The sequence below is a fragment of the Thunnus albacares genome, chromosome 1, assembly GCF_914725855.1.
Source record: "Thunnus albacares chromosome 1, fThuAlb1.1, whole genome shotgun sequence".
Lineage (NCBI taxonomy): Eukaryota > Metazoa > Chordata > Actinopteri > Scombriformes > Scombridae > Thunnus > Thunnus albacares.
The window spans coordinates 13,913,660-14,175,556 of record NC_058106.1 but is presented as its reverse complement, the minus strand read 5'-3'; the positions used below and the strand labels follow the sequence as shown (position 1 = coordinate 14,175,556).

The following is a 261,897-nucleotide window of genomic DNA, read 5'->3' as shown; positions in this document are numbered from 1 at the left end:
CCAGAATGTATCAGGTCATACTGCGGTGTCTCTATGAAAGGGAACTGATACTGATTTTACTTTTTGCTTGAAAACCTCATTTGAATATCTGAAAAGCTTGACTGGGGGTTGTTGCCATAGAGCCACACGTCATTAGAGAGTAATGAAAGTGCAGGTGCTCTTTTCAAAGAGCTTGGCAGGTGTTACTGTCAATATCACTTTTGTCCCGAAAAAAGAATCAGTCAGTAAAAACAAGACAGCAATGGCCTCTTAAATCAAGCTAAGCACCTACAGGGAGGCAGAGGCTTTCATTAATCCTCATCACTGTTTGCGCTGTTGTTCATTTGTTTTCAGCATTTTGTGTATTTATGTTCTTTAGTGAGTTACTTGTGACATTGTTGCATCATCAGCATTTTCTTTTTCAGCAGGATGAAATAAAACTATGCTCATCACTTTCAGCTTTAAAATCACATTACATGTTTCCCTTTCCCCAGAGACGTCCAATTTGCTGTAATATTAGTCTCATTTATTTATCTTCCTGGGATAAACAGCTTTTCATTGACAAAAGATACAAACAAAACATGAATAAATGAGCATAAATGACAGTGGCAGGGATTTGCTTTTCTGATTCTTTATACCATGTAAAGCCAAATGAAAGTCTAATCATTTGAGTATGGAAGTTCATTCTTGAATTTTTTGTACAACATATGTAGGAAAATAATGTAAACTCAATTGTCTATTTACTAACTTTTGGAGCTTTCAACTGTTGTTAAACTTTGCGCTTTTTTGTAACATAAAGATTAAGACGTACTAAAACAACATAATAAAGTTGATTAAGGTAATAGTTCTAGTTGTTTTTTTTAGTTTACTTTAAACATTTTGGGAAATTTCACTTGCCAAGAGTTTGATGGGAAGACCTACACCACTCTCCTGCTTGTACTGTAAATATAAAGCTTCATATTTACTGTACATACATGAGAGTGAAATCAATCTTGTCATCTCCTCATTAGTTGACTGACAGAAAATAAATCAGCAACAATTTTGACAATCAATTAATCACTAAGCAAAAATTGAAAAATCTCCTTTTTGCCTCTCAAGTCTGAATATTATATCTGTTTTCTCTATTTTCTATGTCCTCTATGATAGTAATCGAATATCTTTGAGATTTTGGACTTTTAGCTATTTATAGACCAAACCATTAATAATTGATTGACTAACGGTAATAAGAATAATCATTAGTTGGAATTAATTGGAAATAGTTTGTCTATGATCATATTTAAAATCAGGACCATTTCCGTGTGTCTGTTGGCTGATTTTTATTGAAATTCTGAAAGGATTTCATCACATGCAGGGAAAATTAATGAACCATGGGTGAGATGGGTCAGCTTCTTATTTCAGTTTTAAATTGTTATGGCTTAGAGCCACTGTGGAAAGTGGCCTAGTAAATCCTCCATAAAAGGCCTGCAGGGCTGAAATAAATCCCTGTGAAATACAGCTATGTGATTTTCGCAATGATTCCAATCAGATTTTTCTATATGTGTATTATAAATGTTGCTCAACCAACCATATTTATTAGGTGATTACTTTTGGTTTTAATAAATTCCCTCTAAAATTACATTATACTCCAGTTGTCTGGATCTGAGGTTCCTCTAATCACCTTAAGGGCTGGATGAGATGATACAGCTATACTGCACCCGAACCTGCATGTTTCAAATGTGTTCTGAACAAAAGATGAAAGTTATTTGTTATCTTAGTCACAATTTGTCAGAATTCCAGGGTAGAAATGGCCTCTCCATTTGGACACTGTGACTCATCGCTGATTATAGGCAGCAGTCGCCTTGAGGATCCTACTATTACAAGTTAGAATGGAGATAGAAACACGTTTACTAATGAGATCTGAACGGAAATTGCACAGCATTGCTGTGCAACATGAATTTGTGTGTTCACAAGTATCACCACAGGGTTTTTACCTCTGATAATTGGATACAGCAACAATGGATACAGACAAGATACCCTGAGTCACGATGAATACATTTAATTCAAGATAACCACATTACAATTTACAGAGCACATACAATAAACATTCCTTGTTAACAGACACTCATGTTAAGTCCATGTATGATGTTTGTATGATATGTCCATGTAGTACAATAAGTGTATTTACTTTATGAAGTTCCCTAATCCCTAAATCTAAGGTTCTGTATTTTCCAATTAATGGCTGTCATGATTTTTGGTCTTTGTGGTTTGTACAGAGGCATGTAAAGTTTTGTAAAGTAAGCCATAGTGACACATTATTTATTTACATTATATATTTAAAGAATCGAGGACCCCACACATCAGTCAGACACAGAATAAATGAAAAAGTTATTCAACAGTAGTAAAAATTGTCAGAGAGCCTCCACCTTGTATTCTCCTCATATGATAATATCAGGGTTGGACTGGTTGGGATCACTCTTTGCATCATTGTCCGCTGTTAAAAAGCTGCTTCTTGGCGACATGGACTCCGCTTTGCTGTGATTATCACTGCACAACATGAACCTCTCCTGGCTGGCAGGGCTCACCTCTCTCTTCAGTGGGAAGGAGTTGGTGGCGCAGGTGAAAGATCCAGTTATTACCGTGTTATTATCCAGATCAGATGTCGCGGGAGGATTGCAGTAATACCTCCGGAGCCCCTTTCGAAAGCGAATGGTGAACAGACCATAGATGACTGGGTCCAGGCAGGCGTTGACCAGTCCAAAGATGAACAGGATGTGGGTCAATGAGTGGGAGACCTTTCCTTCCAGGTCATCAGGGAGGAACCAGTACCACAGGCCCAGCAGATAGTATGGAGTCCAGCAGATAATGAAAGACAAAACTATCACAATGCTCATTTTCAGAGTTCTCATCCGTGCTCTGGGAATGTTATTCTTCGAACACCGCAAATGCACTTCGTTTGAGGATACTGGGAGCAGAACAGAAAGGAACAAAACATAGTAAATATTATAAAAGGCAAAAAAAATATTAATGCATTAATGTGTGCAAAATGTAGCACTGTTGATTTTTTGCATTTAGATTTTATACAAAGATTATTATCCTCCATTCCTCAGGTTTAGGAGAGGTTTTCAAAATTTGTTGCTATAACTTTACCTTGCAAGGCAGCTGGATTCACAAGATCACACAAGAATCCATCTTCTCAAGCTTCAAGTTATGCACTTGCGTCCAAACCAGTCAGCATCCTGTGAGGATTCTCTTGTGATCTTCTGAGTCCAACTGCCTTGCAAGGTAAGACACCGATAGACGGTGATAGACAGATGGTTCATCCATTCACCTGCCAAGTATTTTTTTAAAGTTCCTGCCCTTTTCCAAACAGTTTCCAAGGACAACTTCTCAGATGGTTCTGTGTAACAAACCATCTGTTGCATCAGGTTAGCTATAACTGGTGTTTCAGTGTTGCGTTTTTGGACAGATAAAAGTATCAGAGTCAACAGACACGCTAGCAGCTCTGTGAGGCCATTCTTAAGCATAGCATTGCTTTAAGCTAAATGCTAACATCAGCATACTAGTCTAACATGCTCACAATGACAATGCTAACAAGCTATCTTAGTTAAGTGTGTTAGCTTGCTAATTTTTGCTAATCAGCTCTAACCACAAAGTACGGCTGAAGCTGACGGAAATGTCATATGTTTTGCAGGCGTTGGTGATAAACCAAAGCATTGGACACATTAAGATTTAGACCTAATGATGGCACTAGATGAAAAGTCAGGGAATCACCAAAATTTTTGCAACTCCTCCAACCAACATGTGGCCCGGTTGTGACCCATATCTCCCACTTTCACCTGGCCTACATATGCCATGGAATGACAGCCATAACAGAACCAGATGGCCACATGTGGGCCAGGTCGGGGAACATGTCTGTACCAAATTTTGTGGCAATCCATCCAATAGTTGTCAAGATATTTCACTAAAAAAACAAAAATGATCAAACTCATGGTGGCACTAGAATAGTCATAAGATCATTAAAGTCATTAGGATTCATCATCTGAGAACCATGAATGTCAGTACAAAATCTCATAGCAATCTATCCGTTAGTTGGTGAGATAATTCAGTCTGGACCAAAGTGGTTGGCTGACAGACCAACAAACCAAAATTACCATCCCTATAGCCACCCTGTTGGCTAAAAACGTGGCTAATAACAGGTGTAAGTGCAGCAAAGGAAGAAAGATGGTTCACCCAAATTACAAAAAAAAAATCACTTCGGTGGAATCGAGTCATGCAGAAAGTTTTGGTTTTATTCAGCCAGATTGTATCTGTCTGATATTTCTAAAAATGCCATTTGAAAAGTGTCTCTGTTCCTCGATAATCCACAGAACTTCACTGTCAACAGTTTATGGATTGTTTTTTCAACAGAAAGCAGCAGTTCCTAAGAAAACTGTGCACATTGGGGTCTGTGGATTACACTGAATAATCATAACTAGGTAGAGATGTTGAATCTTTTCAAATTGTAATTGCAATTTTTTTAATTCTGTGAGCACTGCAAAATGAGATCCCAGTCACATCCATTATATGGTTGCAGAAATCTCATTGGGAGATATCCGAAAATCTCAAATAAAACTAAAATGATCAGCACTGAGAGATACCACCATAGGAAGTGAGAAAATGCTCTGTTGTAAATTGGGTGAACTGACCCTTTCACTTAAGCTCTACAGATCTATGTAGGTTGAAAAGAAAAATAGCATTAAAATGTAGCCCAGCTTTTATCAATGTGTGTAAAAGGGTCAAACATATTGTGCAACAGCTGCTATAGAAGTGCTAATCATTGCTAATCATTGATTTAAACAGATCCACAGAGCGTCAGTCTCAGACTGAACTTACAGTCGTCCTTTTTCAGTCGCTTGGAGATCTCAAAGAAGATCCTGGTGTAACAGGTGATCATGATGACCAGTGGCAGCAGGAACAGGCAGGAGAAAGTGAACATGTTATAGGCCGTTTCATCCCATTTACTGACAAAACTTCCTTGTGTGGCGCACTGAGTGAAGTTCTGGGGTTGGACGATGGTCACATTGTGAAAAAGGAATATCTGAGGAGGGAAATTAACAATATTCAGAGGAGCATTTTTAAGCTTATGAGGAAGCATCCAGTTTCAGTCAATTTAGTTAACATGTCTTACAGAAATGAACTAAATCACAACTCCAAACTCCAAAAGCAACCTGTCTTTCTAGAAACAATCTGAATCTGAATAATGCACACACCTCACAGTGAATTCATTTTAATTGGGACTATTTAAAACTTAAACTGTTTAAAACTGCTGTTAGTGTAGAAAACCAAAATTATCAGTATGGCTAGATACCAATAGGAAGAAGTGACACAATATGTTATCCTGTAAGATAACTGCTTACTACATTTAACTTCCTGAAACAACCCTTTAACAGAGAATCCCTACCATTCATTTGTGTATTTAGAAGAAGCTCACCCCCTGTTTAAACATACCACAGACGTACTGTAGGTCTCTAAGAGAAGCAGTGTAGTTCCCAACCTTTATGACTCACGACCAACAAAGCTATGTCTACATTCATTTTCTCGTCCCAGGCTGCACATGAGCAGTTCAGCTGAAGAGTAATGTTAATTTCTAACATTGTGTGATTTGAATAAATTGTAGAGGCATGAGTATTCTGGATAAATGGCAGTGATAGTCCAAACACTCTACCTACATGTAACCTAAATCTATCTGGTGGGAAAATTATCAAATATTTTATGCATTACAAATGTGTTTTTTTATCTACTTTCCTTTCCCGTTAATTGTGTAATAACACCTCAGATCCCACTTTGGTGGGTCCTGACCCCGAGGTTAGAAACCTCTTTCTTGGAGAACAGTGCTGCGTTTTCATCTCTCTGAACATGGACGCTTAATTGGTTTCAGGTTAACATTAAAACATCGAACACATCTGCTCTGTGATTTCAGTAAGTGCTATTTTCTGTGACTGCTCTCCTTATATGGACCTACAGAATTTTTTGTTGGGATTGTACAAGCATAAGCCAAATAAATCACATTCAATAAATGATCAATGAATCCTCTAAGTCCACAAAATCCTGCCTAGTGGGAAACGAGCAAAATCACATGAAGGTCTATGAACATGTTTTTGCTTTAATAAACTTATTAGTGCTGGCAGTGTGCTGTAGCTCATCACTTTCTTTCCAGCTGAGCCACACCTGATGCTCTTAAACCCAGAAGAGATAAAAACCTGCAGGATACAGGCCTTCCTGGATCAGAATTAGGCCAGGTTTATCTGACTGCTGTCTAGACCAAGCTGCCAACCTCGGATGTTTACATGGTTTATAAGAATAAACTTCACCGGCCATGTTCATTGTAATAAAGGAAAATATTACACAAAGCCAAATTGCAAACATATGGTTCTTCTATGTGTTTTAGTTATTTTTAGACAACGATTTTATACCACAGAGACATAAGCTATATAAGGCTTGTTGTTGTTGTTTTCTCTTCATGGGATTTGTTGACAAAAATAGAACAAATTAAGCTTTCTCTTATCACCCTGCCAGGTTAGACCCATCTCAAATGGCTTGACATTTCTTTGTGTAAGGGGCCCCTTCCCACTGTTCATTGTAGTCTCTGGTGATTAATACATTTGAATGTTAACAGAAAACATTCCATTGGGAGGGCTTACAAGCAGCTACATATCTCATACTGTTTTGTTAGCAGGTTTTTATATTTGTGGAGAGGATTATTTATGGAACAGATTGTAAATTGCAGGACGGAAAATATTCTTCTAAACAGCTTAAACTGAAGTTAAACTTTGAAAAGTGTTTAGGAAGTATGTTCCTCTGTGCATGTTAACACTTTATGGGCAGGATATGTTTTAATGAAAACCTGTCTAATCTAATGAAAATCAGTGCTTTACCTCTGGCCCATGTTGCCAGTTTGGATACCTGACCTTACCTGAGGGACCGACAGCACAGCACTCATACCCCACGCCACAGTCAGCATGACTCTGTTCCTCTTTCTGGCCTTATTGATAGCCAGGGGGTTGAGGATGGCTGACTGCCTATCCAAACTGATCACCACAGTGACAAAGGCGCAGGAGTACATTGCTTGCAGCTTAAGAAACATCAATAGTCTGCAGGCAAAGTCCCCAGCGAGCCACTGGACTGTGATGTTCCACACAGCATCCACAGGCATCACGATGAAGGTCACCAGCAGGTCAGCCACCGTCAGGTTGATTATCAGCACCCTGACATGGGATTTACGTTTGCCATCGCTGTGCGCCGCCCACAGCACAGCCAGGTTGCAAAAGGCTGAGATGCCACAGAGAATGAAAGTAATGATCACTCGGACTTTGGCTGCCGTGGTGAAAGTGGGCAGCTGCAGGGCATTGCCCCCTGTCGTCCAGTTGTAGGGGGGCGAGGAGCAGTTGCAGCTGGCGTTAAGTTCATAGTCAGTAGTCAGGTGATACATGGTCACTGCAGAGTTACAGAGAGTGGCGTTCATTTGCTGAAGCACGCAGAGGAAGTAATATTCTGCTCATCCACCATGACGGTCAGCGCTGGTAACAAGAGTAAAGCAGAAAGAGAGAAATCAAAGAGGTTCAAGATGTATGAGTCAGAGTCCATGAAGTGGGTGCAGATCATCTAAACACATTTGTGTTACAACAGAAACACAAACATCCCATGAATAATACAGTGGCTCATCAAGAGGAAGTAATATGCATATATGGAAGCCTCATTCGTATTACAATCCAGTGAGGTGGAAAGATGACTAACAAACTGTAAGGAACATGGAAAATATGAAAACAGTACATTTAGCTAATTTTACATGCATGGTATGAACTTATATGTTTTTCTGAAGTACATGTAGAAGTGCTAATATTTAGCCTACAAACCTAATGAGTTGTTCAGAATTCTTCACTTGAAAATCATAAAAAACAGAAAAGACAGAAAAAAACTAAATTGTTATTTTTTCTTTTAATTCATGAATAGATTTAATGGCATTATTTGTTTCTCAATCAACAAGATTTGAGAAATAAAATCATGGTCACCATGTAAGCTCTAAATATTGCTGAATTCTTCCCAATAAACTGCAACAAGCAAAAATCTTATATTTGATTTTATTTTAAATGCAAATAGTATAATAAGAAAGGAAGTATGCAAATGTTGGTTGGCAGCCGCTGTGTTATCAGTTACTATTGTAGTTTCTGTCAATACAGACACCACATCACGGACCACCTGGATATCAGAGTGACACCTACTAAAATTTTCAAAAAACAAACTGAAGGCCTTTTTGAGACCTTTCATAAATCAAAGGACCATAGAAACACACAGGTTGAAAACTGAGTGATGTCCCACCTGGATCAGTGACTCTCATACTGTATGTAACAGCTACTATTTTATTTACTCACGATGTTATATTCCATGAAACAGGAGCAATTAGACAAGAAAGGAAATTGTGGATGAACAGGTGATACAAAGCTTTGAAAACACACATACACACCCACTCACACTTCCTCTCTCTGTTTCTCTCTCCACACAATCGTTGGTGGTTTTGATAGTTTTCCAGTTTTGACCCGAGATGAAAATAAGCGTCGTTTTAGTTAAATAATTAGACGAAACAACAAATTATGTCACTGACATTGTAATTCAGGGTCTGTCCGGAGCATCTGGATGCAGCTGTCAGAAGTGTTGGCTATACAGGCAGTAAATAATACGGACACCAGGCTCATACAGACACATTATGTCAAGAATATCTGGATAGTCTGCAGGAACATTAATAATAATATTAATTATCTCCGGATATTCTCAGAACTGTTAACCTGCTCCACAAATGGCATTTTATTTGGTAGATGTGCTTGTTTCAGAAACATAGAAAGGACTTGCAGTGTAAAGACTACACACTCACATATACTTTGACTGATTTCATATACAGTCTAATCATTTCAATACAACATTTTGGTTTCGCAACAAACAAAGCAAGCTTAATTAAGGTGTGTTGAATTACGCACAGTTATATTATCCACTTGTACCCTTATAACCAGATTGAAATTGTTTCTATGATGTTCCCTCCCTCTTGAACTACAGGGAGCATATGCGAAAAAATGAACTTACGTTTATATGCAGTGGAAGAAGAATGAATCCAAGTCTCCAAGTATTTAAAAAGCACGGCAGGAAGAAAGCTTCGTTGATGTTAGGGTTCGTTTGGATTCAATAGGAAAGCAACTGAACTGTAAATTAGGTGCACCGACACCTGCTGTCCAGCTCCTTTGGCCGCATCCGGTGCGTCCTGCGCGCAAAGCCGCTCCACCTTTAACCATTAGAGCCGTGTAAGATCATCCCCCCGGGGTGTGGTCGGACCTCGACGCAACTCCATGTCCACTGACACATTTGTAAGGATAGAAGAAAAAAAGAAAAGAAACACGTGGAATAGGCGGATAAACAACAATTGTTGATCACAACAAGGCAAAAACAAAAAAACACCAATATTGTTCTAAATGTAGGAGAAATAAATCGACATAGATGATAGAAAAATGTTAAGTATAAAATCACAGTTTGGATGTTGCCTCTGCTGTGTGAGATCCTAAAAGCTATTACATAAGACATGATTCACGAGATAGGACACAGGCAGCTGAGCTGCTTGACAAACAATATTCTCTTTGACAGTGAGAAACATAAGAATGTCTGCAAACAAGAAAATTCAAGTCTGACAACTGCAATCATCTGAGGATTATAGTGAATGTGGTACATTTTTAAGTTACAAAGGCCATGAGACCTGTCACACAAATATCCAAAAAGGGGTGTAGAAGTTAGGGCTCCTCATTTGAAGGCATAAAACTTCTGAATGGGTTCAAAGTGATGGTTTTACATTTTGGGAAATACACATATTTACTTTCTTGCCGAGAGTTAGACAAGAAGATTGATACCATTCATGCCTGTACTGTAAATATGAAGCTGGAGCCAATAGCCAGTTAGCTTAGCTTAGCATAAAGACTGGAAACAAGGGCAAACAGCTAGCCTGGCTCTGTCCTAAGGTGGCAAATTCTGCCTACCAGCAGCTCTGAAGTTCACTAATTAACACACGATCATTTGTTATTCCTTAATAGTAAAAACGTCAATTTGCTGTTTTTTTTTTTACATGGTTCAATTATTTCTTCGCTGAGAGCAGTTGCCAGGCAGAGACTCCACATCCCTTTAGCCCAGCACGTAACCCCCATGTAACAGCGAATTGTCATTTTTTTCCCACTATGGTTATTGTACTGGTTTAAACAAACAAGATATGAGGTGTGGATAATCAGATTTTGTTACTTTTGGACAGAGTTGGGCTTGCTATTTGTGCTAAGCTAAGCTAACCGGTTGCTGGCAGCACCTTTGCATTTAATGTACAGACATGAAAGTGGTTTCAATCTTCAGATGACTCTCTGCAAAAAAGCAATTAAGTGTACAGTATTTCTTAAAATGTGAACTATTGCTTTGACAACTTAAAACTTGTGAGCTAGACTGTAAGTAGCCATGATGGCTAATGAACAAATAAACTGGTAACCACTGCAAGCTGTCACAGTTGTGTTTAGTGTTGAGAATTTGAGCAAGGGACCATTTCAGATACAGTCATGAACATGTTAACACAACATCTGAAAGAAGTTATTAACAATAAAGAAGGAATTAACTGTTAAGATAAAATACATATCATATCTTGATAAATGCCTTTCACTGGCAGACTCTTGCCCTCTGAGAGTCATCTACTTTGTCTAAAATAAAATAGTTACAGAGATTAAATCAATGTTTCAGAGTAAATCTCACTGCTGGATTGTGTTTCCATGGTAATATATCTCACTGAAAGCTGAACGTAGGTCAAGGTAAAGAGGAGAGGTGACAGGGATTAATTAAAGCTCCTCACAGCAGCACATTCCTTCTCCTTATCCGCTCCAGTTTAAGAAATGCAAAAACACAAAAGGAAAGAGTGAGGGCCACCACCAGGCCATAATTGCATAATCAAAGGTCCATTACATGGCAGTGCAGTGTGAGAAATTGAAACAAGTGAGGGCTTAGCAAGGATGATAAATTGTAGCTGTCATAGTCTTCTGTCTCTGTCTCTTCGGTTTCCTATTATTGTTCAATTAATTCCCAGTTGAACTTTCTTCCTTTCAGGGGGGCTAAACTTTATTGCAGCTGCAAGCAAAAACTACTCATCACAAATGCAATGAACATAACACAAAATTAATTTTGGTGTTTGCCGTAGTGAAGCATTCTGAACTGTCTCTGCACCTAAAAGCATTACAATCTTTCATTTACATGTGGCGCTAATCCCTTTCTTTTATCATAATAATGATAGTTGTTGTCATTTCAGAGTGATAATTTTCCCTGAGGCAGTGTGTTCTCTGCTTTACTCTCTACACTAGTCTGTTATGGCAAAGCATTTATGTCTGACTCATTGTATAGATTCATACAGCATGTAAGTAAACATTTAGTGCCTGATGAAAGCAACTCTCGCTCCAATCAGTAGTCATTTTCTAGTTCCTCTTAAAAACTTATCATTGTTCATTTGAAACAGCTGAAATGGAACAATCATAAAATATATTTTTATGAAGGTTTGGTCAAACTGCAATCACCAACTTCTATTATGTGATATTGACTAATATAGCGATTTACATGTGTAAACCCTTTGGAAATTGGAAAAGAAAGGGAAAAATAAGCCAATTTACCTTTGTGTAGAATGAATATATTTTTTTCTGCTTTTCTACCTTGTTTATCATCTTATGACCCCTCAGATTTACTCTAAAGGTTGTGGGTTGAAATGATAAAATGAGTCATATATTACAGTAAAGGCTGTTCTTGGCTGTCCGCATCAGCTCGTCTGAAGTTTTTATTTTAGAGATATGTTAATATGTTGGATGATGGTCTTAAGCCCTGAGAAAACACTGTACTCTGTAAAATACTGTTTGTACTCCTAGTTTGGGTTCACACAGGCTCAACTCACATCTGTAGAGCAGCGCACTGAAATCGGCATGTACAGCTTCACTGCATTGCTCTGGACTTGAGAGCATCTGATATTCTTAGGGCCAAATGATAGCTTTGGTCAAATTGTAGCAGTCTCCACACAAGTCATTCCCTTGCTTTGTGTTTTGAAGCAAACAACTGCAATGAAGACACCCTTTAGAGGAAAATCTGTTCAATCCGCTCATGTGAAAAAGCCCTGAGCAGCAGGGGGAGCTCCCACCAGAGTACGGAGAGAGATGCATCCTCCCTCATCTCCTGACTCTTTTGAAGATTACTGAAGTCCAATGATGAGACTGAACCAGGCTCATTCGAAACAGTCACTCTGGTCCAGTATCTCCTCCTCCTCTTAACCTCAGTCATCTAATCACTGCATAATTTTGGGTCTCGTAATGTGACTCTTGAGGCTAAGCCACCTTCCAGCAGAGCGTTCTGCCAGGTCCTGCTCCAGCTTCAGATCATACATGCTGTGGAGTTTGGGTTTGCACGAAAACTCTCCACAATAATTCAGGTACATCTCATATTCATGCGTAGCAGCGTTGTTGTTGAAGTTAAACGTTATATTAAAGAGTGACTGTGATCATCAAACTACTGTAGTGTGACAACAGGAAATGAGTCCAACATTGAAGACAGACCTTTAGCCCATTTCTAAAATCTTACCAATTTTGCTGAACATGAGCACATTGGATGATCTTCATCACCCAGTGGGGACAAACCCAAGTTTACCAGGTGATGAATGACATTCATAGTGAAGATACATATGACATATGACAGATATAGCTGGCACTGCATAACAATCTGTTAATGGTCTTAAGATTTGGTGAAGAAGACCTTTTGTTTTGTTTTTTTTTAACAACTTTTGACTAGTCTGAGGTTGTATGACTGTGGATGTGATTTGGGGTCCTATTAGTGTAATAATTTTATTTTCTGAGTATTGTTTTATTTTACATAATATATTTATCTATTTTTCATTCGGTCTATATATTTAGTGTCATTTGTACACCTTTATATCTGTTTAATGACATGTAAAGCCTACATCTAATTACACCTCTATTTGTATGTACTCTTTTACCTCTTTTACCTGCTCACATCTGTCTCTCTTGTTCAAATTTGCTATATGAACAGAATCTGAGGATTTACCTGTTAACATCTATACCTGCACATATATAAAGTTGAGTGTTTGCCTGGAGATGATGGTTGGCAGTCAAATCCCAGGATGAGTCAAAGGAGGCTTTGAATCAGCTCTTAACATGATATAAGAGTTCTGGAGGAAAGTAACTGTGGTTGGATTGTTCAAGTACTTAAGTGAAAGTACAGGGTGAGGCACTGTGAGAGGACTATGTCCTCTCTATAGATATTAATATTATGTTTAGCAGTTGTTCTGTGTAGTGGTCGATAGTAGTGATGTCTTTATAAACAGACCTACAAGGTTGACAGCAACTGTGACAAAGAAAGATGTCTGACTCAACAGTAGTGTTGTGACTCACTGTAAGGCTTCTAAACAGTAGATACTGAACCATCTTCATCAGTTGATGTCACTAATCGACAATCTGTCAAACAGAGGGGGCTTGAACTTGTTTGATAACAGCTAAATAGGACCATAAATGCACAGCAAAAACAGCTCAAAAGTAGAAAACAACATTTACACCTCATATTAAGAAACTCAGACATTTCCAGACTATTACTCTACCTGCAAAGGATCTAGAAAAGCAATACTTTAGCCACTTCTTCTGTGATGTCCTTGTCTGTTGTGATTCACTGAGATGGATTAATTTCCCTGGTTGCAATTTAGAATAGATAGTTGAGTGGTGTTCAACTCATGGCCAGTAAGGAAGGGAACATGCTGACCTAAAACATGTTGTTATTTGTCACCCTGGTCTTCCGGCTTCATTCATCATAAGCCCTTGAAGGGAAGTTGTGTCATACAACTGAATACCCAGTCGTGTGTTTGATCTTCAAAAAGAAAGACAGAAAGAAAGAAAAGCCTTTGAATTATTCATTAATTAATGCTCGGTGGATGAAAAACAATTAAGCATTCATAACTGATGTGGTAAATAGCAATTTGTCAAGAAGAGGCACGTATTTGAAGAAATCATATTACTCTAATACTGTTGTTCTTAATGCATAGAGTCTTACACTGTATCCAAACCTCCACTGGCCAGCCACAATTTTATATTTGAACCTTGAATTTGTATCCAGTGCTCTTCATGTTCATACAAACCAACCTAAGCTCTTTCACTGTGGTGTCCTTGCTTCATTTTCTTGCCCAATATTGATGCTAAATCCCTGAGAGAAGAGCTTTTATATCATCATCCTAAATTCTACACCGTACCCTGATAGTCTTCTTGCCAGAAACAAAATGTATTAAAAAGAACTTCAAATGCGAACTCATGAATGACAGAAATAACCGCAGTCCTCCATGATATAATTAATATATGACAAATAGTACAGAGAGACTATGTGATGAGAAAAGATCACACCTTTTGGTTTAATGAGGTTAGCTGAGAAGGGTAATGATATGCCCTTTCAAAGTGAAGCCAAATATAAGCATTTTAGTCATTGATTCTGGCTATGTGGCCACTGTATTTGCTCAGTGGTAATTTGGTCTGCCTGTGTTTTACTGCACCAAATTTCGGTGTTAATGAAATTCTGTCTCAAGCACCCTAATGTTGTAAAATTATTGTTATCGTATGAATCTGCCTTTTAAAGGCAGGCCTTTCTACAAATTGTCATGCAAGTTAGTTGTGCACGGCTTTATACTGTGTACACTGCTAACAGACAAACAGACAGATAGTGTGCATCATCTAAGCACATGTTCAGGCTGATATTAGCACTGCTTCAAAAGCCTACAACCACAGGTCATGATTAAGAAATGTTCTGGGCCACACAGCAAAAACATTGAACCTGACTCAGTTTATGCTCCAACACAATTCAACATAATCTGATAACATACTACACTGGTCAATAAAATATGCAGAGACACACGTTCCTTGTAGATTACCTTGTAACATAATCTATGTAAATTAACTTCACAATCATTGAGATGGAGACAGACTTTACATAGTAGTTAAATCCTTTCTTAGGGTATTATGATGTGCATCGGTTGGGCTCATGGTGAGACTTCACCCTGATGGATGTATTATTCAAACCTCTGTACTTTATTCAAATCAATTGAACTTATTTTGTCATATTCATTCCTTTCACTGGTACCTGCGGTACCCTGCTTTTTTCAGCCCAAATGCAGAATGACTCAGCTAGTGGAGGAAAATACATTATTTGTGTATATTTCTGTTTCCAAAGATAACAATCCTAACTTATCTTTATTAGATATATAAAAAAAAAATTTTAAATGCTATCACACCCCTGATGCACCACCACCACCACTAGTGAGTCATTATTTGCGTTGACTCACAGGGAGCTCTGTTTCTCCCTGGTGAGCCTCTTGGTTTTATAGAAAGGCAACAATGTTGGGATTAGATTTGTTGGGGACATAGGTTTAGTTGATTTATATATATATAGATAGATAGATAGATAGATAGATAGATAGATAGATAGATAGATAGATAGATAGATAGATAGATAGATATAGATGATAGATATAATTCACCACAAATTCCTCTAGATTTCAGTTATACTTTTAATCAGTGCTCTTAGTCCTGTTTTCCAAGGTCTACTGAAAAATACCCACCACTTCTATCCAGACTGAAATATCTCAACAACTATTTGATGAATTGCCTTGAAATTTTGTACATATATCCATGGTGCCCAGAGGATCAATCCTCATGACTTAGATGAACCGTTTCCTCAAGCATCACTGTGAGGTTCACATTCATGTCTTGAGTGAAATGCTTCAACAATTATTGGATAAATTGCCATGAAATTTGGCACACGCATTCATTTTCCCTTCAGGATAAATTATCATAACGTTGGTGAATTTTGAATCTGTCTAATACAGAATACCTGCTAAACTAATGACATTCATCAGGCTCAGCTGTACTTTGTCTTTAGTACTAATTACCAAATGTTAGCATGAATTAAGATGATGAACATGGTAAACATTATACTTGCTAAACATCATGATCACACAGTTTTTAGCCAGGCTCTGGTTACCAACTTTAAAATTTCAGTCTCCAAAAAGCCCATCACACACCATACTTTTTATTTTAAATAAACCCAATAGCCAAAAACTTGACCAAAAAAATAACAGACATGATCACTGTGATGAATTACATAATTAACCAACATGCTCAACCCTAGTATGTATGTATGTATGTATGTATGTATATATAGATGGGTGCCGAATCCTCAAAAGCAAAAATCAGGAGTAAGACAGCACTCCTCTTAATTGTTTATTCATGCGTTGCACGAATCTCACACTGCAATAAATGATCCAGGCCAAAGTAGGTTTCAAGTCTCCTCAAGTTGATTTTCATACAGTGAATCATTTCATTGCTATTTCAGTATGTCTTATGTTTTAAATATCCATCTCAACACTGACAAAACTGTTGAAAAGTAACAGGGAACCAAAGATTATAGAGCGATGTCATCAGTTCATGGCAGAAACCAAAAGACCAATCTTATAAGCATTATAACATATTCAATTATGCAAAATGGAAATAGGGCCTTCTTTGATGCATGTAAACAGCTTGATTAAACTAATTTCACAATCAATGAAAGGCCAATCAGTAGAGTGACACACGTGTGAAAGTGCAGCGTATGACTCCCCGCTGCACACAGTTAGGCCAAGCTGACACTTAATCTCAGCTGCAGCAGTATGTTATTTGTTGATCTGGAGCTACAGCCTTCATCACATTCTCCTCAGCTTGAAATGCCTGTCCTCTCTTATTAAGCAGAGAACTGGTTGTCCATTAGCCTAAAAGGAATATTTATTCTTTTTTCTCACAATAATGATTTGACACAGGGGAGACGGCTCTGGCAGGCATTGATCCTTAGCCAGCAGGGGCATGATGTTCCCTGTATGTGTTATAAGACGCAGGGGTCTTCATCACTCAGCCATCACTGAGTATACTGCTTCTAGTATTTTAGCTTTTCTCCATATGAAATAGACAAGTGCTATATTCCAAACTGACAGGTATTTCTATTTTCTATTCTGTCACCATCAGTCAAACCAAACTGACAGAAAACACTCTGATGACCATAACGTTAATCAATAGTATCTTTAAATCTTCCAAGAGATTCCCATATTTATACAGTAGGACTTTATTATTTCATAATAGAAATTGCTATTTCAAAATGCCTTTTTCAAACCTATTTATTTCACAATTTAATGCTAATTTTACATTATGAAACTTTATTGTATAATGTCACTTTTCATAATGACACTACTTATGTATTTTTAATTGACAAAACCAAGTTTATAACAAGGGTACAGAGAAAACAGGATAAAAGCTATACTTCCCAATTTTTAATGTTTTAGCCACAGCACCAACAATGTTAAAATAATTCACATAAATTAATGTCTTTCCATTAAATTTTATTTAAATCTGTTGACATGTTTTACAGATAACAAACAGACAAATTAACAAATAGGACTGAAAACATATCAGGTTACTATGGAAGAGGATTAAGACCACATGAAAAAATTATTAAAGTCAGAACTCAAATAAATTTTTCCCATGTGGCCCTAATCCTCTTCCATAGGTTACTTTCTAATGTCCGTTAAACAAGTCTCCTTGTGGAATAACACAGACACAACAAGCATATCTCCAAATGTGCATGAATGAAAACTAAGAATCCAATCAATCAGTAACAAAAGAATGGCACGTAACAAACAAACAAACACAGTAAACATTCACTTTTGTAGGAAATTAAGAAAAAAAACCTAAGGCACTTTTTATGACAGACAAAAAAAGGCATGGACGGGAACAACTTTTGCACATAAATTAAGATGATAACATCAAACTAAACACCATAAAAAAAACTAAAACTAACAATCACAAACAACAGTTCTTTGGTTTCTACTTGTGTGCCACAACTTTCACTGTAACTGCTGGGCATCAAGATGAAAATCCAGTCTGAAGGCAATCTGGGTCATGAACAGATACTGTAGATCTAACTGAAACTGCTTTATCATACCTCTATAAAAATATAATAAATAATCTGTGCAAGATTGAACAATGTCAATATCATTTTCAACACAAGTATGATGAGTGGTGTTTCTTTTCAGTATAGCACGTCAAGAACAAAACAAACAGACATAAAAAGGGTTTCACACTGAATAAGCCGGAAGAAAGACAATAACTCAAAGTATCCCTTTAAAAAAGGGTTTGCTGATACTACAAGTTGTGTGTTAATCTCCAGATGCACTGCTACGTTAACATCAGGTTTCCACCCGTCTTCAAGACTACATGGTTAAGTCATTGCTGCTACAGAGCCTTTCTTGTCACTGAAGAAGCTCCTAAGCAACATGACTTGACCGATGCCGATGACAAACAGCAGAACGGTTTCTCCAACTGACCAGTAGGTAACCCGCTCTAAGAGGTGCTCTGCCTTTGTGCGGTCTTGTGCCTCTCGTAGTCTGTACCACGTCTGGGATTCAGCCACCACCTTCAGGATCTCATGAATGGAGACGCAAGTCGACTCCAGCTGAAAGAAGAAAGATCAACGCAAGTTAATCGAGAGCAAAGTAATGGCTTGGGGCAAAAGTTACGGTGGAAGGTGGGTGTCTCTCTTTCTCTCTCTCTCTCACACACACACACACACACACACACACACACACACACACACACACGCACACCAGACTGACTTGTGCCCACAAAACTGCTTCTGAATTCACTTCAAGTTCCAAAACTTTTCCCAGCAAGTCTAGGATGTACACTACACACTACTCAGTATAGTATACCATAACCACATAAATATGGAGGTGGGCTGATTTGGGCAACCTGGTGGGAATGATGTCAAATTTGTTTTATTTTTTCATGAATTTATTTTTTTATTTATGAAAATGTTAACTATTTCTAACTTACGTTTTGTACAAAACTGAGATGGACTGGCCTTTCGAAAAGTGTTTCCTGACACATACAGATGTTGTGTGGTAGGAGAATACTAATAAGATTCAGCCATGTTTAAGACTGGTGCATCATTATGGCTGGGTATCAGTACTCAATACCTTTAAGGTATTGACCGAAATAAGCCAGTACTTTGTAGTATGGAAACGATACTCTAGTCCAGTCAAACGATACCTGCGTTTGATCCTTTTTGTATCCAGATCTAGAAAAAATAACTACTTGTATGATTTTGCTTGCAGCCAATCACTGCAAACGTTCTTTGATTTAATGCGACGTGTGATTGGCCCACTACCGCAGCAGCTACAACCCATATGGTCTGTGGTGGTGAAGTTGAGCGCGGTGTATTTGACAGAGTTGGTACTTCAGTGTGCCAAGATGTCACAAAAATAAATATTTTAATAATTTGAACACTTTTAAAATGCATTTGTGTAAAAATCACTTAGATGGGGAGGAGCGGCGGTATTGTATGCAACTGAATGCTTCCATTCACATGATGTGTATCAAATGAAGAAGAGAAAAAAAGGTATCGAATGAAGTACTCTACTGGTACTGACTCACTTTAACCCTCCTATTGTGTTCAGGTCAAATTTAAAGTTTAGATGTGTGAAACATACTAATTTTTTCTGATCAAAACAAGGCTTCATTACATTGTCTACAATGTTCTACTGAACATAATAAAACACATTTTGGTCATTTTTCTTTATCTTTTTTTTTAATGCCTATAAAAAAATCTGTTGTGTTATGGGCCAAATTTGACCCGGTAGTAATTATGGGTTGTTTATGCAGAGAAATACATAGACATTTTGCCAAATCATCATGAATAACAAAAATTACAACAAAACAAAAATAATAGTAATGAAATCCTATAAAAATATCATGTAGTGTAATAGTATATAAATAGTATAATAATATTATGTAATAATATTAAAATTATGTTTCATGCCAAGAAAGCGTATTGACTTGAATTCAGTTGTAGAGCGGCACACAGCAAATATGATCCCACGTACACATGCCCCACTCTCTCTTTCACTCACACCCCACAGACACACACGCACAGACACACACGCACACACACAGACACACACACACAGACACACACACACACACACACACTATGCCGGAAATGACACTTGTTGTGTGATTGACCAAATTAAATTTTGTTTTTGGAAATCAAATTGACTTTTCTCCTTTTTTCATAGGGAAGTATATGCAGTGAATTTTGACCCATAACACAACAGATGTTATAATAATTGCTCATTTTAACGTATAAGAAAATATAAACGAAGAAAATATAAAAAGTTATTTTGGGAGTTATTTTGTTTATCAGATCATCTCATGGTCTTATTTGCCTGTTATGTTCATCATAAGCTATAAAATAGATAAACTGTGCCTATTTTAAACTAAAGATTATTTGTACATTGTAAGTTAAATGTGGTCTAAGGTACAAAATATAATAAAATATCAAAGTAAGTATATATATTATGGTTACTGATGAATAATAAGTCATTTAGCAGATAAAACATTTTACTGGATGATAATTAGTGTTTTTTTCAGTGCTTGTTAATGAATTCAAACACGGGTCAAATTTGACCCACGAACACTAAAGGTGTGTAAACCCTTTTCTAACAATTAGGAGGGTTAAGGGTACTGGTATTAGTACTGGTATCACTTCAGGGGTACTGGTATTGTAATTTTTTAAATGATACCCAGCCCTATACATCATGTTGAGACTCTTTATCATGTTGAGACTCTGAGTCAGAATAAGTCTGGTTCCACCTTGTGGACTTAATAAAAAACTGTCCCTCTTCTGAAATAATGATGGAACATCAACAGTGTTTCTGGACTTGCTCGTCTCATCTCCTGATTAGTTAGTACAGTCAAGTAGACACATTATCATTAGATAATTTTTATAGTTGTTTACTATTTTGTAATCATCACAAATGTCTCTTTAACCAGTTTTATCTTGCATGTGAAAATATGTATAATGGTTTTGTTTATTTTCTGTTTGCCTGACTACAAGATGCCTTTTCAGACAAAACAGAATGAGCAGCAAGGCCACAGAGTTTTGAACGCCTTGTTCCTCATGTATAAGTTCCTCAGACGTACCTGAGTCAGTGCCGTGGTTCTGGTCATGCTCGGGAGGAGAGGTTCCTCGTCACCATGGCGGAACTCCAGATACACAATTTTGTGTGTAAACGTGGAGAATTCATTGCTAAAGCAGACCTTGTAGACTCCCTTCATAGCTGTAGTGTGAGAGAAGCTGTCGTACTGCTTCTTCTTCTCGTTATACAACACATTGTTTTGAGGATCTGTGACAAAACAGTCCACATCATAGTTCCCTCCTGAAATCACCTGAAAGAAAAGAAAATACAAAACACAGATTAAAAAAAAGCTGTGTGTGAATGACGTGAACAATGACACACCAAGATAGTAGAGTGCAGTTGTAACATATGTTTAGTTGTAACCATCAGTTTGTAACATGTTTGGGCTGTGTGGTGCTGAACTGACTGAAACTGGTTATGCAGCAAACCAGGTAACACTGGCTGAGATAACATTTACCAAACCATTGACTCCTCAAACTGAATCTGAGTTTCTAATGTTTACTGCAGTTAAATGAATTAATGGGGATGTCAGCTGACTTACCAAATGACCACCGAACTAAAAATGTAAAACATGTATTAACTTTAACTTTGCATGTTCCTCCTTTTTTTTTTAAAAAAAAAAAAAAGGAGACAGACACTACTTAAATAACAAATGACAGAGGGCAGCGTCCTGCAAACACACAGACTGAAGTGATGAAGCCTGCAGAGTAACTTACTTGGAAGTCAATGTCGAACTTCACGTCTTTCTCTAGTTCCTCGTAGAAACACTGTTTGTCATTGTCGGGGAGCTCAAATGTGAGCTCAGTCCCAAACACCACAAACACATGGAGCAGCAAACAGCTCAGTCCCAGGTAAAGCATGCTGAAGGCTGAAGCAAGTCTTCCTCAGCTTTGGTTGCAATGATGATAACAGTGTTGTAGCTCTGACGTGGCGCGAGCACGAAGAGCTTCCGGGGTACTTTTTTTGTTGTTGTTGTTGATAAAAATTAGCAAAGTGTTACCAAACGTCAAACATCATCATGCATGGCTCTCTAAAACTAATCTATAACATCTATAAGGATAATTTCTGACCAGTTAAGTCAGTTAAGTCATGAAGCGATAAGTTATTGCACCAACATCCATCTGCGCCCTCATTCTTTTTGAATAATACAAATGTCTAATACTATATAAATACGATATAAAATAAAAATAATAATTTAATATTAACATTCGTGTTGATTTGATTCAAACCTCCTGATTGCTGTAATCATAAGCCAATTAATAGTAACACATATTATTTTATGTGAAGTAATTCACCAGGACCGGTTGTGAACAGTGACTGTATATAAATATGGACGACGCGTCTCCACTTCCTACCGCCATCATGGATGTATGACTGCTATGTAAAAGTGAAAGATATATTTGGGTCATCTAATCTAGTGGGGAAAGAAATGTTTTGCCTTCTTCTATTTCGTGATGACGATTGCTCATGAGCGGAAGTAGGGGCGTGGTGTACGCCAGCAGGGTTTTATCCTCGGTTGTCATGGCAACTGATACAGTACATGATATAACAATTTTGCTTCTGTTAATAATGTAAATTTAATTTAGTCAGGTGAATTAATCTCTCACACAGATTTGGTAATCTAATGTAGGCCCCACTGACAGCACAGCAGTTTATCTGCAGCGTCCAAACGAACATACAGAAAGAGACAGAGATGGATTTCCTCATAAATGCTTTTGCTCCGATATTAAGTGAGTAGTTAGTCAGGAAAAAGACAGAAACTGACAGTTCTTCCATTAATTTATATGACTTGGGCCTATTTATCCTGTCAAACCTGTACTTTTAGATGCACTGTGTGTCTGTTTGTTGTTTGTTCGTTTGTTTGTTTAAGTTGCAGGTGCCATATCAAAAATCACGGACTATAAAAGCAATGCCTGTTTTGTTTTTAATTAATATCAGAAATACAAGCACACTCTATAAATATAAAACTGAAATTTAAGTGATGCAGTACTCATGCTGAACTGTCATGTACTTGACCATGTAACACAGATCATGTGGTATTCCTTTATGGATCACCTGGTTAGAGCCAGTTAATATAACTTCTTAAAACAAAATTATTTTGAGTTAATGAAAAAAATGAGCCAAAACAGTTCCCTATTTGTCACTCAGGTTTGCTCAGTTCATTAAATCAAAATCATCATACACATTTACAATATACAAATCACCATTTTTACACACTAATATGTTCAGTACTTAAAACTAGAAAACCATCAATAAAACATTCATTCACAATCTGTAAATCAAGATACTAACAACCACCGAAAGGAACATGTGGCATTTAAAAAAATATACAATCTCATTTTCACTATTTATAAACTACTGGAACTACAAGAAATTAATCAAGAAAATAAGGATTAAAAAAATGAATTTTCTTGAAAGCATTTTTACAACAAAAACAGCCACCGAAAGGCACATGTGGCATTAAAACAAATGTACAGGTTTATATGTCTTATTTACACAGTTTATATCATCATTCATATCATATCATATCATTTATGTGTCTGAAGGTCTTCCAGAGGGAGACAGAAGTTAGTAAGGTTATTCTGAAATATTTAAATATTTTTTTAAAAAAACTTTGTTTATTTTAACTTTGTTTATTTTATTAGCCTATGATCATTTTGTTCATCTCTAGATGTAACATATGCCTCTTGCATGTTACATTAAATAAATGAGTTGTGCTTTAAATGGTCACTATATCTAACAGCAAAATCTTTTAATATAGAATATAATTTTGTCAGTAATTTTACCTTTATTTAATAGTTGTAAGGTGTACATATTTGTGTTATTTTCATTATTTAATGCTGTTATCTTATATTTAATATTTAATACATGGCTACATAGTATCCAAGGTAATGATGCAGCTATAAAGCCCATCACCGGGGGAACAAGTTAGACCGGGCTTGTATCCCCCAGGTGAGTGTATGACTATTAAATGGAAACCTGTAAATAATAATGTATAGCTGACCTGAGATAGACTTTATTACTAATTATAATTATATTGACATTCAGAGTGATTATCTATGTGAACTGATTCATCTGTATCAATAGTGTGTTTGTGTAATCTGCAATACAGTGAGTTTTTGATCCTGGTCAAGGTTAGACAATCGACATCGCTAAATGTTGGTTTTACACTGTACAAAAAATAAGATCATGTGATAATAGTTTCAAAAAACATAATTTTAATAATCATTATTTTATATAAACATTATTTGACAGTAATTACAAGCAACTCTCCAGTATATTTACAGGCTTTTCCCATAAATGTATGGGGTTTACTTCATATAAACATTATTTTACAGTACTTGCAAGCAACTCCCCAACATATCTACAGACATTTCACATTAATGTATGGGGTTCTGAATGTACAAAAACCAGAAGGTGTATGTAAAAGTACCATTATATCAACTTCTTTTACACTGAATCATTACATACATTTTTCTACTGCCATTTTATCTGTGTTATCCTTAAAGTTTAAGAATTAATGAACCAATAAACAGCCATATTGAATCATAATGTGGGTCTGAAGCTGATCAACCAAATAAGAGCTCAAACAGAATACTTTACGAGAACTTTTTTTTTCTCATTCAGATTATTTCAACAGACATCAACAGAAGCAAAAACAGTGTTGTTCATTTTATCAGTACAATGTCTTACAAGTTGCATTATGGCAAAAGGGAAACTACAGCCAATTTAAAAATGAATACATATTATTCCCATGCTCTAAGATGGTTCAAAATGTTAGTGAACATGAACAAATCTCTCCCAAATCCAAATATCATTTTGCTAAAATTCAAATTTGTGATGTCATCTGATAATGTCTGGAGCTTTTCCAAAAACAATGAATTGAGAAAGATGTTATAGATGACACTGAGAACACTCAGGGGGATGTTCTGAGTATACGGTAGGGTTGGGCTGATGGGCAATGCCATCGTCCATCGCCAATGGCTGACGGTTATCAACCACTGAGCCTCTGCTATCATAACATTGTGTTTTAAAAGCCCCCCCATTGTCTGTCCATCTTTTGCGTGGATTAAATTACTCTTATTGGCTTTTTACTCACGAAGCTTTTATTGCACTTACAGTAACGCAATGACTGTAGTTGTCATCAACTCAAGTACTTCACGTGGTTCACTGTCTCTCCTCTGCTCCACTCAGAGGACACACACTCACACATGCAAGGATTGCTCAGCGCCACCTGTGGTGAAACAGACGAGAGGAGAGAAACTTAGCGCAACCATAAATGACAGCAAAATGCAGTAATTTATCCCACCTGTTATCTTTGTCCATTACGATGTTTCACTGTGGACATCGTCATATGCCAATTCTGTAGACATCTCCCAACCCTAGTATACAGGTACATTTTCTTTTTCAGATATGAAAGGTCACTATAGAATAAAGCTTACTTGGGTATTTAAATATTACTACAAAATTAGTTTCACATTCATTGTCTATGAAGCAGCCCCAGACTTTATTGTGGATGGCATCAGAAATTTGAGTCTCACGTCTCTGGTTTGTGGCTTTGGGAGGAACTAGTTCACGTTCACAAATATCAAATGGGAGTTACACATGTGCAAGTCACAAACAAGTCTCAAGTCTTAAACTTAAAGGCTCAAGCAAGTCCTAAGTCACTGTGTTTAGACTCAAGTAAGCCAAGTCAAGTCACTGCTAAACGTCAAGCAAGACAAGTCAATTAAGTCACAAATCAAGTCATCATGAAAGAAGCGCTTAAAACACTAGAGAAAGGGGTAAATTGGCAATCCATGTCATGAGAAAACGGCAACACAAAACAGTTCTATCTGATGATTACTTTCTTCTGCTGTGGATTGTGTAGACTAATACATCCATTCATTTAGAACACTGAAATTGTTCAAACGTCAAGCATCATCAAGGAAAAATATCATCTTGTTTGCCTGATCTTGAAGGATTGCATTTGTCACACAGTTGACTGGAGAGAAGGAGAGACCATTCTGCTGTGGTTGAGTTACATTGACTTTGAACTAGTGAGGGACTGCAAACAGAATAATGAAGCTCTGTCATGAAAAGCTGTCAATTCATAAGCTTTCTTGTCTAAATCAGAAACGGTCTGGTAATATTAAGCTCAACTCAAGCTCAGCGCAGGTATAGGAAAATGCTTTCAACAAGCTTTCAGCTCAATCCTGTCTTGCATCGTTTTCTAGGTCCTGGTAGACACTGTCTTTAAAGCCTGGGTTGCACACACTTCACTAGAAGTCACCCTATCATGTCTCAAAACGTTAACTGTTCATGCTCAATATCTACAATAATGCAAATAGGCAATTCAGCTAAATAAAAACTGTCAAGGCTTTTCGAGTCATCTGCCTCAAGTCAAAGTCAAGTCGAGTCTTATCAGTGTTAATAAAGCAAGTCGCAAGTCCTCAAATTTGAGACTTGTGTCCAATCATCAATCATGCGACTTGAGTCCCCTACCCCTGACAAATATTGACTGAACTTTCCTTGGCCATGGAAATAGGGGCTAAATTCAAAAACAGGAGCTAAAGTCCTTCCAGAAACAAACAAATAAGCTAATACATGATCAGTACTAACATACAAATGTGAATCTGCGTGCTAAAAATAGTCTCAAGTTCATATGGCAGATTGAAAGTCAACCATTTCCTCTCAGAATTCCAACGATGACTGCGATCCTCTGCAATGAGCCTCAGCAAGCCTTGTCCTGAGAATACAAAAATAGAAAATATGTATCACGCTCTTAGAAGTGCCTGCACACCAACAGGTGGCAACATTGTTGCCTGTATTTTTTTCAATGTACACACAATGTCAACTTTGCCTCTAAAGGATGCAGCTCTAAAGGAGTGCTGTTTGCCTCTTGAACAGAAATTGAGCATGATCAAACCTAGCCTCTTTTAGTGCAGGGACATTAAGGGTTTAAAAAGGTCTGAAATTAAGGTTGGGGCCAGATCAAGCTGTTCTTTAAATGTCATCAACAAAATCTTAAAACCATTTGTAAAACTGACTGGTATCCTCTGTTGGGATGCTTAATTTAGAGTGATGTAGTAGTCTCTACATTTGGAACCAGTTAAAACTCTGGTGCAGTATTTTGCACAAGCTTTAGGCAAGAGAGTGATTTTCAGTTTTTGACTTGCAATACAGCGACTGAATTATGCAGAATATACAGTTTAAAATAAAAAAAAAAAACAAATGTACACATTATATATAAAATAACATGATTAATCCCTATCATCAATACAGTGAAAATTCTCAAAATTACTGATCATCTAGCCTATCAGTGGAAACTAAAATCTTGGTGCAGATGGCCAAAATTAGTTTAACATAATTATGTATGGATCTCTTTATTGTGAATATGTAGTTAATTTACATAGCAGTCAAAGTATGTATATCCATGCTTCACTGACACGCAGGGTTGGGAGAAAACAGACTTGAAGCTTAAAAAGAACAGCAGGTTTATCTCCCATGCAGCATATGCACTAGGGCTGTCACTTTTTCCCAAAATAAAGTTCGAATGAATTCACAGTGCTATGAAATTCATTCAAATTATACAGAACATTAGCATTATGTAATTTATAGGCAAAAAATAGGAAGTTAGGCGAGGTTGTGTAGCTGCTGGTGCTCTGATTCTTTAGCCTCGCTTGGGTGAGAAGCTAACAGGTGACTCCATTTGTTGTTGTGGTAACGTTATTGTAAAGTAGTTGCTTCATACAAAGTCGGCAAACAGCCTTATCTTTATCGATAATTTTGCCATTGATAGAGTGAAATCCAAAATGCTTACACACAGTGCTTCTTAGGTGCGTTAGTGTTGACATGATCCGAGTTTCCTCCAGTTTTCATCGCACTCTCTCTACCTAGCCCTATGTCATGCAATAGTTCCAGCATGACAGTGCGGTTCAGCCACTGATCTATATAATGAGTGAGCTGGTGCACACACCTGGTAAACAGATAGTAGGCCTCGGTCATGCAGTGTAGCACCCAGAAGCAGTTCCTTAAGCTCCACTTGGCTTTCCCCTGGCTGAGAACGCCCTCCTGCGGGGTGGTGAGGCTGGGTATGACCATGAGGATGTTGAGGCCCGGAACCTTCCAATAACCAGGCAGGCCGTATGTGAAGGCTGTGTCTGGGAAAACCATGCCAGCAATGCAAAACAACTCAGGAAGAGGCTGGGGGATGCAAAGTTCAAATAGTAATTATCATGATTAAAATACTTATTTTATCAATAAATTGGAAATAAGGGGTGTGGTAATGTTGATATACTAACATTACATTAAAACATGCATATTTTGAGGTGTTCTATTATTTTCCAAGTGTATTACAACTGTATTTCTAACCCCAACTACTTGTTTCAGCTTTTGCCATCTGGTAAATGGTACCGCAGCCTCAAAGCCCTGACCAGCAGGCTCTGAGACAGTTTTTTCCACCAGACAACCAGGCTTATGAAAAATGAACACTAATTGCCTGTCTGCACATTACACACACACTCACACAGCAGTTTACACACACTAACATCACACTATACATATCACTACCACACTGTAAGTCTTACTGCATTGTGTTTGTTTTTTAAATGCTATATTGCTGTTACAGTGCTGCTATATTGCTATTTGATTTTTATTATTGCTAGTTGCTGCTGCTGCAAAGTCAAGGAACACACACACCAACACTAACTTAGCTGGTAGGCAGCAGGTTACTGGTAATGTATTTACTAGCAGTAAATTGGAGCAGCTGGGCGGTCTAATGTTTCTTTAATTTATAGTAACTTATCAAGCTAACTGACTAAACTTATTAACACTAGCATACTAGTTTACACTCAAAGTCTTTCTCAGGTCACAACTTCCCACAGTCTTTAATTTAATGTTTACAGGACAGAATATGAGCTTAAATATGTAAATGGTCAACTGACAAATCTAACGTATTTAACGTTACTATGACTGATGTGAGATTCTGATTCAAGGCTAACCTTAATAGCTTCATTAGGACTGGCATAACATTATGTTATCTGACGCCATACAGACTTGCTTAGTGCATGCAAAAAGCAAATGCTAACGTTAGCACTGCTGACTCCACATACATTTTAAAATTCTGACAATTATGCAACGTCAACGCTTTAGTTATGTAAAGTTGTTATTAACTTAGCATTTCTATCTTACTTTCCTTTTCTGCTGCCCTTGAGGTTAGCTCAACTCATGACAAGTTCAGTTCATATCTCTTTTTGTATGAGACTTCACATGAGGAATAACAAAATGATTAAGTTACTTTACCTTTAGTGAAAGCTGAATGTGAATCATCATCCTCAAATCAACAGGCTTGGCAAATGACTTGCGTGACTTCATTTAGAGAAATTGTCTCTCTGTAGTCTCTGCGCTTCAGACAGAGGTCAACAAAGTGCGCGTAAATTCAAACAATTGAATGTTGCGCAGTCATTGGATGAATCACGCCGGCGGACCCGCCCCCAGAACTCAAACAATATCATTGGTCGAGAGAATCTCTCCGCAGCGTGATTCGTCCAATGATTGTACAACATTCATTTGAATCTGCGCGCACTTTCTTGATCTGTCTGAAGCACAGAGACTATAGAGACATTTTCTATGTTTAAATTCATGTTTTTTTTTCAACTATTTTAAGGTCTTACATCCATGTCTTACATCACTTCACCCCCATATTACCCACATTATCAAAGCTCAAGCCTTGCTTGAACTGAGTCCTAGCATCAAATCCGAGGCTTTCATACATCTATCACCTATTGCTAAAAAAAACATTTTTTTAATCTGATGTCGGTGGTAACATTCTTGTGCTGGTTAGATGAATGTATAGACTTCCACTGACTGATTGGCTAGCTTCCAGTTAGTTCGTTAGTATGTTTGGACCAAATGGATCAAATTCTGACGGTGAAATAACTCATTTTGCGGGGGTTGCGTGATGCTCAAAAAAATGTATCCACTGTTTTACAGCCACAACAGTAGCAAGGGCTTTAACTGTATGAATACATGATATTTTTGAAGGTATATCAACTGTGTACAATCTGTAACAATTATTGCATTGATTGATCCAACTATACTTAGAAGAGCCACTCCGCATTGCCCGCTGAAATGCGGAGTGGCTGAGGCCATGCAGTGAGGGTTCATGTTCAGGCTAGTTGAAAGGGTCCTACAGTACTGAAAAAGGCATGGTTGGTCCTACCTGTCTCAGTACCGCTGTTAACCCCTCTTCATATAACTGCTAAGCTAAATACAAGTCCTACTCTACCGCTAGGAGTTGGCAGACCACTATACCAACATCTGTGATTTATTCATGTCTACATAATTACAAACAGGCAAGGGACATAATTGTCAATGTCAATCATTAAGAGATCTTTCAGTCTCAACAACCAGGATGGAACATAGGATACAACAAACACACATTTTATGACCATATGATTTTATTGCTTGTAATTACTTTCAAATAATGTTTATATAAAGTAATGATTATTAAAATTATGTTTTCGTAAGCCATTTTCACATGATCCTATTTTTTGTACAGTATAAAACCAATATTTACCAGGAATTTACTGTAAATAGATGAAATACAATTAAAGCCTAAAACTCTCAAGACACCATTAAAAGGTGTTAAAGGAGGGTAATTTGAATATAATTTTACATAATTTTTTTGTGTTTTCCATCCAGAAATCTGTGCTTTGATGTGACATTCTCAAGGATAAATTGGATAATTCTATGAATTTACAAAAGAATACTGTATAAAACAAGCCTTCATTTAAATCAAGTAATTTTAAGGTATTTCTTCAATGTTTTTCTTTTTTTGTGCAGATTTATACATTTGTTTAACATTCTAGCAATATTTTATAATGAATTTTTATTTTTATTTTACAATAGTTGGACTGTAAAAATGCAGATAATGTCTACAGTAAATATCTGTATTTTTTTTTTAATTCTCTGTAGAATAACGAAAGGATTTTTTACTGTTATTTGACGCTAACTGTTTGGCAACTTTTGCTGCCAGACTTTTTATTGTTTTTTTTACTATTTTTTTTTTTTAACATTTTTTTACATTAAATTTAAAGTTTTGCTGTAAAAAAACTGAAAGTTGCCTTAACTTTACATTCAGTAATAGGAACCCTAACATTCAAGACCATTAAGTAATTGAATAATCCTGTTAAAAAAAACTATAGTATTCCATTATTTTAATTTACAGATTACAGCCTTTATTTTATGGTGAATATTTTTAATAAAAATAATTTACTGTGTTTTTATGGCATTTACACTTAATGTAGAAAAAAAAAGTAAAATAATGCAGTAAATTTCTTTGAAATAACTTTTTTTTTTTACAGTGTAGTCATAGATTTTGCACATGAATATACAAAGATACTGCTATTAGTGTATGTACTGTACATATACACAGACAGTCAGTCTTGCATTTGCTGGCTGTGGCTCAGGAGGCAGAGCGGGATGTCCACTAATCAGAAGATCCCGAGCTCCTCCAGTCCGCATGTCGAAGTGTCCTTGGGCAAGATACTGAACCCCAAATTACTCCCAATGGCTGCACCAACGGTGTGTGTGAATGTGCTTAAATCCTGATAAGCACCTTGCATGGCAGCCTTTGCCATCAGCTTATGAATGTGTGTGTGAATGTTGACATGTACTGTAAAGCACTTTGAGTGGTCAGAAGACTAGAAAGGTGTTATATAAATGCAGCTCATCTACCATTTACTAGTTGTTGGTGATGGCTTGTGTGTCCTGACCGACACAGTAGTAGAACTTCCCTTTGAACAGCTCAGTGTTTGTGTGAGATAAATAACATTGTTCATGAAACTTTCATGCCAATAAGAGACTAAAAGACCAATCTTATGAGCATGATAACATATTCAATTATGCAACATGGAAATAGGGCCTTCTTTAATGCATGTAAACAGCTTGATTGAACTTATTCCATAATCAATGAAAGGCCAATCAGTAGAGTGACATGTGTGAAAGTGCAGCGTATGACTCCCCGCTGCACACAGTTAGGCCAAGCTGACACTTAATCTCAGCTGCAGCAGTATGTTATTTGTTGATCTGGAGCTACAGCCTTCATCACATTCTCCTCAGCTTGAAATGCCTGTCCTCTCTTATTAAGCAGAGAACTGGTTGTCCATTAGCCTAAAAGGAATATTTATTCTTTTTTCTCACAATAATGATTTGACACAGGGGAGACGGCTCTGGCAGGCATTGATCCTTAGCCAGCAGGGGCATGATGTTCCCTGTATGTGTTATAAGAAGCAGGGGTCTTCATCACTCAGCCATCACTGCTTCTGGTATTTTAGCTTTTCTCCACATGAAATAGAGATAAGTGCTATATTTCAAACTGACAGGTATTTCTATTTTATCTGTCACCATCAGTCAAACCAAACTGACAGAAAACACTCTGATGACCATAATGTTAATCAATAGTATTGTTAAATCATCCAGGAGATTCACATTTTTATATTTGAAAAGAAATTTTGAAATGGGATTTATTGGATTTATTTATACACATGTCCATTTCAAAGTTAAAAAAAAACAAACAGTTATAAATATAAATTATCAGTTGAAATCCATTAATGATCAGAAATTTTGGGTTGTCAGCTTGTGAAAAATCCAACTGGCTTGTGTTCCTGACTATTTGGTGATAATGTAATAAAGGGTTTTAATCATATGCAGCCCTTTTCCAGACCAACCAGTCAATAGGATGCCTCATGATGATGATGATAATGATGATGATGATGGTGATGATGATAATTAAAATAATGCATGTTTATTAAAATCAATGAAAACAGTATTACTGTTGTATTGTGCTGATTCAAAAGTCTGAATGCACAGGAGTTTATCTTTATTATTATTATTATTATAAATTAGGAGGTTATTAGCGGTTAAGTGTTAATTGTTCGCTGTAATACTTGGAAATAAGGGGTGTGGTGGAAGAAGTGTTTGGGGTCTGCTGCAGCACAGAGGCAGAGATGAAATGTTTTGGAATGACTGCAGTGTAGCCTTGGTCAGAGTAAGGTTATCTCATACCTTACTAGTTACAGAGGATGCTAAGCTATCTCCTGACGTACACGTGATCAAGGGTGTGAATGAAAAGAGTAAAACTGGCATTCATTTTGCTTGCAATGTCTGTCTGTGTGCATGTTATCTTTCTATGCTTTTTCTTTTTAGCCATGCTAATGCCACATACCGTAGCTCTATGGATGAAAATGTCGACCTGATGGTCGGACAGTTGGTTGGTCCACCATTTTGTTCCAGACAGAAATATCTCAACAACCATAGAATTAATTTCCACAAAATTTTGTACAGATATTCATGGTTGAGGATGAATCCTACTGACTGATTTTGGTGATCCCCTGACTTTTCCTCTAGTGCCACTATGAGGTTGACCATTTGTGGTTTTGAGTGAAATGCATTGACAACTATTTGATGGATTATGATATTTTTACATTCATGCAGTGCTTGAAGTGGAAAAAAAGTGCCAGTCCTACCCTTATTCACATGTTGGCGTGTGTATCGGCAGGTATCAGCAAATCATTAAGAATGATTTCTACATTGAATAAAAGATACAAGGAGATATTGCTGGTGTTCACAACATACATGTATTTAATCAAGGAGACAACCATTTCAATTATTAGAGTAAAAATAGTTGACTATGTACACTAACTTTGGTGTGTGGTGCAATGAAGTCATCAGGCCTGCAATGGAAAACTCTGCTGGGGGATAATGAAAACATGGTGACTCCACATCTAGCAGAGGAGGCATGTGATAGTGTCAAGCTGGTGCTCCATGTTTCCTATGGACACACACAACAGAGACAGACATGGATAGAAGAGGGAGTTAGACAGAAAGAAAATTAAAGAGTAGTTAGCTACTGTATGCAGGTGGCAATGAATTCAGTCAAGAGATATACTGCTGTGTTAGATTAACTCAACTGGCTATTCTAAAGAAACAATAGACAATTAGGTTGTATTATCTGATTGGAGGTCAGCCTCATACAGTGCCCCCTGGGTAATGCAGTTTATTTAGGGCCATTATGAATCACCCAGAGAACCTGAAATGGAGAGGGCAGAAAAGGGTACCTGTAGCTTGTGAGAAGAGCCAATGTGCAAGAAAAAGTCACGGTACACCGAAGAGTAAAATGTACAAGTGCTGGTACTGCATACCAGTGAGAACATTCATGTGTGTACTAAGCTTTTATCCCCTGGCTTTTCATGTGGCGGCAGGTCAAAATTTCAAATCATCTAACTCTTTGGTTTATGACTAAATACCTGCAAAGCTTCTTACATGAGTTTATACTAATGGTGATGGTGGCTGAATGAAGACTAAGTCTACTTAGTTTATGTTTTCACTGAAAAACTTCATCTTCAACCAGACTTTCTGCCCTCCTCAAATTTGTTTTTTTGTTTGTTTGTTTGTTTTTGTTTACTTTAAATTGAACAGTATAGTTTTCATACCTTATCATATTGTGTTGGAGTCTTGTTAATTTCATGTTCCTTGGCCTTGTTCATACAATTCAAGCAAAAAACTTTTGTAACAACCAAAAAAAATCTCCTGTTAGTCTCATTAGCATCATTTGGTAAATAATTAGGCAAGCAGAGGAACAGTGAATGATGTGTTCATTATTGCATTATGTTAATTTTCTTCTTCTTTATAGAATTAATTTTAGACACTTTGTAGTTACACTCAGAGGGAATCAGCATAAATGAATCTTTCACCACGGCTCCCAAAGATTTCAGCTGGATAAATGTGTATGTGTCTGTGTGTGTTATAAAAATTATGATTGCACTGTGTATGTGTTACTATTTTATTTAGATTGTGATGAATTGTTCCTGTTTTGTACTGCAACTCTGCAACATCAGCAGACTTATCAGCTAAGGTTAAAGGAAGTTCAGCATTATATTTGTAAAGAGGAAGATGTAGGAATCAAAATTCGTTGGAGACAGGGTGAGACATGTCATCTGGGGGACAGTTGGGCAAGATGGCTCCTTGACAGGAGAACTGAAAGCAGACATGACGTTATCTGTAGTCTGTATTTTGATAGATTAAGAAAAGAACTGTAACGTCCACTTAAGGTGTATAAAACCCTATTATATGCGTTCCACTGGGAGCCTTTTTCTTTGTAATCTGATCCTGCATGTTGCATTGTGAAACGTTCCTTCTTGTACAAGAAAATAAATACTGTTAAATTTGATATTTCGGCTCTGGTCTCTATTGTTTAATGGTCATTAAGAAGAAATTTTTTTAATAGTGTGTGTGTGGTTCAGCAATCTATATGGATTCATGTTCTGAATGTGACCATCATCATTTTTAGAACACAGATTTGCAGATAAATAGATATTAATGCATAGATCATGTTGTGACTACTTAAATCTGAAATATTGCACACTCACATGCATTCTGAGCAATGTGACAGTCATACAGTTAGAGGGTGCTTTGACAGCTATGGTGAGATTGCAGTGACACATTTAAAGCAATAAGCCCAAGCCATAGTTGCAGCAGTCACATACTCGGGTCAACAGGCAAGGCAGCTGCTGTGTTTATCTCAAGGCTTAGCTGCATGGAGCGTCAGGGGCGAGCCAGAAAGTCTCCATGTACACTTGAAATTTGTCACCATATGGTTAGTTGTAGCTTCTCAACCTATCTCTGCCATGCAGTGACAGCTAGGGAGATCGTATAAATCCACCGAAGATGAAATATTCTTTACTAATTCAGATAAAGATGCAGGGAAATAGAAAAAGAGGCACAAAGCAGCACTACTGTCCGCTCTGTTCATATATTTACGTCACTGTGCAGTTCAACTGTTTAATATATGTGTGTGTGTGTGTGTGTGTGTGTGTGTGTGTGTGTGTGTGTGTGTTTGAGCTGTACATGACATGACATGACATGGTTGACATGGTTGACATGGTTACTGTGGAAACATGTTAACATTTAGCCCACTACTTCCTGCTTGACTGAACCATATGTACTATATATCCTGACCCAAATGACCTCTTTTAACAAAACCTTGCAGCACTGTCAAAAATTATCTGCACTTGAGCTAATTGTCCATCTGTCTTTGAGTGCTGGTAATGTTTTTCCAGGTGCAAAACTGTGAGCTGCCCATGGAAAAGGCAGTCATATGAAACTGATGAATTTGAAATAGAGCATCTGATTACATCTTGGACAAGCAAGCAAACTGGCTATTAGCTAATTGGTGCTGAGGACTTTTGTGATATTACAGGGTAAATCACCATTAGAAACATGAACACATGTATCTTCCACATCACCCTGAATGTGTGATTTGCATGAGTCATATATTTGTACGGCTACTCAAGCAAAGCTGAAGGGATAAAGGGCAGAAAATGGGGTGTTCATTGAGACATCATGAGCAGTGACAAGACAGTACAGCATGAAAAACAAGTCACAGAGATATAAAAATACTCAACACTGCAGATTATGTTATGACAGTGATTCATATACAGTAATATCATCATCATGTGCCTCAAGGGTCTCTGTGACACATAAAAAAAGATAATTCAGAGATTCAATTGTTATTCATTTTTTACTGGATAATTGGTTTGTTCTATCAGGAAGGAAGACACATCTTATTTTTAAATCTTATAATTTCAATATAGGATTTCAAATATATTGGAGAAAAATTATAATTGATTGATATGTCATTGATAGTTTAATTGGATGATTTGTGAAACATTTGTATTTAGGACAAACCACTGGATCAGACTGTTAGGCCACCATCACCATGGGACATTAGCTCCTATTGTTCCTTTAGCAGGTAAGGACAGATACAAGAAATCAATCACAGACCTGAGGTCCTTTGTGAGACTGAAGCCAGTTCCAGTGGATGGTTAAAGGTGAGTGACTGGAACATGGATGTAAGTGAATGTTGTGTTGTGACCTGGAACACACTGTTGGGCCCATATACACTAAAGATGGATGTAGCAAGGTGTGATGTCACCTGTTGGTTTGCATTGGAGCCGGTTTGAAGCCCAGAGTTTCTGCTTACGGTTGGCACCATCTCTTCTGTTTGGAGTCGAGACCCTCCAAAGAGGGAGTGCGCTCTGGAAACATGCCCCACTACCTCGGACCGAAGCGAATGCTAGCTTACTGGGAACACCAAAGGCTGCACACTTGGGAAAACAGTAGCCACTTTGACTAAATTGTGCTAATAGGGCAGGTATAGTAATCAAGTTGCATTATACTTACCAAAATATTGAGACAATAGACCGACTCAACGGGAGTCCTGGGGTCGGGAGAGTGGCAGGTGAGCCAACTGTCACTGAGTCAATCAACGACTGCACGGCAGACACCAAAGCTACTATACATCTTCAAATCTTATTATATTTATATAATATTTACTTATAGGGCCTGAATTAGGCAATTGAGACCATTTTAAATTGACTCAGTATTTCTAAAGAGAAGTTGACACTATTTCAATGGGAGTCAGTTGGAGCCAGCATCTTGTGGTCTTCGGTGGCATTGCACTTTAAGGTTCTTCCGCACTGGCTTCAGCCACAAGCCGAGGTAGTTGCTGTTTGGCCCATACCTGTGGGATCTAATGATTGGTCAAAACATAGTTTAACGTTACCGGGCCTCTATAGTAATGCTTACTTTTAGCCTTTGGCACATTTCACCATGACAGCAACCCTGATATGTCAACACCATCTGCTATAACACATTAGCAAAACAGAATGCTTTAGAAAACTTCAAATATTTTTTTTCTAGAAAGCAACTGCAGGAAATATTTGAACCTGAACTAATAGATTTTATTTATTGAATGTATTGATTTATTTAGTTTTTTGGTCACTTTGGGGGCAGCTCAACAGGCTGTCAAGACAACATCACTGTATAAAAGTTGATGGCAGACAGTTTGTTACAGATTCAGCACATATGGAGCAACATTCAAAATTACTTGTTTTTGCTCTTAAGGGAAATATCTGGATTTTTTGCAGCTCAATGCTCCACTGTGTCCTCATTAGCAAGTTGCTAACTTAGTATGACTTTTGTTTGGTGGGATTTTAGAGCTTTGTTTTTTGAAAACAGATGCCTACTGCTATTGAAAACTATGCTGATGAGAGCAGTGACAGTTAACAAAAACAGTATTGCAGCGATAAAACCGAAACAATGACAAACAAAATTTACAAAATTTTAAAATTTATTCTACAACGTAATTATGAATGTAAAAACGAACTGGGTATTAACATGAATCTATTACCATTCACTCAATACATTAATTGAGACCAACAGAAATATTGCTGAAACTGAACGATATTGTTGTTCAAATCTTACCTATAAATAGTCAAACATGAGTCACTTAAAGTGATGAGAGGTTACTCAGTTCACTGATCATACAGTAGCCATGGCAACAAAATTTCATATGTTGGGTTCCAATGAAAGAATCTCTAGAGATATACATAAGAGTATATGCTATATGCTACCTGTTGTTGGGGCTTTAAACTTTATTGAAAAAAATGATTTAAAATATTATTTTATTAAAAAATAACAAATTTATACAACAGGACATATTTTTTTGCTGACACAGCTGCTTTTATATTATTATATATTTATACACTTTGTCATGATTTGTTCAGCTGGTCAGAAGGTCTTTGATAGGTCAGAGTACATTTTCTGGTGCTATTTACTTTGGGTTTGTGTAATTCAGTGGCGCATAGTAACAGGAAAGGTGTATGGCTTTATACGGTGTGTGTGCACTGCTTTAGTACTCTACATCCACCTGATGGCATCTCGTGTCTGCAATGCTCCCCTGCTCATGAATGAGGGTGCAAACACAACTGCTTTGTTGATATTTTGTGCTCTGTATTCTTCCTTGTCTTAGTTTGATGTTGTACACTGATGGAAAATAGTTTATTTACTTGATACAAAATCGTCATATTGGCCATATGTAAGCATGTATGGCTTTTAGTATATTAACTCTCACTAAAGCTGGCGCAGTTCGCCCTCCAGTGGTTAGAGTGAGTGTTCAGGCATTGATGCAGTCACATTAAAGGTCAATTCTTTTTTTAATGTTATAAACTGTTGGTTTTGACAAACCCAAATCATCTTTGTTTCAAAGCCCCAATTTTCTTTTGTCTGTGTGTTGTGAGGACCGCAGTTTTTGTGGAGAGAGCATGTGTTCTCTTTTGCCTTGAGCACAACATCTGTCAAAATATTACATTTTTGGTGAAAGGGTATATTTTTATAAGCTCATTGCTATTAATACACATCTCTCACCCCCATGCCTGAACACCATCTCATGGCAGATGTTAATAGGTCAGAACAGCTCTGGATTTCTGATTGATTTCTTTTATACCTAATCTTAAATATAGGGTCAAACATCGAGCCAGCATACACAATAAACAGGACCCTGAAAGTGGAGCAGCTGAATAGAATTTAGCCTTTATTCATTTTAGTTTTTACTCCTACTGTGACAAGTCAAAAAGTCTTGTGTTTAAAAGGCCTGCATCCAGCTGATTCTCTTCTGCAAAATAATTGATGTATCATATTTTCAAAGATTTCAAATACATGCAAAATGATACAGTAATATAAAACATGTAGATGTAGCAAAACGAAATGCCTTAAATTCAAAAGCAGTCACTGTTTCTTACAACAGGTCTGTTACAATATGTATATTTAATTTGAATAAAATTCATCTTTTAAGAGTATCACCAGATCTAAGCATTTATTATCTAACTAATATTGTGTCAGTCACATTTTAATGGAGTAAAGTATAAATTATCTGCTTGCATCACAGCATAAGTGTAAATAGCCCTTACTGGTAATGATCATATGGGAGGCTGCCGGGATTCACTTTCAAACAATATTTGCTGTTAAAACAGCTGTTTGTTGGGGTGCCCTTTGATTTGTTGATTTGGTTTAGTCAGTAAAATCAATGAATATATTAAATAATGTTACATAAGATAGGTAACTGTATATAAGAGTTGGTCTTTCTCTCGTTCAGTATCTCCATAGGAAGACAAGTCCACAGGTTGACACTGCCAAGAAAGAAGATATCTTTTCCTGCAGGTTTGCAACTTTCTCCCTTCTCCTCCTCTTTTTTCTGCTTCTCCTCATCATCATCTTGTCTCCTTCATCCTTGTCACAGCCACCACATCTCTCCTGTACACATCAGCTCTCTTGTGATTATTTTCAATTTATATGTTTTTCCCTTTTGAAGGTAATCATCATCTTTGACATCTGCGTCATCTTCACCCCAAGGATGCTGGCTGTATCGCTCCTTATTTTCACCATGATGGCTCTGACTAGAGCAAATAGTGAGTGTTTAGGCTTTGTGTGTGTCATTCCAAAGGAAATACTGTACAATGTGCTTCTCAGAACTTTGAAATCATACTGATACATTACCTTTTCCTCTTCTTTGTCCTCAACAGACAGCTCTGAGGTGCTGTCTATCAATGAAAGAGGGCCTTGTCCTAACAACTGGGATCATTATGAAGGTCGCTGTTTCCACTTTGTTCCAAGACCCTTGACTTGGGCGAAGGCCCAGGTAATCAGGATGGATTAAAATAATTCTAAAATTCTGGCAGTGTTGACTTGCACAAGTAAATTGTCATCTCCCTCTAAATTGGTGTATTCCTTGTAATATTTGTCTTCTTGCAATGTCACTTAGTCTGTATGTCTGTTTATCTTCACCTTAGTCAAACTGTCAGTCCATGGGCGCAAACCTTGCATCGATACACAGCATTGAAGAGAACCATAAGATTCGGAGCATTATAGAGGCAAATGCTGTAATGCTGGAAAACACATGGATTGGAGGCTCAGATTGCCAATCGGTAATTTATCATTACACTGATGAATAAAGTATTCTACTCTACATTATCTAACTGGAGACATATATTGTATCCTGTTGTCTAGGTAGGTTCTTGGTTCTGGATTGACGGTACACCTTTCAACTTCCAAGAATGGTGTGGTGATCCACGTCCTAGTCCCGGTCAGAACTGTATCCGGATTAATTCTGGAGGTAAATCACAACATGTTATGAAGCTTAAGAGTGAAAGGTTAACTGACGAAGGGCAGGTGTGCTGAAAAATGTGTCCTTCAATTTTTGTAAATTTTTCACTGTAAAATCATGAGTGTTGAATAATAGAAACAGTGATAAATAAAGCACATGCTGTTTAGACTAACTCTTTCAAATCAGATTTATCAAGTCACTTGACAGCAATACATTTTTCTTTTATTTTTTTTATCAGATTTGTCTTCAGTTCACATTAAGCTTACTTCTCTGTAATGTGAAACCTGCTAAAATATTGATGCATTCAGTTTAATTAGTCTACAATACATATTCTAAAACTACCAAATCTAAAAAAACAGTCAATATTTCTCAATGGCAGAGTGTGGAGAACATCATACTGGTGGTGTGATGACGGTCAACAAGTTTGACCTATAACTGTTGCTTAGAACAAGTCTGTATCTCATCTGTGTCTCTGTCTGTCTGTGTAGTGATGTGAGCTTGGCCTCATTAGACAGTTTAAGTGTTGGTTTCTGTACCACTAAATTAATTCTGTGATTTTTGGTGTTTACAGATAAAGAATGCTGGGATAACTTGAACTGCTTCTTTGGACTTGAATCAATGTGTGTGAAACCGGCCAATTAATCCTGAGCCGATGCAGAGACATGCATCCAACTCACACATTTGGTGGAGGAGCGATTGTGTGAATGTTTGCATCAGCAGTCCTAAAGTCTAAATCTTAAGTCTCTACATCTCATATCTCAACTGTAATCATTTATATTTCTGTTTAACTATACAGGATGAAGCGACAAGAGCAGATGTGGCCCATGTCCATGCAAAATCAGCTAAATAATGTCTTTAATAAGAGGAGCTTAAATAGTTATAAAACAAATGCTTTATAATCCTCACAAGCAAACAAAAACGCTTCTTGTATTACCGGTTTCCAAAATTAAAAGTTTCAAGGACTGAAACAAGCTGGTCTGTGAATCTGTGAGTCCACTGTTTGTCTGGATATAACTGTCTTCCATCATACACACATTCAGGTCAATATTTATGCAACAGTGACACACATACTGCAACATTACTTAAAATGTCATAGACATACAGTACGTGTTTACATGAAGACCACAAGTGTGTCAGAAATGTGCTTATGCGTATATATTTCATAAACATACCATCTGAACAAACTGGTCAGAAGAAGAGAAAGAGGAGGAAAGAGGAGAGAAAGGAAGTAGAGAAATAAGAAAAGTGAGGACATTGAAAGACAGAGCTGGGATGGGGTAAAAAGAGCAGAGAAGGAGGAGAGAGAAAGACAGGAGAAAAAGAGGTGACAAAGAGAGGGAAAGACAGAGAATGACAGGAGAGAAGGAAAATAGGATAAAGAGGAGAGACAGACACAGAGGAGAATGTCATGAGAGTGAAGGAGAGGAGGAAGAGAGAGAGAAGCAGAAACACATAAAAACAAACAAGTCTGGTCCAAAGAAGGGACTCTGATGACTTGTCACCTTGGACAGCAGAAGGACCAGATCAGGATGGCATCTCCAGGACATGTGAAAAGAAGATGGCCATGATCCTGGTCTAAATGGCTTATAAACCACTTAAATGTAATTGTAGCTATGAGGACATTTGTAAGTGTTTATTAATGTATTTGGCAGCAACTATAACTCCACTTGTGAAGCATTCATAACTTTGGTGTATAAAAAGAATGAATGACAATATATCAAAACAGTTGTGATCATATAAAATGTCTTCATAGGAGTGTTAACAAAACACTCCATGTACTTCTACTTAAAGGATAGGTTCATAATCTTTCTAGTCTGTCACAGTCAGGTGCCCATATGAACAGTGAAAGAGGTTTTGCTCGCTGTAATCATTCCTCTTGTAAAAGATCTCCTTCAAATGTGCTTTCAATGTAAGTGATGGAGGACAAGATCCACAGTGTGTCCACACAGTCATTTTGTGCAAAAACGCATTTAAAAGTTGAAGCTTATATGAGGCTTCAGCAGTCTGATTTAGTCATATCAAGTGGATATCTGCCACACTTACAGTCTTTCTAGCATCAAATTCCCTATTTGTGTTTCCTCTGACAGTGTTTCCCATGCAATGGAAGTATAGTAACAAAAAGAGGGATTTTGGCACTAAATATATTTTCAGCTTCAGGTAAACTTCAACATCTTTGCACAGAAGAGGCTTGTGGATTTTGGCCCCCATTGTTTACATTGTAAGTGCATTATGAAGAGTGGGAAATGGGTAGGAAAGGATTATTTTATTTAGTCAGATTTTTTAGTTTAAATTCAGTAGATGGCGGTAATGCGACACCAGCGGCCACTGAAAACCAATAAGAAGAAGCTGTTTAGACTCTGCGAGGTGAAACAGAAAGCAGTGGGTCAGCGTGTCATGTGTCGTCTTCATACAGCAGCGGTCATGTGTCAAGAGAACAACACAGGAAGTGCCTGGTAGCTTAACAACGGCCATGAAGATACGAGGAACATAGTGAATAAAAAAGTGTCTCCGTGCCGGATACAAGTGAATTAATGTTGATTCTGCCAGACTCTGTAAAAAAGCGGATGTTGCCAGAATGGAAAGATCTGTCATAATCGTCATTTTGTCGGTTATTTTCTCGACATCGCAGGTAAGTGGACGGACGTTGATGACTGAAACTGAAGGTTAGCTTGCGACGGGCCTGATAAGTCGATAATATGTTAGCTGTGAGCACTGTAACTGTGTAAATGATACCCGGAGCATTTAGTCAAAGGACTGTGATCATCTGAATATCTGAATATATGTGTTGTCCGGTAAACACCGCGAGAAATGACTGCTGTCGGAGAGCTAACGTTAGCTAATGTTCGTCCACTTAGCACCGTTAGCTAGTGTGGTTCAGGCTAATGAACGCACTGAGAAGACGTTACTGTTGATAAAAAGTTACCGAAACTGCTCAATTCAATTTAGTGTATTTATGCAGGTATAACGCTGTAGCTTGAGGGTTTTTTTTAAACAGGTTTATTGTGAGACTTCTATATCTTGTGTGAGGAGGACTTAAGGTTGTAATAAACAATAGATAGTTAAATATCTTGTAAAGCTTACAGTGGTTATACGTTTATACGTTTTACCAGTCTGTACATTCACATAGTGAAGAAATGTATTATATAATATAGACAGTCATCTCTGAAAAGTGTGGGTTTCTGCTTAAGAATTTGGATTTGTGGATGTAAAATTTGGTCAAAATAGTAAAAGCAAATTAATCAGAGCTGCGGGCAGAGAGGTGAACAATAAATCTTGACAGGTTGTTTTGTGTGTGGGTCAAAGACAGAGTTTCTCTGAGCTCCCCACAAAAGGTACAACTTACATCAATGTCTTTTTATCGAGTTTCTGCAGATAATGATTAGTTTGATAAAAGCCTGTGAAGCATTTTAAAGGATCTCTTTGGCTTTGTTCGTCCAAAAAAAAATATCTTAGTTTGCCATGAAAAACAAGTTTTCCCAACAGTTGTCTCAGTTGCACCTAACAGTCTAGGGTGATTGTCATTTACCATAAAACCTTTTAAAAAGTGAAATCATACCCCGGGGGAAAGGCAGAGGAAAGACGGAGGGGAGTACAGGCTTGAGGTTTGATGGACGGTGTTTTTCCACTGACGTCACCGACATAAGGAAGTATTTTTTATTACTTGTACTACTAGTTAGAATGAGGTCAGACATGTATCTTCATTTTAACAAACTATTTATAATCACTTTTAACATTCAGTGGGAAACCACACAGCTTCTCCCATATAGATGTGTTTTCCCCAACAAACTGAAAGAAGTATATTACAAAATTGTGTTTTTGTTTATTATATATATGTATCCCACCAACAAATCTGTCTCAAGATTTGTAGATATCAATAACAAATTTGATTTTTTTTTTAAATTTATTATAAAAAAATAAAGAAGACACAACTAAACATCTATTTTATGAATGTCAGTATATTATATCAGGATTTGATTATTTTGACACTCAAACCAACCATTCAGTGAAGCTGGGAGCCATGGATTTAATACTATACTATGAAAACAAAAGCAGAAAGTTCAACAGTCAGTTTATTCATTTTACTGGGTAAATTTCACATCCATAAATCCATAGGTCTCGCCCATCATTTGAACTTTTCCTGATTGAATTTAGAAATTATTTTGAGTCTATCCAACTTATAAACAATAAAAAATTTGCACATACAGTCTGTATGCCCCAAGAATTTTTTTTAGAGATATCTGATTTTATTGCCTACCTTTTCTGCTAAGTTATTTTTCTCTCTATTTATTTAGTTATTATTATTACTTTGAGCCTTTGTCCTGTTACCATGTTGACTGTATCAACAAAATTATCTTTACTTCATTATGATACCTAATTGTTTTCTGCTATAGTCTTAATGCCACACATGTTGGAAGTGACGCTTTCTATAAATAAAGTGATGGGAAACAAAAAAAAGAGACTATTATGATCACAGTACAGTTGTGTGTTTGTCACTGCTTGTAGGTTGACAGTATTTGGTTTTAGAGCTGCAAGAAACTATTTTCATTATCAATTAATCTGTCCATTATTTTCTTGATTAACCAATTAGTTTTTTGGTCTATAAAATGTCAGAAAATGGTGAAAAATGTTGATCACTGTTTCCCAAAGCCCAAAGTGACTTACTCAAATGTCTTGATTTGTCTGACCAACAGTCCACAACCCAAAGATATTCAGTTTACTATATAGAAGACTTAAGAAACCAGAAAATATTCACATTTTAGAAGCTGGAATCGGAGAATTTGTACTTTTGTTCTTAAAAAATGACTTAAAACAATTAATAGATTATCAAAATAGTGGGCGATTAATTCAGTAGTCAGCAACTAATCCATTAATTGTTGCAGCTCTATTTGGTTTGCTGTAACCACCAAAGAAGAAGACAGCCTAAAAGCTTAAAGATGGCTTTAGGTCATTCTGATCCTTAACACATCTCAAAAAGCAGGCATTTGTTGATTTGCAGGTGAAATAACAGCGCTTGGTGTGTGACAGGTTCTAATTACATATTCAAATGTAGTCATTGAGATGATGTTGGAACAGTATATATATGTAACCAAGAAGATGGAAAAAAACTGTAATTTGAATTAATTGAAATTAGCCTGGTTTTAAAGTTCAAAGCAACAAATCTAGTCTTACTGGGAGGCAGCATATGTTTGTCAGGCCAGCTACTATTCATCAACTGCTTTCTGTTCCCTCCTTAAGTCAGCATAGTATGTTAGTCTGATTCATCCATTTGATCTGATAAGACTAATATATTTATTTAATACATTTTCTCCAACACTTTACATTGTCCTCCCAACAGATAAACTGCCAAGAAGCGATCTTGCACATTTCAGATGGAGTTACAGATCAGGAGTACTGCATCGTCCACAATCACTCCTGGACCCCCCTATCACAAACTCTCGATACTGCTGTAAGTTTCTCAGACTGTTACTGAATTTCTAAGCTATTTGTTCTGTTTTGTATCTATTTTGTAACAATATATGGTCACCTGCCAGCTAGTTGTCAGTGGAGACGACTTATTAGCACCTTACAGCCTTTATTAACAACCTGGAGGTTGGTGTATTTACCACTTTGATTAAAATGGTGACCATATAATTTACAATGAAGAAGTAATGATGATGACCATAGATGAAATTATTTTGTTGTACTGTAACACGTAGTATCTGTGTGACTTCTCATATGTTTCCCAAGGTTATAATGGAGAAAGTTACATGAAATTTTCCTCTTTACTTTCCAGTTGCAGTATTCAATGGTGAACATGACCTCCACTCTTCTGTGCGACGACTCAGGGGTCACTCCAGAGGTGGTTAGGGGCAAAGCGTTGGTGGTGATGAGGGGGGAGTGTGATTTCAGCCAGAAAGCTCTGGTTGCTCAGAGTCTCGGAGCTACAACTTTGCTCATTGCCAGCAACAAAACTTTGGTAGGACATTTACATCAATCTATATTTCTTTTAATTGATTAATCCTAAAGGGATGTGTTTTAAATAGTCACATAGCTCCCATGGAGGATCCTTTTTGTTATTTTGTCTGTACTGATAAATCAGTGTGACATGCAAGATACTAATGCAGAAGTGATTCAGAAATAAGGAAGTGGCAGAACAGTGGTGTGGATGTCAAGATTTTTCATTTCTGTTTCTCTGTAAAACAAATCTTTTTGTTCCTTTTCGTCATGATTTGTGTCACCTTTTACATATTTCTTTGACAATATACCATGCATAAAATGAATGAAAATCTCACCAAAAGCTAGTTAGGATTTATTTTTTTCCCATGTCTAACCAACTGTATTTATAAAAATCTCTTCTGCGCTACTCGGCTCTTCAGATCACTCCATCAGCCAATAACTCAGAGTATGCAAAGGTCCATATTCCCCTGGCACTCATGAGGTACAGGGACTTCCTGGAAGCACAGCAGGTCAGACACTTCTGTCTTTACTTTTTTTTTTTTGGGTGCTATTGAATTAAGTGTTGTTCCATACCTGACTGTAACCTTGCCTATCCCCATACCCTCCTCCTCCCCTCATTCTTCATTCATTCTGCCCACTGTTTTGCTTTTCTCAGAATGACTCACAAAACAACAAGAATGTCAATGTGGGTGCAGATTTGCTAATTAAATATCCTCATGTTCGTGTATGTCGTCAGGTGTTTGGTGAAAATATGCAGGTGAAGCTTTATGCTCCACTACACTCAAGAATTGATCCGAGCATTGCCGTCATGCTACTGATTTCCATTGTCACAGTTGCATTGGGGGGTTTCTGGAGCGGGGCATGTGAGAGGTGAGATATTACACATATACAAGCTCACATCTGTAAAGTTTGACACATTCAAACTAGAGCAGAGATGACAGATGGACGGATGGTTTTTAATGTTGTTGATATGCAGTGTAAATGTCAACTAGATAACATCACTGTGAAGATAGCTAGTGATGGATGTAGATGGAATATCATAATCAATAGCAATATATACCCTCTTAAAGTTTATATTTATTGCAGTGCTGTTATAACACATTTTATCAAATTAGTGTCAGCATAGGGAATGAAGGACATGGAAAAACATACAAAACTATTCTAATGTTTTGCTGTTTGTTGCAGAGACCGGTTGAGCACTAGTGTCGGGGGAGGGGGAGGAAGTGGTGAAAACAAAGCAGACAGTGGAGAGCTTTCCCTGTACTCTCCTCTCAAAGTGGTTATCTTCGTTGCCCTGATGTGCGGGATGCTCGTCCTCATGTACTACTTCTACAACATCCTCGGTGAGCGGGACAAAAAATAACAAACAAACAAAAGCACTCATGTATTCCAAAGGAGTACAAATATCTGGTGTTTTGCTGATGTGAATTCTTCTCCTTTTTTCCCCCCCAGTTTACATCATTATCGCTATATTCTGCCTGGCATCTGCCACCGCGCTGTTCAGCTGTCTAGATGCAGTGATGGAAAAAATGCATTGTCCCACTGGGAGGTAAGACATCAAACTGAGTCATGTTTGCCGCTGTCCCTCTTCATACTCTGGCAAGAAAACCTCATCTCCTGAAAGCGTTTTGTTTATTTAAGTGTGTTTGTTTGTGTCTTTTTTTTTTCCAGCTTCACTATCCGAAATTCAAACTTCTCAGTGAGGTCTCTCATACTGGCTGCTGTGTGCATTACCATTGCTGTGATCTGGGGAGTCTACAGGAATGAAGAGAGGTACTGTGAGGGCGCACATGCTCAACCACACCCAGAAAAAAAACTGCAATTTCAGTTTCACACAGACATACCCATGCCACCACTGCAGGGGACTTTTTTTGGTGGTAAAGCAGGAAGTTGTCATGGGTAAAAACAATCTGGTAAATGGGTCACAGTATCACAGCAGCAGTGCTCTAGATTACAACATTATCAATTTAGCGTTAGTAGCCTGCTTTAGTGTTAATTTGCTAAAGTAATACATTTATATAGCCAGCAGAGAACTCAACTTGTCCAGAAAGGTAATTGTAGCAATTTTATATTCCCCCATCACCGCACCTCATCACCATCACTGTAGGATGCAGGACATCATTTCTTTATGATGACATGGTGACACATGCTTGTGAAGGCAATTACTGAATAAATATAGGAGCATGCTGCTGTGTGAATTGAGATATATTCATGAAAACATATTTTCTTGCAAACTTCAGAATCCCTTTAAGATGCAGAGTTGATGTGTTCTGTAAGACATGAAGGATTACTGTATCAGTAGTATTGTATTTTGTACATCTTAAATAACAATGCAGCTTAAATAATAACCTCATTATCACAACTGATTATGTCCAGTGTGATACTGATGTTGGCAATTAATGCAGCACACAGGAGGTGATATTCTCAGCCTCCATGTCACAATGTCCTTAACATAACTTGTTTTCATTGTTATTCTGTTATTCCGACAGCTTAGTGTGAGTTTATGTATGTGAAAGTCAAAAACATCCGAAGCGTTTTGCTGACGTTATTGACAAGCACATCTTTAAGTTTCTCTGTGAAAACTGATGCAGTTCATGTAAAATTTCTAACAAAATCCACCGGGGCTCTAAAATCCATTTGATATATATTTGTGCAGCTGTAGGCTTTGTGTCATGATCAGAATTATCACTCATATGTGTAACTTGATGCACCTCCTATTTGTACCACAAACTCACCAAGTCCTCAGGTCTACTAAAAGTCTGTGTCTGGTTTTAAGAAATAACTAACATTGATAAATTTAAGTGGTAACAAGTTGACAGTATTGGTTGATACTCCTGTCTGAAAACATTGTCAGTATTCATTTTGTAAATTAGCAAGTTTAAAACACAAGCTTTGTTTGTGTCCTGTAGATGGATCTGGATCTTGCAGGATCTGCTCGGCATTGCTTTCTGCCTCAACTTCATGAAGACCATTTCACTGTCCAATTTCAAGGTACCTCATCACAGCACCTCTCTGCTTGTCTGAAGGCACATATCCCTTGTGCTTTGTTAGGCATGAAGAGTTCTTTTAGTGTCACTTATATTCATTAAAGTTTATTTTTTTTACATTTACTGCCATTAGACAGACTCCTGTACATGCATCCATTAATGTGATAATTATAAAGCAGTGCCTACATTTGCAGTAACGATGAAATATATTTTTGTAGTTCTTGAATTGAGTACAATCTGTTTTTCCCCCATTACTTCATAGATCTGTGTGATTCTTCTGAGCCTCCTGCTTGTATATGACGTCTTCTTCGTTTTCATCACTCCTTTCTTCACCAAGGTATGAGATGCATTACTTTGTTTAAACATCAGTGACGTTTTTTATGATCATATTACGCCACTCCTTAATATTAGAGTCTTTCGTCATCTGCAAGTTTAAAGTATGTTGGCAGCCAGCAGAGATATTACACTGATGCATGAAAGCTTTGAGTAAGAAAAATGATGAGCTGCAAAGGGAAACATACACACAACTATGCATCGTGGTTTTATAAAGTGTCAGGATGAGGACACACTGTAATATAAATGTTTGGCATCTCTCAACAGAACGGAGTCAGCATCATGGTGCAGGTTGCTCTGGGCCCAGATGCATCTGGAGAAAAGGTAAGTCTCCCTGCATTGCTTCCTACCTTCAGGGGGAACTCCACCAAATTGTCTTTGTAGGTGTTTTTGAAATGGTTGGAAAAACCTAATGGACAGTAACTTACTTATTAGTTTTAATATCTAGATTTAAGACAAATTTTATTATCATCATTGCCCCTAAAGTTTTCTGTAAACATTTATTTTCATACTACCCTGGGATTGTTTTCTTTGCTCATAGCTCAAAACATTGAAAAATGAAAATGGTTTACTCGATAAGGAGGATGAAGACTGAAACATCACTCTGTGAATAAATAAATTTTCTCACTCAAGCTCCAAACAGCAAGCTAAAACCTAAGCTTGGTGGAATTCCCCATCAAGTTTGTACTGGCTTTATTAACATCCTGGCTGATCTGCACTGCTTGTTGTTTGATCCTGAGTGGAATGATGGACTGGTTGACTAACTGTGCGCTGGGGTGGGGTGGGCTCTGTCGTAGACGCAAGGTAACATGGTGGAAGTCCCAGCTGAACCCCAGGCTCCCTCTGAGAAAGTAAGGTTTGCCTTGTTATCCATCTACTCCTTGTACTGATGCTTCATCTCAGGCTGGGGAAAGTATCTCATGAGTAGAATCTACTTTCCTAAAGTTTCTTTAACTGCTCCCAGATAAAATGTTGGGCTTTACTATTGTTTCATATAATATTCTTTATAATGTGACACACATGGACCATCCAAACGTTAACGATTTATTCTCAAAATTTGGCAGAAGAACACACATTTGACAGACTAACAAAAATGCTGTATAGTTTGTGACAAGTAAAAATGCATTCTGTGAACTGAAAAGGAATATAAGAATCTACAGGGTTCAGGTGTGTTCCCACATTTCTTTTCTGGCTGCACATCCTGTTCCTGTTCATTTATATTACATTTTTCCTCCACGGATATCAATCTCCCTCTAAAAACAAGGCTTGAGGAAGCATTTTTTTTACATAACCCTTTCATAAAAGGGAAATGTGAAGCAAGCCACAGAAACACACATGTAGGCTCACATGATTTTTCAGGTGGTGGGTGCTGATAAGTCACTCATTTGGATTTTGAACACAGTAGTTATGAGTAGTGTATTTATTATTGTTGCATTGTTGTAAAAACGGCTTTTGGCTTCAGTGTTTTTTAAGTTTTGTTTGTTTAGGGAATGTTTCTGTATTATCATTTCAGTTGAGTAAGACATTGTTTTAGAATTAGTATGTGTGTTGTTTACCTCAAGACTGAACAGAGTGAAAAACATACTTGAAGTTGTTGTTGCCGCCATTGTTTACTGACACCCTAAATGGTGATGAACTTGCTATTAGACCAATGATTATAACAACCAGGCGATCTGAGAGTTGTCTCTCTTGTCTGATGATAGTTGTTTCCTCTCTGGTGATTTGTAGCTTCGCTCCAGTTGAGTTCGCTCATCACCTGCCTCCTTACTATCCACACAGATTCTGTCATACTGGAAAAGCCAAAGATGGCAATCAGATGGGAGTTAAAAAAAAAAAAAATAGAGCAAAGGCTTCAAAAGCAAATGACATCAATATACAGTATTTGTTAAAGCTTTGAGAAAGGCATATGAAATGAAGAGATTGCAGTCAGATTGAGTCAATGTAAGCCACTGCATTAATACATGTAATGCTGCTGTCACACTTTGTCATTATGTTTTCTTTCCACAGCTGCCTGTGGTGATGCGTGTCCCACGGTTCTCAGCTTGGGCTCAGAACCTGTGCGGGATGCAGTTCTCCATTCTGGGTTATGGAGATATCATTGTTCCAGGTGAGGTTTAAGTGTTGTCAGTCTTCACCTAAAACATCCCTGGTAAATATGTTCTATACAGACAACAGTGGTTTGATAGTTGCCAGTCAGACACATACGAGTTGATGGAGGTAAAAGAAAGAAAATACTAAACACATGGTTTGAACAAATGAAGTCAAAACACAAGAATAAAAAAAAAAGAATAGAAGTAATGTGTCATTTATGATTACGGAGAAGAATTCAGGCTGGATGAAATGTTACTAGTTTAAAGTTGCTACTTTTGATAACTTCTTTCCTAATTTTAGTTTGTGTTGCTTTCATTTTGAATTACAAATAAAACCAACTATTTTTAAAAAGCAGAAGACAAAATGGCAGCACCATCTGAACTGAGACAGACAAATAATGGATCTCGTAGTGTGATGTATGACTCACCCTCATTGCCGCTTCCTCATTGGTCCAACAGGTCTCCTAGTGGCCTACTGCAGCAGGTTTGACGTTTGGATCCACAGCAGCAAGAAGATCTACTTCCTCAGCTGCTGCATTGGTACCTTACAGCTCAACTAGAAGCATTTTGCTATTCATATGCTGTAACCTTCTAGTACCACATGTAAACATGGCATTTTGACCAGAGTCATTTGACTTGCGTCTTTGGAAAAAGGAATAATAATAATTGAAACATATAAAAATGTACAGTATACAGTCATTTTTTCATATTTTAGAAATATTTCTACATTCCCACGTCCATATTAGTTTTATCTCATCTGAACAAGCTTTGCCAGAAGTTTTTGCTCTTCTTCACACACTCTTCAGGCTGAACTCCATACTTCATACTTTAGACTTCATTTTGTAACATTAACTTATACATGCTAGTGTTTTTGGTTTCACATGTGTATCAAAAGCTCTTTAATGAGTCTCTTTAATACTTCTGCGCAGTGAAAAGTGTATCTGTCTATCTGTTTTGCCAACCACTAGTTGTCTCTGGATTCAAGATCTGATTGTATCTGTAAATTATGTCTGTCTGTGTCCTATTTCCTGTAGCCTATCTGCTGGGAATGATAACAACATTTGCTGTGATGCTGCTGTCAGGGATGGGCCAGCCTGCTCTGCTCTACCTGGTGCCCTTCACCCTGATAACCTCGGCCGTGGTGGCTGGGTGCAGGGGAGAAATGAAGCAGTTCTGGGCAGGAACCACCTATGAGGTGAGAGGAACAGGAAGAGTATTCAAAACAATTCTGTACCGGTTTGATTGACAGCTGTGACAGTATTTCTGAAGTGCTTTCCTTTTGTATCAGTGATTAAAAACTTGTCACCACCAGTTCATTTAACACAGTGCTCTGTCAAAAACTACAAGACTTAATGCCAAGACAAATGCTCACTGCCAGACACTAATACTGAATATTTACATTACTAATATATATATAAAAGGCTAACATGCTTTAGTGCCAATCTGCCTGTGTGTAACATAATAAAATAAGCATCTTATCTGTTCAGCAAAAAAAAAGCGATAATCAACTCTGCTTCATTATTTGCCTCCACAAAATAGCTTACTATTCACATACAGCAAGTTTCTCTTGGTCTGCAGAAACAACACACTAAACACTAAAAACCTCTGCCTTGTAGCTACAGTTAAATAACTTGTGTTGTTCCTGGTTTGTCATTCAATGCACTGAGAGAAAGCTAGTCATACAAGACCACCTGAGGCTCTTATAAGAAAACTAGTCCCTGTGTTGAAAGGTAGCATCAATGGATGTTATTCCAGGCACTTTTCTCTGCCCCTTTACTGGTCCTGTTGAGGAAAATTAGTGTCTGTAAAAACATAAAACTTGCTGCTGTGTTTTACTTGCTGCATGGTCCACATATATGAGATATTCTAAATATTTTGAGTCATTTTAAGAAAATATGGACTAGAACCTGCAGTCACAATTTTTAATTTGAAGCTTATTTCCTGACTTTTATTGCTGGGCCTTAAGTTGTGTTTCAAATCCTCTTTAATCTAACCCACATTTTACATAAACCTTTCATCACTCAGCTCTCCACAACTAGAGATGCTGAGAAAACAGTACAGCATTACTACCCTGTCATTGCTCGTCTACTGAGGCTAACAATTCAGAGATGGCTATGAGTCACCCACTAATAGTATATTGACCAAATCTATCAATCAATCTGTCAATACTGCGCTATCTATAAGGAGCTGAATGTACAGCAATGGAAAGACATTTGTCATTTACATGTTCCTTTGTCTGGTGTGTGTGTATGTTCCCTTTATGTTCCACAAAGGAAACAAAGCAAATCCGATATGATAGAGAACAGGAATTGAGTTTGCTTTCAAATTAACTTAATATTGGAGCATTGGAGAATAACAACACCTATCGTCTGATTTTTAACAGAAGCCTAGATCTTCTTTTCTACGTAAGAATAGGACCGCCAAATAGTTGTTTACTTTAAATTATGTACAGTTTATCTTAATCCAAACCATCTATGTACCCTCCAGGCAACCATTTGTGATAATTGTTGCTTGTACAGAATGAAACTTCCTTTTAGACTGGTAATCCATCACAGTGAACATGTCAAAGTTACTTAATTGTAGATGAGACCGTTAAGAACAACATACTGAATGTTAACTTTGATGTTTTATCTCAGTTGAGCTGCAAATCACTGCAGGTTTACATACAGCACCAATTCACAGGAATGAACCTAATCAAAACCTATGAATTGCGTGCGTGTGTGTGCGTGCGTGCGTGCGTGCTTGCTTGCTTGCGTGTATGAGAGAGACTAAAAAAAAAGAGGCGGATAAAGATAAAATATAATTCTGACCTGGCTTCATCTTCACCAGGTCTTGGACTCATCCAGGGAACCTTTGCTGCCAGGTTTGCTTCCCTCAAAACCAGAACCTATCCCTGCATCTCTCCTGCCATGTTACAGTGTCGCTTACTGCAGTGCCTTATCTTCTCACCAGCTTCTTTTTATCCCCTTTTTCCTTTGACATTTTAACGTCTGTTTTCCAGGGTCAATGTGATATTCAATGACTCAAATGATTTAAATACAAAGACCTAATAAAGGACCTTAAAGTTTGGACAGTGCAGTGTTTTACATCAGCTGGCCACTAGGTGTCCCTAGTTGATTGAAAATAATCCTCTGATGTGTTTGTGGAACTTCTCAGCCATGCTACAATGTGGACTTGTGTTAAACCTCTGGCCCTGGAATACCTTTAACATCATCTCTTTATTTCTGCAGTTTGTTTTATCCCTTTCTGCTTTCTAAAACCCTCCGTCTGTTCCAACCAACGGGAATCAAAACTCCTAATACTCCATCCGTCATGCAGTCACCAACGTGTTTATGTTGCCATCTGCATGCTGTTGCTTGCAGTTAATTCTGGAGAACTGTGGCATGGATTTGGGATGTGTTACTGCTCATTCACTGTAGTAAAATGCAGTATGCATTATAAATCCCATCTAAATGACAGTTGTCTGTTATTGGTATTCAATGAAACAAACAAACTACAGAATGATTAACTTTTTCCTTCCTTTTCTCTTCAGAGGGAAGAACTGACTGCCCCATAGAAAGAGAAACATGCTGACGTACCAGCGTTGAGCAGGGACCCAACTGCTGGATGCTTTTTTTTACATTTTAATATCAAATTTACCAAGCAAGGGAACTCTATTGATCAACAGATTCTTAACAGTATGGGTTAATTGTGGCTGCTGTGAATGGCTTGTGTGAGGAAACAGATGTTTTAAGTGATTGAAAGGCTTGTTAGTGCCTGAAAGGTCTGTTAGATTCATGTTCAGAAAACTGTAATGACTTTGCCTATACATCCTGCCTTGGTGATTATTGCATACAAAAAAAGAGAAAGCACTTTATAATATTTAGCTTGACAGTTGTTTCATCAGGGGTAGGCGGGGATCGGGGTTTAAATTACTTGTAGCCTAAATGATACATTTTTGATAATGGTTTTTGGGGTTTCTGTGTAACCTGTTTGTATGATGTGATTTCTTTCGTTGCCTTATATTAAATGAACAACTTATATTTAATGTTTTTGGATGTGTTTTTCTTGCCCTGTTGAAACTTCCACGCAGATTCTTCATTGAGCTAAATCTTGCCCTGAATGAACAGCTTATCTGCAGGCAGACAATGACTTGTTCTGTTTGGATTTAATAAGTGTACAACAGAAAGTAATGACATGTTTTGAGAGGACTTCTGGGGGGTTTTATGTCCTGTGAGGTAGCTGAGGAGCCAGACGGTGCTACAGTAAGTATTGATCAATAAACTCGCCAAATGGATTCTGCAAAAAGGGAAGCTGCCAGTGTGTAGAAGATTAAGTAGAGCTTGTCAGTTATATGCTGTATTGAGCAAAAAGCGTTATAAGGAGCAGCTCGGGAACACAGGCCCTTAGGCCAGTGCAAACAAAAGTCAAACTTCTGACAGGCATGTATGAAATATTCTAAATGGATTTTCTTTCTCTTTTGGACATGATTCATTTAGGACTGTGTATCAGTGTACTATAAACATCTACAAAACAGAGCAAACCCTAAAATATCACTGTCTAATATGGCACACCTAATAAGATTTTTAAAAGTAGTAACTAATGGCTTCATCAATGAATAGTAATACTGATAATAATGCTTTATAGACATGTTAGAATCCAGTAATAATAAGTTTAGAGTTGCCAGGTTGTGAAATATCCGCTTTTTAAATTATTAATTCCATATATTTCAATATTCCATATTCTAATATTTCAAAGTTGTTCTTCTGGCTGATCTATGAGTTATAAATTATCCAGAAGTCTATAAGAAGTGATAAAAATTGAATGAACTATTAGTTACTGCAGTCCTTTTAAATGATCAATACTTATTATTATACTAATGAATACTGGCGCCCTGATAGAAAGTGGATGTATGCTCTATTCTAGAGCATTGTCTGTAAACGCTCAGCCAGACGAAACAAGCGACAGACACAGAAGAAATCACAATTATTTGATGTTTTTTCCAGCTGTTTGTATAAATGGGGAACTAAAACAAAGCGCACATGTGGCCGGTGGCTCCGCCTCAGCCATGTGACAGTGTGCGGGGCTGGCTGAGTCAGCCGGCCCGTCATGCAGCGTCAGTCTGGAGTCGCACAATTATGAAAAAGCAACCTTCCGTTGGAGCTGCAGCCGAAGCGGATCTCTCCAACCTCCACCGGGCTTTCCTTCCAAGGCTAACCGAGAGAGCCGCTGATAGATGGATAAAAGCCACGACGCAGCTCTTCCTGAGTCTCAACGGTGAAGAGAATGGTATGTGATCCTTTGTGAGCAGTCAGCTGCCTTCTCTGGTTTTTATAGTCTTCTCAAATTGGCGCTGAGGATCGTCGTGACTGATCGGGGTTTTGAGTGGCAGGTCCCCCCCGTATGCATGCTGCCTCCTGCCTGTCAGGCAACCAGCCGAGAGCCGGGTGGTGTTTGCTGTGTTTGCCGACTGTCTGCCTGCTCTGCCGAAACACTCCGACTCGGACATAACAAGTAAAGTGCGCTCCGGTGACACACTGTCTGGCAAGAAAACCCCAAAAATCACACACGGGCGTAACGTTAGCAGGCTAAACAGCTAGCTGGCTAGCGCTAAATGCTAAGTACTAAACCCAAGCTAACTAGCTGCGGCAGCTGCCTGATGTTAGCAGCGGTTTTATTTGCAAAAAGGACAAGAGAGACACTGAGCAGAAAGAAGAGTGCTGTTCAGAGCAGCTGGCACTTATTTAAGACACATTTCTGCCAGCTGTCTCAGATGTCGGACAAGGCACGCTGTCATTGCCAGTAACAAGTCAATGCCACCTTGAGTAGCTGCCAAGTCCGTTTAAACTGAACACCTTTTGGAAAAGTTTAGAGATGCTGAAGTAGTTCATTTGTTATCTCAGACTTAAGTTAAACCATCTCGCTGCTGTTTGCTGAGAGTCAAATGTTTCATAGGCCTGCTGCAGACGTTGCTCAGAGAGGACTGGTCTCAACATTATGTTTGGTAAGATGTAATTTTTCCTCTTCCTCTCCCTGACAAGAAGCACGGCCTCCCTCTTTTTCCCAAGAATTTCCTGTCTGGTCCTTTTCTGGTGTGGTAGGTGGAAGAGCTCAGGGTGAGTGGAGAGATGGGAGGAAGATGATATTATTGTGCCAGGGTTGGGAGTCAGATTTGACCTCACAGTGTTGTTAGTACACCGTGTGTTCAGAGCTGGGTCATATTGACAATATCAACTCAAAATACCTATATTGTATTTAAAATCATCATATCTTTGTGTATCATGATTTAGTATATTTTGTGGAGAACTTATTGAGAAACAGCTATAGATATGTCTGTTTTTGATGAATTTTAATACTGAAGCTCAAGTCATTCTACAATTTCAATATTGCTATAAATCCATCCTGCTCATTAATTTAGCAAGCAGCTAAAGACATTTATTGTTCATTTAACTCAGTCCGATACCTTCAATTTACATGTGTTGTGGCTTGTAAGAAGAGGAAAATATCATCACCCAAATCTCAGATGAAATCTTATCTTGCATCACAATATTGATATTCTCTCACTACATCTCTCTATGCGGTGGTGTGTTGCGTTTACTGGCAGAGTCTCCAGAGCAGCCGGGGCCTTTCTTTTGCCTCGGTGCAAAACTGTCTCTATTTCCCACCGTGCTAGCCTGAGCCGGTCACATGCCCCAGCTTACCCCTGGATGAGGGACGCAGCTGTGCTACTGCTCCAAGCAGTCTGACAGAGCAGCAGGGATCAACCACTAACTGCACGATGTGAACTGATGCTGGGTCACCAGAGTAGTCAGAATGATTTGATCTGTGTCACGATTGGTAATAAAGCTTTATTATTGCAAGTCACAGTTTCTTACGTAACGACGGATGGTTGAACTGGTCATCAGCTGAGGCTTTAGTGCCCTGTGAGCTGGTAGTGAATGGTCTTGCATCACTGTGTTGTGCTCCAGAATAAACTCTTGCATTAGTAGTGTGTCTGTGTGTGTCTGTGGGGTGCGTGTTTCAGCCTGCAGAGTGACCGTGGCATACATCTCTGAGCTCTGTTATCTCACGCTCTAATCCATTTGCACCGCACACACAAGCCCATTTTGAAGATGACTGATAAAGTTTTTCCAGCGGCCTTGGACTGGGCTTTCAAAAAAAAAAAGAGAGAAAAATTGGTCACAGTCTCAGTTTGTTGATTTTATGAATGGAGTGCTCCCCTGTAGTCCTTATCCAGCTGATCATTACCCCACCGCTCTGCAGAGCTGTAGCTCCTGGTCAGACACACTGCTGACTTGCATGTGCTCTGAAGTATGCTAAGAGCACTGGAGGGAATAGCAACTTAGCATATCCCGAATGTCTCACATAGATGTACATATGCAATGCATGTTTCTACTGTTATAGTAGTCTCTTTCTTTCTATCTCCTAACCTTAGACTGATTTAACTCAGGTTTTCATAGGCTCACATAACCACGAGTATCAGATGTGCCAAGTCATCACATGCTTTACATTACTAGGTTATACAGCTGCTCGGAGGTAGGACTCAGGGTGGCATGCCAGTATGTCATCAGCCCATGCTGTGCAGTCTTTCAGAGCTATGCCAAGGGGCACAAGTGTGAGAGCCAGGGAGCCGTCACACTTTAGTCTCATGACTGTATGAACTGACTTTACTTCTGTGTGAAGCCTTCCAGGAATCTTATCTGCAGACTATAATCAACTCTTTCCCTCCATTTAGCATCTTTTATAGGCCTAGATCCTGGAACAAATAAGATGTGCGAATAATGAAGGTCCTCTGAATGTGTGATATATTCTCTTTTAATGAAGACAGTATAAATGCCTATTTTGATCTTGCTTTCACCCAATTAAAAATACATCAATATTTTTTTGCACACTATTTTCTGTCAGGAATTTAACAGACATTTTAGTACTGTCCAGTACCGTTCAGAGCTTTAAACCTGAGACTTAGACATGAGCTAAACTTAAGTAATCAAAATTGTGACTTTAGATCTGAATTGAATTTTCCTCCTGTGAGAAGTGTTATAAAGATTTCAGGAAAGTAGAAACTCATTAAGTCATTGTGCTTTTAAATTTGTGATTATCCTGACATTGTGCACTGCTAAATCATATCTGCTAGCCCTCCTTTGCACATGGGACCTCCTCAAACATTTTGTTCTGAGCGGCTCTGTCATCTCTGTACGTGCTATGATCTTAGTATTTAAGTAGTTAAATACATGCTCAATTATGAACACACTTATTTTATACCAATAACTTAAAAGGACTCAGCCTTTACCATTCAAAAAACACTATTAGATACAGATTTGAAAAGAAAACGCTCAAATACCCCAGAACTAATACCATGTTTTCATTCAGAGACTTGATGGATTTGAGTCGTGAGGTCCAGTTGATTTATGAAAACGTGCTCTAGCAGAGGAGACACTTGACCTCGGCTCTGTCTCAAATGACTTGAGACATGACTCGGTCGTCCCCCAAGAGGCTTGAAAGCAGTTCCGGCACATTTGTTGATGTTTAATAGTACTCTTGTGTAGTTGTACTCTGTCGCTGTGTGTCATTGATTATAAGGCCGCAACTAACTATCATTTATCTGCTGTCTATAAAATCCATGACCAAACGATATTCAATTTGCTGTCCTATAAGACTGAAGAAAACAGTAAATATTCACATCTGTGAAGCTGGAACCAGGGAATTCCTGCTATAAATTTTCTTTTTAATTAATTAAATTTTTTGCTGATTAATGTCTCTCGGTCGATGAATCGACTTATCTTTTCAGCTCTACTTGATTGCCTTCCCGAAATGTATGACGTCTGTGTCTATATACAGATTTTTAGTACCTCTGAGGGTTGTGCAGTACAAGTGCAGTTCTCCTGCGATGCGACTTAATCCAAAGAGAAACAGTAGTGAGGAATGAAGGTTATAGCGAGGGAAAAACTCCTGACAAGAGACTTAGCTCACTGTACCGTGGAGGATGCCCCAGTTCTTTGTCCATGCTGATTACTATAGCCATATACCAGTGGTTAAATTGTAATAATTAATTAATTAAATAGTTTGTATCAAAAGGTGAGGGCGGATAGTACAAATTTGCCTTTAGTTTCTCTTCAAACCCAAATCTTTTTATATCCGTCATTACAAGTAATGGGAAACTCCTTGAAGCCATATCACAGCCAGCACACTTTGATACCAATTTCTCAAAGTAAATGAAAAAAAAAAATAAAACAACAGAAATTAAAGTTGTTCCCCAAGCCAGTCTTTGAGAACCACTCTTCCGTTTGGCTACCGCTCTCGCTAAAAGCTGACCCTGTAGCCTCCACTCTTTTCTAATGGGTAATAGGATTGCCAAGCCAGATGTTATCTCACTCCATATTACGTCAGACAGGGCTAGAGGAATGATGGGTTGACCAGCGAGCCCTGTTACATTGTTGGGAAAAAGAAGGAGGGGGAAGGAAGAGCTCCGTTGGCAACGTTTCAGAGTTCAGTGAGTGTTTTGTGTGTTTTTGGGCAGAATGAAGAAGAAGGAAAAAAAAGACAGTATGTGATCCAAATTAGTGTCTGTCAATGGTAACACATTCACTATCACAAACACTTGATAAATGTGACCACACACGCAGTTTCCCATAAACAACACTTCCAGCATCCTACATTGTCGAACTAAGAGAGATGGGAAGGTGCTGTGTTATATTTCCTGCAGGAAAAAAAGCAATCATAAAACTTGCATTACGCTTGAGCTCAGAGAAAGAAGCCAGAGAGGAAGAGGGAGGGAGCGAGGAAGTGGGAGAGTGAGAGTGTGTGTGTGTGTGTATCTGTGTGTATCTGTGTGTATATATGTGTGTGTGTTTTTGGCAGGGACTCCAAAGCGCTCAAGTCTCTTTTGTTGGCTGACATTCTCAGGTACCATGGTTACAGGTTAGCAGAGCACAGTCCTGCTTTATCTGCCTCATTAACACTTTGTTAGATGGTGTTTGATCTAAATCAACACCAAAGCATTCTTCCACAGCGCAGCATAGATAAGTCACAGGGTGTGTCTCACATCTGTCACCAGTAGAGCAGGTAGTGAATATCTATACTGTGAATTAGATCTCAGACTCTGATTAGGTTGCCAGTTCAATGAACAAAAGGGCAGTCAGGAGTCAATGACCTGTTGTACATTTCCAAGTCAGCGCATGATGCTGGCGTCACAAGTGTTAGGTGGACTATAGCTGAACTTATGAAGAATAAACAATAAGCTTTTTGTAATACGTGGAGCTATACGTTTTGCTTCTGCAGTGACTCTTTAGAGAGGTGTCACAGCATTGGACACACAGCTGCAGCTCATAGGATTAATTAGTAGGTTTGACTTAGGTAAGATTACAGTAGTATTATTGCCAACGCTCACTAATTTGTACACCAAAATCAAACCCACCAATCAGTGTTATTGGATGCAGCTGTGTTTACCCTGCTGTGACCCTGCTATAGATGTGACATAATTGCACCTTCTATACCAGTACTATAAAGTATATATTACACTGTGTCCACATTTTTGTGTATTTATTGTTGACTAGGGCTGTAACTAATTATGATTGTCATTAATGATTAATCTGCCAGTTATTTTCCTGATAAACTGATTTAATCATTTAGTTAGAAAAAAGTTTTTAAAAATAGTGAAAAAATGGCCTTTGCGGTTTCGGTGATGTCTTCAATTTGCTTACTTTGTCTGACTTATTGTCCAAAACCAAAAGATATTCAATTTAATGTCATATATGACATAGAAAAACACACATTTGAGAGGCTGGAAGCAATTTTTGGCATCTGATTGATAAATGATGTAATGATGGTGTACTGTACAAGAAATGAATGTACTTAACCATTTTGTACTAACAAGAAATTCTATTGTACAAGACATAAAAGGTATTTAATTAACGGTAGCTAGCAGTGGACCGACGGCAAGTGACAGTTTAGTGGAGAGCTGCAATGTCGAGTAGCTGATGTTCCGTACAGTAATCAGTGCTGCGAAACTAGGAGCCCTCGAGACTGTCTGTGGCTGGCGCTCCTTTGCGGCACTGATTAGACACGTGTAAAAAACACATGGTGCACATGTCTACACTGTATAGAGACGAACAAAGAGTAATTTCCTCCAAGCCATCATGCCAGATATTTTATTACTGACTTCTTTGGTACAAACATTTACCCACCAGTGTGGCGGATAGCCTTCTGAGATTTACTCGAAAGGCTATCCGCAGCTATACTTGGAAAATCTTTCCGTGTTTGGTGCTTAGCAGGTGTTAATTTCGGACCCTGTTTGCGTGTTATTGAAGGATTCCACTAGAGGGCACACCAGAGAATTAAGGATATAAATACAACTTTCAGATTTGCATGATGTAAACAATAAACATGGCGATACTTGAAAAAGGTTACTATTTTGTTAATTCTGGGATCACGCCAGAAAAAGCAACAGCAGCGTCATCGATAGATGGTATTTCAGGCCCCTAAATCAAGCACGTTATGACAATGACACATCGTACAGATGCGGGTAATTGTGGACTTGGTCTATTAACTTGTCTTCTTCTGCCATTGTTGTTGCTGCTGATGTGCCTACTGACCCCTGACCCTGTCCCATCCCGATACTGCCCCTACACTGCCCCTACAGTTCATGTGCATACTGCATCTTGTGGACGCGTAGCGTTCATTTCTGAGGATGTGCACAATTGCACAATGATTGGGGGTTAGTCTACAAAATGAGTATTCTTATGGTCAGCAATATAACTCTCTGACTAAACAGCATTTAAAGTATAAAATAAGTTTTAAATATCATTCAAGCAACCTGTCTGAGCACTGAGGACACTCTTCTTGAAAAACACACATGTTCTATAACAGTGTTGCCACCTTTTAAGATGGAAATAAATGTAATCTATCAAGATTGCTTTGTCATGTGTAGACACACCCAATATAGAATTTCTCCATATAGGAGACGTAAGAGTGAGCCGTTCACAAATATTTAAGCCTATGTTATGGGTTCTATGAGTTGTCAGTGTATTAAATACATTTGTTTGCTGCCCTCAAGTGTTTGTTTTTTTTTTTTTTTTAATAATGCTGTATGGCTGCTCTCTTGGAAATCAGTTTCACAATAATAGAGGCCTCTTGAAGCGTAAGTGTGGGCCCTGAGTTGTTGGCAGAGGTTTTGTGTGTACTGCATGAATCACAGTTGGTGGTGTGTCTTCAGTAGACAACTAGGTGTATATCATTGAGGCCTCTGCCCATCCACTAATCCTCTCCCACACCCCCTCCTCCCTCGTCTCTTTCTTCCCAGCCTAAGTATAATATCTAGTTTGTCTCAGACACATTCATCTGCCCCCTGAGTGGCTTCTTACAGATTAACACTTGATGGAGTTTGGAGGCTGCAACCTCTCACTGATCACTCAGCTTTTAACTCGAGCCGGATCTGTACGGTAACAACATCGCTGTAGACTTTGAGACCTGTTTGGAAACTGCGTGCAAATCTTCAGAGAGACGAAGACGGAGAGAAGTATAGTGATTTGTTGTGCTGAAGGGAGGCTGTGGTGACTGTGGTTTGTCCAGGAGATGCATGAAGGAGCCTTGGTATGTTCCTGTACAAAGCCCTTAAACACAGAGATGAAGAGGAGGACATCCAGGTACACACTCAGTGGTTCGATGTCACAGGTCAAGCGGTGGCATGACCTGTTTGTTTAGATGTACAGCCGCCTTGTTGTGGGCAGCATTGGGCATGACAGATGTAACTCTGAACACCAGATAGGAATCTGGATATTTGTGTAAATACAGTCAATGAGGGAATTTGAGATTGAAACCTTTGGGGGGGGGCAGTGAAATCATTTTGGTTGCTTTTTCTTAATGCTCATTTACATTGCATTTGACTTGTGAGGATAATTTGCAGCTAGTTCCAGCTGAAAGTAACTAGCAAGTACCTGCCTGGTTCTTAACATTTCCGTCCTTGGCTGTTGTAATACTATTGTTTGAGTTTTAGGAATAGTTGAAACGCTTTGGTACAAAGCAGGTGACGGTGTTTGCAGGTTTCCCTCTTTGTGCTGGTAGGGATTAACGGTGCTAATCGCTCGTGGGTCCCCATGAGTTGTACTGGAAGAACAATAAGGCATGAGGCCTTAATTGAAAATTCCTGCGACATAAGTCCTTGTTTTGAAAAAAATCATACTGATTGAGTCTATGTTTTGCAGCTCATAACCATTTGCAGACACCTTTTAGATGATATGGCTCCTGAACTGTAGTTGTCCTAATTTTATATATTACTTTTTTTGTATTTATTAATCCTTCTAATCCCTTTTGATTTTCATAGACTAAATCTGGGATTAAGGGGTTACAAACTCCCTTTTGCTGTTTTAGGAGTCCGTTTTATTTTTTTACAGAGAACATTGTGCTAACTGAAATAAAACAGGAGAGTTCACTGCTAATATTTTTTTTATCCTTGCTTAACCTGCCTGTGAAACTAAAATGGATATAATGTCAGCACTATTTGTATGAGCACTCAACAATTGAAACAGAAGAGCATTATTTTTGACATCCCAGGAGACAATTTGCATTGCAGTTTATTAGTTTATTAAATATAAACATCAAAATCAAATATGAGGATATATCAGCTGCTCACAATATACACCTGTTGTTTCTTTGTTCACAGTCCCAGAAACCCTGGATAGAAAGCTCTTTCACCAAGAGGGAATGTGTGTACATACTTCCAGTGTCAAAAGACCCCCACAGGTATGTGTTTGTGCTCCTGTAGTGCGCCTTGTGGTGTTAGCCATGGAAACGGTATAATTGTATGGTGTGTGTCAAAAAAGGCCCAAACCCTAACCACTACTCTCCAATGGGTAAATGAGTCTGTTTCCACATAATTTTAATGTTTGTCTGTCACTATAATTACAGTTTTAAGAGAGTGAAGAAGGCCAGTGATGAACCTGTGTCTCATATCATTTTCTACTGCTAGAGATGGGATTTCTTATTTTATGTTTGGATCTCCTCATATGGATTTTCTTGACACAACCTTCCCTATTTATTTGATTTTAAATGAAATACGAATTCAGTTTCCAGTCATTTATTTCCTTTTGTGCTGTTTTATTTGTAATTTTATTTCTGAAGAGCTGGTCTGTTTTTTGTCAAATGTAGCAGGTTTTTTTTCTGTACACTTACTGGAATCTTACAAAGCAGTGTTAGATTTGTATGAAGGGCTGTTATTGGCTTGGCATGCAAACCACTCATTCACATGGCACCACATCTGTATCAGAAGCACACATGAAATGGCTCCATTTAAAGGTACAGCAGCTGATAGAAACCATTTGTCCAGTTATAAAGAATTGTTAAAAGGTAAAAGTGAGCCTCTTGGTAAGTAGTTTCCCACAGTTGCGTACATTTACTGTTTAACCTCCTTTGTGTGTAAGCTATTTCTGTTTGTTGTCACACTTTCAATAAATTGCATTCCTTCCTTTCTTCTCATAAACTCACAATAATACTTGGTTACTCTTTTCCTTGTGTTTTCTTTTACATCAATAATTTGCCTCTGTCTTTCCTGCACTAACGACAGTACGTGCTGCTGCTCATAGGTGATTCAGAGGTGTTAGTGAACAGAGAACCGTTTAGCGTAGGGACAAAGGCTCGCATGTGACCGTGATCAAAGTGAGAGTCCCCTTGGCAGGTTTCCTATCTCTCTCTTGGTTAAAGGCCAATCTAACGTGGCTGCCTGCCCAGCTGACAGATAACCTTCCTTAATGTCCTCAAACAACTTCATCTACCGAGAACTTCCTTCTCACTAGGAGAGATCAGCCCTCACACTGGTCTTATATTATCAATGTCGTTGTATCTTTGCTAATGTACTTTGCATATTTTGGTGGTCTGTGTGTGTTTAAATTAGTGATTGATTATGTTAAATTCCTTTCAGATGCCTTCCAGGATGCCAGATTTGCCAACAGCTAGTCCGGTAAGTATTTGTTTGGTCTTTGTTTTACTCATTCTTCGTTTGACTCTTTTTCCGTTACCAGACAGGATTAACCTGCAAGAAACCTGCAGGCAAATTTCTGCTAGAGTGTAATTCCACTGAGCTGAAACCCTCCTCTCTGGAAACAATTAACTTCCTGACTTTGTGTGTCAGGATGCACATTCTCACTAACGATAATTGAACGAGGTGGGAAAACAGGAGAGGCTTGAGTTGATCGTTAATTGTAATAAGAATTACTTTGTTGTGGCTCATTAAAATTAAAAGTTCACCTGCAATGTTGAAATTCTGTCAAACCGTGTTATTGTGGTTGTTTGTTAGGATAAAAGTTTTACCATTTTTATACCATACTGCTGAGATATATTTTAGTTGTGAAAATATGGGTCTTTTTTTTTTTTTTTTATATGTTGATGTTGAAATACTGATCTGAGTCCATCAGTTGTCTGTTGTTCTACCAGCCATGATCACTGGAGTGATACAGTAGAATTTGTTTTGATCAATCTTGGTCGTGTTTGATAACCAAAAACATCCCTAAATATTCCCGATAACTTACAGCAAAATGAAAAAGTTGTTCCTCAAGTAACTGTTGAGGGTCCCCTTTGGTTTTGGTTCAATTTACCAAGAAAGTTGTTAAGATTGCTTAAGTTAAAGGTGCCATGTGAAGTTTTCTTGGCTTTTGTTTGAGTTCAATGTTTCTAACCAAAATGCATTGTATGTACCCTTTAGGCCTAACAAGTGTGATGAATGCATTTCCTTCCTTGTAAACATATGCAAAGCTGTTTTGTTTCGGAGGGTAATATTTAAAATAGTGCGTCGTTTACTTGTATATTTTTACTTGCAAGCAGTCTTCTTCCTTGTCTGTGCTGGCACATTGCTGCGTTTCTTGGCACGTTACTGCCTTCTGTAGATCAGTGTAATAGTGGGAAACTACTGGGAACGTGTATCACATCACCTGTGTGCTCATGTGTGAGCACAAGAACAAACAAAATGGGGACCCGCTCTTAAAAACATTGCTCCATAGCGCTACTAGTGGTCACAAACTTTAAGTTTGCAGAAAAAGTCAGTTGTTGTCTGTTGTCTTAACTTAAACCTGAGGCTACTTTTCAAGGATGTCATTGTTTTTGTCAGGCGTAAGCCTGGTGGGGGTTAATGCATTTGGTCATGTGTGTCCATGTGTGTATCTGTCCGCAGCTAATCTCGCATACTACTGGACCCATCAGCCCAATGTTTTTTGTGCACATTGATGACTTTATTCTTAAGGATCTCTCACGGTTGCTGTGATTTACAATTTTTGAAAACCTATCTTATAACACCGTTGACTACTCTGTTTTATACACCTATTGATTGCTGACTACTCACTAACAACAACTGCTTCAGTTTGGAATCTTGTTTCCGCTAGAGACAACCAGTCATGCCTTGTTGCCACGTTAGATCAGTCGGTGTCAAATTTCTGTACCTTGAGAGTGGGTTGTGTTGTGAATTCAAATAGGCTAATTATTAATAAGATTGCCTATGAGCCTAATGTAAAGCTTAGACTTTGGTCTTTTCAGCTGTCCTCACCATTTTACAATATGCATTACGACATAGCAAAAGGCGTTTCCTGCAATCGGCTAGGCTAAAAACAAGGCTTACCTGGTCTGTTGCAGGCCACATTTTGGCCTTTGTCGTGGCTCAAAAACCGACATCCATAGAAAAGTTTGGTCTCATCTTGAACTGGAGCATCTGCAGATTAATTCCATACCCGATATGTCATGATAAACTAAAGTTAGGAACAAATGAGATGTATAAATACCCACTTTTGTTATCTTCGCCGCCATCTTGACTGTAAACACCCGGCAGAGATTTGCACTCTACTGAGTGCACTCGTCTAGTTTAGGTCTATTTTTGGTTTGTTTGATCAATGCTTCGTGTTTTCATTGAACTGAAGAGCCAACATGGAAAAGTTTTTTTTTTTTTTTTTCTGCAATGTTTGCTGAAGGATACAAGAGACTAATAGTCATGAGGTGTGTCATGGATTCCTGTTCCATGCACTATGTCTATAATGTTTCCTCCATATTATTATCCTGCTTTCCAAAACAATTGTTTAGCAATACTTTAAAATGTATTTTTGTTAGTATTATCACAGTTGTATGATCCACTTTGTTCTGGGTTTCATAGACATATATACATAGACGCCGCATTTACTGCTTCAGCCCGTTGCTGCAATACGTCAACATCGCCACCATATTGGACCGGACTGCCTGTAAACAAGTACAAGTAAACAGGCGAGCTGCAGTTTTTTCTGAATAAAAAGCACTATAACGTTTACATCTCGCAACTAATTTCAATGATTTCAATGATTTTGTGTACAAAAAAAAAAGTTTTTTTTCTCTAGTCACTTAGAATCTCGATAGTTGGACTATAATCGCTGCTAGACGCCTGAGAGGAGTGTGTATCAACGTTAGGCTTACAGTACATGAACTGAATTACTTAAAAGATGGAAAATAATTCATTGTCACGAGGAATTGTAAAACCTCACATTTGTCAAGCATGGATTTGGTTTATTTTCCTTGTTTAATACTTGTGGAGACGTTCCTATATAATATAATTTAATAGTGTACATGAAATGTGCAGAAAGTTTTTTACATTGTGGAAATGACTTTTTCTGTCTACGTCATTTTAGCTTTTCTTGTGCTCCGGGTCAGAACACATCCACGTAGATCATAAACCCTTGAATATAAAAACTCCTTATTGAAATCGGTTGAGAAATGTAAACGTTATAGTGCTTTTTATCCAGAAAAAAACGCAACTCTCTGTTTACTTGTATTTGTTTACAGGCAGTCTTGCCTGGTCCAATATGGTGGCTACGTTGACCTAACACCCCAGCGGCCAATGTGGTGTCTATGCTGGGATTTTACAACATTAAAACTAAGATAATTAGAATTGAATACTTGCTAATAAAGCGATTGTGGTGATTGTGAAGGTGCTGCTGTGGGCGGCTGGTGCGGCAGCATGTTGGCTTCACAGCCAGCTTGGCCACCAAATACTCGGACGTGAAGCTGGGGGAAAACCCCAACCTGTCCATGCCCGAGCTGGAGGAGTGGTCGGTGGAAAAACACACAGAGGCGAGCCCCACTGATGCCTATGGTGTCATCAACTTCCAGGGAGGGTCTCACTCGTACAGAGCCAAGGTAGGAGGGCAAATTCTTCTCTTTGCTGGAGGGTGAGGGTTTTATGTGAAAAGAAGGCTTGTGAGATAACTGTTACATGGATTGTGGAAAAATGAAAAAACATCCAAGATGTTTTGTTCAATGTCAACTTCTTTGGACCCATGATAAACATTAATTTACTTGGGTTTTAACCCTGTGTACTAATGTGAGGAGTAAAAATCTTAATAACATGGTGTTGTTCATATTGAAAACTTGTCGAGTATGCCATTGATAACCAACCACATCAAGCTTGATTTGATAAATGAAAAAGGAAAAAAAATCTTTTTTACGGCGCACATGATTACAATCTAGTGCTGGAACGATTGGTCGATCAATCAGTCGATTTACAGAAAATGAAAGGGCAACTATGTTGACAATCAGTTAATCATTTAAGTAATTTTCAAGCAAAAACACCAATTATTTGTTGTTGTCAGCTTCTCAAATGTGAGTTTTTGCTGCTTTTCTCTGTTTTACGTGCTCACGCATGTGCTTTTTGTCATGTCTGCGCAAACGTGTGCAGTATGTGCGTTTGTCCCACGACTCGCGGCCAGAGAGCATCCTGCGGCTGATGCTGAAGGAGTGGCATATGGAGCTGCCCAAGATCCTCATCTCTGTCCACGGAGGAATTCAGAACTTTGACCTGCACCCACGCATCAAGCAGGTGGTGGGCAAGGGCCTCATCAAAGCTGCAGTCACCACCGGGGCCTGGATTCTCACTGGAGGGGTCAACACAGGTCTGTAGTCTGAGAGAGATTATTTTAGTCTGTGGAAAGTGTAGGATCCCCCCCCCCCCCCCCCATTGCTGGCTGTGTGGTTTTTGGAATACTGAGGAATTTAGAGAGGTGTATTTCAGACAGGAAAAGTCAGAACATTGTTTTTGTTGAAGTCATATCATGTAAATATAGTAATGTCATTGTGGTTTTCAGTTGTTTTTCTCCACAGCGACCAGACTTTAAACCTCTTTAGGAACTTTTTAATGTCAAATTGCCTCAACAAATCATTGTAATGAAAACTGAACTCAAGAAAAATGGTTTTAATTAATTTTAACCTTTACATATACTAAATTGAAGATTCACAGAAAAGAACTGTGCCTCACACGTTCATTGTACACAAACCTGCACAGCTACCATCAGGGTGATAAGCTTGATGTAGCAGAAGTTTTTAATACTGGGCTCTAAGCATGTCATTTGGCTGTGTGTCGTGGCCAAGGTGTGTCTGCAGCCACAGCACAGCGTTAAGATGGTGTGGTCTGATCATAGTGTTTAAATCATTACTCACAGGGTCAATTACCCAGACCAGTGATTACTTTTAATGCCTCTCTGGCACCCTGGCCAGTTGGGATGGTCTTCTGGCTCACAAATTACTGCTGAATCCATGAGATCCATTAGCTTAGGATTGTGGTTCAACAACTTCACGGCTGATGTACCTGTTGTGGACCTGCCCCACTGGAGGCATATTGGTCACAGGAGCTTTGGGATCTAGCACACTTTTACTGGTCTTGGATTTATACTAAAAAATGTATGTTAACAGGTCGATCTTATTATTTAATTACCACTCAGAATTTTAAGTGAGGCATGGCAAAGGTTAAGTAGTAATAAAATCACCTGTCCAAGAGATCATGAAAGTTGACTAATTGATTCTTGCATCCTCTCTAAAGGTGTGGCGAAACATGTGGGAGACGCTCTCAAAGAGCACTGTTCGAAATCATCAAAGAAGATTTGCACTATTGGGATTGCTCCTTGGGGAGTTATTGAAAACAGGAATGATCTCATCGGCAGAGACGTAAGATACCTCACTATTCAATGTAGTCGTCTTTTCTTGTTTGTTACTTAATTTTTTTCAAGTCAGCATGTCATTTCTACTTTTCTGTTATCACTTTATTACAGATTATCGCTCCATATCAGACGCTACTGAACCCACTCAGCAAATTAAACGTTCTCAACAATCTCCATTCTCATTTCCTCCTGGTGGATGATGGGACGGTGGGCAAGTACGGTGCTGAGGTCAAACTGCGCCGGGACTTGGAGAAGCACATCAACCTCCAAAGAATACATGCACGTAAGAAAACCAGCAATTTTCTTTCAGTACAACAGTTTCCCTTGCTTGTTTTTCTGAGAAACACAGACTGTACAAGGTTACTGTAGATCCACAAAAGCAGTCCAGGGATGTTTTTCTGAGGTAATGCAGTGACATCATTTTGTGATTTAACTCCATGCTGTGTTGTAGTAATTAAGGATCCAACCAGATGCATCTCACTCGTTTGATTTTTACTGCTCACACTTCATCGACACCAGAAAAGGACAATTAATTATTTATAATTATTAAGTATTAATCAGAAACAAAAAAGCTAATTCTGATGTTCATCTATATTTCATTTGAAATAGCAATTAACAAATCAATTTAAGTTCCATTGAATGACACCAAAAAAATTACCAAAAATTATAGAAAATTACCATCAAATTATTGAATGACTATTAAAAGAATTTGCAGTTTAATTGTTTTTATTAAATTGAGGCAATACAATTTTTTTTCTTCCTTTTTGCCAGTTTGTGCTGGTTTAAAGGTGTTGGTTGTTAAGTTAGGCACCATTATGAGAAAGGGATTATTAGATTATTTTAGTTAAAAAAATGAAATGTTCAGGAACATTTCCTGCATTTGTGAATGGAAGCAGGGATCGATATTCATTGAAATCTGCACCGCCAGTTTCCCATCTCAAGACCTAGTAACATTTCAGGGAAAATGCCGGTACGGCTGTGTTGCAAATGAAAGTAGTAACATTGCAAGCACGTAAAGGGTTACGTCTGTCTGACAAAAGACGTTTCACATGGAGCGAAGGAACCAATCACAAGACTCCACGAGACGTCTTCCGCTGCGTACACGTACATCTGGCCTTGCCCCATCTTCTTCTTCTGTTGTGTTTTATGACAGTTGGCATCCATAAGTGTTGAATTACCGCCATCTGGCATGTGTGAAAAGGTGCAAGACGGAAATGTTCCTGAATGTAGCTGCATGTGTGAATAGTGAAAACCACTAACGGTGCCTGAAAGGTTATCTCAGCATTTTACTTGGAACTATGTATGAAAGAGGCTATAATGTTTAATAGTGAATTAGCATTGCACGTTCTAGGATGTATCCCTCAGACAGATCCAGTCTCAAGGTGTAGTTATTATAGAGTCGGTTTGTCTTTGCTTGGTGAAAACACGGTGATAACAGTGAAGTGGTCATTATCATCTCAACCTCTCACAAACTGTCATTTGGGTGGGGCTGTGTTAGGTGAAAGGGATAACACATGAAGGCAATAATATAACCTAAGCTCAAACTGTAAGCAGGCCTTTCGTCCACTTTCTTGTAGGTATTGGTCAGGGTGTTCCTGTTGTGGCCCTGATCTTTGAGGGGGGTCCCAATGTGATCCTGAACGTGCTGGAGTACCTTCAGGAGAGCCCTCCTGTCCCAGTGGTGGTGTGTGAGGGGACTGGCCGAGCTGCTGACATACTGGCCTACGTTCACAAGCAGACTGAGGAGGGAGGGTAGGACAACACACACACACACACACACACACACACACACACACACACACACACAGAGGACGGGGGTGGGCGGAGGAAAGAAAATGATGGCTGTGGATGGTGTGCCAAGGAACGAGTAGAAAAAGAGTAATGTAAACCATTACGCTTGAGGTTCCCAGTTGAAATATCAAGGTTTCAGCAAGTGTTTTCTGAAATAGTTAGATTTATGGTAAAAAAAAAAAAAATGTCAGTATGATGTTGTTGGTTATGAATCTTTTACTGCAGTGCTGCAGACAGTGATGATCTTTACTTCTTCTTCAGTTTTTGATGGCAGCATCGTTGGTGGCTCTGATCTATTTCTGTCCTAGAAGGATTTCTAACAACCCAACCACAGCCCAGCCTGTCATAAAAGAGATGAAAATAGTTGAACTTGTGACAAAAGTAATCTGCTGACACGCTCACCCAGCCAATGAAATTTGTTTAAAATGCTGCAAAATGTTGTAGTGTGTGATAATCACACACTAACTACAATCATGTAAATGTGTCCATGAATGTGAAATATCCCCTCATTCTATTGTTGCTATTGATAGTGTTGGACAGTAATCAGGTGGTGATGAATATACAAATGTGTGAATAAATGATGACTCGTTATCTTGTCAATCCTTACAAACTGAATACAGAGCTCATGATCAGTATTAAGTCAATTCTGTCAACCCATGATGTTCCAATCCAGCTGTAAGCACGTTCACACAAAAAGAGCAGGACATGAAATAACCAATCACCAAAACATACAGATGTTGTGCAGTAGGTAAGTAGGAAGTTAGTTAACTGCTGCAGCACAGAATGAATTGATTTAACAGTAAAAGGAGATGGGATATAGAAATCAATAGAAATGAGTGGAAATTAAATAATGAGTGATTGTAGAGTTTTATAAACATGCTATAGAAGCACATTATGTCTTTTATAGGAGTAGAAAGTGTGGCAAGGAAATCTAACTTTTATGTTCCTTTCTCCAGAAGGACTTCCTATAAAATGAATGAATATAAGCAATAGAAACATATATGAGACTCTGGACCAGTTCCTCATCTTTGAACCTTATTTTAAAAAGTTCAGTACTCTTAATGCATAATAAAAATAAGCCACCATGTTATAGCTCATGCAAAATTGCCAGTAAATGATATAATTATTTGTAATACATCTAAAAAATGACTCAGCAGATAGGGAAAATTTCCAGATGATGCCATTTTTTTCCTGAGCGTTTAATGGCAAGGATATTTTTTTATATTGTACATCTGAATCTGATAGCCTGACAATAATCAGCTGTGGAGCAGGTTAGCCATACAGCCAAAGTCTCCATGGTGATGTACTCAACTTCAAAATGAGCAAGTGTCATAACACCGAAAGGCCGGGGCTGATCCCTGAGTTAGTCTGCTTTATCAGTAATCTCACTTTATGACACCTGCTGCTGAAGTCAAGCTGTTCTGTTTGCAAAAATCAATATCTAAATTTAACTTGAACTGAACCCTTAAATGGTACACAGTAATCTTTATTTGCCAATAAAGTTTGTGACCTAGTGGCACACATTGATTCTCTAGACATCAAAGCTATCAAAGTTAGCGATTAAATGATCAGTTTCATTTGATCTATGCGTTACTTTTATTTAGTGTTTACCACTTTGGTAGATCAAATGACAACACCTCACTTAATAAAGTGGAAAACGTACTTTGCCATATTGTGGGACATTTAGATTTGAGAGGCTGTAATGATTTCATACAGACAGAGTGATGAGTAACCATGTTTTGCTGTAATTCTTTTATAGTCGTCTTCCTGACGGAGTGGAGACTGACATCATTGCAACCATCAAGAAAACCTTCAACTTCAGCCAGAGTGATGCCATCCATCTCTTTCAGACACTGATGGAGTGCATGAAGAGTAAAGAATTGGTAAATTCGTACACATTCACCCAATCACAAGTTGTCAGAGTCACTTAATGAATATAAATAAAAAGTTGTGGAAACCAAATATAAAAGCACCAGGAGAAGTGAGAGAAAATAGTGCAGCTTCCAACTAGATGAAACAAATAAAGATTTTATTGATCCCCAGAGGGGAAATTTGCATGTTACAGCAGTGCAGGAAACAAGGTAACAGATAAGAACTCAGAGAAATAAACAAAACAAAATAAAAAGTCAGGTTTACTTACACATGAGTGACATCAGCTGAAAATTGTTGGGCTGTTATTTTTTTTATAAATTGATGCCATATCACGCAAACTCTTTAAACATCTGAAGAATGATAATAAGTGCTATCTTATTTCTTGGAAAACAGATCACTGTGTTTCACATCAGCTCCGAGGATCACCAGGACATTGATGTAGCCATTCTGAGGGCTTTACTCCAAGGTTAGTAGATGACTTCTCTCTGAACCTTTTTTTTTAATTTTTTATAAAGAAACGCTCTGAGAGTAAAAGTCACGTGAAGTTGATTCAGTCTATTCATACGCTGAGCTTGTTGGCATTGGAAGATTATAAGATTTCAAGACTTTGTCATGTTTTCATTCTGATATAGATATGCTTTGAGAACAGAGTTTCCCCCCTGTGTGCCCTTCTCTTTGTGTTCCTGAGGAGATCATGTTGCTTGCGTTCACAGGGCCTCCTTATTCCAACACTGTCGGTCACTGAGCCGCATGTCTCTGTCTTATCACTCTTCCTTTCTGCAGCCTGTCTGAGAAACACAAAATGGGAAGAATTCAGAGAAGGAAGGCTGTTACCCTCTTTATTATTTGTTAAATCTGACACATTGTCGTTGAAAGAAATTATTTATGGAATTAATATTTCACCTGAAAGAGGGGTGTTACGCTGACTGTGTTGGGGTTCAACCTCATTCCAGTTTATTATGACCAAAGCCAAGAATGTGTTTGTGACTTGAGAAACAGGTTCAGACTTTCAAAAGACAAACTGAGGACTGCCAGTGATTGAAAAGCCCACTCAGGCAAATATTTGTCGACCTGAGGCTCATTCATCTTGGTGAAACAGTAACTCATGATCAAAAGGACCCTGGGGTATGAAAGCTCTCAAGCCTTTTAAAGAATATTGAGTGCTGCTTAAAGATCTTTTCTCTTTTCCACTTTGATTCAATTTATTTATTACTCAGCAAGCAGTATTTAGTAGGTTGGAAGTTTAAATTCCATCACTGTTGTTCAAACCACAATATAGGCATATGTGCTTTTTCATGTATGGATTTTTACGCCTGAAAAAGCAGGCTATTTGGAAATCAATTTGGCGATTTTAGTCCAGCAGGATTCCTGTTTGGTTCTTGTTCGACATTCAGACAATCACTTCTGTGTACAGGGAATATGATCATTAGACTCAGAGGACAATAAGGCAGATCACAGTGGAAGAGAGCGGTAGACTGAACAGGGATTTACTTTGTAGTCTAATCTGCTGTGTTGCTGTATTAGTGTGTAATTGACTGTATTACTGCCCCGGCCCTGCTCTACTAACCCCCTCTAATCCTGCTAGCTGGCTAACAGGAAATACACAGTTAATAAGGCTTTACTTGCCTGGAAATGAATATGTGTTAATGTGTGTGTGTTTACACATGGCTGTACCTGTGTATTTCAGGCACAAACGCGTCTGCCTTCGATCAGCTGGTCCTGACTCTGGCCTGGGACCGCGTAGACATTGCCAAGAATCATGTGTTTGTGTACGGACAGCAGCTTCTGGTACGTTTGTGTGTTTGTTTGAGTGTGTGTTTTGTGTGAGCCACAGCTTCCATGGATGTTTGCTTAGCTCAGTATTAGCTCCAAACCTTTGGACTCGCCCCAAAATGACCCCAGAATCTTTGCCGACCACAATCTGCTGTCTGAAGAGCCAGAGGACTGGAATCGGGCAGGCTGCCATGAGCTGCTTGTCTTAACTGTAACATGAACCCTATTACAGTTGTCATCATAAGCTGCCCTCAGTGGTGATGTTTATTTTGAAACTTGGGGACTCCCGCTCTTGCGTGAAAGGGAGGATAGATAATATTTATTTATATTTGGGGTTTTTTTGTAATTTGGCCATATTTTGGGTTCTCTCCCTTATCGTGTTTGTTTTATAAATAATCATTTGCTATAAAAATATGCTTTATAACAGCATGTTTGTCTTTGTTTGTGTGTATAGGTTAGCTCTTTGGAGCAAGCCATGCTAGATGCACTCGTAATGGACAGAGTGGACTTTGTCAAGTTGCTCATAGAAAATGGTGTTAGCATGCACCGTTTCCTGACAATCAGTCGGCTGGAGGAGCTTTACAACATGGTAAAATTATAAAATGTACACAATCCATTAAGTAAAACAGATTGGATGCTTGTAAAAGAAAGTATGTTTGTTTTTGAGTGTAGTAAAGCTTTTTGTGTCCTCTTCTATTGTAGAAACAATCTCCCAACAATCCTACTCTCCTCCACCTGGTTAGAGATGTTAAACAGGTAGAGTGAGCGCAGATGATTTTCATCAGTTGATGTTGACCAAAATCTTTTAGATCTTATTGTTCACTTTGTCTCTGTGACTTTTTACAGAGTCATCTGCCTCCAAACTATAAGATCACTTTGATTGATGTGGGTCTGGTTATTGAGTACCTGATGGGCGGGACTTACAGGTGCAACTACACTAGGAAACGCTTTCGAATCATTTACAACAATCTCCAGGGCAACAGCAGGGTGAGTGGGAATGTTTGCATTTGTCCAAAACATCTTTTATGGTGTTTATTTTGCAACTTCTGTCTGTGTTTCAATTTTCAAGTTGTATGAGTTCAAACCTGGCACGTCTTGTTGATGCCCCAAAAAATGAAGTCAAGCACTAAATGTGTGTTTGTGAACTGCAGTGACAATTCATACACTGTACTAATCATATTTGCGTTTAACCAACTTTTAACTGAATGTAATTTGAACTGTAATTAAAAGAAGTGGAGACAAATCATGACAATGTTTTCATCTCCTGCACAGAGGTCGGGGCGCCACACAGCAGGTCCTGGCTCTCATTTGAGGAAAAGTCACGAGTCGTTCAGCATGCAGGCGGACAAGAAGGAGAAGACCAGGCACAACCACTTCATCAAGACTGCACAGCCGTACAAACCCAAGGTAAACTCTCACTGTTCGAAAAAAGAACATAGCTTTCTTTATACTGGAGCATCCCACTAAAATTAGGTTAGCCTAAAATTTGCGCACATGTTTAAAGTAGAGGAAAAGCTCTCAAAGTAAGTGCTAGATAAAGAAAGTTTTTCATATCATATTCGTCTGACATCCTTCTCAGTTGTTGGATTGTTGCCTGGTGAAAACATGTAGAGATAAAAGAAAAAAAAAAAAAATCAGTCTTTGCATCTAAGGAGCTGCTGTCAAAAGGGAAAAATAATAACAAAAAGACCAAGACGTAACATCTGTCTCTCTCTAACCCTTCTTACTGCTCCCTGCTTCCCCTCTCAGCTGGAGTCCACCACTGAGCAGAACAAAAAGAGGAGCAAAGAAGAGATTGTGGACATAGACGACCCAGAGACACGTCGGTTTCCCTACCCTTTCAACGAGCTGCTGGTGTGGGCTGTGCTGATGAAAAGGCAGAAAATGTCGCTTTTCTTCTGGCAGCATGGCGAGGAGAACATGGCAAAAGCTCTGGTGGCTTGTAAGCTCTGCCGGTCTATGGGCTATGAGGCCAAGAAGAGTGACGTGGTGGACGACACCTCAGAGGAGCTCAAGGAGTACTCAAAGTAAGTTTTTCTATGACATTAAAACCTGTCTGAAAGGTATGAAATTTCTGAATTTTCTTTCTCAAAAAGCAAGGGTAAAAGCCTTTACAAACAGCACTGATGTTTTTCAGTGAGTTTGGGACGTTGGCAGTGGACCTGCTGGAGCAGTCGTTCAGGCAGGACGAGACGATGGCCATGAAGCTGCTGACGTACGAGCTGAAGAACTGGAGCAACTCCACATGTTTGAAGTTGGCTGTCTCCTCCCACCTACGGCCCTTTGTGGCTCACACCTGTACCCAGATGCTGCTGTCAGACATGTGGATGGGACGGCTGAACATGCGCAAGAACTCCTGGTACAAGGTTCATGTTCACTCTAGATATTTTTTTTGGTAACGAAAGAAAAGCCGGAGTAATTTCAGTGCGGGACCAGGGCCGTGATGTCAGGAACTCACACTGTTGAACCTCACTGAAAACCATATGTTCAGCTTAATATGTGCAATAAACATTCTGTTTAATATTTGTGTTCGATGAAGTTTTGGCAACAGGTGCGGTGTTCCTGTGTCTGGAACAAAGGTTTGCTTCTTATCTAATCCCAGTCTCAGTTCATGTACTGTTGAGGTGTTAAAATGCCACTTAGCTGAATGATACATGATGATGTAAGGAATAACAGTTCATGTCAGGAATCTTGTCTTATCTCAGATGACCTACTGGTGCAAGGTGCAGCAGCAAGGTTTTACTTATTAATTAGTAATAAATAAATAAAATAGATAGTGATAATTATAGCGCTGGGAAGAAGTATTCTTCTTAGATGTCTTCCTTGTCTTCCTGATTTTGAATTGGATTCTCACAAGGAGTGAACATGCTGTCGTTTCTTCATATTTGTTGGTTTTCTGTGACCAATAATATCAGACATTTTAATGTATCTGCATCAAGCGTGGGAACAATTTCTGCAGGGCTTGACCTTGTATTATTCTTGTCACTGGCAAGACAAATAAAATTGTGAAAAGCCACAAAACCAGGACCTTGCACTATACGGTCATTCAGATTTCAGTTTAAGTCTGTGCTTAGTCCATAAAATGTTTTCGTTTATTAAGGTGTGTAATTCAAAGGACTGTTTTGTCTCCAGGTCATTCTGAGTATCTTGGTGCCTCCTGCCATCCTACTGTTGGAATACAAATCCAAGGCTGAGATGGCTCACATCCCTCAGAGCCAGGACGACCACCAGATGACCATGGAGGACAGCGAACACAACTTCCAGAACATAGCTGAAGACATCCAAATGGTTAGATTTACTCAGTTTCTTGATCTTTATGTCTGATCAGTCTCCTATTTCTTTTTGTCATCTTTGTCATTTTCTGAAACCATAGGCTGACTGTGTTAAAGGGTTAATGAGCTGTTAACAGGTTACATCACTATTGTGTAATAAACCTTATATTCCTTTCTTCACCTGTTTCTATTTTCTCTGTTGTTTATTTGGTTACTTTTTAACTCACATGCTCCTTTTGTATTTCTTTTTTTTCCCCTTAGCTTCCTCTCTCTCTGTCTCTCATTTTCTTTCCACATTGTGGCCTGGTGTTGTCTAATTTGGGCTTTTTCAACCTCCCTGCAGGATGTGTTCAAGGAGACCAGATCCCACGACCATGTGGAGGCGAAGACTGACATGGAGACACACATTCGCTCCAGGAAGTTGCCCTTAACTAGGAAAATATATGCCTTCTACCACGCTCCTATTGTCAAGTTCTGGTCCAACACGGTACGCAAATGATGACAGGAGAGAGCACATGTATACACTCATCTCCCCCTTCATCCAACCATCAGTTTACTGGTGGTTTATCTGAGTAGGATTGTGAGTAACAGTCAGTCAAACCATTCATCTTTCCCCCTGATGCTCGGGAGGATAGATGCCACCCTAAGGCCGCGTTCAGACCAAATGCAGCAATGTGTGAAAAAACGGCAGCCCTCCCATTCATTTGAATGGGGGCGGTGCGTTTACACTGTGCAAGTGGGGACCACATAGGGCTCAGCAAAAAACTGCAGCAGCCGTCTGGCAAGAAATTGATCGTCGTGATCATCACAACGAAAGATAAAACAGTTGCTGCTGTGAAAACTCTCCAGAGTTGTAAATCCTGCCTGTGAGTTTTACAAACCGCTGCGCTGTGTTTTGGCTTCTGATAAGTCCCTAAATGCATTAATCTGTAACTCAAACTCGACTTCCTGGATCGTATTTCATTGTCTTGCTGGTACCTCATACAACACTCACCAACTGTTGCACCCCCCTGCACCATAGCACCAGATTACCAGATTTGGTCTGAATGCAACTCAATGTCACTGAACCAGACAATCTGTCATTTGGCTGTGTTTGATAGTTTCTCCATGAATACCACAAACAAGAGGGAAGACAAGGTGCAACCATGTCTTATCAGACGCCCAACAGAAAGTAGCAAGATACTAAGAATGGAAATACAGCTCTCTCACTCACTATGTATAAAAGCACTTAATGTAGACCGGTATTCTCACAGCACCTCCCATAGGAAAACCCCAGTGACACGATCATGCAACATTTTGGAATCCACCACATACAGCACTGTGCAAAAGTTTAAGGCATTCAAAGTTAAGTGAGGATGCTGTCAAAAATAATGTCATGAATAGTTTTTATTTATCAATAAACCTCATACAAACCTAAATGAAATCAATATTTGTTGTGACGGCGCTTTGCCTTTAAAACAGTACCAGTTCTCCTCTGTACACAGTTTTTCAAGGTACTTGTTGGTAAGTTGTTCCAAGCATCTTGGAAAACTGCTTCTGTCTCTTCATGTAATCCCAGACTGACTGATGAAACACAACTAGCAGCGCTAGCAGGTTAGAAGCCAGTAAAGGAACGTGTCCTTCTGGCTGCACCAGCAACACCTGCTTTGTGGAGTGAGCAGGAATCATGGATGGAGAGCATGAACCTCTTCACACATTAGTCCCTCTGGGTTCATGACCTGCACTTATTACCTGCATACCACATGTTCACAATATTTTAAGAACCACATAAGAAAAAAGGTAGTGGTAGTAGTTTAAGCTTATCCTGAAACACATCTTGCAGCGTCACATTCACACTCATGCACAGGATTATCACTCGTCTCTTCTCACTTGCTCTTACCTGTATTTATGTATTCAAGCCCGAGGCCGGTTCTCAGGGACTTAGGAGTGGTCACTGAGTTGTATTTACAGGGTCAGGGTTGTTTTACAGGCTGTTCAGGACTGAAATGTGCTGATACCATCACTGAAACGGCTAGTCTACGTAATATAGCTTATCTACATCTGTTGTACCTGCTTCCATCCTGATTTTAACACATCAGAGCAGCACTCAGCAGTGACTTACCCATCAGATGATAGTGTTAATGCCTGATTTTCCAGCACTTCACTCTTTTAGCGTCAAGGTTCAGCAGCTTTTTGAAACGGTTGACCTAATCCAAGTCATATCAATCAACTGGTCTTCTGTGTGTGTGTGTGCGTGCGTGCGTGCGTGCGTGCATGTGCAACGAACCTGCCGATTTAATTCTCATACTTTCCCACAGTCAGCAGTATGGTGGGTCTGTGTTTTTAAACACAATGGAGCTCTTTTGTGCAAACTCAAAAATGGAGTTAATATACCAAAAGTAGTTTTATTTCAGACACAAACATGTGGCTTTTCTACACGCTTCCATACAGGAGAGTTTTCAAGCTGCTCGAAGGTGCACTAAGTACTTTTAAGTGATTTGAACCCTGTCCAGATTCAACATCTTGTTGAACAAGCAAACATTTATAGCACAAAGTAAAAAAGTAAATTAATAGTGTTTGAGTGCTTGCCTTATAATTTCTCACCTTATTTATTTTTTATGTAAATTATATTCAGTGTTATTCATTTAAAAGTAATTTATGTAAATGTTTGTAAATGAGTTAATGACGAAAAAACATGAAAATACAGTAACTGATACACAGTTGCTTCATTTGGTATTTATTTCATTGTGGTTACTTTAAATTAAATCAGGATAAAGTAGCAGCAAACAATATATTCATTGGCCACAAAGGTCACAGACATGACAATTATAGTTTAAATGATAATAATAATTTTATTTAATGAGCATTTTTCAAGCAATAAGAACAAAATGCTTTTCAAAGTTTGCAAAAGTATTGTATATCATATAAAAACAAATGGATAGACTGTCATCTCTGAACTACATAGCTTGTTAGCTAGTAGGACACCTGTGATTTAAAGCTGTAGTAATTGATATTTGGACAGACAATCTCCAAAACAGACACAGACTCAGCCATGACATTAACTCATTGTAGAAGTTGGTATGACTACAGTTTGCTTGATGAGCAGCCAGTTTCAAGTCAAGTTTTAAGTCTGTAAATGACTAGTTGGTTAAAAATTCCCATCCTCATTCCTTATGTAATCCTCCCTGAACCCCTCCTCCCTCCCTTCTGAGAGCAGACTTTTTTTGGGAACTGTGAATTTCGCTTCAGATGGAGAAGATGAAGTTTCTCTCTCTCACACAGCCCTTATCCATACAGCTGAGCACTGAGGGCTCAGAGGCCAAGTGAAAACGATTTTCTCCCGACCAAAAGTGCCACGATGAGGTTGAGACCTTTCAGAGGGCCTCAGTTGACCTTGTCTCAAAATATTTCAGCGAGAGGAAGCCCCTCTCAGGAACTGTCTGAATTTAGAGGCTCTTTGTCAACACAGGCCAGTTATATTCTTCCATTCTTGGGAGAATTACTCTTCACATTCAATCAAGTATTTTCGCTCCATGTGCAACGTTGATGAGTCTTATTCTCGTGTGTCTCTTGTGGTCAGCTCTTCTACCTGGGCTTCTTGATGTTCTACTCGTACGTGGTCCTGGTGAAGATGCCTGACTGGCCTTCTCCTCAAGAGTGGGTGGTCATCCTCTACATCTTCACCTCTGCCATTGAGAAGATTCGAGAGGTATGTGCAGCAGAGTTGTTACGCACTCATTCAGAGTCTTTAAAAATAGTGAGGATGATGACTTTATTAATATGACACAGACGGTAGCTTTTGATACCAGTTCCTTTGTGTAATCCTGTCCTACAAATTAACTGAGACTGTGAACCGACTAACTTATTATTATATCACCTCCTTCTCCTTTTTTCCCCCAGATGTTTATGTCTGAAGCAGGCAAAATAAGTCAGAAGATAAAGGTGTGGTTCAGTGACTATTTCAATGTGTCCGACTTTCTGGCCATTATGACCTTCTTCATCGGCTTTGGCCTGAGGTTGGGTGGAGGGGATGCCCTCATCCCCGGGAGGACAGTTTATTGTCTCAATATCATCTTCTGGTACGTGCGACTCCTCGACATCCTGGCTGTCAACCAGCAAGCTGGGCCGTATGTTATGATGATTGCTAAAATGGTGAGTTCTTTTCTTACTGGAATAATTATTTGAATCACCAAATGCAATCATTGTAGAGGAAGTTTTCTTGGTGACATTGAGTGATTTGCTTACTAGGAACATTTCTCAGACATGCAGAGTGCAATTTAGGTGAAAGTCAAACTGTGCCTCCAGGTTTGTTCGCCTATAAGATGTTGTTTGTATTTTGTGTCTGAAACAAGACATAGCAGGCTTTGTAAGGCTGCCTCAGTATTATATTTTAGTCTTTAATGTGCCTGAACAGCAACACTTTTCGCTGTGACGGTGTGTTCACATAATGAGCAAAAGCACAGAACTATTGACTGGAAGTCACGCCACCGTGTGAATGTTTCACTATTTTACATCCATGATTCTGAAGATGCTCCCAAATTTACATAACACAGGAATATTTGCTTTATGGTCACGCCGAACATTCTGACTATCAGATACAGGAATTATATTTTATGATTTACAAATACAGTACTTTGTAGAACACTTCACATAGTAGAAGTAATATTAAAATGTTTGATAGTAATTATTTTGTGATAGATAAGGTCAGGCTTGTAGTCTGAACATACTGTTAAACTGTTGCTATGTTTTTGTGCATTCATCAATTGCTCATATTAATAATCAGTCAGTTTTTCACCAGTCCTACTATTATTTCATGTGTTAGTTCATGGTGTGGTTTTAACAAAATATTTTTACAACTTTTTGAAGTCGTAGCCCACCTTCAACAGCATATTGAAAATGGTAATATGTTAGATCAATTGATCTAAATTTTCTTTTCTTTAGTTTTAGATAGTTCAGCATTTTGGGAAAAACACTCAGTTGCTGTCTTGCCAAGAATTAAACAAAAAAATCAATGCAACGCTCATGTCTGTACAATAAATATGAAGCCAAGAGATGATTAGCTTAGCTCAACAGAAAGACTGGAAACACTTAACTGCAAGCCTAGCTCCGTTCAAAGTTGCTGTTAGTCTAATTTTTTAAGTAATGCGTTTATATCTTGTTTTCTAGCAAGCTAGTGACTTCCTGGGGTCTAATAAATGAGCTTTGGAGGTGCTGTTTCCCTCTGGTTCCAGTCTTAATGCTAAGCTAAGCTACCCAACTGCTCTCTTTAGCTTCATATTTACTGTACAGACATGAGAGTGGAATCAGTCTCTCAAAAGTCAAAGTTAATTTCCCAAAATGTCAAACTATTACTTTAAGTGATGGTAGATTTGAGTAGACCATTATATACACATTCATAGCTGTTGAGTAGTTGACAATTACTGAATCTGTCTTGGGGATTTCAATACAGCCATTATATATATTTTTTTATTTTATTTTTATTTTTTTTAACCCAGCAGTTGGAATCGACTATTTGCTTTGAAACAGGAAAAACAAACCAAATTAAAAAAAAATAGAAGAAAAGTTACTTTTTCATTTTAGCCAGTTTGAGAAGCAGTGTGAAATAAAATCCAGGGATTTGTTTATTGTGATTTTTCAAAGCAAAAGTGAGAAAGTAGTGCTGACTTGGGGTTCCCAGAGCAGACTTATGTGCTAAATAAAATCTGATGTTATAACATGACTTGAAATGAGTATGTGTTTCATCTTTTGCAGGTGGCCAACATGTTTTATATTGTGGTAATCATGGCTATAGTCCTCCTGAGTTATGGCGTACCCAGGAAAGCTATTCTGTACCCACACGAAGAGCCAAGCTGGACGCTGGCCAAAGATGTGGTGTTCCAACCATACTGGATGATGTACGGGGAAGTGTATGCCTATGAAATCGATGGTAAGGACGATGAGGATGGTAGGGGAGATTATGAGGGTAAGAACAGTTTTATTCAAAGCTTCTCAACCACAGCATGACAGCTGATTGTCACTCAAAACAAGCACTGGAAATCAAACCCACGACAGCATAATCATTGTTCCCCTCACAGCCTCTTTCACACAACATGGTTCACACACAGAAGCAGCTGTTCTCTTTGAAGAGGGCAGAGCTTTTTGCTTCACCACAGCATCGACTGCCTCGACTCAACTACAAATCGACGGGATGAAGGCAACGATTAAGCAATCGTCGCTTGAGTCGGGTGCATTTGAAGCTTAGGTGGAACAAAACACCTGGGTGTGCTCCATAAACCTGAGTTGGCATCTCGAGGTTTCACAAACTTGAAATTTATCACATGCTTTATTACTGTGAATATGATCTTTTATCTTAGAAAGGGAAGATGTGGTGAGTAGGTACATGTTAATTAAGAAGTGCAAACTTTTGTTAAAAGAAGACGTAACAAACATTATAAATATTCCTCTGTAGTTTAGCCAGTTTAATCATAATGAATACATACAATAAAAATCTAGAGACGGTTTTATATTAGAACACTAAATATATAATATTTCAATGTAAATTTGTACATTTAACCAGTCACGTTAGTCCAATTCAGACCCATCAAGGAAAGAAACTTAGTTGTAAATGCATATGAACAAGACCTGGTGTGTGTGTGTGTGTGTGTGTGTGTGTGTGTGTGTGTGTGTGTGTGTGTGTGTGTGTGTGCGCACTCATCCTAATAGGCTCCTTCTCTTCTTCACAGTGTGTGCCAATAACAGTGAGTCATCAGTAAAGAGCCTGTGTACAGCAGGAGTGTGGCTGACTCCTCTCCTACAAGCAGTCTACCTCTTTGTACAGTATATACTAATGGTCAACCTCCTTATCGCCTTCTTCAAGTGAGTGCAGAACATTTATGCATTTATGTTTTATATTTCTAATGTTCACTTGCATGCAATGGTTAAAAATATATTTTTATGGCTATCCTAATGAAAAATAGTATGCTAAATAGAAGTGTGAACAAATATAAAACCTAAACATGTTTTCAGTTTTAAAGAAAAAAACTTTAAATATTACCGGCATTCGTCTCAACATCATTATCCTCAATGTCATTTCTGAACTGTTTTCCAGCAATGTGTATCTGCAAGTGAAGTCGATTTCCAATCTGGTGTGGAAGTACCAGCGCTACCATTTTATTATGGCCTACCATGAGAAGCCTGTTCTCCCGCCCCCCTTCATCCTCCTGTGCCATATCTACTCTCTCTTCTGTATGTGCAGAAAGAGAAAGAAGGAGAATACCTACGGACCAAGTATGATCACACTACTGTCAACTGTCTGGCAGAAACCTCACGTGTTCTGCATATAGATTATTAAATAAGGGGGGATATTGAGCAGTTTTTGCCACTGATCATAAATATTTTTCAATGATTACAATTATTTTAAGTTGGATTGATTTGATTCCAGTGATTTTGAGTTTTCTAAGTGTTTAAGTGTTGCTGCTTACCACCAGCAAGGACAACAACAGTATCAAGTCTCTGCTTTCTGTTGATAAAGACCCTGTGGTGCAATATCCTGTATCCTGCACATAATCCATAATGGATTCTCCTTCTTTCAGAGCTGTTTCTCACTGAGGAAGATCAAAAAAAGCTTCATGATTTTGAGGAGCAGTGTGTGGAGACGTACTTTCATGAAAAGGATGATCAGTTTCACTCGGGGAGTGAGGAGCGTATACGTCTTACCTCAGAAAGGTGGGGTTGTTATTGCCCTTTTTTGAGGCAACGTTCAAAAACATGAAGTGTTTAAAATTAAATCAAACGATTAAGAGGAATTACTAAATTTAAATTTACTATAAATGAGTAAGAAAAATCTGACATTTTCCGAATGAGTTGATGAATATGCCATGCGACAGCACTGTTCATTAATTTCAGAGTAGATATTAGTTCTTTATATTTTCATTTTAACAATAAAATATTTTCATTTTTACAGTAGTTGTTAACAATAAGTATAGCAGGTAACAAAAGCTGAGTTGTGGGTGACTAAAGCTACTGTTTTCTGTCATTTCCAGGGTTGAGACCATGTGTCTGCAGCTGAAAGAGGTTGGGAACAAGGTCAACTTTATAAAACGCTCTTTGCACACACTGGACTCCCAGATTGGACACCTCCAGGACCTCTCAGCTCTGACTGTGGACACTCTGAAGACTCTAACTGCCCAGAGGGCATCAGAGGCCAGCAAGGTCCACAATCAGATCACCCGGGAGCTCAGCCTCTCTAAGAACGTGGTCCCCAGCATCGCCCCTGTGGCAACAGACACTGGCCCCCAATCCAAATCGTCCGTGATAGGCAAACGTAGTGTCGGTGCCTACTTCGGCTCCTCTTTTCCCCAGGCCGGAGTCAACATAGCAGATTCTCTTTTTGGGATTGGTGTAGGGGGAGGGGCTGGGACTGAAAGTAGCCGGAGAGTCGGGCCCAGCCCTGGAGCAGGACTGGGGCTGGACCCCAACCTGAATCCAGCAATGAGCCCAGAAAGGAGGGGCTTGTTTGGGCTCGGGCACCTTGCTGCAGAGGCTGGCTCCTCAGGCAGTGCCGGCTCCAGTGCCTTTGTCCAAAGTGCTGCAGCCATTTCCCCACCGGAGCTGCGTCTCCGAGGCCACTCTCTCACCCAGAGTAAGCTGACCCGTCCACAAGAGCCGGGCTATTCCGACTCCCCATCCAGCCTGCCCAATGTGCCCTCCCCTGGGGCTCAGTTCCACATCAGCAGCACCCCTTCCCAGCCCAGTGGCTCCAGCCACCCTGAACTCGCCCTAGCTGGACTTTACCAGCAGCCCCTCCAGCCAGACAGCACCACTGTAGAGTTTGGTGCGTTTGTTGGTAAGTATGAGAATGAGGCTGAATCTGGTGTTGATGAGAGGATAAAAGAGAAGGATGAGAACTGTGTGTGTGTGTATCCTACTGTTGTCGTTGTTTCGACTTCGGGCTCTGCTCGGTCTGCCTGCTTGCCTGCTTGCGTTGCAAAGCCTGACAACACAGAGGGGTTAGGAGCTGGGGAGAGAGAGAGGGAGGGGAGTTTGGGATATGTGAATGAGGCTTTCTGCGACGACGAGGGCAGATCAAGCTCTCTGAGTAGAGGAGGAAACGACACTAAAGCTGCAGGTCGGATGACCTCATCACCACCGTTTGACACCCACGAACCTAGCAGCCTGCCAAGTTTCACTCACGCCCGTGCTGCGGCATTCAGGAGACCCCGCAGACGAAGGCACAGGGAGTTGAGTTTGTCTGGACCAAAGGCTCCTCCAGCGTCCTGCTGTGAGGTTCAAAGTGGGTCTGAAGTCCCCGTTGGAAAGAGGAACATGGCAGGAGAGGCAATGAGAGGTTTGAGTTTCAGTCTAGATCAGGGCTGCGTCTGCCGGGTGCTCAGGCCTGTCCATCTCCAGATCAGGATCCCAGTAAACCTCTAAAGCTGGTGGCTTTTCCTTTCCTTTCTCCGCTCCGTCTGGACCTTTTTTGTTTGTTCTCTGTTCCTGGGTGGCTCTGAGGTTTTCAAGTATGATGTGACAGAAGCATGAATGATTGGTTGACTGGTTGAGGTTTTCTATGAATAAGGACTAACTGTTGATTTAAGGATGTGTTTGGCAGGTGGAGGTGAAGGGAGGAGTTTCTCATAAGAATCAAATGTTTGAATTGTGATTATTTCACCATTGTGGTGATGTCAGCAGATCGGACTGTGTGTTTTGCTTTCTTTGTTTTGAATGCTTTACAGAAATTGCTGTAGATTTCCTAATGGTAGCAAACAAATCATTCTTTGATTGTTTTGATGGAAACGTTACAGGCAAAGATTACGAAAAAAAAAAGTACATACAAATTTTTTGTTTTGGGGAATGTGATTTGGTGATTGAAACAGCAGGTTAAATTACACATCATTGAAAATACTAATACATTTAACACACACTCAGTCTGTGGTGTTCTCACTGTGTCTTTCTGGTTTCAGGACATAAAGACAGTTTGGACCTCCAGCACTCCACACCCAAAGAGACCTCCACCTCTAGCACACAGCACAGCCCGGCCACACAGACCAGACCGCAGGTGTGTGTGTGTGTGTGTGTGTGTGTGTGTGTGTGTGTGTGTGTGTGTATATATATCATTGTATGGTTGTTTTGTGCTCAGACAGTAGCATACGTCATTTTTAACTCAGAGGAGCTTGTAGTGTGGAACATTGTCTTAAACCTATTAAAGTCACTATTAATCAGTGTGTAGGAATAATGTTTACGTTCTCATACCTTTTCCTCTTCATCCCTGCCTGTTTTTCTGGTCACAGGGTCAGCCTGAAGGTCACGGTCACATCAGAGCAGTCAACTCCTACGCTGGCTTCACAGAGTTTGACAGGAACCCGGCTCTTCTCCATCCTGACTCCAGTAAGCTTACGATACACAAATAATGTTAATTATTTCAGTTCTCTGCAGCCCATAAATCACCAGCCGTGTCTGTGAACAGTTTTTCTGGTAACAAGTGATGGTTGGTGATCGTTCGTTGTGTTTCTGTAGCTCTGACGAAGAAGGACAAGAGCAGAGTGTCAGCTGAAGACATCCTCATCCATGAGGACCCCAGAACTGCAGTACTGGTAAGCAGTGTGTGTATTGTAAGAGTACAAAGTAGAAAAACACATCTTTGTGTACTTAAACTCTTGTTAATTTTATAAATTCCGGTTTATGTCATTGTTTAACAACTTCTCATTTCTCTACCAGGAAAGAGTTCAGGTCAAATCAGCCCAAGCCAGCAGCCTGTAAGTAACTTCCTACACACACATACATACACACACACACACACACACACACACACACACACACACACACCCTTGTTACTTTATAGGAGCTCATATACAGACACAAATCAGACCAGTTTTTGTCTGATTTAAGTCAATGTCTGGTGCTTGTTTGTCTCACATATTGAAAGCCAGCACACAGTGATAAACACTTATTGACGCCACCAAATGTAAATGCATTACACAAGCTCCTGTGTAGATTTGTAAGTCAGACTGCTGCTACATGTAATCTTTTGTTCAACTAATGCCTTTCTTTCTCTGTCTCTGTCTGTCTTGCTCCCCGTCAGTCGAGCTCCTGGGGAAGATAAACTAAATGGTAAGATCTGTCGTTTTACTGTCGTTCCTCCATCTGAATGGTTCGGCTGGGTCTGACTCGTTCTGTCTGGATCAGCTGGTTCAGCAGCATTACATGAACACTCTTATCACAGTGACATTTGACCTTTTCCCCTTCCTTTCATCCTTTCTGTGTGTGTTTGTGTGTATGTGGTATCCATACAGTAACATGGGGACAACCATTTTTCTACAATCCATTAATAACCTTTTTACTGTATTTCTAGTGTTTTTACTCAAGCATTGTCTGTCTTTGGTTTGGTTGTGACATTGCTTTAACAACATCATAGTGTTTTGAAAGACAACGGGTCACGGCGCCTCCAGAATAGTGTAGAATAATTAAAGGTTTATTCCAGACAAGGTGACAAGAATTTGACTGATAATCTGAGGCAGTCGAGGAATATCTCAAATCTTTACAAACTGGTCACTTCACTGGAACATATAAAAACCTTCAGGCCTACTTGCAGACACTGCATCATACGATAGTTTTTCAGTTACTTATACTTCATGTAGGTGTAGTAATGTTGCTGGATGAAAGCTTCATCGTGCCTCATTTTGTGGTTACAGCCGCAGTTGCTCTCTACACACCACGCCACACTCACCTCGGAGCCAGAAAGGACTGTGAGTAACCTGCACTGACCAACCAAACAGCACAAAGTTTTTTTTTTTTATACCATGAATACCTGCACTCGCAATTAGGGCTGATTAGTCGACTGAAAAGTAATGAACTATTTTGATAAATAATTAATGTTTCAATTGTTTTTCAAGGATTTTCTGCTTCTCTCAGTTTTATATAACTGAATATCTTTGGACAAAACTAGCAATTTGAAGGTGTCACCTTGGGCAATTTTTCACAACTTCTTCACATTTAATAGATTAAATGATTTAATGAGTTAATGGAGAAAATAATCAGTATTGAAAATAATTAAATTTCAGTCCTGCTCCCAATATTTACCATTTCTTAACAGAAAGACCAATAAACTGATGACACTAAGAGGAAGGTCTGGCAATGATAATATTTATCATCTAGCATGAGAAAACAAGGAAATTCCAAAAAAATCTTAAATAAAATTAAAATTTATTTAAAAAAAAAAAACCCATAAAGCTCAGGTTTATATAATGTTTATAATTTATTAATGTTTCTGTAACCTTCTGACTTTGAATTATAGAAGGAATCACAAATATATTACCCAGATAAAAAATAAAAATATTATCATATTTGCACATTTTTATGACATTCTCATGCCAGTGCAGAGGCATTATGTTTTCAGGTTGTCCTTCCATCCCATTCTCGTGAACGCAGGAACGCCTGGAGAGAATTTCATTACATCTGGCACAAACATCCACTCGGACTCAAGGATGAACTGATTAGAGTTTGGTGGTCAAAGGTCAAGGTCACTGTGACCTCACAAAACACATTCTTGGCCATAACTCAATACACTAATTATGACACACAAATGTCTAATAGGATAAATGAAGAAGTGACATCTTATATGTCAATATAGTGATACCTCATTTCGCCAGAAAATAAACTTGATGCCTTTTTACTATATTCCATCAAAGTCTTCATTACAAATATTACATGAGCCTGGACAAACATGGATGTAAACTGCAATTTGACTGGTTGGCGGAGGTGTACAACCATGAGGCGGTGTTTACCTAGCAACAGAATGTACTTCCAGTAAAACTGTTGCACTAAACTTGAGCATGATGCCTGTTTCTGTGCCTCCGTTGTTGTGAAGTAGTAAAGAGACATCTACTGGTGGATACTGGAACAACTCAGGGTGTTTTTGTTGGATTAATGCGCTCAGATGATTGATCAGTGATCACCACTTGCAGGTTCACTGACTGCCATCAATTATTTCTGTAGAACATTTTGCAACAAGATTAACAGTCAACTTTTTTTTTTTCTCTGTAGCTATTGGCTCACCTTTCAAGCCCATAGAAAGCTACCAGTACTCAGGTGAGATATGGATTCAAGAGAATATGCTGCATCATTATGTTTTCATGTATTATTTAAGTTTCCAGAATCAGTAATTAGTTTATAGGTGAAGACAAAGAGCAATTAATAATCATACAAAGTAGTTTTACCTCTGTTCACTCCTCTACTGCAATTGTCTTAACCTGTGTGTGTGTGTCTGTGTGTGTCTGTGTGTGTGTGTGTGGATGTGGATGTGTGTGTGTACACCTTCCCTCTGCAGCTGTCGAGCGCAACAACTTGATGAGGCTGTCCCAGAGTATCCCCTTCACCCCGGTGCCCCCTAGAGGTAAGAGTGGATCACGGTGCATTCCCAGATATGTCAGGTCAGCTGATAACCTTTGCCGACTGTTCTGAGGAACGACGGCAGGCAGTTTGAGAATGAGGAAGTAAGGAGACAGATAAGAAGACTGTGGTTTCTACGTTGTTATTTCCCCTCCCACACCTGCAGCTGTTTGCCCAAGCTATCAAATAACAAAGTGTAGGTGGCATCTTTAGCATGTGTGTTGACAAACCACGGATTTGAAACATTTTGATGTTGTAGTTTCGAGTGGTTGGCATGTTGTTGTCACAGTTTTGCTGCTAGTTTTCTGTTGTTGTCACTGTGAATAGTTCAAGGAAACTCAATCGGCTGATTGCCTTTAAATGTAAATGGTTGTGAGTCATGTGATCCATGCAGTTTCTAGCCATTTCATCATGATGGTGTTATAAGGAGGTGGTTGTTTATTTGCAGTCAACACAACACGCAGTTTGTCTAAGAAACAGGGAGCAACATGGCATTTTTAAAACTGAAGCAATATTTCTACTATTACTATTTCATCTTAAGAATCCTGTAATGTAATGTGTTGTGAAGAGCTACCAGCACTATCACAGCCTGCAGCTTTATACAGCTTTTGGCAGCTTTCAGCTCATAGTTTTGTCTAATCAGTCTTGAATAAAGTTGGAGACAAATCGTGAAAAAGACATTAATCTACAGAAAATACACAGAAATATCTGGCCAAAGTAAATGCTTAAAGAAGCATTCGCTATCAGTCAATACTTGTCTAAAAGCTTTGGAGAAGTTGTTTCAGAATCAGCTGGCATTTATTAGCTGTATTTATTCTTGTCATACAATACCTCATAACTGCATCATCCTGAAACTGGCCCAAGGAACTTTGTTTTTTGTCATCTTCCCCTCTCTCTGCCCTCAAATTTCCTGTCTGATTCTGTGCTGTAAATAATGGCAAAAATGCCAAAAAGTAATCTAAAAAGGAAGGAAGTCAAATACCTAGCATACCCACAGAGACCCACACCCATCATACAGAGTTAATGGATCAAATCTTGACTGAAACACCAGTGCAGTGAACATCAGGGCTATATTTAAAGCCATAAAGCAGACTTTATGGACATACAGCAGCACATGTTGCTCTTCGTCTGCTGGATGTGTAAGTAGGTAAATATTTGCTAATACATCAGCCGGATGCACTTTATGATACTAGATCATTGTTCTTCTTGCTGTGAGTTTGTTTTGGGATCTTTTTTGCCTCCCAGTGGTCAAAGTGTGTAATGCAGTGTCATTTTCAAGTGGTGTTGTTCTGACACAGAGAAGGATGAGACGGAGACGGAGGCAGGGAAACAGGAGCAAACACAGAATCTGACATGTTAGAGTTGATTTTAGAAATATCACACTGTAATCTCAGTTTACGTTATCTCTACAGCAGGAGTGTGTCTAACTCTGACCTGCCGCTGTGTGTTTCTTTAAGGTGAGCCGGTGACTGTGTACCGTCTGGAGGAGAGCTCCCCCAACACCATCAACAACAGCATGTCTTCCTGGGCCCAGCGGGGCCTCTGTGCAAAAATCGAGTTTCTCAGCAAGGAGGAGATGGGCGGAGGACTGAGACGGGCCCTCAAAGTGCTCTGCACTTGGTCCGAGTACGACATCCTGAAACCAGGACACCTGTATATAGTCAAGTCCTTCCTTCCAGAGGTGGTCCAAACCTGGCAGAGCATCTACAAGGAGGACACTGTGCTGCACCTTTGTCTCAGGGTAGGGAGCACAAACATACCACGATACTCATGTAAGAGCCTCCTACACAAAGGTGATACAGTGAAAAGGTGGTGTGTGTGACCGATTTTTCCCTGTGACAATCCAGGAAATTCAACAACAGCGAGCCGCTCAAAAGCTGACATTTGCTTTCAACCAAATCAGACCGAAGACTATTCCTTATTCACCGAGGTAAACACACACGCAGGAACACACACACACACATCCTAGAAGTGTTTTCATGCTTTATTTTCATGTATTTTTTATTTCCGTGTGTTATGCAGTCAGGTCACAAGATTTGCGTGTCTGTGGTTTTTCAAGGCCTGATATATATTTAGCATATCTAGCATAATTTAAAGTAGTACAACATATGATTTATACACATCAACACAAACTCTTCCTTCACCCAGCTAGATTTTAACACTGCATGCTTGTTGTGAAGCACTGGATATCTCTAGCATTATTTCTTAAACAAATGCACAAAATTTGCAAAAATTTGCAAGTCTATTTACAGGCTTCATTTTTCCGCATTTACTCTCTAGATATTTTCCTGTGGTTTTACAGCACCTATTGTTCTCTTGCTTTCAAACTGCATATTACATGATGCAAAGCAGCTCTCACTGATAAACGCTTCGAAACATTTATGATCCTTTGACATCATCTCATCCTGGAATTTGATTATTTTATTTTCAAATTAATATTTGAAATAAATATTTCCATGTTCACAATTCTAAATGCATTTAGATGCAATGTAGATTTTCAAGTCAGAACCCGAGTCTTTAATGTGGCTGTCACTGTGTGTGTACAGGTTTCTGGAGGTATTTCTGCTCTACTGTCACTCTGCTGGACAGTGGTTTGCCATAGAGGAGTGCATCACTGGGGAGTTCAGGAAGTTCAACAACAACAATGGAGACGAGATTGTCCCCACCAACCTCCTGGAGGAAACCATGCTGGCCTTCAGCCACTGGACCTTCGAGTACACCCGCGGAGAGCTGCTGGTGCTCGACCTGCAGGGTAAAGACACACAAGATGTGATACATACAGTATCAACACACTGAGTCCCTTAACAAGCAATCAAGTGAATTTATAGAAAAGGTTTTTTGTTTAAAATTGTTTCCTTTACACGAGGACAACACATCTCCACATTCAGTACAAGGAGTAATCATCAATACATCATCGATAATCAGTCATGAAGATGGGAGAGCTTGTTTTTGTAGTAGTTATGAGGTTCACATAGTGATGTAGTTCACCTGTTTCCTGTGCGTGATAATCAATTAATCGTTTGGAGTCATTTTTTATATTAAAAAAAGTCAAAATTCTCTGATTTCAGCTTCTCAAACATGAATATTGTTTCTGTAGTCCTCTATAAAATAAACTGAATATCTTTGGGTTGTGGACAAAACAAGACATTTGAGGACGTCACCTTAGGCTTCAGGAAACATTTTATAGATCAAACAACTAATCGATTAATCGTTAATTAAATTAATCGTGAGTTGTCACCCTAGTGCGTTTATATTACAGCTTTTTCTCCAGTTACAGTTTATTCTACTAAATTAATGAACTGCCAGTGCACCTATCAGTATTGATATTGTTTTCTAATTAAAGTTTTTGATAATGAAGCGTGTTTGGTGTGTTTGTCTCTGTAGGAGTCGGAGAGATTCTGACAGATCCATCAGTTATAAAGAGTGGTGAGAAGGGGTAAGTGCACTTTTAACAATTTCTCACACGTCATTCACCTTTTTAATTGATTTATTTAGCTTCTTGTGACTCACTTTTGAATAACATTTCAACTTTATCAGCCACTTTTTTTAAAAATAACTTTGCACTTTGGGACTCCTGCAGGTCTTATGATATGATATTCGGACCCGCCAACCTGGGAGATGATGCCATTAGGAACTTTCGTGCAAAACATCACTGCAACTCCTGCTGTCGCAAACTCAAACTTCCTGGTGAGGGATATTCTACAGCTGCCATTCAGTTACATCCTTCCTAAACTGAATCACTCCCCAATTGTGCTAAAAATCTTCGAGCTTTAAGGCAGCATTTACCTACCGCCTTGGCTGCTGGTTAATCTTAATTTAGCGTATTTTACCGGTGATAAACCTCTGGTGATAACTGGTGATAGATTTATTGTGTTAAAGATATATTACAGTTTTATAACACTTTTTTTTCCCTTTTCCCTCCCTCTTGTTGGTCAGATCTGAAGAGGAACGAATACACGCCAGATAAGGTGACATTCCCGCAAGATGATCCTCCCAACCCGGGGGGCGGCGTCAAGGAGTCCCGCCAATCAATGAGGCTGATGCTGTGATCCCTTTAAAGCGAGAAGGCGAATGATCACGAGGCTACTCTGTTCTGATCCATTTAGTCAAAGCCAAGGAGCAGGAAGACGTATCCAATCAACTGGAAGAATCACACCTGTGTTTCCATGGAAACCAGTGCATGCAGACTGTGTATTGTTTTTGTTGGTCCCACCAAAATGCTGTGTCGAACACAATTCAACCATCTTAACCTTTGTTTTTTAGTACATAAATGGGGGGGTAAAAAAGTTTTAAACATATTTTGTACAAGTTTATGAATTATATATATATATATATATATATATATATATGAACTGGATATATGGACAGGTACACTATCATTGCGGAGGGTTTATTATTTATTATGAAGTTTGAGACGTTGCCTTGTTTTAACAAAAAAAGAACAAATCTAAGTGCATTGTACATCTGTTACAGCAGCTTCAGAGAGGAACGCCTGCTGAGATTCAGTCACTGCAACGCTGCAGTTTGCCACCAGATCATTTTTTTTAAATGTATAAAGACTCGTATCACAACTTTTTGTCTCTTAGTTAATTAAAAGATATACATGAATTTGAAAATCTTGTAAAATATGGGCAGATTGCAATGCAACTTTTACAGAACAATGTATGTAATTTTATTGTATTGAAAGTGTGTCCACCAAAATATTGCTGATAGTTTTTATTGTTACAAAGGTACTATTGCTATATCTTTGTCATCAACTGTTGTATGAGCAAATTACAATCTAGTGTATCTTATAGATACTGATATCTGGCATGAGCTGAACAGATTAAAATATTTTATTCAGGGGAACTGACGAACTAAGGGTATTACTGTATACATTTTGTACTGGAATCATTTTAAACAAATAAAATGTTAAAAAAGCTTCAGCAACATCGCTCAGGTGTTACAAGTGTTGTGATAGGTGGCTTATATTCAGATTCAAACCGAGCAGATTTACTCCCTGCAGTTTGTAAGTGGGCTGTGAAGATGAAACAGCAAAAGTCTTTCAGACACAGATGAAACTGGTCATCAGTATTTGAAAGATTTTCCCATTTTTTTCTCACATTCTCATATTTATTATGGTAACATTAGAGGAGAAATGATTAGTTGATTGATAGAAAATGAACCGGAGACTATTTTAATAGTCTAAACATTCACTGGCTCCCAAATGTGAGGATTTTTAATTCCTTTCTTTGTCTTATATCATAATAAACTTCATGTGTTTTGAGTTTGTCAGTTGGTTGGATTAAAAAAAAAAAGCAAATTGAATGCATCATCTTGGTGTCTTGGGAACTATAACAGGCATTTGTAACTATTCTGGCATTACAGACATTTGATTAATTAAGAAAACAATTGGCAGATTAATTGAAAATGAAAAGAATCATTAGTTGCATTGTAGAAATGTCCCTGTTCACTCAGAAATGTGTTAAGCTTATTGTTACTTCACTTGGATGTTTGGGCTTCACTGTGCAGAACGATGTATGTGTGATGTGGTAATATGACGCCTCCAGTCAGTCACAAATTATTAGAATATTTTTAAATGTCTTAAAACAAGTCTGGAGAGGATCTTAAAATGTTGCTGACTGCATAGTGTCCATCATCAGTGCAGAGCAGTGAAGTCCTGCAGATAAAGGGCGGGTAAATTCTTGACAGTATGCCTGCAGAAGGAGACAGTGGGTCTGGTGTTTGAACAGAGGCCTCAGATTCCTCAGTTGGACAGCAGCTGCTGGTTTATGAATCAACACACAGTAACCTCTGTTCACCTGAAACACGTCACCTCTGATTGAAACTGATAGACTCGCCTGAATTAAGCCTGCTGAACGTCCCTAATCTGAATGCACCTGCGTGATAACACACTGCTTCTCTCACTTCTCTAAAACGAGAATGTCACAGAGGTTTGACTGTAACGGCCTATATCCTCTCACAGTCTGTCATCACTTCACTTGGAGGAGAATAAGAATTTAGTGTGGCATCTGGTTCTTCTGCTCTGCAATAACACTTTTCATACACTTTGTAGAGGTTTTTGGCTTACATTTCTTAAATTGTGCACTTTTTGTTGTGTTAATTTTATACCTATTGTATTGTTGGTCAGTTTGGCTTCAGTGAAATACCAGGAAGACAACAGCAGGGGAGGAAACTACAACTGTAACATGATACTGAAACTATACTGTCCATGTGGTTGGTTTGTTTTTTTTGGTTTGTTTTTTTCAAATTTAATAATGATGTGTACACTGGACAGACTGGTCTGCCCTCCCAATGGGTGTGGTTTACCTCATAATATAGAGTCCTATAATCATGACTTTGCATTTTATTCAGATCAGCTTTTGTCTGAGTGTTTACAGCTCTACATAAACCACTGGTTTACACGAATCAGCCACAAAACCATGACTACAGTCACCATTGAATATTGGTAAGTTTTTAACTTTATTCTGCTGGTTAATCTTGTGCATTAGACAGTCTGCAGAAAATGTGTGTGTGTGTGTGTGTGTGTGTTGAGAAATAGATACATAGTAATGAGGAAACTAGTGTCTACAGAACATTTCCTGTCTTTATGCACAATGATGTGACAATTTCCCAGTTAAATTAACTTAAGGGTTCAAATGAAGCTCAAGGACCAGGAACAAATAGATGTATAGACTTAAATTAGGTACATATTTAAATTTTTCATATTCCTGTTGGCTAGAAATACAGAAACTCTTATTATATAATCAAGTGTTTTTTTGTGTTACAGTAAAGGATGAAGCTATGCGTACCGCTACCAGGAACTGGCTGGTGCCATAAGGCAGGTTCCTGGTGTGCAGGTGTCAGGAACCAAGGGGAGGCCAGGTAAGCTGCTTTTTCTTTCTCCACTCATATAGTGCCGTGTGGAGGCCCATTTCAGCCAAAACGTTAAATAAAGCCATGGGAATGAGAAAAATTAAAATACTCATGGAAATTTTGAGTTGCTATATCAAAAATCTGACTTTTTAAGACAAAGTTATGAGAAAGTAAGTCAAAAATTTTAAGTCATAATTTTGACTTACTGTCTTATGTCATAATTTTAACTTTATAAAGTTAAAACAAGAACATTTTCAAACCTATGAGTACTTTTTATTTCACAGTAAGCAATCACTCCATAAATACTTTTTGTAGACTGGTAGATGAAGAAGTAGAAAATAAATTTGGGGAACTATCACATATACTGAAGTATGAGAGAAAGAATCTCACACATGCTGAGAGAAAAGAAAAGAATGTCACAATAAAGCCATGTGACAAAGGAGGTGATATAGCCATAATGGTCACAAGTAAGTTAAGTGAAAAAATAAATAAAATGTTGATGATAAAAAGTTAGCAGGAAGTTACTACTGAATCCCACAGAGAACTATATACATGAGTTGAATACTATTATCCAAAGAGGTCAAAACAATAAATGGATTACCGAAAAAGAAGCAAAGTTTTTGCTCAATAGATTTCCAATCACACCTGTAATTTATGGTTTACTCATTGGTTTACCCATTGGTCGTCCTTCATATATCAAGGATCCAACTGATTTCCTTATCAGGATTGATTCAGTCAAAGATGTAATCACAGTGATTGGTTGGTGACTCTCAATGTAACATCTCTTTATACCAAAATATTACATGACTTGGGTTTAGAGCATTGGGTTTAAATTATTTCTTTAACAAACGGGTAGAGCAGACTCCCCCTAATGGGTTTGTTAATGCAGTTCATCCTTAATAATAATGTATTTTTATTTGAGAATGATTATTACAAACAACAGTATGGTTCAGCCATGGCTTCCCCTTCTGCTTATGCATATGGATGCATCTTCATGGGCAAAATTAAGGAAGGCTTTATTTACAACAACAATAATTACAACAACAACAATATTTATAGACAATACATCAAGCATTATTACAGATTCAATGACGACATCTTTATAATTTGGTCGTGTATAATTGATTCAATAACTCGTGTATTGAATCAATTTCTTTTTTGATGGAAAAGAGTTTAGAATCTATACACGTTCTTGGAAGTTAAACTAATCAAAGATGGAGACAGAATAACCACAACAATCTTCAGAAAACAAACTGACAAAAACAATCTCTTGAAATTCAAGAGCCACCATCCAATGTCCCTAAAAAGAAGTTTACCAGTGAGTCAACTTTACAGGCTTAAAGGCATCTGTAGCACAGAAGATGAATTCACCCCACAAAGCAAGAACATGTTGCACGGATTCAGAGAAAAAGGTTATCCAGAATCATACCTGCACTCAGTGACGGAGACTGTGAACATTACAGAGAGAAAACAGTTATTTGTTAAGACAAATAAAACAAAATTATGTTTGAACTTATAATCTTTTCAGTTCAGTTATTAAATCTACAGTTATGAAGCATTGGCATATTCTGTCATCTGACACTGAACAACAATTTTTAACATCCTCCTTTGTTCACATATAAGAGAGCAACAAGTCTGAGAGATGGCTTGGTGAAGGCAGATTCACATGCAACTAGACCGAAGATATTCATTTTGGGAAATTCCCCCTGTAGATCATGCAACTCATGTGGCAAGATGGTGAAACCTGACAAATTCAATGTCACACACAGAAAGGGAGTACAGAGGAGTACTACTCACCTACAACACAACCCATGTAATTTATCTACTATTCTGTCAATGTAACAAATACTATATAGGTCAAACATCTCAAAGTTGAAAATTAGGGTCAATGAGCACAGATGTAGCATCAGACATATAGATATGGTAGTCATGAAAAATTACTCTTACAACAGGACTGTTTTTGGATACATCAGCTAAAAACCCTTTATCCTGCTGGCATGAATGAAGAATGTAAATTGATTACTTTTCTATAAACATGAGTCGGGTGACATTATATCTTCCAGAGTGTTTTCTGTTCCTGCCATTCAAAAAAAGTTCAAGGAATAACGAAAATTGTTCAAAATTGTATTATACCATTTTAGTAATTGTAACTTAAATAACAGATATATCTTTGGAGGTTGTACTGATCCCTTGATTATGTTTACATGTTTAAATGATTGCCAACTATAACTACTATAATAGCCATAGTTGTTTTGGAATATATTTTGTGAATAATGCTAATTTTAAATATTGTTGTTTCAGTATGTCTAACTGGATGGTTGATGTACTTCAGATTAATTTATTTGGAATTACAAATAATTATAGTATCGCCTCAACAATCTCCATGAATCATTGTCTCTCTCTCTCTGTGTCTGTGTCCCCTGGTTGAGTGCGTCTCTAGATCACCCTGCGATCCTAGAATTTGTCTATACTGCCTATGCCAGTTCTTATTTTTTTCATTTTTATCATTACTAACTTTTCATCCCTTTTTTTTTTTTTTTTTTTGGCAGCAATGATCTTCCATATGCAGTTGCAAAATGTCAGTTTCCATGTCACATATCTGCACATCAGCCTACATTACAGCCAGACTAATACATCTAGGGAGGCAGTGTAAGATATCCAGAAGCACAATATACAGTAATGAGATGGACGGAATATAAAGAAAAAACAACCATCATATTCATATTTGTTTGTCACCCTACATAGTTTTCATATTTTTTAAATGTGAAACTGGAGCTGCCTTGTTATGCTCAGTCACCAAGTCAAAGAGTTTTAGCTTTAACATCTGTGCCACCTGCAGAAAATGCAGGTTACAGCTGCAGTTTTTTTCTTTTTTTTAGAGATGCTGTTTGGTATCGCCTTTACCACCTGCTTGTCAAAATGATATAAATAAAAATGGGACCTTTTTGTGTCACACTAACAATGAGCTGATATCAAAAAGTCAAACTGAAATATCCACCTATCCATCTTTTAAAAATGTTGGGTTAACATTTCAACTTAAATTAAGACAAAAAAAATGAAAATACTGCTGTGAAAGTACACAGTCCTAACTCATCTTTTAGCAGAGCCAATGTCTGTTTCATACTGCGCCCACTGTCTCACAGAAATCCGTTCTAGTGCAAAGTGCAAACACAGACAATATGTGAAAATAAATACACATTATGAACCTTGGGACTTCTGTACTTAATATTGAATTGGTTGTATTTTCATTTTTGTTGTCTTATTTTCACCCCCACAGACAGTTTTGAGGTGTCACTGAATGGTGAGAAGATCCACTCCAAGCTGGAGACAGGAATGTTTCCTGATACTACACAGGTTGGTGTGTTAGTGAGATACATGTCTATGAGTTTTAAAAAGTGAAGAATCTTATTTAAAATATGGCATAGACAAAAAAATAGCTAGTATTAGTTTTAATAGACTGCTGGTAATTATTTAATATGTACATGTTATATAAGTGTATCAGTTTATTTTGCTTTTAGTCTCTGTTTTGGTATCACATAGTTAGTTTATTAGTTTACAGATTTTTCTTTAAGCCAAATTGGCCTGTCAAAATACAGTAGAAATACCAGGAAACATTGATATGGTCATCATTTGATAAACACTGAAGTCATCTAAGTTAATTAAATTTAAATGTAAACAATTTCAATTCTCACAAGGATGCAGTTAAAAAACAAATCACACAAAAAAGAAAACAGTCCAATATAGCAGCACTGAATTTCTTGTGTTTCATGTAACCAGATGGTGGAGATGGTGAAGAAGACGGCTGGTGGGGGAAAAGCGGAGAAAAAAAAGTCAAAGCTGTTTAATCGCAAGAACAAATGCACTCACCATTAGAGAATGAAGGATACAACAGTGGCTATATTCACACTGCAAGAGCAGTACATGGTTTGTCACTCTCTCACACCTGCTTATTTGAATACCAAAAAAAAAAGGATTTCAAACATTAAAATTTGACACAGTTGTATTTGTCCAAAATTAAAGCCTTCAAGTTTCACTGTCAGCCATGAGAAGATCAGACCATACATTGTCTTCCTTGTGGATAAAGACAAAGCTGAGAAGATGATGAGAGAGCTTTGAGGAGCTGGGCACTGATTCGTACTTCTGTTTATGAATGTATGCGCAGAAAACATAGTGGGTGTGTACACGATGCAAGACGAGAAGCTTTTCAGCTGACCTGTAGCCTGAGAAACTGCTCTCATCATGTCGGTCTCAGGAGTGGGAAATCAGAAAATAGAACTTTATCAATCCACATATATAATTCCTATTGAGCTTTCATCTGTATAGATAAGGTCTGTGCCATGAATGGGTAGGAGTTTAAAGGAATGATTTGACATTTTTGGTAATACGTTCGCTTCATCGATCTTCTCATCTAACTCTACGCAAGAAAGTGAATCAGTATTTTCCCCAAAATGTCCATTTGTTACTTTAATCTTTGTGTGTTTGCAGACAGAATGTGCAACACTCATTACATCTTCCTTGTCATTTATACTCTCAAACACATCATGAACATGGACTCAGATGTATTGTATATTCAGATATATGCCCTACTTTTTCAAACTGTTCCCTGCGTGGTGTTTGGTTGTGATGAGCTGAGCACTAATCTAATCTATCCGTTATGGTAAATATTAAATCAATGGCAAATGTTACACATGAAAAAGAGATATTTATTTTGACACGGAGCATGTATTTTAACTATTTAAACAACTTACTGATGTACTGTTGTTTGTAACTGATTCCAACAACAACAAAAAAATTCCAGAAATGCAATAAAATATCACTGAAAAACCGATGTTGTGATCATTTCTGATGATTTTCACGCCGCTTGGTGAAGTTAGTGAGCTGTTGTGTAAAAGGAGGCTACGCAGGCTGAACTGTAGTCAAATTTCATCCTGTGTAGTGATCAGCACTGACAGTGCTGACTGTGCGCCTGACAGACTGATATGATCGTCCACCTGAACAGAGATCACAGTGTCTTCAACTTCCTGAACTGTCCCCGTTCCAACGTCCGTCCCTCTGTTTCCAGCAGATCTAATCAATCACATCAGAGGAATCATGATGGGATGGAAATGCACTGCTTCCTGTGCAGACAAATTACATCCTGGCATAACATGCATGTGGAGTTTTTATTAATTTATCTTTTTTTTTATCTGGGTGTGTGCTGGGTAGCATTTAATGATCCTAAAATCTCTCCAAACGTGCATACCAGCAGTGGAATAAGTATTCACATACTTTACTCATGTAAAAGTACCAGCACCAAAATTCAAAAATTCTCCATTATAAGTAAAATTATACTGAAGAAAAATACATAAGTATTATTAGCAAAATGTACTTGAAGTATTCAAAGTCCTTATTTTGCAGAAACACACCATATGAGAGTGTTAAATTACTTTATTAGAAAATCACTAGTAACTATAGCTGTCATATAATTGTAGAGAAGTACAAAGCCTACAATATATTTCCCTAAACCTAGCAGAGTAGAAGTATAAAACAGAATGAAATGCAGCTACTCGAGTAGAGAACCTCAAAATTATACTTACTTCAAGTACAGTACTTGAGTTAGAGCTGGGCTATATGCGACAATACTGTAGGGATGATTATTGGCACTTTCACAAAATATTTACATAATGATATTTTTCATAATATTTAATCATCATCAGTAATGTGGATATAGTGACTAAGTAGGTAAAGACAAATAATAGAACAGTCTGGTAAGTTCAGAAAATTACATCATTTTACTGTAATGCAGCCATTAAAACCAGGAAAAGACAACACTTGCGTCATATCACCATATTACGATATCCAAACTGTAAGATCATATCTAGTCTCATATCATGATATCAATATAATATTGATATATTGCCCAGTCCTGACTTGAGTATATATAATTAGTTATATATAAGACCATATGTGTCGGAGCAGTCAGAGAGCTCATCGAGTTTCTCATTACTATTCTTTGACGCGGCGTCACAGAAACATGTCAGATCAGTGAGGATGTGGTATAAACCGCATGTCTAGTTGGCAGCAAGAATAACCCATCAGGAAATTGATTGCCAACCTTTAAAGGGCCAGAGAGCTGAATCCAGATGAGACAGAGTCTCATCACATCAATCAGCTTATAGAATAAAATAAATGAAGCAGATATATTGAAGCTCCTCAGATTTTTAAATCAGTTATGGGGGCTGCTGTACTGCCCATGTAATCTCTGTATTATAATCCATAAAATAAACAGATAGTGATAATAACAAGAGATCTGTCTGCTGTTTGTGATGCTCTGTTGGGGATGGTGGATTAAAAAAAAAAATTAAAAAAAAATAATTATCAACAGGAAACACAGATAACCACATTAGAGGGAGTAGTGGTTCTCTATTTCACAAACAACATGTGTTGTGAATGTAGTGTAGAAATGTGTATGTGGGCGAGCGTGTGAACAGTGTTGAAGCTAACTGGAAATGAGGGAAATGATTAGTTTCAGTGCTAAATGCATTTAAATTGGTGTGAAGCTTAATGAGGCTTCAGCAGTCTGAGGTAGTCATATCAAATGGATATCTGCCACATTTACAGTCTTTTTAGCATCAAATTCCCTCTTTGTGTGTTGAAAAGTGTGTTTCTATAGTGTGCTGATCATGCTGTGAATACAGCAGTAAAGAAAGCTGTTAAAGTTCAACGAGCTTTTTCTTTCTGTTTTAAAGTGATGAAAGCAGTTTTTTGAAGACGTGCAGCAACAGGGCGATCCAGTTGAGTAACTCAGCCCTTTTATGCTTGGTGGTAACAAAAAAACTTGAGCATCCGCTTGAAATAAGGTATCATTTTGTTCATCAGAAGCCCTGTGGCCAGTAAAAGCAGAAGCAGCAGAAGTACACCAATAACAGACCTATAGCTCACTCAATTTTAGCGTCTCTGCTATAGATCAAGACATATATGTCGGCCGGGTGGTGACAATTCACCTCTTGCACTTGACTTCAATGAGGAAAGAAACAATTTCTCAATATTGTCACACTCTCTTTAATTCTCAGAGCACGGCTCACTCACACTTGATACAGACATACAAGCTGCTAAAGAGGAGTGAACCTCGAACAGTGGGGTGAATACTCCTTTTTCTCTTTGACACCAGCCACTAGGAGTTACCGTGACTACTCTACGCATGGTTATACCCACAGACATGGCAGGATATACTTTATATGGTCTGGCATGAACAGATGTTCTTTGTTTCTCTTTCACACAGGAACATATTGCTCAGACACACAAACATGGTTTCTATGGCTGTCTCTAATCATATTAACCTTTCACAAGTTCACACATTCATTTTCCATATTCATACAATAATTTACCTCACAGCTGATACATAACAAGAGATTGGGGTACAGAAATGCCAAAGATGTGTGTGTGATTATTTAAAAAAATGTCTCCAATTTAACTAGCACTGACAACTGTTAAATGTCCCACTTGTGCTTCAATAAAACAAAGGATTATGTATAAAACTATTCTGAAATGAACAGATTTACTATTTTATTTACAGCAAAAATGGTTCAGTATTGCCAAATATGCTGCAATTATCAGCTGTGCAAACGTACAAATAAGGTCATGAGCACCAAAGGAAACTATAGAACTATGTGAAACTAACTTGAAACTATGTATGGGATGTCTACTTCCCAAATAAAATGTAAAAAAAAAAGGCACACTTTTCACTACTGGTAACACAGTTTCAATTGTGACTCTCATGAAATGTAGTGTTTTGTTTCTGTTTAGTCACAGCTTTAGTCTGTGAGGAATTATTTCACAGATCATCAGTGTGAAGCTGCTGCACTACAAGCTTGTTGTGTAACTCGAGCACTGTGAGGGTCAGAGGAGCTCAGAGACAGACAGCAGAACATATCTTATTTATGACCATATGTCTGCGTATGAAGGCAGGGACAATCATTTACTATTCATATCCTCCTACACACTGCATGGACATTTTAGGGAAATCACAAAGCTGTAAAGATGACATCACCTCTCACTGCACTCAATTACAAGAATCACAAGCGCTATAATTGCATCTTTTTTATTACAAAAAACAGTGAAATAAATAGAACAAAACAATGTAAAAATATAATGTTTCAAGAGATCTGTGGGGGGGAGGAAATGTCATAGCAACGGTTTGTTCTAATAGCAATATGTCAGAAGTCAGATTGGTCCCTGGTTTGTAGATTGACAAAAGAAACATTTCACAACATATCATAGCACCGTTGTGTGGTCGTCAGCCCTGCGTTCAGCTGACCGTGTAAATCAAAAGACATTTCACATGAATGAGACAGACTTGAAAACAATGAAACAACTGAGTCAGATCTGTTTACAGTTTCATTTCATATAAATATAATATATTAATTTATACATTATACACTAGAATGGCTCTATACGACATACACAACTCAGGTAAACACGTGAAGTAAAAGGCAGCTGACAATTTTAAAAATCAAAACTAAAAAGCTGTGGGAAAACTGAAATGAAGAGTTTCTTCTTTTTTAGCTGCAAAGTTGAAAATACAAACTCTGAAAGCAAGGTGATCCGATCCTGTGCAGAAACCTGTGCTTTAGTAATTCACCTGTCTACGATATGCAAGCTGATGTCACTCACTCCAAAATTTCTGAAGGCATTGAGATCATTTTTACAATCTTTAAAAAAGGAGCAAGTGACAAAATGTCAGTATTTATGTATATGTGTGTAGGGGGGGGGGGGTCCGAGTATGTGCAAACATTCAGTTGATGACTTGAGATAACAACCCTGAAATCACTACAGATTAAGCTGTGTTTTTTGCAGCACTGATGTTAGAATGAATGACTGAATCAAAGATCTACTTAATTGTGCCAAATGAAACAAGAACTTGGATGAGGATGCATTTTAAAAAGGATCTAAAAAGGCTGGTTAGCGCACCAGGAGGAAGGTGAGTCCAGCAAGGCCGACTCCAGCCGCAGCAAACAGCGCTGTCTTCATGGACGAGTCCTGGTTCACCTCTCTGGCACTGCGGGAGAACTTACAGAACCCCGCCTACAGAGAAAAAAAAAGAAGAAAAATTTATGAGTATGAAACTTTTTTGTTTACTTGCAACAAAATAAATTTATCTGCAACTTTCAGTTTTTCCTCCATCTGCTGTAGGTTTAGAATACAAATGAGCAAGTGTTAACTGTTTGCCAAAATGACTTTCAACTATCAGTGGCTTAACTGACAGCTGGTGGCAATTATACAAAATATTTTGGAAAATATGTCAGTTATTCTTGGGTTTCTCCAAAAACACAGAAAACTATTTTACACTCCGAGGTTGCTGCTGATATCTGCAACTTTTCAAACATTCCTGACAACGCAGCAGTTTTTCAAAGTAAGAAAGATGAATTCTGTCAAAGTGTCAACCCGCAGGTATAGAAAAAAAAAAAAATTGTGCCATTTTCCCCCAAATCTTACACAGAAACAGGCAAAATTATTCATGTTTATATGACAATATAAACAGCGTAGCCAGATGCAGGTGTGCAGCCTCCTGCAGCTGCATTTCTTCATGTTTTCAGACTGAAGCCACAGGTTTGACCAGTGAGTGCACCTGCTCTCGGCTCCAGGTGTTCGCCTCTTTACAGCTGTATGTTTTTCTAGTCATACCACTCTAACTTTCAATGTGGGGAAAGCCAAATTCAACACACTGAAGCTTTGACTGTTACTACAAAAGTCCATCTGGCTGAGCTGGTTACGTGTCTGTTGAAACCAGCTGCCAGCAGAAGAAAGGAGGGGTGTGTGAGTGTGTGTGTGTTTACGTGGGCGTTTGGGAGGGGGCCAGGGCGAGCTCATTCACAAAAGCAGACATTCAACTATAGTTCGTTTTGGTGAGACTTTTAAGTCTATCATACAATCCCTTTAAGCTGAAGTTTTTTCCAGTAAAAAAAAGCCACAACAAGCAGTTTTCAAATGATCCTTGTGTGTTTGATTTCATTTGGTTTTTACAGTCTGATACTGACTTTACAAAAAAACTGATAATCTAAACCTCAACATTGTTTAATCAGGACCCTGAATTTACACTGTTGATGTTCACCTTGTTGTAGCACACAGTCCTCATAGTCTCACCTAATGTTGTTCTACAGTTCTTATAATCACAGCGGCCTCATGAGACGTCTGAATACTTGTGTTGTCGGCAAACAAAAAAGGCTCCATCTAAACTAAGCTCTGGTCGTATTTTAAGCCACTTTTACACGTAGACGTGAATACCGGAGAAGTAAGCAAACATGATCCTATCAAGACTAGGTGGTTTCCAATGCCAGTTGTTTTATAAATCATTTTCACTTCTAAGTCTTCAAGGGATTTTTCCAACAGTTTAGTTTAAAATTGGCTTGATGCCCTAAATATAATCAAAACTCCTCTTATCTTCAGTGTTTGTCTTTCCTACTTGACTCAATCAGCTCTGCAGTAGTGTCTGTATAGGAGGAGCCATGTAGTTAAGACCTACCCAGCTGTCATTCTCCAGCAGCCAGTCTTTCTTCTCCTCTCCCAGGTAGTCGGCTATGGTTTGTGCCAATCCCCTGCAGCTTCCAGGCACCTGTCCCAGTTCCTGCCCCTGCCCAGAGTCCAGCCCCGGCTTCATTCCCTTCTGCTCCAGCAACAGTCTGGCCAGCACCCCAGTAAAGGTGAAAAGGGACACAACCCTTCCCCAGTTCAAATGTCCGTCACCCACCAGCTCCTCTATCACCTTCCTGAGGCTGGAGCAGGGGTCCGGCCCGCACTGCCCAAGGAAGGTCTGAGCAAGAGAGTGGAAGCGAGCCTGATGCTGCTTTTCCATGTCCTGGGCCAGACGCCTCATGGCAGCGGCTGACTCGCTGGGAGGTGAAGGGGCTTGATGTGGGCTTGTGCAGCAAATGGACAGGTAGTCCTCTGCCAGAGCCAGGGTCTCTTTCCACAGCCCACCCATTTTCTATCAGGGGTAAAAAAAAAATTAAAAAAATCAATTCACTTAAATAAATTTATGAAGCGTGGTTGACATGTGAGGATTAAATCATTGTACTTCTATGAAGCACAACAAAGACAGTTTGTGGATGTGACGGGAACAAAAGGGTAATCGATTTACAACTGCAACTGATGATTTTTCTCATTAAATGCATCTACCAATTACTTTCTCAATTAATTATATGGTCTATAAAACATCAGCATCTTCAAATATATTCAATTTCAAACGTTTGAAACTGAGGAAGGTTTCAAATCTCCATATCTGATACGCTGGAACTAGATAATGATTGACATTTTAGTCAATAATTGACCAATAATTTTCTGTTTATGACTAATTATTTCAGCCAAACCAATTAACTTTTACCTCCAATCAGCATTTGCAGAAATGACGTAACGTAGTTAAAAGTCCGCTTCAGGTTCCTGAGAAATTTTATTGTTAAGAGTAACACTGGTCATTTACAGTTTTAATGTTTTAGAAAAAACTGTGTGAAGTCATGTGTGAAGACTTGGTCGTGTTTCTGTGGTGTTCAGCTACTTTACTTCCAGCCAGAAGCCAACATTAAGCAATATTTTAGCGTCAAGTTACGGTTAGCGTTGAAGCTAACAGCCGCGCTAGCATTAGCATTGTGAACGGAAAAGAAACAGCTTGAGTTAACGTTAGCTGTCGGTAACACAAGCCGGATAACGCTGAAGGCTAAATGCAGCTTATTTAACAGCATAACAACCCGATGTAAACACCACTGCAGTCTGAGGGTTGCATAACGTTAATTATACGTTTATTGAGGAGTTTTAACGTGAACTAGTTAACCTTTCTACCCGTTCACTAACCGATGATCTGTCACCGGAGCAATGGAGGACACAAAGGACCACACTCAGACTGCGATGACTAGTAGCTCAACTACGAGAGGCGCATGTACGCATTAAACGACATTTTTAAAGCATTATACAAACACCTCTGCCTTACTACACTCACACGACACTAAGCAGACACATGTATAAATAGTTAAAATACATTTTCCGTGCGTAAAGTGGAACAAAAGCTTACCCTCCCAGCGATATCAGACTGCTCTCTGCACATACGGACGGCGGAAGGAGATCCTCAGTTCACTCGCCGCTTCCCTTCAACTGGCATTTTATGTAAAACTCCGCCTCCATTTGTCTGCCGCAGAAAAAAACCCATGAAAGTCCCTCTTTAATACAATCACGGAAAGCGAATAACACATTTAAACATAAGTATCAACATGAATTATATAATGAAGCGTTATCATATCATGAAGGGATAATAATGGCAGTAAATACATCTGCAGGGATGAATTGTACCGTACATGTTCTCTAGTAGTTCTATTGTACTTAGGGCTCAGTATAACATACATTTAAAGGGAATACTCAATATAGTAATAAGTTTAGGCCTCTATGTGTATGCATGTTGTGGCTGCAGGGTACAGAGTTGAAGCTATTAGTTTGTTACTTGATCTACAGGATATGCATCTGCAACTATTTTGATAATTTAATTAATTTTTAAAGCAAAAAAACTCCCAAATGAATGGCACTATCCTCTCAAATGTGACTATTTGCTGTTTTGCTTTGTGTAGTTTTTGGGGTTTTTTTTTTTGTCTTTATCCATAAACAATCATTGTAATCAGAATACAGTTTTTGAAGTGTGTCATTGGTTGATTGGATTACAGAAATGCTTTTTTAAGACATGGGCCTGAAACTAGGCTTTGATTAAAATTAAACAAAATACTGTAACACCACATAACATTTTGTGACCTTTAACAGACATATCCAAACTAATTATAGGTCTCACTTGTGGTTATAAGACTCATACTTTCACCTAGCACCAAAACCTGCTGATCAGTATGAGGAAGTGAAAATAGCTGAGAATTCATATTTAATTGACTGACGGGGGAAACCAAATGGTTCAGGTAGTGTTGTGCAGCTGGTGATCTTTTTGGGTATTTTCTCTACATGGTGATGCCCCTCATTCCTCTCATCCATCTGTCCTTTATGCCCTTTCAGTGCTCTCTCTCTCTCTACCTTGGTAATTCCCTCAGGGTGTTTCCCTTTGTATTCCCGACCACCTTTCAAATGAAAATGACAAACAGTAACTCCCCAGATTACATATTATGTTTACTATTAGGAGCTGCTGGAGAACATAATGTTGACATCTGAAATATAAAAGCGGGTTTCAGGAAAGCTCAGAGTCACAAGGACATGCTTTAAATGTTGATATTTCCTGTTGTTTTTATCACAGTGAAAGGAACGAGGATGTTACAGTCATTATAGTAGCCTCAAACAACCTCACAGGTGAATGTTATGTTGTTCACCGCAGCGCAGTAATCATACAAAAACAGCTCATGAATATTCTCATGAGATGCTGTGAGATATATGAAATGATGATGTGGATGAAGACGTCTGACCTTTGACTACAAAAATAAAGACGTGTCGGATAAAGAGATAAAGAGATCAATAATGCTTTGAGGACAAACATTTTGACAACTGGACAAACAGCAATGTTAAAACACAGACGCACAGTATATTGTCCCTCATAAAATACTTTACATCAAATACTGGAGAAATCAAATGTTATTTTGAGGAAACTGAAAGTCTGCTTGTCTATCAGAATTTTTAATGATAAATGTTTTGTATAAACTGAACTGAATTTCAACAGTGATGTTTTTCTATTTGATTCAGTCATCCTTAAGAGTAAGCAGTACAAGTCAGGATAAGTAGCCCTGTGATGGACAGTTTAATTGATACAGTAAAGCTTTTTTTCATCCAGTTTGGGAGGCTTGCATGTGCTGTGTGCACGAGGACTTAATCTTTGAAGATGAAGCCTACTTAAAGGACTGAACCAGTGTTTTACAAGCTTTAGCTGCTTTACAAGTGATTATGTATACTTTATATTTTTAATGACCATTTTCAAATGCATGCTGTTAAGGTTTAGATTTTCAGATTAATCTTTACTGCCATTACAGATGGCCACTGATTTCCATTTATTTCCACATGGAATGAAAATCAAAGGGCAGACGCCTGAGACTTGCTCAAGTTGTCCATCACAACAAACATCAATTCTGCATTAATTTTTGTCAAAGTGGTATCATTGTTGTGGAGTAAAGCAGTGGAGACTTTTCAAATCTGCAATGAAACTACATTACCAGGCAATGATGATGTAACTTTCATACCCTAAAGAAATGAATGGAAACTAATGGATGCCTGGAATAGTAAAAAGTACATTTAAATATGTAAAACTCACCAGCATGGTTTGCAAAGTTGTTGTTGTGATATAAAAATGAGGTGACAGTAAGAAAACTAGCTTAATGTTAATAAGTTTTGATTCAGTGCAGTGCCCCCTGGTGTCATTCAGTACTCAACAGTTTGGGTGGAGCCCATTTAGTTGTTCATTTTTTGAAAAAGCTTGATACTCAAGCTGTTTTTCTTTTGACATCTAAAGTACCTGTCATAAACACACACACACACACACACACACACACACACACACACACACACACACACACACACACACACACACACACACACACAGACACTCTTTCTTGCTTGTGTACTTTCACAACACCAGACCAGGCCATAATAAAACAATCACTCAGGCTATTTACATCTCTGCCCTCATCAGAAGGACAGAAATGCAAATTTCAGCCATTGGGATCAAATCTAGGCCAACGTCAGTGCTGAGAGGCAGCAGATGAATGCAGCCTGTGTAGCAAAATCAGCTACAGGTTCTCTGCTGCTTTTAAAAATGCTAATGAGACTCACTCAGGACCCCCTTTTGTTTTAATACTGTTTTAATAATGAGGAGTTAACCTCACTATTTTATTCCACCTGTCAAAGCATCCTGGATATTGTCGCTCCATTTAAAATCATCATCCAAACCTAAATCCGAACCATGGTTGAATGACATCACTCGTGCCGTCAGAGGAGAATGCAGGGGAGCTGAATGCAAGTGGAAAAAAAGACAAGTTGAAGGTGTCTTTTAACATTGGCTGAAAAAACAAAATATTTTTTCTGATATTATTTCAAATAATTGAGACAAATGTTGTGTTCTTTTTGAAAGACTCTGTCATTCTTATGCTTTTAGAGCTCACAGCTGCATTCAACACAGTAGACCATAATATCCTCATCTCTCGCCTGGAGCATTGTGTTTGCACTAAAGGTACTGCCTGGGAGTGGTCTTACTTGTCTGACAGAAGTTTTTCTGTCAGCCTTGGTGACTCTGTATCCTCCTAAGCGCCTCTCCCTATTGGAGTCCCTCAGGGTTCTATTCTCAGGCAAATCCTATTTTCCCCTTACATGCCCCCCTTAGGGTCCATTCTCAGAAAATATGGCATCTTGTTCCACTGTTATGCAGACGACACTCAAATTTACCTGCCTTTGGAACGGAAAGATCCAAACTGTTTAAAACAATTGTTGGAAAGTTGCAAGGATAGTGATTTTAAATCGGACAAACAGATTAACTCAGTGATCAAATTTAGTTTTTTTTTTTTTTCCAGCTGAGGCTCTTATTTGAAAGGGTTAATACATTTATCTCAACCAGACCTGACTTCTGTATTGCCCTTTACGTTGCTGTTGGTGCAAGGCCTCCCTCTCATGCTTGAAGTTGATCCAGAACTTCACATGTCCCATCAAAGTCACTCAGGTCTGCTGACCAGTTGCTTCCGGTTGTCCCGAGATCAAGGCTGAAGCACAGGGGAGATTGTGCCTTTGCAGTTGTAGCGCCCAAACTCTGGAATGAGTTGCCTCTGCAGGTTAGGCTGGCCCCTACACTGCCTTAAAACACATCTTTATTCCTTGGCTTTTAACTGAGTATGGGAGTTGTCTTTCTTTGTCTTTTTTTCTGTTAAACTGGTCTTTCTGTTTCTATATTGTTGTTTTATGGCTTTTGTTATTTTGACTGTACAGCACTTTGGTCAACTGTGGTTTTTAAATGTGCTTTATAAATAAATTTGACTTGACGTTGACTAAAATAGGTGGATTTACTAACCTCTTTACATCCAGTTATGTTTTCTTTATGCAAAGACATGTCAGGTCATCTTTATCGGTTTTGGCAAACAATAAACTGTTTTCTTTACAGCTCCACCTGCATGAAGCTTCCACTGAGGTTGTCAGGGAAAGACAACTTACTGTGTGTGAAAGTCTGTTCTGGCAAGAAGACAGCACAAAAGGAACAAAAAATGAAAAATATACTTCAAATCTTCTTTATTTTTCTCACAAGGAGTTTACCTAAGCTGTGGTTTATGTATTTTGAAATAAGATAAATCAGTGGTTACATTTACAGTCTTCTTTTGGATAATCACGCCATACTGTAACCTATGGCAGAGTGGCAGAACAGTTATAACAGCAGCATGTACGTCTATAGTATGACTGGACAGGTGACAGTGAACCGATGTACATCATTTACAAAACAATCAGTAATATTGACTGTCAGTCTACATGGCAAAGCAGACACATGCTGCTAATTTCTACAGGTTGTTTTGATTCTTTATACAATGATTTTCCACCATATAACAATAACTATTACTCTAAAATAATAATACAATATCCATCATCAAGCTAACAACGTAACAACGATGAGGATCCTACAGTTATGATACAATGATATATTCTTGTTCAGAGGAGAGATTTTAGGTTTTGTGCTTCTCTCTGTTTATCAGGCTGAACACTCCTGCAGTAGTGTTGACTTGCAGTCTTGGTATAATGCTGGTGACATCTTCACTGGATCACAACAGTGATCCAAAACTCTAGGCCCAAATCTACATTAGAGAAGGGAGAAGAATCATGTGGGTTAAAGCTGCAAACTTGTAAAAATGTAATTGCATATTTAAGCATAAGTTAATATCACAACAACCCCAATATACATATACCCTTTTTATCTAAAAAAATCAAATGTAAGTTACAAGAAAGGCTGCATTATGGCAGCATATTGCTGCCACCATGACAAAAAAAATTTGATTGGTTTCTCAATATAATGAGAAAACTTTCTTATTATAACGAAAAAGTATCTCTTTATAACAAGAAAATGTATTTCCTTATTACAAAAGTTTTCTAATAATAGTTTACATATATACACACATACTGAACAATACATGTATCAAGGAGGAAGGCTTACATTGCACATCATTATGGTTCATTTACAGTGACAGTGTTTGGATTCAAAATGTGCCAGCAGTAAAAAATAAAAATGAACAACAGTTCCATGGTAATGTCATGTTGTGTTGGGAAACTCCTGCTCACCCGTAAGGTATTGTCCCAGGAGGCCGAGCAGAGCGCTGTGCCATCAGGCGACACTCTCACTCTGCTGATGCGGTTCTCGTGGCCAAACAGGATGGAAACACGAGTTCCCTTCAAAACGTCCCACGCGTTTATAGTGTAGTCATTATAACCAGCAAAAAGTAGGCGACCTGGGGGTGGCAGCAAAACGAGACATGGTACATGAAAGAGGAAGTGGGGGATTTTGGAATAAGGGGAAGTAGAGAAAGACAAATGATTGGTTGAAATTGTGAGATAATGTCCAAATTTTCATTTCTACTGAATCATTAAAAATTGTTTTATTTTTATTCAGTACTGTAATACTTTTTAAGATGCTGATGAATAATGCTTATTATTCATTAAAAACTACCAATGGATGAGTATGTCCAGGTCAATAAGTATTTAATTGACATGGCATCAGATCTTCAGTATTGATTTATGGTAAATATAACGACAAAAGCAATCAGACAGATGATAAAAAGAATTTTAAAAAAGGCAAGTCAAAATTTATTGAGCATATTTGATACAATAATTCGCCTTCATGTGCTTTACAAACTTCTTACCGCTCAGAGAGAAGTCCACACTGGAAGCACCAAATATGATGCTGTCCTTTTGGTAGACGGCTACCTCACGGTCAGCTCGCAGATCATAGAAGCGGCACTGAGGAACACCGACAAACATGAAACAACACAGACACAAACATGACACAATGGTTATTAGGCAAATATCATTTTAGTCTGTGAATGGTCTTCAGTAGGCATGTTTATATTGTAGCGATGGGGTTGGTGTTACTTGTTAGCTAATGGGACCAAATAAATGCAGTAAGGAATAATATCAGGAACCCTGAATTATATTTGTATTATATATGTGTAGATTTTATTTATGTTTGCTAAAATAAAAAAAACACTAAGATTTCTGAGTTCATCTAAACACCAAATTGTGAAAGAAAAGTGGTTGAGTGAGTCCAATAAATCAATGTTACTTTTTCAACACATGCACTGGTAATCTTGCACAGGACACATATTGATATGAGATCATATGACGTGACTCACTGTGGCATCGTCAGAGGCAGAGGCAAATGCATCTCCGCTGGGGTAGTACCTGAAGACACGTGGTGGGGTGGAGTTAGAAATGTTTCTGCACCAGCGAGCTTTCTATATGACTATATGACTAAACTTAAATAACTGCGCAATTCTGCTGCTTGAATCACGTCACAACCTGTCAGTTGTCTCAACATTTAATGCGACATTCTCCTTTTTATGTGTATTTTACACTGAATAAACAGCAATTCATGGACAGCTCAAATCTTACATGCCGCACAAGTAAATCATTTTTAAAAATAAAATAATGGGAAATAAAGCACAAAACTCTTGGTTGCAGTTAGTTTGCTCCTAACTGCAACCAAAATCTATTTTACAAACCTGAACAACTGGAAAGTTGTGAAATGTAAAATCAAACAGATTTCATGCATTTCTGCTTGTTATTAGTTTTCAACATCAAGGTCTGATAAAGTTTTACCAGACTGAAAACTTGATTTACAGTACCAACACTTGATCTGCAGCCAGGGAACAACAGTCTCTCATTCATTAAAAACAAAAACATAGAAGAGTAGAAGAAGGCCTTTGATGTCCTGTGAGATGTTGAGCATGTGCACAGACATTCATTTTTCATTATGCATTATGATTATCTGTGAGGGAATTTATCAGTTTTGGATCTCCATTGTTAATAGTAATAGCAGATGCAGTAGTGCCAACACGACTATCAATTCTACTATTCTTCTCAGTTTTTTATAAATGTGTCTCTGTCAATTAATTCTTCTTCTTACTAAATAAGAGACACTGCCAGACATTTTTATCAAAGAACTGAACTCACTTTACACAGTTGATGTCGGAGTCGTGGCTCTCAAAAGATTGGATGTTCTGGCCAGAGCGCATGTCCCACACGTTGGCCTTCTTATCACAGCCCTGATAATGCACACACACAAGAGACAAGGATTATTGTTTTGTAGAAATCTAGTTTCTAGTGTTTTTGATGAAAACTCCGAATTCAAAGAGAACCATGAGCTGCAAGGTTTTTCCATGACCACATGAATTACACACACACACACACACACACACTATCTTTCTCTCACCCCAGAGACAAAAGTGTTGCCAGTCTCAGATGGGGCAAGGTCCAAGGACAAGACATCAGCTGTGTGACCATGGAAACTCTGCAGCAGCTGCCCACTCTCCACATCCCACAATGCACATGTGCCGTCACCACTGGAGGTCAGGAGCTAGTACACATGGACACATGCATCAATTAATCAGACTTTATTTATATAACACTTTTGATTCTTGCACAAAACAATAAGCGACTATGTTATAAATAAAGGATTCAATAAAAGCAGGAACTGAGGAAATGCTGGGGAAAACATGGGGAAACACCAGATTTAGGATAAAAATGTAAAATTTCAGAATAGCAAAATAAAATAATAATACAAAAGTGTGAGAAAAGATAATAAAATACTAAAAAAAGAGGAGATATATTAAAGTGAGTAGGTAGGGTATTAAAAGGAAAACAAAGATAAAGATTAAATAAAGATTAAATAATAAAATAAAATAAAATACTAAAAGAGAGATGTGTTAAGGTGGGTAAAATCAGGAATAGAAATAAAAAGCAGGGTATAAAAAGGAAAACAATCAAGAAAAATAAAAGTAGAATAAAAAGATATACCAAGCAGTAAAACTGGCTAAAACATAGAAATAAAAGACAGATAAATAAATAAAATGCACCCACACACATGCATTAAAGAGCACAGGCACACCACATCAACCTACGGACAAAAACATAAAACATAAAACAATTTGAAATCATGAAGCTTATTTTACTGTTAAGTAGTTTTTTGCAAGGGTAAGACATGTATGTTCAGTATAGTTTGTAATATTTACTTCATTCAAATAAAGTAGACTTCATCTCATTGTGGAACTTGCTCTGTTTAAAAATACTACAGTATAATTGTTTCGGTGGAAATTCACTATAACGAGCCACCACCTACAGTGGAAACTTGAAAACTGAACTAACATTGGGAACCTCAGTACAACAGAGAGGAAGACAAAGTGGGAACCAGACAAGAAGAAGTGCTGGTCACAGAGTGACTTTGGTGGGTTAAGATACGTAATTAATGAATTCTGCTGGAAACTTCATGATGATTGGGCTAAATGAGTGAAAGTAGGCTGAATCAGGTTGGATGTGCACTGCTGGTGGTCATCAAAAGAACGAATATGAAAAAAAGGTGATTAGAAAAAAATTGCAAACTGAAATTGTAAACAAATATACTGCTCATGTTATACCTTCCCTCAATAAGGCAGAAAAAACCGTAAGATTGGACTGCATCTGACTAACTAAACTAAACTAAACTTACATAATGAATATTAAATCAGTGTCGCTTTACAAGATAAGTTATTTTCGACTTATATGAGTTTGACTGCTGGCTTTGCTTTCATTTCTCAGTTTTAACTCTTAAAACTGAGAAATGAAACAGCCCTAAAATAAACTGGAAATTATCGACTCGGTGGAATAATATTTGAAAGTAAAAGTCTAAAGTTTATTTCTGTAAATTTAAGTGCCCCACATGTCATCATTATGCCACAAATACACACACAGGGCAGACACACATACACATACAATAACAAAAGCCAAAGGTCAGCACCTCTCCACTAACACGGAAAACTCTCACTATGCATCATGTATCCACATACAAACAAGCACACAAAATGTCAGCAGTTCCTCTGATGAAAACAGATTATGGGCACTTAGAGACACATGCAGGCATCAGAGATCCCTGCTGACTGGTGGATTAGAGAGCTCCTGCTGGATGACCTCAGGCACAAAAACACACCACATCCTGCCTGCGCTGAGAGGTAGCTCCAGTTTCAACATGAATGCAATTATCAGTAAGCCACAATTACTGAAACACACACACAGATGGGAACCTCACTGATCTAACAGACAGCCTCAGTCCTTCTCCACCTGCACGTCTCCTTATATTAAATATTTGCGGGGGGTTCATTAAATTACCCAGTGATCCCACATGTAAATGCCTTTCATAAGAAAGCCCCACGACTCATAACTCATATGTCTCAGTGCATCAGCAGATCTTATATGTCAAAACTCACCGGCTGAAAACCAGTGCGCTGCTTAAATGTTGCTCTCAGTTGGACGCACACGCACACACACACACACACAGACATAACACAATACAATACAAGATTTTATGTCATCTAAACTCTCCTTTATGCTGCTTGAAAATGTGGAACCAGGCGTTCATATGCTTACTTGCTGCAGTAACAATTGTGGTAAAGAAAGAAAGAGACTTTCTGAGCCCTCAATGTAGTCCACAGCTTTTTGCTTCAAGCTCTATTTTAATGGTATAGATAGCGCGCTCATGTGCACGCATGTGTCTTTGTGTTTGAGATGCAGTATGAGAGAGGAGTTGTGTGAGAGATGTGTGTGTGAGAGAGACAGACAGGAAGAAAACATGCATGTGTGTATGTGTTAAATGTTCTGCCCTCAGGTCAGTGTGCTCCACTCTTTCCTAGATAAAAGCCACTCAGTGTCTATTAATACACCCAGAATAGAGGACCATCACCCCCTGTGTCTCTTCTCTGCCCCCTCCTCAGCCCAGCCATCCATCTCCCCTCTCCTCTTCTTCCCTCTCCTCTCGTTACCTCCCACCCCATTGTGCTCCTCTGCCTTGCTGAGGGCCAGAGTGGAGTAAATTATTAAAGCCAAATATCTAAGTCTCCAAATATCTCAGTTTCCTTAATGCTCTTCTTCTGACTCAGTCCCCTACTTTGCATCTTTCCTGCTGGGAAGTCCACAAAAAAGTCTGATTGATGCTGACTCATGAACCTACAGAGGTACAGTACAACTATGCAAAAAAATCTAAAATATAGAATTTGAAATATATTTATAAAACACAAATATATTTGTCCTATTTTTAAGACTTTTTTTGATAGAATTGAAATTCTATGAGATGATTAAGAGAAGAGTATGGCTGGGTTTTATCAGAAAGTCAGTTCATTGGTCTGGGGGTGTGATTCTCACTTTGGGTGCAAGAGGTCCTGGTTACAAATCCCAGATGAGCCCGACCTATCACATTCCTGGTGCTTGTTTGTTGCTTATTTACAGGCTTAATTGGTTTTAAGTGAAGTTGGTGGTTTAGCAGCTGAAATCCGTCGTACTGCACCGACTGTAAACTGAGAGAGGAGCACAGCAGAGTCAAATGTGGCAATGTGAGTAGATGTACTAAATGTATTCAAGGGAAACTGGCAGGATAGACACTGAACATTTGGCAAAATGAACAACATGAAGCTTTAATTAAAAGATGCAACATTGTGAGTTGCAATCTGTCAGCAGCTGCTTCATCTAATAAAGTGCACAGCACCAAACCCCTCAGGTTTGGGCTGCTTCCATAACTCTCAGAATCAAGTCTATGCTCATTTGATCTACAAATCTTACAATTCCAGTTACATGCAGAGCATTAAACTGGTGCTCACCTGCATGTCAGAGTTGGTGAAGGTGCATCCTGATACATAGTTGGTGTGCATGGCGACAGACTTCTTCTTTGCAGCCAGGTTCTCATTTGGGTCCATTGACAGTGGAAACACTGAGCACTTGTTATCCAGTCCGCTTTAGAGGAGACAGAAACATCAAAAGTTAAATAATGTGTCTCATTCCTTACAGTCTAAGACAGTATAGTTAAATATAGGATACAGGACGGAGATACAGTCTAATAAGCTTGTGAATGAACTTATGACATGTGAGTCACTGATTTGCATCTCCAGAAGGAAACGATTATTGAAAAGAATACCTGCTATTTAAACCTAAGAGATAATAAAGGGACATTCCCTGTACTCACCCACATGCTACAGCACAACCTGAGGGAGCATAAGCACATGCCATGACCCATGTACACGGCAGGGTCACCCCATGCTCCTGTAACATAAAGCAAACACACACAAACAAACACACACACACATATACACAGACACACAAACACACGCAAAAGAGAGAAAAACATGAATATGGTTTTTGTGGTAATCCATTAATGGTAAGAAAATATTAAAAATATAAAAATATGTACATTCTCTTTAATAAGCATAAAACCAACTATTCACACACACACACACACACACACACACACATATCTGCAGTAAATCTGACTGCGATGAGTATTAATAGGGATTATGTTCCGTGTGGTTATGTCTGCTCCATCAAGAGTCACAACAGTTAAACCGGGCTGAATCCCGGCTGCCATTTAAGTGCACTCAGGCTCACACACACATACACACACTGTCATTACAGGGGGACAGATGGATAGATAATCTTTTAACGCGTATTTCCATGTCGTCCATGGGAGCAGAGGATGACCCTTCCACCCACTCAACATCAGTACATGTAGTGAAGAGAACATCTGAGCATTCAAAGAAAACAAAAAAACCCCACTTATCCTTACATAACAGAGTGGAGGTGAGTAAGGTTATATCGGGCAACCAGGCCTCTGGAAGTCCTATTCATTTTTTTTTCAAAGGTAGTTTTGTGTGACTGGACTGGCTGTTTACAGATTTCCTACTCTGTGACATTATTGCAGGAAGAAACATCCAACTGAGCTCAAAATACTGCAAAACAGGACGTGGCCAGAAAAATTGAGACACTGAATTTTGTAGAACATGTTGAACCACTTTATTTTTGGATTATGAATCACTATGAATCAGTTTGACACCAGTGGTGCGCTGTTCTGTTCCTAGGCTCATGGGTATTGTAGTGTTGGTGCCTTGTGACATATGAAATGTGATTTCCTAAGAAAGTAAACTAAAACATTAAAAAAGGGGAGGATATTTTCATTTTAACTGTCTAATATGATTGTGTGTGTTTGAGCTGAGAATGAGGTTTCCATTTAAAGAAAACTTTCAGGTACTTTTCATGTAAAAAAAAATCTCTACCAGCATTTCCTCACATTTCTCCACTCTATCTGAGGTCATTGTGACTGTTCTCCACTCTTTATCTGAGGTCATTGTGACTGAGAAATATTACAACTCCTCAAAAATTATTTTTGTACATTATATCATTTTATTAATTAACAAATATTCATTTTGGAAGTTCAGCCCTTTAATTTATTATCATCTATTACTGAAATTAATTCACTCATTCTGTAAAATATGCACAAAAGTACCACATAGACCACTACTCACCTTATTAAGAGTATATCCATCCCACACAATCACTTTTCCATCCTGGATTAGAAGAAATAAATCAATATTACACAGATAAAAAAACACAGAACATATACTGCAGGCCCACATACATAAATATCAAATAATATTATGTATCCTATTCATATGCTGTATCATATCTGTATGTGTGTGTAGGTGTTCACCTGTGAGGAGCTGACCAGACGACGTTTGTCTTTACACCAGTCCATATTCAGCACCTTGTTCCCATGACCCTTCAGCACGCGTCTGGTCTTTATGGAGATAGCACCCAACAACTCGATCTTCTCAGCCACCTGGTGCACTGAGGTACCAGGACACACACACACACACACACACACACACACACACACACACACACACACACACACACACACACACACAGATCTAGTTTAAGGCTAATAATTCAAGTATGCAAGAGCTGGAGTTATCCTTTTTTATCCATTAATACATCAGTAAAAATGATATAATAATTATAATACATAACATTCAGGGGCCATTTTTGGTATTAAATATTTACTTTGATACTTTAAGTGCTGATAATACTATTACTACTAATATATGTACTTCAGTAACATTTCCTGTTAGGATCTGAATACTGCTTTCATAAAGCCTATTTTACAATAAGGTGATATTGACTCTGTAGTGTAAAATTCTGTTGGTTTTGTGAGATTTATGAGGACTTTTGACTGCAGGCAGTGGTGGGAGATGTCCTCAGATCCTTTACTTAAGTAAATGTAGGAATACCTCAATGTAAAAATACTTCATGTAAAAGTCATCCATTCAAAATCTTCCTTGAGTAAAAGTTCAGAAGTATTCTCATATAATTATTATAGAAGTATTATCAGCAAAATATACTTTACTACATAAACATGAAAGCAGCATTTAATGTCGCAGATAGTGATGGTGAAGATGATTTTAACTAGTTTTTATATCACTGAGCAGGTTCATTTTTAACAGTACATCATAGTTTTAAACACTTTGTATGTAAATTAATTGTAGCTGTCAGATAAATGTAGGCTAGTGGAGTAGAAAGTACAATATTTCACTCTTAAATGTAGTGAAACAGAGCTATGAAATAGCAGAAAATGGAAATATGAAATAGGACAATAGTACAGTAATGAATTAAATGTAGGCTACTAATAGCTACATCCCTCACTGACTGCAGGTAGTAACAGTTTCTTCTCATCGTCGCTAAACAAACAGAAACTTCATGACATCATTATAAGCGAAACATCACCGACGCGTTATCTGCGTGTCACCTTGTTTAAAGTAAACAACACGTTGTTTCAGTAAGAAATTAAAGATAACGGTATGTGTTTCAGTAAAAAAAAAAAGTGAAAGATAACGGTGTGTGTTTCGGTGAAAAGTGAGAGATAACGGTGTGTGTTTCGGTGGAAAGTGAGAGATAACGGTGTGTGTTTCGGTGGAAAGTGAGAGATAACGGTGTGTGTTTCGGTGAAAAGTGAAAGATAACGGTGTGTATTTCGGTGAAAAGTGAAAGATGACGGTGTGTGCTTCGGTAATCAGTGAAGGATAACGGTTTCTGTTTCAGTAAAAGTTAGGGTGGGTGTTATTTTGTCTCAGGTGTCCAGGACACTTACGCTCCACGTCGTTGAGCTTGCCCCGCTCCTCCTCCAGCTTCTTCTTCAGATTGTCGCTCTCTCTCGACAGTGACGCCAGGGTTTCCCCTTTCTGGAGCCCCTGACAAGCCATCTTTAAAAAGGAAAACAACAACAACAAATAAACACACAGAGAAAAGAGGGGAGGGAGTCGGGAAACACAGGAGCAAACAGGGGGAGTTTAGGATCAGGTTGTTTGGTAGTTAGAGGTTAGTAGAAACTGTCCTCTGTGTGTCACACTGACTGCTCTGCCTCCTCCTCCTCCTTCTCCTCCTCCTCCCCCTCTACACTATATATTCAAATACGGTCCACAACTACTACAGGCTGGATTTTACACTGGTGCACATTCACATTTAGCTCTGTGTAACTTTTCACAACCAGAAATCGTGTTTCACATACTTCCATAGTCCAGATGTTGCTGGAGGTAAATTAGAGTCATGTGAGATCATTTTTGCAATTGGCACTTCAGCAAGATATTTTTATTTCATTACAAGACTAAGACCCCCGAATAACTATTAGTATTGCACATTCAACGTGCTAAGATACATATTTCACCAATTTAGACAGAATATACCTCTGAAATGGACACACAAAACAAAAACTGAAATTCCTTCAGTACTGTTTTCAGTTTGAACACTCAGTGACGGCAGAAACTCTTACTATATCTGTTCAATGGCAGGTGAAATCTGATAAAACAACTTACTGATAAGTGAATAAATAGATTTGTTGGGTAAAGAATATAACATTGAATTGCAGATAGACTATTTTCATGGAAGACACTTTGACTTGTCACAGTAGGAAAAGCACAGGAGTAAATAAAAAGATTTAACGATGGTCACATTCCACTTAGCTGCTTCAGTTTCAGGGTCCTGGTGTTGTGCAAGTTGGCTCACTATGACTACTGACTGGGACACTTGAACTGAAGCCATTATTAACATTATTAGTAACATCTGCGTTTTTCCTGCGATGACAAGTCAAATCGTCTGCTGTGAAAAAAGGTTTATTGTCCAGAATATGTTTGAAGAAATCTTTTTTAAAACTGATTTTAGATTAATTTCAGTTAAATTCAGTCAGCGTCACAAAATATTAATTACATATCCAAACATTTTGAACCCAATTCATGTTAATATTGAAAATAATGATACATGCATCACAACAACAGAGGAGGGCTCACTGGCATGCATCTGTCCTCATGACTTTGTGTGTGTGTGTGTGTGTGTGTGTGTGTGTTTGCACATAATGTCAAGTGTGTTTCGAGCTACATTAACACTGTTGCGTGTCAAAAGGTGCTGCTGAGTGGTGTGTCCATAGTTAAACAGATGTTGCACAAAGTGTCATCAAACTAAACTCTTTGTATGGAGAAACTTGGCAGAAGTTTGCTGTTATTATCATATATGTTCATGCTGTAGATGAACATGAGAGCAGGATATTTCCAGTGCAGTTTTAGGTTTGTGTGCAGGTTTGTATCAGTATGCCGACTTTACTGACCTTGTATGACTTTCATCTCTTTTCTGTATTAAAAAGCATCTCAATATCCAAAGTTTAGAGTCAAACCATTTAACAATAATTCATTTGGTTCATGCCTATTTAGCAGAAAATGACATGGTGAGATGAATGATTACATTCAGCTTGTTAGAGATCACTGCAGAGACTCCTTTGCAGTAAAAAAAAAAAATCTTGATAGATCCACAATAAATTACGGAGTCCTAAAGTCCCAAAAGGTGTTTTTTTTACATTTTTTTTTATCTTGTGCACACAAGATAAAAAAAATACCACCTTTTGGGCTCCATTAAAAACATAGCATATTGACTATTCAAATAAAGCAATGAATGCCACCATGTTTCTAATATACTTGAGAAATCAACAACTTACCCCTGTGGTCTTCAAAGCATAGGCCTATCATGCCTTAACTGTATGGATATTAACCTGCTCCCACAAGATAATCATCTTGTACGCACAAGATAATATATTGTGCGCACAAGTTAAAAAAATATCACCTTTTGGGACTTTAGGGGCTCCGTAATACATTGATTCAAATTAAGTTATACAAAAAACCTTTCAGGTAGCAGCTGTTTAGTCACGAGGAACAGAAAGGAAAACATTACCATCTCCACACAGAAGGAGCAGTAGTTGATGGCCTCGTTCTTAATGTAGATGTTCATTAGAGGACTGGCTTTGGTGCAGCTGTCGCAGGGGCCAAAAGTGGCCGCGACGAACGTCTGGTCACACATGGCTGCAGATGATCACCCACACACCTGGAAAACACACACACACAAACAAGAAACACTGATTCATTCATGAGGTTACACTTTACTGTGGACATTTTTGAGGCCTTGATTGGTGTGCTTGGTTGTGACCACTAGGCCTGTTTCTGTGTGTGTGTGTGTGTGTGTGTGTGTGTGTGTGGCAGTGCAGGAGACACAGTAAGTAGTTGGTAATCTACTCCAGCCTGATCCTTCTCTGAGCTCCAGAGGAGACGAGTGCAGTTATTCTGGGAACTGCACACATCCACACACACTCAGAATATAACACAGTACAAGATAAACACTAATTCAAATTACACCTGAATATGGACATTCACCACCAACATTTACCTAAATTCTACTGTACACATACTGTAGCTTTATTTGAAGCAGTAACTTGTTGTCTAATTATAAATGTTCCAACATTAACATATTCATATATCTTATAGGGTGCAATAATATCATAACAGACTGATACTGTGAGCATAGTTTCAGATTTTTACAAATGTGTCATCAGGAAAAATACATATAATGAAAATGTATGAAGACATAACTTAATTATCATCACATTTCAGTCCTACTGATTCCAATATTACACAATGTTCAAAATGTACATATAATATAATAAGATAGAACGTAAGAACGTAATACTGTGGAATTATACGAATCATTTTACCTCAAAATGAGCGTTCAGATGCCTCCCATTATGTTCACACACAAACTCGTTATAACTGATGGGTTCTATTTTCTTCACTCCAGTTTTTACAGACTCAAAACTATCTCATCAGGTAATGATCAGATGTTTTTCTACATAATTTACTGCAGATGAGTTGTGAGCATTTCTAGTTTTCAGGTTTGAACCTGGTTTATCCCAAGTCATAACACCATGTAGCTACATTTGTAACATGAAACACATCAACCTCTTATTCACTGAATGTTATTTCCACATATAGCAGCTTTATCAAAAACAGAATCAGAATAATAAAATCTTACCTCAAGAGATTTTGTCGTCCTCTGTACAGCAGGTATTTGTCTGTGAAGAACTAAGTTGAGTTTTCCAGTGAAGAGGATTGTCAGTGAGGGTCAGAGAGGGAACACTAAGCTTCTTAGTCAAGTGTTTAAGCTGTGACTCTGCTCTGCTTTCGCCTCCATGCTTCATATGTTCCTGCAGTATTACCTGCAAGGCCTGCAGGATTACTTTCACACTGTAACCTGATACAAAATCATTCTTTCAACTGTAATATAACTGCTTGTACATTACAATTCTTCTTCAATGTAATATGAATTTAAACTGATACTTTGTGAAAACTGCATTATTTGCTGCATTTTATCAGTGATATCAGATAATCATGGAACCACTTTGCAACTTTTAACAATGCTGGTATGTATGGAAGCCAATTTCTGACTTATTGAGTCAAAATTTTGAGCTACAAAGTAAAATAATTGACATTTTGCTTCTGTACTTTTACTTAACTGTATACCTTGTATACTATGTATAATACTGATTAAGTACCTCATCTCATAATTTATATTTACTGTCAATTTTGGATTTTATCTCATAATTTTTCCTTACTAAATCAAAATTATGACTTTGTCTCATAGTTATAATAAACAATCTCATAATTTTGATTTACTAAGTAAATTTTGACTGTTTATCTAATAATTTTGACTTACTAAGTCATGACCATTTCTTTATCATGACTTCTTTTTTTGTCTTTCACTGGTTGAAATGGGCTTCCACTATTATAACATTACTGCAGTCTTAAGGCCTCTTGCTGTCACTAAAATAGCAGAAAATGTATCTCAGAGAGATAAAATAAACTTGTCTAGTCAAAGTATAAATATGTTTTTTCTGATATAGATCAATACATACTGTACATCTGTGTTTTTGTGAGCCAGGTGGACTGAAAGAATCGGAATTTCTTAAAAGTATTTGGCAAAACTTTAGAAAAGGAGAAAAACATTTAAAAAAAAAAAAAAAAAAACTCCCACAGACAACCAGACAGTGCTGAATTCTTTTATTTTACTTTTACAGATTTGACAATTTATTCCAAGTTTCTTAGTTTCTTAACGGTGAACACATTCACTAAGCACAGCTACCAGAAACTACAAACAGTCCAGTTTGTCAAATGTACACATGGGTCAGAGAGGAAACATTTGGTACTGGCTTCGGCATGTCCACACCAGTGTCACGACAGCTGGGGTGATGATATATCTTCTCTTTTAATAATTTTTAAAATGGCACAATCAATGCTAGTGCTGATGAGAACAATGGTAATTTATAATGTCTACGCCATATCATACAACCAACTCTCTCCTTAATGTAAAAACATAAGAGTGAATGAATGACATTTTCTCCTGTTTGAGAGCCCAAGAGAAGCCCAGGGGAACAAGACGCTGCAGCTCTGCTCAACAATACCAACCAATGAATGGATGTGTTGTTTTTTTTCTCCTCTGAAACTAGGCCAACCCTCCCACTATCCTCCCTCAATACATCAGTCCACAAGGACAGTCTGACCGAGTCTGAGAAGGCCGGTGCTGTGATCATGAAACTCACAAGAGTGTGTTTTCTTACTTGTGGCTTTCATTAATTGATAGTGTTAATAAAACAGCAAGAAAAAAAAAAGCACTGATTGAGAAAAGGAAGCGCCCACACACACACACACACACACAGGGAATGTGGTAGAGGAAGCTTAACAGTTCAGAGGTGGCAGGAATCAAAGGAAAAACATATCCTAAAATGTGAAATATTTCTTTTTACAGTCCCTACTCTTCTATTAATTATCTGACTTCTTCTGCAATGTTTAAAAAAGTGCGTTTCGACTCATGGCTAAACAGTGCAACCCATCTGTGACACCAACTGCAGGACAAAATGGACAAAACAAACAAACAAACCAAAACAAAAAAGATCACATTTAACAATTCATATTCATTTTACAGTGGAAAACAAAATACTGCACTGACAGAACGAAACAACGTCGATCGTGTGTGTGTAAGTCATTCAGATAGCAAATAATTCAGATAAGGCTTTGTCCACAATGTGCAGCTAAAAATCATGATACGCTTCAATAACATTTTTAAACATTCATATGGTTAATTCCTTCAGTTACCGTCTCTCAACCTGCAGATATGTACTCGTTACACAAACCATACTTTCAACTACCTAGAAAACCAAACAATACAACAAAAGGCAGATTGATAACATGTGGTCCCAAAGAGAGAAACACAAGACAACTTCACATCTCTCTTTACTCCGCTTTCATCTCATCTGTAGCTTGTTTGTGCCTGTCAGAGTGTTTCATGGCATTTAATGGGACACTTCAACTTGGTGAAATATTTGTACTTCTCAGTGTTGTACTGCATCTCCCACAGAGCTGTCAGCCTGTAACCTGACAGCCAAACAGTTTTCACTGAGATACATTTTTCAGACTGAATTTCCAAAAAAATAAAAACAGAAAATGGGACTGAGTCCAGTTTTGGTGACTGTTCACAATCTCCAGTATATGTAAGCACCTTAAAAAAAAGAAAAAAAAAAAGAAAAAATATTCTCTCAAAGTGAAATGTCATAGTGAAGGTGTAAGGTCATGGGGCAAAATAAGGTTCACGTGAGGGCAAGAGGCTAATTTGGTTGACTGTTAACACTAATGGCACAACAGGAAGTAAACTTAAAGTTCCCAACACGAGGCAGCGAGGACAATTAAAGCAGACAAGGAACTCTTTGTAACAACATGGGCTGACACTCATCCAACGACTCTTTGCTACACTGAGGTTTCTCTGTATTAAAAAGAAAAGCAGTAGCATGCGGGTACATTTCTGGTAACTGGTCATTCTGGTTAAGCCAAACCCATGCAGGTTAGATGAGGGCAGCAGCAGTGCATGCTGTAGTTTTTATGCCACGCTGTAGCCATACAGACTTGAATAATGGGTGTAGTTACATATCAACCCCTTCTGATTTTCTACAGGGGTCTGGTGCAGGGGTTTACTGTATGTATTGATGATTGAAGGCCCTGCGAACAGCCTTTGAAAGCAAATACATCTGAAAATCTATTAATTGTACCTCAACAGAGAAAAATAACCCTCAACTTATTCAACTGTTTTTGGTGATAAAAGCCCATGTTGTGCTTTCTTTAACAGGGAAGGCACACAGTAGGGTGGACAGGTGGGAGACATGACAGAAATCAGTCCAAAAAACTGCAGTTAGTGTTAGTGAATAAAGCAGAAAACATTGTTTGTAAAGCTGAATAGATTTGAGGCAAACTCTCTAAAACCAACTCGAGAGAAACAGTTTCTGTGCACTCTGCTCAGTGACACATGGCTTTGCGATAAACATTTTATTTTTTATTTTATTTATCCTTTATTTAGCCAGGAAGGTCCCATTGAGATACAAGATCTCTTCTTCCAGGGAGTCCTGGTCAAGATGGCAGCATAAGCAGTTTCACTGAATACTGAAATAAATAATTTCACACTGATAATAAGAGTAAAACAAACAAAGCTCTGACCAGAGAAGACAAATAGAAGAAAGCGCAAAACAACCCCCTCAGTGATCAGCAGTAAGTGGAGGGTAATGTGTGTGTGTGTTTGTACTGTAGTGTTCATGTGTGAGTGATTGTGTTCCCTGTGACACTCAGCTCTGGTCTCAGCTGTAAACAGTATAGATTGAAGCAGGTTAAACCCCTCCGCAGAGTTTGAACCTCGTACCTTCTTCATCTCTCCTCAGTTAAAACCTGCGCTACACTTCATCTGCCAGAATTGCAGGATAAACATGACAAAGCGACGTCTCTAAAGATAAGACTGCCATACATGAGCTAACAAATGATCATCTGCGCCGACACTCGTTTAACTATACTACATTTACCTGATATTGACATAAACAGTCTACAATGGAACTAAAACTAAAACTGTCTTTACAAAAACCGTTCGTCTTGGGAATGATGGTCCCATCCTTCACATCGGACAAGAGAAAGCTTCTAATCTTAAAAGGGGAGGGTGGGGACGGAGGTATATGCAATAAATAAAATACATGATATATATTATTCATATTAATACATATATAAATAATATAGTACAGACAATGAGTTCTGTCTTGACTTGGCTGTGTTCAGAGAGTAAAATGACGATATACAGAACACAGCCTGGTCCATGGTTACCTCAACATGGGGTGGAGAGAGCTAACTTTAGTGCGATATCAGTCAACTGGCTTCATACTGGGATTTTGATTTGACTTTGACTATTAAGTAGAGAGCCAACATATCAAACTGGACTACAACTCGCCAAGTTGTTCCTTGTCCTGAAGTCTGAAACCTCCTTTTGGGACTGCTCTTGAATATCGGTAGATACATAACCACTGGAGAATAGACGATGACAAGAAGAACTACTTTAACAACTAGTTGACACAGAGGAAAGATCGGGGGGATGGCATGGGGTCATGACCTCTGGGACAGACCCAGAGGGGGGCAGAGAGCGGGTACTGGAGGCATTGATCTGGTCCTGTGGCTTCTCTAAGAGGCAGGCGTTTATACAAGCAGTGGACAGATGGTGGCGTTTTAGAGCCAGATTTAAACTAGTGGTGGCGAACGTGGGCGCTTTGTGTATCTGTGCATTTTGTAAGAGAAAAGGTGCACGTAGTGTAGGCGTACACGTGGGCGTTGAGGAGATGTATGTATTGTACAGATGCATGTTGAAAGTTCAGCATGGTGGTGGCATTCGTGTGTGTAATTTTGTACGTTATGTGTGTGTGTTCAGTTTAGACGAGGGAAACTTTAAGAGAACTGGATACCGTGTTTCAAGATGGCACCCCATTCATTCTAATGAAAATTGATACGGCTCTTTGACACTTTTCGGGGTTTTTTTGGACAAATTTTGATAATAAAAACAGTAATTTAGGAGTGTTGGTGATGCTCAAATTTTTTTTTATTATCTTTCAATTCTGACTGTGGCCACTGAGCCAGAAATGCTGCACGGCTCAGAGCCATCCCTGGGGTGCTTGGTTTAAACACGGGTTAGGAATCCCAGGTTGAGGGATGTTGGGATCTGGATTGTTTCCAGGGCGAGAGAGGAAGGGTTAAATGGGAAGGTGACTGGGTAAATCATTTTCGTGTCCATCAACAGTTGCGGAGTTTCACAACGGTCCCGCAAGCGAGTCTGAAGGAAAAGAGAGGAGAGAAAAAAGATGGAAACAGTGAGTATATATCACAATTTCATTTAAATTAATGAGCCAATTTCCATTTTAAAAGAACGTCAAAGATTTATGGTTTCAATCCATCAAGGGACCGAAGCACATTTTAGCCCCTTTAATACAAATATTAAGGACTTTTTCTATTCTTACTGTCTGTTTTTCAGAGCATCCTGCAGTGTTTTAGTTTTTTTTTACTGTTTTTCCCACCTGCCAGGCAGTTGCTGTTTTTCTTTCATTTCATCTAAATTACTTTGTGTACATTTTTCATAGAATTGTCAAAGCATCTTTCAAATTATTCAGATGACATGAGTTCATTGCAGTCCACCACTGTGTCATTCTTTATGTGTCCACTAGATGGCAACAAAGTGACGAATTTTCAAATCCCGCAGTGTTGCTTTAAAGGTAAAGTCAGCGATTCTAATCCAATACACTATTTGTCAAATTCAGTGAATATCTCCTCACGGTCCACTAGCTGTCTAACCTATGTGTGCGCTGAAAAAAAATCTTACACATCCCTGGCTTTCTGCCATATTTGTCTTTTGGTTGTTGCCTTGGCAATGCATGTCCATGAATCTGGGGGACGGAGCGTCTTAAGGAGCATGAAGGGAGGGGTGTATTTGTTTGGGTGTTTAGTTCAAATATCAACAATCTTTCTCCAGAATGACTGACTCTACCTTTAAGGTACGAGAGTCAGTTTTCATTGACTCATAACTTGCTTGAGTCCAATAATACTGTACAATGAAGATCAGACCTGCTTGTAGTGTTAAAAAAAAGTTATGTTATTGTTTCTTGATGATACAGTTGTAACAATTTGAAATATGCACTACTTTACCACTCAGCAATAATGTAAATTTGACAGAATGATAGCAGACATGATCTCATCTCAAAAAACCTTCAAGTTCCTTATAGTGAAACACATGAAAAACCAATAACTGGCTGAGGGTCAGGATAGTACATTCAAAAATATAAAATGTTCCTCACTATTATTTGAAAATGAACATACAATAACTAGGTTTAATTTGTGCTGTGTGTTTCGTAGGTATAACCATCAAATGGTGGATATTTCATTTAAGAGACTCATCTTATTTACATCACTCATAACACTGTAGGCTACTCTCAAAATTGAATGTAATCATCAGGTGGTTTAAAATAAGCTCCTTCATGTTTATATATCAATTACATAACATAATATGTACAGAAACAAGTGTTGTGTTGATATTTCTAGAGCATATTACCTGTATGGTTCGTATGAATGCGACTGACACTCTCTCCTCAAACTCATTGACTGGAGTGTAGAGGTTCAGGACTTTCACGATCTGGGAGAAGTCACAAAGAAAGTTTATTCCAACAACAACAACAAAAAAATCCAAACATTTTACCTACAGTGGCTGAGTTTTCTCATAACGAGACTGGAGTGGAGACTATTTCAAGAATAATTTCAAGCTTTAAAGTTTAGTTGGCACTGAGTACTCTTCTGTGTGAAGGCTGTAACTGGATTCTTTCGTTCTGGTCTGGTTTATGTGAATGTGGTGTAATGAGAAACAGGACAGTTTACCTGAGCAGTGGTGAGGGCCAGGCACATGGAGCAGATGGCTTCAGCATCCTCATCAGTCTTTTTCTTCACCTGCAGCAGCTGAGCAGCCTGGATCAGAGGCTCCAGAGTCTCCTTGGCTCCACATGTCATCAGACCTTTGTCTCTGAGCCACTCCTCCAGCTGGCTCACATTGTACCTGCACACAAACACACATCATCTGTAAGGTGGTCATGACAAAAAACAGAACACAGAAAAAGAAATGCATCACGCAATCCTACCTGATCTGCATGCCTTTGCTCCAAGAGCACATATCCTTGCGCAGCAAGAGGTTGTTGAGGGTGACAGCTCCGATGATGTAGAACTGCTGCTTCACCACCTGCTTGATGAGCTCAGGGTCGGTGCCGTGCTGGCACATGGTGGAGTGGAAGGCGCTGAGCTGCCGCAGGATGGAGTCCAGGGTGTCGGTGCCCTCGTCTGCGATGCTGGACGTTCGCTTACGGAGACCTGTGGGCTTCACCCCTGACACGCCCTGGATGGTCTCGTGCTCCAGCATGCCGGAGACTGCAGGGATCGAACTTGTATAGTAAGTGACAGTATCATGCACATGAAATACATGTGTATAAACAAACACGAGCAGTTCTTATTATCATTAGCACACACCTATCATGGGTTGCAGGATGTTCTCCATGCATTTAATCAGCTGCTGGTAGATCTGGATGGCCAGGTCGCTGATCACCTGTCTGTACTCTGCCAGGTCGAAGTTGGACAGAGAGTGTTCATTCTGCCTCTGACTGTTGTGTTTCATGAAGGCCTGAGACACACACACACACACACACACACACACACACACACATACACACACACACACACACACACACACACACACAGATACAAGTTAAAACATGTAAAATAATTTTTGTGTAAGGTGGATAGGATTTTTTGTCAATTTTCCCCAACAATACAATTAAAACAATATCCAAATTCTATCTATGACTTTTTTCATATAAATAAATACAAGTTTACTCAAAAATACTGTCTGTCTTTTTGAACTGACTGACTGTGTATATACTGTTTTCTAGTGAGCGTGTCAATCTCACCGGATCTCCGCTGTATTGTTTCAGACAGTGCAAGAAGCGGCAGGTGTTGGACAGCCAGAAGGAGACGGTCTCAAAGTCATCTCCTCGTTTCTGACAGGAAGAAGAACACACAGCAGTCAGTGAACCAACTCCATTTATCAGACTACAAACTTAATCTCAACACTAAAAACCTCCCTTTAGAATTTCAACAGTGATCACTTTTCTTTTTCTGTAAGCACCACTGCAGTGCACACACAAGACACACACGCATATATACGAACCTTTAGGATCTTCTTAATACTGTTGATGGTAGAGGTGAGCAGAGTGCGGACTTTCTGGTCATCGTTGAGGTAGTCTGCATGTCTCAGACACATGAAAAGGATGTAGGCAGGCAGACCTGGGATCAGATTCACTGCTACGCCTCGAGGCTTCAGCTCTGAAGAGACGGAGGAGACATGGGTTCAGTGATGGACTGAGGCCGACATTAGATGAAAAGTTTCTGCTATCACTTGGAAGAGACGTATTTCAGATTTCCAACGAACCCTTCATTTTGAACATAGCCCTGGATTATGATGGGTTTTAAAAATGACTGAAACTCAGTGTATTTTTTCACCTCCTACTTAAATCTGATGTTCAGGTTACTTGTTTTTTTTACTAGTTCTTACCAAGGATGAGGTTCTTGACTAGTTTGAGCTCATCCTCCTTCTTGTACTCCAGCATTCCTTGGAAGTCTTTCTCCCTGCGAGGAATGTTGACCGGGTGGATGGGCTCGTCCACCATCTGTCCTGGCGACGTCTGGCCCTCTGCTTGACCCGCTGGGAAACAAGACATGACGGTCAGGTGATATAAAGGTTCAGTTAAACACAACAAATTGATGAAGCTTTTGCTGACTGATGATATCTCCCGTACCTCCCATCTCTCCAATCCTCTTGGAGTAAACCTTCAGCTGCTTCTTGAGCTTGCGGATGGTTCGGTCCTGCTTCTCCAGCTGCTCCATCAGATCCTGAAGCGGGTCGAGGGATGGAGTGATGGAGAGACAGACAGACAAAAAGAGAGAGACAAGACAGAGAGAACAGTGAGGACAAACGGCAAACCTTGTCTGACTCAGACTTCTTCACACTGTCGCCCTCCAGTGGTAAAAAGAAAAAACTCCAATCCTTTTTAAAAACAGTGGCTTTGCACTGATTAATAACAAATTAAAATATATAATAATAGAAAGCTTTTTAATTCCCGAGGAAAAAAGTGAAACATGTAAGTTCATTCAGCTCTGTCTGGGAAACAAACAAACAAACAAACAAACAAAGAGGAGGGCAGGATGGTCTCAAATCAACACGAGAGCTGCTGAGCTGATTGTTTTCTCAGAAGAGGAAGAGGAGTTGCAGGGCTCACTGTTAGAAGAGAGAAGAAGGTGCAGATCTGCTCCGCTGTGAGTTAGAGGGCACTGCTGTAGAGAGTTAGAGCCACGCTCAGCGCTATTTTCACCCAGAACACACAACCTCAGTTAGATCTGACGCACATGCAAAACACACACATGCACACGCGCTGTCTCTACATACAACCATCCGTCGTAAAATGATGACTCGAGCCTCTCGGGATGCTGTGGGGTCGTCAGCCAAGAGTTCCTGTCAGGTGATACCAGCCGTACAAATGAGTGTGTGTGACACAGCGATACTGTATACGGTGGCTGTTTTTTTTAAATCATTTTTTTGATGGATTTTTCTTATATCCCATCTGCATGAAGGACTATGACAGACACTAATCTTACCATATCTGGACAGTTCCAGGTTGACAAGTCCAGGTTATGTAAGTTATATATTTGCATTCAAGTCATTTTGATGGTTGAAAACATTTCACTAAGCTAAACGGTTTGATACAAACGACGCAACGCTATCTTTGTCTCTTTGCTGTAATTGGAAGGAATATGTGCATATAAGTTAAAGATTGACCAAATTCATCTTTACATGAGCTAGAGCTGTCATTGTTGGCTAAATCAGATGATCTAATATTTGAAGAATGTACATGGTATCTTAAAAATGTCAATGCAACTAGATATGAAAAGCCTTTGACTTTTTGACTATAAAATTCACTTTTAATTGGAGAAAAAGTGCTACTGGCCTTCCTTAACCTGCATGTATCTGTGTGCGTGTTGCAGCATACCAGGTTTTCGTTGGTGAGCCTGGTGATCTCGTGTTGCAGACTGGCTTCGATTCGGGCCTCTGGAGGTAGCTGGAGGTTCTGTGCCAAGAGCTGCTGCTGACGGTTGTTCTCCTCCTTGACATTTTGCAGCTCACCGCGCAGCGCCTCCACCTCATTATCGTAACTTCTCCGCTGAGTCTGCAGCTGGTGTTCCAGTAACCTGGGGTGGAGGGGGTGGGGTGGGGGTGAGACCAGAGGCGGGAGGAGAAGGGTGGATGAAGAGGAGTGTGCAGAAGGAGGAAAGTGACAGGATGTGAAGGATGCACAGTGTGGGGATGAAATAACAGGGAGTAAGAGATAGAGGGCATAGATGGGAGAAGGGAAGGAAAAAAAAATTAGCATCATAGTGTAAGGAAGAGAAAGAAAGACAGTAAGAGACTTCCAGTGTGGGACAAATGAGAGAAGTTGAGGTTTCCATCACAGTGTGTTGACGCAGGACAGCAGCATGCTCTGCAGACTCTACCAGCAGCCCAGAGCTCAGCCTCTCTGAAAGGTTTTTTCTGCTGAGTCAATAAGCTCCACTCTCCTCTGCATTTTTGAGTGATAAACCAAAGTGGATGCTTCTTAAGAAGTTGAACCTTAGCCAACAAAGTGTCTTCAGAGGTCAGGGTCAGCAAAAAAAAGAGGTAGCTCTACAATTTAACACTAGTTTGATAACTTCAGATTGTATCGATCAGTTTTGCAAATAGTAAACCAACAATAGCAGCAAGAAAATGTTGGCAAAGGAAAGAGTAAACAAATGTAATAGTTTAAAGCGAAGCAATGGCAAGTGCTGTATCTGCCATAAGCTGTTAGTGATGAAACACAACGAGTCAACTGGCAAATCCAATCCATCTAGTATCAGAAGAATACAACAGCGATATTTAAAACATGCTCTTCAGAGGACGCTGAAGTTATATAGAGTTACATTTAGCTAGTAAACACAGGTTATTATTAGTGAGTAACAAACGGTTAGTAAAAGAGTAAAAAAGACCCCTTCTGCACAGTTTTATGAATAAAATGGGGGAAATAACTTCATAAAAACAAAGCCTGTATAAATGTTACTATGCAGCATCTGAGAAAATAGAACAAAACTGTGAAAAGCTTCATCTTCTGTCCTGCCAGAAATATTATTAGTACCAAAGTGGACGGTATGACATTCAAACTCTTCCAGTAACTTTCAATGCCCAATATAATGACCTCTTCAGCCATATTAGTGCCAAAGTAGTCATTTATGTTTTTATATTTAAGCATTAAAACCAACTTCTAAATATTTGAAAAGTTAGCAAAGACTACATCACATGCAGTCCTACATGTCCTAAACTGTCCCGTTGGAAAAAATAAATAGATTAGATAGAGATAAAAATCTAATAAAGCATATAAAAGAAACAATGTGAGGAAAGTAACAAAGCAGCACACATCCTTTCCTGTGAAAAGGCAAACGTATCGTGCTCGAAAGTCACACTTGTGTTTGAAACACATTTACACCTGATGGTCTCCTTTAAGCCCTGATTAACCAGCCACAGCTCTCCGTCCTCGTTCAGCTTATGGAAGTCTGGGGCAGCGGATCTGACCGACACACAACACAAAGGAACATGAAAAGCACAATGGAAAAAATAAAAAAAAAGAAAGAAAATGCGGTTGGTGGATGGACAATAGCCAGACAATGTGAAGGACTTTCATGTGAAGTGTCGGCATGTTAGTGTGTGTGTGTTGTGAGAACTACCATCCTGTACGATTGTAGACTGTGGAGCTATATTATCTGGAGCTTGAGATGTACTGAACGTCACTGTGGAGGAAAACTTTCTCCCTAAAAGTAGAAACCTTCTATGCCATTAAAAAGGGAAACACTATGACGCAAATCTACCTTTAATATTGACTACTTCCAAAACTGATTCAATGTATTTCAATCCAGCTGGGAACAACTGTTTTCTGTGTCATTTCACTGTTAATTACAACAGAGGTAGAATCCTCTCTTGTCTACATGTAGCCTGCTGTGTACTGTTTATTCTCTACTGTATGCTTAGATTAGTCAGCTTTTCATACCAGTATCACTAAGTGAATGAGTTTGTTCCTGCATTTAATGAGATCTACTGACTGAGCTCTAATGTCAGAGTGTGAACAAAGAAGGTTACAAGCAACAAATGAAGCAACATGGGAGAAACAGAGAGACAAGGGCAGTGATGCACAGTAGTTTTGCTCAGAGTTTCATCATTGTTGCTTTAGTAAAATGGTTTATTGTCTGCTGTTACATGTCTGCAATATTTTGGCTACTGATTGAAGTAAACACACAGTGGTGGGTACTCTGAGAAAAAATGTTTCTGAGTGTGCTGTGCATCTCTGCTTTAACAAACAATGAAACAAATGGGCTTTCATGCAGGATTCATGTTAAACTCATTCCATGAAGCTCAGACAGGAGGCCTCAAACCTGCTGCATCACCACTGCAAAGTCACTTCTAAATATCTACATGTTAATAAAGGTGGAACAACAGCTGAACATTAGATCCCCTTTTTAGCTCAGATGTCTCCATGCTTTTCATGCCACACATTCTGTAAATACTGCGCTGCAAAGTTCTTCAGCATCTCCAAACACAGACCAGAGCTGTTGAAGCCACTGAGAACATCTTGGTATCTTTTTGTTTTAGGAACACCAGAGACTATTTTGACTCTTGGACTTCAGCTTAAGAGACTCTGTTCTTGTTCATGCTGAACTATTAAAATACATGCAAACCTACGACTCACAAAACTCGACTTGAAAGCCAAATAAATCCCCTTGACATCAGTAAATACTGGTGAACATACATCTTCTGTTAGAGCATAAGAAGAAGAAAACTCTAGCTAGAGCTGCTGCATTATTCAACATGCTGTTAGGTCAGAAAACGCCACGCAAAGCTACTCAAGCCTTCATCAGCACTACGACGTGGAATCAGCTATTTCAGCTACAGTAATATCAGTCCTTTGTAACCCTTTCAACCCAGCTGGGCGACAGCGTGGCCATGCATGCTCTGTTCCATGATGCATAGGCCACGTCTCATCGGTTACCTGAGCCTACTCAGGAGATCACTGACTTCCAGCGGCTTACACATGAACCTAGGAGATCTGCACAGGACAAGGCAGCGTTCACAAACATTTCTTGGACATACATCATGGAAATATATACATATATATGATGGAACTAGTGCTCCGTAAGATATGAAATTTGGACAAAAGAAGACTGATGGTGTAAGATTAGGAAGGGAGTGAATTCAACATTGATAGAGATGAAGACACGGGCTGTGACAAAGTACCTGTTGGTGTCTTTGAGGCCGATATAAGCTTGTTTGATTTCATCAGCATCCTTCAGTTTGGACACATCCTCAACATAGACAGACGGCTCGGTCATGGTCTCCTGTGAAAGACAAGAGAGGGAGAAAGAGAGAGGGAGAATATTGGCATTAATCATAATAGGAAAAACAGATAAATGGGAGAGAGAAAGAGTAACCTGGCTGCTACAACTGCTTGTAATGCTGCATCATAAACCATCAAGGTGAGGGTTTTTATACAGTTTAGGTGTATGAATAAAGGGAATCAAGTTAATGGTTTCATTAATATGAGTTCACACTGCTGTGGGCAGTCAGCGTGTGTGTTGTTGACTCCCTGCCAGCATCAGTGTATCTGCTGGCTACGACTGTCCTTTTGCTCTGACAGTCATCAGCCATTACGAGCCTCGGGCTGAAACAGTGACAAGCCATCAAATGATGCCTCAGCGACAGCCGTCCATCTACTGGGAACATCACTTCACAGCGGTGGCCTCTTCTTCTAGCTTTCAAGAGACAATGGGTGCTGTCGTAGGGCCTGACAGTGCTGAGAGCTGAGCATCAGCTGATAAGTAGAGGGGAATAAAGGTCAATTGTGATCAAAGTGATCAAAGTGTTTGAGCAGGGCTACATGTGACCTCTGTGCAACAGCTTCATATGAAGACAATTTTCTTAAAGTCAGTATATCTACACTATATGTCAAGTGCCAAAGTTGCCCAGCAGTGTGAAGTCAGTCCCTTTTCAATATGTGTCAATACAACGGCAGCCCAAACATTGTTTGTGATACTAATTCAATATTTAATCAACTTTGAATTGTTTTAAGAATTTGAATTCTCTTGAACTGAGGGCAGCTAACTGTATCTGAAAAAAGTGCTTATTTGAAATGAATTCAGAAAACATTTAAAATCTGTTTTAAAATGACAAATTCACATTATCCGCAAGCCACAATGTATCATAGACTGTGTTCAAAATGGCCGCTGTAAAATAACCAGTGAGCAGTCAGTGACATTTAGTGACAACAAATATAAAATACATTCACCCTGGCAAAGGACGAGACAGATGAAATGATCAGACTACAGACTGTAGAGGACGGAGTCTGTATGTGAAGCCTCTGAGTAAGAACGCTGAAGTTGTGTCAGATCTAGTAGTCGAGTGATTAATGAGTTGGCCGATTGATCGGGCCGATGTATGGTATTTTGAGATAATCGGTATCGGCCGATACCTGCTCTCACGAGGCCGATAAACAACAAGATCACTAGAGGCCTTTTAATTTGAAATGGATAGAGGAAGTGGCAGCATTCAGCCGACCAATGGTGTAACTTCATCACTCAGTCAGTCACAGACTGCGGCGTTTATAGAGCTGTTGTGGTCCAGCCAAAAACTGTGTGCAGATAGATCAGCGGGCAGCATTGCCAATGCAGCTGCTGTGGAGTGATATTAGTTTAATGTTCAAAGTTTTGCAGTTGTGTTCCATTGTAATTCTTTGTTTTAACCACTTTCCCCCCTGGAGAACAAGAGTTAACTTGTTTCATTGAGGACGTGGAGGTAGAAAAAGTAATATAGCAGTGACAGAGGGAGAGGAAGTTTTTCCGTTCTAGAAAAAGTAAGGCCTCTTAAAAATCAAAATGTCAATCTAAGTAGGTTTTACTGTATAAACAAAACACACCACAAAAAAGTGTCAAACATTCATGCATGATGCAGTTTTTAACTGTACCTTCTCATCCTGTGGGAGAGCGTGGATGGAGGAGAGAAGGTGGAGACAGGAGAGTTAAACACAGTGAAAACATTAACTACATAAAGTGTGAACAATGGTGTGATTTAATTTTGACCCAAAAATCAATCAAATGTCAAGTAACGTTTTGTTCATCGATTGTCTTTCAATGTTTGATCTTAAGGTTTTCTTTGAGTACATGAACACAGTATAAGAATTATTTATGAAACATAAAATTTTCAAATCCCTTTGTTTCATTTTGGGATATCTTGCTAACAAACAGACAAACAGTGAAACAGACAGGGGTGAAAACACACACATGTCAGAAGGTGGAAACAAGCAAGTGTGATACTATCCACCAACATCTACCTTCATATTTCTCTGGTTACGATGAATGCTTGTCAAAAAACGGTGGCACCATGTGACCACTGTTCCCAAATGTTAAATTAAATGTGGATAATTACGAGTCGTTTTCTGGTTGCTGTATTTTATAATGAAGTCACGTTGAACAAAGGTGATGAACATGCTGATGTACTTTCCCTCTCCGAACACTGATGACACACAGGAAGTAAAATGTCGTTGCTACCTTGTGCTGCATTGCTTCCTTCTGGCTGACCAGCTGGGAGCGCAGGATCAGCACCTCCTCCTTGCGGACCTCCAGCTCCTCACAGGAAGCGTTGAGCTGATCCAAGAGCACCTTGTAAGCTGGGGAGCCCGGTGCCCCGGCGCCTGTAGCTGGGTGACCCAGCAGGCTTTGCCTCATCTCTGCCAGGTCATGTCTCAGCTTCTTGTTCTCTGACTCCAGCTCCTGACGCTGAGAGATGAATGGGGTCGGGGTTACGGTCATGAAATAAGTTGTCTGGTTTTGTAAAGTTATAAAAAGTTGTATGTTATCAAGTTAGAGTGTGGCAACGTTTCTACTTTGCTCCCCTCTGACAACTTACCTTGAGGGACTCGTACTCCAGCTCAGCTCCCCGAGCCTTTTTAAACTCTGCATCATCCTAAAACAAGGAGCAAATCATGGTGATGAGGTGATCTTTAATGATGCACGTAATGATGAAAAGCCTTCTATTATATTCAAATAATATAATATATTGTATATATTAAGGTATTAAAGAGCTTTTCATTAGGCACTAACCTAGTATTACTCTGTGTTTACAATCCAAACACTAAAATAAGGCTTACAACTTATTAAGCTATAATTTGTTAATAAAGTGATAGATATATATATATATATATATATATATATATATATATATATATATATATATATATATATATATATTTGTGTACCCTGGCTCTAGCCCGCTGGAACTGCTCCTCTTTGTTTTCCAGTTCGTTGCGCAGCGACTGCTTTTCTTGCTCCAGTTCTGTAAGACGCTTCTGCAGCTTGAGGGTCAGTGGGGTGTCTATTCCTCGTGTCACATCCTGCATGACATGTAAATATTAGGACAAAGCCTCTTCCCCATGTGAAAAGTATTTAAATGTCAGTGTTTACATGAAAAGGCATAAACGCAGTATGCAGCACTAAGTTGCTGATCGACAACTTAAACTGCAATTAAAACGATGCTTTACTTTAACCATGTCACTGTATTTTTCCTTTTATTGAATGAGCATGTATTTAACACGGATTTGCTTACTTCGGCGGCACGGGAACCTTCTTCCAATTCGGCGTACTCTGAGTTGTAGGTGTACTCTGATTCGTTGCTGCTGTGGGTGGAGTCTGTTCTCCTGTGGCCAGGCTTGGAGACGTTCTACAAATGGGAGGGAAAATCAGCGTTTAGAAAAACAGTGAACTCAAATTACTGCTGCTGCGCCTGCAGACGAAAGCAAATCTGATGTTGAGAAGAAATATGACAAAATGAATAACATGTTTAACAAGCTGAAATGTCAGTATAGAAATGTGTCTGACTGTGCACATGGATACAGACGTCTCTCATAAGTAATGAACAGGTGTTTGTGCGTGTGCTCCTCACCGAGGATAGAGCCATCTCCTCCTTCAGGTCGTCGTATTTCTCCTCGAGGCGAAGGTGTTCTGTCAAGAGATTCTGGTAGCGAGATCGCTCCTCGTTCAGATCCGTCTCCAGCTGCTGAGTCTCCTCTGCTATCAAACGAGCCATTTTCTCTGGAAGAATAAAACATTTTTTTTAAAGTATATAGTTTAGGAGATTTTTAAATGTTTCAGTATGACTGGACGGATGTGTTGCAGGCCGACTGTGTGATTTATGTGGTGATGTTTGCGTACCTGTCATCTGCTGACTCTGTTCCTGAATCGATCTGTTCAAGTCGTCCTTCTCTTTCTTCAGCGAACCATTCTGATCCTTCAGTTCTGATACCATCTAAACACACACATAGAAACACATGCAGAAAAATATGATCCTTGAATGATGTCTTGTGTAAATCGGATACTGTGAAGCAGAACTACAACAATTCGACTGACCCGCTTGTTTCGCTTATTTAACACATTACTATAACTCTCAAGTCTCAAGAGAAGATTATGATGAACAAAGCAAAGACATAAAGTTTCAATTATTGATTGAAAGCGTGATGTCCTCACAGAGTTCAATAAGTGACTTAAATTACAAGCCAACCGCAGAGCTGACGTTTTGGAGATTCATCTAGTTGGACTGGAATGTCATGTTATGAGATTTCTTCAATAAAGACTTTAGAGATTGAAGGTCTTTCAGATCAGGATCAAGGTCAAAGCCTGCAATTGTCTGGACAGAGTAGTTAAGGGTCTGAAACAATCTCTCCATTCAGTTTGGCTGTTTTTCGACTTTCAAGCTCTCAAACACAGACAGAGAAAGAAAAACACAGAGTGCGCACACACACACACACACACACACACACACACACACACACACACACACACACACACACACACAGTGGCTAAAACACTGACACACTACTCTATCTCCTGTGCTCACCTGCCCCAGGGCAACTCTGCCCTCTGAGCCCACCACATGCCCATCTCCCCCTTGTTCTCTGTGGCTCCTAAATTGGGGAAAAACCGTTTGCCTCTGATGCCAATAGCCATATGTATGCAAAACATATTTTGTGATGTATATTTCAAGTATTCTATGGGAGATTCTACTCGTTAGGCGCACGTTCAATTGACCGTAAGCTAATGTAATAGGTCTTTGTAAAAAAAACTAACAGGAAGAAACACAACAGAGGAGGTTTGAGGAGAAGGTTTCTAATATACAGTCGACCTCTCGGGAATGATTTAAGTTCAGTAAATTGAGAGTGAACTTCTCTGATCTCAAACAAAGACAAAAGGAGAGAGAAAGACACATAAAGTAGAGGAGAGGAACATTACTGTGCATTCACTCTACATAAGGAGAGGATCAGGACAACAATGTGTAAATGGGCAGCTGTGAACGTGGATCCCGTCTAACCTTCTCCATTTCGTCCCTGTAGGTTTGTGCCCAGTCCTCGATAGTCTTCTTCTCCTGCTGCGTGGCACTCAGCTCCTTCCTCAGCTTCTCCAGCTCCTCCAGCAGGGAGTTCACCTGGTTGCCTTTGTTCTTGGCATCCTCCTCCACCCCGCGCAGTCGGCCCAGCTCGCCACGCATCCGCTCGCTCTCTGCTGTGTAGGAAGTCTCTAGACCAGCTAGCCTGTCGCTGATCAACCTGTTGTCCTTGTTCTGGAGGCGTTGGATAGATCAAACAAGACAGTCAGACATCCCAAATGACAAAAATAAATCAATAGTTAAAGACAAAGTAAAAAACAAGCAAGGGAAAGCAGAAAAAAGTGAATCTCACCTGCTCGTCGATCTTCCTCTGCAGCTGCATGATCTTGTTCTCCATGCCTTTGTTGAGTTTCTTGAAGTGCTCCACCGAGCGAGCCTCGATCTTCAGCTTCTTCAACTCGCGCCTGGCCTTCATCCTGCGGAAGCAACACTGCAGGTAGACGAGGGAGACGAGGCAACGCTTGTACCAGCATCGAGCCAACCAGCCCCGAACGTGCTTCTGAATGATCACCGCCTTGTGCTCCCGCAGCAGCTGCAGACAGACACAGAAACAGTTATGGGGAGGCAGAGAGGGATTAGAGCTAATGCGGATCTCTCACAGCGTCAAATAATTTTGGATTTAACTATAAACTCAATAATCCATTCTGTGATATTTCCAATTAATCTAAAAGCAGAACAAGGATTTTTGTTGAAGTGAGTGTCAGTGAGATGAAATAAGAATATGGCAAATAACTACGCCAATATCAACAACAAAATTCTTGAAATCTGTTCATTTTTACTGGATATGTAATGATGTTTTCAGATTATTTCTTGTAGTTTTAGGAAAGACCGGATTTCAGGACTTAATAATACAAAGACCAGTTAAGATGAGTATTTTTTGCAGTATTTTGTGTGTGTGTGTGTCTGTCTTACCGCCTGATACTTCTGCCGGGCCATGTAAGCTCTGAGGATCGTCTGCATGGCCAGGGCGGCAGCCTGCTTCTGCCTGTAGCGTTTCTTCTCCACGCACATCCTCTGGTACTTCTGGATGATGGTGGCTGCCTGAGTGCGACGCAGAAACTTGGCCAGGCTGAGGAGAGACAAGCGAAGGTAAGTTTCTGTTCTTTGATATTAACGTGTGTGTGCTTTTAACATTACTTGAAAATTTTACCATTAAAGCTTTATATGTCTTTAATTACAGTAGTCCTCAAAATAAATAATTTTACCCTGTATTGTCTTGACATTAAAGTAATAAAAAAAGTCAAATGTCTCTTGTGTCTGGCTGTTCTGAGGTGAGGATGAGGTGTGCAGGTCACTCACCAGCGGGCCTGGTATCCTCTGGTGAACCTCTGGATGGTGATGGCAGCGTTGCGTTTGCGCAGATACTTCTTGCGTGCCAGCCAACAGCGGATGGTTTTCTGGATGCGGATGCAGGCAGCACGCAACTTGTCTGCCCTCAACTTCTCCAGGTAAGCGACCTGGCCAGCCCTGAAGAAGATCTTGGTCTTACCAAACTGGTATTTATCCTGATCCTGAAGGAAGACAAGAGCAGAGGTCGGGAGTAAGACATCAATCAGAAGAACAAAAAGAGACAAACTTACTGTATAAACTCAAATAAAATGCAAAACCAAACTCACAATCTAGTAATGTTTAAATGCTGTAGGCAACACAAATAAGAGTACATTTCTTAATTTTTATTGTTGAAGTTTAAAGAGGTATTTTTAAGAGGAAAGGTAAAAAGCCTGATAGTCTGACCTGCACAAGTTTCTCCAGAACGTTCCTGCAGGTCAACTTCTTGTCAGGGAGCACGTCTTTCTGCTTCATCAGCACTCTGTAACGGCTGAAGAATTCCTGGTATGTCCACCTGAGACACACAAATAAAACCAGACATAAGACTTCAGTGACCTAAACATCTTATTCTTTAGTTTTCTCTGTCAAATACATTTTTACCAAAGTAAAATTGCTGAGAGCCACAGTTTACTCCACATCTATACACGTTTAAATCAGTTAAAAGTATTCTGATGTATTCCTGTAATGTAACCCATCCTGACTGACGGAGAAAAACAACTGAATTCTTTTCCTTTTTATTCGTTCTCACATTTCATGATATTCCAAGTATTCCAATAGGAACCATGATGTGTGTTTGTGCTGAGAAAATGTATTTTTTTATTTAAAGTCTCCCTCCACTATAAATGTTTTTTTTAGTTTGTTACTTCACTTGAAAGTTTGAGCTTCGTTGTGCAGAATGATGTTTGTCCGGAGGGGATCTTTAATTATACATTCTGCTCAAATTATTGGGTTTCCAGCAGTGAAACTATCTAAAAATGCATTAAGCAGACCAGCATGAAAAGCCAGATTGTTTTTAAAATACAAGCTAATAACATATGCAGCTTGAGTGATGGAACATGGCAGATAAGGTCAACCCTGCATGAGCTGGCAACACATACTAAACATATGAGGTTTTATGTAAAGCGTTGCTGGGATGCATCGGTACCTGGATGGGAAACCTGCAGCAGAGATGCGGATTGTTTCCAGGACACCGCAGGCTCTGAGCTGCTGCACTGCACGTTTAGGATCAAACCTGCCAATAGCGAATAATCACAATCAATACGACCACCATGAGTCACACCTGAGCTAAGATGACGGAGAGTATGAAAAAAAAGAGAAAACTCAGAACAACAATTCACTTAAGATTATGCATAGTTTTTCATAAACAGATGGGATGCAGACTCACGAGAACGCCAACTTGAAGTCATTGGGTTTGATGCAGCGGACGTAGTGCGGCGTGGTTGCGTTCAAAGTGTCCATCAACATTTGAAGAGAGTTACGAAACTACAAGAGAGGAGCATCATCATCATCATCAACAACATTGTGGAAAATCCCCTCCCCCTCTAACCTTCCTCTACCTGCCTCACTGCTTCCTGCATGGGCGGAGCCTCAGAATCAATATAGGCTGCCAGCTCACCTGTGGCAAACTTTTAAGAACAAAGAAGCTGGCTGGCCTCATGCGGATGCCTCATCCCTCCAATAGTTTGATCTGTGTATATGATATGTAAGTTTCATTGGTTTAAAATGCAATTATAGCAGCTTTAGTAGTTTATTTGCTGTACTGATTAGGTTTAATTAGTGGGACAGTTATTTCTACATTTCTAGGTTTATATAGTAACTGTGTTTGAAGTTTAATTACCTTTGTTGGAGTAATAATTATTGAAATTAGGAATTATGATGCCTAGATTAACATCCTTTGTTATCCTTTCTTCTGTTATCAGATAAACTAGTTAAGCTATTCCATAAAACAAGATTGGACTGGAACTCCGGCCTTTGCTCATCTGTCCTGACAGACAAGCCATTGAGTTGGTGATATTCCTGGAACCAGGAGGTATCAGTATTCCTCAAGCTAAATATTCTTCAAACGTAGTCATCAACTCTTTTGTTCTATGAATATGGGCTGAGTGCATGTGCTTTGGATCATCACGTTATAATCACATGCAGCATTTTTAATTAATATTAAAACATATTTGGATGGAGATCATTCTTATCTGTAGAATGGATTAAGCTTCGAATCCTTCCAGTCCTCTCAAAAAATTAGTTCTCTAAATGTTTTTTTATGTGACTGCCACAACAACTGACCATAAAATAAACTAGTTTTTCCCCTCGACAGTGAATTTAAACAAAATGCATTTCTGTAAATAGAACCTGGGCACCTTTATAAATATCTATCATGGATGTTTGATGTGCAGGCATATGACTGGATATAAAACTCAAACTGTGCTGCAAACTCACTTCTGCCAAAATCTGCAGCATTAGTCTAAAAATAAAACCTTAACTGGAGAGAAATATCAACCTGGCAGCCAACAGTCTTCTTATGCTCCCTGCTGCTCGTCTCGCGGCTCTTTTCTGGTTTGACGCTGAGGCGGGTCCGGCCTCCGGTCCCGGGGACCTGGCCAGTTGGACTGGTAGCTTTCTCCTCATCCTGGAACAGCTCCACCAGCAGGTCAAACTGGGAACAGCAGCCCAATAAGAATCACAAACAGTTGACGGCAGCACGAGACACTGCAGGCAGTACTGATTTACTGAAAAATTAGATCAAGACAAAGCATTTCTCACTGGATAAACTTAAATTAAGCTTCAGCGCAATCACTGTAGATCACATACGTGTGAGTAAAAATGTATTATAATTATTTCTTATACGGCATGCGCTTGGATTTTTCTTACTGCGTAGTGCACATGGGCTCACAAAGCAGGATGACAGCTACATTTTGAGCATTTGCCACAAGTTTGACTTATTTTCTCTGGGAAAGAATAAAAATGTATACAACTTAATATAAATGTTTGTTAAGTGTAGTGACAGTTTCACATGAGTTAATTAATCTCAACATTTTGACACAAAGTCAGCTTGAAAGTGAAGTGTTTGATTTGTTGATTAGCATTTGTTAAACTCATTCAAAGTCAGAGAATTGTTACAATGTTATAAAAAGGTTATGTTCTGTCATATATGACATTATGCTGTTGCCATATATGACTTGATGACATAAATCATGTATAATGTATGCCCTTTAGTAAAGCACACACACATCAGATATGTACCATATAACCGTGAGGTTATATGAGGAGGATGCTGTTATGTGCGCAGCGTCAGGTCCTCCTGCTGCGCTCAGAGCGGTGCCATGCTGCTTCTCTTGCCAGCGTCATTAAGCAGGACAGCCACAGCCACAAAGGCTTTGCGTGCTGCTCGCTCTCAGCATCATTCTGAAAAAATAAAAAATACCCTCCTTCCTTTGTCCCTTGTTTTTATGTCCAATCCCCTTTTCTCCTCCCAGAGTGCCTTTAGTGCTCCCCATGCAGCAAACAAAGGCACACACACACAACTTCAATCTCCTCAGTGCTGTTAGAGTGATAATAACCAGAGATAGACAAGGAAGGAGGAAGGAGGAAAGATAAAGGAGAAAAAAAAATAAATAAAAGGAGCTAAAGAAAGAGCTACAGGCGGACCAGCGTTGTAAGAACGCCTCAGTTTACCTTCTGCTGGCAGGGAAGGGTTGTCATGATGAGGACAGAACCAAACATACATGGACAACATATGGAGACACAGTGACAAACACAGAAACACAATGACATTAAAAGGAAAAGTTAACGGACACCCAAACTTTAAAGAAAAAAAACAAACCCAAAAGCTCAAGGTCAAAATCATTCTCATCCCCATCCACCATACATGATACACATCTATTATTCAAATCGAAAAGGAAATAAAAGCAGGCAGACTAATGATGAAGAGTAACGTGATGAAGAGTAACATAATGAAAGATGGGATGATGATTTTTACTCAGAGCCACATCACGATACTTTGGGATGCATTTCATATCAAAAACGAAGTATGCCTCTGGTTGAAAGATGCCCAGACTGGCTGGTATTTTCTCTGCTGTCATTATGATCAAACTCCGGGATCACAGTGCATCATGGGAAATCACTGCATCAGGCATTTCTTGAATGCACAGTATTGATTAGACTAGCAAGCAGACGTTGGCCTGAATGTGAGACTCCTGTGTGTCTTGTAGGTCCCAGTGCAGTTTCAAGCATCGCCTGCATTAGGAATATTTAATTGTTGGACTCCAGTCAGACATCCAGAGCACAGAGTATGCTGAGGCTTTAGACGACTACTGCAGGTCCGTTCTGTCCTGCAGTCCCCAGAGATGTGCATCAACGCTGGGAAACGGGACAGCAGTGTATCCCCCTGAGATGACATGCATCAAGATGCTGCCAGTGTGTGTTGCCCTTAAGACATTCTTCATTGTTACATATTCTGTTCATTCAGTCAAAAACAACTGTTTAAATGCCTTATGCTGAGTAAATGTACAATTATTTATATTCTGAATTTTAGTACAGCAGCTATTCTGTCTCCTCATTTTTATATGTTGATGTGTTATATGGCAATGCAATGAAAATAGTTAAAATATTTACAAAACAATTTTTTCACTCTTTCTCTGACTGTTGCGTCAAGTATTTATGTTTGATACAGAAAATAAAATGAGTGTGTGCCAGATAAAGAAAAAAACATGAGCAAACAATCAGGTAGCTAGCTAGAAAACACACACACACTCACACCAGGAATGATGGGATAAGCTTAGCAGAGAACTAAAACAAAACCTAATTAGACTAAATCTTGTTAAAAGGCCATTACCATTTAATCCCAATTGTTTAAGTCTCACTGATTTCCATGGCAACATCCAGACTATATGTCCATGAGTTTGTGTGTGTGTGTTAAGTGGTTGTATTAGAGGTTAGAGCAGACGATAGTTTAACCCTTACCCAGCTCTGCTCTTGTTGAGGTCTATAAGAGAATAGTCGAAGGTCACTGTGAGCATTTTGGACAAACACACTGCATCATTGTGTGTGTGTGTGCGTGCGTGCTTGTACGTGTGTGTGCGTGCTTGTGCGTGTGTGGAGCCAAAACTGCAGCGAGGATTTAAAGGCTTAGGTCCCTTTTGACCCATGAGGGTTTTACACACTGATCCTCGACCAGGACTAACACACACACACACACACACACACGAGATGTTAATTCCTGCATAGTATGTGTGTGTGCTAGTGTGTGTAGAGAGGTTTTCCAGTTCAATAGCAATTTGCTGTTTAAAAAAAATGACATTAATGTTACAGAATAAATGAAAGCATAAAATAAGAAGTTATAGTATCTTTTATTTGTGATATTTTTGAAATTCCTGTTTGCATAACTGGTGTAAAATCACTGTGAAAGATTGTGTTGTATGCAAATTGTCAATGTGCATGTGTTTTACTATTATTATAACAATAATAATAATAATAATGATAACACTGCATTTATTTAGGTCTGGTTGTGCTTTTCTGCTAATTATTTCACATTAAGTGGAATATACAGCAGAAATCACACTGACATCTGTCCTCTGTGGGTCATGTTTATCCAATGTGTGTTCAGCTTTGTTATGAGTAAATAAACTTAAACCTCTCTGGAAATAAATCTCTTGGGATGAGAATAAGTCATAAGGCTGCTGGAGTCAACATTATCTTCACATGACCAGCGGAGGGCACTGCTTCCCTGAGCCTCCAGGTGCAACTTCTGTTCAGTAAGCAATATTTTTCCACACAGACCAGGTGCCACAGCTCTCCATGAGATGACGCTTCATAGCACTTTGAAATCTCTACACTAATGCGTTCAAATGGATCTCTACACAATCTGCAGTATAATGCCTCAGTAGGGTCTACCTTTGACTGATTTTATGTAGTGTAAGATAGACGTGTCTGTGTTTGTACACCTCACCTTGCTGGCCTTCAGCACATTGATCTGTTCTTCATTTACAGTGTCCTTGTTCTTCTCCAAGAAACCGTCACACTGGTATTCTACCTGCTCGACAACAAGAGAGCACAGTTTGTGTTATAATAAACTGTGAGGACAGAGTTTCTGATCAATCATTTCTAATTAGAGACAACGGTTTACCTGCGTTCCCTTGCATATTTATGGTCCAAGTCAGATTCTTGTAGGTCTTAAATTCACCTATCTAACCAACCAATGTTTAATTATTTCTACATCACTGACAGGATATTGTGATTTTTGAATTATTCTTTCTGAAACACATGTATTCACACTGTCCAAAGGTTTAGGGTGAGGTCTGCAGGTCTGTTGGCTATGTACAGTCCAACCTCCTGATGCAAGCTCCTTTTTAAAATGCAAACATCAATCATTGTAAATGTTTGATCAGATATGTTTCCGAGGGATCCCATTTTAACATCAGGAGACCCCCATGGGAAAGCCTGCATTAGTCCTTGACCCATTTAGCTGTAACCTTATATTGAGGATCAAAAAATAACACTGTGTCAAACAGCGATTCAGAGGACATGAATCTGATTCCACCAAAGTGAATTTCAGCAGCACACACTAACACTCTTAAACACTTGACTGCGAAAGTGCCTTTTTTGTGTGAAACAGTGATAACATTAAAAAGTCATCCGTCCTCCAGCTATCCTAAAAATATCTCACACCAGCACTGCAGCAGCCTCTGCAGCCAATCTGTTCCTAAATGTTATCTACTGAGCTAAAAAGGCACACTGTAACACAAACATCTAATCCTTCAAACCACTTCCTGCCATGCCTTTACTTTTCTAGCTTTAAATGGAACAAAATTCCGAGTCAGAGCAATAGAAAAGTAACAATAAACTATACCTTGTCAGCAAAATGTTGGATGATGAAGGCTCGGTTGGACATGCGTGGCTTCTCGAAGAGGGAACATGTCTTTAGGTGGGTGTTGTACAGTTTCTGAGCCCACGAATCGTCCGAACCTCTAGGCATCTGGTATAGAAAGGGATAAAACATAATGGAAATGATCAGGAAATGATGTGTAGAACATCTGCTGCTGTAAACACATTGTAATAATTCATCTCAACAAAAACAACATTTTTAATAAGATGGTATTTTTCACGGGATTCTTTTTTTCTGGTCATGTACAGTAACTCTTCAAAAATGTCAGCAATGTGGACCACCTCAAATGTCAACAACCTGTAAAATGACCTTGCAGTAGTTCAGAGCCACAGAGAGATTAGTTAGCATTGTTTGGCTGAGCAATAAAAGTATATAGATGGTGCAGATATGGAGCTGTTTTTACTCTACACTAGTATGTTCAACACAGCTGCAACCAGAATATTAACTCTGACAACTTTACATTAATTCAACCAAAGCTTAGCTCTGCATCATAAACAGCTCTGTGGAAGTTGTGAAACTTTACCAACTGAACTGAATCAAAGCTTAACAAATTCAATTAGCAGCTTTGCAACAACTCCAATGTGCATGAAAGGAACCTGATGTTCAGTTTCACTGTGTAAACTGAAAAGAAAGAAGTTGTTATGCAATAATTAAAACTGTGGTCATTGTTTCACGCTGCATTTCCTTCCTGCAGGTGAACTTTGATATGAACTGTCAAAGTGGGTGTTGGAGACTCGGGTCTAGTGTGTGGTGGGAGGCTCTGACAGATCAACTGACAATAATGTGAAGCAGAGCGTGGGTGTGAAAGGACAGAGGATTCTCACTGAGATGTTCCACCACCACCCACAAACCTCTGCTTGTATACATATACGAGAAAGTTTTTATTCCACTAACAGTATTCATAACTCATCAAGAATTATGTAATTGTGTAGTTTTAGTTTTAGCACCAATGAAAACTCTTGTTAAAAGATAAGATAGTTGTTGTCTTGTCAACAAATGCAGGTTGAAATGTGTTTTTTTTTTTTGAAAGAACGCCACAAAAAGCTTGAAAAAGTACCCTGCACTCCTCGTCCAACAGGTCCAGGATGCCCATCTTGGCCTCTATGAGGTTGATGCAGGGCTGATTGTCGTAGAAATCGATCAGAGTCCAGGGGATCTGCTCCTTCATGTACTCTTCCTGCTCCAGCTTGAACACATGCTGTGATCACACACAAACGAGTTGGAAATTTAGCTGCGTACTTCCATCAAACAATTAAAAATACCATCTCACATCTGTAAATGTAATCCAACACATGCTGCTCACCATGTTGAATTGTTGCTGGAGTTTCTCGTTAGCGTAGTTGATGCAGAACTGCTCAAAGCTGTTGATCTCAAACGTCTCAAACCTAACGAGGAAGAACAGAGGAGTCAACGGACTGGAGAACATCTTTGACAAAGCTAACCTGCTTGGTTAAATGAACACATTAATACTTGGGTAAATGATCCCTGATGTTATTTCACATATTTCCTAACATTATTCCCTATAGGGGACTACAGTCCGTGCAATTTACTTCACTAGTGTATTAAGCCATGGTGTGCACTGTAATGTCTGTTAACAAATTCAGACAAATCAGACAAATGTACCATATCTAAAAACTAAGACAGTTGCTTCTTTCACATTAATCTCACTCCCCCACAGACCAGCAATGCACAGACATACCCGTAGATGTCGAGGACCCCGATGAAGGAGTGCTGTTTGACATTGGTGATCAGAGCCTTGTTGACGTGCTCCACAATCCAGTTGAAGAGCTTGGCGTAGATATGTTTGGACAGCGCGTCGCGGGCGTTGGTGGCCTGCAGACGGGGTAGGGGCTTGATATACGTCTCTGTGGCTGTCTTCAGCTTCCTGTGGCAAAGCCACTGAGACATGTCCTGGTAGGTCACACCGACCAGCTCGCAGAACGCCGTCAGGTGGCGATTGTTGGGCTGCAGGAAAAAGAGGAGATCTCGATCACTGTCCAGCTCAAACCCAGTAAGATGACAGATAATGTGAATTCCCTGGTTGACAAAATTTCTTAAATTCTTGATTAGTACTTTTTGGATGCTTGTGTCCAGCAACCCAGTGACGCCCTTTTCTGCTGAGCTTGATGAAAAGAGCTTTCAAGTAGTTCAAATACGCAGTACAGCATTATTAACTGGAATTATTACATCTTTACTAGATATTCCTTTTTGATTTCTGCTGTAATTGGCCAAACTTTTTATTTTTACAACTATCACATTCACAGTTAATTTAATAGTCTATATTCTATTATGTAATTGCTTTCAGAGAGTCTAAACATTTTAAAAAGGTCATTAATGCTGACTGGTAATTTTAGATGTTTAACCACAGAGGAGTACGATGCCTCGATATATTTCATAAAATTGCCACCTGGTACTCCTGTCACATAGGAGGTGAGCTAGGAATGATCATCCTGACGCTGCAGGAAATAGATGGACAGCTACTATATTTCACTACAATGAATATGCAACTAGTCATAACAGGACAGCTGAAGACAGGAGGACTAACTTTGAGCCCAAAAATGTGATCATAAATAAATAAATACTACAAATAAAAACTATATCTATAAGGAAAAACATCAAAACACACATCACATATGTAAGATGAAAGATTGTAAATTTGTTTAACATGTGTCCCACTGACTATCAGTACTTAAGTATAAATCTTATCCTCACAGGGATGATGCTGCTGTCTGAATCTCTGTCTTTTATCTCCACGTTTCCCAGATGAAGAATAGCAGCCAAAACCTGGAACAACCCCTTCTGATAGGACTCATTAATACCTGCAGAGGACAAACACACACACATAAACCAACAGTCATATGTTTCTTAACTGTTCTTAAAAAATAAATAAGTATATATAGATTTAATTTGTGTATGTTTTTATACAAGTGTGTTTGTGTTACCGAGCAATGAGAAGGCATTTCGGGTGCTGCAGAGCTCCTTGGTGTCGTCAACACCGTCGATAACGGGGCTGCGGCCCTGCCTGGTGTACAGGAAGTCATTTGCACTGCCTGAGTAGAGAAACAGAGGGTGAATAAATTCTTAAAAAAAAAACGCAGGATGTGCAGTTTTACTTTGAGCAACTTAGGTGGAACTGTGCTATTAAAAGTATCCTCATTTATCAAGCAGAGCTTCATAAGAAAACATGTACCTGATTTAAGAAATCACATATACTGCTTATGTGCTGTTTCATGATACTCCATGACCACAGGGAAAATACTTGGCACTTGGCAACAACGATTTAATTATCATTCTCAGTCAGTGCTAGTGGTAGCTGTAGCAACAGCCCTGATTTGTTACGCTACACCTGAACTAACAAGGATACTCACAAGAAGACGTCAGATAGCAGAATGTCAGCTGTCATATTGAACTTATTTTTCTGTCACCTCGTCCTTCACTATTGCTTACTTACATTTAGGTGGGACGTTTCACAATAACCATCATGTTTATCATCTGTACTAAAGTCATGGCTACACAGCAGAAATCATATCTTTAAACCTTGGCTCACAATAGCGATGTGAACTTTCAAAGCAACTTATTTTCACTGTCAAAATGACATCATGTTGAGGTTTTGCAGATGACTTGGGGCTCTTAGGAAAAAAGTGAAACCAAGAACATTTCTGTGTAAAAAAAATATGTTAACTCAACTTAAACAACAATCAATTCCTTCATACACACTTTACACCGAATTAAGGCATGGCTTGTTGCCTGGCAACCGGAGGCACTGACATGATTGTGACAACCGCTCCATTTACTGAGCCAGGAAGTCAGCAGGAGAGGAAAACACAGCAGCTGTCTTTGTGTGTGCGAGCGAGAGAGCCAACTGAGTGGCTGTAAGTGACAGTGCCAGCAGTGTGTGTGTGTGTGTGTGTGTGTGTGTGTGTGTGTGTAAGTGTGTGTCCCATGACTAGGCTGAGCAGGTGCAGGTCCACAGTGGGTGTGCTCTGTTTGAGAGCCTGTTCAACCACAGAGTGGATGAACCCTGCCTACAGCAGGGGCATCATCTGATACCTCTACACTGACATTAAATCTGATGTGCGGCAGAGTTCTTCAGACACCTCACTGTGATTCCTGAAGAGTTTTTAGAGATTGGTGGGGGGGGGGTATTTTTAAATCGGAACTCCATCTTGGATCCAAGTCAGGATCAGTTCCAGTAGATGTTGCAGTTTAAATACGACTCTCACTAGGAGACAATCAGGACATAATGAAACATTAATAGTTTTGTTGTTTGGCGGGCCAATGAGTCACTGAAATAATGGACTTTCAGTGTTCTGGCAGTTTTCCTGCTGCGGAGAGCCACTGCAGTTAAGCACAGTGCTCCGTTACTCTGTATTCACTGCTGATTATCGGTAATGCTGTGGTCAAGTACTCAAGGTAAGACAATAATAATGTGTGTTTGGGTGCTGCAGCCCTTTTTAATCACTCAGAAAAACAATGAGAGAATGATGAGTTGGTCTCTGGTGTAAGAAAATGAACAGATTTTCAGCAACTGTTTTGTAGGTGAGAATGAACAGTTACAGCCAACAGTCAACTGTGCAGCTCTGTGTTTGTAAATGTGCATGTGTGTGTGTGTGTGTGTGTGTGTGGCTGCACACATATGAGCGTGACACTTACTCAGTTTCAGATTCTTGAACTCAGGCAGATGAGAGGATGCACAGAGCTGATAGAAGATATGATAGTTCCTCTCCTCGTCCGCCTAGAAGAAAACATGAAGACCATACACTGTGAAGTAAATACTAACACACAATTATTACTTATTTACACACATAAATACTGGTCACAAACATATTTGGTCCTATTCACAAGCTTTGTGTTGTCTTATTCCTACAGACATTCATGCAGGGTAAAATAAACTGCATCTGCTTGTTTCTTTATGATGATACCAGCCTCACAACTACACAGTTTGACAGTTTAACATCTGGAAGCCCCACAGAAGCAGTTGGTGATGTAGAGCCTAGCTCGGGGGGCATGTTACCAGATGTTTTTGAGTCAGATGAGAATGTTACACTTATTTTCCATCCTCATATTTCTCCAGACATACAGAGAATCAAACACAAGATGGCAACCTGTATTCCACTCATGATGTGGAACCTGATTGATCACACTGGAAGGCCCCGATCAGACAGAGTGCTTTTTAGTAGCCTGCGGCGGCTTTTTGTAATAGTTTTCAATAAGAGTGAAGCTTTTTGCTCGCTGCTTTTACGTTGCTGAGCGCCTCACATTTTCACAGTTTTTGCAGGAGCGCCCTGAACACCTTGAGTTGAAAAAACTTCAACTCAAGAGCGGAAAAGCTCCCGACGTCATTTGCCTTTTTTCCCTGTTGTCCAATCGGATGAATTGAGAGACGAGCCTTCTGTGGTGGTGGCGACAACAAGTGGAGATAGTGATGGCTGTTGCTGGATATCCAGAGCAATATGACTTTACCAACCGTAGTTACTATGATCTGAACAGAAAACAGCAGGCCTGGAGTGAGTTTACTTCACAGCAAAATAATGGTTAGGCTAAGGACAGGTGATTCAGTGGTTGCTGAAACTGCTCTTTTATTAAATTGTAGGCTGCAACAAAAAAGGCAGTGTGGTGAGCCTCTGTCTGTTCAGGTGGCGTAAATGAGTAGAAATAATACAACAATACAGTTCAAGTTGCAGTCACCTGTGACATATGTTGGTGCAGCTACACCCAAACACAGAATGCAAACAAACATACACACACACACACACACACACACACACACACACACACACACACACACACACACACACACACACACACACACACACACACACACACACACACACACACACACACACACACACACACACACACACACACACACACACACACACACACACATAAATGGGCGGTACTGGAGCCAAGCATGTGAAAAATGTGACAGGGAAAGTAATCCAGTTTTTCCCACCAACATCCTCATTCCCCAACAGGACTGTCTAGGACAACAGTGTGTGTGTGTGTGTGTAAAATATACTTGTTCTTTATCTGGATACTGCCCTACTGGCTCTACCTGTGAGCAAACACACCCACTGAATATACAATAAAACTGTATGACAAGAAAAGTATGTAAACTTTATACAAGTTTTCAAAACAATATTCAAAAAGGGCTTCACAGAGGAGACAAGACAGAAAATAGAAGAGATGAACAAGATGATGTATGAAAATATGGACATGATGAAGTGTGCAGAACACAAAATATAAAGCTACAGGTTATAAAAAAGAATGATTTGGCATCTCTAAAGACAGATTTTTATCAAGAAAAGGACACAAATTAAATTGTTACTCAGGGAAGAGTTTTTGAAAAGTCAGACAGAGAGAGAGAAAGAGGTGAGAAGAGGAAAGGAATGCTGCTGCTGTTAGCCAGTGTCACAGATGGATTGTTAAAGGATGGGTTCACTTTGTTTCCTCCTACTTGTCTTTGTGAAGAAGGAAGTTATTGCCGCATACTTCTTCTGCTTTAAAGGACACCAGGGTTAGACTGACAGTAAATGAGTGCTGGTTTAATTCTTTTTATTGTTACTGCTTAGGTGTGTGTGTGTGTGGTTGACTGCACTTCTTCATAATTGTGAAAACTTCAAGCATATAAATAGCACTGAAATATTACAAAGCAAGATATTTTCTACCGCATACAGAGGCTCAACACGTAATAAAAAAAGTCTACTTTTCTTCTAGTGACAACAATAAATCACAAAAACAAAGCAGCAACACAAGTTAAGTCATATAATGTTGTATATGGTTAAACAGTGTTTAACCATATGCGTCAGCTTCAACATGAGGGAGGGATCTAATAATCAAGGTGACATTTCAAGGCAACTTAAAGTTAATTCAATAACTTTCTCACATAAAAGCTGATTATCAAAGAAGAATTTTAGACAGAATAGAGAATAGACACAAACTGTGTTTTTAGCTCCATTAGAAGGCTGGACTGTCAAATCCACAAAACACCGACACACATATGAAACAAATTGAACTCCGCTGTAATTTAAAGGTATTTTTCTTGTCGTGCTTGAAAGCCAGCTAGAGAATTGTCCCAGGTGAATAAGATCCTAGTGTTTTATTGTAATGGTTCAATATCTGGCAGAAATCTGTACCTTACAGATGTTTGGCTGCAATACAACCTTTGTCATGCCAGCCAAAAAAGCCCTGAATACATTACATTATGTGTGTAGTACACACTGTAAATACATAACTGCTGACAAGCCTTGAGGACTTGTATACCAATAACACCTCCAATGTCAGAGAGTGAATCACATTAGACAGTAACACATCAGAGATCGACAGACCTTTCAGTAAATTGTGTTTCGCCTGAGACCCTGCAAGAAGCCAGAGTGTGAGGTCAGCTACAGAACAGCCTGTTTTCACCAACAACATGTTCAGGAACATGCTCAAGGTCGCTTCAGTAGGAAGGAAATTAGCTATCAGAAACCCAGGTAATCTGGTTGAAGGATACAACAATGCCACTGTGATGTTAGACTGCGCTCTGAAAAGTCTGAAAAAACTCCACAACCTGACAGTTGTTCATTTAGTGAACAAAAGCTTAATGTGCTGTGTGTCATTTCCATTCAAGAGTTGAGGTCAGAATAAAATTGTATAATTTAACTCTGTTCCATGTTATCTGTGAGGCAGACTGAGATAAGTTAAAAAAATGAATGTAAGTCAAAGAAATATCCACAACTACAACAAACTTTAACGTGGGTTTGTGTGCTCACCTGAAACACCACTCGAGATTTTTCCAGCAGATATGTTCTCATGTTGGCACCAATGATACGAAAGCGAGTGTCAAAGCCGATCTCGATGTATTTCCCGAATCGACTGCTGTTGTCATTTCGGGTGGTCTTTGCATTTCCAATGGCCTGAAGGAAACCACAGAGGCAAAAACAGTTAATACATTATGAAGATAGTGTTCAACTTTTGACAGAACAGGTGGTGAATTATTATTTACTAACCATTTGCAAACTGCACACAAAGGGAAGGAATTCTGTATTTTTTTGCACAGATTGTTATTATAATATAGTGTTATTGTGGTTATGGGAACTAAGGTGAAACATTAGCAGCATTAGGGAACAAATTATTACAGTGAAAATGAACAAACACTTCTCTAAAGTAGCATATACACCCAATTCTAAATACACCAGAATCTCTCATACTGTAAGTTACAACCTGAAACAGGCTACAGATCATTTGTGGTTGGTCCACACATGACAAAGCATTAGTAGGTTTTTCTTTTTTGGCATTTTTTCCCCTTTATTGGACAGATGACAGTAGAGAAGCAGACATGAAACCAGGGGACAGAGAGGGATTTCCTGAAATCAAACCGAGGATGTTGCAGGTATGCAGTAAATGCACCTTAACCGTTAAACTACTGTGGAGCCCCAAAATCACTAATATGTTTTAATGGACCTTTGTTCTTCCACACACACACACACACACAAGAGCTGGATCAATACATGTTGATGGACGTTTCCTGCTAAGCTTCAGTACGTCTGTAAACCAATCATCTGTGGTCAGCAGCCTTAGTTCAATATACAGGATTGATCAATGACCCCGCTGAACTGTAGTAGATGGGTGGGGCTGCATACAAACGCACACACTTACACACACTTACACACACTCACACACACTCACACACACTCACACACACTCACACACACTCACACACACTCACACACACACACACACACACACACACACACACACACACACACACACACACACACACACACACACACACGTCCAAGATGTCCAACCAGCTAGCTTAAGAAGAATTAAATTGTGTGTGAGCTTGCTGAGTTAAGGCCAAACACACAGTCTTTCACTGCAAACAAGGCGTCTTTCAGCAGAGCAGGTATTCCAATCTCTGCCTGCATCAGCCAAATGCATATAAACACCACACACAAACGCTCCCCCTCTCTCTCTCTCACATGCACATGTTCACACACATACAGGTTTTGTAATATCGAAAAGGCTGATGCAACCGTCTACTCTGCATTTAGGCTTAGAGGCTCAAGTGACATCACTGCGACGAAATAAAGCTTTCTATTCATTCTGTTAGCTTGTCTCTGATTGGCTCGAACAGGGTGAAAGTGGTGGCGGGGAGGAGAGTGATGTTAGCAGAGCGGTTGGATGGGGTGGGGGATGGCAGAGGGTGGGAGGGGAGGGAGGGGAGGGGTAGTGGCATATGGGCACAGGAGAGCTCTCCAACCCCTCCTCCTGTCCCTATGACTCTACAGGAAGAAATACACAAACACACACACACTTAAGACCTGTGTTATCACAGCAGAGAGCAGCCTGAGGCCAGGAAGGCGCAGTGTGGTGGAGAAACTGAAGGGAAGGGAGTAAGTAAATGCCAGAGAGGAGAGGAGAGGAGGACAAACAACAAGACTTTCAGCCCATATCATTCACAAATATCCGTACATATATACGCACTGCCAGGACAAATACTTTCACAACAACAACACATTTCCTGTAAATGTTTTTAACTGCAATTTTCAGTATTTTAGCTTGTGCAAAATAGCGCCAAATGATTTCACTAGAAAAACAAGTCAGAAGAACAACACAGTCGTTCTGGACCTACTAAGCTGTGAAAAAAACAGACTAAAATAGATGATGATGAAGCAACCACTGAGTAACAGTGTGAAAATGAATGTAATCCAAACTCTTTGTCAGCAGACAGCATCTAGTCCTCACCTCCATGATGGGGTTGGAAGCCAAGACCTTTTCCTCTACGTTGGCCTCGCTGGCGGAGCCGCTGACCGTAGCGAAGTATCTCATGGCGTATTTGGCTGACACAGTCTTTCCTGCTCCGGACTCTCCGCTAACAATGATTGACTGGTTCCTCTCATCCCTGATAGATTGGGAAAAAAAAGATATAAGACTGTATATATCAGACAGACAAAGATTAAGGCCTCAAGAAAAACTGCCATCAATCAAGTGAAGCTAACAATTGGCTCTGCATGTTTTAGGTGGGTGTTTTCTTCATCTTGCTTCAGTCAATAATGTGTTAAATCAAGCAAAGGTGAAGGGTAATTGCAATGTGCAGCAGTCCTGTACAGTATAATAGGTGGAGTGTGACACAAACAATGCCAGGGTTATGCCTTGGGCAGACAGAAAGTGATGCTATCATCAACAAGCATTGTCAATGGCTACAGGCAGAGCAGGTGTAACACACCTTATAACCTTCTTGTTTCTTTGTGTGCTTTAATATCTCAGAAGAGCGCTCTCCTCTAAGCTCAAGGACTCAAATCCTCAGGCAACACGGCCTTCTCATACTGTGCCACCTTTCTTCCAGAGCTGATGGTAGGGAGTCTGGCGCTGATGCAATTTTTTTTTCTATTGAAATTGGCATTTGTCCACACACAAAGCTCCAATTGCTTCTCTTACTGTCTCAGGATATTTCTTTGAATAACCTCTTTCATGATGTCTTTCATTTTTTTCCCTCTTTGCCCTCAGGTTTTTAGATGATTTTTTTCCTTGTCTCTCTATAGAGCATGGTTTGGATCCATGACTTGGATACTTGACTTGACTTAAGTGGTGTATCACAACAGCTTGAACTGGGCATATATGCCGTATGCCGTATCCAGTATCTATTATCAGTCTTATTGTGATCAGTCTCACCAAACGTGTTAAACTGATTCATGTCTCTTTATAAAAAAAATCTGACACAAACCTTGTATCTTATTTTCAAATATTATGTCTTTAAGGTAGAAATTAAGCACTTAATTAATACCAAAATTGTAGAAATTAGACCTTAGACTATTAATTGATTAGTTGATTGACAGAAAATTTATCACCAGCTACTTTGATAGCTTAATAATTTTTAGGCATTTTTTAAGAAAGAAAAAAGTCAAAATTCTCCATTACCAACCTCTCAAATGAATATAATATAATATTAATTCATATTTTCTGGTTTCTTTAGTCCTCTGTGACAGTAAACTAAATATCTTTGACTTACTGATTGTTGGCTGGGACAAAATAAGACATTTGAGGACGTCATCTAGGGCTTTGGGAAACAATGACTAACATTTCTTCACAATTTTCTGACATTTTATAGACCAAGCGACTTATCAATTAATTGAGGAAATGATCAACAGATAAATCAACAATGAAAATAATTGTACAAATAGAAAAATAAGATCTTGATATACAGTATAAATATAATTGTGTAGCTCTACACTGAATGTAAGGTCCTCACACACAGAGTACAACTTTATGTTATCAGTGCTACATGGTCACTGCTGACTGCTGCCAGCTTCAAACGCTGTGTAAGTAAAGCGGAGATGATCTAAGTGCTGATTAAAGTTGGCACACAGTGGTATACATGTACTGTATGTTAGCGTGTGGATGACATAAACTCCCAGAGGGGAGTCTACAGTTTGGCTCCTGCAGAGAAACTCGGGGTGTGTGTGAGTGATTAAAAGAGTGAGTGAGACGGTGAGACCACCACCAGGCTATTTCTGTCTCAGCTTTGACCTACAAACCCAGAAGAGAGAGGGAGGGCTGAGCAACAAGGAGACCAGAACTAAAGGCCACTCAGGTGACACAAACCTGGCCATCTGTTTGTAAGCCTCCTCTGCAACAGCAAAGATATGAGGGTCCATGTCTCCCATGTTCTGACCGCTGTAGGCATTGATGATGTCTGTACCGTAGATCGGCAGCGTCTCATACGGGTTGATGGCCACCAAAACGATTCCTACGACACAGAGCACAGAGGGAAGATATGAGCTGATCTGCAGTTGAAATGGGCCGTAACCAGATATCATGCTTCTTAAAGAACTGAGACTGTATGAATTGTAATAAAGTTTATGCTGCATATTGTTCATTATCTCTTTTTAAACGCTTTTAAACATTTTAAGGTGCTCCTTAAAAACAAAAGCATAGAACAGGATAAATATACAGACAGGAGAGAAAAACCTTTATTTATTTAGAGTTTATCTAGAGTTTTATTGGGAGGAATGCTCTCTTTTTCAGGAACGCCCTGATCACACAGTTGTAAATATTTACACCTGGAAGCTGCCCAGTACAACCAGTCTCATGTGTTGGACACTGAGCAGTTGGGAGTTAAGTGTCTTGCTCAAGGACACCTCAGTGGTGTTAATGAAGGAGGAGTGAGCGCTGCTCTTTCACTTTACCCACACAGATTTATCCTGCAGGTTCGAGGATCAAACCGGCTACCTCCCCAGTCATGAGTAAAACTTGGCAGGGGTTTTGTGCGACTCTGCAAAACTGAATTTAATAAACTGAAACAGACTGCCTGATGTTTTCCTAATTTTATATTTGGAGTAAATACAAAACCTTAAAATACAGCAGTAAGTGGTGGTGAGAAGCCTCCAAGCACAATGTAACAATTGACTATGGAAAAAGAAATATAAGACATTTCATAATTTGTATTTAAGGTCTTGATTGTTTGGTCTTGACTTAAGACGAACTGCAAACAATAACATATTACAATGGAAGTGAGTGTGTCTCTCTGACGGCTTACAAAGAGCAAGTTTTATCAATGAAAGCAGTTGATAAGAATCGCAAACTACATTTAAACTGATGAATGAGACAACAAACAATGATCGACTTATAGTATAAACACAATGAATGTCATTGAAGGTCACAGACATCAATGGAGTGCTAAACTATTCAACTATAAAACATTGTATAACTGATTAGCACTGTAACTGATTAGTATAACATAACAAGTATGTAAAAAAAAAAAAAGAATTGGGTTTCACCTCTTCACTCACTGCTGCCACTACCTTCTATATCTTACTGCTCATTGGTCAGTTGGAGGTATGAATTCATAGCAAAGCACCGACAACATATAGTAAGGTGTCATGTGTAGAGTGTCTGCCTACCACAGTAAGTGTAGATGAGCTTTGAGTCGATGAAGCGGACTTTGAGGTTGTGCAGCACGGCCGGCTCGTGGAGGTAGCTGAGCGCTGTGAGGTCATTCTCGCCCACCAGGATGTCGGGGTTTCGCAAGTAAGGCAGGTTCTTCGTCTTGGGGTCCAGCTTGTGATCGATGTTCTGAGCAGGACAACAGAGCAACACAGGAGGGAAATAAGATGCATGAAATCTTAAAGAATGAGCGATAAGATGTCTGGATGAACTGTACCAATTAAGATGTAACCCTTAGTGTACCATGTATTAAAATGTAAGAACTCACATGAACACAAACTCATTCTCAGGGCGGAATAAAATAAATGAATGGAAATATAATATAAGTTCAGAATTCTGATTTCTCCAGGCGTCGCCACCTACAGACACCTTAGGCTCGTCAGTAATTCTTCATGTCAGCGACAGCTGCACTGACTGAGCTCGAATGTAACCCAAAGATTCAATTTTTATTCTCACTCACATTCACTTATCTTTTTTACACCACAGATCCTTTGTTCATTGCCAGCAGATGGAGGCACGACTGAGATAAAACTCAAACATCTATCTCTCCTACTTCTCCTGCGTTTGACAGTTCATGTAGTTAAACAGTAAACATGTGCTGTTGCTTTTAGGATTTATATCTACGCTTGGATCTGGATCAGTGTCAAAACACATACAGTAATAGACATTGTGCAGAAGCTCGACTGTCAACTTGCAAAAAGGCTTTATTTCACAGTGCAAAGAAACTCATTTAGGGGGGATTTGTTCTTTTCTCTTTTCAGAGTTTGGTGTGGTTTGAAAGCTGTTACTGTTGTGGGCCTGTAAAGCCCAACAGGACATGGTATGTGATATTTGGTTGAACAAATAACCTTGACTCCTTTAAATATCCTTCACTCTTGGCTCATGGCATCAATGCCCACATAATTTAATTGAAAACTAGTGACAAGTTTTTGAGACAGCAGACATATTATCAAATAAATATTTAATTATTAGCAGCATAAATTCATTTACATGACTGCCTGTTACTGATAGCTGGGAGTAAAAGCTGTGTGCTAGCAGCTGTTTGTATTCTCAGCTGAGGAATTAGATTTACTGCTATACATTTAAATTGCTCCTTGTGGAATCTTTGAAAGCTGGTCTCATTTGTGGAGAGTGCTAATGGTAAAACCAATATCCGCTAATGAGACGCAGCACTTTGAAGTGTCTTTGAGGCGGGGAGGGAAAGAGAGAGCAACACAAAGAGCTGGAAGGAGAAGAATATGAAGAGGAAGAAGCAAAGACTGAAGCTTAAGAAAGGTGCTTTCCTCCCCATCCAACTGTCCCGCTTCGTCCTGCTCACCGTTCCATCCTCCAGCATGAGCTGCAGAGAGGCGTCGCCATTTTTGTAGTCCTTGATCAGCTCAGCAGACTTCCACACCTCCTCGACATCGGGGATCCAAACCCGAGCACACTGAGGGACAGAAGAAGGAAAAAGAAAAGTGAGATAAAAAGCACATGAGGAATACTAATTATTCCCAAGAGACATTTCATATTTCCATCCAAAACTCCTCCTTTTCTCTCACTTTAATGCCCTTTGGAGTTCAGTATATATGCTGACAGCACCAGGGTCATTATGATAAATCATATCTTTCTAAAACACCAAATTGGATTTTCTAAATTTACATGAAACAGCCTGAGGTGTCCTGGTGTGACCAGGCTGGAGTAAACATTTTTATATTTGGAAGTACAATTTGATTCCGACTGATTTGAGGTTTGAGCTGCCTCAGTTTAAACCCTTTAAAAAGAAAGATGACAGGGCAGCAACTTCTCTTCTTTTCTGCGAACAGTTAAAACAGTATGACCTCAGAGAAAACACAAGGATCTGTGTTTTCAGTCATGAGCACATGGTGCATAACGGTCAGTAATTTCAAAGTTGTGGGAACAAACGGTTCAACAAATACGAGCTCGGAACAACTGAAGAATGTGGTTGTGGATATTGGGTGGTCATAACTTGACATTCACACACACACACACACACTTGGTTCACTAGAAAACAGTTTCAGGCCTCATGGACTTGTGACTGGAGGCAATCAGCTGATCACAGACATGTGGAAAAACAGTGATGAACATTGCCGGTCACATGGCTGAGGAATCCAGCTCGCATACGTAGATGCATACGTGCACATACGCACATGGAGGCCTCACCTCTGACGGTACGGGAGCTCACTGGTTGACTTTGCAGTGACTGAAAGAACCAAACCTTGACCTTAAAAACCCAGACCGATGAGGCCTGCAGAGTGTGTGCAGCCTGTTTGAGTGGAGCTCAAGTCAGCGGCCCGACAACTATCGAGTTTTTCTTATATTTGACATTAAAGAAGCAGAGAGAAAATTGGAATAAAGTTGAAATAGTTTGAACAGAACAAATTCTAGCAGGTTTTGTATGCAAGAATTTATTTTATCTGACATTAATCTGACTTTTGTGTGTGTTCGTTTGGTGCAGGATTGTTTCTTTTAACCTAATTTTGGACTTGAAAACGCGCCATAAAAAGACTACATTCAAAATGAGAGCAAACATAAAATACTGACTCTGTAAACATTCCCTCATGTTTCTGTCAATGCACACAAATCAAACACAAATCAAATGTCCTCTACATGTGTAGAGGACATACTAAATCTACGCACATACACACAAATCACTATAGGATTTAGACTAGCCTCACTAAAACGTTTTCATGTTATAATCCAACACAAGTGAGGATTTTCCTTTTGCCGATTCTCATTTATTTCAAATACTATTGAATAATGAACAAATACAGCGGCAAACTAATACTGAAATATTAAAATAAAACTTTCTTGATGAGGACTCGGGCGACTGAAGCACATGATGATGATGATGTCTTTCTGGAAGCCTGACAACGATTTCATGGCTTCTTTTGACTTCATTGCATAAACTGCTGATGACGATTTCACAGAATCAAGAGAAAAAGAGGTCATTGTAGAAGTGCACAACGGGAGATAAACTTTTTCATTTGGTCTGCTGCTTCACTACCAATCATCTGAATCATGACATCATGGTCACAGGAACCCTCGCCCTCCCTCCGTCTCGCTGTCTGTCTTATTAAGAGGAGAAGTGGTGTGAAATGGCAGCTCAAACCTCTCAGCGACTGCAGAACACAGACAGTTTTGAGTCTTGTTTTCATGCAGATTTGTGATTATAGAGCCTTACTGGATGTGTTCAAAAGGTGGTGTTGAAATGTTTGTCTTCAAAAAGCTCCACCTCCATCGAGTCCACGGTTTGTCCTGATTTTTTTTTCCCCCTGTCTCTAATCCTTTTTTCTCCCCACCTCTGCATGAACACCAGACAGTGTGATCAGTGTGGTTTGTGTAGTGTGGTTTAAGGTTTGCCGCTGTTTGACAGTTAAGATAAAAATGAATACAATGTGTGTGAGTCAGAGGACTGAATGAACACTCAAAATCTGAAAAATAGAGAAATAAATGAAATAATAAGGAAGTTATAGGGAGTGTGTGTGTGTGTGTGTGTGTGTGTGTGTGTACTTGAGTCTGACCAATACTGGATTTTTTTTAAGCCAACACCAATATCAATATTTGAAAGTTTCAAAATCTGATACTCATATATTGATGGATAGAATATTGATGAACATGTATATTGAGTGGGACATTTTACAAACCATGTAGACTGACTCATTGATTGATATTGATTCTTGATTAAAGCCGCAACCAACAACTATTTTCATTATCCATTACTTGTTTCGTTGATAAAATGTCAGAAATAATGAAAGGTGCCCGTTAAAGGTGACATATGTCTTGTTTTGTCCAATCAACAGTCCAAAACCCAAAGATGATCAGATTAATATCACGTATGACAAAGAGATCATCACATCTGAGGAGCTGAAACCAAAAAAAAAGACTAAAACCATTATTTGAGTATCAAAATAGTTGTCAAATAATGTTCTGACTAATCAATTAGCTAATCAATGCGGCTATATTCTATGATTAACTCAAACATATATTAAGCATTTCTGTGCCGCAGTTTATTAATCATCAACCAGCATATGAGCTGATATGATGTATCTGCTGTCAGGCTCTACTGTGTACATGTGGTTTTCAGAAAATGAAATGAGTGTTGCTCATGGGCTATATGTGTGTGTGTGTGTGTGTGTGTGCACTAGAAGAAAGAAAAGCATAGACAGTGTGCTGTGTGTGTGTGTGTGTGTGTGTGTGTGTGTTGAGTTGCTGATGAAACAGCAGTCACAAAGGCAGCTAAAAAGGGGAGACCCTCATAAACAACCAGCATGATCAAACCACAGGTCACAACATTGCATCTGTTCTACACAAACACTCAACTACAACAGCTAAGATATCTGTAAGCTCACACAGCTCCCGACTCTCTCCCCAGCAGACATGTTGTTTTTTCCTAACGATGAGAGTTAAGTGAAAACAACTAAATTAAAATTTCTAAGCTGATATAATTTCTGTAATAAACAGTTTCTGTTGCCTAGAAACAATCGGAGCAATAAACAGCAACAGTAACACCTTTGGGCTTATTAACACTAACATGTTACTGGCACAGTGAGCTTGCTACATAGTTACATTACCTGCTGTGAACTTCTGAAATGTTCTCTGTAAAACATCTGCCTGCAAACACTCACACATCCTGTATATTGTAGCTGCTGTCACGTTGTTTCAAAGAAGCCAGTTACATATTCTGTACAATATTCACTTTCTTATGGATGATTTTTTTTTTTACATTCAGAATTCCATTTTGTTATTTCAAAGGATGGGTTCACATTTTTAAAAAAATCTTAAAACAACACTCAGGTGCCCATATGAACAGTGAAAGAGGCTGTAATCATTCCTCCTGTTCATACTGGCTGTTAAAAGATCTCCTTCAAATGTGCTTTCAATGTAAGTGATGGAGGACAAAATCCACAGTGTGTCCACAGAGTTGATCTGAAGCTTATATGAGGCTTCAGCAGTCTGATTTAGTCATATCAAGTGGATATCTGACACATTTACAGTCTTTTTAGCATCAAATTCCCTCTTTGTGTTTACTTGGACAGTGTTTCCCTGTTGAGCTGCAGAGGAAGTATAGTAACAAAAGGAGGGACTTTGGCATCAAAAAGACTAACATTAAAAGATATTGATTTGACTCGTTTTGCTTTTAACTTTGACTTTGAAATACATTTTTGCACAGAAGGAGGGCTGTGGATTTTGGCCCCTATTCCTTATATTGTAAGTGCATCATGAAGGGATCTTCTAATGGTCGGTAAGAACAGGAGGAATGATTTATGGCACAAAAAAAAAGTTTCAATGTTCATTTGGGCAGCCTGCCTGTGACTCACGTCGTGTAGCCAAACATTTTTCAAAGCCACAAAACTTAATTTAAAATTCTAGCGAAGATCCTAAAGTTTCTAAAGATCTCTCAGACAGAATATGTCGCTCTGAAACTTGGGATTTGTGTATAAAATTAGAGCTGAAACATTAGTTGAGCTACAGAAAATTAATGAGCGACTATTTGATATATTTATTCACTCATTCAGTCTCAACAAAAAAGCCAAACATGCCCTTGTTCCAGCTTCTCAACTGTGAGGATGCTCTACATTTCTTAGTTTTATATAATTGTAAATTGAATATCTTTGGGTTCTAGGAAGGTGTGAAGGGTATTATTCAGCATTTTCTGACATTTTGGTAGTTGCAGCCTTTTGCAAAATGATTCACTTCCTGTCATGGATCTTGGATTTGAATATTTGACTCAGTGTCAAAATATGACTAAGCCACAAGATGAAGCAGAATATACTGACACTATCAGGCAGTGTGGAATAAGATGATTTTAACAACGTTAAAGCTACTTTAGTGGAAATACAAGGGGAAAATTAAATGTTAAGAGGTTAAATTGACAGTTATAGGCAGACTCAGTCTCTGTGCCTGCCTCTCTCTCTCTCCCTACTTCACCATTTTGTTAGTCGTTTCACCTTTTTGGTCCCCACAGGAGACCGTCCCAGCAGCCAGCCTCCTAGCAACGAAGAGAGGGAGGAGAGGAGGAGGACAGAGGCTAAAAATAGCAAGAGCGGGTTTTGAGCAGCATCACACCTCACAGAGGCATCGCTGCGCTACCAAGCACACTTCCTGATCCTGATAATGATCCTCTCACACACACACACACACACACACACACACACACCTGTTTCACACTTTAGTGGGTGTCAAGCTTAATTATCTTGAATCAGTTAATGCTGAAATATGCTACCAATCAGCACATTATACACACACATACACACCTTGAGTACAAGACAGACAGCAATACAATGCAGCTGCAGAGGGAATGAATTATATTTATAGACCAGCAAAGTCCCCGGGGTTCAGAAAATAGAGGAGAGATGAAGGTTGAAACTCAACCACAAGCTGGAGAAGCAAAGTGACTGAAAGCTGGAGAGAAAAATGTGATGAGTCAGAGCGCAGCCACTCTGTCCGCCTTGCAGAGGCACGGATTGGTCGAGCTGGTGTATTTTGGCAGGTAGATAAAGACGAGAGGGGTTGACGAAAGAGGAGCAGAGACGTCAGAGGAACATCTGTGATGTCAGAAAACACATGACTAAAGTGACACTGCATTGAGCTCACCCTACATATGCTGCATGCAGGAGTGAACACACACACACAGTCTCACAAATATATGCTGTATCCTTTTTCCTTCTATGAACCCAATGAGAGTAGTCTCAATGAGAGACTACATTTTATTTGTTGGTCTGTAATTTCCTGTTTACCCCCCCCCCCCCCCATTTATCTCATGGGCACTGGGTGTGGTCGCACTGAAGCAAACACTAGAAACTACTGGCTGTTTTATGTTCAATAAACCTGTATTACAACAAGGAGAGCACACACACAAACAATGCAACACCTTCCTCAACTTCAATCTACATCCAGCTGGTAGAAGATGCTCCTATTTGAAAAGAACGGCGACATATTCAATGTATTCGGTGAGATCCCACCCCGAGCATGTGTGTAATTGCTTTCCTGTCACTCCAAGAAAAGGCAGCGAAAGACCAGTTGAGTGACTTCTAACACTAGATTAATGTTGAGAGATCATAGGGCCAGAAGAGATTCATGTAAATGAGTGTCTGGCATCTCCTCAACATATTTCAATTCAACCGATATTTTAATGGCAGGCTTCGTTTCACACTGAAGCTGCTGACATGTTGCACTGATGACTGTGTTGCCTAAAGTTGTTATTTTGGAAGGTTTAAAATTCATTCCCAGCAGCAGTATGATAAAAGTAGCACTATTCAGTTTATAAGAGATTCTCATAGACAGCTGGTGTACCATTTATCAAGGAAGTGGCCATTGGTACCTCGGAGTATTCCTCTGCGTCAATAGTCCGTTTATTGTTGGTATGGATTATTACGCATGCGCATTGGTATCGATTGTGCAAGATCACATGATCAATTTCAAATTGTTTCAAAACGGAGCAACATTTTTGCTTGCAGGTGATACAGCAATCCTTCCCATGGTTTGGGTTAAAATGGTTTGTTTTAGGTACAATAACCACTTGTGATAAAAATGCAGTAAAAATGTCCCATTTAATGGCACTAAAATACCGAATATGACGGTAAAAATTGTCCGTTTAGTGGTCTACAAGAGGTCCGGCACTAAACCCGGAAATCCATTCCATACCAATAAAACAAACTACTATTGGCAAGGAAAACCAGTCCGGACCAACAGCCTGTGGACTACTGGCAAGGAATCCCAATAGTCAATAGTAGCCAGTGTCATTTATCAATTCTCCAATAAACATATGCATCACATCAAAAGTATTTGACACGCCAAGTAATTGACTGTGGCTAATTCATAGATTAACACTATTAGGATTGGGTATTAGAATTTTATTGATCACGATTCTGCTTATCGATTCCGGTTCTTATCGATTCCCAGTTTCAATTCTAATAGGGTAAAAAAACGAGGTCAAACATTTAGATAACAAAAATATCTTTACCACAGCTGTTCACAGCAGACTGCGGTGGACTTGCACGCGGACGTGGTTCCATTCATACTTTTTTCGGTGGTCCACAGATGCAGACACGTTCCACATGTGCGCACTACTAAACAGGGCTGCAGCGTGATAACTGTGATTATAACAAACCGCTGTGCAGGGTTTTTCTGATTGGTCTTTAAATACAATAATCTGTTATTGTCTACTGGAGGTGCTAGCTGGCTGATGACACATTCAGGCTCGGAGATCGCAAGACATCAAACACTGGACATTCTTTTAAATTGATGCTGCACTGCTTTCTGAAACATCCCTGCGAGAAATATGCTTCTGCCTAGATAGACTGGAGGGCCTATTTAACAGCTGTGTGCAAGTCAGCATGCCTAAGTTTGAGTTATCCTGAATTAAACCATTTCAGATAAGTTACACTAAATCACACTGGTCAGAATTAGAGATGTCAACAGTTAACCGTTAATCAGTCAACCACAGAGAATATTTTTGACCGGTTACACATGTCAGTCTATAGGTTAATTTGCATACACGCCCCGCTAACAGCTAGAAAATTACATGTTCACATCAGATCTTCTTTTTGAATGGATAAAGTACCGGTGTAAAACCGACTCCTACATGGAGTGTTGCATTATGGGTTGTTTGCAGCATTAATGTTGCTAGACTAGTGAGTGTCTTAAAGTCTGTTTATAGTGAGTGTGTTGGAGTCGGTCCGCACTAAGTGTTCAGTTAGTCCAGTTTAACCTGCAGGAGTTTCTGAAGGCTCGTCTAATGTGTTTTTTTTTTTTTAATTTCCCGAAAGCTACGTCACAACTCTTCTTAAAAATGAACCGGTTAGTTAGCGGTTAATGGGTGTCAGTTTGACGAAAGCAAAATTAACCGAAACTGACGTCCCTGGTCAGAATACATTTTTCAGTAATTGGGTCAGTCTCCGAGTCTGCCTCTTATCACCTTTCTTGACACTCTGGCTAAACTTCCTCACAAACACCTTTAATATAAAAACAGAAACAGATTGCAAAGTGACTAGTCCACATAAGAGAAATGAAAGTTTCCATTAACAATCTCTACATTTAGCCTACGACTTCCCTCAGCAGCTCAGTGAACAACAGGGGAAAGCTGCTCTTGAAGGTACACGGCTGGGTTGATGCTAATCCAGGTTTAACTGAGACAAAGGATCAGGAGCTGATTAGGCTATCTCAGGGTTTAACACCAGCTAATCTTATTGCAGTCAACTACACCGTGATTTCATTACAATCGCATACTGTATGCCTACGGGTTAACACGAGTGCAAAAATTCCTACTTGACTCATTTTTGTCCTGGAACACAGACAGAAACATGGATGCCGAACAATGTCAACGTATATAAAAGAAGACATTTAAGAAAATAAACAATAGGTATGAATATCTTTAGATTAATAAAAGATGCGAGACTAGACCCATTCTATCCAAAATTGTGCTCCACGACACATAACCAAGGTATAACACCTCAAAGATGGCTGTAATTTCAGAAAATGAAGAAGTCAGCTAATTTTTGCAGATGCCCTGAGAATCAGTCTCAGCTGTAAATCTGAGCCCCTTTAGCTTGATTCTCCTGCAGCACACATTAGTGTCAGATCATTCCTGCTGCTGAAGGGCGCAGGAGGACTGAGCATTGCAGGTCACACGGATCAGGACATCGGGAGGTGTGTGTGTGTGTGTGTGTGTGTGTGTACAGTATATGTGCATATGTATATGTGTGTGTACTGGTGGTGTAGGGCTGCAGCTGCGGGGCGGGGCCTCCATCCGAAGAAGTGTTTACAAATCTGCACAAAGTCAACAGCAGATTAGTGAGACTTGACCTGCTAATACTGAGCTCTGAGCTTTCACTCTTGGACAAGAGTCCCACTGGCCTGCTGTGACTCCTCTGAACCCTCCCAGAGTTTACTCCTGTTTATCGAACACCTTTGCTTTCAATGAACACTTATCAGATCACTCAAACTTTAGTTATGTATTGTATATTATCTGTATATAGTGAAGTTGACTGGCCCACTTCTTGCACCTACACACCATTAAAACGAGCGAAACAACTTGCCTGCTTTACTTTTCAGGAGGCCCTGCTGACTGAATGTTACAAAAGGTCACCACATGTCCTCCCTACAATACTCTGTATGTGTATGTGAGGGATGGACTGGAGAATGCAAGTCGAACATATTGCTGAGTCAAATGTTACAATTACAAAAAAATAGTATTTTTTTTTTTCAACAAAAATGAAAAAAGTCAAAAAGGTCTCATCATGACCTATTCAATTATCCATGTTGATAAAGTTTCCTCAAAGAAACGTTGTGAGGAAGTGACTAGTCTACAAAGTCAAATGATCTTGTTCTTTCACCTGTATAGAAAAATGAAAGGAATTTTAAAGAATTAAAGATGCCTCATTAAAATTGATAAAGTGGAAACAGATTTTTAAATCTTGACATTTTTACAATACAGAGCAGGAGAAAACCACTATCTAGACAGCTGCAGAGGTATGCGAAAAGTGTTTTGCTCAGTAAAGCCGTCAATGGAGTCCCAGACTGCAGAAGCCTCGTCACATGATGCCACTCATGTGAGAATCTGCTGTTTTTCTGCTCAGCTGGACAGACGCAGCATGACACCAAGATTTGGAGACCTCAGCGCCAGTGGAGGAGCTTGGTAAGAAGGAGCTTTGCTAGTCTCACTACACCCAAACTATGGCGCTCCCGAACCAGACTGTTGGCACAACTAGCCTGCAAAATGCCAATACGCAGTGATTGCCAAAGATCAGAGTCTCTTACTAAGAAGCTGTAATGCTGCCGAGCACCTAATCACATTAGTTCAGTCAGTGCTGACTCTGGGGAAGTACTTCTGTACGTTATGGCGGGGTAGGAGAACAGGATTTCAGCACAGCAGTCATCTTTGTGTTATGTTTATCCTAGACGATGTCTAGTTGTATCCATAAAGAAAAGATCTCAGTGGAATATTGCAAACATTTAAACTGATGATAGACAATGTTAATCTAACCTCTAGCTCTTCAGAGACACCGTTTCCTTGCTTTTTAATTCATTTTCTTTCCATTGCTGCTACTCGAGCACAGCAACATGGTACAACAAACAGATCCTAACAAAAAAAAAGAATTATATTATATGTAAGTCTATCACTCAGTAGGAAAACATTTGGATCTCCATTCCAGGCAAACTAGGTGTAACCCACTGCGAATGAGACATGCAGCTGTGTATCTTCAAAAGCTGGGACATGGATGGGTCTGAAACTACTTTAGGCTTCCTGTGATTAGATTTTGACAACCTGAAACAAAGGGTTTGTTGTTATTCAGATGACAAAACTCTCATCAGGCTAAAGGCAGATTTGTTGCTAAACGGCAGTTATTACTGTCCTGTGGATTTCAGAAACATAACTTTTTTTTTTTCCTTAAACACAGATGAATCCAGGAGATGGGTGTGTCAGGACCGGGGCTCCATGTTCCCCATTGAAAAGACAACGAAACAAATCCAAAACCAGAACTTAAAGGTCACTCATCAAAGAACCACATAGAAGCTAAAGAGAGAGAGAGAGAGAGTAGCTTCTCCTTCAACACATCAGATTGTTTAATTTGATTCAAAGTCCATATTATGTAACAATTTAAAGATTTTTATAGGTTACATATCTACTTGATCAATGAATGGAGGGTTGCGGTGAAAGTCAAAAGCAAAAAAAAAAACTTACTTGGACAAACATATACTCCAACTCCCGGTTCATCTTGTCTCTTGAGCGAGTCTCTAGCTCATGCTGTGAGTCTGATGGTTGTCTGGATGCCTCCAGCCACACACACACACACTAACACACACACACACACACACAAACCACAAGAGCAGACACTAACTGATCGAGCACTGAGCTCGAGAACTTGTTGTTGGATGAAACCTTCCCATTGTGTCTGCAGACACAAGCGGCGTTCACCGACGCTCCCCAAAGTTCCTCGCCCTGTGACAGATAACTGGCCGTCCCTGCCGTCCGTCAAACATCTCGTCCTCCTTCCTCGATCACATGAGCGCTGAGGCAGACAGACTCTCATAGAGAGAAATTAGGACTTTCCCACAAACCACTGACATGGCTCCAAGTAACAGTTGTCTGACCGCAGCACTAAACCTGAGTCTTTCTTCCTGTACGCTGGAATGAAAGCGTCTCCTTGTTTTAGTGGAGCATGATTTATTCAAATGCAAACATATATTACTATTTTAGTTTCTAAAACTAATGTTGTTAAAATCTGCATTGTGAAACCATGACATTTCATTTACTTTATTATACTTATAAAATACAAAAAATGTTGAAAAAGATGATACAAGCTTACTCCTCAAATAACACACAATAAATAACACGATAAAGAATCGCTGTTACGACACTAGGATCTCTATTTAAGCCGTAAACATGCAGCCCTCCTCTGTGCATCTGTCCTTGTGTGTTGCAATGACTACATGCCAGAGCATATACAACATGACTGCGCAATTACTTTAACCAGGTTATCTCAGTAATCTAATGCACATGCTCTCAATTAGAGCTGGGCAGAAAAAAAATAAACCACTGATGTTAGATAATGTAAAAATCCGCCACCTGATGCAGCTGAGACGACACCTAAAGCACAGAAAGCATGACTGTTGTGTTCTGTGACATAATCGAAACATCTTTAATTCATGCGCTATAATAAGCAAAGTACACAGATATGAAATTAAGTTATGTCTACTGAGAATGCTGTCTTTTGTTCTGCATATACTATAAACTACTGTTACAGCATTATATGTATTATAAGCTGTGAAAACCTAAAAGTGTCCATTTATCTTTATTTACAAGTATTATCATAATATTGTTATACTTCAATATACTGAAATGTTTATAAAAACTTAGAAAAGCACACAAAGTGTTTCAGATTTTAAACTATCCACGGTTTTCTCAAAACTGGCAAAAAGCTCAGATGGTAGTGTTTTTGTGTTGTAGCCTTGTGTGATAAAATGACAATTCAGTTTTGGTAGAAAACTGTTGCTGAGCAGCTCTGGAACTGTCAAACATGCTGCGCTTTTGGCTACAGCCCAACCAGTGACATAACAACAGGTGTTTCCCTCTCTATCAGCTGTTCACAACAACAACATTCACCTTGTAGAAGCCTGGAAGAAGAGTCTGGATTTCTGGCACAACGTTGCCTTCTTCCAAGGTGAGTGGAGAAGAGAAATCTAGTCTGAAGAGGTCAAAAAAAAAAAACAAACTCCAGCAACATTGATGAAGGTAACAAGCCAGAAGTGACACTACGAGTGTCACTGGAGTTTTGACCTCTTAACACTCACTGTGTGACATCGCTGACTGGCATGAATGCAGCCTGCTTAGAAGTTTCTACCAGCAGTGATTTTCTCATAAATGTGAGTGTGTATCAATGTGTATGAGTGAATCCTGCTTTATGAAAAACTGTTTTGCACTGTTTTATAGATGTTTTCCTCATCACTTACACAGTAACACCAGTATCTTCACGTAGTAAAGATGACTGTCTTGCTGTATAATGACATCATTTAAATCTGAATGTACTCAGGCTGCCATCATTACAATGGACATGAAATCATGACTGTAATGTATCATCACTTATGTAATATCTTCTCTTCTAGTTAATCTCTCTCTTCACTCTTACTGGGACAATAAAAACGCTTTATAAATGCCAGCTCCTCAGGCCTCCAGTAGTCTGCAGCTTCCTGTGATTTCTTGTCCTGAAACTTATTTAACACACCAGATCAGAGGCCAACTACAGAGATCCTGAGCATGATGAGCGTAGTTCATTAGCGTCTCCATGCCAGCTCCTGCTGAGGACCGACAATCGACCGCAGGCTGACTTAACGCACTGATACAGACAAATCAAGACCGCCTGAAACTGCAATCAGAGGCTTCTGACTCTGTATCTCCTACACAGTCATGACATAAGAAGAGCAAGAGTTTTGGTTTCACTTTAGGTTTGTGAGTTGAGTCTATTTATTCTTTAAATCAATATTTATGTTGTGCTGCAGGACACCTCTTCAAATACAGTATGTATTTTTGAAAATCCAGGTTGTGTGAGGAAGAGCCTTCCCAGCTCTGACTCATTTAATGGAGCCTCGCTTCCCTTTCCACCGGGGTTATAGGTTCCATGTCTGCTTCTTATTACACAGCCCTGCTTCACTCACTCTCACAACCTCTTACATGTTTGGATCCTGATTTGTTTGATTGCAGATACAATGCACAATGGAAGATATTCACGATTTATTTGCACCCATCCGGCGCAATCACAGTGAAGTCTGGTGAAAACATGCAGGTTTTCTTTCTCACTGTAGTGTCGTCTTTCAAACCTATAAAATCTGCCTTCACCTCTGGCTCACCTCTCTTTCTGCTGCCAGCCAGGTCAGACACAGCCAAACCTAAACCAGAGCAGAATCTGATGTTGTGTGCATATATGTGTGTGTGTGTGTGTGTTAACCAAACAGCTCCGACCCGCTCAATAAGCTTCTATATAGCTGACTTATACACACAAAGGGCAGAGTGTTTTCCACCCGTGTGTTGGAAAACTAAATCACAGAGAGGGGTTTGACATCAGAGGTTGATTTCTGAAACAAACTGTACCATTCAAAGCCAGAAACTAACTTTGTGTTTCCCACACTGACACACGCATCCAAAAATTCACCTGCAATTAAGACCATTTAACAGCCGACAAGATTCTTATGGAATAAACAGGCTCAGGAAACGCATATAAAACCTGTGTTTTCCTAAAGGAGAGTGAAAGCAAGAAGCAACCTCTATGTGTCTAGAATAGAGCTCATCGCCGCATCTTCAAATGTCTTGTTTTATCTCATGATCAGTCCAAAATCGACAGATATTCAGTTTACCGTCCTGTATGACACAGAAAAGCTTGAAATTCTCACATTTGTGAAGCTGCAACCAGCGAATTTTATGCATTTTTGCTTAAAAAGTGACTAAAACTATTATTCGATTATCATAACAGTTGCTGATTCATTTTCTGTCGATCAACTAATCGATTAATCAACTAATTGTTGCAGCTCTTGTCCTGAATTAATAATACAACAATGTCAGAAAATAGTGACAATACCCAAAACCCAGAGCTCAGGGTAACATCTGGAAATTGCATTTTATGCTTTACTATCACATAAGAAAACCAGTTAATATTCACATCTGAATCAGTGAATCAGTGCATTTTTTGGGGGGAATTCATGCTTCAAAAAATAAAAATGTAAACAATTAAGTGACGAATTGCTTCAACAATAAATGCAACACTCAATTGGTGCCTTTTTGTTTTTTTGCTCTCCCCAGGTCAGAGGTCAGGGTCGACTACAGATCAGCAGCCTAGGAGCTGGCAGGAAATGAGACATTTCAGCAAAGTGACCATTTGCTGCGACGGGGGCTTGAATCTGTGTCATCTGCTTTAAAAGGTGCTGTGTTTAAACACTTGTTTACACTTGTCTCCAGCTCTACACACAACACAGACTGGTGACACAGCTGGGGAAGCTTTTAAGAGAACTGAAAGCGAGAGTGGTTCAAGTCTGGAAATAGATTGTAGCGCTGCTGTTTGGTACGAGTTTTAAAACACGTAAAAACCAATTGTCTTCGTCACGCACACACAATCATGAATCCTCTCCAACCACAAACCTTATTCAAGCTGAACCTACCAGCTGTTAAAGTGGGGGGGATGGGTGACTCATCTCCTTACACACACACACACATTTTCTTTATCTGTTTCACATTCACAGACGTACAAAAGCAGCAGTAGCAGCAACACGTATGACCTTGTGAGTCCTGTGAGTGTAACAGGCCTCCTCAGCTGCAGTGTCATTTTCCCTTCAGTGAGCATTTAGGGCTGCACAACTACACTGAGGCTTCAGGGCCTCCACTTGCTCTAAACATCCTGGATGCTAAAAGGAAGGATGCGGCGCTCATCGCAGCATCTTAGCGGTACCCAAACCTGCAAGAGGAGGACGCTCACATCCCAAAGAACCGCGTCACACGCCTGAGACACGCAAAAAAATATAAATAAAACACTCACACAGGAGCATAAAGATACCCAGGTTGGACTGAGGCCAAATATTATGGTTTAAAAAGCGTAAAACCGGAGCCTCCATGATGGCTGGCACCGCCTTTGCATCATCCCGGCCCCTCTAGCCTCCGGAGGGGGATGATGTGAAAAAATACGAAGGCCCCGGTAACGTTAGAAGGTGAAATCTTGTTTGGGTGAAACAAACGAGGTGACAAATGAGGAGTATTGATGGATAAAGCTGATTTTGCGTGATGTTTCTGTGTGTGGGGGAAAAGGACGAGTGTGGTGGAGGAAAAAGAGGCGTCTCTCTGTCGCATCTGTTAACGCTGGCTTTCTGTCAACTGCACCCATTTCAGCATCTATATTTAAACACACCTCACAGCCTGTCAGACCAGCGTGATTTACCAGCTTTATCAGACACATTTTCATTCATTTAAAAGCAACAATATCACCTCTGCTAGCGAGACACCTTTTTTTTTTTTACCCGTGGCGAAAATCAAACTGTCAAGCGTGTTTGTCCTTAAAACGTGAGCTGAACAGTGAAAGCTGCGTCAATAACATTTATTACTGCTAGCAAACAGCTGCAAACATACACATATACAGTTGTTTTACCTTTGTGTACAGCTCCGACGCTGCCATGACGGTCACTCGCTGTTTGTCCTTTCTTTCTCCAGTCTGGGGGGGCTAAATGTCGGTCAGGTCTCCGCACTGCATGGGGCTCATGTAGGGAGTGAGTGTTTTCAAGTAGCGGAGGAACAGCTCCTTTGTTGCTGCGGGGGGGACTCACGGGGAAGATGTGTCTCTTATCGCCATGATAACCTGCAAACTTTGCATTGTGGGTATGATGGATGAAATGATTCAGCCAAAAGGCGAGGTGCTGCTGCTCCTGCTCCGCCTGGGAAACTGCGCCCCCCGGTGGTGAAGGAGTTTAATACACCACCAATACAACAACAACAACGAAACATGGTTAGGGGGGGGGGCTTTTTTGTTGTTAAAGTCTCCCTCCACTCAAAAATGTTTTCTTCTTGTTCCTTCAGTTGGATTGTTTGAGCTTCACTGTGCAGAATGATGTAAATGCAGAGTTTGAAGGTACTTGAAGGCTGTTTTCACATTCATCTGCTGAAAATGCACTCATTAAAAATCTGATATTAAGGGGGCGGGCATACGAGCAGGATTTGTGACATCACAACTATTAGAAGCCAATCCTGGTCCAGTATTCAACTTACGCAAATGTGATGTGGAAACCAGAAGCCTCCAGTGCACAAACTGGCTATTTTTCCATGCACAAAATATTCCAGTTTTTGCCCTTATTCTGAAAAAGATATATATATATATTCCTACTAAGCTGTTTATATAATGAAAATGAATATGCCACTAATATTCCTGTTTACATGCAGAGGGTTTTCAGGGTTTCACTCTGCTCCAGTGGGAATGGGAATCACAAGATCTCTGCAGGAAGTGAAGTAAACCAGCGAGGTGAAAAATATTAGTGCCTGATAGTTATAAGTGATTTTTGATATGACTGATAATATAAATGTATAGTTACAGGCACATCCAGTACTGAGGTTGTCCCATGATGTTTACTACACTGCTGAGTGTTTTTGGTGCATCACACCGACACCATCAGTCAGGATAATAACCAATCATCTCCATCCTCGTCATGGAGAAGGCATTCTCTGTTTTTCCAGCCCTCCCTGAACAGCTCTCCACTCTCCTCTCAATCCTCCCCTCTGTCTGCCTTCCTCCTCCAGTACGTCATTTTGCCTGCACAGAGGTAAACAGGCAAGAGGCCATGTGTCACAGACTGCAGTAAAAAACTCAAATTGAGAAGCATATTCTGAATGCGCTGTATACATGTCCAAAAAATGCTCCTAAAACCAGAATAATATCGGCATATCCCACATGTCTTAATCAGAAAATGCTGCATTTGGAATAAGGCTTAATTCAAAATATCCAAACAGCTGTTTACATGAGCCGTGTCAAATTCAGAATATTGTCATATTTGGAATAATTAGTGTGCATGTAAACATAGTCAGTGAGAATGGACTTTACAGTGAAGTAGGAGACATCTTTAACGTTTAGCTAATATTTACATATTCATAGATTCTGGATTTTTTAATGAGGAAGAGTAGATGTAATATTAAAGATTTTAACAAGATAATTGAACTTTTTTGTGGAAAAACCAAATCAGACACACATTATTATTCAAAGTAGAGGATTTTATATACATCTTAAAACATGTCTGGAGGGGATCTTTTGAGGATCAAATCAGGGTCAATAACAATTTGAGTTTATAAATTGATGCTCACAAATAAAGTTTGTATATGTCAAATCAAACTTTGTAAACCTGTGAAGATTTGTATTTGTAAAAAATTGAAAATGTGAGAATGAAATCTTAAATCAAGCGTTCACAAACGAGTCAGGTGCCCAAATGATCATTTAAATTGTTTTTTTAAATTTATTTTAAAAGTTTATCTGAAGCTAATATGAAGCTTCAGTCGTCCAAATGAGTCAAATCAAGTAGATATCTTTCAAAGTTCATCGTTTTAGTGCCAAAGTTCCTCTTTACTATATTTCCTCCGCAGCTCAACAGGGAAACACTGTCAGAGGAAACACAAAGAGGGAATTTGATGCTAAAAAAACTGTAAATGTGTCAGATATCCACTTGATATGACTAACTCAGACTGCTGAAGCCTCATATAAACTTCAGATAAACTTTTAAATGTATTTTTTCACTAAATGACTGTGGACACACTGTGGATTTTGGCTTCCATCACTTACAAAGAAAACACATTTGAAGGAGATCTTTTAGCAGTCAGTATGAACAAGATGAATGATTACAGCGATGGAAACCTCTTTCAGTGTTTATTTGGACACCTGACTGTTGTTTTAAGACACACTTGAAAAATTGTGAAGCCGTCCTATAATACAAACAACGTAGCTCTTGAAAAACAAAAAAGACATACATGAATAGAACGGAAAATTAACTCTGTATCATGTCTTTCTCTTTTCCTTTAGCAATATGGCTTCAATATGAATCTCGTAATCTAAACATCTAAATATGCTGTGTCTTGCAGCTGGCTCTATTAAGAATATTACTGGAAAAAAATCATCTAATTACTAAAATACGGTTATTGTAAATTAATTAGTGGGGATCCTCTCCAGGCCCCCAGAATCATCATCATCATTTTTTATTTAATTTAGGGGAAGTTTAAATAAGCTCTATGAGTATACAACATGTTTTTTTTTATTTAGTTTAATACATCCTGACAGTATATAAAAGTGAATTTTTGTTCTTAATTTGATTATTTGTGTATGTTGCTTCCCTGACATGTTGTTTTTTTAATCAAAATTAATAAACAAAGGAAAAAGTGGGGAAAATCCTTTCAAAATTTAAACAAAGAGGCAATAATCAGTGAATCCTTCACAGAAGTTGCAAAGCTATTTGAAGACATTAGATGTAGCAAATTAAAACAGAGTAGATAAAATACCAGTAACATTTTATATTATAAATGAATTACTATGGCTCTGTAAAAGATCTAAACATTGTAAAGCTTATGATGGGTTTTTTGAGATAGTAAGAGTGGTGTTGAATCAGAGGTTGATACACCACTGTGAAGTATTAATGATTGTGATGCTAATTTATGTCTTACAAGAGTTCAGAGTCCATGATACTTTGTTTACAACTACATTACTGATGACTACTAACTAATTCAGCTTATCAGAGAGTTAACATTTCAACATCTTTGCAACATGGTCTTAGATTAACTATATAACATGTTTTCTCTGTTTTTGTTCTGTTTCAAAACAGGGGAAGAATATCCACTTTATGGGCCAGTGATAGCTCTGTTTAGTTAACATATGAGGACATGTAATCACATTTTGTCGCACAATGGTTTACAGCAGTGGTCCCCAACCTTTTTAGTTCGTCACCCTTTAAAAGCAAGCAATGTCATCACTGGATAAACGTCTAATGGTTGTGATCAATTCAGCCAAAGAGTGATTTCTTTATTGTATTTATAAGGCCTGAGGAGGTAAAATTATGCAGTAACTCAAGTAAACATAGTACAAAGTACACAGTTCTGTGTTTACTCTAGTTCCTGTCCTGTTAATCCAGGATTTATCTTGTCACCCCAAGGGCTGGAACCACAGGTCTAAAAAAAAAAAAAAAACACCAAACTTGATTAACGACAAACAAACAATGCTGAACCGTTTTTCGGTCAGATGTATGCATTGATTTACCATCTGAAAACACCTTAAACATTAAGCCCTGACAACAAAGTCAATATGACACAGCAATTAAACATTTGTGCAAAACTATTTTATTTACAAAACAAAATGGCACAAATTGACAGCAGGGCAGCCATATACATGCACAGCTCAGACAGATGTAGTGCTAGCGCAGATTTAAAACATTGCAGGTAAACTTCATCCAGTCAGTAAGGACCCTGGAAAAGCACTATACAGGGCCCAGGGCATTTTTTTTTAAAACATAAAAACTACTTATGAGCAGAGGTTTTTCCTAAGTCTGAACACAAGTCATAACACTCTTTGTTCCCAGTGCCAAGAGCTGCTCCCAGTACATTTTTGCCCATAGATTTCTACTCACACAGTGTATGGAGCACAAAGACTGGTCCCTACTGACAGGAATTTAGCTTTAAGGTCCCGTATACTCATCCACCCCTGTTATAGTAAGGTGATGTTTCATTCAGGACGACTTGAAATTAGAGACTTTGATCTGAGGAGAGGACTCTGTCAACATCACAGTTCAGACTGAAGCAACAACAGCATCCTCTTTTCTTTTTATCTTCTGCTTTGGAGTTAAAACATTTTCTAGTTCCAAGCAGACTTGAATGAACCACCTTTCTGCCACCCAGTGCTTTTATGCTGCATCTGAGCTTTTCAGCATCTGTGTAAATGTTCAGTGCACCTTAGTGAGTTAAAAGGGAGCTCAGTGAGGTTTGCCTTTGGGAGCCCTGGGTCACACATGCAGCTCTATATGACACTCCGGCCTTCACCGCGTGGTCCTTTCATACGGCTTCCCCCCATGTTTCACAATCAAAGTGTTAACAAAACTGAGCTTGGCCTCTGGATTACTATATTCAGTCAATCACTCAAGCATATTGACAGCATAATTTAGAATAAGGACATACAGTGAATGATACAAATCTGATGTAAAACGTTCTAAAAGGCTGACATCTGCCCCTGTGCCAACAAAAGGAAATATATACACTTCCAAACTGAGGGATCCTGATCACCATACTAAAGCCCTCCAACCAGACAAGACGCAGCTTTGCTGCTCGCCCCCATCTCTTCAGCCAGTAAACACCGTGCTATCAGTCGTCCATCAGTCGTACAAAGGCGTCACAGTCTGCTCCATCACACTCACACTTGGATGTCCTGTCTTTCAGTGTATCTTACATGGGAGTAAAGAGGAAACAAAAGGAACATGGAAAAGTAAGAGGACAATAAAAGAAGGGCAGTCAGTTTGGGGAAGTAGGGAGAGACAAAAATTAGAACAGGAGGCAATAGAGAAATGGCCAGATGGGGTGGAAACAAAAATAAAGAGGATTTGAGGGTATCAGCAAGCCAGTTCGCTGGGTGCTAGGTGTGGGTTCCTGTTAGGTGGGGTCCAGGCTAGTGGGGAGGAGGCATAGGCAGGGGACAGGTGGTACTGTGAGGGGTGGGAGAGGTAATGTTACAGCTCTGAGACTTGAGTGGTGGGGGTCGGGGGGGAGTTAGGGCTGGGAGGTGCTGCAGGGGCTGTCAAGGCCGTGTGTGCATCAGCCTGCCAGTTTACTGGCCACCAGAGAAGGTTTCCTCTGGGGCAGGTCCTGGGGGGTGGGGATGTGGTCCCCTGTGATCTCGGTCTTCTCTGGTGCAGCTGTCGGCAACTGCTTGTTCTTTATCTTCGCTTTAGCCATGTTGTAGTCGCCAGAGTCAAAGTACTTTTGCTACAGAGAAACATCAGACACAAGATTCACAATTATAAGTTGTAAACTATGAAAAGTGAACAGAAACAGCACCTGTGATTAATACAAGGTCACACTATTGTCAATATTCAAATATTATATAAATATTTTATTACATAGCAAGCAGCGTGGAACATCAACAGGTTTGGTGGTTTAGATGTAATAATACCAATTTAACAATTGGCCTAGCTCATTTTAATTATATGGTATGGAGAGCAATTTACATTAATTGTGAACTTGTTTTAAGGTTTTAAACTGGTTTTGCAGAACAGATAAATATATCTAGTGTAGGGTTGGAAGTAATGACTTTTTTCTTTATTGGTAAATGTATCAATTGTTTTTATGATTAATCAAACCATTCCACTTTAAAATGTTATAACTTCTGTCAAATGCCAATCACAAGTCACACAATTGCTTACTTAAAGTATTAAATAAAATTATATGAAATATGACAAAAGCAAACAGCTTTGTGTACCTGTAACCGTCAAGTGTTTGATTTAGTGTTTGTTTTACCTGATAAATTATGTAGTAATTAATCTTCTCTGAATCAAAAAAATCAATTCATCAAATAATCATTTCAGAACTCTTAAATGCAAAGAAAAGCTGAAAAACTGTTTTCAGTTTAGTTCGTTTTTCGGATTAGTTTAACTACTGATTAATCATTTGAATTTTTGCTCTGACAAAATACTAAAAAAAAAAAAATAAATAAATAATGGCAAGTGCTCATCACAAGTTCTTAATAGAACTCAGAGTGATCATTTCAAATCAGCTGCCAGGATGTGTTTGCTGGTATTTTTACTCAAGAAATGATTTGTCAATTATGACAACTTCCCATTTATAATATGTGCGATGCACTTGTTTTAGCATCACAGTATTACTTCATGTTTATCTATATGGAGGCGGTGTTATAAATACACAGTTGCCAGATTTATTACATAAACCTAGTCAAAACGAACTCAATCTAACACAAAACAACCCTGCAATTAATCCTACCATCATGAAGGTTATACTGTTCAGTTTTTGTTGAAACTGTTAAGAGGTCTTGATCCAACTTTATGGTCATTTTGGAGGCTGCAGTTTGTGGTGTTGTTGAATTATATTGTGTTTTACTGAGAAGTGTTTCTAAAACCTAGCCTTAACTGAAGGTTAATGGCCCTTGGGTTAAGATTATTTTCTCAGTTTAGATGTACCAACTCAAGTTTAAGTGCAATGTTACAAATAAAAAATGACAGAATAGGGATGCACCTATCTGATTTTCAGTCCCAATACTGATACCTGGGCTTTGGGTATCAGCTGATACCTAGTACTGATCCGATACCAGTGTTTAATTAATAAGCTGTACGCCTCACTGTGTGGGAGAGACTGGGATCATTTTTTTTATGTGTAAGGCAACATCAAGCTTGACTTAAACATTGCTTTGTAAAACAAAACTTAACAAATAAACATAGATGCAAATTGTTATTTATTAAAATAATGGTATCCGATATCAGTATTGGTGCATCTCTATGACAGAGGGTTTGGAGACTGCCCATTAGTGAATCCTGACTGATTTGCAGACAAACACAAGAGATAACTCACCCCCTTCTGGAGGCGTTTGCGAAGCAGATCAGAGCCTCCGGGTTTATTTCCTAAATTTGGATATCTGGCCTTCAGTTTAGCCTCCTCTGCCTTCTCGGGACTGATCATCTTGTCCTGAGCTTCCTGAAAAATACCACAAGCATTAAGACAGTGAGAAAGATGCACACTATGTAATAATAACAATGTCTCTATTGCACACCATATAATAATCTTATTCTTATTTTTTTATCATATACTATGTATATAATCACTGCACAATGGATAACTATTTTTATCTATTCCACTACTCTCATTTTATTGTATACAATGCATATAAGTACTGCACAATGTATAATAACCTTTTCTATTTTCTATTTAACTATTTTTTTTTATTTTATTGTTGTGTGTGATTTGTGCTGGAAGGTGCTGTTGTGACACTTAAATCTCCCTCGGGATTAATAAAGTAGAGAGCTTTCTTGCTGTATTGCACAATAATAAGAAACTACATTCACCGGGTGCTTCCAGGCTCCCACTGAAAAACATGTGTTAGCTTGTGACACTGCGGTATTTGACGGTGTATTTTATCAACTAAAATGTGCTTGATAGAACCTACAAATGACTGTTGACTGCCAATTTCCAACACTTTTGAAGCAATGCCAGCCTGAAGATATGTAGCTGTCAGCTGGCGTTTTATGTACTCACCTCACTGACATAACTTGGCGTAAAAGTAAAGTTAAAGATTCAAATGATCGCACTGCGTTTTATTGGTAACATTAGCTGTTAGACAGTGGAGCTAACCTACAGTGAGCTAGTGTGGGTTGGACCACCGGTTGTGTAAACGCAGAATTAACCGCTAAATATGCTGCCAGAAACCCTCTTGCTTGTTGTGATAAAAGCTGTGGACTATTAGATAGGCAGAAGTCTAGCATCATGGAAACGTGCGACAAATAAAGTGGCACTGAAGATAAGATTAGTGTAGGCTTCGAGCCAGAATACAGCGATCTTTTCGGTGGAAGCTAACGTTAGCAGCTGAGCTAATGACAGTTGGGTTAGCTTGAGCTGCTAACATTAGCTAGCTGACATTCACACTAACCACCCGAAACAGTCGCTCTATCAGCAGCTGAATGGCAGGCCAGCTAAGCGGTAACTCAGTGTTGTTACATGGCTGGTCTACACAGTTTCACTAAACCAACCGGGGGTTAATGGCTGACAACGGTTGATATGTCAACAATAAGGAGCGGGGGGCGCAGAGGCTAGCGTTAAGCTAACTTACGTAGCTAAAACAAAGTCAACCCGCGCTCCCGCTACTTCTTCACCGCTGCACCTGTTACCTTATCGTCCACTGGTGTCCCCTCGGCCGTCTGCGTTTCTTCGTTATCCCCCGACATCTTTTTTTTTATATTGTCGTGATCTCTAATCGAGAGGTTTGCTCACTAGTTGGGCAAGTGATCCACAAATCCTCTGTCACTCGTGTGCTCCGACTTTCCGAACACACACGAGTCCTGCCGTGCAGCCGAGCGAGCGCTCAAGAAGAACTCCTACGTCACATGCGGAGACACCATGCGCGTTCACGATCGGGCACTCCTGTCGTGAACGCCCACGCAGTGCTGGGACAGGATAAGGTTTTTTTTCTTACGTTGCATAACATGCTGATCAGCTGTTAGACCCATGTGCTGTAACGCAAATCCAGATTTCACTCAAATAATCCTCAGAGCTGGAGGATGATGAATACTGTAGTGATTAACACAGGCGAGGTTCAGTTAGTTATATGTGGATTTACACACCGATAATTTTTATTCATGCAGTGTTATATAGCAGAAGCGGGTTGCTATACTCACATTGTGTTAGATTACTGGGGGACCGAGCAGCACAGTATACACATTTAAACAGACACGTTAGACACACTAATAAAAACCCACAACCATAAAAATAAATTAATGATGCATACAAATGGGGCGAGACTGAGCAGAGGAAGCATTTAAGAACCCAGTGGCAGCCATGGTAAATGGCCACCCACCATTTCAAGCTTTGTGTGCCAAGCAGTACCCAACAACTATGATCAGCTTTTGTAGATTGTTGTGTGGCTGTTTCAACTTCTACAACCTGTGGTCTTATGAGAAGTGGTAAATAACTGCTGTCTTCAAGCATTAAGAGTCAAGGAGTATGTCAGTGTTGTTATTTTTCTCCTGTTGATCTTAAAATTGAACATTTTGCAAACTTTAAGTTTATCTTAACAAAAATACTGATTTTCCTTGACAAATGTGTTCAGCAGCTACCAGGCCACAGGTTTGCGGTGTCTTCTGTCCAAGTATTGTGTTGGAAAACTGTACTGTAAATGTGCCTGATCCGATAAATCATCCCCCTCTAAGGTTAACCCAGGCTGTTACCAATTCTAGCATTGATCTGTTTTTCATCCCTTATCACAGGCTTGTTTCTCATCTGTTTTCATAGAATTTTAAAATGTATTTACAAGTCAAATGGGACACTGGTAACAGAATTGTTAAAACAACAGTTTGAGTAAGATTAATTTTTGCACTCAAACATTATCTTTGCTGAAACACTCACATGTACCAGGTATTTGTGACTGGTATATTTTTTTCTTGTTGCGTATTTCAGGACAATTAAAAAAAATAATTTAAAATTATTTAATGGAACATTTGTCATTTGTCTTTGTTTACAGTTCCATAAAGAAAATATTTGGAAGGCATCATCTACTTTTTGTGCCCCCATATTTTGGAAAGTGCTGCAAATACTACTATGACTACATCAAGAACACTTTACACTTTCAACTATAAAATTTAGTAAATAGTTGTTTCCGAATCCATATGTACATGACCTAATTCATGATTTATTCCAAACATAATGCACATATAATGCTTTGTGATTTACTGGGGGAGCACATTGTGCTACATATGTATGAAAAACAACGTTCTAAAAAAGGCCTGAATGCCGAAATACTGGATGTATTTATGTTGGTGTTTTGTAGTACCAGTATAAAGTCACTCATGTTTAAATTGAGAACATCAGCAGAAAAACAGCTGTCTCACCACACACATCATTCCTGCCACATGTGAAGAGTATGGAAATCATATTATCATCCGTGATGCCTTATTTGCACTTCTGTTTTTCTTTATTTGCACCAAGTATACATTTTAGATGTTTCATTTCAGAATGAAACTCTGAATATCAGCAGAGGTCACTTATGTTTTATTCAAAAACCCTCCAGTGTGAGTGTATGAAGATGAAGTGATAGACCAGGGAACACAGTGAGGAAAATAATAACACAAAGAGACTGAGCAGATTTCAAGATTGCTTTAGAAGATATATAGATATATTTTTTTTTTCAGATTTGAATATTAATGTCAAAAATACATACTATGATATACAGTTTGCACTACATCATCTTAGCATGACAGACGTCACAAGTAGTTACTGAAATATTAATTTAAATATTAAATAAACTGATGGTAAGTAAACTGAAAGTGAATGTGTAAACACTAAAACTAAGGTTACTCTTTCTATTGCAACACTTCCTATAAAGTGGTTTTGTAACAGTACAAAAGTATTAGAATATTACTATTTTCTGTTTCATTTCCAGTTATAATGAGAAAAAAAATCCACAGTGCACTTCTGATGTTCTTCTGTGATGTGTTCAGTTGAGTCCAGCTTGATTGCGTGTTCGACTTCTTTAGTGGTCCATGGTATGCGTTTTTTTGGACGAGGGGATGGCGTTGCACCACAGTCTGCCACCCAGTTCCTCTTCCGTTATGTGCTCCCTCTGCGCCGAGCTCAGGAATCACAGGGTCAAAGCTGAGTCACTTTAAATTCAATCAATCTGATATCAAAACAATTTTTTTAACCATTAAAAGGGCCTTGTATTTCATTTATAAAGATATTAATTGAGATTGAACACTTATTCATTATGTCACGTAGAGGTCCAATTAAACATTTTGATTTGTAAAGTAGCACAAACTCTGCTGAATTAATTTTAAGTGTCTAACTGCTTCTGTAGACAATCACTGGTCTCTACTCTCCTGCCAGACGCTGGAGGGGATACACACAACAGCAGGAAAAAGAATTTTCTATCCATAATCTGGTAAGGCCTTCTCAACCAGCAGTTCAGGATCTCAAACCAAACCCTATAAAACTAACCTGTGACCCAGCCTCTCTGATCCCAGGTCGTGCACTCAACAGAGAACAAGGTTTCATTTCTGACAAGTCTCCCAGGCTCTTAGCCCCCCTTTGTCAGTTCTGGGTGACAAAAGGAATGAAACTTAAAGAGTTTGGGCACAAGCCAGGTGAGTCTTGTTGACTGCTGTCCTTAAATCTCTTCTCTTTTCAAATACTAGCCATAGGCTAACAGGCTGAGTCTATCGCTGGCATCGAGGTGTGAGTGAAGCTTCAGTAGTGGCCTGCCAGGTGGAGGAGGGAGGGAGGGAGTCAGACCTTAGCAGCGGGGAGAGAATGGTGGGTCAATGGGGGACTCTGTGAAGGACTGGAGTTCATAGGCAGCACCACTGTCCACCTCCATGGACTTTCTAGAAAACAGCAGACGAATGTCCCTATGGAGGTAGATCTTCCCAGACTTAGAGCTCTGGAACCTGGTTGGGGTTGGAGAGGGAGGATCAGTAAGGGAGGAGACACTCCACCGTTGCTGGAAATATTTCAGTTCTTGTGTTTACAAGACACAAGTCAATAAAATATTGGGATCAACATAAAAGACAGCTATCTCACCTCAGATGAACAAGGTAGCGCAAGGTGCGAACCTGGCCCAGGCTGAGGGGCTTCCTGCTGGTCTGATAATTTGCGTCACGGCGGACGGGAACAGAGAAGGTCCTCTGGCGTAGGAAGGTCTGGTGTCCAGCTGGCATGGCTCGGAGGTCGTACATCACAACAAACATCTTTACCACCGTCTTGTTAGGGTTGAATAAGGTCTGAGCAGCAGAAGCAGAGAACAGGGCAGGATTAAGACAGGTAGCAACATACAGAACATACAATGAACATAAGAATGTACCTGATAATGTTATGAAAATACCTGAAGGAAAATGCCTTTCAAATTCTAAGGTAGGAGCTTACAAGTAGCACAATAAATCAATAAAAACATGTCCTTGACTCTGTATGTAACATGTAGAATTTGCCTCTTTAACCACTAGGGGTCTCCCTCTCCTTTTGTTACTTGGCATAATCAGCTCTTTGTTCTCAGCCATGTGTAAACCATCATGCAGATATATATACACTGACTGGCCACTTCATTAGAAACACCTGTGCAATCTAAAGCAACACAATACAACAGCTCTACCGTCAATTCCATTTTTACGAAGCTTATACATTTTCAGTTTTTGTTGACATTGTCAGAAATGTGGTAATTCTACTTTATGTTTATTATTATGTTTATGAAAGATTCCTCACCACTTGAATGGTTCCTGATGGAGGTACACGGTAGCCCCTTTTTCCAAGGGACTCCAGGTTTATAACACCCTGTGAAAAAAAAACAAACAACCAACACTGTGTCATAAGCAGACATACAAAGGTCACACACACCGGAGCTCAAACACATCGAACGCCAGTAGCAGATATGGCTTTCAGTTCAAGGCTAAATCCTACAAGCTGGAATTAAAAGTTGACTAATTTATTGATTGACTGACTGGGGGGGGGGGGGGGGGGGGGGGGGGGGGGGGACAAACAACCAATCTCACCATATATGGTGATGGAGCGTTGTCATCGGAGACACTGTAGAATGACACATCCACAGGTAAGGTCAGGTGACTGGGGCAGAAGGACCCGCTGGCTCCAACCTCAGCTGTGAAACCCTCCACTGTCCCTAAAGGCTCCAGGCGGTAGTTCAGCACACACTCCTGAAGAAACAAGAACAAAGATTTTTCTTAGAAATGCAACACGCCTTTGATTGTCTTTTTTAACTTTCTTTATGAGGACAGACTGTCAGCAAAGTTCTTAAAGAAATATTTTTTAAAAAGAAAACAAGCTGCTGGATGATAACTAGTCCAGCATTCTGTTGAAATATGATTACTTTAATGGACTTGTGGATGACAAATGGCATGAGTGAAAATAGACTATTCTCAAAAATAGTGAATAAAAAGACAACAGCTAATTCTGTGTGTGTGTGCGTGTGTGTGTGTGTGTGTGTGTGTGTGTTATACCTCAAAGTTTCCCAGCAGACTGAGACTGGCAGGTGGAGCGCTGGCACTGAACAGCTGTTGTGACTCCTCAGTGTCCCCCTCTCTCTTTGGACACACCCTAAAGGGTTAAAACCCACACAAACACTTGATCAACTTGTTCTGTATGTGTTAAAGAGCATCTTAAGGTATTTACGTGACAAACATTCCTGGTATGTCTGAACAAAACCTGGGGCCAGGGTTAGACATAATGATTTCAGACTGAATTTTATTTTTGTGTGTACACAAACGTGATATCAGCCATCTCCAAATGTTTGTTACTCTTGACATTGTATCACATATTTTTTTAATTTAATCAACCATCAAATTTTTTTGCATATAAAAGAACCTCAAAATGATGCGAGGTAATATTTTGAAAAAGGCTTTAAACAACCACAGGCAACACTGACCAGCATTTAGCTGAACTTTCCACTCTGACGGCTAAACTTTTTGAAACATATGCTTCATCAAAAGCGGCACTGAGCTACCACCCACACCTGCAGTGTGTAGGCAGTGCCATGAAGCTCTGTGTGTATAAAGCCAGCTCAGTTCTGTCTGCCATTTTGAGCTGAATGTGCGTGATTCTAGATGTAGTCACAGTACAGCAGAGCTTCAGCAGGTGGCAGCGTGAGAAGAACAGTCAGCAGAACAGGAGTGACCTAACCTTACCACTCAGAACAACACTCTTATTGTCTGATTTCTCAAAAAACAAGAGACAATACTTCTGTATCTTATTGCTTATCCAAGGCTCTATTTGTGTCTCCTCACTAATATAGATCCCTTTTAAACATTATATAGCTTGGTTGATACTATTGGTAAACTACAAAAACTCTGTAATAATACAGCTTTAAACACATGAAAAAGCTATAAATATATCAACTATCAAAAGTTTTACACAGCTGAAATGGTGCAAAGTGAGAAAAAGAAGTAGGTTTTAAAATTGCTGTGCAGACAGAGTAACTTGATCCAGATGGTACTATAATCCACAGAGGATGCGGGAGGTAATTGTAATTTGTCTTTCGGTTTACAATGGAGAAATTACCCTGACCTCCTCCACAAGGACAAACGGACTTGTAACTACAGTAACAAAGATCCCAGGTGAGAAAATGTGTACCTTTTCCCAGAGGCCCAAGGCAAACCCTTACAGCCAGCCAGAGAGGTGTCCAGGTCAAAGTAGCCTGTTTGATTTCTCCTCTGAGGAACCTGCCGCAGACAAACAGGTCATGATTAACAATACACACAGAAACTGTCACGGTGTGCCAGGTTAGAGTTTGGAAGACAACATGCCTGTTTAAAAAAACAAAAAAACAAAACTGCAGATCCTCAAATTAAAAACTGTAAGATCACAAAAAACTGTGTAAAAAGCTGAAATTGTCATTAGATCTGAAACACTGTTGCTAGGTAAATCAACCCAACAGCAAAAAGTGAGTTTCAATGACATAATAAGGTAATAATAAGTTTTGACTCCATTTTGTGCATCAGGGTGTGTATGTGTGAACATTCTGAACTTGTGTTGGTGAGACTGAGAGTTCCTAGTACTGTGTGTGTACATTTTAGAGTTAATGTGTCCAAGCGAGACTGATCAGACAACAGGAAACTGTGATGATTTGGCAGTTTGGTAATCTGACGATCTTTACTGTGGCTGATAAGTCACACATAAGTCACATGTCTTACTGTTACTCGCCTTTGTGTTTGTGTTTCTGTGTGTACATTAAGCTGCTGTCTCTGTCTCTTTATGATTAACATTCACGAGCTCGCCTCTCACACTGGTATACATACTTTCAGATGACTAGAAATAAAGGCTCGTGAGTGTATTGTTATGACAAACATAACTGCATGGACATTGACTTTGACTACTAATCATGTTCTGCATGTGAACTTGTCATCTTAACAAATGTGCTAATTAGAAAGTGTGAGAGTGTGTGTCTCGTACAGGGCTGGAGAGCAGAGGCAGGCCAGTACAGGGGTGGAAGGCCTTTGTCGCGGTGGCGTCTAATGAGTGGCGATTCTGTTTCTTCCAGCTGTTGCAGGGACGCAGAGGGGAGGGGCTGTGAGCTCGCTGGAGCACAGAGAGGGAAAGAGATTGAGACAGCTTGCAAGTAAACCAATATCATCTCTATTTATCAAACCATGTTCTCAGATATCTTATGTCATTCTTATTGGCACTCCAGTCCCACCTGTTCCAAACAAAACACTCAAACATGAGGAGTTTTTAAATAGACTGCATCATTTGCTTTATCAAATGTTTAATTTTCTAATATTTGTCAAACATAAATTAACTTTTTAGAATATAATTAAAAGTGATGCAGTTGAACCAGGACTTCTCTGAGCACTGATAGGATGCAATGATTTGCAAGAAGTGCAATCACTCAAAAATATTTGGATTAACAACTTCTGTTGAAATGAGGAGTCGCTTACCAGGACAGTAGCAGGGGGAGTCATGTCTGGACTGGGGGTGCTGGAGCATCCAGACTCCGAGGGCGCCTGGTTCTCATCCCGGAAGGCAGAGGCCTGGGCAATCGCACAGGTTTGCGTCCGCATCTGGGAGTGAGGCTGAGGCTGAGGCTTGCTGTGGTTGTGGTTTATGTTACAGTTCATGGCTGAGCTGGCGTCATTGCAAGTCCAACTAAAGATCTGCGCGCTCCTCGGGCCGTTCTCAAGGACAGGGGAGGCAGAGCGGGTTTCATGGCTGCTGGGTGTCTTGACTCTGAGCTTTTCCTGTGTGGGAGTTCGTAAACGCTGGCCAGCCTGGGTGTGGAACTGGCCTTTAAATGAGGGTTCTTCAAGTGTAAAGTGGGCGCCATTTTGGGCCCTGGGAGAATGGCGTTCGGTCCCCGGGTCGACTCGGGGCTTGTCTGTGCAAATGGGCGTGTGTGTGGCAGCGGTGTGCGTTCCACTGTGAGGTTCGTGGCTGGGTATGTGGCCGTTGGTGTAGCCATTGGTGGCAGTGTTTGAGGCTTGTGGGATGTGTGCTGTGTGCGAATATGTGCGGACCGTGTGTGTGACTGTTGTTGTGTGCGTGTGGTGCAGAGGGCTGCTGCTTCTGCTGTGCCTGGGCGACAGAGAGGGGACAGACAGTCTCTCCTGGATGAGTCTAGTAATGTCTTGTACTGCCTGGGCAATGAGGGAGCTGTCTCTCTCCCTCTCCCTGTCTTTCTCCTTCTCTCCGTCTCTCTCTGTCTCTCCATTCCTCTCCTCCTCTCTGTCTCTTGTCTCAGTCATTTTCAGCTTCCTGCAGGCTGCAGGTTTAGGGGAGGAGCTCTCCCGTTTGCTGAAAGAAGTGTCAGTCACGGGTGTGTTGAAAGGGGTGGGCCACACACGGCCCACAGACTCATAGGGCGGTACCTCTGGCTCTTTGGTCTTATTGGCAGTTATGTCCTCATGGTTACTGCCCCACATGGCTTTGGGAGGGTTGTCAGAAGCAAAAAGTCCGGGGGGAAGTGGCGGTGCTGTGGGGTCACAGAAGTTGAGCCTCTGTGCAATGCGGGCAATAACTTCCTGTCTCTCCTGCAGCAGGGAGCCAATCAAGGGGTTTGTTTCATTCGCAGGCCTCGGGGAGGGGCAGCGGGGTGGCTCAGCCAAGGAGAAATTCTTAAAAGCTCTCAATGGTTGGGGGATAGGCCCCTTTGACCTGTCACTGCTGTTGGTGCCAGACCCATACTCCTCTACTTGTGTGGGGTCAGAAGAACCATTGAGGGCCGAGTACAGCCACTTCCCTGCTTTACTCGTGGGCAGTGGTGAGGGAGAGTGTGAGCGGGAGGGCGTGGGGGAGTGGGAGGGTCTGTGAAACAGTGGGGAACCCTGACGTTGTGGGATATTAACCTGCGGAAGCTCTCCATTCTGATACGTGTGGTTTTCACCAGGCTCCTGGCTCTTCTTGCTGTAAGGAGGTGGCACAGCAGTGTGGGGAAGGCTATTAATGGGTATGTTGTTGATGGGAAGATTAGGGATGGGTAATCCATTGAGAAGAAGGCCAGACATGGAGTTGGAGCTCTTGCTGTACATGTTTGAATTGTGAAGGAGGGTGTCTTTGCTGGGGTCCTGGCTCTTTTTGTGGGTGGGCGGGCCACCATGGCTATTGAGGTTTGGGTTGAGGCTGGGGGTCTTGCCGTAAAGCAGAGGCAGGCCCGTATGGATGCTGCAGGCCAGGGTGGGGTAGGTAGGTTGGCGGGGCAGCGACTGGACACGAACCTGCAGCGCAACACTCTGGGAAACATTGGGGACGGGGAAAATGTGCTCTGACGGCGGCTGGGAGAACTGCCACACCAACTCCTCATCAGCAGCACTGATCCTGTTTAAGAGAGAGAGAGAGAGAGAGAGAGACTCAATAAACAGGCCACTGTTATATCTAGGAATTGTGAGAGTTTTACAGTTTTACTCAGTTTTCCTTCAATTCAATTCAAATCTTGTATATAATATGAATTCGAAAATAACCTAACTTTAGCTTTAGTAGCTTTAATAATCTCTCCCCACAGCTTCAGTGGAAAGCCTTCAGCCCACCAGTGTCAAAGTCTTGAGTGAGTGTTATGTCTGACCTGTACAGGATGTTTCTGGGGACGATGCCATGGGAGGCGCTGAGCCAGGCGCTGAGCTGGGAGAAGAAGACGTAAGATCGAACGGCCAACAGCAGGGTCTTCTCCTCGATGAAACGATCACCGCTTCTATTAAAAACACAGTTAAAAGAGGTGGAAATGTGCCAGTATGTCAGGTTAATGGAAAACAGTTCACAGATGTGTGTTACCAGCTTCTACATATGTGAGTAGAGAAGTGGGCCAATTTCTCAGGCTAATTAACCCTCTGATTGCGAAGCCACTTATCTGGGTTTTCATTTTTTGTTTTAATATGCATGATTATTTAATTTAATAATGATCATTTCAGCAACCTTCACATCATAACTCCAAATGAAGCAATATCCGACCACAATATACACAGTAAACAAAGACAAAGAAAACAAACTTGTGCTGTACCTTACAAGTGTTTTGTTAGCAGTGGTATTGAAGAATAAGGATCATACCATCCTCTAAACAGACCGAAGTGACATTTGCGTTTACATGCTGTTTAATGTGCTGCAGCTAATTAGCCTTCCCCGGCAAATATTTGTTTGGTGGCTTGTTCAACAAGCAGGACAAGAGGTGTGTTCATGTTTGTTAGATAAGACACTTTAGCAGGAAAGCTAATGTGTGTTGTTCAGAGTCTGAGGCTCTTGTGTTGTGTAGCAGGATGCCGTCTGGCTCAACTTAATTTAATGTGGACAGTCTCCTTTGTATTTATATAGTTGTATGGTGCATCTTATGTAAACTGACAAATGTGCGCAATTTAAAATAATAAGATTGTGTGTGTGCTTGTGTGTCGGCCTTACTGTCTGGGAACTGGCTGCAGGGTCCATCTCTCCAGCAGCAGAGCATCTTGTTTGATGACCGGGTCACTGATGGGGTCACTCGGCGGGCACTCATCCCCATAGCAACAGTCTGGCAGTAGCATGACCTCGATCATGATGGGGATGCTGTTCCTCCAAAGAAGGATCACCTCCGAACGGGTTCGCCGTGCCTGCCGACACTGGACACACACACACACACACACACACACAGACAAAGGTGAAGAGTTAGTGTTCATTAGTGAATGTCAACACCAGGACCTTAAAATCTGGGGGCAAAGCAGATGGGACCCAAAAGAGTGTCACTTAGGGCTGAATTTCACAGTGAGGGCTGCATTTTCTCACTTTACAATATTACAAACCTTTCCACCTTGGAAGTTTACTATGTATATGCTATTGTATATGCAGCTGTTGCGGTGACACACTAATATACAGAGCTGCCAGTTCATTAGGTACAGCTCTGTAAAACTGTAATTATCACTTACAAACAACATGAAAAATATGTATCCCATTCAAAAAGTGGGCCTCACTTAACACTCATGACTAGAATGACACAGATGTAGCAGAAACAAGCTTGAGTACACTGAGAAGAGAGGCAGTAACAATGCTTTGAGGTTACAAAAACATGCAAAGCTGTGTACATAGACGTGTGGGTGCGTGTGCTACCTGGGGCAGTTTGTCGCTGCACTCATGCTTGTGAAGAGGTGGCATGGCCGACTGGGCTGGTGGACAATGCATCCCCTCGGTTCTGCCCTTCACAGAATATTCTGGTGTCCTTCCCTCTGTGATGAGCAAGGTCAGGAACACCAGGAACTCCTCCGCGTCATACTCGAAAAACTCCTCTGTTGCATCTAAACAAGGCAGAGAAACAGAGGATCAACATTTAAAACCACTTCGCATCTAGAGAGAAAACAAGGAACCAATTGGAGGAAAACTTGTATTTAAAGTAGCTATTAGTCCGTTCCGTGATAGATGCTTGGGGCAATAAAAGTAAAATGAGAAAGCAGACTGATGAGCACATGAATGTATGTATGGCTTATGTTAGCCCCTTTTATACAGCCTGTTCAAGGTGGGAATGTTGCACTGCTATTCTGCCTCACCATTCTGTATAAAATGTATGAATTGAGCCATTAAGCCAGCAGAAGAGGTAGTCACATTGCCGAATCAATGTCTGTGTAAAAGGGAGAGCCAGCATGCCGGGACAGTCACGCTAGACACCGACGATACTGCGGGATCGCTGTTTAAAAGGGGCTATTGACATGGCTTTTTAACTGAAGGCTTGTTTAACTATAAGGCTTATTTAGAGAGGGGTGTGGGGGAAGACAGCAGATGATGTAACTTTTCCAGTTTGGCTGCTTCAAAGGAATATAATTAGACCTTCCATGTCAGCTGGGCAAAGGGGTGAAGCCACACACTCTCTTAGGCTGCATTCGCCATATCCAGCAATCCGGTACTACAACACAAGAAGCAACAATGGTGGGGGCGTGTTGTTTGAGATACTGGTGAAACAATAAAATACGATCCAGGAAGTCAAGTTGGAATTAAAGATTAGTGCATTTAAGGACTTATCAGAAGCCAAAACACTATGCAGCAGTTTGTAAAACTCACAGACAGGATTTTAGAACTCTGGAAAGTTTTCACAGCGGCAACTGTTTTATCTTTCGTCGTGATGATCACAGGGTAAACAGCTGAAAATGGCATTCATGTCACAAAGTAATCCACCAGGAAAATGCGCTTGTATGTGTGTGATTGACCGCTGCAGCGTGACATCGGGTTGCATTTTGGTAAAAGTTGAGTCCGGTTCAACTTCTTGCCAGACACCCAGCCTTATACAGTACACACACACACACACAAACAAACAAACAAACAAACATAGGCAGGACTGACGGTGACATCATTCACACTCATTGGCAAAACATTTACAAACAAAAGATAAACCAGATAAATGAGGAGAGTTACAAGATATAAATAATAGGGTTGTGCTGCACCAACCGGTGCTCCACCAATGTTGCCAAAGTAGTGTTGGGTGGGGCTGAGTAGCTTGGAAACCTTTCCCCTTTCAGGAATAAGCTACTCCCCTCTGAATCTGTTCAAATGAACAACTATACAGAATAAGAAAGACTACAGACAAGGAATACTCAGCTGGCTATCACATTCAAATTATTGCTCATGCTGAGCCACTTTGTTGTACTCTATTATTCACAATAACCTGATTTTATTGCAATTTTTTACGAGGGCCAAGAAGTTGAAGATGTTGTATATTGGACGGTAAATCACCACAAGCTGCGGCTCACAGGTTCGTCCCCTGCCACAACAAAATTAACAAAGTCTTGCTCTGTTTGTGTTGTAATTGAAGCTCAGATCTAAAGCTGGGTATTTTTAGAAGAGGGTTGAAGAGCCCGTCTTAGCTCTCTATATCCTGTACTCCTCCAGAGAAAACTCCCAGAATCCCGCAGGAGGTCAGCTGATACGGAGCAGCTCTGAGAATTGCAGATTTCTTTCTTTCCAACACACATGCAAACAGCCTGGCTTAAAGAAACTGCCTACCTATAACCTCGAAATGCCTGAATACCTCTGTAAGCTACAACCTACTGCTGCCATTTTTAAAATCAGAGTCAAAACAAGAATGAGGTCAAAATTAGGTGGATATTCTTCATGTTTTTCTCATTCTGAGGACGTCAGGTCCTCATAAGGATAGAAGTAAAAGTAACACACATACACACACCCTGTCCTCCTCCCATCAGAGCCAAGCTGGCTGGAACAGAGTCCCTCTCAGCTGGCTCTGCAGACGTGTGAGCAAAGAGCTGCTGCTGGATGCATGTGTGTGTGGGTGCGCGTGCGTGCGTGTGAGTGTGTGCGCGTATCGCAGTCTGCCAGCCAGTCACGCACATTCCTCCCAGGGAACTCCTCCTACATGCCTTTGAGCTGCTGCTGCACGTGGAGAGAGGCGCAGTCCAACACAAAACATGAGGGAGGGAGGGAGGGGTCTGTTAGCCAGCTGTAGGCTGAATAAGCGCAGGGTGAAAGAGATGGAGAGGGAGAAGGAGGCTATATTCAGGGACAATCTCCTTTTCTTTATATGCTGGAATTGGAAAAGGTTTGAACAAAGGCAGCAAGAGACCAACGGCGAGAGAGCAAAAGAAAGCAAGAGACAGGGAAAAGGAAGAAACATATGACAAAGGTCAAGACTGAAGGTCACCGAGTCCATCGCCTACACCTTTACAGGAGGTTGCTTGGACGTACTGGATATACGGTTGGACCTGGAAAAGGTTCCAGAGCCTGGTGCTATTAGGGGATTTGGGCTAAAGGTGACGCTCCATGAAGGAGGCAAGGAGCAAAAGAGAAAGGAAGCATAGATGGATGAAGGGAAGTGAGAGAGTGATGAAGAGGACAGGAGAAAAAAAAAAGGGGGGTGGTGGGATACCCCCGCCTCAAACACACACACAAAGTCCCAATCATGAGTGCACAGTGGGTATCAGATTACCATTTTCTAGGAAAGGCAAACCCAGGAACGCGCACACACACACACACACCCCTAAAGCACACGTGAAAAACTTGCATGGCCACCAACATATAAAGACACAGTGACGCACAAATCCCTTGAAAACATACAAACATACCCACACAGCAACACACATGCACGTGTGTGCTGCGGGACAAAGGACTAGTGATGGAGGCTTTGGTTAAGGGGCCCAGCCTGCATACGCATAGATGAGAGCTGTCATTCTTTAGGGCGTCGTGCCTGAATAGAATAGACCTACACACACACACACACACACACACACACACACACACACACACACACACACACACACACACACAAAGAAACATAGCTTAAATAGATGCTGGGAGGTGATCAGGATGCAGAACAACACAAAAAAGCAGAGTAGCAGGAAAGCTCCCACAGGCATGAAAGGAGAAGAGAACATACCAGCGGTACATGTGATAGAAGTGGAAAAGGTTTAGCAACATTGGTCAGAACTAAGACCAAGTTTTGTCCTTTTTCAACAACTTCACACTTTACAAAAACAAAAGAATTCTGATTGGAGTATTCAGAAAAACCAGAAGAGTCTGTTTTGGCCTAACGCAGGAGTCAAATCACCTCTCTTTGTCATGTTTTTGATCCTGCCTTTGGGACAAATGGTTAATATCATTTGGGAATTTCTGTAACAATCCACATTGTTTACCAATCATTAAGCCTTACAAGCAGGGTTCAATGTTCAATCCTGCCTTTTTCTCCCCCTCCTCGCCCTCTCCTTCCCACTGAAACGTGATCAAAACTGTCTCTTTAAAATGTGGAACCTGCCTTTCATCAGTTTAAATGTGTAGTTTTTTTTAAATTAACATGTGCCTGTGAGACATCTTTCCATTGTCTCTCCTTGTTTTTGAGTTTTCTTGGTTTTTAAAATCAAACCTGTGTGTAAACCGCATTGTTACCTTTGCCTTCAGTCTGCAGTCTTAGAGAAGTGCCATAGCAACTACTAACACTGCTGGAGAAATGCAAACAGAAAACATTTCAATCATGAAAACTTAATCAGGTCCACTGTTTAAATAAGAAGCTTTGCTGATGCACTTTCCTGCACTTTTACGGACCTGAAGCGAAAATACATAACGCACAATGGAACACTGATCTTTCTCTCTTCCATATGCGTGTGACCTCTCCTCCACCAATCTCGTGTGATGTGAATTATGTAACAGGTCGGATTTAGATTCAGGCTTCTTATTAGTAGACCTGTAACCGCCTGCCACCAAGCACAGCTGGAGTCCCGCCTACAGATCGGCTGGTTTGGCCCGTACACGCAAGCACACACACACACACACACACACACCTCTCGGCTGTCTCCATGTCCTCGGGCCAGCAGATCAGTACAGAGTCATGTGGGATGGAAAAAGGCCTCCAGGACAAGAGCAGAGGGGTCAGCCTCAATAGCCAACACCATATTCAGAGTAAACACACCACGGTACACACTGATACACACTTTGACATGATTCATCATTACCTAAGGCCTGTCAGAGAGGCAAATGAACAAGGCAAACATGTCAGTGCCTGGGCAAAACAGTCTTGTATGACTTGTCCGTATGTTTCCTCTTGGTGTTGTGTCTCTGCACCAATATGTTAAAAAAAAAAAAAAAAAAAATCAGGGAGATAAGACTTGATCCAATTTTTACATCCTGAACACGGCAGTGTTTCTATTTTAACTGAGACAGATGGGAAGATAAACAGGAAAGTGAGAGACAGACACACACCAGATTCAGAAAGGCTGACCCATTAAATCGGTGCACTGTGGCCACACTTTCATTGCATGTTTGGCCCTCTTTCTATGGCAAAAGCTGCTCTGCTCTCTACACGCACACACACACACACACACACACACACACACAAATATTGACACACTCACTCACAGCTAATTTAAATGCTGTGTAAGTACCCATATGGCAAAAAAAACCACTCCCATCCTCCTCTGCTCTAATGGAGGAGGGGCCGAAGTGCTGTACTCTATATGTGTCATCTGTTTATGATCATGTTTCATTCAAATGAGCACTGCCAGAGTCTCGCCAGTGTTTCCTCATCAGCACCGTTGTTGCGTGTGCATTGGGTGACTGGAGACAGAAGCCAGTGGCAGATCAGAAAAGAGAGCCACAGATCAAAGTCTGAGCAGGAACACAACACTGATGAGCTCACCTATAACGGGGCTACTGGCTATCAAAGGCTGAGTGTTTTACACACACATACACACATACACACACACACAATATGAGATAATATACTGCAGGGGAGAAGAGGCTTACATCAGAGGGAGAGAGACAGAAGCTCTACACAGATATTGGAGGAGACAGAGGAGTAGTTTAAAAGGGCAGATATGAAACACGCACCGTTAGTTCAAAAGGCAGACAGGAAGTCATATTAATGTTCATTTAATGATCTGTCAAGTGCAATCATTGCAAAAAAAAAAGTGAATAGGCTGAGTTGATGTAAACATCTAAGCTTTCTGAATGCCCAAACCCACCCACAAGAAAGATAGTCAGTTAAGAAATGACAAGTTATCATTCTAAATAAATAAATTGGCAATACCAAGGCCTCACATGACCTATCTGGCAGATTGTGGTAGACAAATATTTTTCAGATGATATTTTAGAATGTCAAAAGGCACCTCTGACCTGTTGTACCGTGAGACTTGAACAAATCGTGACTTGGCTGTGCTTTAGGTGAGCGTGACACATCTTTTGCAATGCTGTGAAAAAGTTATTAATCAAAGCCCTGCTAAGTGAACTGCTACATTAAAATACCCAAGTCTGATATTCAAAATAACTGAAATGTGAGAGAGAAAAAAATTAAAGAATGGCTAAGGTAGTGGAGTTCAGTGTGTTCATTTGAACCAGAAAAAAGCAGTGACTGCTTTTTTTCTGGTTCAAATCCACACACTGGCTGTGAAAGTAAATGAATAACTCTGTTGAGGTTCTCCTGAGCAAAGCATTTAAGCCTTAACTGCCCCAGTGGGGCTCAGTCCATTTTCTAAAGATGAATTAATAATAAAAACTAAGAGAATAAAGCTCTGTATAACTGGACCAATTCCTCAATGAAAAATAACCCCCGCAAGGAGACCAGAGGACTTTAAGATTTCTGAGACTTAAAACATGGTTTTGGTCTCCATATTCAAAATCTTTTGAGGTCTTTTGCTGATATGATGTTTTAAGGACCCACAGATTCAAGATAAGCAGTCAGCCGGGAAGCTGTGTGTTAAGGGCATTACCAGGCAGCTTTAGTGCAGCAGTTGCAGCAGTCTGTTGAGCTTGCTGAGGTGTGTCGGTTTAACACACAATCATATCTAGCTCTTTCTGAATGTGAAGGTTCAACGAATTTCTCATTCCCATCAGGTACAGGACCAGATGTCCTTGATGGCAAACAAACCAAAGTAAAAGCTTTTTCCTGTGTTTGCACCTTTAGTCACTCTGTGTAAGAGTGCTAAATGCATGAAATATAAATGCAGAGGAAATTGTGATGCAGTGATGACATGAGATGACCTTGAATCATGCAGATGTAGATGGACTTTAGTAAATGTACGGTATATATATACACACTAAGGCTGCGAGACATGGGAATTTAAATTTTAAAATCACATCTCTATGCAATTATATTCAAAGATTCTGCCACATTTGCATTCGTAGGTAGCATCCAACAAAGCGCTCCTTATTTCTCCCCAACATCAACAACTGACAAGACTCGGACTGTGCATAGGTGGAGAGAGCAGAAACAGAAAACTCTGCAAGGTTCAAGAGAGTTACAGAGGCAATACTTCTATAATCAAACTAAGAAAAGTGAGACTAAATCACACTATCAGTTCTGAGTTGGAAAATTGTGATTCTCAAATGATCAGGAATAAGGTTTTACATCATTATTCTCATTTTAATTGAAAAACACATTAAAATGAATATGGTATGATTTTTGCAGGGATCTGTAGCAAACAAACATGTTTTCTTAAGTCTGTAGAATATGATGTGTAGGCCAGCACATCTCTGCAGCACGACAATATTTCATTTAAAATGCTATGTCGACACACATTTCGCCTTTAACAACTATTGTGTCCCCTGTGATTTGAAAATTGCATTAGGCAATATTGTGTTTTGATAAAATTTCAATTAATTGTTCAGCACCTAATCAGGAATCACGCAGCCCTAACATACACACGCACACAAACACACGTACATACACACAGCTGCACTTCTATAATGAATATACACAGGCAGAATGGGAGATTACACTGACAGTTCCTCCATGCTAAATCTCCTTACTGCAGCCCCCGGTGAGATAAATATAGACACAACTTGGTAGCTCGCATTTTCTGTTTCTCTCTCTCTCTCTCTGATTTCAAAGTGTAGGTTCCTACAATGAACTATTTGATGACTTTGTGATGTGTGTCTGCAGGAAGCGCCCGTGTTAAAAAGGGCTAATGCGGTGAATGCCTGAAGTCGTACACTATGGCAATGACAAATCATACTTGCAAGATTGAGAAAAGTTTTTACAGCCATAAGTTATTTGCTTGAATGCTGCCACATCAGCCATACTGCTGCAAATAAAAGAATTATTTTAAATCACTGTGTGACTTGATTATTGATACCTGAAAGACGGGCTCCCCTGTGGCAATCCCAAGACTAAAGCACATAGTCAGTTTCAAAGATATCACATGCACTGGCAGCAAAGCAGGTGGAAGATTTGAAGTGTCAGCAGCTCTGGCAACTGCATTTTCCCCACCACGGGAATTGTTTGCAATGCCGTCTTTTCTGTTCCATGGCCAGTTCTGCAGCCTGACCGTCTATATTTGGAGACCAGCTGGTCTCACTGCAAGACCAACTAAACTGTATCTCTGTTCCCTATACATCTGAAGAGTACAACTCCTAGCTTTTAGTTTTCTTTAGGTATGTTTTCCTTACCAACTCTCTATTCCTGTGAGCACTTCACAACAAGTGTGTAGTTCCAAACATACTGTGTGCCTTGAAATATGCAAAACAGTAAAAACATAGAGGCCTAAAGAGGAGCTACGTCAGAGCGAGCAGTCTGTCCCTCATTATGCATATTCTCTGTGTATGTCAAAATGTAGTATTTTGTAACACAATCTGGTAAATACAGAGCACCTAAACCTCAGCGTTCTGTGTATTTACTGCCATAATGTCATCAGCTATTCAGAACCTGCTATGCTTACATAACATTACCATGCGAGGCAGCTGGATTCAGATTGCGAGAATCCATCTTGTCAGGCTTCAAGTTATGTGCTTGTAGCCGAACCACCAATCAGCGTCCTAGACCTGGCAGCTATGGCCGTGGTTTATGTGTGACGACAGCGAGAGGCGACAGACAGTGATAGACAGACGGTTCATCCAATCACCTGCCAAATATTTCTTTTTCTTTTCCAAACAGTTTCAAACAAACAACCATCCAGTGCATCAGGTTATACGTAACATTGTTTGAAGGAATTCTGACTAACTGCTTCACCAGCCAGTGTTCCACTTTCAACATGGTGTTTACAGCTTTTACAGAAAATGCAAATTTCTGATAGTTCATAGGCGGATGAATTGTGTTTTTTAACAATGCTTTTTCTGGTCTTGTTCTATTTCTCATAATGATGTTGAATGGTTGCATGAACCAAATCAGCCTTCATTTCTGACAAGAGGCCAAAGAGAAGTCTTGTGGTGTCTATTTTTGTGGTCAGTTGTCTAGCAGCGTTGTTATGACTTCAAGCATGTTGACAATATTTAGACAGGCACAGGTTTGGACAACTGAATTAACCTCAATTAGGTGCAGCTGATACTTGTTTAGCTGGTAGATGGTTACCGGCTCAAAGTAGGAAGCCTAAATTGGGTTTTACCTGAACAATTTAATTGTTTTCACATTCTAGATTGATTGAAATTTGAGCATTGCTATGAAGGTAACAGGGGACATATTCAATCATTTATGTTTACCAACCATGTTTCAGTGAAGTCAAATAAACCATCCACTCATGACATGCACCTATTGGAGGCGTTTTCAATATTGCTAAATACACTTCCTCTAAAAAGAGAAACCGCAACATGTTTTCAGACACAATCAACTACGCACGTCTGTGGCAACGCACAACAGCTTTTCCTTTTAAAGTCCCAACATAAAAAGGAAGTGTTGCTGCAAAACAAAAGAGGATACATGGCCTCAGTCATTTCTCTACAGGATGACTGACCTGGGACTAGTGGAGAACAGTGATCAACGATCACAACAGTTGACCAGCGGAGAAAGGGAGAAGAAAAAAAAAAAAAGGGCAAGTGTTACCAAGGCAACGGAGACATTGTGTTAAACATTCCCGTCACGGTGATTGAAGAGTGTGTGTGGGAATGAGCTGCACCAATATGCGTCTTTGTATGTGACAGTGAGCGGCAGCTTGACAAGAAAATGTTTGAAGATAATTAATGCGCCTGTTGTTGCGCTCTGTGAGTGATGAACACTGGGTATAAACAACCTATGATTGTTTCTGTGTCCGCTGTGCTCTGACTGTGCACTATGTTCTTGCATTGTACACCGAGATTGTCTGTTAAGCTGTTTACGTGATCATATTCTCTCTGTGTAGGTGCACATGTTATCCTGACTTTGTCTGAGTGTTTATGTCACACAGTATCTTGCATCTGTCCCTAACCCGCAGAGCTTTTGTTCTCACTCTCTGTGGTGAAACAGCAGAGGATGGCTGCTAAACTTCACTTGTAATAACAGGGTTATAACATGAATAACACGTCACTGCCAGCTCACTTTTCCTGTTTTTGTCTGCCTTGTGTTACAACATTCAAAAACAGTGGAAGTGGTGGTGAAGTCTGCCAAGAAACTGGCATGAAGAATGGTGAGGATCATTAGTAAAGAAGAGCCAGGTTCGATTTGATGTGCTGAAATTCAACACATTACATTTGGTTTAAATTACAGCTATCACACTGGGTGAGTGGTATTTTAAATTCCACTACTAAGTTGACAACCAGTAGACTTAACCAGTACACTCTGGGCTTTGTTTGCAAACTACTACTTAGTACCGGAAAGTTTTTTTTATAGTCTGGGTTTCCAATATGTTGTTTTAGCCTTAGATTCTGTCTTTGTCAAAACTTTTCCAGCTTCCTCCCACTTGATTTAATGAGATGGTTCTTCAAAACTATGGACTCAGGATCTGTGACATGTGTGTGTGTGTGTGTCCCTCTCTCTCCCACTCTGCAACACAAAGGGGCAGATTCACAGCACACATAGCAACAAGCCCTGATTGGCTGAGGAGCGTTAGTACAGTTCCAGCTGAGGAGAACCCTTCTTCTGTTTAGTGAACTCAGCTGCCATTATTCTCCCACTGCCAACAAACAAACAAACACACTCGACCCAGACTGTCACACCACCTTGCCCTTGCTCTCACACCCATTATTGTCAGCCATAAACAGAGCTGTTGTTTAGCAGCTGAGAAACTCACATACTACAGAAGTCACATGGTAAACAAGCTCTGAGCCACTGGAAAAAACTTTTCATCATGAGGCGTGAGCACTTAACAGACAACTCATCTCAGCTGATGTGGAAAAAATCATTTGTAAGGTTTTCTTTGACTGAAGGCCTGGTTTATATCTAATTATTTAGCAGCTATGAACCAAGGAATACTTCTTTCTTTTCCATACACCTTGCTAGGAGATGAAGTTTTACCAGAAGACAATTTAATATATATTTTTTGGCTCAAAAGCTCATTCCTATGACTAAAATTGACAGATGAAACTCAAAACCGATAGAAAACCATAGACTGACCTATATTTTGAAAACAGAGTAGCTGAATTTAAAAATGACTTGCTCTGCGTGTTAATCTGTCATTAGGCTACTGAGCGAAACATGATATATTTTCTAATGTATGTAAGTATTAGTAGGTCATCCAGTTTAAACTCACACTTACGGCAGTAAACCTTATTTTGAGTACATTCACATAAATCCCCTTGAAATCACTTGCTTGCGTTGCTAATCTTCATTACAGTTAGGTCAGGACTGTATGATGAAAGAACCAGCAACAATAGTCCCCTATCAGGGTTAGGTAACCATGGGCTGAAAGAGTGCCAAGAATCTGCAGGATTTCACTGCAACTACATACCATGCCAGCTGATTTCAAGTATTAGCACACCTTTAATCAGACAGGAGGAACTGAAAAAAAAAAAAAAAAATCAGCTGATGTTATCTTTGAATGTCACAAAAAACCTGCATACTCTACCAGCCAGATACTGACCACTAAAATATTCATTCAAATCTCAAACTGGCTGGGACATGCCAGGTTAGGAATGAGATACAGTAAGCTCTCTTCATCTTCAACAACCATAGCAACTGAAGTCCTTGAGCAAGGTACTTAAAACCCCTATTATTCAGAGGAGTTGCTCAGTGGCTCAACTGGGCAGCTTTCAGGTGTGAATGCGAATGGCTGAGTAAATGTCAAGCAGAGTGTGGCTGAAATAAGTGATATATGTTGTAAACTCCCCTATGGATTACAACTTATCCCTAAAAGCAGGCAGGCAAGAGTGCACAAACACAAAAATTACAGTGAGGTAGGTGTACTAGAGGCTGAGAAGAATCTCCTTTTCTCCTTCATCTTTCCTGAAATACCAGATCTTCAGAGCAGTGACCTACAGTTTGTTGCGCCCTCCGAAGTGCCCTTTGTGACCTAGGCCTCTCCGCTTGCACATATTGTAGCTGGCCCCCCCTAAGCTCCTTTTATTCAGGCAAGAGTGGCCCTTTGCAAATTCATTGTCTAACTAATACAGGTTATGTAACGTGGAGTGGAGTGACTACAGCAGTACTGGACAAGATGGGAAAAGTGCAAATTACTGAGCCCCAGATCCAACTATCATGTGGACAACATGATCTAGAAAAAAAAAGACAAACGACTGAAAATGTTAGAGATGAATTTTATTCTCCAAAACAATGTTTTGGTAATTACTCTTCATTTCTTCCATGTAGGTCACTTGAGTAAGCTGTGTCCATATATGCGGTCTCTTTGACCAATCCCTCTCTCATCTAATGGCAACATCTGACACCAAATCTTTACTATAGCAGTTTAAATTTCAGCAAGCTGACTGCTGGTGGGTGCAGAACACTAGGGCAGTAGGACAAACCAGCCTCTCTCTGAAACCAGAGCCACCCTGTCCAACAAGATTGCACAAGCCTTTGACCTCTCCTGTGCTAACGATGCCAGCTTCTAGAAAGGGGGGTCCGTGTTGAGCAACCGGAGCGGCGTAGCTCTGAGGGCCATGTGAAAAGTGTGTCAGTTGTGGCACAGAAATATTGAGGTGGCTGGTGACTGGAATGAACCGCTTCGGACAAAGAAGTACAAGGCCGAAGTCTGGACGTGACTGGAAAAACCTGCCTCACCTTGCTGGCTTTACTGAATGATTAATCTGCCATGAAGGACACAAATAGCTGTTGCTTCTCTCCTTGTGGTTGCTTCTCACTTCTCACTTCTCTTTGTTTAACTTATATTTAGAAAGTAGAGCTGCAACTAACAATTATTTTCATTATTGATTAATCTGCCGGTTACTTTCCAGATTAATTGATTTGTCCATGTCAGAAAATAGTGAAACGTGTACATTATAATTTCTATGGTGACATCTTCAAATGCCTTGTTTGTCCGATCAAAAGTCCAAAATCCAAAAAAAATAGAGTTCACTATCATTCATGACACAGAACAGCTTCAAATCACTTCAACATTTGAGAGCTGCAGCCAGCAAATGTTTGACAAACGATTGTTCAATTATCAAAAGAGTTGCCTATTAATTTTCTGTTCATCAACTAATCGCTGCAGCTCTAATTTAAAGCCTTCTTTTTGTGAAACTCAAAATTACAGTTCCTTGTCCTCTGATTCAGCAACAGCATTCATTAAAAGTATGCCACCGCATAATAAGTAAAAAGCCAACCAGTGAAAAATCAGCTGAGTAAAGGGGAAAAAAAGAACATTAACCCTGTTAAACAGGACAGACCGACTGTCAGCTGGTTTGGGGAGAGGATGAGGCAATACTGGGGGGTGATAGTCGAATCATCTCACTCAATATTTGAGGACAGTTGCTAGCCTGAAAGAGATGAGATGAGACAATGGAGAAAAGGAAAGGGGATAGCTGTGATGAGTCTCAAATTAACTTAAGCTCACACTGTTGTTAATAAGCAATGTGCTTGACGCCTCCACAATGAGCCCTCAAGGTGCTCTCCATTATCAGAGACTGTGAGTGTGAGCAATAGTGCATGTGTAACCATGTCGCTATTACTTTGAAAGAATAGTTCACATTAGGGAAAGATCAATTATGGCATTAAAGATATTTAACGGCCTATATTAGATTTCTCCTGATTAATTAATGTTAACCCCTAGTGTGAATGCACACATTTAAAAGTCATAGAAAAACAACATGTCTTATAGTCTTTTACCTAATTATCTTTTTGGCTTATGCTCATACTGATATCAAACAGTTAAATCCCAAACTATCTATTATGACCTTTTAGTACTAGCACACAACAGCGTATTGTCAGCATGAAAACACTGACACAGTTGTGTGAAAAGTGAACCTGATTTAAGTGCTGGTTTACATAACACTCTTGCAACCAAAGATGTGTGGTGTCTGGTAACAGACGTTAAAACCTGAAGAGCCAATCTGCACTGTGAATCAATATTAGGGGTGTAACAGTACTGGATGTTCAGTATGCAAACAAATATTATCCAATTAGTCTATTTGACATTAACATTAACAAGGTGTGGGAAATACTGACATCTGATACAGAACTAGCTTTTTATTTCTTAATTATTCATTAGTTATTGTTCTCTAGTGATTCTGAGAGCTAGCTTAGGATGTTTTTAGCTCTTCGACCTCCCTGACCACCTGTATGAGTTAAACATTTTTACTTTCATCAAAGGAGTGCCATTCTTGACAAGTACTTTCTATGACTCGGGAGCAACAGCAGGAGTCATGACTATGTGCTGCTCCTCAGCAACTGTGAAGCATCACATGAGCTGAAATACACAGAATTTGTCGTTAACATCTAAAATGTTGCTCTAGAAAATATACATCATGTTTAGCTTACAATAGAAACTGTATCCAAAAAGTAAATAGAAGGCAAAAAATGCAAAATTCACTCCAAAGTTGACTCATCAGCCAAACTTGAAATCAAACAAAGGACCGTGTCACATGTGCATTACTTAAGACTTTATGTGGTTTCACACATTTGCAAAAATACATGTGTGTTTAATGCTTGAGGCAGATGACTACAAACACTCAGGTAACGCCCAAAAATCTGTAAAGCTTCAATGATTAGTCAATTAATCAATAGTAGATCAACAGAAAATTATTCACCAACCATCTTTTCATTTGATTAATCAGTTTGAGTCACTTTTTAAAGTGAGCAAGGCCAAGATTCTCTGATCCCAGTGACTCAAATGTGAATATTTCCTGGTTTTCTTAGTCAGAAAAGACTAAGACTGAGTAGTTAACTGAGTATTTTGGGGTTTTGGACTGTTGGTCAGACAAAACAATACATCTGCAAATTTCATCTTGGGCTTTTAGAAACTGTCATGGGCATTTTTCGTCATTATCACATTTTATAGACCAAACAACTTATCAATTGATCAAGAAAATAATCGACAGATTAATTGATAAGGAACAGAATTGTTAGTTGCAGTCCTGGAAACTAGCCTTATGCTACAGGCTCACTTTTTCTCAATTCAATGCATTGTGTGAGAAACGCATGCCAACACCAATATATCTGAAACATGTCTATCAAGCAATCGATATAAGTATACTGATAAATCTGCCAGTCCTTACTATCACCTATTCATTCTTGTGTTTAGCAAGTCAGCCTAGCTCTATTTCTGTTCATATGTTTTTCAGCTAAACCTCAACAGCGGGGCCAGCCCTATCAGCGTAAAAGTGACTGACTGAGTGACACCCCAATGGTGTAACTTCATCGGTTGGCCGAGTGTCGCCACTTCCTGTGTCTGTTGTTTCAGCCCTCTACGTTTACATACGCGGTCCAGCCATATACTAGGGTTTGACCTGGTCTTGTTGTCTATATATTATGAGCAGATAGCAGAGGTGGGGGTGTTAAGTGTTGTGGTGTTATATATAAGTCAATGTGATGTGACTCACAGGAGCATGGGAAGATAGAAAAAAGAAAAGAAGACCAGTGAAGCGAGGAGAGGTAGAGCTATAGTAGTATAGTATATTGTATAAAGTATATTCACTTGAAGGTCAGAGAGAGACATAACTGCCTTTACAAGGTTCTCCAGACCTCGCAGAATAACAATAATCACACATACCCTAACATACTCCTATGTAAACACTACTGAGGTTAACAAGAGGCTGTCATTTTGGTCTCTCAGTTAAAATAAGACATCTTGGGTGTGTGACAAAGACACACTCAAAACATCCGTGCAAGGCATGAGTGCTTGTGCTTTTCTTTACTGTGTGGTTTCTGAGCAAGACGCGCTAGTCCTACAGAACTTGCAGCTTAACACAGATCTAGTTATGTCACATCAGGGATTAATACTAGAGTGGAGGGAAGGATGCACTATAAAAAGACACTACGAATTAATTGTTCATCGTGATGACGACCCTACAGTTGCTGATCATAAGAATTGGCCACATGGGATTTTTAAAAAAAATAGATGGTTTGCATATTATACTAACCCTGTTCAGTCTGCTCTATATTAAAGGTAGAGTCAGTCATTCTGGAGAAAGATAGTTGATATTTGAACAGAACACAATCCAGAGCGATGCCTCAGCTGTAGAGTCACTTCTGTTCCTCTCACACATTATCACAAGCAGACAAAAAATTTGTTTCATGTGAGCACAACAGTCCATCCCACCTCTCTGTGGCCTCCCCACTTCTCACTCAACCTGCGTTCAGCGTCTCTGTCCAAATAAGCAGCCGCCTGTCAGTTGCAGCTCCTGGAGAGCTGAGAGGACAGCAGCCAGACAGACTGGCCTCACCAGTCTGACTGACAGGAGAAATTTACTGAACCAAAATAGTTTGCATGTCGGCTCCACAAGAAGAAATCAACAGTGTTTGTATTTCTTGATTCATTGATGCGGTTAATAAGTTGAAACACATATATAGTGGGATATCTGTAGGGCTGTAGTCAACCAAAGAAAATCTTGGTCGACTAAAATCGCACATAATCTTCAACTAATCGATTAGGCGTGGGGGGAGGGGAGGGGGAGTGCACAGTAAACTCAGCAGCCACACATTTCTCTGTTCTGTATTTCTCTGTTTTGTGTCTTCAGGTTAGGCTAACCTATTGTTGCTAACTTTGGAGCTAACCTCCTTCACTTTTCCAGCATTTGGGGAAACAACAGACGTGACCTTTTAGCATTTATTAACCGACACACTGTAGTCTGTGCTGTACATTTACTGCCTGACTGACAACTTACTACTAACCGGAACAGCGCTGCACAGAGACTTCCAAACACTGTCGATTTCAAATCAAAATCAAATATTAAAAATTTTTTTTTTTGGCCTGGCGGTGGTTCTCGTTGTGTCATTATGGAGAAACACAGATTCAGTAAACATTCAGTACGTTCAGTAAACGTTCAGTACAGTTAGACCCAGCAGTCTCTATTAGGTTGGGCAAGTTCAAAGTTGTGAAAACAACAGGGGTGTTTTGAATACACCCCCATTTTCACAGGTAATTTGTTAGTCTGTCCCTCCCGCCGCAGGACATAATGGATTAATCCTGGAAAGCTATTGGTGTAGCACTTTTCTCCTTATGAAAATAACACGGAGATTATTCGACCAATGAGAATTTAGTTGGACGAGAGCATATCAACCAACTAATCGACCAGTCGACCAGCAGACTACAGCCCTAGATATTTGTGTGATTTATACAACTGCCTGTTCAGATTATGCTTCACTAAACACGACAGAAACAGACTTGGAGCGAAAAAAAAATGCAGAGCGTTTCTGTGACATTGTCTGGGATTCAGTATGGATTGATACATTTAATAAAAAGGAAGTCTATCTGTTCTGTGAGAAAATATTTTCTATGTGCCTCCCCCACCATTCAATGAGTGCTGGAGACGGGAGACTGTCGTGTGACAGACAGCTGCTCTGATGACTTCCCCCTGTCCTGTACATGAGCATGAACGCCCCCTGTTGCTGATTGGTTGGAATAGTGTTGTGTGGCTCGCTGTGAGCCAATTTGTTTGTTTCCCATTTACAGAGCCAGGGATGTGTATGAACACCGTTTTTCTTTTTGCACAAACACAGAACAGCCAGCTAGCTGACTATGAGGAGATATAAGCTGAATTTGACAAAAAAAGTCTTGAACAATCTTTCTCCAGAATCACTGACTCTACCTTTAATGTAAAAGCTTTTATAAAGAGTTAAAAAAACTGGTCTTCATTTTGACTCATTCATTCTGACTTTTTTTTTTTGAGACATCTTGAAGTAAAACAGATGACAAACTGGATACACCAGACAGGGACAGATAAAAATAAAGAAACAAAAACTGATATGCAAAGATAGAGAGACATAGACATCCTCCCTTCCACACCACCCACGCCAGGAGTAAACCACCAGGTCCAGATGGCTCTTCCTGTTCCTGCAGAGTTGGCTGCTGGTTGGCTATGAGGAGCCACAGGGGCGGGAGGACGTGACGAACACACAAGCAATGACATCACTGGCTTAGTGGCATCCTGGCAGCAGAAATGTGACCCCATGCTGCTACTCTCAACTTCAGCCAGTCCAGCACTAAGTCTGGATGGTGTATTTTTGTGTGTCTGTATAGCTTGTTAACACTGAGCCTTAATACGGGGTAGCTGTGCTAAATATGTACACCTGCTTTTATGTCTGTGCACGTGTGTGGACACTATGACTTCAGCGACCTTAAGCATTAAGCCTGTGTGTATCCGTATAGGGTAACAGTGCACTTGTGTATGTGTCCTGATAAAGAGTTGGTGTGCTAAATTAAACGTTCCAGCATTATGTAAGAGCATTACTGGACTGGGAGGACTGGGGGCCCAATCCCATGCAGCGGCTAGGCAAGGCTAGGCTCCTTACAGTCAAACTTGTCACAACAGCATTGATTTAGGCTGATTACTCTGGAGGCTAGGACAGTAACTCACGGCTGAATGCCTACCCAGTATTGGTATTCATTGCGAAAGGCAGCTCTGAATGTTGCTGTACAATGGGGGGAGTCAAATATCTATGCTCAGTGCAGCTGGGTCAGCAAATGACAATGGTGATGTATTAAAAAGGCAATACGATGAAACACTTAAGTTGACTTTAACTAGATGATAAAATGAATACCAACTGTAAAACTGCATATACAGGAACAACTTTAGATGGACTGTTTAAATAAATGTCTGTTCGCTCGACTTTTAAGTTCAACTGAAATCTCATTTAAGCATCCCTTAGCAGGCAAAAAAAATGTCAACATGTTTTTTTAAAATGCATTGTTAATAGTTTTGAATTATTATAAAGAAAAAGTGGATGGAGGAACAGTATTTAATCATAAATCACAAATAAATAATGTAAACCTAAAGAATATGGTCATGAAATCAAAGAATTTAAAATATTAACTTCTCCTTTTGGTTTCTAAACACAGGATAAGTGATTTACAGAGCAGATATGTGTGCTAGAGTAGACAAAAAAGGCAATTTAATTTCAGTTGCACTTAAAGAAATAAAAAAGTATGGTTTTCAATGTTAATGTTTCTGTTGTTCTTATTTTCCAAATGTGATACATGTGATAAGTAATGACCATTGACGGTATATAAATATGGACGTCTTGACAGCTCCCTAAAAGTGCCAAAAACATCTCGATCGCCCCCTGGTGGCTGGCTGCAGTACATGTCATAAGTCCCGCCCCCTCCGTTAGCGGATGGGACATGAGCCAAATTTAAAAGTAGCCTACACATCAAATAAATTTTCCCCAGAGATACTTTCTGTCATTTTAGGTTGTTCTTATCACGCTGATGTTTGGCCAAGTGCTCATTTTTCTGATAAGTTTGTTTTTAATTATAGAAGGGGGTGTGATGTCATGATTGACAGCTGTGACAGCTGCTCTCAAACTTCCATCTGAGGGCGGGATGACCGAGGCGGCGTGTCCTGCGTGCTGTCATCCCGCTGCCCGACTCTACTGTGCAGACTCTGGCTCCAAATGATGTCACACAAGCAAGATGGCAGGTCCCAGTAAAGAGATATTTTGGCTTCACTTTGGCATAGCAGCAGGAAGTGGAGACATGTCTTCCATATTTATATAAAGTCAATGGTAATGACAAATAACAGAATGTGTCTTGAAAATAAAAAATAAAAAAAAACTATCAAAGTACTACCAAGCATCACCAGCTGTGGTGTGGCTATTAGTTAAGAAATCTTGAGAAAAGAAACCCAGTAAAGAAAAAGTCAATTAAGAAAAAGAAAAAAAAAACATTCAGATGGACTCAATTTATGCAAGATGATTGTAACAGAGGAGAGCACCTGTTGTTGTTGCCTCCTTCCATGGGGTAAATCGCTGCCAAGGAGGAGGCAAAGACAACACAGGACTAGACAGGTGCTGTGCGGGACAACAGTGTATGTCGCTCTGTATTATCTAAGTGTCTCGTCAGTGAGAGTGAATACACTGATCCACTGGCATGTGTCCGGGACATCTCAGGGCAGCTGTAATCTGGCTGAGCCCACACCAGAAGGCAGGCAGTGGTGTAAGTTGGGTGAGGGGTGGGACTTGTACTCAACTCTTCCTTCAAGGACTAATGGCTCCAAACAGGAAGCGACACCATACAAACACACCAAATAACATTAGAGAGAGCAAGGAGTGCAGCGCTGAGACTTGCCAGCTGACTGAGTCTCTCCAACATGACTAGCTCTGAGGTCATCTCTGTGTGTTGTTTAATGGGTGTCTGAAAGGGGGAAGAGTATGAGAAGTGTGGTCGAGGGTGTAAAGGAGGAAGCACTCAGTCACCATTCTTAGGTCTTTACTCAGAAATTTCACCACACATGTGCACATGTCGCTATATAATGCAAAGTCTTTTTTTGTATTTGTAATATATCTTCAATGATCTGGTTGTGAAGAGAAGGGAAGTTGAGGAAAAAAGGCTATTTTTATGGTGTAAATAATTCCAATGTGTTTTTTTTTAGTCAAGCTTTGCCCTTCTACATGTGGAGACAACAAAATTATGTCTTTAACGATACAAATAAAATCCAGCTTAACCACACTTCAGCTGAAGCGGTTTGAAACCCGATACGGCGAGCCATGTTTTCCCTGACTGGTGTAAACAGGTCCCGAGTTTTCCATAGCTGCTCTTTGTGGGACCTGTAAAAAGCTGTCTGTTGAGCCATGTGGTTCAACGGTACAGCGCTTATTAGGGCCAACAGCAATCTGTTGCAAACTCTCTGCCACACTCACTCTCTCCTTCACACACACGCACATACACGCCATCCTGACTCATAGTTCAACTCATAGAAAAACAAGGGGGTCAGATGACTCTGGTTAGGCCCCTGAGCAGAACATAAGTGCTTGTCTTCTCCTTTTATAACAAAAGCATGGTTCAAAAAAAGCACCAGAGATGCTGCATAAATTTGAAAAAAAAAAATCTGCGTATTTGAAGTCTTAATTCTTTTTATCAGGAGCTGTGACAATAAAAAAAAGTATTTTAATTTTGACTTGTCACATCATTCCAATAAGGGATTCATTAAATAAGTACAGTTTTGGCACAGATCCGATACTGTTTGTTGGATTTGTGCACCACTAACTCCCGTAGTCACCTCTAGGTGCTAAAGGTGGAGAGAGGGAGATAAAGTATGGCAGGGCGCAGCCTGATTCTATCACCTCACCGCATCACCTACCCTAAGCCTTGGCTTGACTTTTCACAGCAACCTGATGAGAAGGTCACAGCCCATGAGGTTTGTCACACCACAGTATAAGCAAGATGCACATGTCTGGACATGTCCAACTCTCCCACTCCAAACTAGCTGGGCTCTCCCAGGAACCCTCAATCCAGCATCAGAGCAGTGGAACTGGCTACTCTCCTTTCAAACTCGACCTTGCTGTGGTCCAGGCTTCTAAGTAAACAACTCCTCTCACCACTGCAGTCCCTTCCTCTGAGCAGGCAGAGAAGAGTAAGAAGGCATCAGGGCCATAAGCAATCTGGTATCTCCACCAAAGGAACGGTACAGTATGTTCCAAATAACAATAGCACCACAGTGCCTGCCAGTCATACAGGGAGCTACTGCTGTGGAGCAGCTTCCACTGGCACAAGCTTTCATAATTAGAACATGACAGTGAGCGAGCCAACCTGACATGGTGATAATCCATGAAGGGTGAAGAACAGACTCGCTGTAGCACTGCGCCTCAGGCCAACACTTCTCAATCTTTTTGGCTCATATAAGGCAGGCACAAACACACTGAGTATTTGGTAGTAAACCATCTCACTATCACTCAATTTGAGAGACACTTTTCCAACCAATACCACAACAGCAGTGTTGCTGTTCACAGTTGACCCAGCATGCTGTGCTGCATTATGAGGCTATAATTACACTGTACAGTGTCAGTCAGTGTGCCCATTATTCTGGTCAGTCACATCACACAGATGTCTGGGTCAGTGCTTCTATACAAAGGCTTAGGATCCTACAGGCAAGGCAAGGCAAGGTTAGGGTTAAAAGTCCCATACAGGGCACATGTTTACTCTGTGTCTTGTGGAGTCTCATTACCAGCATATTGTGCTCTAAGGAAGATCCCACTCAGGCCAGTCAGCAGCCTGACTGCAGTTTCATAACCTATTCAAAACACACAGACGAGCCCTGATTGACTGCAGTTAATCTCATCATGACTGAAGAACGGTGGCCCTTCACTGCTTCTGGTGCTATTGTGTTGTTGTTGACAACGATTCAAGCCACCAGCTGGATCACCAACAACCGTGTACAATCAATCACTAGGTGAATCATTTAGCTTAAAGGAGCTCATAAAACATCTAATGTTAACTGTGTCAGGGCAGAGATGAAGGTAATGAGATCCCCCTTTTACAAATGAATGCAATAATAAAATTAGCATAATCACACTGAAACAAACAAGGATGTCCCCTCTGTCCCTGTTTTGCCCTTTTGCTGCAGATACAGCGACATGTAAACAGGTTGCAGAGCATACGGCAGGAGCCTTATTTCCACAACAGGGTGGGTGTGAGGAACATTTTGCAGCAGCTCCGTGCAAGAGACTGTCAAAACAAGAGCTACTGGAAAAGGGAACAGTGTTTGGCATGAGAGGATCCAGCAGGTTATATGCTGAGCCAAAAAAAAAAACAGGGGAAAAGAAACAGCTGACATTAATGTTGTTGACATCCCAAACTGGAGCAGCAAATGTGTGTTGTATGTGCACGTCCTCATTTGCTCGGGTCAGCCTTTCCTTAATTCACATTACCAGTGACCAGGCTGACCAGCTGTTACATAATTCCCTGCCCTGATTCTTCTCTGAGGGTAATGGAAATACATTCAGTCCACTTAAAGCTGAAAATGTACAGCTTGCCCAAATACTGACCTTCAGGGCCACCTGAAGATGTGTGTATGTGTGGGTGTGTATGAGTGTTTCTAGTGGTCCACATACCTCGCTCGGGCTTCATGTTGTCCAGTGTCATCAGGTTGCCTTCAGGGTATCTTGCGGGGTCTTCTGTCTTCTCTTTCTCTATCACACGCTGCCTTGACAGCAATGCAACGGTGTCTGGACCCCCACACCCTCTGTGCCTGAGACCTGCCGTCTTAGCTAAGCAATAATATCAGCTGTGAAGCCTGCGTGTTGGTGCCAGCTGCCCCCTATCCAACAACAAAGCATTGCTTTGTTAGCATGCTACTGTACGCTTCCATCGAGTCGCACTGTATTGTTCAACTGACTGATACAAAGACAGCTGATAGCCACTAACAGATAGCGTTCGTTAATGCAGTTGTCAACCCGCTTGCTAGCGAGCAACCAATCTGACATTTGAGTAAATTAACTAGCAAGCTGGGCTTCTCTTACAGCCCGTTTCAAATTCCACCACCTGAACAGACACAGTTACGTCGCGATGCATTTCTGTGTCTCCGCTCCTGTAACGTTGGCTGCTCACAACGACACTAGCTATACGAGAACAGGGGGTTTGCACACACAACTAACTAACTAACCTTATCGTTTCAGTGTGGTTAAACGTCTGCTGGTGACGACGACGACGACCTCCCAAACATCCCAACCCCCAACGTAGCGCAGGTAGGAGGACGGTCTCAGTATTTATATATATATTTTTTAGCTACGACAGGAACATATTCAGCGTATCAATCTTCTCACAAAGTGATAATAAAAAGGGATATGGTCCACTTTCTGTCCATCCACGGCTCTCGAACCGTCACCATCTACTTAACGTTAGAAACAACACCTGTACTGACTTCCTTTGTGGTCTTCATTAAAACTTTTCACCCCGACAACAAATAGGCTCCGATCCCAGCGAGTCGCTCACGACGGCAACCGTCCCTCGCGAGCCCTTACTAGCTAACAGTAGCTGATGTGTCGCCGACTGCTAAAATAGAGCTCGATACTAATGTTACTTCGGCCGAAATGCAGATGAAAGGAAGAACAGTGAGTCCCTTCTAGTCGTGATGCTTACAGTCTGCCTCCCCTCCTCACTTCCCTCCTCACTGCTGCTTGTCAAAACAGATCAGTGCAGCTCCAGTCACGTGTCCCAACAACAGCCCCGCTCGTCACTTCCCTCACTGCCAGCCTCGCATGAACTCGCAGCCATAGCAACCGCCAAGTTAGAAGAGTGGTACCAAAACTTGTAAGGAAGACACACATAGCCGTGTCTGGTGAAAATCACGGCCTATAATTGTAGTTTTTCTTCTTTCATAGCTCTGTAAACATTAGCGACAATTAATGTGACTGAATGATGAAACAGGACAAACAAGAGACGGGCTACGCTCTGCGCGTTCACGTGCGCACGTGAGGGTTCGTGTTTTTTTACGTCGTGAACATTTTGTTCTGGCTTCAATGAGGCCAAAGATCGTGTGTTTAAGGTAATGATGTTATATGTTGTAGTACTACAGTCCACTGAGAAAATCCTGGCAAATATTACACAAAATGATCAGTATAAAAAATTTTACCTGGTAATTTAAAAAAAAAAGACGTGCGCTGCAAACCTATTGTTTTGGTTCTTTGTCGCTTGTAAATCAAAAACATTTTGTTATTCGTGCATTGCGCTGGTGTAGGCTACTATTTCCAGACAGCTAGCTTACTTTCAGGCTAATTTGTAGCCTATTTGTACTTTTTTTAAAAACAATAACAGGAGAGCAGAAGAACTTAACTTAAAAATATTATTATAATTATTATATTAATAATGAATTCAAACATGAATTAAGTTAAATTCAGAAAATAAATCAAATGAGAATATTCACTCTGAACATCCGCTAACATGGTTGAACTTTGACCCAATCATTAAGTTACTTATCAAGAGGGCTAGACACAACAAACCACTACAAAAATAAATTTTTTCAAAAACAAAAGTAAAGTTAAAAGTAAACCCCCACATGTGAAGTTAAAGTAGGAAAACAGACCTAGAACCAGTGGTTCTAACCACTACCCCAGTAAGTGCTGGATGTGGTGATAGTTTTGGTACAAATAAAAAAGAACAGAGGAAGAGCTCTTTGTTTTAGTGTCTTCTCTGCTGAAACCCTTTGGAACAAAGGCAAAGGCCAAAATGAGGACACTAGAATCTGCTTCACAAATCTGTTTGACAGCTGCAGTTGCACTTTGTGTGTTATTGTTGTTTGTCACACACAGTTAGAGTCTGCAGAGTGGACTTGGTTTTGGTGAAGGATCATTAGCATTATCATGAATAAAAGTATTGTCAGAAAAGTATTTTGGATAGACTACTGAAAAATTCATGTGAAAAAAGTCTATATTGTTGTAAAGGGGCCACATTTTTGATAAAATATGTGCCTGCCAGTCGATTTGCTGTTAGACCATTTAATTTAAAATTGACCAACTTGTCCTTTGTTTCTGATACCAGAGACAAGTGACCCAGAGAACGTAGGGTCATGGAGTCCACAAGAACAATGCAAACACCTACCAGTTGATTATGGGCCTTTATCTGGCAGGGGAGCAACGTTTACAAAGTTAGTCTACTGTCACTGATTTACACCAAAATGAAGTGTAAGGGTTCCTGTACTTTGTGATGAGTCAAATGAAGCTTCATCAGCAGTCTGTGATCATGCATTTGACAAAAACAACTCACATAAGACACCATGTGGTGTCCTATCAAGGTTTTTATTCAGAAACAACTGTGGAAGGGACATTTTTTGGACAAGGGGGACGTAAATGATTCTCGGTTCCCTGAACAGGCCACAATAATGACATTTAAAGATATTTATGGTGTCAGACCCCTTGATAAGTTGACATAGAGCTTAAAACGGTCTTGCTGTGGTCCTGAGTACAGCAATACTGGCAGTAAACCAACATGATGCCTATAGGCTACATAAATAGATATATGGTTAAGGGAGGGAAAAGCTGAAATGCATGGCAGACCTCAAGTAAAAAAATTAACCATCACTTCATTTGATTCAAGTTTTATAAATAACATGCTTGATGAGTAGCAAAAACATGAAGAAGATGCTAAAAGTGTGTATGTTTCTGTTTAATTGGTTCTCCAACTACTGCCAAACACAATCACAACCCATCCTGAAACAATCCTGAAACATTTTGAGTTGCATTTTGCAATGAGCTGCAATTACCTGCAACACACTTTGTGCTGTAGTTAGTGTGATGATGTAAGTTAAAGATAAATACTCCAGCTAACAGTAACAACTCCCAGAAAGCTATGACAGTACAGTGGTGATTATACTGAGATACTGGGACATTTTCCGATTCACTGATGGAGGATCAACAAACAAAAACTCTATAAGCCCACAATCAATGGGTCACTCTCATTGAACCAAATATCAATTCAAGTATTGATTTCCAATGTGGGGATACAGTTGTCTGTGTTTGTAGGTATCTGTTTTACTGTCCGAAATCATCAAATATATTCATTTTCTGTGACTTTTTCCTTTAAGACTGTGACAACAATACAACACAAAGAAGCCATATGTTTGCAAAATCCATGCCATAGCTCCATCTAGTGGCAGAATACAAATAATGCAGCTAATAATATTTTTATCACTATGTATTACATAAGTATATACAATATATTATATATTATTGTATACTATTGTATTGTATCTATCCATCTATTGATACAAGCAAAACAAGACAGGAGAAAATGGAGAAGAACAGCAGGGAAAGAGCTATAGTTCCAGAGATTGAAAGACAAATGTACAAATAAGAGTGCATCTAGAGTGGAGCAGTTCAGACATGTTTCCAGGTATTGGGAATCCCTCGGATCATTGTCCTGTGACTCCTCATTCAAGGCAAGTACATTTATAAATATTGTAGACAAGGAGTCCTCCTTTATCTATCTGGGATACTGTAGTGCCTTTATTCACTTTGAGCCAAAGGCTGGAAAGTGTATACACACATACAGTATGCTCACAAATACACACACAACACAAGCAGGTGACACAAGCTCATGACCATTTTTAAAAAGCTTTACAGTTGCAGGTAAGGTGAATGAATCGTTTGTCTCAGGTCTTAGGTATTTTTTCTTCATATCTGACATGGTGTCTCTGGTTTCATTGCATCCCAAAGGAAAAGTCTTTCCAGGCATGAATCCTGGTTTGGCTTCTTTGACAAGTTTGACAAACCTTTGGCTCAACCGAGGGCCGAGGCAGAGGTGCGATCTGTAGCCTGGGCCAGTGGCACGGTTTGATGATGAGCAAGACATTCATTCAATAATCAATTTGGTAATCCATCACCTGGCCTCCAATATTTACATGCAAGAGTTTGTCTTTATTGCATTCACACTCATTCACACAGGGATTACTAACAGATGGATTAGTAGGGTTTAGCATCACAGAGAGAGGAAACTGTTGGAAAAAGCTATTTACTTTCTACCTTTATTGCTGTGTTCTTGGGTTCAATTAGTGAAACTGCTGATGGGTTGAAGGGTGGAAGTCTCAGCATGTTTGGTTTATTTGTGATTCTGTGTGAATATGTTTATGCTAAAAAGATGACCCAGATGACTTTACTCATTTAAAAGTTATGATTGTGATTAAAAAAACATTTAAATGGTTACATTAACTTGCTTTTCTGCACTTTGGAACTCTAATATGGATGATTGACACAAATGTGATCAATTCATCTTTGGTATGGGACTATAACTCATAGCAACATTCAGTTCCAAAATTATCAAATTGGGGGATTAGTAAAATAATTTGCTGCATGCATTTACTGCTTATTTGTTATTTTTCTAAGCTAAGAATATACTAAAGATTTACAGAATATACATGCTTTTCAATTATTGACTGACAGATTTCAGCAGCTAAATATTCTGAATTGCTACATATAGCATGTATGAGGAAGCACGTTTGATTGAAATAGACTGATTCAAGCTTTTTACAGTAATATAAATGCATATATATTTTTATTGGAGCCCCCGGTGCAGACGCACCCTGACAGCATTTATGACATGATCCATCTTCTGAAGCTGCTTGTCATGCAGGTTCCCATCCAAGACAGACTTATATGTCTGCTTGTCTTGTCCTCTACTTTTGTATCTGATTTGATGTCGTATTGATTCAATTTGCCTGTCTGAGCAAGAGAAGAAAACACACACAGACGCGCACACATACATGCACACACCAAAAATAAAAAAATAATAATAACAAGAGACAGGATTCAGAAGCTGGAAATACCAACAGTTTATTTTCTACTTTATGTGACTACAGAAATGTTGAAACATTTGAACACTGAAAAAAGCTGGATGACATCATCACTTGCTTCTCAATTTTCTTTCTTTTTTTTTCATTTGCTTAGCAATCACAACAGATGATATTGCACGGCACTGAGAAAGCAGTAGCAAAGCCTGGGAAACAGCAATGACAAATCAAGTCATGAGACATGGAGTTATACATCTGAGAGTAACACCGACAGTATTGCCTCTCTGGCACACACGCGCGCACACGCACACATACACACACACACTCGCACATGCACGCATACTGAAAACTGAAGAAGCATTGTGAGTTGAGAAGGAGGTCAAAAGAAAGATCAAGGTTGACAAGAGCACAAGGTCGACGAGAGCAATGAGATTTCATTTTGAAATGCAAGTGCAAGATGAACTACTACTGTAAATCTACTCCTAAATGTCGATGACAACAAATATGCTTGTTTATCAAAACCCTTCAAGCATCTTTGTATATGAATAGCTGGAGGACACCCCTCTGTGGGTGAGAAACTAAGTTCCCCAGCATAAGAGATCCAGATGATTGTCTTAGGCGCCGCAGTATTGTTATGAGACTTGTAGCCAAGCTACCCATCATATGGGAACTCCTTATGAACAAAATAAATAACACAAAATGTGATAATGGGGAAGAAATAGGTCCACACTGCATCCATTCCCTCAAACAGGCCTTTATAACTGTGATGTAAGCACCTGCACTTTGCTGAATAATGGTCACACTTTCCATCCTTTGACATAATGACTGTGTAACATACTGGTGTTATCTGCCATGGACATTTTTGACATGATAATTATCGTCAGTCCTTGGAGATTCTGTGCTGTCTGAGCATGACAGAGAGGAAGCAGTACTAACAGTAAGGCCTCTTAAAGACCGGAGGGAGTCAAACTTACTGTCATGATATGCACCAATCAGCCACACACATGCATACACACCAGTCAACAGCTTGACAATATGCAGTACTTACAGATTATAATAAACACAGAGACGCACAGTAAAGAAAGACACAAACATGCACCAAAACTCGCATACCTGCATTCCTCAGTGTTACTTTACATCTGAGTTGCACACACACTCTCACTCACTTGCACTCTCCCACACTCAGGAAAATAAACATGTCCCCATACACACTCACACACTGATTCCTTGGTAAGGTTCTTTGCAGTTTTATTAGACTTTGCTCATATTCATTACACGAGTACGTACCAAAAGAACAGATACTAGATGGAGCGAGGCGGCAGTGCCACGGCAATTAAAAACAGACCCAGCTCCGCGGCACAGCCCCTGGCAGACCGGCTGCCCAGCCTCCACTCCACCTCACTCTGTGTATGAGACAGCAAAGTGAGCGGGACTTGCAGCCCTCGTTTCAAATGCTTCAGATTGTACATTGAACAGGAGATTCCCCACATGGTAGAGTAAGCTTGTCTACATAGCCCTACGCCTTCTACATTCTATACCCGTGCGAATGGCAAATCAAAACTCAACAAGTCTACCTCACAAATGCCAGTGCTTTTCAACATTATACATATTTTTTTCCAATTTTTGGTTTGTTTTAAAAATCTTTGGATGTGCAGTAATACCCATAAAATAATTGTTTTTAAAAAGTCAAAAGAATAGAAAAAACACACACACACGTACACACTGCTTTTTGCCAGCTGTTCAACAAAGTAGCTCCTGTATAACTTTGTCTGCAATGGCAAATCAACTGTCTGGGTTTCTGGCAGTGTTTAAAACACACATTGAAATGCCGGCTAGGATTTAGCTGAAGAAGAATACAAACTACTCCTTTGTTATATCTAAGCGTGGGAAATAAGGCTGTAACATAAAACTGTCTTTTTTGTTTGTTTTTTTTTTCCAAAATCCTACTATATACAAATCTAGAGTTTCTACAAATGCATAAATTAAAGCAGTGGTTAACCAATACAAAAATGCAATTAAATTAAAATCACAACACAGAAGTAGAGAAAAGGGAAAATATGAACACAATATCACAGCAGTTGGTTTTACCCTGTAAAAGCAATAGTCTACCATCATAATATTGGCATAACCCAATGTCTGATAAAAAATACGCTTCTCCCTCCATCCCATAAGTTTCATACATCAACCCTGAAACTTGTCCTCCGTGACTTGAAACAGAGCACTTCTGCCAAAACAAAAAACTTCAAAATAGATAATCATACAGCTTTTTGAAGTAACAATAACAATTACCACACGAGTGGAGTTCTGCTTAACTCACAGATAGACGTCTCAATGCAGAACTCAAAGGAATTATTACTATGAGGTATTCAGAGACATTGGTAAAGACATGCACGGCCAGAGTGCTGGACCTTCCTACACACAGCAGAGAGACAAGGAAGGTTGGGGTAGGAGGGATGGAGGGTAAAGGGGCAGGAGAGAGGAGAAACAAAGAACTTTGGTTTAATCTGTAGAAGTGGACAACAGAAATTCCTTTGGTATGTTTTCATTGCATGGTTGCACTGGCGAAAGCACCACGGTGTGATTAAAAAAAAAACCCTTTTCCTTGTTTCTTCAGTAGTGGCCCTTCTACAGGCTGAGGTATTCACAGAGTCAAAGGTGAGAGGTCAACAGCGGTTTAACACTTTGGTTCAAGCAAGGCACTCGTCCTGGGAGTTTTAGAAAGATTGCAACACGTCTGCTTCTACTTTCAGGAACATGTCTGCCTATAGTTGAGTCAACAATTCTGCCCATGGCTATGTCAGCTTGTCTGCCTATTGTCATGTAAAGATGTCTGACTTATTTGTTGGATCATTTTTATCAACCTATAGATACACACTAAGAGGCAGGGCCAAGTGGAAATAAAGCTGCAGAGAAAAGACACTCTAGCGGGATTCTCCATCAAATCCACATAGATTACTTTGAAATTATTAATAAACCGAACTAAAACTTTAATTTTACATATCTTTTTGTTTGCCACAATGTCAGCTTGTACATTTTTATGCCAACAAAGTGGTACAAATGTATGCTTTTGTATTGCTAACAAGCACAAAGAATGATCACGCTGCTAGCGAGAGCTGTACCCCGCAGGCACCTGCATGGCCGGTTGTGTGTATCTATGGCTAGATCAGCATATCTGCCTATAGCTATATCAGCATGACTATCTATGGAGCTGTAATCAGAGCACAGATGAAGCAAGAGCACGCATAGCAGGGGTGCATGGGTTGAGTGCAGGTGGGGGGTGGGGGGTGGGTGCGGGGGGGAGAGGGTAGAAGAAAGGAGAAGGGGAAGAGAGAGGAGATGGGGGGAGGGGAGACATACAACATCTTTTAACACCACTCGTAGAGGCCGTGCAATGAGAAAAAATCTTTGGTTATCTTTGGTATCATCAAAGTGATAGAAATCACGTATGGAACTTGAGTGAGGTAGCATCTTTGGTTCACACTATAAAACATCAGCAGGTCTTGACACATTTTTTTTTTTTTGTTTCTTGTCATCTTTTTGGTTTTTTCTTTCGGAGATGAAGAAGCAGCTCTCTTTCCCTGGCCTCTCCTTCAGCGCTTGTTCTGATGAATGTAGAGCTGCTAACCCTGGCCTTGAGGAGGATGACGGCAAGGGGCCAGCTAATATATCTAATATGTTACGCTGCCCTGGGCCAGCCCTGTGTAGTGCTTTCCTCCTAGTGCTGAAATGCATAGCTTACCAGGAGAGAGTGGAGGCAAGATGGGGGCTGGGGATCGGCGAACAGGGTGGGGTGCTTTCGTATTCAGGTGACGAGCTGACATTGCTGTGTAAGCGCCGGAAAATGATTTGATCATTGATATCATCCCCTACACCCAACATCTTTGATGAGGAGATAAAATCAAATACATATGAAGAGCATGGGGATGCTGAATGCTTATTATTAAGGTGGTGACAAAATTTGACTTAAAAAAAAAACATCCGAGGCCCTCTGTCCCCCTCACAGTGTCAAGACCACACATGAAACATGGGAGCCAGCATCTTGTGTTTTCACCTTTACAGAGAAAACATACAACTGAATGGGTTAGTCTTTGTTTTCCAGCTGCTGGCATTTGAGCACATCAACTAGAGTTAAACCTGTGTTAGGTGTTAGCTAAACAGACTTACAGGAAAGGAGGGATATGTTATGATTCATCTTCACAATGAGCATTTACAGTAACATTCACGAGGCTGATTGTGAAGATATAACTGGAATATTTAGTTTGATTCAAGAAGGCAACGATAAGGCAAATGTAAATAGTTAATTTTCAGGGTTGTGTCATATAGTATTTCCTTTTGCAGGGAACATAAATAAAAATACGACTCAAATGTTGTAAGGACCATGAACAGTAACATTCTCTTCTTCGTGGCTCCTAACTAACAGTCTGTTTTGGGAGGTAAGGGAGGAGATGAGGTAAAAATACTTATTAGATTATCAACTACAAAATATACTCTTTGGTCAATTACTTCTTAGCAGGTTATTTAGTGGTTTTATTTCTAAGTTGCATGAGAGGCTTCAGGGTGTAGAAGGCTTTGGTTTCTCTTTTTAAATTATTCAACGCTTCAGCATGTTGGAAGAAAGCACTACCATGTGGGTTGAGGTTTTGGTTTTGGGTTCAGGGTTGGGATTTGGTTTTGGGTTAGCAGTCTACGCTGGGCATTTTCTTGTCTGTCTGGAATGCTTGATGGAAAGACAGACAGCTGGACAGACAGACAGATAGACAGACAGTCCACCGATCTGAAAAGGTTGCACAACAATCCAGTCGCTCCTGTAGGATTTTTTTTCCGTTGATTGGCCAATCCCACCGGAGCTCCACATTCTGGCTGTTTTTCAAGGGTGTGGACAGCTGCAGATCAGACTGCCAACAGGCTGATTAAACCTCCATTTAGGGACCCATCATTAAAACCAACCAATCAGATTAAAGATAAGGATGGCGAATGATAGATTGATACTGGGTGGGGAGGCGTAGGGAGGGGGGGTTGTAGTAAAGCTAGAGACCAGTGACAGTGAGTGTGTGTGTGGGGGGGGTAAAACTATAGTCTTTTTGCAGTATGTTACACATAAATGTGTTGCTGAAACAAACATTTCAAAGCAGGTCAAACAAGAAGTCTTTGGTTTGTTTTTTCATCTTTGGATACTATAAATATCAATATAGTACAGGTTTAAGGGCAAAACGTTGCTTCAAGGTCTTTTTAAGTTTCTCTTTGTTTCTCTTAAGTTTTAAAGCTTTTCCACCGAGGTTGAGTCAGTCCATGAGTTGGTCAAATCAGTCCATCTTCAGGCTTTGGTGCAGGCGTTGGGGCCAGAGTTGACTGAGTGACCGGAGCCATCGTCCACCCACTTATCTAGGCTCCGGCGGCGTGCGTTCATAAAGAAATTGCTGACTGTAGCCAGCTCGAGGCCCAGCTGCTGGGCAATAGTGACCTGCAGCTCTTTTGATGGACGCTTGTTCTCCTTGAAGATGGCGTGGAGCGTCCGCCGCTGCACGTCTGTGAACACCAGCCGGGGCTTCTTGCTCACGTTCCCCCTCTCACTTCTGCCGTGGTCCTGTTCCTTACGCTTACATGCTGTGGAGACAGACAGACAAAGAGAGAGAGAGTGTGTTTGTGAGAAAGGGTAGAGGATAATTGTGTAAAAATGAGTTACAATTGAAAACTGATATAAGAATCTTTTCTGTCTGGGTTGATTGAAAAAATGCTGAATAAAAAACTGACCCATGAATTATCTTAGTGGAGCTTAGCCTACAAGTCTGCAAGTTTTCATTCTTATTGGGACACTGATATGATTATTAAAATACAATAAAAATATCTGACATTGTCCAACCCCATTTTGACCAAAAACAATCCTGATTTGCATTTTTTTCTGGATCAGATTTTTTCTAGTGGAGTACAAATTCAGGTGCAAAACATATTAAACCTTTCATAGATGCTTATATCAAGATAATTCAGTGGATTTTACTATTAAGACCACACTACTTTCTATTGCTAATTTGACACGAGAAACAAAGATAAAAAACGGTAACTCCACAATCCTTCAAATCAGCAGTAAAATGAGCGTTTGGCTGATACCAGTATTGTTTTCGAATTGTCATAACTTGTGTAACTTGTGTATAACACCAAGATCTCAGTTGAAAAACTGATTTTTCATAACTGTAATGTGTTACCCTGCAAGAAAGACATTGTTTTTATGTTCTCTTACTTCTTTCCTCTTAAGAAAAGTTAATATCGGTTGACATCAACAATATGCCTCCCAACGCATCCTAACAGCAGCACATTTTAATGCTCTGGTTGAACTTCTGTTAATTGGCAAAACAAGCTGATGCTGCGAGTTACATTAAAACAATGATATCTCAAAACTGGATTCAGTCATGCATATTTTAGGCATAAAGTGTAAATGACCAAATATGTTTATATGACATTTTCTGCCTTATAAGCACCTATCTTGGAAGATTTTCTGCTGTTAGGTATAACAATCATGTAGGTAGGTAGAAGCAGTGGCATTTCAGTTCCAAATACCCAGACACTCTTTCGTTGGGCAAACCGTGAGGGTGCATGGGAAATGACAGTGGAATTACACTCTTCTTCATTTTGACCCCATGCTGCCCCACAAACCCCTGGTGGCCCCCCCGGACCAGAGCTAGAGCACCGCGGGCCCGGGTGGAGAGCAGACAGACAGGAAGCCTGTCAGCCAGGAAACAATGAGCGCTGTCCACGGTGCTGAAAGCAAACGGGGCGCTTCAACAAACATCTCTGGAAAAAAGAACTGCAGATCATCTAATATTTGAAAGACGTCCTTGGGAATCTGTTTGATGGGAAATTAAACCTGACATCAGCTTATTTTATTTATTTATTTTTACTTCACAAGCTCTGATTCACCCCTTTTAGAACGAGGTTCCTTAGTGAGCAGGGACCAGGAGGGGGCAGGCGTGGGCTGCTGGAATGAGGCCTAATATGGACTCACAGGGGAAATTAATGGACGGCATATTCTAACCACAAAGCAATTCTTAAACCAGTGCTGATTAATTTTGCAAAATGCACCGGGTGAATAAAACCTTTAATTAGAAAACCTCAAAACAGAACAATGCCCAGAGGAAAACAATTAAATAAACAAACAAAACCCATGCAGAATCTGGGAACAAATTACCCAAATAACAATTCTATGCGTATCACTTCACCATAAAAATGACTGCATTACAATTCTGTATTACATGAGGATTTTTTTTTAATGTAGTCAATAGTGAGTTTAAATTGGCTTATTACTTCTTAACTATGGCATTCGTATAAGTTCGGTCTTTAGTTTTCGTGTATCATTCCCTTCCCAAAGTAGCAGTAAACAGTAAGCTTCATGAGGGACAGATTAAAATAAACATAATTATTAAATCAATATACTTAAAGCTGATTGTGCCGATCCCACCTTGTAACCTCATTTTAGTAAACACTTTCTCAGATGTGTGCTAAAGTACAGTGCAGCGCCCTGTCCGCATGACCATAAACTGGAGTAATTGTGAGTATGAGGAGCACGGTGTCTCCAGCGCTGGTAAATATTAACAGAGAGTCGGAGCTCCTCGTGTACGAGCTGCTATAAATCAGCAGGAGTGAAGGCCACTCAGACAGCAGGAGCCACCACAGAGCGGCCCGGGCCAGGCCGGCAGAGGAGGCCCGGCCAGAGAGGCAGCTTTCCCAGGAGCAAGGGACATAACAACGGCCTCGTTATCAGGCTAATCACACACACACACACACACACACACACACACACACACACACACACACACACACACACACACACACACACACACACACACACACTGCTGCTGCTCCCGGCTAATCATTAAAAACACAGAAGAGATAACTCCACACACTCAAACACACTGCACACACTGGGCCTACTGACACTGTGACGATAGTCCTGCGTTTCATAATCTTACAGAGCACAAGAGAACAACAAACAGACCTCAGTGCTAGAAAATGCTGCAAATATTCAACTAGAAAACAAACTCTCTGCCTATTCTAACGAGAATATGCATCTTAACCTACTGTAGACAGATACATGTTCACCTGTAATTCTAAAAACACCAGAAAAACAGCTTATGTTGAACAATTACATCTGTTTAATTAATTTAATTTAAATAGACCTCACTTTTCTGAACTCGTTTATTCTGTCTTGTGCCAAACAGCCTGCCTACTTCTATTCTATTCTATTCTATTCTATTCTATTCAAGCACATTGATATGGGTAATTGAATACGTGGGAAAAAGAGAAAAGGCCCGAGATTAATTTCAGAAGCCTGAAATCAATAAGTATATCACGTCTACTTCAGAACACGATCACATATCTAGTTCACCTCGAAACGAACGGATCAATAAAATGGCGCTCAGCCTTTTCTCTTCAAATTAATTTAGTTTTTAACTGTAAATGTGCCACTCTTAACCTGTTTTTGGTGCACTTTTTGACAAAAGCCAGCATTTTATATTTGAAATGTTTGTTTCTGTCATTTCTATTTTTGAGCAGTTTTAGTAGTTTAGTATTTTTTTTTTAAATAAAAAGTTCAGACATGATATAATGTGTTCAAGAGAAGCCGAAGAGGAAAAATGTAAATAAAGCAGGTCTGAGATATTTATTTTCTATGTATAGCCACTATAAATATCTCTTACTTAAAAAAAAATCAAAGCAGCATCAATACTCATCAATAGGATACTGATCAGATTTTTGCTCCAATTATAGGTTTCACACATAGAAGTTAACACTAATAATCGAATGATGATCAAATACAAAAACAGCATTCAAAAATTCAATTAGTTTTTTCACTCATTTTCAAAAGTCAGTGATAAAAACCTCACCTTCAACCAACACCCCCCTCCACACACACACACACACACACACACACACACACACACACACACACACACACACACACACACACCCCTCCACACAGCAGCAGATGGGAAAACTGAAAAATAATCAATTGCGAGTACACTCACGTGCGCACACGCACGCACTCACCCACCCACCCACACATACTCAAGTACACGTACTTTCCACTATGGAGCCACAGCCTCACTTTTCAAAAGCCAAAAAGCCCATTTGTAGGTCATTGATTATTATTAAAATCCATTGGATGTCTGTTGACGCGCACGTCCGATATGGACCTCACCGCGCGCCCTAATTGACTCGTGTGTACCTCAGGGACAAATTAATACAGAGGTCTATCAGTTAATTAGAGAAACCTCAGTCAGGGTTAGTTTACGACCAAATCATAAACACATGCTCTATTCTATTCTGTTCTATTCTATTCTATTCTATTTAGAGCAGTCTGAAATTAAGAATTAAGGACTATAATTTGACCAAAGTGAGCCCATTCCACTGGCATAAACATTTAAATTTAGTTTATTACACACTCTCAAGAACACGTGCACACACACCTTCCTCTCGCTCTCTGTTTACACCAAGGGCAACACCAAAAAGGCTGATCAGTTGCATCTACACCAAAATAAACACATTCCTAACGATTTCTGGGCGAAGGATCAACTTACGCACACAATCCAGCGGTCGATATTTTGAGGTAAAATGACATGAGCACTTGTTTCACACAACCCCAAAATCAGTGTAGAGACAGAAAAGGGACGCGTATTGATTGGGCATCAACTCGTCGAAGCGCTCCTCAAACTTAGAGAATAGAGATATTGTTTAACATATTGTATTGTGTTTGATTTTGTCCATCCAACAGACCCTCCCTCTCCCCATCACAAGAAACCAGGGTCGTCAGGTCATCAGACCCTAAAACATGGCCTAGTTCTTGCCTTCATCTAACATCATTTTCTATCAAGACTTCCAGGATATTTTTATAACGCGTAAAAGTGGAAAGATTAATAATGACAAGTTATTTTGGTGAATTATTAGACTTTCAGCCTAGAGGAAACATTTTCCCTGAATGCTACCCTGATGTGGTTTTAAATTCCACTTCAATTGCTGGAACATGTTTAGTGTTTTTCCTCCATCATGAAAAAAACTACAAGAGCATTTTTGGTTCCCAACCCACTTGACCTGTCCGTTGCTTTATAAAAGGTAGCGTTCAGGGTCAATGTTCCTCTGTGCTGAATCAACGCTCCTGTTCAAGCGTCACATTCAGAAGATGAAAACAAAAAAAGGGGGGGCTTTACCGAGGCTTCGCTCACCTGCGAGCCTGAGCGCACTCATGCGTTGGAACTCAGGCTCCTGCAGCCATTTCCACATGCGACGGAAGGTCTCTCTGCCGGACTTGAGCTTGGACCAGGGTTTGGGGTTTCTCAGCAGGTCGGACAGAGTCCCCTGGGACCTGCACAGGACCCGCTGGGCAAAGATGGCCTGAGGGATGCTGTAGCGCTTCAGCTCCGTGGTGATCCTCTGCGCCACCTCTTTGGTATTCACCTCCTCCATCTGTCCCCCAGAAACACCACCCGCTCCACCGCCGCCCCCTTGCTGCCGGAGCCCGGAGGCCTGCTCCCGGCTGTTCACCGGCCCCTGGCCGTGCCCCTGCGCGCCAAGGTGGGCGTGCGGGTGGTGGTGGAGGCCGTTGATTTGTACCATACCCGCTGAGGAGCTCATGTGCTGCTCCGTGTGTCTGCCGAGCATGGCCGGATGGTGAGCCTCAAACCCGCTGGGGGTGAGCATCTTCTCACCAGGCATGGCGGCACCGGGATGAGCGTAGGGCGGGATGCCGGCCTGGGTTGTGTGTATGCTGGCCAGACCGGAACCAGACAGAGGGGAGAGGCTCTGGCCCATGCAGGGATCCTTGTGATGATATGCGGGATACAGACTGTTCATAGGAGCCAGACTCCGGTCCTCTCGCATCAACGTGAAGCTGCCGCTGACATTTCCGGCGATCCTCTGGTGAGGATGAGGGTGAGGATGATGGGGATGGTGGTGGTGATGATGGGGAGGAAACTTGTCGGACACCGTGGAGATGGGGGGTAAGGGCTGCAGGGGGGTTAGGGTGGTGTAAGTGCTGCTCGCACTCATGCCAGGGGGGGCTTCACACATGCTGATGGCTGGATGCAGGTGTCCATGGTGGCCGGGGTGATAGTCTCCACTGTCCAGCAGGGTCGCCATGCCCATAGCGCGGTGGCTCAGACCCCGGGGGCTCGGACGGGAATGCGGACTGTGGCCACTCAGCAGCTCTCCGTGACCGGACACGGACTCATGGCTCACTCCGTGCAGGTCGCCAATATTCTCCATCGACAGCTGTGCGTTCATGATCCGGGCAGCGCTGTGGACAAACCATCTATCTGACCTACCGCAGTTAGCTGATGTCCAGAAGTCTTCACGTCCAGTAAAGTTCAATTTTCTTTTGTTGCTTTTTTTTTCTTCTTGCAGCAGCCTCCTCTCTTATCGCTGTCCTTATATTCACCTATTTGATTTTTCTCTTACCTCTGACGCTATTTTGCAGAATGGAAACTCCTTTTCCGAATCCTTTTTCCGTTATATTTTTGTGTTTTTTTTTCTTTTTCTTAATTTCCTGATTCTCTTTATAATTCAAGCCCCCCCACCGCCAACCAGCTGTCCTTGCGCTCCGGTCGGGTGCCGCGCCATCTCTCTAGTTGTGTGTCTCCAACCACTCTTCCACCGCAGCACAGATCACCGTCTACACATGCGCACTAGGGACACCCATCTCCTCCCATACTCTCTCTCTCTCTCTCTCTCTCTCTCTCTCTCTCTCTCTCTCTCTCTCTCTCTCTCTCTCTCTCCCTCTCTCTCACGCGCACATCCACCGCCACATTGCTCTGACGTCAGCTACCTTATTAAGGAAGGGAGGTATCAAACCACCTGCTAAAAGCTGCTCTCCCCGATAACCCATATTCAGCAGCCTATGGCCTTTACTGAAATGTTAAAAAATGCAAATAGACGGATCTCTAATAAAATCCTCACAGAATCGACCCATGGAAATGGGCTGGATGCAGCGTTTAATGTTTAATTGTCAATTGCTATTTAGAAAATGTTAAATTCATTAGGGCTATAATGAGGCTTTACCTTCAGTCCTCCTTAAATTATTAAGTGCAAATGAAGTAGTCTAAACTTCCGGGTTCATTTGGAGTTGATTTTTAACTAGTGTGGTCTAGGATTCAAAACCTCCAATGAAAACACACATAATTCTTAAGCAGGAAGCAAAAAAAAAAAAAAAGAAAAAAAAGAGGCACAACAAATTGCAACAAAGCATTATAATTTAATTAGTAGCCACAGGGCTGCCAGTAAAGTTATATTCATAGACATCACATGGATCCATTCTTTCATTATTAGGCTACTTCAGCTGCACCACCCTGCCCCCACAGCCCTGCCAAGTATGTGGCGGTTTAACCAAACGAGGAAGACTGTAGTACCTTCTCTTTTGATAGAAAAAGATGAGCAGATGTGTCTATTGTTCAACCATTAGGCTTAACGAACCAAGCCTAGCAGTATGTGTGTGTGAGTGCATGCGCATGCACTTGTAGGTACGTGAGGACGCGCACACGCTTGTCCTATTTGGACATGGAGCACATTTAAATATGAAATTTGAGAATTATTTAACTATTAAAAAAATGGCTTATACGCTATGATATAAAAAACACCAACACATCTGTTTTTTTATTTACACAAAAGAGGAATTTTATTTTTGTTGACAGAGACGTCCAAATAAGACGAATACACACATTCACAGCATCTCTTTAAAATCCAAGGCCATGGAGGAAAATGACAGGCTGACACATAACAGGACTGATGTCTCTGTGTTATTGTAGAGCATCATGCTGCGTGAGTGTCAAACTCCCAAACCTGCAAGCCTGATAAAAGCCGGCCCCTGCTTACATGTCAGGGGCCGTTTAGCTTAATAGAGCGGTAGCGCAGAGCGTCCTCAGCCGGCCGAGGTGACAGCTTGCAGCGGTCAGTGTCCTGCTGGACCCCCTGCTGAATGAGGGACATGTCAAAGGTGACGCTTCAAGACTCCCAAAGCCAACATCTGCGGGGGGACAGATTAACCTTTCAGACTTTTCCCTGTCCTGGACCTGCTAGGGGCCCCGCATCTGTCAGGGTCCCCACAATAGGCCCAGCGCTCGGTTGAACGAGTTAAATAAAAGAAAAGAAAAAAAAGAGAAGAAGTTAAACTGTCTCTGATGTGAAGTCAATGTCAACGGCGTGTGTGTGACGTGTGTCGAGACAAAAGGACACTAATTCCTCGAAGTGTGGCTGTCCAACCGTGTAGTCCAGTGCACATAATAGACTTTATAAAGGCAAGCAAATACAACAGCGAAACAAAAACACTGAGAGTATAATTACATATTAATATTAAAACAGTTGATGAAGAGCACCGCGTTAATAGGAACCCTACACTTTAATTTGAATCCAATTTTTTAAAAAAATTGCATCCCCTAATATGCAGATTTTTTAGAGTACACCCAGTTTGACCTTATTAAGTAAAATTAAATCAGCCTACTCTCTTTCTCCAAGTGTGGCTCGAGTTATTATGTTTTCATTTCGACAGACACACAGAGACAAACGACATGTAGAAGGAGAGGAATATGAAAGGCCAAGGTTTGGCCTTACATGGCAGCAAACCTCATCTACACATTCTCATACGGATCGATAGGCTCCTGCCATGTCTGCACGGCCTGAGATGTGTGTTTATGTGTGTTGGCTCTCTATGGCCATTGTGCCGAGATAGGCCTGGCCCTACGAGCCGGTGACATTTGCTTTTGCAGAGAATATAAGGGACACGGTTTTCTGAGCACTCCTGAAAGAGGATGCATTGCAAGCGGAATTCAATTCAATTAGTACAAAGGAAACGCAGGCAGAGACCAACAAGCGCTGCAGAGCTTCGCAGATCCAACACACACGCTCGGATATGCAGAGCAGAGTGTGCCAGCCGAGTTTAACCCCAAATTAATAATAATAAAAAAGTCTGTGCCAGAGCAAAGTGAAGCCAGGCCGTGCGTTTTGTTGACAGGAACGGGCACCTAAAGGCACCGTGTCAATTACTTACAGGTTTCACACTGATTATTAATCAGGGGCATCATTCCTGTGAAGCCCGCAGCAGCATATCCGAGCTGAAACAATATAATGCCTCGCAGAGAGGACAGTGGATCAATATTTCGGCAGCTCTGCAAAGTGACACAGCGTTGCAAGCGTTATAGATGTTGAAAACGACAATTATGGCTTGTTTAAGAAAAAAGCCTTTACTAAATGGCATCTGGTGAAACTAAACTTTTATAAATGAGGCTCCTTGAGCTTGGCCTATATGGACATTTACGGCGGATGAAGCCATATGACACGAGGGCAGATGCATGTGGAAACTGAATTAGCCTTTTGAAAATAAATCAGACTGCTCTCGCTTTATCCTTTTGAACCCATAAACTAATTTATTGGTTCACCTTTAAAGTCTTGAGTTCCATTAATATGGTGCCTCTCTAAATCTAGATTATATGATTTATTCTTAAATACATCCGAAAAATCAAGATTTATTTTTTTTGTGGGAAATACAAATATGATGAACGTTTAAAATACCTGAAAATATATGAAATGATTCCTTCTCTGCGCAGTTTTCTAAAAAATATGTGCGTTGCAGTGCTGGTGACTGGCCTTTACAGCATATTTGAAGTATAGGCCTTGAAAACACACCACACCGCGCCAATCAATACTGAATACAATTATAATTCCTGGAGGAACTCAGGCTAAAGCTTTGATTTGTCGGAATAAACAAACCTAGAAATATACGTTTTTTATATGTATTTCGTAACATTTTATATATAAATACAGATTATTTTATATTTGAGTTATGCTATTATTTAAATGAGCAAGACTTATTTCTTAAAGGAAAAGCCTCGAGCTTGCTTATATAAATTAAAATATGACGCTGTTTTAATATATTTTGCTTTATTCTAAGGGTCAAAACAAGCAACGTTAATTAGAGAAATGTTATTTCACTGACAACCAGCTATCAGACAACAAGCCGAGATAACATTAAGACCTAAAGAGAGATCATCTCCGTTTTAAGCTTCTACAGTTGTAAATCCCTTATAAGAGCATTTGAGACGAACTGCCTCAAGTTTTCTAAGTAAAATCACGAGCGAATAACCTGAACAAACAGGAATAAATAAACCTCCATATCTATATTTATAAAATGACTGATTGAAGTTTCTTCTCTTTGATTAAGGAATTTACTTATTTCCTCCCTAATTAATAAAATGCCATCATGGCCGAGCAGCAGATGCCGTACCTGCTGCCTTGCTCACGGGTAAATCAACTGCCTCTTCCCTTGTGTTATTCCGCGTCACTTGCTCTGATTCGTGCACTCATGTGAAATTAATAAGGCATCACTTTACATTAAGGTGTCCATATGCCGCCCAATTACTCCCTGTAACTTTGGCGAGACTCCAATTATGACAACAAAACCGTGTTAACGATAGCCAAACCAGCCCCAGCAGTGATGCACCTCCAATTCAAATGACTTCTTACTCAGACACGCTTTGGGGAAATTAAAAAGCGTTCTCCAAATGTCTGTTGAGTTTTCTAAAAACTTCAGTTCAGATATATATTTTTATATGTGTTATATTTTTTTTGGTTTCCTTATTTCTGCATGTTTTAAGCGTGTAAGTAAAATATTCTGTCCTGCTGTTGGATCAATTCTCACTGCTCATTGAAAATATTTGACACACTGGGAATCTGTTAGGATAATTGGATTGGTTATAATTATTGCCATGGTTACTGGCAAAAAGAACGATTTTCACAGTTTTAACTTTGCAGCTTTCCTCTATAAATACATTCAAATTAAAATAGGGCTATCCTCTCGAATTTTGGGCCCAATAATTAGGGATTTTTTTAAAACCATAAGACTTAACTTATTGCGTCAAATTAGATAAACATTTTTCCATCTGGTATTGACGTGAGGGTGGGGCTGATTTCCAATAAGAGACTTGACAACATGTTTTTTTCCGGTGCATCGTTGTCTCTGCGCCTCAAATAAACAAATTCACGCTCGTCTCTCAGAAGAAACACTTTTCTGCCTCACATAAATACATTTACATTGAATTTATTTTTTACTGAACTGAATAGCTTTGTCTGAATCCTGAACTGTGTGTGTGCACAGCTACAGTTGATCATACTGCACCAATTAAGCATTATCAGCGATAGTTTTGTTTGTGTCTTAGTATAAAGGCAACTTTCAGTAAATTAAGCCTGCATTATAGAAAATACCACAACCTGACTCTATACACAGGCAGGGCTGCATTGTGCAGAAAATCAATTGGTAATCCGTTATAATATTGGCCACAGTGGGCTTGACACTACATTAGAATAACTGTATTTAATAAAGACGACTTTTTTTTTATTAAGGAAACTATCCTTCAGACAACTTATTTGGCCATAATCTGATGACAGTATGCAGATATTAGGTTGAAATGTGTCGCAGCTGCTGTAAGTTTATGTGCAGACGCATCAAGCTGCAGAGAAACAGTCTGATGCTCGACTTGGACAGCACTCTTTTTGTCCACGTCTCTTCTCAACAGGGTGCCAGGGTGCAAAATGTCTGCATTTAAACTCCTCTTCTTCTGCGCCACACACACACACGCGCGCGCGCGCACACACACACACACATGCACGAACGGCGCACACACACACACACACGCTCACACTGTAGTCCCCGACTTTACCGCAGGATCCTATTCTGTCATGCATCTTTAACAGCCGCCCAGCTCACTCCCATACACCAGCGCACAAAACGACAGGGCTCGAACATCAATTTACATCAACTCTTTAACTCCATCATACGAGTTACAAAACCCAGAGGATGCGCTCACATCCGCGCGTCTCCTCCGTGTGTGTGTGTGTTTCTTCCCGTCCCACCCTCTCCCTCGTCCTCCTCCTCCGGCTTCCAGCTTTCTCCAGAGCTGCCAGAGTCCCAAATCCTGAGCGAGGTAAACATCCTTAAGCCGCTGCATGCGTCTCCGTTTCCAATCTCAAATTATCCGTTCCGCAAAAAAGCCTCTCTTTTCCTTCTCCGGTGCCGTGCTTCTCTCCGTGCTTTTCTCGATGCAGACGCATTTGAATAGCTGGCCGGTGTTGTTATGGATCCGTGCGCACTGAAAGAGAATCAGTATGCAAATTGTTTCAGTATCAATCGAAAGGTTCGATCCGCCTGAGCGTCAGCCCCTTTGGCACGAGAGGCTCCTTTGCTGCATAAATGTTTATAATGATCCCATATATTAACAGACACACACACACACACACACACACACACACACACACACACACACAGACGAGAGAAAATACTTGACTATTATTAAGATGTAACTAAAATGTTGTTTTGCAGGATAAATAAAAATGTAAATGTAGTGATGCAGATTGCAGGGGGATGTAGATTGTGTCTACATGACCATGACTTAGACTTAAATACCTTTTTATTAGTGAAATAAACTCACACACAACCAGGGTCTAGGCTATCATATACTAAACTATTTATATTCCACAATTAATATTTAATCTTTAATTGATTTAATTTTTCTGTCATCACTGGAGGTTATGTATCCGTGCCTTTGTGTTGAATTTTTGTTCTGTATCACAGTTTAAAACTGAAAACTGAAATCATGTTGTTTGTTTTGCACAGTTTTGCAGAAACAAAACAACTGTCATCCCTTGTCTTGTTTTGACATGAGTCATCGAATGCTGAATAATGAGATATAAGCCCTGTTGTATGACTTATAGCAGTCATATGGTTTGAATAAAGTAGCTCACAGTGACAGGTTGTCATATTTTCAAACATGCTTCTGTCATATTCTGATAATCTTACAGCTGCACAAAATGTAGCCTATAGAGGGATTAAACAGTGCTGATAACCACAGCAGAAAAGAAGCACCTGGGTAAGGATGGATTAGAGAGAGGAAATAAAAAGGGTAAAGGTAAAAAGAGGCAATCAGGTGAAAAATATGAGAGCAGTAGAAGAGGGGGGGAGTGAGGAAGAGGAGTAATGTTGAAACGCACAGAAAGTGGACAGTGGATCTGAGAGTTTAAGCAATCAAGAGCAGGACAGGCAAGATGAAGGAAAAAAGAGGAAGGGCAGCAAGAGGTGATAGGAAAGGCTATGGTGAGGGCAGGGAGAAGGAGAGCGTGGTCAGGAGGAGATAAAGCATAGAGTCCGTTATCCATCTGTCCCAGGGTTAGAGTTTGACCAGCTGAGGGGGTCAGGGGTGAAGGGTCGGCGACCCCCTTGGCCTGAGGGCTCCGTGGTCAGTGCGCTGGCAGATACACACTGGGGATAGGATTATAAGGTAAATAAAAAAAGGAGGATGATTTCATGGGGTTGTTCTTTTGCAGATAGAGCATCCAGCTCACAGATAGAAAGATTTTATTAGGATTAATTCTTCAGTGTCAGAAAATAAGGTGAAATGTGTTTGTTGATTTTACACCCCAGTTAGATGGTTTACTGCACGGCCTTTTAAATGTTTTTAATGCAAAATGTAATTTATGTACGCACTGAATACTCTTAATTATCTCTCTGTTACTCAATATGTTCAATGCTGTTGATAAACATGGTCACCATTTCATGGCTGTTCAGGAGCTTTCACTCATATCATCCTGACCTTCAGCAGATCATCATGTCATGTAATTGGAGAGGCTTAAATTTACAATTTTTCCTAAGCACTTTATGGACTTCTTGTGCATTTTGCCAAAATTGTTTGACCACAATTTACAGGGCCTTTAAAACTAATATGATAGATCAGATGTGTAATATCCTCAATAATATGAGGAGATTGTATACTGTTAAAAAAACAAACAGGCCTTTTAGCTTTTTATGAGTTTTATTAGCTTTTACTTTAGTGATTTGACATGTAATTTATTGTCTTTCCGGTTGTGAAAGTTAAATTTGGTGTGTATCGACTTATATCTTCATATGAATCTCCCAGTTGTCCAAGTTCCAAATGAAACGTTAAGATACAATGCTCTCTTAATTGTTAAATGTGTCATTGCCACAATTATAGATAAGACATCTCTTTATTAGAGTTATTTTATTATTAAGTTCACATTATTAAGAAAAAACAAGTAGAGACATTTCTAAAAGGATGTCCTCTGATTTAACACAAGTACAGTATTAGTGTGTAAAAGCTCAGAGGTGGATATCCCTGTTTAAACTTTAATACTGCTTTGAACAGGAGTGTCCCTCTTGATCAGTTAAGATCCTCTCAGCCACTTATAGGAAGTGCCATATTTAATAACTAGGTTCCACCTGTTAAAAGTGATGTGCACACAGTGCACAGTGTGTGCAGATTTAACAAGGCGCTCAGTGGTTAGGTCAAGGATTGCTGTCCTTTACTTGTGCCTGAAAATCTATATCTCAGAAAGGGGAAGGATTATATATTTTATGTCAACAAGAGACTGTCTTCTCCTTTGTGTGTGTGTCTATGTGTGTATGTCTGTGAGCGGCTTACCGTTGTGCACAATAGGTCTCAGCATGTGTGTATGAGGAACTGTGTGTGTTGATGTGTATGTTTCTGTGAGTGAGAAGGAAAGAGACTTCATAGATGAGGGTGTGTGCTACAAGGTGCAGGAGGTCAATGTTTCCAAACCTTTATATAAACAGATAAACTTATTCATGAACTTCAATATACAACTTTACATATTCTCACCTGACGCCTGACTCATACCTCTCATTCAGTCAACATGGACATTACATTTTCTCACTGTTCACTGACACTTTTTGAAGGAAACACTTTGCCATATTTTGCAGGCAAATAGAAATATTTTGCTAACAAAACCAATAATTAGTTTGAAATCCTGCCAAGATTAATCAGAGAATACACAGTGAAATTTTTAGTATCAGGCAGAGACAAAATAGTTAATCAGTAACTTGTCACAAATGTATTTGAAATAAAAACAAAACCAACTGCTGCATGTGCAATATTTGTTTCTGTTCGTTTGTGCAATAGCATATTATAAACACAATAGGTTTCAGTTGATAACCTTAATAAAAATGTTGAACTAATAAAACTTTCAGCCCGAAATTGGAGGCCAAGATTACAATGATGCCAGCAGTATCTCTTATTTTATCAGTTTCCACTCCTCCAACTGTCCAATTTGACATTCAGTATTACCTGTTGGTATCTTCGCTTGTTGTCCAGCAATGGCCATATACTATAATCATACCTTTAATATGCAGTTTCAGAAGAAATATTGTATATTTCAAATCTTATTAAAATTAATACATTTTTACCCCAGGAAATTAATTTAATTTATTCCAATCTGCTTGTTTGCAAGCATTATGAGTGTGTGCTGAACATGTGCTTCAGAGTCAGTGCAGGTGAGTGCAGTCTGTGAGTCATGTGTTCATGTGTGTTGACAAAATGTGAAACGGATGATCTTTGTCGTCAATTTTGTGCATTTATTTTGTGTGATGTACGAGTTTGCACTGATCATGACCAACCACAATGAGTGCAGTATAAACAGGTGTGTTTCTATGTTTGTGTTTGAATGTGTGTGTGTGTGTTTAGGGGTTATGTGGGGGAAGGGGGGGGGGGGGGGGGGGGGCACTCGGGGGGGGGGGGGGGGGGGGGGTAGGAGGGATTAGTAGGGAAAGTGGCCGGGGTAGGGACAATGATAGCTGCATCTAAAAGAGGATTACATGGGTTCCCCTGTCATCATGTACCTGCCATTATGGGATTACGGACAGCGCTTCCACCTTTTCCATTCAACATTGTGGAACAGGGCGAAGCCTTCAAAATACCACTGCACTTCTACAAACTCAAAGCCTCACCAAGTCAGAATGAAGGGGTGGTCCTGTTGAGGTCAACACATAGAGTACAGCACTAAAGCTGCCAGTTGGAGTTTGGGGGTTGTTACAGGTCTGGATCCCACTGTGTTAATCCCAGCTAACACTGTATGCACTTATGATAGTGTATGGATAAAAATGCTCTCCAAGCAGCATGTTTGGTGATTCTGACAGTGAGCATCTCATAGACACACGGAGAGAGAGAGAGATAGAGAGATGCAACTGGTGAAAGAAAGCACCATTAAAACTTCCGGTACAAACTGTGCTTTTAGTAGATGTGGAAAATTTTGGAATAAAAGGGCTCCATTATGCACCCAAACACACACACACAAGTGTCTAATAAAATCCCATCATTGACCAATACACACAAGAACGCAAAACATGCTGACAAATTCAATTATAGATCTGTTATACAACTAAAACCATATTAATGTGCACGAGTCACATACTCGAGATATAAACAGACACTCGAGATATAAACAGACACACATTTTATGCGAGAAAAAAAATGAATAGTGCTTTGATTGCCCACCACACACACCCACACACACACACATACACAAACCCTCTCTACAACAGTGAATACTGATTTGGCACAGTCTCTCATGATATCTATTGTTCATTAGTCATTGTTATCCCGCTTTGATGTAGCTGTAATGGGCTTTAGATGTGTGGACTGGCTCCATAAAGACCCCTGTTTAGTAACGGCCACAGTTTAAATGCTCTTAATGTGCTGCTGAGGTGTGGGGAGGGGCCAGGAGCTGTAAATCACAGAGAAGGGGGGGGGGCTGAGGGGAGGAGGAGCTGGGGTGGAGGTGAAGAAAGGAGCGATTGGAGAGGAGAGGCGAGGAGAGGAGAGCAGGAGGGAGGGGATGAGGTTCAGGGACGAGGGAATGGAATCTGTGTGTGTGCATTCTGACGAGGCGGAGAGCCTCCCTCCGAAACTGCAGATGTGTTTACACAGCACAGGTTCACACAGTCGCTCATACAAGTGCACGCACACACACACACACACACACACACACACACACACACACACACACACACACACACACACACACACACAAACCTCTAGTTAAGGTCCTCCTGTGTCGTGTTCATGCTTACAATGAGTTTAGCATTGAGTTCGGCTACAGGGGATTAAACTAACGTAACTGTGTGTGTGTGTGTGTGTGTGTGAAGGTGTGTGTCTGTATGTGAGATCTGTCCTGTTCCCAGTAGGGCCCAAGTAAACAGACAGAGACAGCTATCAGCCTCTCCATTGTTTTCATCTGATCACTAATCTTCAATGGTTAAATCATTATCCATCTACCACCTTAGCAAAGGGCCAGGCAAACACTACTGGTCTGTCACCAAGCAGCACTAGTCCTTAATATGTTACTGACACACACACACACACACACACACACACACACACACACACACACACACACACACACACACACACACACACACACACTGAAGGGCACATACAGTATACATACACACAATCTATAAGTACGAAGTGCATGTATCTAAATATGTTCACATCAATCACACACACACACACACACACGCATACATACAATTACACATGCACGTAGGCATGTATAAATGTATATATACAGTATATGAATGTACACACACACACCCACAAACACACAAAGAGAGAGCGTTGTTGCCATCTCCGGGTTTGAGGGGCCTCCATCACTCCCAGCAGGATACTGGGGCAAATCTAATTGCAGGTAAATGTACAGTGCTGCTCTCTGTGGCTCCTGTGTGGAGAAGATGGGAGGAGAGGCCCAGCGACATGGTTAGTATTGGTCGGGATGACTGATCGGCCCTGCCCTAACTACATTAGACTGTGGAGAAGTGGCTGCCCCCCCCCCCACCAACCCCCTCCTGCTGCTCTGCTCCCCTTCGCTCCTTCAGAGATGGCAGAGGTAGTCGGTGGGGCTTTGGTGGGGCTATGTGGGGGCGTTGGGCGTGACCCATCCCCGCCGCGGATCATTGCATATCAACCTCCAATAGAGAAGCCCACGGTTGATTGGAGCATATTAGCAGGCTGTGGGCTGGAGGTAGTCCAGGCCCAGTGGAGGGCTCTGCCATCTAAGATCTGATCAGAGGTTATTAGCAGTAAAGAGCCACTGTGGATGAGGGGAGGAGAGACATCATTTACAGGGTCAGAGCCTGGCCGCACAGAGCCGGCTGGGCAGTGCACATGCACAGAAAAAACACACTCAGGGCGGCACACACACACACACACACATACTGGACAGTAAAGGGCGGCTCATTACTCAGTAAGAGCTCAGGTTTCCAGCGTAGACCTCTCCATTAGACCCCCAGTTAGGGAGAAATGAATGGCTGTAGCTTCTCCGCACTCATAAACCATCCAACCATCCACAGCAGGAGAAAATGAGATACAAGTAAAAGGAGGGAGGGGATCTTAGAGGTAGTGTGTGTGTGTGTGTGTGTGTGTGTGTGTGTGTGTGTGTGTGTGTGCGTGTGTGCGCAAGAGGGCTGAGGGGTCCTCAGGGTCTTTGAGATGGAAATGTCCAGCTGGCCGGCCGTCTGCTGCCTGACCCCTGAGCTCAAGGTCAGAAGCCAGGGCCCCCAACCAACCAGCCACTGACCAACACGCACACATACAGTAAACTGACACACAGCAGACACACATACACACAATATCCATGTGTTTGTATGTGTGTATTTATGTGTGTGTTTTCGGAGAGAGAGGAGAGGGAGCATGCACTCGGCCGTGTGCGTGTAATTGATCATTTAATCTGGCTGACATCATAATCCCCGACGCGTGTTTAACTAACTGGCTGACCAGCAGAGGAGCAGAAGGGCTGAGTAATTATCTCATCTGGATACATTAATAACGAAGCATCACTCACCGTTACCTCGGCTCCATCGGACCTGAATCAATCACAGCGAATCAGTGAAGTGTGTTTGTGTGTGTGGAAGAGAGAAAAGAGAGCGTGCGCATATGTGTGTATTCATTATTGTGTATTAGCACGCATGTTTGGGGAAGCTGCATCGATGCGTTGCGCCTCTAAGCAGACTGTCGGCCATCACACAGCCCAACCTGCGAGCTGGAGAGAGCTAAAATGGAGACCGGTGCATGTGTGTGTCGGCTTCTGTGCCTCTGCAGTATCGTATTGGTGTATGGATTTGTTGGAAAGCCAAAACGCTCAAAAAATGAACCACAAATCAACAATATTGGAGGGGAAACAATCAATGAATTTAATAGAGAGATGAGAATATGAGAAGGATATGTGGTGTGCATCAAGGAACGGGCATATCGTTTTGTTTCAAACTGAAGTGCACATTCAAAGCCAATTGCTCAAAGGACAGAGATCCACACAAATGGCAATCAAATTAAATGGCAGCTGAAACAAAGAGAAGCGGACCTAAGCATTTGTCCTTGTGTTTGTGTGTGTGTGTGTGTGTGTGTGTGTGTGTGTGTGTGTGTGTGTGTGTGTGTGCGCGCGCCCATGAGGGTCTTAGGAAAATTATTGCTATTGATTTAAGGCGGAGAAATGTGGAAATGTTACCAGATGGGACATTTAGCTGTGAGTGGCTCCGGATGAGACGAGTCATCCTCGAAAGGCCAGGGCAGAGAGATGCAGCGAATGCACATCAAAACATAAAATGCCGTCCAGACCTCCTCTCAGGATGAATCCAGCATCAAAATTGCAGGTATATTTATTCATGGTCATGAAGATTTGGTATTTGTATTGGATTCAAGATGTCTGGAATTTGCTGAAACATACAACAAACAATACAGTCCTGTTTAAATTAATAATTTTCATACATTTTATAGATGCAAGTTGTGTTACGTGAATTACAGATAAACTACACGTGCACAGTTGCTGCCACATGTAATCAGTGTATCGAATGCTCAGACAGTGAGTGGGTCTAAGTAAACAAAGTGTGCTGTGTGCTTACAGAAGGCACCACACTGCAATCAGAAACCGACTTAAACAAACATTCCTTTTTGTGCAGTCTGAAAAAAGTCTGAAAATTACATACCCAAATTAAACAATGTTTGCTGTTCTTGGACTCTTTTGATCACAGTCTTGATCCTGGTCTTTTCTGAAAGGTAACTCTTTGGAGTTCACTAACAAAACGTCAGACTTAGTCTAAGTGATACTGAAGAAATTTAACAAAGGCACAAATGAGGTGGAAATGTCTATTTCTGTTTTCATTTCGGTTTTGTATGCACCCCTTTTACAAAATAAGCAGTTGTTGCAGTGACATTGATTAAATTATTAAAATGATTTACACCGATAGATTTGTGATGCTTTGTGTCCTCAAACCATGTAAACTTTGTCAGCCTCATGTTGTCTAAAATAAGCTAACAAACCCTCATATTAACCCTCATCCTTCCAACATATTTCACATACAAGGACTACCGACTGGGAACCCCAGGAATAAACTACTGTAAGAAACAACCATCATAGCAAACTGTTAATTTATTTCTTCTGAAAACATTATTTATTATGTAATTAATGTCATCTGAAAAACAAAAAAACAGATTATTTTAAGAAAGTTACAGTTAATTTGCATTTTGTGTAAAATGAAAAAATATACTTTCCTTTAATACAAATTGCAGTTTTTATCTTTTATCCCAAGCAATCTTTCCAGAAAGCCTTCAAAATGACTGACAGAGTGCTCCTACCCCCTGATAGTGTGTGATACTTTAAATTAGAACCCATGGCAAATATGAACTCAATAAATATTTCTGTCTATTAAAACGGCATAGGCTGAATTGGGAGCATTGGACTGGGGCCCCCCAGGACCCTAATACATTGGTATTTTTAAAAAGCACTAATTAAAGCAGAAACAGAAAACAATGCTATGAAGTCATTAGGAACAAATTGATCAACAAAGCCATGAAGAATTGGAATGATAGAATAAAGCACCCGTGAGATATGACAAAAAGTATACCTCTGGGGTCTGTGGGTACCCCTGTTGGTAGGATTAAGGTTAAAGTCAATGCTTGTTAATGTAATAAAGATCTATTTTTAAAGAAATATAGTCATAGTCAATAACTCAAGCAAGGGCATGGTACATCATCATAAGATGAATGCTTCACAGCTGCTTTCGAATGAATGAATGTCAAGTTTGAGCTATTACATGCAAACAAACTTTAATTGCAGTGCTTATGAATGCATACATCCTAATTCCTATCCAAAATAATCCTCAAAATGTTCACAAAAATGACCTGTAAAACAAAGTTAAAGTTTTACTGTATCAAACCCAAATCACAAATAATTTTTTTTGGGAGCTTTTATTCACCCACAGAAAGTTTTTCAGTCAAACTCTGCTATTCAAACATGCTGTGCAGTTGTATAAGTTCATTCCTTGCAGCAGCTCCCAGCAGCTAGTGTGATCATCTCTGAGCAGTGACCGGAGTAACGGAGAGCTCAACACCCTGCAGGCTTCTCTCGAGAAGCAGCCTGATGTTAGAGGCTCCCTCTAATCAATGAACTTCCAGTCCCGCCTCTGTAACCTCTGCAGGGTGAGTTGTGTTTTTAGAGCAGATTGTCCCTTTAACTGTCCGTTCTCAGTGACCACTGACCGCTGTCCGTCTGTTCTGGTTCACATTAGGAGCCTCTCAGTAGAGCTGTTCAGATTACACCAACAGCTCAATAGAGACAAACTCAGCATGCTGCAGCTGACATGCACACACACACACACACGCGCGCGCACACACACACACAGACACACACACACACAGACACACACACACACACACACAGTAAACTGTATATGAACACACAACATGCCTGCACATAGACATTAATTTCATTTAAGTGCACCTACACACATCTGGAAACATGCACACACACACACTCACACACACACACACACGGACACAGACACACACACACAAAGAAAGCCTGGCAGTCTGGTGTTCTTCAAGTTAATTTGACACAGAATCGATTTGATCCCTCGTCATCTCAATAATGATAGAAAAGATGCTAAATGCAATAGAATCTCTGAAATCTAATATTTTGGGGTCAAATCGTTTAATGAAGAGCAATCTGACTCTGGACTTTCACCGTTCCTATTGCATCCTATCTATTAGGATGTTGTTTTTCCAGATGCTTTGTTGGAAGACTGTAAGCTTAAAACGATACTGCAAAATTGTCTTAAGGACCTGTAAGCAGACTGTCCTCAATAAACAATTACATTTTACATTTCAGGCATTTAGCTGCTTGAGCTCTTACCTGGGGTGAGTTAAGGGCATAATCCAAATAACAAAACAAGAGTCTCAACAAAACCAAAACCAGCTATAATACACACATTGATTGACAGGTATTTGACAGAAATACATGGACAAACACCAGATAACTAAATCTTGAAATTTATTCATGTTTTTTGTCGATGTCAAAGGCTAATTTACATTAGTCATGTTCCAAAATACAGCAAGAAAAAACGCTGTCAGGTATGTGATTAGATGGTAAAAATATTACACTTTTGGGGTTTAAAATGTGTGTTTGGGGGACAAGCATAAATTATGGTTATAGATTAAAAGCACAATAAGTATTAACAGTACTAAATGTTACAGTAATATAGATTGGATGAAATACTGCATGACAATAGCCTTCAAATGTGCTAAATGATGCCAAATTATCATTCAAAAACATATTTTTGTGATGAATTGGATCATTGGATAAAACAGACCTCAAGGTATATGCATCAGTATTACTTTTGACACACAGTAAGAAACAACCCTTTGGCTGAGATGTATTATTATAGAGGCTGATAATAGCTGTGCTTGTGTGTCTGAGCTGCAGCTTAGTGAAAAGGGACCTTTGAGTTGTTTATTTTCACAATCATGTGCAACAATCATACCTTAACGTTATATGTGAGTGCTTTGTGGTATGTGTGTGTATGTGTGTGTGATTACCCATGCTGTTATCAGCGGCAAGCCACCATTCACTCCAGCTGAAATGAAAGGTTTTCCTCTGTCACAAAGCAGTTTCTTTGTTTCCATGGTGCTATGATTCTGTCAAAATCCTAGAGAAAACAGAGGGGGGAGTGAAAAAATCAATGTCCCCCATCACCAACAGCAGTCTTAGCCTAGCAGGCTGTCACCATGCAAGTACACACGCCAACACATGCATACACAGACAGTGGGAGACACAAAAACATATAAAAGTAACGCTTCTGACTTAAAGGGGACCTATTATGTTTTTCCTTATTTTCAGTCATATATATAATGTTACAATGTTGGATGTTAAAAGTGGCCAAAGTGTCAAATAATGAGGTAAACGTATGTAGAAGTAATCCCTGTGAGCAAAAAACTTAGGCTTCAGACTGCTCTGAATGCTCGGTTTGCTGAACAAGGAGCTCCAAATATCTCCATATATTGTTGTGTTGACCAGTTTTTAGCGCCCATAACAAAGCTCTGCAAATTCAGTGAGGAACACGTTTCACTTCCTGTTAATTCTTTATGATTAAAGTCTGCTGTTATTTAGTCATTTAAAACCTTTTCATATCAAAAAGCAGGAAATGTTGGGTTAGTATCGGCAGTAACTTAACACGACTCTGATACAGCTGCCCCTTCGCAGGCTTCCGGAAAG

The 261,897-nt window shown here is 39.8% G+C and overlaps 11 protein-coding genes and 3 long non-coding RNA genes across 29 annotated transcripts; 5 read left to right on the top strand and 9 right to left on the bottom strand.

Moving 5' to 3' along the window:
• Positions 1-1,998: 1,998 nt before the first annotated feature.
• LOC122988305 (putative gonadotropin-releasing hormone II receptor) lies at positions 1,999-9,472 on the bottom strand. Its single transcript, XM_044360511.1, has 4 exons — positions 9,070-9,472; positions 6,911-7,514; positions 4,831-5,035; positions 1,999-2,920 (listed from the first exon to the last, which is right to left on the bottom strand). Exons 2-4 carry the CDS (start codon positions 7,457-7,459, stop codon positions 2,394-2,396), a joined length of 1,281 nt encoding a protein of 426 aa, XP_044216446.1. The 5' UTR covers positions 7,460-7,514; positions 9,070-9,472; the 3' UTR covers positions 1,999-2,393.
• Positions 9,473-17,359: 7,887 nt separating this feature from the next.
• LOC122973162 (transmembrane emp24 domain-containing protein 3-like) lies at positions 17,360-22,040 on the bottom strand. Its single transcript, XM_044340522.1, has 3 exons — positions 21,796-22,040; positions 21,084-21,329; positions 17,360-18,555 (listed from the first exon to the last, which is right to left on the bottom strand). Exons 1-3 carry the CDS (start codon positions 21,937-21,939, stop codon positions 18,322-18,324), a joined length of 624 nt encoding a protein of 207 aa, XP_044196457.1. The 5' UTR covers positions 21,940-22,040; the 3' UTR covers positions 17,360-18,321.
• A 17,501-nt stretch (positions 22,041-39,541) lies between these two features.
• On the top strand, positions 39,542-42,034 carry LOC122988283 (type-2 ice-structuring protein-like). Its single transcript, XM_044360488.1, has 6 exons — positions 39,542-40,120; positions 40,272-40,368; positions 40,483-40,598; positions 40,750-40,884; positions 40,967-41,078; positions 41,644-42,034. Exons 2-6 carry the CDS (start codon positions 40,314-40,316, stop codon positions 41,703-41,705), a joined length of 480 nt encoding a protein of 159 aa, XP_044216423.1. The 5' UTR covers positions 39,542-40,120; positions 40,272-40,313; the 3' UTR covers positions 41,706-42,034.
• A 1,396-nt stretch (positions 42,035-43,430) lies between these two features.
• Positions 43,431-56,437, top strand: zgc:123258 (uncharacterized protein LOC641502 homolog). Of its 3 annotated transcripts, XM_044340362.1 has the most exons (17): positions 43,431-43,692; positions 46,399-46,509; positions 46,837-47,019; positions 47,420-47,509; positions 47,737-47,870; positions 48,186-48,343; positions 48,453-48,549; positions 48,672-48,773; positions 49,910-49,991; positions 50,250-50,324; positions 50,588-50,644; positions 51,118-51,171; positions 52,328-52,427; positions 52,870-52,950; positions 53,445-53,605; positions 55,240-55,273; positions 55,943-56,437. In XM_044340362.1, the coding sequence occupies exons 1-17, from the start codon at positions 43,639-43,641 to the stop codon at positions 55,981-55,983; spliced, it is 1,614 nt and encodes a 537-aa protein (XP_044196297.1). In that variant the 5' UTR covers positions 43,431-43,638; the 3' UTR covers positions 55,984-56,437. The 3 variants fall into 3 exon arrangements, with proteins under 3 accessions (XP_044196297.1, XP_044196420.1, XP_044196370.1); XM_044340485.1 differs by lacking the exon at positions 51,118-51,171; XM_044340435.1 differs by lacking the exon at positions 55,240-55,273.
• Positions 56,438-57,456: 1,019 nt separating this feature from the next.
• Positions 57,457-99,294, top strand: trpm7 (transient receptor potential cation channel, subfamily M, member 7). Of its 5 annotated transcripts, none has more exons than XM_044340090.1 (40): positions 57,457-57,678; positions 66,047-66,126; positions 67,301-67,339; positions 70,317-70,524; positions 71,063-71,276; positions 72,200-72,324; positions 72,429-72,600; positions 73,895-74,069; positions 75,868-75,991; positions 76,374-76,446; positions 77,668-77,768; positions 78,208-78,342; positions 78,456-78,509; positions 78,600-78,740; positions 79,026-79,160; positions 79,503-79,780; positions 79,891-80,119; positions 80,886-81,041; positions 81,369-81,512; positions 84,585-84,713; positions 84,905-85,156; positions 86,756-86,966; positions 87,727-87,859; positions 88,092-88,270; positions 88,576-88,708; positions 89,026-89,828; positions 90,946-91,040; positions 91,273-91,369; positions 91,499-91,575; positions 91,700-91,737; positions 92,064-92,092; positions 92,674-92,727; positions 94,025-94,069; positions 94,308-94,373; positions 95,827-96,110; positions 96,217-96,299; positions 96,916-97,121; positions 97,754-97,805; positions 97,950-98,056; positions 98,306-99,294. In XM_044340090.1, the coding sequence occupies exons 1-40, from the start codon at positions 57,676-57,678 to the stop codon at positions 98,416-98,418; spliced, it is 5,772 nt and encodes a 1,923-aa protein (XP_044196025.1). In that variant the 5' UTR covers positions 57,457-57,675; the 3' UTR covers positions 98,419-99,294. The 5 variants fall into 5 exon arrangements, with proteins under 5 accessions (XP_044196025.1, XP_044195954.1, XP_044195866.1 ...); XM_044340019.1 differs by lacking the exon at positions 57,457-57,678 and adding an exon at positions 64,733-65,030 and having other exon boundaries at positions 86,756-86,930; XM_044339931.1 differs by lacking the exon at positions 57,457-57,678 and adding an exon at positions 64,733-65,030.
• Positions 99,295-100,719: 1,425 nt separating this feature from the next.
• LOC122988262 lies at positions 100,720-105,045 on the top strand. The gene is made up of 4 exons (XR_006404753.1): positions 100,720-100,817; positions 101,139-101,233; positions 104,502-104,578; positions 105,002-105,045. It is a non-coding gene; the product is annotated as an uncharacterized LOC122988262 (long non-coding RNA).
• A 133-nt stretch (positions 105,046-105,178) lies between these two features.
• On the bottom strand, positions 105,179-106,043 carry LOC122988272. The gene is made up of 2 exons (XR_006404760.1): positions 105,643-106,043; positions 105,179-105,524 (listed from the first exon to the last, which is right to left on the bottom strand). It is a non-coding gene; the product is annotated as an uncharacterized LOC122988272 (long non-coding RNA).
• Positions 106,044-109,956: 3,913 nt separating this feature from the next.
• bcl2l10 (BCL2 like 10) lies at positions 109,957-113,372 on the bottom strand. Its single transcript, XM_044339835.1, has 3 exons — positions 113,265-113,372; positions 111,726-112,187; positions 109,957-110,287 (listed from the first exon to the last, which is right to left on the bottom strand). Exons 1-3 carry the CDS (start codon positions 113,295-113,297, stop codon positions 110,165-110,167), a joined length of 618 nt encoding a protein of 205 aa, XP_044195770.1. The 5' UTR covers positions 113,298-113,372; the 3' UTR covers positions 109,957-110,164.
• Positions 113,373-117,416: 4,044 nt separating this feature from the next.
• gnb5b (guanine nucleotide binding protein (G protein), beta 5b) lies at positions 117,417-130,704 on the bottom strand. Its single transcript, XM_044339707.1, has 13 exons — positions 130,595-130,704; positions 129,464-129,613; positions 127,341-127,452; positions 125,904-126,040; positions 125,719-125,760; positions 124,386-124,462; positions 124,024-124,156; positions 120,615-120,758; positions 120,356-120,447; positions 119,536-119,584; positions 119,047-119,143; positions 118,469-118,635; positions 117,417-117,987 (listed from the first exon to the last, which is right to left on the bottom strand). The coding sequence occupies exons 2-13, from the start codon at positions 129,587-129,589 to the stop codon at positions 117,976-117,978; spliced, it is 1,188 nt and encodes a 395-aa protein (XP_044195642.1). The 5' UTR covers positions 129,590-129,613; positions 130,595-130,704; the 3' UTR covers positions 117,417-117,975.
• Positions 130,705-131,604: 900 nt separating this feature from the next.
• myo5aa (myosin VAa) lies at positions 131,605-187,056 on the bottom strand. 9 transcript variants are annotated; one of them, XM_044338878.1, is made up of 44 exons: positions 186,809-187,056; positions 171,499-171,609; positions 170,138-170,309; positions 168,840-168,984; positions 166,983-167,139; positions 165,005-165,148; positions 161,901-161,982; positions 160,190-160,297; positions 159,960-160,066; positions 158,947-159,212; positions 158,551-158,632; positions 158,305-158,445; positions 157,212-157,337; positions 156,312-156,395; positions 154,040-154,042; positions 152,865-153,020; positions 151,755-151,852; positions 151,515-151,601; positions 150,776-150,884; positions 150,341-150,552; positions 149,954-150,110; positions 149,334-149,573; positions 148,967-149,215; positions 147,814-147,907; positions 147,545-147,693; positions 147,209-147,322; positions 146,862-146,996; positions 146,513-146,569; positions 146,155-146,382; positions 145,572-145,580; positions 143,849-143,949; positions 143,604-143,660; positions 142,050-142,130; positions 140,544-140,742; positions 139,943-140,008; positions 139,296-139,389; positions 139,052-139,201; positions 138,668-138,822; positions 138,408-138,497; positions 137,971-138,121; positions 137,589-137,871; positions 137,332-137,506; positions 137,012-137,092; positions 131,605-135,742 (listed from the first exon to the last, which is right to left on the bottom strand). In XM_044338878.1, the coding sequence occupies exons 1-44, from the start codon at positions 186,833-186,835 to the stop codon at positions 135,590-135,592; spliced, it is 5,685 nt and encodes a 1,894-aa protein (XP_044194813.1). In that variant the 5' UTR covers positions 186,836-187,056; the 3' UTR covers positions 131,605-135,589. The 9 variants fall into 9 exon arrangements, with proteins under 9 accessions (XP_044194813.1, XP_044195047.1, XP_044194966.1 ...); XM_044339112.1 differs by lacking the exon at positions 139,943-140,008 and having other exon boundaries at positions 186,809-187,055; XM_044339031.1 differs by lacking the exon at positions 145,572-145,580 and having other exon boundaries at positions 186,809-187,055.
• On the top strand, positions 151,986-154,985 carry LOC122972463. The gene is made up of 2 exons (XR_006399758.1): positions 151,986-152,072; positions 154,576-154,985. It is a non-coding gene; the product is annotated as an uncharacterized LOC122972463 (long non-coding RNA).
• Positions 187,057-190,495: 3,439 nt separating the features above from the next.
• arpp19a (cAMP-regulated phosphoprotein 19a) lies at positions 190,496-195,284 on the bottom strand. The gene is made up of 3 exons (XM_044338811.1): positions 195,057-195,284; positions 193,747-193,869; positions 190,496-192,150 (listed from the first exon to the last, which is right to left on the bottom strand). Exons 1-3 carry the CDS (start codon positions 195,111-195,113, stop codon positions 191,980-191,982), a joined length of 351 nt encoding a protein of 116 aa, XP_044194746.1. The 5' UTR covers positions 195,114-195,284; the 3' UTR covers positions 190,496-191,979.
• A 1,738-nt stretch (positions 195,285-197,022) lies between these two features.
• On the bottom strand, positions 197,023-229,710 carry fam214a (family with sequence similarity 214 member A). Its single transcript, XM_044338699.1, has 12 exons — positions 228,359-229,710; positions 205,939-206,123; positions 205,258-205,454; positions 204,434-204,559; positions 202,317-204,189; positions 201,832-201,957; positions 201,013-201,101; positions 199,884-199,980; positions 199,422-199,580; positions 199,135-199,203; positions 198,460-198,659; positions 197,023-198,326 (listed from the first exon to the last, which is right to left on the bottom strand). The coding sequence occupies exons 1-12, from the start codon at positions 228,387-228,389 to the stop codon at positions 198,173-198,175; spliced, it is 3,306 nt and encodes a 1,101-aa protein (XP_044194634.1). The 5' UTR covers positions 228,390-229,710; the 3' UTR covers positions 197,023-198,172.
• A 7,119-nt stretch (positions 229,711-236,829) lies between these two features.
• Positions 236,830-245,204, bottom strand: onecut1 (one cut homeobox 1). 2 transcript variants are annotated; one of them, XM_044360471.1, is made up of 2 exons: positions 243,720-245,204; positions 236,830-239,130 (listed from the first exon to the last, which is right to left on the bottom strand). In XM_044360471.1, the coding sequence occupies exons 1-2, from the start codon at positions 244,789-244,791 to the stop codon at positions 238,841-238,843; spliced, it is 1,362 nt and encodes a 453-aa protein (XP_044216406.1). In that variant the 5' UTR covers positions 244,792-245,204; the 3' UTR covers positions 236,830-238,840. The 2 variants fall into 2 exon arrangements, with proteins under 2 accessions (XP_044216406.1, XP_044216412.1); XM_044360477.1 differs by having other exon boundaries at positions 243,735-245,204.
• Positions 245,205-261,897: the final 16,693 nt, after the last annotated feature.

What these genes read in the sequence shown, in the direction of transcription:
- LOC122973162 (XM_044340522.1), bottom strand. Translation starts at nt 21,939, where the DNA reads ATGCTTTACCTGGGACTGAGCTGTTTGCTGCTCCATGTGTTTGTGGTG. An exon ending in AGTTCGACATTGACTTCCAA is followed by an intron (nt 21,330 to 21,795) that starts GTAAGTTACTCT and finishes CTTTTCTTTCAG; the next exon opens with GTGATTTCAGGAGGGAACTA. An exon ending in GAACCACGGCACTGACTCAG is followed by an intron (nt 18,556 to 21,083) that starts GTACGTCTGAGG and finishes TTCTTCTTTCAG; the next exon opens with CTGGAGTCGACTTGCGTCTC.
- LOC122988305 (XM_044360511.1), bottom strand. Translation starts at nt 7,459, where the DNA reads ATGAACGCCACTCTCTGTAACTCTGCAGTGACCATGTATCACCTGACT. An exon ending in CTGTGCTGTCGGTCCCTCAG is followed by an intron (nt 5,036 to 6,910) that starts GTAAGGTCAGGT and finishes TTCCCTCCTCAG; the next exon opens with ATATTCCTTTTTCACAATGT. An exon ending in GCGACTGAAAAAGGACGACT is followed by an intron (nt 2,921 to 4,830) that starts GTAAGTTCAGTC and finishes TTCTGCTCCCAG; the next exon opens with TATCCTCAAACGAAGTGCAT.
- arpp19a (XM_044338811.1), bottom strand. Translation starts at nt 195,113, where the DNA reads ATGTCGGGGGATAACGAAGAAACGCAGACGGCCGAGGGGACACCAGTG. An exon ending in GGACACCAGTGGACGATAAG is followed by an intron (nt 193,870 to 195,056) that starts GTAACAGGTGCA and finishes GGTATTTTTCAG; the next exon opens with GAAGCTCAGGACAAGATGAT. An exon ending in GCAAACGCCTCCAGAAGGGG is followed by an intron (nt 192,151 to 193,746) that starts GTGAGTTATCTC and finishes GTTTCTCTGTAG; the next exon opens with CAAAAGTACTTTGACTCTGG.
- bcl2l10 (XM_044339835.1), bottom strand. Translation starts at nt 113,297, where the DNA reads ATGTGCAGAGAGCAGTCTGATATCGCTGGGAGG. An exon ending in AGTCTGATATCGCTGGGAGG is followed by an intron (nt 112,188 to 113,264) that starts GTAAGCTTTTGT and finishes TACCCCTGATAG; the next exon opens with AAAATGGGTGGGCTGTGGAA. An exon ending in TGCTGGAGAATGACAGCTGG is followed by an intron (nt 110,288 to 111,725) that starts GTAGGTCTTAAC and finishes TTTTCTCTGTAG; the next exon opens with GCGGGGTTCTGTAAGTTCTC.
- onecut1 (XM_044360471.1), bottom strand. Translation starts at nt 244,791, where the DNA reads ATGAACGCACAGCTGTCGATGGAGAATATTGGCGACCTGCACGGAGTG. An exon ending in CGCAGGTGAGCGAAGCCTCG is followed by an intron (nt 239,131 to 243,719) that starts GTAAAGCCCCCC and finishes CTGTCTCCACAG; the next exon opens with CATGTAAGCGTAAGGAACAG.
- myo5aa (XM_044338878.1), bottom strand. Translation starts at nt 186,835, where the DNA reads ATGGCAGCGTCGGAGCTGTACACAAAG. An exon ending in CAGACAGCAGCATCATCCCT is followed by an intron (nt 159,213 to 159,959) that starts GTGAGGATAAGA and finishes TTTTTCCTGCAG; the next exon opens with CCCAACAATCGCCACCTGAC. An exon ending in GGCTTAAAGGAGACCATCAG is followed by an intron (nt 140,743 to 142,049) that starts GTGTAAATGTGT and finishes CCTCCACCCCAG; the next exon opens with GTTACTGGAACACCAGCTGC.
- gnb5b (XM_044339707.1), bottom strand. Translation starts at nt 129,589, where the DNA reads ATGTGTGACCAGACGTTCGTCGCGGCCACTTTTGGCCCCTGCGACAGC. An exon ending in GTCTGGTCAGCTCCTCACAG is followed by an intron (nt 125,761 to 125,903) that starts GTGAACACCTAC and finishes CTTCTAATCCAG; the next exon opens with GATGGAAAAGTGATTGTGTG. An exon ending in GGTTGTGCTGTAGCATGTGG is followed by an intron (nt 124,157 to 124,385) that starts GTGAGTACAGGG and finishes TCTCCTCTAAAG; the next exon opens with CGGACTGGATAACAAGTGCT.
- zgc:123258 (XM_044340362.1), top strand. Translation starts at nt 43,639, where the DNA reads ATGGAAAGATCTGTCATAATCGTCATTTTGTCGGTTATTTTCTCGACA. An exon ending in ACTTCCTGGAAGCACAGCAG is followed by an intron (nt 47,510 to 47,736) that starts GTCAGACACTTC and finishes GTATGTCGTCAG; the next exon opens with GTGTTTGGTGAAAATATGCA. An exon ending in CCCAGGCTCCCTCTGAGAAA is followed by an intron (nt 51,172 to 52,327) that starts GTAAGGTTTGCC and finishes TTCTTTCCACAG; the next exon opens with CTGCCTGTGGTGATGCGTGT.
- fam214a (XM_044338699.1), bottom strand. Translation starts at nt 228,389, where the DNA reads ATGACACTGGACAACATGAAGCCCGAGCGAG. An exon ending in CCTTGGGCCTCTGGGAAAAG is followed by an intron (nt 199,981 to 201,012) that starts GTACACATTTTC and finishes TTAACCCTTTAG; the next exon opens with GGTGTGTCCAAAGAGAGAGG. An exon ending in CATCAGGAACCATTCAAGTG is followed by an intron (nt 198,660 to 199,134) that starts GTGAGGAATCTT and finishes TCTGCTGCTCAG; the next exon opens with ACCTTATTCAACCCTAACAA.
- trpm7 (XM_044339931.1), top strand. Translation starts at nt 64,980, where the DNA reads ATGTTCCTGTACAAAGCCCTTAAACACAGAGATGAAGAGGAGGACATC. An exon ending in GTGTCAAAAGACCCCCACAG is followed by an intron (nt 66,127 to 67,300) that starts GTATGTGTTTGT and finishes AATTCCTTTCAG; the next exon opens with ATGCCTTCCAGGATGCCAGA. An exon ending in CCTCGGAGCCAGAAAGGACT is followed by an intron (nt 92,728 to 94,024) that starts GTGAGTAACCTG and finishes TTTTCTCTGTAG; the next exon opens with CTATTGGCTCACCTTTCAAG.
- LOC122988283 (XM_044360488.1), top strand. Translation starts at nt 40,314, where the DNA reads ATGCTGGCTGTATCGCTCCTTATTTTCACCATGATGGCTCTGACTAGA. An exon ending in GGCTCTGACTAGAGCAAATA is followed by an intron (nt 40,369 to 40,482) that starts GTGAGTGTTTAG and finishes TGTCCTCAACAG; the next exon opens with ACAGCTCTGAGGTGCTGTCT. An exon ending in GATTAATTCTGGAGGTAAAT is followed by an intron (nt 41,079 to 41,643) that starts CACAACATGTTA and finishes CAGATAAAGAAT; the next exon opens with GCTGGGATAACTTGAACTGC.